This window comes from Heterodontus francisci, chromosome 29, assembly GCF_036365525.1.
Source record: "Heterodontus francisci isolate sHetFra1 chromosome 29, sHetFra1.hap1, whole genome shotgun sequence".
Classification (NCBI taxonomy): domain Eukaryota; kingdom Metazoa; phylum Chordata; class Chondrichthyes; order Heterodontiformes; family Heterodontidae; genus Heterodontus; species Heterodontus francisci.
Window position 1 is genome coordinate 72,707,040 of NC_090399.1, and position 288,358 is coordinate 72,995,397.

General features: G+C 51.0%; 1 long non-coding RNA gene across 1 annotated transcript; it reads right to left on the reverse strand.

Moving 5' to 3' along the window:
* Nucleotides 1-1,668: 1,668 nt before the first annotated feature.
* Nucleotides 1,669-231,262, reverse strand: LOC137346058 (uncharacterized). The gene is made up of 3 exons (XR_010968650.1): nt 231,148-231,262; nt 18,074-18,157; nt 1,669-1,722 (listed from the first exon to the last, which is right to left on the reverse strand). It is a non-coding gene; the product is annotated as an uncharacterized lncRNA (long non-coding RNA).
* Nucleotides 231,263-288,358: the final 57,096 nt, after the last annotated feature.

The following is a 288,358-nucleotide window of genomic DNA, read 5'->3' on the forward strand; positions in this document are numbered from 1 at the left end:
TCCTCAATGATGGGGGAGCCCAGCACATCAGTGCAAAAGATAAGACTGAAGCATTTGCAACAATCTTCAGCCAGAAGTGCTGAGTTGATGATCCATCTCGGCCTCCTCCTGAAGCCCCCAGCATCACAGATGCCAAATTTCAGCCAATTCGATTCACTCCATGTGATATCAAGAAATGACTGAAGGCACTGGATACTGCAAAGGCTATGGATCCTGACAATATTCTGGCAATAGTACTGAAGACCTGTGCTCCAGAACTTGTCGCACCCCTAGCCAAGCTGTTCCAGTATAGCTGCAACACTGGCATCTGCCCGGCAATGTGGAAAATTGCTCAGGTATGTCCTGTGCTCAAAAAGCAGGACAAGTCCAACCCGGCCAATTACCGCCCCATCGGTTTACTCTCAATCATCAGTAAAGTGATGGACGGTGTCATCAACAGCGCCATCAAGCGGCACTTGCTTCACAATAACCTGCTCAATGATGCTCAGTTTGGGTTCTGCCAGAGCCACTCAGCTCCTGATCTCATTACAGCCTTGGTTCAAACATGGACAAAAGAGCTAAACGCAAGAGGTCAGGTGAGAGTGACTGCCCTTTACATCAAGGCAGCATTTGACCAAGTATGGCATCAAGGAGTCCTAGCAAAACTGGAGTCAATGGGAATCAGGGGGAAACTCTCTGCTGATTGGAGTCATACCTAGCGCAAAGGAAGATGGCTGTGGTTGTTGGAGGTCAATCATCTGAGCAGCAAGACCTGGTCAATATCCAGGCTTGGGCTAATAAGTGGCAAGTAACATTTGCGCCACACAAGTGCCAGGCAGTGACCATCTCCAACAAGAGAGAATCGAACCATCTCTCCTTGACAGTCAATGGCATTACCATCGCTGAATCCCCCACTATCAACATTCTAGGCGCTACCATTGACCAGAAACTGAATTGGAGTAGTCATATAAATACTGTGGCGACAAGAGGCGAGGAATCCTACGGCGAATAACTCACCTTCTGACTCCCCAAAGACTGTCCACCATCGACAAGGCACAAGTCAGAAGTGTGATGGAATACTCTCCACTTAACTGGATGGGTGCAGCTCCAACAACACCCAAGCAGCTCGACACCATCCAGAACAAGGCAACCCGCTTGATTGGCACCCCATCTACAAACATTCATTCCCTCCACCACCGACACACAGTGGCAGCAAAGCACCAAGACTCCTTAGAGTCCAAACCCGCGACCTCTACCACCTCGAAGGACAAGAGCAGCAGATGCATAGGAACATCACCACCTGCAAGTTCCCATCCAAGTCACCACACCATCCTGACTTGAAACTATATCGCCGTTCCTTCACTGTCTCTCGGTCAAAATCCTACCTCACATGGACTGCAACAGTTTAAAAAGGCAGCTCACCGTCTCCTTCTCAAGGGCAATTCGGAATGAGCAATAAATGCTGACCGAGCCAGTGATGCCCACATCCCATAAATGAATAAAAAAAACTGACAGCAGCAAACAGGAGAATGTAATATGAACAGTCACACATTGACATTCAACTTTCACCATGTCACTTCACTGCCTTACCAGGAATACTGATGGCTGCAAGAAATGGGTAGTAAATGAGCTCGATCCGATATATTACAGGGTATTCCATTTCTTGTGTTAAACACCAACTCAGAGACTTCTTCAGAGGATCCTTTATTAATAGCACAGAGCAACCTCCAGGGGGACAGTCATCTGGGGAATGTGAGCAGTGATATTAGTTACAGTCCACTGAACAAACTGAGTTAATGAACTGTTTTTTGCTTTCTGTAATGAAATATGTTTATTAGACAGGTTGGAAAAAAATTATAATCTTTAGAAATTTCTTCAAACCACGATTTGCAAATTATTTTGTTGTGATCTCAGGTGCTGATATAGATGAACAGTCTCAGGAACAATAGCCCTGGTGTTGATGTGGATGAACAGTCTCAGGAACAATAGCCCTGGTGTTGATGTGGATGAACAGTCTCAGGAACAATAGCCCTGGTGTTGATGTGGATGAACAATCTCAGGAACAATAGCCCTGGTGTTGATATGGGTGAACAGTCTCAGGAACAATAGCCCTGGTGTTGATGTGGATGAATAATCTGATTTACAGTCATCGTTGGGTTGGTTGTCAGGGTTGAATTGGATTCAATCACATTCTGCACTAGCAGAGCTATAAGACAACTCAGGCTAAGTGTAGGATAGCCTGTGAGTGAAATGTTCATTATTGCAAAGTTGCCTATAATTTTGGCGAGATGTTGGGAGAGTGAATAGAGAAAGGCTTCTGTGTGACAACAGCCTAAAAAGTTAAGTAAGCAAGGCTTTTGAAGACCAGCCTTGGATGCTCAGTTTCCTTATCTCCGTGTAGCCCAGGTTAGATATGGAGTCTTATTATCTGGAGTCTTGCCCTGCTGCCGAGTCGTTTCACATCCAATGATCACACAGAGAGTGCAGAGGGAGATCTGCCTGTTGATTGGTTTTCTTCCTCTGAAGTATAAGTAGAGGAAGGAGCTTGTTGTGCAGTTCAGATGAACAGTTGCTGCACGAAAGGCCTTTTACTAACTATGAGGTTCCTGTTCTGCTCTTCGACAGTGTAGCTGTTTTTGCCTTAACTTATTTGGGAAAGTCAAAGAGTCCTGTGAAGTGCAGCCAACACTGAATATTGTGAACACATCCTAATGTCTGAGTAACTGTTTGTTGCTGAGACAGGAAGAAATCCATGTGCATTGCTGTTAACTCTAATCGTGAGTGTAACTCAGTGGTACAGTGTCTACTTTGCCCATATAGACCTTGGTTTAAAGCCCCACAGCCATTAGAATCATTGAATTTTAAAGCACAGAACGAGTCGATTCAGCTCATGGTGTTCTCTTGTTTTCGCCCTGTCTGTCAATGGGACTCCGATCTCCTCCACTACCCTGCCTAGACCCCTCATAGTTTTGAACACTTCTACCAAATCTCCTCTCACCCTTCTCTTCTCCAAACAGAACAGCAGCAGCTTCTCCAATCTATCCACGTCAAAAAGTCCCTCATCTCTGGAATATCTTCAGCACCCTCTCTAATACCTTCACATCCTTCCTCATGTGTAGTGCCCAACAGTGGACAGAATATTCCAGTTGAGGCTGAGCCAGCGTTTTGTAAATGTTCACCATAACCTCCCTGCTTTTGTACTGTATGTCTCCATTGATAAAGCCCAGGATCGCGATTGCCTTTTTAACCACTTTCTCAACCTGCCCTGCCACCTTCAACAATTTACACACATATATTCCCAGATCCCTCTGCTCCCGCATCAGCATTAGAATAATATTGTTTAGTTTATATTGCCTCTCCTCATTTTTCCGACCAAAATGAATCATTTCATTCTTCTCTGAATTAAATTTCATCTGCTACAGGTCCACCTATTTCACCCTGTTTTCTATGTTCTACTGAAATCTATAACGACCCTCCTCAGTGTTCACAATTCTTCCAAGTTTTGTGTCATCTACATATTTTGAAATTGTGCCCGGTAAACCCAAATCTGCATCATTAATATAGATCAAGAAAAGCAGTGATCCTAATAATGACCCATGGGAAATCCCACTATATAAACTCCTCCAGTCCAAAATACAACTGTTAACCACGACACTCTGTTTCCGATCACTCAGATAATTTTGTATACCTACTGCCACTGCCTCCTTTATTCCATGGGCTTTACTTTTGCTGACAATTCTTTCACGTGACACATTATCAAATGCCTTTTGGAAGTCCACGTACACCACATCAACTGCATTACCTTCATCATCCCTCGATATTACCTCATCAAGGAGCTCAATCAAGTTAGTTAAACACGATTTACCTTTAACAAATCCATGCTGGCTTTCCTTAGTTAATCGATATTTGTCCAAATGACTGTTAATTTTGTTACAGATTATTGGTTTTAACATCTTTCCCATCACTGAGGTTAAACTGACTAGCCTGTAGTTTTGAGGTTTTTCCTTATATTTGTTTATGAGCCAGTGTCAAGATTTACAATTCTCCAGTCTTCTGGCACCACCTCTGTATCTAAGGAAGTTTCGAAGATAATGCCCAGTGCTTCTGCAAGTTCCACCCTTACTTCCCTCAGTACTGTCTCTGGTGATATATCAACTTTAAGTACTGCCAGCCATTCTATACCTTCCTCTTTATCAAATTATAGCCCATACAGTGTCCCAATTACCATCTCTTTCACCATGAGCTAGGCAGCATCTTCTTCCTTGGTAAAAACATATGCAAAGTACTCAGTTAGTAGCTCGGCCCCATCCTTGCCTCAATGTCTAAATCCTGTTCTTAGTCACCAATCATCACCATTCTTCCGTTTACAATACTTTTTACTATTCATTTTCTGATTGAAGACTTTTGGATTTTCCTTTCTCTTCGATGCCAGTCTCTACCCATACTCTCTCTTCGCTTCTCTTATTCATTTTTTCACTTTCCTTCCGAACTTTCTGTATTCAGCCTGGCTTGATATTGTATTGTCAACCTGACAACAAGAGTAAACACCCTTTTTCTGCTTCATCTTATTCAAAATTCTCTCGTCATTAGGGAGCCCTGGTTTTGTTGCTCCTATCTTTGCCCCTTGTAGGATCATACTTCGATTGTACCCAAACCACCTGCACTTTAAAGTTAGTCCATTGTTACATGACAATTTTGTCTCCCAATCTTTGATTCCAGTTTACCTGGGCTAGATTGTTCTCACTCCACTGAATTTGACCCTCCCAATTAATTATTTTACTATGCATTGTTCCATGTCCTTTTCTATAACTAACCTAAACCTTATGAGACTATGATCACACGCACGCACACGCATGCACGCACACACACACACACACACACGCACGCACGCACGCACACACACACACACACACCCACACACACACGAGAGAATTACTCTTTGGAGCTCCATAGCAAAAAGAAAGACAGAAGGAATACTTGGCCAGATACTTGTTAATTCTTTGGACCGGCTTTCCAGGATAAATGCAGCAACAGTTCCAGTCTGTTTCTTACACCCGTTTCTCAGAGCTTCTCGAAGAGATGGAAAGATTGGAAGACTTTTCAGGGAGATGGAACAGAATGAGTTGGGGTTTGCTCCCTTGTCAGGTTTTCTCCAACTGTTTTATTAACACAGCCCACCACCCCTCCCCCCCACTCACTGAACAAGGCGAGGCCAGGGATGGTGTCAAGCTTCCTGCCCCCTGTGGACCTGGACCTGTAACTTCTTGGTGAACATTTTCCCTATGTTGGGTGAACCCCTGCTGGGTGATTGTCTGGGGACAGGTGACTTCCAGAAAGGGTATGTTTCTGGCACTCCTTGACTCTTCCAGTAACTGTTGTTTACAAGCTCAGTCCAAGAGATCTCCTGATAACCTCTTTTACTTTTATAAAAAAAAACACAAAGTTCCAGCATCAATGGAATCAGTTTAAAACCCCTAAAAACAAGTCCTTCAAAATATTGAAGAAAAATGGAAGAACTTCTAACACTGTACAAAAAAATCTCAGACTTGGAAGGTGTGAATCCAGATGTGGTAGAGGAACAAAGGGATCTCTGAGGACAAATGCACCAATCACTAAAAGTAGCCATAAAATAACAAACACAGTAAAGGAAGGTGTCATCGATAGTGCTATCAAGCAGCACCCACCCATCCATGACCTGTTTATCAATGTTCAGTTTTGGTCTGCCAGGACAACTCAGCTCCAGACCTCATTACAATCTTGGTCCAAGCATGGACAAAAGAGATGATTTTTTTTTACACTGTTTTCATTTCTCAGGGCAATGCATTGACCAATCAGAGTCAAGCTGCCTGGTTGAAATTTTAAGCAAAGTCAGAAGTTAACTGTCAGTCAACGTAAACTGGTGCATTCGCCATGGCAACGCCTCAACCAATTACAGTTCACTGACCAATCAATCAACACTCTCTTCTCATGCAGTATAAGTTGATGTTTTCCCTGACATTGGTTATTCTTGTGATTGTCCTGATGAGTGCAAGGTTCGACAACATGTATCTATTTTCAGCAATACTCAAGTTCTGTACTACTAATCAACGATTTTCTTAATTCTTTCATGGGATAGGGGCATCGCTGGGAAGGTCAGCATGTGTTGCCCATCCCTAATTGCCCTTGACAACTGACTGGCTTGTGAGACCACTTCAGAGGGAAGTTAAGAGTCAACCACATTGCTGTGGGTCTGCAGTCACTTGTGGGATGGCAGATTTTTTTCTCTTCAGGGCATTAGTGAGCCAGATGGGTTTTTTTATGGCAATCAATGATAGTTTCATGGCACCATTACTGAGACCAGATTTTTTTTCAATTAATTGAATTTAAATTCCACCAGCTGCTCTGCTGGAATTTGAACCTGTGTGCAAAGGGCATTAGCCTGGGCCTCTTGATTACTAGTTCAGTGACATTCTCACTGTGGCACCATTTCCCCAAATACAAGAGGTGAGGTGAGAGTGACTGCACTTGACATCAAGGCAGCATTTGACTAAGTGTGGCATTAAGGATTCCGAGCAAATTGAAGTCAGCAGGAATTGTGGAAAACTCTCCACTGATTGGAGTCATACCGAGAGCAATGGAACTGAGGGAGTTGCTCTTTCAGACAGCCGGTGCAGACACGATGGGCCGAATGGCCTCCTACTGCACTGTCAACATTCTCTGAGTAGCAGAAAGGAAGATGGTTGTGGATGTCGGAAGGAAAACATCAAAGACTCACAACATTGCTGCAGGAGTTCCTCAGGGTAGTGGTCTCAGCCATGTTCGTCTTCAACTCCTGCATCAATGGCCTTCCCTCCAACTTAAGGTCAGAAGTGGGGATTCTCACTGATGATTACACAGTGTTCAGTATCACAACTCCTCAGATACTGAAGCAGTCTGTGTCCATGTGCAACAATAACTGGATGACAGCCAGGCTCAGGCTGATAAGTGGCAATCAACATTTGTACCACACAAGTGCCAGGCAATGACCATCTTAAACAAGAAATAATTTAACCATCGCTGAATCTCACACCATCAACATCCTGTGAGTGATCATTAAACAGAAAGAAAACTGGACCAGACAAAATAAACAAGACCTGAGGATTGGGAGCAATTTAGAATTCAGGAAAGGAGGACCAAGGGATTGATTAAGAAGGGGAAAATTGAGTACAAGAGTAAGCTTGTGGAGAACATAAAAACTGGCTGTAAAAAATTCTATAGGTATGTGAAGAGAAAATGATTGGTGAAGAAAAATGTAGGTCCCTTACAGTCAGAAACAGGGGAATTTATTATGGAGAACAAAGAAATGGCTGACCAACTAAATGCATACTTTGGTTCTGTCTTCACAAAGGAGGACACAAATATCATAACAGAAATGTTGGGGAACACAAGGTTTAGTGAGAGGGAGGAACTGAAGGAAATAAGTATTGGTAGAGAAATGGTGTTGGGGAATTTGATGGGATTGAAGGCTGATAAATCCCCAGGGCCTGATGGTATGCATCCCAGAGTACTTAAGGAAGTGGCCCTAGAAATAGTGGATGCATTGGTGGTCATCTTCCAAGATTCTATAGACTCTGGAACAGTTCCTACAGATTGGAGGGTAGCTAATGTAACCCCACTATTAAGGGAGGTAGAGAGAAAACAGGGAATTATAGACCAGTCAGCCTGATGTCGGTAGTGGGGAAACTTCGAGAGTCCATTATCAAAAATTTTGTAGCAGAGCACTTGGAGAACAGTGGTAGAATCCGACAGAGTCAGCATGGATGTCCGAAAGGGAAATCATGCTTGACAAGTCTACTAGAATTCTTCGAGGATGTAACTAGCAGAGTTGATGAGGGGGAGCCAGTGGATGTGGTTTCTTTGGACTTTCAGAAGGCATTCGACAAAGTCCCAATTAAAAGATTAGCATGTAAAATTAAAGATCATGGGATTGGGGGTAGTATATTGTGATGGATAGAAAACTGGTTGGCAGACAGGAAACAAAGAGTAGGGATAAATGGGTCTTTTTCCAAATGGCAGGCAGTGATTAGTGGGGTACCGCAGGGATTGGTGCTAGGACCCCAGCTATTTGCAATATATATTCATGATTTAGATGAGAGAACGTAACGTAATATCTCCAAATTTGCAGACAGCACAAAACTGGGTAGGTGGGTGAGTTGTGAGCAGGATGCAGAGAGGCTTCAGGGTGATTTGTACAAGTTGAGTGAGTGGGCTAATGCATGGCAGATGCAGTATAATGTGGATAAATGTGAGGTTATCCACTTTGGTAGCAAAAACAGGAAGACAGATTATTATCTATACAGCTATAAACTGAGAGAGGGGAATATGCAGCGAGACCTGGGTGTTCCCGTATACCAGTCGCTGAAGGTAAGCATGCAGGTGCAACAGACGGTAAAAAAGGCGAATGGTATGTTGGCCTTCATAGCCAGAGGATTCGAGTACAGGAGCAGGGATGTCTTGCTGCAATTATACTGGGCCTTGGTGAGGCCACACCTGGAATACTGTGTGCAGTTTTGGTCTGCTTATCTGAGGAAACATAGAAACATAGAAAATAGGAGCAGGATTTTGCCCTTCGAGCCTGCTCCACCACACATTATCAAAATGGCTGATCATCCAACTCAGTAACCTGTTCCTGCTTTCCCCCCATACCCTTTCATCCCTTTCGACCCAAAAGCTACATCTAACTCCTTTTTGAAAACATTCAATGTTTTGGCCTCAGCTGCTTTCTGTGGTAGCGAATTCCACAGGCTCACCATTCTCTGGGTGAAGAAATTTCTCCTCATCTCTGTCCTGAAAGGTTTACCCCGTATCCTTGGACTATGACCCCTGGTTCTGGACTCCCCCACCATCGGGAACATCCTTCCTGAATCTACCCTGTCAAGTCCTGTTAGAATTTTATAGGTTTCTATGAGATCAACCCCAACTCGTCTGAACTCCAGCAAATATAATCTTAACCAACTCAATCTCTCCTCATACGTTAGTCCCGCAATCCCAGGAAGGATGTTCTTGCTATAGAGGGAGTACATCGAAGGTTTACCAGACTGATTCCTGGGATGGCAGGTCTGACGTATGAGGAGAGATTGAGTCGGTTAGGATTATATTCGCTGACGTTCAGAAGAGTTAGGGGGGATCTCACAGAAATCTATAAACTTCTTACAGGACTTGACAGGATAGATACAGGAAGGATGTTCCCGATGGTGGGGGAGTCCAGAACCAGGCACCATAGTCAACGGATATGAGGTAAACCTTTGAGGAATGAGATGAGGAGAAACTACTTCACCCAGAGAGTGGTGAGCCTGTGGAATTTGCAACCACAGGAAGCGGTTGAGGCCAAAACATTGTATGTTTTCAAGAAGGAGTTAGATATAGCTTTTGGGGCGATAGGGATCAAAGGGAATGGGGGGAATGCGGGAACAGCCTACTGAGTTGGATGATCAGCCATGATCATAATGATTGGGGGAGAAGGCTTGATTGGCCGAATGGCCTACTCCTGCTCCTATGTTCCATGTTTCTATGTTTCTATAAATTCCCTGGCTATAAGGGTAGGTCAGAGGCTGGGAATTTGGCAGCTTCCTGACTCCCCAATGCCTGTCCACCACCTGGAAGGCACAAGTCTGGAATGTGATAGAATACTCTCCACTTGTCTGGATAAGTGCAGCTCTAACAACACTGAAGAAGCTCAACACCTATTAAGCAGCCTGCTCGAGTTGTACCAATCCTATATCTTCAACATTCACTCCCTCCACCACTGGTGCACAGTGGCAGCAGTGTGTACCATTTACAAGATGCACTGCGGCAACTCACCAAGCCTCCTTTGACAGCACCTTCCAAACCTGTGACCTCTATCACCTGGAAGAACTGGGACAGTAGATGTGTGGGAACACCACCACCTGTAGGTTTCCCATCTGGATAACACACCATCCTGATTCAGAACTGTATCGCCTTTCCTTCAGTGTTACTGGGTCGGTGACCTGGGTCTCCCTCCATAGCGGTCCACCACGTGGACTCCAGCAGCTGGGGGCAGCGACTCACCACCACCTCGGGGTAATTAGGGATGGACAAGGAATTCTGACATTGCCAACAATGCTCAAATCTCATGAAAGAATAAAAACAACTATTCATAATTAATAGGGTCATATAGTGGAGAAACAAGGAACTTATATTGAACTTGTATAGAACACTGGTTCAGCCTCGACTGGAGTATTGTGTCCAGTTCTGGGTGCCACACATTAGGAAAGATGTGAAGAGAGAAAGTGTGGAATAAATTGATGAGAATGGCCCCAGGGATGAGGAAATTCATTGACGTGGATAGATTGGAGAAGTTGGGAATGCTTCGCTTAGAGAGGAGAATTGATAAAGGTGTTCAAAATCATGAGGGGTCTGGACAGAGTAGATAGGGCAAAACTGTTCTCATTGGTGGAAGGATCAGAAACAAGAGGGCACAGATTTAAGGTAATTGACAAAAGAAGCAATAGAGACATGAGGAAAATCATTTTCACACAGCGAGTGGTGAGGATATGGAATGTACTGCCTGAGAGTGTAGTGGAGGCAGGTTCAATTGAACCATTCAAGAGGGAATTGGAATATTCTATGAAAAGGAAGAATGTGCAGGGCTACGGGGAGAAGGTGGGGTAGTGGCACAAGGTAAATTGCTCCTTGGGAGAGCCTACACAGGCGTGAAGGGCCAATGGCCTCCTTCTGTGCTGTAAGATTCTATTACTCTGATTGTCTTCTGAGCTGCAAGTTGCTTCTATTCACTGACAGTTGGAGCAAGTCCACATCCTTCAGGTCTCTTCAGCTGCTTGGAGCAGATGGTTTTTATCCCAGTCATTTAATGGTCTCAGTGGAGGAGCTCGTTATCAACAGTGTCAAAGTCTGCAGTTGATTTAAGAAAATAAAGGGGAACCGTGCACCATGGTTACAGACACACAGGATGTCATTCGTGACTTCGGTTATGACTTTGGTTTTGTGACAAGGAAGGAAAGGTAATTCAACAAATTCAAACCTGCAGTGAGTGGAAAGAAGGACACAGTTTTTGTGATAACAACACATTGAAGGAATTTGGAAAAGAGGCAGTAATTTTCAAGATCAGCAAGTGTAGAGCCTGTTTTTTTTGCTCATCTCTGATTCTGAGTAATTGTGCTTTCAAAAGTCCCTTTGGAGACATAAACTGGAGAGGCCCCATGAACCAAAGCTGACAATGGAAATTGTGAGTGTATAGATCACTTTCCACCTGACCAGCCTCCACATCCAAAGGATCATCCTCCGCCATCTCCGTCACCTCCAGCGTGACGTCACCACCAAATACATCATCCCCTCCCCTCCCCTCCCCTGTCAGCATTCCAAAGTGAACACTCCCTCTGTGACACCCTGGTCTACTCCTCCATCAACCTGACACCACGTCCCCTTCCCATGGCACCTTCCCATGTAATCTCAGGAGGTGTAATACCTGCCCTCTTACCTCCTCTGTCCTCACCATCCAAGGCCCCAAGCACTCCTTCCAGGTGAAGCGATTTACTTGTACTTCTATCAACTTAGAACACTGTATTCACTGTTCACAGTGCGGTCGCCTCTACACTGGGGAGACCCAACACAGTTTGAGTGACTACTTTGCAGAACATCTCTGCTCGGTCCGTAAGCATGATCCCGAGCTTCTGGTTCTTTACTATTTTAATTCACCACCTTGTTTCCATGCTCACATTTCTGTCCTCGGCCTGCTGCAGTGTTCCAGTGAACATCAACGCCAGCTCGAGGAACAACACCTCATCTTCCAATGAGGCACTCAACAGTCTTCTGGACTCAATATTGATTTATGTATTTGTTTATGGGATGTGAGCATCGCTGGTTAGGACAGCATTTATTGCCCATCCTTAATTGCCCTTTAATTCAATAATTTTAGACCATCAGTCACATTATTCTTTGTTTATTAATTATTTTTATTTTATTTATATATATTATATCTCTATTCTTTATTTATGTATTTATTTCTTCAGTACGAGCTTGTCTTAAACTTATTTTTAGTGATTTTGTTTTCGTACAGAGCTGTTGATTATTCTGTCATTAACACTCTCAATGGACTCGTGCATTATCTTTCACTGTCACTCTTCAGCACTTCATTTGCATTCTGTTCCATGACATTTGCCATTTAACCTCTTCCCCACTCTGTCGTATCACAGTCCTTCCTTCATGTTCTTCTTATTCCTCCCTCCTTTCACTTGCTCAAAGACTGTTACATTTATAACTTTTGCCAGTTCTGATGATGGGTCACAGACCTGAAACGTTAATTCTGTTTCTCTCTGCACAGAAACATAAAATGTTCCTGACCTTTTTTTTTAATTTCCAAAATATACTTCATTCATAAAAATCTGTAAAAATTACATTACCAAACAGTTTCAAACAGCACCAAAAAATACAAACATTGCAAGGGAGATCAGTTTCCTTCAATAAAATCATGAGTTGCCTCACAACCCTTCTATTTCACATTTGCCATGCCAATTACATTTTTACATTTACAGCAAATGAAAATTTCCCCAATACAGTTCGAGGGGTTTTCCATGGATCCAGCCCCTCAGTCCAGCTTGGTGGGGGAACCTTACACTGTGGTCTTTCCCCATTGAGCCTTTGCTGCGGCTGCCCCAAGCTTTAGTGCGTCCCTCAGCACGTAGTCCTGGACCTTGGAATGTGCCAGTCTGCAACATTCGGTGGTGGACAACTCTTTGCGCTGGAAGACCAGCAAGTTTCGGGCAGACCAAAGGGCGTCTTTCACCGAATTGATAGTCCTCCAGCAGCAGTTGATGTTTGTCTCGGTGTGCGTCCCTGGGAACAGCCCATAGAGCACAGACTCCTGTGTTACAGAGCTGCTTGGGATGAACCTTGACAAAAACCACTGCATCTCATTCCACACCTGCTTTGCAAAACACATTCTGGGAGGAGGTGGGCATCTCTTCCCCACCACAGCCACCGCAGGGGCATTGCGCAGAGGGGGCGAGACTTCGGGCGTGCAGGAAGGATATGACAAGTAGGGCCCTTCTCACCAACTAAACTAAATTCAATCGAGATCAACAAAATTACATTAACGGGAATTGAAAACTATGCTCTATTGTTAAAAAAATGAAGAAAAGACAAAAAAATAGGTAAATTGGCCATCAGCAATTGCCCCGAGTAGAGGTGGGTGGTAGGGAAGTGTAGGGACAGGTGGGGATGTGGTAGGAATGTGGAGTTAGCGTAGGATTAGTATAGATGGGTGGTTGATGGCGGCACAGACTCAGTGGGCCGAAGGGCCTGTTTCAGTGCTGTATCTCTAAACTAAACTAAAACTAAACAAGCTACATCTTGGTGCTTGTTTGAAAGTTCTGGTGATGAGGCATTCTGCCAAATGACTTTGGCGGTCTGCTCGGGGAACCATCCGACAGGATCCCCCGTCTCCTTTTCCTGTAGATCCTTGAGGGTATTCCGTGCAGACCACGGCCTGATGGATCGTTGGTCAAAGGTGTTTTCCCACAGGAACTGCTCCACGAAGGATAGGTGATATGGCACGGTCCAACTGCATGGAGCATTCCGTGGCAATGTGATCAGACCTGTCCTTCGCAACACTGGGGACAGATAGAACCTCAGCACGTAGGAACACTTGGAGTTTGCGTACTGGAGGTCTACACACAGCTTGATGCAGCCGCACACGAAGGTAGTCATCAGGATGAGGGCCACGTTTGGTACATTTTTCCTGCCCTTATCCAGAGGTTTGAACATCAGTCTGCGCACAGACAGCGGATCCGAGCAGAAGACGGCAACGTCATCCATGTACAGGGAGGTTTTCACCTAAGTGCCTCCGCTGCCTGGGATTGTCACCCCTCTTATGCTCGTATCCTTCCTAATAGACTCAGCAAAGGGTTCAATACAGCAAACAAACAAGACCGGGGACAGAGGACAGCCCTGTCTGACTCCAGATTGGATCGGGAAACTTTCCGATTCCCACCCATTGATTGAGACTGCGCTACTGATGTTTGTGTCGAGCAGTTTGATCCAATTGCAGATTCCCTCCCCAAACCCCATTTTGGAAAGCACGTCCATCATGTAGGTGTGCGATATCCTGTCAAAAGCCTTCTCCTGGTCCAGGCTGATGAGGCAGGTGTCCACCCTCCTGTCCCGTACATAGGCGATCGTATCCCTTGAGTAGCGCGAGACTATCAGAGATCTTCCTCCCGGGTACAGTGCAGGTCTGATCAGGGTGGACCACCAACTCCAGAGCAGACTTGACTCGACTGGCTATGACTTTGGACAGAATCTTGTAGTCAACATTAAGCAGTGAGATGGGCCGCCAATTTCTGATTTCTGCCCTCTCCCCCTTCTGCTTGTAAATGAGGGTGATGATGCCTTTCCTCATGGATTCTGACATGCTGCCGGCCAGGAGCATACTCTCATATACTTCCAGCAGGTCTGGGCCGACCCAGTCCCACAGGGCCGAGTACAACTCGACCGGTAAGCCGTCGCTTCCGGGAGTTTTACTCATCTCGAAGGACTCGACGGCCTTTGTCAGCTCGTCAAGAGTTAGCGGCTTGTCCAGTCCCTCCCTCCTGCTGTCATCTAAGACCTCTGTGATAGATGACAGGAAGGACTGGGAGGCTCTGCTGTCTGTGGGCTTCGCGTCATACAGCCCAGCACAAAAGGATTTGCTGATCCTTAGTATGTTGGACTGTGAAGACGTTACCGAGCCATCCTCTTCCTTCAGGCTGCTGATAACAGAGCTCTCTCTGTGTGTATCTTTTGGAAGAAGTAACGCGAGCACGTCTCATCCTGCTCAATGGAGCGGACTCTGGACCGGAATATGATCTTGGAGGCCTCCGTGGCAAAGAGCGAGGCCTGCTGGCTCTTCACCTGTTGGAGGTCCTCCTTGACCTCGACGCCCATCGACTGCAACTGCAGAAGATTTTGCATACTTTTCTGTAGTCGGGATATTTCTCTTGCCCTCTGGACACCTTTGTGGATGAAGAACCTCTTGATGTTCTCCTTTATCGCTTCCCACCAGTGAACTGGAGACTCAAAGAGGAGTTTCACGGTCCTCCAACCTTTATAATCCCGTTTGAGTTCCTCAACGTTCTCTGGGGTCAGCAGTGTAGCATTGAGCTTCCACGTCCCTCTGCCAACCCGCTGGTCGTCCTGTAAGTGACCGTCGACCAGTAAGAGGCAGTGGTCAGAGAAGAACACCGGCTTGACGTCGGTGGGTCCGACCGTGACAGCACGGGACACAAACAGGAAGTCAATCCTGGAACGGGCAGACCCGTCCGATCTTGACCATGTGTATCTGCGCTGCGCTCTGTCTGCAGGTTTGCTGAAGACGTCGTGCAGTTTGGCATCTTTAACTGTTTCTATTAGGAATCTGGATGGAGCGTCCAGTTTGCTGTCGTCACTGCCGGATCGTCCAGCCGCATCGATGATGCAGTTGAAGTCACCGCCTAGGATGACCGGCCTGGACGTCGCCAGCAGCAGTGGGAGCTGCTGGAAGACGGTCAGCCGCTCGCTGCTTTGTACCGGGGCGTACACGTTGATCAACCGGATCGGAGCGTTGTTGTATATTGCATCTGCTACGAGGAGGCAACCGACCATCACCTCCTTAACTTCGGAGATGGTGAAGTTACCTCCCTGCAGCAGAATACCCTGGCCGGAGGAACGGCAATCATTACCCCCTGACCAGATAGATGGCCCGTGGAACCACCATCGCGACCACTGCCTGTTGGTGCTGAGGTGTGGTATTCAACACTCCTGCAGAAACAGTAGGTCGGCTTTGACCTTGTCAAGGTAATCCAAGGTTGAAACACATCATGTAGTGGATTTAATGCTACGCACATTAATGGAAGCAATCCTTACACCCATTTTTAAAAAGTTGGTTGTTGCTTCCCATACCATTTGTCCTTGCTAGTCCCAGTCCTTCAGGATGTTACACACTTCATCAGTCAGATTAATGTCAAGAGCAGTTCCATTGTCAGCAACATTCACCCAAACAAAGTGAAGGTGATTGGGATGGCTTTAAAGTCCTGATTAGTTACATTGAATTTCTTCCCAAATCCCTTGGGATTTTCATGGAGTGATTTGGGGAATTAATATCCCTCTTTGTGAAAGGTTGGAGGCAGTTCAAGATCAAACATTCAGGGAACAAGATGCTTTGTCTGTGATTTGGAACCTGGGATTTCTTGTATATCTTCCACCAATAAACCCAAAGCAAAATCAAAACCAGAAACCGGTCGAACCTGGTTCACTGGGATTGACTCAGTTGAAAGTGATACTGAAACATTTGTTTTGCTGTTCTCCATTAGAAGATCACCGAAGACTGAAACAACCTTGTATTTTCTAGCTGCCTTCTAAAGTGCCACACTGTTCCACTCACACAGTTAATAAGCTGTTCGGATGATAAGGTATTCAGACAGCAGGTACCCATCCCGATCTATCAATACAGATTCCTGGCTGAAGGATGACTTCAATTCTGCTCTATAATTTAATTGTTTTTTTTCTCTCGTTAGCTGACTGTAATAGAAGGAAAGTGTTTTAACTTCAAGCTTGCTGAACTCCAATTTAAAGAGGAGTGCTGAGACATCAAGGTTGTACTTAGCTGCAGCTAGTGGGGAATCAGCATGTGAACAAATTCCTCCACATGAAGTGTCCTACTCTTCTTCTCCCAGTCATGTACATTCTGATTTAACCGGGATCATCTTTGAAGAGGAACCAACACTCGATTGAAAGGCAGTGAGAAGATATCAAGCAACAAGTAATATAACAACCAGCAACAAGGCTCACATCGGGATGGGAGTTCTCAGTTTCTCTCCTGTATGTCCAGTGTATTTGGAAATAGAATGAACTTCCAGTGAAATACTTGTTCATTTTCCTTTCATTAATTTGAACAAACAGCTGAGGAAAGATGAATAGTGAAGAAATAGAATGGTCTTTCTGTGTACTGTGTCATCTGTTTTAGTGGAACAAGTTGACAAGACACCAAGAGGACTCTTAAAAGTTTACATGCTGTCCGTTCACATTATAGAAACATTTATTACTTCATCTTGTTGATATAATTCACAGATGAGGTAAATATCATAAATAAAGTGAAGGTTAAATGTCCCGCCTGGATGTGAACCCAGAATATTCAGTATTTTAAACAGCATTGAAAACAATTGAACCACATTCCCAACTTTCCTGATTTCTGGGATGATGGGATTTAGCAGCTGTCTGTTCCAGTGTTCTGAAAATAAACTGTTTTATTTTCTCTTCCACTTGCCTGATCCCACTGATTTTCCTTCTCTATTTTTGCTTCCAGAATCCCAACAGGTTGGGGATATAAATGAGACATAGATTCTTTGTTCCCCATTAAAAACACCCAGCTGATGGAATTAAAACTATTGTTTTGAATTGATGATGTTTGAATTGTATTACTGATCCTGTACATTTAAATTGTTCAGTTGTCTTGCTCTTACAACATCTGCATGTTACAGTTCTAAGTCTGAATTTTAACATTGAATAGTGCCCACCACTTCGAGTAGTGATCAGTGAAGTTTCTCACTGTCAGTTTCCTACTTTCCCCAAATTCACTTTAAAGTACCATGAACAAAACTGTATCAAAGTGGCCGTGATCCAAACACACAGTTTTCGGATCGGGAGTCAATCACTTTCCTGAAACAATCCGAGGTGATGGCACTTCCTGGAAATATGGGTGAATGACAGCACATTATAAAATGTAACTTTGTGACACGTGAAGGCTTTCAAATCACTGCCAGCTCCAGCAGGGTGTGAGCCAGCCTTGAGAAGCAGGATTTCTTGTCAGTGCCTGTATCTGACTCATTTCAGCCGCCTGATTCCAGTGATCTACAATAATAAGATCCAACTGCAGAGATTGGGTGTAAAGAGTCATCAGAAAAGGAGGTATGAGCTGGAATTCCAAAGGAGAGGTGACAGGATCAGAGAAAATCTTCACGTTCTGGGTGTGGACCTGGGTCAGAACTGTAAATAAACAGGACTGGGTACAGTTCAGTGAGCAATAAAGGAGCAGGCATTATCACTACACCTATTGGACAGTTAAAATAGATGTTTCTGTTCTTACCACTGATGTTTGATAATCCACCATATCTTCCATTCTTGATTAATGTTCGGTATTGAGATGAGTCGACAGACGTGAAAACCTGTCCTGGAAGCAGTTCAGGTTGGTTTTCAGAGAAATAAAAAAAAACATTTGGGTTGAAACATGAGCTCCAGCCAAATTGGCAAATATGTGTTCCACATGTAAAAGTTTGTGGGATTGTCAGGATTGGGAATCATCTCCCATGAAAACTGACCTGAAAAACAGGAACTCAGTCCTCCCGAATCCGGTTACTTACAGAATGAAAGTGACCTGTTCCCCCAGTCAGTGACACAATGGTTAGCACCGCAACCTCACAACTCCAGTAACCCAGGTTCAACTCTGGGCACTGCCTGTGCAGAGTTTGCAAGTTCTCCCTGTGAGTGTATGGGTTTCGACTGGGGGCTCTGGCTTCCTCCCACAGCCAAAGGCTTGCAGGTTGATAAGTAAATAGGCCATTGTAAATTGCCCCTAGTTTAGGTAGGTGGTAGGAGAATGGTGGGGACGTGGTAGGGAATATGGGATTGATGTAGGATTAGTATAAATGGGTGGTTGTTGGTCGGCACAGACTCGGTGGGCCGAAGGGCCTGTTTCAGTGCTCTATGATGAGTCACTTGTCGTCAAAGGCACAACTTCAATATTGTTCTCTTTATACCTAAGTCCATGTGATTTGTATATAACACAAGAAGCAATAGTCAGAATATAGACCACTATCAAATGGTAGTTTCTTAAGGCAGAAGTCATCAGATCAGCAGCCCCTTACAGCAGAAAGTTTTGTAGTAGTGGGTTATTTAGGACAGAAACTGTTAGAACAGCAGTTTCTTCAGACAGAAAGTGTGGGAGTGGCCGTTTCTGATGATGATGTGACACAAACATGTTGAATATTCAGTGGGAGTTGGGGAGTCGTGGAGATCCAATCAGCCCCCGAGAAATGTGTACAGATAAAAGTGGTGCTTGTTCAGAACAAAATGCTCCCCCTCTCTCTCTCTTTATGTGTTCCTTTCTCTCTTTCTCTTTGACTCTTTGTTTCACACTCTCCCACTCTGCCTCTCTATCTCCATAGCCATCTTTCTCTCTCTTTCTGCCTCATTCTTCAAGACCCTGTAGGGATATAAACCCATCAACTAAGCCTTGAGATAAGCGGTGTTCGTTGGGAAGACCGAGAACTTGAGGAGCCAGTGTGTCCGCACGGAGGGAACTGCAGTTTGGTAAGTAAAACCACTCAGCCAGCAGCACAGGTAAACTTCCCTATTCTTTATCAGGACACGATTCCCCCTCCCCATTCGGGTATTTTATGTATTTTTTTTATTTTTTTATTTAGAGATACAGCACTGAAACAGGCCCTTCGGCCCACCGAGTCTGTGCTGACCATTAACCACCCATTTATACTTATCCTACACTAATCCCATATTCCTACCACATCCGTCCCTATATTTCCCTCCCACTCGGGGCAATTTATAATAGCCAATTTACCTATCAACCTGTAAGTCTTTTGGCTGTGGGAGGAAACCGGAGCACCCGGAGAAAACCCACGCAGACACAGGGAGAACTTGCAAACTCCACAAAGGCAGTACCCAGAATTGAACCCGGGTCGCTGGAGCTGTGAGGCTGCGGTGCTAACCACTGTGCCACTGTGCCATATGAACTGACATGGGGTTCAGAAGTGCTTTGGGAAATAGCCAGCAGATCAAGCTTAGACCAGAACAGTTTGGAAACAAAATACATCAGATCAAGAGGAGGAGCAGAGAATCCTTATTGGTTCAGGGGTGAGAAACCAAGTCAAGAATTAACCAATCATTAAAGTTCAGAGCCCCTCATGTCTCAGTATTTGTGAGGAGCTCACGCTTTCTGTTTAAATTACTGTTCCCATCCATTGCATCTGCTTCGTGTGTGAACTCGGTGGAATCCTGAAGAATAAGTGTCTATAGTTTTTAGGAGAGATGATTAAACCAGGGTCTGTAGGTGGGGGTGAAAGATTCCCCAGCTGTATTAAAGGAAACACAGGGAATTCTCCCGCTGACCTGACCGACATGCCTGATTCAGGAACACCAGCAGAAACTGCTGAGAACAAACAACCAGTTTAAGGGAAAAAGCAAACTACCACCAGAATTTCTCAGGAAAACATTGACCAGTGGAAAACAGATTTCCTGAACTCCAATGTTCAGTCATTGACATACACATCCCTGCCATGCCTGGCTTCCTTCTTTATCGAACTGTGAATTAAAGTGACTCACAGAAGTGTCCCTGGATCCGGTTTAACTACAATCCCTCTGTCTCAGTGTTTCAGTCAGGGTTTCTAATACAAAATAAAAAAAAAGGTCTTCATAATCTAACCCTTTTAGCCCAGTATCATTCGGGTGAAACTGCACTGCGTCCAATCCAAGACCAGTACATCCGTCCTGAGGTGTGTCACCTTTAACTGAATGCAATGATCTTACTGAGCTCGAAACGGAGCTTTATATAACTAACATTAGTTCCACTCTTGTATGTTCGAGCTCTCTTGAGATAAAGGCCAACATTCCGATAGGATTTTGCATTTTCTACCTGTCCACTAGTCTTTACTGATTTATATACGTGGACCATCAAATCTCTCTGTTCCTCCACTTTCTAACATCTCACCATTTGAAAATATTCTGTCTATTTGTCTCAGGTTGAAACTGGATGATCTTGTGTTTTAAACTCCATCTGCCAGGGTATTTCTCACTCACTTAAATTATCAAGAAGATTTGAAACTAAATGTGTTCCCAGCTGATAATGATGTATTTCTGCTGGCTCGTCACTTCCTTTTCCTGTTCCTCTTTCATTCACTCTAAATCCCAGAGAAAGGAAAGAGGGAATGCAGGGATGGGAAAGATCCAGTTCCCTTTCCTGATCTCTGTTTGGTTTTCATTCCAATACTTTTGAATGAACAAATCCAGTTTCCTCTCTTAACTAGAATAAAACATTAATAATTCTGGAAATTTCAATGTGATGGAGACAAGAATACAATTCCACTGCTATTTTCCATAAAATGTTTTTTTTAAATTTCCAAAATATCCTTTATTCATAAAGATCTGTAAAAATTACATTGCCAAACAGTTTCAAACAGCACCAAAAAATACAAACATTGCAAGAGAGATCAGTTTCCTTCAATACAATCATGAATTGCCTCACAACCCTTCCATTTCACATTTGTCATGCCAATTACATTTTTACATTTTACAGCAACTGAAAATTTTCCCCATACAGTTCGAGGGGTTTTGCATGGATCCAGCCCCTCAGTTCAGCTTGGTGGGGGGACCTTACACTGTGGTCTTTCCCCATTGAGCCTTTGCTGCGGCTGCTCCAAGCTTTAGTGGGTCCCTCAGAACGTAGTCCTGGACCTTGGAATGTGGCAGTCTGCAACATTCGGTCGTGGACAACTCTTTGCACTGGAAGTCCAGCAAGTTTCGGGCAGACCAAAGGGCATCTTTCACCGAATTGATAGTCCTTCAGCAGCAGTTGATGTTTGTCTCGGTGTGTGTCCCTGGGAACAGCCCGTACAGCACAGACTCCTGTGTTACAGAGCTGCTTGGGATGAACCTCGACAAAAACCACTGCATCTCTTTCCACAACTGCTTTGCAAAGACAGATTCCAGGAGGAGGTGGGCAACCGTCTCGTCCCCACCACAGCCACCACGGGGGCATTGCGCGGAGTGGGTGAGACTTCAGGCGTGCAGGAAGGATCTGATGGGGAGGGCTCTTCTCATAACCAGCGAGAGAGTTGCAGCATTGGCCTCCCCCCCTTGTCAGTGAGTTACAGCATTGGCCTCACCCTCGGTCAGAGAGTTGCAGCATTGGCCTCACCCTAGGTCAGTGAGTTACAGCATTGGCCTCCCCACCTTGTCAGTGAGTTGCAGCATTGGCCTCAACCCCAGTCAGTCAGTGAGTTGCAGCATTGGTATCACACCCAGTCAGTGAGATAGAGAATTGGGCTTACCCCGAGTCAGTCAGTGAGTTACAGCATTGGTCTCACCCCCAGTCAGTGAGATAGAGCATTGGGCTTACCACGAGTCAGTCAGTGAGTTACAGCATTGGTCTCACCCCCAGTCAGTGAGATAGAGCATTGGGCTTACCCCGAGTCAGTCAGTGAGTTACAGCATTGGTCTCAACCCCAGTCAGTGAGATAGAGCATTGGGCTTACCCCGAGTCAGTCAGTGAGTTACAGCATTGGCCACACCCAGAGTCAGTCAGTGAGTTGCAGCATGGGCCTCACCCCCAGAAAGAGAGTTGCAGCAATGGCCTCACCCCCATTCAGTGAGTTGCAGCATTGACCTCACCCCCAGTCAGTGAGTAGCAGCATTGCCCTCACCCCCAAAGAGTAGCAGCATTGGCCTCACCCCCAGTCAGTCAGTGAGATACAGCATTGGCCTCACCCCGAGTCAGTCAGTGAGTTAAAGCATTGGCCTCACCCAGAGTCAGTCAGTGAGTTCCAGCATTGGCCTCACCGCCAGTCAGTGAGTTAAAGCATTGGCCTCACCACCTGTCAGTCAGTGAGTTGCAGCATTGGCCTCACCCCCAGTCAGTCAGAGAGTTACAGCATTGGCCTCACCCCCAGACACTCAGTGAGTTGCAGCATTGGCCTCACCACCAGTCAGTGAGTTCCAGCATTGGCCTCACACCCAGTCAGTGAGTTACAGCATTGGCCTTAACCCCAGACAGTCAGTGAGTAGCATCATTGGCCTCACCCCCAGTCAGTCAGTGAGTTGCAGCATTGGCCTCACCCCCAGTCAGTGAGTTACAGCATTGGCCTCACCCCCAGTCAGTGAGTTACAGCATTGGCCTCACCGCCAATCAGTCAGTGAGATGCAGCATTGGCCACACCCCCAGTCAGTGGGTTACAGCATTGGCCTCACCGCCAATCAGTCAGTGAGATGCAGCATTGGCCTCACCCCGAGTCAGTCAGTGAGTTACAGCATTGGCCTCACCCCCAGTGAGTTACAGCATTGCCCTCACCCCCAGTCACTGAGTAGCAGCATTGGCCTCACCCCCAGTCAGAGAGTTGCAGCAATGGCCTCACCCCCAGTCAGTCAGTGAGTTGCAGCATTGCCCTCACCCCCAGTCAGTGAGTAGCAGCAGTGGCCTCACCCCCAGTCAGTCAGTGAGTTGCAGAATTGCCCTCACCCCCAGTGAGTAGCACAATTGGCCTCACCCCCAGTCAGTCAGTGAGTTGCAGCATTGGCCTCACCCCCAGTCACTCAGTGAGTTGCAGCATTGGCCTCACCACCAGTCAGTGAGTTCCAGCATTGGCCTCACCACCAGTCAGTCAGTGAGTTGCAGCATTGGCCTCACCCCCAGTCACTCAGTGAGTTGCAGCATTTGCCTCACCACCAGTCAGTGAGTTCCAGCATTGGCCTCACCACCAGTCAGTGACTTCCAGCATTGGCCTCACCCCCAGTCAGTGAGTTGCAGCATTGGCCTCACCACCAGTCAGTGACTTCCAGCATTGGCCTCACCCCCAGTCAGTGAGTTGCAGCATTTGCCTCACCACCAGTCAGTGAGTTCCAGCATTTGCCTCACCACCAGTCAGTGAGTAGCGTCATTGGCCTCACCCCCAGTCAGTCAGTGAGGTGCAGCATTGGCCACACCCCCAATCAGTCAGTGAGTTACAGCATTGGCCTCACCCCCAGTCAGTGAGTTGCAGCATTGGCCTCACCCCCAGTCAGAGAGTTACAGCATTGGCCTCAACCCCAGACAGTCAGTGAGTAGCGTCATTGGCCTCACCCCCAGTCAGTCAGTGAGTTGCAGCATTGGCCTCACCCCCAGTCAGTGAGTTGCAGCATTGGCCTCACCCCCAGTCAGTGAGTTCCAGCATTGGCCTTACCCCCAGTCAGTGAGTTACAGCATTGGCCTCAACCCCAGACAGTCAGTGAGTTGCAGCATTGGCCTCACCGCCAATCAGTCAGTGAGTTGCAGCATTGGCCCCACCCCCAGTCAGTCAGCGAGTTACAGCATTGGCCTCACCCCCAGACACTGAGTGAGTTACAGCATTGGCCTCACCCCCAGTCAGTGAGTAACAGCATTGGCCTCACCACCAAAGAACAAAGAACAAAGATAATTACAGCACAGGAACAGGCCCTTCGGCCCTACAAGCCTGCGCCGATCCAGATCCTCTCTCTAAACATGTCGCCTATTTTCTAAGGTTCTGTATCTCTTTTCTTCTTGCCCATTCATGTATCTGTCTAGATACATCTTAAAAGAATCCATCGTGCCCGCATCTACCACCTCCGCTGGCAATGCGTTCCAGGTGCCCACCACCCTCTGCGTAAAGAACTTTCCACGCATATCCCCCCTAAATTTTTCCCCTTTCACTTTGAACTCGTGTCCTCTAGTAATTGAAACCCCCACTCTGGGAAAAAGCCTCTTGCTATCCACCCTGTCTATACCTCTCATGATTTTGTACACCTCAATCAGGTCCCCCCTCAACCTCCGTCTTTCTAATGAAAATAATCCTCATCTGCTCAACCTCTCTTCATAGCTAGCGCCCTCCATACCAGGCAACATCCTTGTGAACCTCCTCTGCACCCTCTCCAAAGCATCCACATCCTTTTGATAATGTGGCGACCAGAACTGTACGCAGTATTCCAAATGTGGCCGAACCAAAGTCCTATACAACTGTAACATGACCTGCCAACTTTTGTACTCAATGCCCCGTCCGATGAAGGAAAGCATGCCGTATGCCTTCTTGACCACTCTATTTACCTGCGTTGCCACCTTCAGGGAACAGTGGACCTGAACACCCAAATCTCTCTGGACATCAATTTTCCCCAGGACTTTTCCATTAACTGTATAGTTCACTCTTGAATTGGATCTTCCAAAATGCATCACCTCGCATTTGCCCTGATTGAACTCCATCTGCCATTTCTCTGCCCAACTCTCCAATCTATCTATATTCTGCTGTATTCTCTGACAGTCCCCTTCACTATCTGCTACTCCACCAATCTTAATGTCGTCTGCAAATTTGCTAATCAGTCCACCTATACTTTCCTCCAAATCATTAATGTATATCACAAACAACAGTGGTCCCAGCACGGATCCCTGTGGAACACCACTGGTCACACGTCTCCATTTTGTGAAACTCCCTTCTACTGCTACTCTCTGTCTCCTGTTGCCCAGCCAGTTCTTTATCCATCGAGCTAGTATACCTTGGACCCCAAGCGCCTTCACTTTCTCCATCAGCCTGCCATGGGGAACCTTATCAAACGCCTTACTGAAGTCCATGTATATGACATCTACAGCCCTTCCCTCATCAATCAACTTTGTCACTTCCTCAAAGAATTCTATTAAGTTGGTAAGACATGACCTTCCCTGCACAAAACCATGTTGCCTATCACTGATGAGCCCATTTTCTTCCAAATGGGAATAGATCCTATCCCTCAGTATCTTCTCCAGCAGCTTCCCTACCACTGACGTCAGGCTCACCGGTCTATAATTACCTGGATTATCCCTGCTACCCTTCTTAAACAAGGGGACAACATTAGCAATTCTCCAGTCCTCCGGGACCTCACCCGTGTTTAAGGATGTTGCAAAGATATCTGTTAAGGCCCCAGCTATTTCCTCTCTCGCTTCCCTCAGTAACCTGGGATAGATCCCATCCGGACCTGGGGACTTGTCCACCTTAATGCCCTTTAGAATACCCAACACTTCCTCCCTCCTTATGCCGACTTGACCTAGAGTAATCAAACATCTGTTCCTAACCTCAACATCCGTCATGTCCCTCTCCTCGGTGAATACCGATGCAAAGTACTCGTTTAGAATCTCACCCATTTTCTCTGAGTCCAAGCATAACATTCCTCCTTTGTCCTTTAGTGGGCCAATCCTTTCTCTAGTTACCCTCTTTCTCCTTATATATGAATAAAAGGCTTTGGGATTTTCCTTAACCCTGTTTGCTAAAGATATTTCATGACCCCTTTTAGCCCTCTTAATTCCTCGTTTCAGATTGGTCCTACATTCCCGATATTCTTTCAAAGCTTCGTCTTTCATCAGCCGCCTAGACCTTATGTATGCTTCCTTTTTCCTCTTAGCTAGTCTCACAATTTCACCTGTCATCCATGGTTCCCTAATCTTGCCATTTCTATCCCTCATTTTCACAGGAACATGTCTCTCCTGCACGCTAATCAACCTCTCTTTAAAAGCCTCCCACATATCACATGTGGATTTACCTTCAAACAGCTGCTCCCAATCTACATTTCCCAGCTCCTGCCGAATTTTGGTATAGTTGGCCTTCCCCCAATTTAGCACTCTTCCTTTAGGACCACTCTCGTCTTTGTCCATGAGTATTTTAAAGCTTACGGAATTGTGATCACTATTCCCAAAGTAGTCCCCTACTGAAACTTCAACAACCTGGCCGGGCTCATTCCCCAACACCAGGTCCAGTATGGCCCCTTCCCGAGTTGGACTATTTACATACTGCTCTAGAAAACCCTCCTGGATGCTCCTTACAAATTCTGCTCCATCTGGACCTCTAACACTAAGCGAATCCCAGTCAATGTTGGGAAAATTAAAATCTCCTATCACCACCACCCTGTTGCTCCTACATCTTTCCATAATCTGTTTACATATTTGTACCTCTATCTCACGCTCGCTGTTGGGAGGCCTGTAGTACAGCCCCAACATTGTTACCGCACCCTTCCTATTTCTGAGTTCTGTCCATATTGCCTCACTGCTCGAGTCCTCCATAGTGCCCTCCTTCAGCACAGCTGTGATATCCTCTTTGACCAGTAATGCAACTCCTCCACCCCTTTTACCTCCCTCTCTATCCCGCCTGAAGCATCGATATCCTGGGATATTTAGTTGCCAATCATGCCCTTCCCTCAACCAAGTCTCAGTAATAGCAATAACATCATACTCCCAGGTACCAATCCAAGCCCTAAGTTCATCTGCCTTACCAACTACACTTCTTGCATTAAAACAAATGCACCTCAGACCACCAGTCCCTTTATATTCATCATCTGCTCCCTGCCTGCTCTTCCCCTTAGTCACACTGACTTCATTGTCTAGTTCCTTACAGGCTTTTGTTACTACCTCCTTACTGTCAACTGACCTCAATTGGTTCCCATCCCCCTGCCACATTAGTTTAAACCCTCCCCAACAGCGTTAGCAAAAGCACCTCCAAGGACATTGGTTCCAGTCCGGCCCAGGTGTAGACCATCCAATTTGTAATAGTCCCACCTCCCCCAGAACCGGTCCCAATGTCCCAAAAATCTGAACCCCTCCTTCCTGCACCATCTCTCAAGCCACGCATTCATCCTGACTATTCTTTCATTTCTACTCTGACTATCACGTGGCACTGGTAGCAATCCTGAGATTACTACCTCTGAGGTCCTACTTTTTAACTTGGCTCCTAACTCCCTAAACTCTGCTTGTAGGACCTCATCCCGTTTTTTACCTTTTTCATTAGTGCCTATGTGCACAATGACAACTGGCTGTTCACCCTCCCCCTTTAGAATGTTCTGCAGCCGATCTGAGACGTCCCTGACCCGTGCACCTGGGAGGCAACATACCATTCGGGAACCTCGTTTTCGACCACAGAACCGCCTATCTACTCCCCTTACAATCGAATCCCCTACGACTATAGCCCTTCCACTCTTTTTCCCGCCCTTCGGAACAGCAGAGCCAGCCACGGTGCCATGGACCTGGCTACTGCTGCCTTCCCCTGGTGAGCCATCTCACTCAACAGTATCCAAAATGGTATACTTGTTTTGGAGGGAGATGACCGCAGGGGACTCCTGCGCTGCCTTCCTGCTCTTTCTCTGCCTTTTGGTCACCCATTCCCTTTCTCCCTCAGCAATCCTAATCTGCGGTGTGACCAATTCACTAAACATGCTATCCACTACCTCCTCAGCATCGCGCATGCTCCAAAGTGAGTCCATCCGCAGCTCGAGAGCCGTCATGCGGTCTAACAAGAGCTGCAGCTGGACACACTTCCTGCACGTGAAGGAGTCAGGGTCATCAGCCATGTCCCTGAGCTCCCACATTGAGCAAGAGGAGCATGATACGGGTCTGAGATCTCCTGCCATTTTTAATCTTAAGTTTAAACTTAGTTAAATGAAAAAGGAACGAAAAGTTTTTACCAATCACAATAAAACCAGAGAAATCGAAAAAGCCTTACCTTATAAACACCCCACCGAGTCCTTTTTTTCGGTTAGAGGAGGAGGGCGGGTGGGAGACACTACAAATGTGGTGTCTCGGGTTCAGAAACCGCCCAAATATATAGTGTTTTACTTACCCAGCAGCCCCCTGGCCTCCGCCGAAAAACAAAAGGAAATTAAATTTACTTTCAAACTGACTTTTCCAGCTGCTCACTCGCTCACACGCTGCTCCCGAAAAAGCTGCTGCACTGAAAGGAAAGTTATTTTAAACCGCCCAAATATATAGTGTTTTACTTACCCAGCAGCCCCCTGGCCTCCGCCGAAAAACAAAAGGAAATTAAATTTACTTTCAAACTGACTTTTCCAGCTGCTCACTCGCTCACACGCTGCTCCCGAAAAAGCTGCTGCACTGAAAGGAAAGCTATTTTAAACCGCCCAAATATATAGTGTTTTACTTACCCAGCAGCCCCCTGGCCTCCGCCGAAAAACAAAAGGAAATTAAATTTACTTTCAAACTGACTTTTCCAGCTGCTCACTCGCTCACACGCTGCTCCCGAAAAAGCTGCTGCACTGAAAGGAAAGTTATTTTAAACCGCCCAAATATATAGTGTTTTACTTACCCAGCAGCCCCCTGGCCTCCGCCGAAAAACAAAAGGAAATTAAATTTACTTTCAAACTGACTTTTCCAGCTGCTCACTCGCTCACACGCTGCTCCCGAAAAAGCTGCTGCACTGAAAGGAAAGTTATTTTAAACCGCCCAAATATATAGTGTTTTACTTACCCAGCAGCCCCCTGGCCTCCGCCGAAAAACAAAAGGAAATTAAATTTACTTTCAAACTGACTTTTCCAGCTGCTCACTCGCTCACACGCTGCTCCCGAAAAAGCTGCTGCACTGAAAGGAAAGCTATTTTAAACCGCCCAAATATATAGTGTTTTACTTACCCAGCAGCCCCCTGGCCTCCGCCGAAAAACAAAAGGAAATTAAATTTACTTTCAAACTGACTTTTCCAGCTGCTCACTCGCTCACACGCTGCTCCCGAAAAAGCTGCTGCACTGAAAGGAAAGTTATTTTAAACCGCCCAAATATATAGTGTTTTACTTACCCAGCAGCCCCCTGGCCTCCGCCGAAAAACAAAAGGAAATTAAATTTACTTTCAAACTGACTTTTCCAGCTGCTCACTCGCTCACACGCTGCTCCCGAAAAAGCTGCTGCACTGAAAGGAAAGTTATTTTAAACCGCCCAAATATATAGTGTTTTACTTACCCAGCAGCCCCCTGGCCTCCGCCGAAAAACAAAAGGAAATTAAATTTACTTTCAAACTGACTTTTCCAGCTGCTCACTCGCTCACACGCTGCTCCCGAAAAAGCTGCTGCACTGAAAGGAAATCTATTTTAAACCGCCCAAATATATAGTGTTTTACTTACCCAGCAGCCCCCTGGCCTCCGCCGAAAAACAAAAGGAAATTAAATTTACTTTCAAACTGACTTTTCCAGCTGCTCACTCGCTCACACGCTGCTCCCGAAAAAGCTGCTGCACTGAAAGGAAAGTTATTTTAAACCGCCCAAATATATAGTGTTTTACTTACCCAGCAGCCCCCTGGCCTCCGCCGAAAAACAAAAGGAAATTAAATTTACTTTCAAACTGACTTTTCCAGCTGCTCACTCGCTCACACGCTGCTCCCGAAAAAGCTGCTGCACTGAAAGGAAAGCTATTTTAAACCGCCCAAATATATAGTGTTTTACTTACCCAGCAGCCCCCTGGCCTCCGCCGAAAAACAAAAGGAAATTAAATTTACTTTCAAACTGACTTTTCCAGCTGCTCACTCGCTCACACGCTGCTCCCGAAAAAGCTGCTGCACTGAAAGGAAAGTTATTTTAAACCGCCCAAATATATAGTGTTTTACTTACCCAGCAGCCCCCTGGCCTCCGCCGAAAAACAAAAGGAAATTAAATTTACTTTCAAACTGACTTTTCCAGCTGCTCACTCGCTCACACGCTGCTCCCGAAAAAGCTGCTGCACTCACCAGTCAGTGAGTTACAGCATTGCACTCACCACCAGTCAGTCAGTGAGTTGCAGTATTAACCTCACCCCCAGTCAGTGAGTTGCAGCATTGGCCTCACCCCCAGACACTCAGTGAGTTACAGCATTGGCCTCAACCCCAGTCAGTGAGTTACAGCATTGGCCTCACCACCAGACAGTGAGTTACAGCATTGGCCTCACCACCAGTCAATGAGTTACAGCATTGGCCTCACCACCAGTCAGTCAGCGAGTTACAGCATTGGCCTCACCCTCATGCAGTCAGTGAGTTACAGCATTGGCCTCACCTCAGTCAGTCAGTGAGTTACAGCATTGGCCTCACCCTCATGCAGTCAGTGAGTTGCTGCATAGGCCTCACCCCCAGTCAGTCAGTAAGTAGCAGCATTGGCCTCACCCCAGTCAGTCAGTGAGGTACAGCATTGGCCTCACCACCAGTCACTCAGTGAGTTGCAGCATTGGCCTCACCCCCAGTCAGTCAGTGAGTAGCAGCATTGGCCTCACCCCCAGTCAGTCAGTGAGTTGCAGCATTGCCCTCACCCCCAGTCAGTGAGTAGCAGCATTGGCCTCACCCCCAGTCAGTCAGTGTGTTGCAGCATTGGCCTCACCCCCAGTCAGTCACTGAGTTGCAGCATTGGACTCACCCCCAGTCAGTGAGTTACAGCATTGGCCTCACCCCCAGTCAGTGAGATACAGCATTGGCCTCACCACCAGTCAGTCAGTGAGTTGCAGCATTGGTCTCACCCCCAGTCAGCGAGTTACAGCATTGGCCTCACCCCCAGTCAGCGGGTTACAGCATTGGCCTCACCCCCAGTCAGCGAGTTACAGCATTGGCCTCACCTCAGTCAGTCAGTGAGTTGCAGCATTGGTCTCACCCCCAGTCAGCGAGTTACAGCATTGGCCTCACCCCCAGGCAGTCAGTGAGTTGCAGCATTGGCCTCACCCCCTGTCAGTGAGTTACAGCATTGCCCTCACCCTCAGGCAATCAGTGATTTACAGCATTGCCCTCACCCCCAGTCAGTGAGTTACAACATTGGCCTCACCCCCAGTCAGTCAGTGAGTTGCAGCATTGGCCTCACCACCAGTCCGTGAGTTCCAGCATTGGCCTCACCCCCAGTCAGTGAGTTACAGCATTGGCCTCAACCCCAGAAAGTCAGTGAGTAGCGTCATTGGCCTCACCCCCAGTCAGTGAGTTACAGCATCGGCCTCACCCCCAGTCAGTGAGTTACAGCATTGGCCTCAACCCCAGACAGTCAGTGAGTAGCGTCAATGGCCTCACCCCCAGTCAGTCAGTGAGTTGCAGCATTGGCCTCACCCCCAGTCAGTGAGTTGCAGCATTGGCCTCACCGCCAATCAGTCAGTGAGTTGCAGCATTGGCCTCACCCCCAGTCAGTCAGTGAGTTGCAGCATTGGCCTCACCCCCAGTCAGTCACTGAGTTGCAGCATTGGCCTCACCCCCAGTCAGTCAGTGAGTTGCAGCATTGGCCTCACCCCCAGTCAGTCACTGAGATGCAGCATTGGCCTCACCCCCAGTCAGTGAGTTACAGCATTGGCCTCACCCCCAGTCAGTGAGTTGCAGCATTGGCCTCACCCCCTGTCAGTCAGCGAGTTACAGCATTGGCCTCACCCCCAGGCAGTCAGTGAGTTGCAGCATTGGTCTCACCCCCAGTCAGTGAGATACAGCGTTGGCCTCACCCCCTGTCAGTCAGCGAGTTACAGCATTGGCCTCACCCCCAGGCAGTCAGTGAGTTCCAGCATTGGCCTTACCCCCAGTCAGTGAGTTACAGCATTGGCCTCACCACCAGTCAGTGAGTTACAGCATTGGCCTCACCCCCAGTCAGTGAGTTCCAGCATTGGCCTTACCCCCAGTCAGTGAGTTACAGCATTGGCCTCAACCCCAGACAGTCAGTGAGTAGCATCATTGGCCTCACCCCCAGTCAGTGAGTTGCAGCATTGGCCTCACCGCCAATCAGTCAGTGAGTTGCAGCATTGGCCCCACCCCCAGTCAGTCAGCGAGTTACAGCATTGGCCTCAACCCCAGTCAGTGAGTTCCAGCATTGGCCTCAACCCCAGACAGTCAGTGAGTGGCGTCATTGGCCTCACCCCCAGTCAGTCAGTGAGTTGCAGCATTGCCCGCACCCCAAGTCAGTGAGTTACAGCATTGGCCTCACCCCCAGTCAGTGAGTTGCAGCATTGTCCTCAACCCCAGTCAGTCAGTGAGTTACAGCATTGGCCTCACCCCCAGTCAGTGAGTTGCAGCATTGGCCTCACCCCCAGTCAGTGAGTTACAGCATTGGCCTCACCCCCAGTCAGTGAGTTGCAGCATTGGCCTCACCCCCAGTCAGTGAGTTACAGCATTGGCCTGAACCCCAGTCAGTCAGTGAGTTGCAGCACTGGCCTCACCGCCAATCAGTCAGTGAGTTGCAGCATTGGCCTCACCCCCAGACACTGAGTGAGTTACAGCATTGGCCTCACCCCCAGACACTGAGTGAGTTACAGCATTGGCCTCAACCCCAGTCAGTGAGTTACAGCATTGGCCTCACCACCAGTCAGTGAGTTACAGCATTGCACTCACCACCAGTCAGTCAGTGAGTTGCAGTATTAACCTCACCCCCAGTCAGTGAGTTGCAGCATTGGCCTCACCACCAGTCAGTCAGTGAGTTGCAGCATTGGCCTCACCCCCAGACACTCAGTGAGTTACAGCATTGGCCTCAACCCCAGTCAGTGAGTTACAGCATCGGCCTCACCCTCAGTCAGTCAGTGACTTGCAGCATTGGCCTCACCCCCAGTCAGTCAGTGAGTTCCAGCATTGGCCTCACCACCAGTCACTCACTGAGTTGCAGCATTGGCCTCACCGCCAGACACTCAGTGAGTTGCAGCATTGGCCTCACCCCCAGTCAGTCAGTGTGTTGCAGCATTGGCCTCACCCCCAGTCAGTCAGTGAGTTGCAGCATTGGCCTCACCCCCAGTCAGTCACTGAGTTGCAGCATTGGCCTCACCCCCAGTCAGTGAGTTACAGCATAGGCCTCACCCCCAGTCAGTGAGTTGCAGCATTGGCCTCACCCCCAGTCAGTCAGTGAGTTGCAGAATTGCCCTCACCCCCAGTGAGTAGCACAATTGGCCTCACCCCCAGTCAGTCAGTGAGTTGCAGCATTGGCCTCACCCCCAGTCACTCAGTGAGTTGCAGCATTGGCCTCACCCCCAGACACTCAGTGAGTTGCAGCATTTGCCTCACCACCAGTCAGTGAGTTCCAGCATTGGCCTCACCCCCAGTCAGTGAGTTACAGCATTGGCCTCAACCCCAGACAGTCAGTGAGTAGCGTCATTGGCCTCACCCCCAGTCAGTCAGTGAGTTGCAGCATTGGCCTCACCCCCAGTTAGTGAGTTACAGCATTGGCCTCACCCCCAGTCAGTGAGTTGCAGCATTGGCCTCACCCCCAGTCAGTGACTTCCAGCATTGGCCTCACCCCCAGTCACTGAGTTACAGCATTGGCCTCAACACCAGACAGTCAGTGAGTAGCGTCATTGGCCTCACCCCCAGTCAGTCAGTGAGTTACAGCATTGGCCTCAACCCCAGACAGTCAGTGAGTAGCGTCATTGGCCTCACCCCCAGTCAGTCAGTGAGTTGCAGAATTGCCCTCACCCCCAGTGAGTAGCACAATTGGCCTCACCCCCAGTCAGTCAGTGAGTTGCAGCATTGGCCTCACCCCCAGTCAGTGAGTTGCAGCATTGGCCTCACCACCAGTCAGTGACTTCCAGCATTGGCCTCACCCCCAGTCAGTGAGTTACAGCATTGGCCTCAACCCCAGACAGTCAGTGAGTAGCGTCATTGGCCTCACCCCCAGTTAGTCAGTGAGTTGCAGCATTGGCCTCACCCCCAGTCAATGAGTTACAGCATTGGCCTTACCCCCAGTCAGTGAGTTACAGCATTGGCCTCACCCACAGTCAGTGAGTTGCAGCATTGGCCTCACCCCCAGTCAGTGAGTTACAGCATTGGCCTCACCCCCAGTCAGTGAGTTACAGCATTGGCCTCACCCCCAGACACTGAGTGAGTTACAGCATTGGCCTCAACCCCAGTCAGTGAGTTACAGCATTGGCCTCAACCCCAGACAGTCAGTGAGTTACAGCATTGGCCTCAACCCCAGTCAGTGAGTTACAGCATTGGCCTCACCCCCAGACAGTGAGTAACAGCATTGGCCTCACCACCAGTCAGTGAGTTACAGCATTGGCCTCACCACCAGTCAGTCGGTGAGTTGCAGCATTGGCCTCACCCCCAGACACTCAGTGAGTTACAGCATTGGCCTCAACCCCAGTCAGAGAGTTACAGCATTGGCCTCACCACCAGTCAATGAGTTACAGCATTGCACTCACCACCAGTCAGTCAGCGAGTTACAGCATTGGCCTCACCCTCATGCAGTCAGTGAGTTGCAGCATAGGCATCACCCCCAGACAGTCAGTAAGTAGCAGCATTGGCCTCACCCCAGTCAGTCTGTGAGGTACAGCATTGGCCTCACCACCAGTCAATCAGTGAGTTGCCGCATTGGCCTCACCCCCAGACACTCAGTGAGTTCCAGCATTGGACTCACCCCCAGTCAGTGAGTTACAGCATTGGCCTCACCCCCAGTCAGTGAGATACAGCATTGGCCTCACCACCAGTCAGTCAGTGAGTTGCAGCATTGGTCTCACCCCCAGTCAGCGAGTTACAGCATTGGCCTCACCCCCAGTCAGCGGGTTACAGCATTGGCCTCACCCCCAGTCAGCGAGTTACAGCATTGGCCTCACCTCAGACAGTCAGTGAGTTGCAGCATTGGTCTCACCCCCAGTCAGCGAGTTACAGCATTGGCCTCACCCCCAGGCAGTCAGTGAGTTGCAGCATTGGCCTCACCCCCTGTCAGTGAGTTACAGCATTGCCCTCACCCTCAGGCAGTCAGTGATTTACAGCATTGCCCTCACCCCCAGTCAGTGAGTTACAACATTGGCCTCACCCCCAGTCAGTCAGTGAGTTGCAGCATTGGCCTCACCACCAGTCCGTGAGTTCCAGCATTGGCCTCACCCCCAGTCAGTGAGTTACAGCATTGGCCTCAACCCCAGAAAGTCAGTGAGTAGCGTCATTGGCCTCACCCCCAGTCAGTGAGTTACAGCATCGGCCTCACCCCCAGTCAGTGAGTTACAGCATTGGCCTCAACCCCAGACAGTCAGTGAGTAGCGTCATTGGCCTCACCCCCAGTCAGTCAGTGAGTTGCAGCATTGGCCTCACCCCCAGTCAGTGAGTTGCAGCATTGGCCTCACCGCCAATCAGTCAGTGAGTTGCAGCATTGGCCTCACCCCCAGTCAGTCAGTGAGTTGCAGCATTGGCCTCACCCCCAGTCAGTCACTGAGTTGCAGCATTGGCCTCACCCCCAGTCAGTCAGTGAGTTGCAGCATTGGCCTCACCCCCAGTCAGTCACTGAGATGCAGCATTGGCCTCACCCCCAGTCAGTGAGTTACAGCATTGGCCTCACCCCCAGTCAGTGAGTTGCAGCATTGGCCTCACCCCCTGTCAGTCAGCGAGTTACAGCATTGGCCTCACCCCCAGGCAGTCAGTGAGTTGCAGCATTGGTCTCACCCCCAGTCAGTGAGATACAGCGTTGGCCTCACCCCCTGTCAGTCAGCGAGTTACAGCATTGGCCTCACCCCCAGGCAGTCAGTGAGTTCCAGCATTGGCCTTACCCCCAGTCAGTGAGTTACAGCATTGGCCTCACCACCAGTCAGTGAGTTACAGCATTGGCCTCACCCCCAGTCAGTGAGTTCCAGCATTGGCCTTACCCCCAGTCAGTGAGTTACAGCATTGGCCTCAACCCCAGACAGTCAGTGAGTAGCATCATTGGCCTCACCCCCAGTCAGTGAGTTGCAGCATTGGCCTCACCGCCAATCAGTCAGTGAGTTGCAGCATTGGCCCCACCCCCAGTCAGTCAGCGAGTTACAGCATTGGCCTCAACCCCAGTCAGTGAGTTCCAGCATTGGCCTCAACCCCAGACAGTCAGTGAGTGGCGTCATTGGCCTCACCCCCAGTCAGTCAGTGAGTTGCAGCATTGCCCGCACCCCAAGTCAGTGAGTTACAGCATTGGCCTCACCCCCAGTCAGTGAGTTGCAGCATTGTCCTCAACCCGTCAGTCAGTGAGTTACAGCATTGGCCTCACCCCCAGTCAGTGAGTTGCAGCATTGGCCTCACCCCCAGTCAGTGAGTTACAGCATTGGCCTCACCCCCAGTCAGTGAGTTGCAGCATTGGCCTCACCCCCAGTCAGTGAGTTACAGCATTGGCCTCAACCCCAGTCAGTCAGTGAGTTGCAGCACTGGCCTCACCGCCAATCAGTCAGTGAGTTGCAGCATTGGCCTCACCCCCAGACACTGAGTGAGTTACAGCATTGGCCTCACCCCCAGACACTGAGTGAGTTACAGCATTGGCCTCAACCCCAGTCAGTGAGTTACAGCATTGGCCTCACCACCAATCAGTGAGTTACAGCATTGCACTCACCACCAGTCAGTCAGTGAGTTGCAGTATTAACCTCACCCCCAGTCAGTGAGTTGCAGCATTGGCCTCACCACCAGTCAGTCAGTGAGTTGCAGCATTGGCCTCACCCCCAGACACTCAGTGAGTTACAGCATTGGCCTCAACCCCAGTCAGTGAGTTACAGCATCGGCCTCACCCTCAGTCAGTCAGTGACTTGCAGCATTGGCCTCACCCCCAGTCAGTCAGTGAGTTCCAGCATTGGCCTCACCACCAGTAACTCACTGAGTTGCAGCATTGGCCTCACCGCCAGACACTCAGTGAGTTGCAGCATTGGCCTCACCCCCAGTCAGTCAGTGTGTTGCAGCATTGGCCTCACCCCCAGTCAGTCAGTGAGTTGCAGCATTGGCCTCACCCCCAGTCAGTCACTGAGTTGCAGCATTGGCCTCACCCCCAGTCAGTGAGTTACAGCATAGGCCTCACCCCCAGTTAGTGAGTTGCAGCATTGGCCTCACCCCCAGTCAGTCAGTGAGTTGCAGAATTGCCCTCACCCCCAGTGAGTAGCACAATTGGCCTCACCCCCAGTCAGTCAGTGAGTTGCAGCATTGGCCTCACCCCCAGTCACTCAGTGAGTTGCAGCATTGGCCTCACCCCCAGACACTCAGTGAGTTGCAGCATTTGCCTCACCACCAGTCAGTGAGTTCCAGCATTGGCCTCACCCCCAGTCAGTGAGTTACAGCATTGGCCTCAACCCCAGACAGTCAGTGAGTAGCGTCATTGGCCTCACCCCCAGTCAGTCAGTGAGTTGCAGCATTGGCCTCACCCCCAGTTAGTGAGTTACAGCATTGGCCTCACCCCCAGTCAGTGAGTTGCAGCATTGGCCTCACCCCCAGTCAGTGACTTCCAGCATTGGCCTCACCCCCAGTCACTGAGTTACAGCATTGGCCTCAACACCAGACAGTCAGTGAGTAGCGTCATTGGCCTCACCCCCAGTCAGTCAGTGAGTTACAGCATTGGCCTCAACCCCAGACAGTCAGTGAGTAGCGTCATTGGCCTCACCCCCAGTCAGTCAGTGAGTTGCAGAATTGCCCTCACCCCCAGTGAGTAGCACAATTGGCCTCACCCCCAGTCAGTCAGTGAGTTGCAGCATTGGCCTCACCCCCAGTCAGTGAGTTACAGCATTGGCCTCACCCCCAGTCAGTGAGTTGCAGCATTGGCCTCACCACCAGTCAGTGACTTCCAGCATTGGCCTCACCCCCAGTCAGTGAGTTACAGCATTGGCCTCAACCCCAGACAGTCAGTGAGTAGCGTCATTGGCCTCACCCCCAGTTAGTCAGTGAGTTGCAGCATTGGCCTCACCCCCAGTCAATGAGTTACAGCATTGGCCTTACCCCCAGTCAGTGAGTTACAGCATTGGCCTCACCCACAGTCAGTGAGTTGCAGCATTGGCCTCACCCCCAGTCAGTGAGTTACAGCATTGGCCTCACCCCCAGTCAGTGAGTTACAGCATTGGCCTCACCCCCAGACACTGAGTGAGTTACAGCATTGGCCTCAACCCCAGTCAGTGAGTTACAGCATTGGCCTCAACCCCAGACAGTCAGTGAGTTACAGCATTGGCCTCAACCCCAGTCAGTGAGTTACAGCATTGGCCTCACCCCCAGACAGTGAGTAACAGCATTGGCCTCACCACCAGTCAGTGAGTTACAGCATTGGCCTCACCACCAGTCAGTCGGTGAGTTGCAGCATTGGCCTCACCCCCAGACACTCAGTGAGTTACAGCATTGGCCTCAACCCCAGTCAGAGAGTTACAGCATTGGCCTCACCACCAGTCAATGAGTTACAGCATTGCACTCACCACCAGTCAGTCAGCGAGTTACAGCATTGGCCTCACCCTCATGCAGTCAGTGAGTTGCAGCATAGGCATCACCCCCAGACAGTCAGTAAGTAGCAGCATTGGCCTCACCCCAGTCAGTCTGTGAGGTACAGCATTGGCCTCACCACCAGTCACTCAGTGAGTTGCAGCATTGGCCTCACCCCCAGACACTCAGTGAGTTCCAGCATTGGACTCACCCCCAGTCAGTCAGTGAGTAGCAGCATTGGCCCCACCCCCAGTCAGTCAGTGAGTAGCAGCATTGGCCTCACCCCCAGTCAGTCAGTGAGTTGCAGCATTGCCCTCACCCCCAGTCAGTGAGTAGCAGCATTGGCCTCACCCCCAGTCAGTCAGTGAGTTCCAGCATTGGCCTCACCACCAGTCACTCAGTGAGTTGCAGCATTGGCCTCACCGCCAGACACTCAGTGAGTTCCAGCATTGGCCTCACCCCCAGTCAGTCAGTGTGTTGCAGCATTGGCCTCACCCCCAGTCAGTCAGTGAGTTGCAGCATTGGCCTCACCCCCAGTCAGTCACTGAGTTGCAGCATTGGCCTCACCCCCAGTCAGTGAGTTACAGCATTGGCCTCACCCCCAGTCAGTGAGATACAGCATTGGCCTCACCACCAGTCAGTCAGTGAGTTGCAGCATTGGCCTCACCCCCTGTCAGTGAGTTACAGCATTGCCCTCACCCTGAGGCAATCAGTGAGTTACAGCATTGCCCTCACCCCCAGTCAGTGAGTTACAACATTGCCCTCACCCCCAATCAGTGAGTTACAACATTGGCCTCACCCCCAGTCAGTCAGTGAGTTGCAGCATTGGCCTCACCACCAGTCAGTGAGTTCCAGCATTGGCCTCACCCCCAGTCAGTGAGTTACAGCATTGGCCTCTACCCCAGACAGTCAGTGAGTTACAGCATTGGCCTCAACCCCAGTCAGTGAGTTACAGCATTGGCCTCACCACCTTCTTTTGGGCCTCCTTATCTCGAGAGACAATGGATACGCGCCTGGAGGTGGTCAGTGGTTTGTGAAGCAGCGCCTGGAGTGGCTATAAAGGCCAATTCTGGAGTGACAGGCTCTTCCACAGGTGCTGCAGAGAAATTTGTTTGTTGGGGCTGTTGCACAGTTGGCTCTCCCCTTGCGCCTCTGTCTTTTTTCCTGCCAACTACTAAGTCTCTTCGACTCGCCACAATTTAGCCCTGTCTTTATGGCTGCCCGCCAGCTCTGGCGAATGCTGGCAACTGACTCCCACGACTTGTGATCAATGTCACACGATTTCATGTCGCGTTTGCAGACGTCTTTATAACGGAGACATGGACGGCCGGTGGGTCTGATACCAGTGGCGAGCTCGCTGTACAATGTGTCTTTGGGGATCCTGCCATCTTCCATGCGGCTCACATGGCCAAGCCATCTCAAGCGCCGCTGACTCAGTAGTGTGTATAAGCTGGGGATGTTGGCCGCTTCAAGGACTTCTGTGTTGGAGATATAGTCCTGCCACCTGATGCCAAGTATTCTCCGAAGGCAGCGAAGATGGAATGAATTGAGACGTCGCTCTTGGCTGGCATACGTTGTCCAGGCCTCGCTGCCGTAGAGCAAGGTACTGAGGACACAGGCCTGATACACTCGGACTTTTGTGTTCCGTGTCAGTGCGCCATTTTCCCACACTCTCTTGGCCAGTCTGAACATAGCAGTGGAAGCCTTACCCATGCGCTTGTTGATTTCTGCATCTAGAGACAGGTTACTGGTGATAGTTGAGCCTAGGTAGGTGAACTCTTGAACCACTTCCAGAGCGTGGTCGCCAATATTGATGGATGGAGCATTTCTGACATCCTGCCCCATGATGTTCGTTTTCTTGAGGCTGATGGTTAGGCCAAATTCATTGCAGGCAGACGCAAACCTGTCGATGAGACTCTGCAGGCATTCTTCAGTGTGAGATGTTAAAGCAGCATCGTCAGCAAAGAGGAGTTCTCTGATGAGGACTTTCCGTACTTTGGACTTCGCTCTTAGACGGGCAAGGTTGAACAACCTGCCCCCTGATCTTGTGTGGAGGAAAATTCCTTCTTCAGAGGATTTGAACGCATGTGAAAGCAGCAGGGAGAAGAAAATCCCAAAAAGTGTGGGTGCGAGAACACAGCCCTGTTTCACACCACTCAGGATAGGAAAGGGCTCTGATGAGGAGCCACCATGTTGAATTGTGCCTTTCATATTGTCATGGAATGAGGTGATGATACTTAGTAGCTTTGGTGGACATCCGATCTTTTCTAGTAGTCTGAAGAGATCACGTCTGCTGACGAGGTCAAAGGCTTTGGTGAGATCAATGAAAGCAATGTAGAGGGGCATCTGTTGTTCACGGCATTTCTCCTGTATCTGACGAAGGGAGAACAGCATGTCAATAGTCGATCTCTCTGCACGAAAGCCACACTGTGCCTCAGGGTAGACGCGCTCGGCCAGCTTCTGGAGCCTGTTCAGAGCGACTCGAGCAAAGACTTTCCCCACTATGCTGAGCAGGGAGATTCCACGGTAGTTGTTGCAGTCACCGCGGTCACCTTTGTTTTTATAGAGGGTGATGATGTTGGCATCGCGCATGTCCTGGGGTACTGCTCCCTCGTCCCAGCACAGGCATAGCAGTTCATGTAGTGCTGAGAGTATAGCAGGCTTGGCACTCTTGATTATTTCAGGGGTAATGCTGTCCTTCCCAGGGGCTTTTCCGCTGGCTAGGGAATCAATGGCATCACTGAGTTCCGATTTGGTTGGCTGTATGTCCAGCTCATCCATGACTGGTAGAGGCTCGGCTGCATTGAGGGCAGTCTCAGTGACAGCATTCTCCCTGGAGTACAGTTCTAGGTAGTGCTCAACCCAGCGGTCCATCTGTTTGCGTTGGTCAGTGATTATGTCCCCCGATTTAGATTTGAGGGGGGTGATCTTCTTGATGGTTGGCCCAAGAGCTCTCTTCATGCCATCATACATTCCTCTGATGTTTCCGGTGTCTGAGGCCAGCTGAATATGACTGCATAGGTGTTGCCAGTAGTCGTTTGAGCAACGCCTAGCTGTTCTTTGTGCAGTACTCACCACCAGACAGTGAGTAACAGCATTGCACTCACCACCAGTCAGTCAGTGAGTTGCAGTATTAACCTCACCCCCAGTCAGTGAGTAGCAGCATCGGCCTCACCCCCAGACACTAAGTGAGTTACAGCATTGGCCTCAACCCCAGTCAGTGAGTTACAGCATTGGCCTCACCACCAGACAGTGAGTTACAGCATCGGCCTCACCCCCAGTCAGTCAGCGAGTTACAGCATTGGCCTCACCCACAGGCAGTCAGTGAGTTGCAGCATTGGCCTCACCCCCAGTCAGTGAGATACAGCATTGGCCTCACCACCAGTCAGTCAGTGAGTTGCAGCATTGGCATCACCCCCTGTCAGTGAGTTACAGCATTGCCCTCACCCCCAGTCAGTGAGTTGCAGCATTGGCCTCACCCCCAGTCAGTGAGTTACAGCATTGCCCTAACCCCCAGTCAGTGAGTAGCAGCATTGGCCTCACCAACATTCAGTCAGTTATGTGCAGCATTGGCCTCACCGCCCCGTCAGTGAGTTACAGCATTAACCTCACCACTAGTCAGTGAGTTACAGCATTGGCCTCACCCCCAGTCAGTCAGTGAGTTACATCATTGGCGTCACCCTCAGGCAGTCAGTGAGTTACAGCATGGGCCTCACCCCCAGTCAGTGAGTTACAGCATTGCCCTCACCCCCAGTCAGTGAGTCGCAGCATTGGCCTCACCCCCAGTCAGTGAGTTGCAGCATTGGCCTCACCCCCAGTCACTCAGTTAGTTGCAGCATTGGCCTCACCCCCAGACACTCGGTGAGTTACAGCATTGGCCTCACCCCCAGTCAGTGAGTCGCAGCATTGGCCTCACCCCCAGTCAGTGAGTTGCAGCATTGGCCTCACCCCCAGTCAGTCAGTGAGTCGCAGCATTGGCCTCACCCCCAGTCAGTGAGTTGCAGCATTGGCCTCACTCCCAGTCAGTCAGCGAGTTACAGCATTGGCCTCACCCCCAGACACTCAGTGAGTTACAGCATTGGCCTCAACCCCAGTCAGTGAGTTACAGCATTGGCCTCACCACCAGTCAGTGAGTTACAGCATTGCACTCACCACCAGTCAGTCAGTGAGTTGCAGTATTAACCTCACCCCCAGTCAGTGAGTTGCAGCATTGGCCTCACCACCAGTCAGTCAGTGAGTTACAGCATTGGCCTCAACCCCAGTCAGTGAGTTACAGCATTGGCCTCACCACCAGTCAGTGAGTTACAGCATTGGACTCACCCTCAGGCAGTCAGTGAGTTCCAGCATTGGCCTCACCCACAGTCAGTCAGTGAGTTACAGCATTGCCCTCACCCCCAATCAGTCAGTGAGTTGCAGCATTGGCCTCACCCTCATGCAGTCAGTGAGTTGCAGCATAGGCCTCACCCCCAGTCAGTGAGTCGCAGCATTGGCCTCACCCCCAGTCAGTCAGTAAGTAGCAGCATTGGCCTCACCCCAGTCAGTCAGTGAGTTACAGCATTGGCCTCACCACCAGACAGTGAGTTACAGCATTGGCCTCACCCCCAGTCAGTGAGTTGCAGCATTGGCCTCACCACCAGTCACTCAGTGAGTTGCAGCATTGGCCTCACCCCCAGACAGTCAGTGAGTAGCAGCATTGGCCTCAACACCAGACACTCAGTGAGTTACAGCATTGGCCTCAACCCCAGTCAGTGAGTTACAGCATTGGCCTCACCACCAGACAGTGAGTTACAGCATTGGCCTCACCACCAGTCAGTGAGTTACAGCATTGGACTCACCCTCAGGCAGTCAGTGAGTTACAGCATTGGCCTCACACCCAATCAGTCAGTGAGTTGCAGCATTGGCCTCACCCTCCTGCAGTCAGTGAGTAACAGCATTGGCTTCACCCCAGTCAGTCAGTGAGGTGCAGCATTGGCCTCACCCCCAGACACTCAGTGAGTTCCAGCATTGGACTCACCCCCAGTCAGTCAGTGAGTAGCAGCGTTGGCCTCACCCCCAGTCAGTCAGTGAGTAGCAGCATTGGCCTCACCCCCAGTCAGTCAGTCAGTTGCAGCATTGCCCTCACCCCCAGTCAGTGAGTAGCAGCATTGGCCTCACCCCCAGTCAGTCAGTGAGTTACAGCATTGGCCTCACCCCCAGTCAGTCAGCGAGTTACAGCATTGGCCTCACCCCCAGTCATTCAGTGAGTTACAGCATTGGCCTCACCCTCATGCAGTCTGTGAGTTGCAGCATAGGCCTCACCCACAGTCAGTCAGTGAGTTGCAGCATTGGCCTCACCCACAGTCAGTCAGTGAGTAGCAGCATTGGCCTCACCCCCAGTCAGTGAGTAGCAGCATTAGCCTCACCCCCAGTCAGTCAGTGAGTAGCAGCATTGGCCTCACCCACAGTCAGTCAGTGAGTAGCAGCATTGGCCTCACCACCAGTCAGTCAGTAGCAGCATTGGCCTCACCCCAGTCAGTCAGTGAGGTACAGCATTGGCCTCACCACCAGTCAGTCAGTGAGTTGCAGCATTGGACTCACCCCCAGTCAGTCAGTGAGTTACAGCATTGGCCTCACCACCAGTCACTCAGTGAGTTCCAGCATTGGACTCACCCCCAGTCAGTCAGTGAGTAGCAGCATTGGCCTCACCCCCAGTCAGTCAGTGAGTAGCAGCATTGGCCTCACCCCCAGACACTCAGTGAGTTACAGCATTGGCCTCAACCCCAGTCAGTGAGTTACAGCATTGGCCTCACCACCAGACAGTGAGTTACAGCATTGGCCTCACCACCAGACAGTGAGTTACAGCATTGGCCTCACCACCAGTCAGTGAGTTGCAGCATTGGACTCACCCTCAGGCAGTCAGTGAGTTACAGCATTGGCCTCACCCACAGTCAGTCAGTGAGTTAAAGCATAGGCCTCACACCCAATCAGTCAGTGAGTTGCAGCATTGGCCTCACCCTCCTGCAGTCAGTGAGTAACAGCATTGGCCTCACCCCAGTCAGTCAGTGAGGTACAGCATTGGCCTCACCACCAGTCACTCAGTGAGTTGCAGCATTGGCCTCACCCCCAGACACTCAGTGAGTTCCAGCATTGGACTCACCCCCAGTCAGTCAGTGAGTAGCAGCGTTGGCCTCACCCCCAGTCAGTCAGTGAGTAGCAGCATTGGCCTCACCCCCAGTCAGTCAGTGAGTTGCAGCATTGCCCTCACCCCCAGTCAGTGAGTAGCAGCATTGGCCTCACCCCCAGTCAGTCAGTGAGTTCCAGCATTGGCCTCACCCCCCCGTCAGTGATTTCCAGCATTAACCTCACCACCAGTCAGTGAGTTGCAGCATTGCCCTCACCCCCAGTCAGTGAGTAGCAGCATTGGCCTCACCCCCCCCCCGTCAGTGAGTTCCAGCATTGGCCTCAACACCAGTCAGTCAGTGAGTTGCAGCATTGCCCTCACCCCCAGTCAGTGAGTAGCAGCTTTGGCCTCACACCCAGTAAGTGAGTTGCAGCATTGGCCTCACCCCCAATCAGTCAGTGAGTTACAGCATTGGCCTCACCCCCAGTCAGTGAGTTACAGCATTGCCCTCACCCCCAGTCAGTGAGTAGCAGCATTGGCCTCACACCCAGTAAGTGAGTTGCAGCATTGGCCTCACCCCCAATCAGTCAGTGAGTTACAGCATTGGCCTCACCCCCAGTCAGTGAGTTACAGCATTGCCCTCACCCCCAGTCAGTGAGTTACAGCATTGCCCTCACCCCCAGTAAGTGAGTAGCAGCATTGGCCTCACCCCCAGTCAGTGAGTTACAGCATTGGCCTCACCCCCAGTCAGTCAGTGAGTTGCAGCATTGCCTTCACCCCCAGTGAGTAGCACAAATGGCCTCACCCCCAGTCTGTCAGTGAGTTGCAGCATTGGCCTCACCCCCAGTGAGTAGCACAATTGGCCTCACCCCCAGTCTGTCTTTGAGTTGCAGCATTGGCCTCACCCCCAGTCACTCAGTGAGTTGCAGTATTGGCCTCACCCCCAGTCACTCAGTGAGTTGCAGTATTGGCCTCACCCCCAGACGCTCAGCGAGTTGCAGCATTTGCCTCACCACCAGTCAGTGAGTTCCAGCATTGGCGTCACCCCACTCAGTGAGTTACAGCATTGGCCTCACCCCCAGTCAGTCAGTGAGTTGCAGCATTGGCCTCACCCCCAGTGAGTAGCACAATTGGCCTCACCCCCAGTCTGTCTTTGAGTTGCAGCATTGGCCTCACCCCCAGTCACTCAGTGAGTTGCAGTATTGGCCTCACCCCCAGTCACTCAGTGAGTTGCAGCATTTGCCTCACCACCAGTCAGTGAGTTCCAGCATTGGCGTCACCCCAGTCAGTGAGTTACAGCATTGGCCTCACCCCCAGTCAGTCAGTGAGTTGCAGCATTGGCCTCACCCCCAGTGAGTAGCACAATTGGCCTCACCCCCAGTCTGTCTTTGAGTTGCAGCATTGGCCTCACCCCCAGTCACTCAGTGAGTTGCAGTATTGGCCTCACCCCCAGTCACTCAGTGAGTTGCAGCATTGGCCTCACCCCCAGTCAGTGAGTAGCAGCATTAGCCTCACCCCCAGTCAGTCAGTGAGTAGCAGCATTGGCCTCACCCACAGTCAGTCAGTGAGTAGCAGCATTGGCCTCACCACCAGTCAGTCAGTAGCAGCATTGGCCTCACCCCAGTCAGTCAGTGAGGTACAGCATTGGCCTCAGCACCAGTCAGTCAGTGAGTTGCAGCATTGGACTCACCCCCAGTCAGTCAGTGAGTTACAGCATTGGCCTCACCCCCAGTCACTCAGTGAGTTCCAGCATTGGACTCACCCCCAGTCAGTCAGTGAGTAGCAGCATTGGCCTCACCCCCAGTCACTCAGTGAGTTCCAGCATTGGACTCACCCCCAGTCAGTCAGTGAGTTACAGCATTGGCCTCACCCCCAGTCACTCAGTGAGTTCCAGCATTGGACTCACCCCCAGTCAGTCAGTGAGTAGCAGCATTGGCCTCATCCCCAGACACTCAGCGAGTTACAGCATTGGCCTCACCACCAGACAGTGAGTTACAGCATTGGCCTCACCACCAGTCAGTGAGTTGCAGCATTGGACTCACCCTCAGGCAGTCAGTGAGTTACAGCATTGGCCTCACCCACAGTCAGTCAGTGAGTTAAAGCATAGGCCTCACACCCAATCAGTCAGTGAGTTGCAGCATTGGCCTCACCCTCCTGCAGTCAGTGAGTAACAGCATTGGCCTCACCCCAGTCAGTCAGTGAGGTACAGCATTGGCCTCACCCCCAGTCAGTGAGTAGCAGCATTGGCCTCACCCCCAGTCAGTCAGTGAGTTCCAGCATTGGCCTCACCCCCCCGTCAGTGATTTCCAGCATTAACCTCACCACCAGTCAGTGAGTTGCAGCATTGCCCTCACCCCCAGTCAGTGAGTAGCAGCATTGGCCTCACCCCCCCCCCGTCAGTGAGTTCCAGCATTGGCCTCAACACCAGTCAGTCAGTGAGTTGCAGCATTGCCCTCACCCCCAGTCAGTGAGTAGCAGCTTTGGCCTCACACCCAGTAAGTGAGTTGCAGCATTGGCCTCACCCCCAATCAGTCAGTGAGTTACAGCATTGGCCTCACCCCCAGTCAGTGAGTTACAGCATTGCCCTCACCCCCAGTCAGTGAGTAGCAGCATTGGCCTCACACCCAGTAAGTGAGTTGCAGCATTGGCCTCACCCCCAATCAGTCAGTGAGTTACAGCATTGGCCTCACCCCCAGTCAGTGAGTTACAGCATTGCCCTCACCCCCAGTCAGTGAGTTACAGCATTGCCCTCACCCCCAGTAAGTGAGTAGCAGCATTGGCCTCACCCCCAGTCAGTGAGTTACAGCATTGGCCTCACCCCCAGTCAGTCAGTGAGTTGCAGCATTGCCTTCACCCCCAGTGAGTAGCACAAATGGCCTCACCCCCAGTCTGTCAGTGAGTTGCAGCATTGGCCTCACCCCCAGTGAGTAGCACAATTGGCCTCACCCCCAGTCTGTCTTTGAGTTGCAGCATTGGCCTCACCCCCAGTCACTCAGTGAGTTGCAGTATTGGCCTCACCCCCAGTCACTCAGTGAGTTGCAGTATTGGCCTCACCCCCAGACGCTCAGCGAGTTGCAGCATTTGCCTCACCACCAGTCAGTGAGTTCCAGCATTGGCGTCACCCCACTCAGTGAGTTACAGCATTGGCCTCACCCCCAGTCAGTCAGTGAGTTGCAGCATTGGCCTCACCCCCAGTGAGTAGCACAATTGGCCTCACCCCCAGTCTGTCTTTGAGTTGCAGCATTGGCCTCACCCCCAGTCACTCAGTGAGTTGCAGTATTGGCCTCACCCCCAGTCACTCAGTGAGTTGCAGCATTTGCCTCACCACCAGTCAGTGAGTTCCAGCATTGGCGTCACCCCAGTCAGTGAGTTACAGCATTGGCCTCACCCCCAGTCAGTCAGTGAGTTGCAGCATTGGCCTCACCCCCAGTGAGTAGCACAATTGGCCTCACCCCCAGTCTGTCTTTGAGTTGCAGCATTGGCCTCACCCCCAGTCACTCAGTGAGTTGCAGTATTGGCCTCACCCCCAGTCACTCAGTGAGTTGCAGCATTGGCCTCACCCCCAGTCAGTGAGTAGCAGCATTAGCCTCACCCCCAGTCAGTCAGTGAGTAGCAGCATTGGCCTCACCCACAGTCAGTCAGTGAGTAGCAGCATTGGCCTCACCACCAGTCAGTCAGTAGCAGCATTGGCCTCACCCCAGTCAGTCAGTGAGGTACAGCATTGGCCTCAGCACCAGTCAGTCAGTGAGTTGCAGCATTGGACTCACCCCCAGTCAGTCAGTGAGTTACAGCATTGGCCTCACCCCCAGTCACTCAGTGAGTTCCAGCATTGGACTCACCCCCAGTCAGTCAGTGAGTAGCAGCATTGGCCTCACCCCCAGTCACTCAGTGAGTTCCAGCATTGGACTCACCCCCAGTCAGTCAGTGAGTTACAGCATTGGCCTCACCCCCAGTCACTCAGTGAGTTCCAGCATTGGACTCACCCCCAGTCAGTCAGTGAGTAGCAGCATTGGCCTCATCCCCAGACACTCAGCGAGTTACAGCATTGGCCTCACCACCAGACAGTGAGTTACAGCATTGGCCTCACCACCAGTCAGTGAGTTGCAGCATTGGACTCACCCTCAGGCAGTCAGTGAGTTACAGCATTGGCCTCACCCACAGTCAGTCAGTGAGTTAAAGCATAGGCCTCACACCCAATCAGTCAGTGAGTTGCAGCATTGGCCTCACCCTCCTGCAGTCAGTGAGTAACAGCATTGGCCTCACCCCAGTCAGTCAGTGAGGTACAGCATTGGCCTCACCACCAGTCACTCAGTGAGTTGCAGCATTGGCCTCACCCCCAGACACTCAGTGAGTTCCAGCATTGGACTCACCCCCAGTCAGTCAGTGAGTAGCAGCGTTGGCCTCACCCCCAGTCAGTCAGTGAGTAACAGCATTGCCCTCACCCCCAGTCAGTGAGTTACAGCATTGCCCTCACCCCCAGTAAGTGAGTAGCAGCATTGGCCTCACCCCCAGTCAGTGAGTTACAGCATTGGCCTCACCCCCAGTCAGTCAGTGAGTTGCAGCATTGCCTTCACCCCCAGTGAGTAGCACAAATGGCCTCACCCCCAGTCTGTCAGTGAGTTGCAGCATTGGCCTCACCCCCAGTGAGTAGCACAATTGGCCTCACCCCCAGTCTGTCTTTGAGTTGCAGCATTGGCCTCACCCCCAGTCACTCAGTGAGTTGCAGTATTGGCCTCACCCCCAGACGCTCAGCGAGTTGCAGCATTTGCCTCACCACCAGTCAGTGAGTTCCAGCATTGGCGTCACCCCAGTCAGTGAGTTACAGCATTGGCCTCACCCCCAGTCAGTCAGTGAGTTGCAGCATTGGCCTCACCCCCAGTGAGTAGCACAATTGGCCTCACCCCCAGTCTGTCTTTGAGTTGCAGCATTGGCCTCACCCCCAGTCACTCAGTGAGTTGCAGTATTGGCCTCACCCCCAGTCACTCAGTGAGTTGCAGCATTTGCCTCACCACCAGTCAGTGAGTTCCAGCATTGGCGTCACCCCAGTCAGTGAGTTACAGCATTGGCCTCACCCCCAGTCAGTCAGTGAGTTGCAGCATTGGCCTCACCCCCAGTCACTCAGTGAGTTGCAGTATTGGCCTCACCCCCAGTCACTCAGTGAGTTGCAGCATTGGCCTCACCCCCAGTGAGTAGCACAATTGGCCTCACCCCCAGTCTGTCTTTGAGTTGCAGCATTGGCCTCACCCCCAGTCACTCAGTGAGTTGCAGCATTGGCCTCACCCCCAGTCAGTGAGTAGCAGCATTAGCCTCACCCCCAGTCAGTCAGTGAGTAGCAGCATTGGCCTCACCCACAGTCAGTCAGTGAGTAGCAGCATTGGCCTCACCACCAGTCAGTCAGTAGCAGCATTGGCCTCACCCCAGTCAGTCAGTGAGGTACAGCATTGGCCTCACCACCAGTCAGTCAGTGAGTTGCAGCATTGGACTCACCCCCAGTCAGTCAGTGAGTTACAGCATTGGCCTCACCCCCAGTCACTCAGTGAGTTCCAGCATTGGACTCACCCCCAGTCAGTCAGTGAGTAGCAGCATTGGCCTCACCCCCAGTCAGTCAGTGAGTAGCAGCATTGGCCTCACCCCCAGACACTCAGTGAGTTACAGCATTGGCCTCACCACCAGACAGTGAGTTACAGCATTGGCCTCACCACCAGTCAGTGAGTTGCAGCATTGGACTCACCCTCAGGCAGTCAGTGAGTTACAGCATTGGCCTCACCCACAGTCAGTCAGTGAGTTAAAGCATAGGCCTCACACCCAATCAGTCAGTGAGTTGCAGCATTGGCCTCACCCTCCTGCAGTCAGTGAGTAACAGCATTGGCCTCACCCCAGTCAGTCAGTGAGGTACAGCATTGGCCTCACCACCAGTCACTCAGTGAGTTGCAGCATTGGCCTCACCCCCAGACACTCAGTGAGTTCCAGCATTGGACTCACCCCCAGTCAGTCAGTGAGTAGCAGCGTTGGCCTCACCCCCAGTCAGTCAGTGAGTAGCAGCATTGGCCTCACCCCCAGTCAGTCAGTGAGTTGCAGCATTGCCCTCACCCCCAGTCAGTGAGTAGCAGCATTGGCCTCACCCCCAGTCAGTCAGTGAGTTCCAGCATTGGCCTCACCCCCCCGTCAGTGAGTTCCAGCATTAACCTCACCACCAGTCAGTGAGTTGCAGCATTGCCCTCACCCCCAGTCAGTGAGTAGCAGCATTGGCCTCACCCCCCCCCCGTCAGTGAGTTCCAGCATTGGCCTCAACACCAGTCAGTCAGTGAGTTGCAGCATTGCCCTCACCCCCAGTCAGTGAGTAGCAGCTTTGGCCTCACACCCAGTAAGTGAGTTGCAGCATTGGCCTCACCCCCAATCAGTCAGTGAGTTACAGCATTGGCCTCACCCCCAGTCAGTGAGTTACAGCATTGCCCTCACCCCCAGTCAGTGAGTAGCAGCATTGGCCTCACACCCAGTAAGTGAGTTGCAGCATTGGCCTCACCCCCAATCAGTCAGTGAGTTACAGCATTGGCCTCACCCCCAGTCAGTGAGTTACAGCATTGCCCTCACCCCCAGTCAGTGAGTTACAGCATTGCCCTCACCCCCAGTAAGTGAGTAGCAGCATTGGCCTCACCCCCAGTCAGTGAGTTACAGCATTGGCCTCACCCCCAGTCAGTCAGTGAGTTGCAGCATTGCCTTCACCCCCAGTGAGTAGCACAAATGGCCTCACCCCCAGTCTGTCAGTGAGTTGCAGCATTGGCCTCACCCCCAGTGAGTAGCACAATTGGCCTCACCCCCAGTCTGTCTTTGAGTTGCAGCATTGGCCTCACCCCCAGTCACTCAGTGAGTTGCAGTATTGGCCTCACCCCCAGTCACTCAGTGAGTTGCAGTATTGGCCTCACCCCCAGACGCTCAGCGAGTTGCAGCATTTGCCTCACCACCAGTCAGTGAGTTCCAGCATTGGCGTCACCCCAGTCAGTGAGTTACAGCATTGGCCTCACCCCCAGTCAGTCAGTGAGTTGCAGCATTGGCCTCACCCCCAGTGAGTAGCACAATTGGCCTCACCCCCAGTCTGTCTTTGAGTTGCAGCATTGGCCTCACCCCCAGTCACTCAGTGAGTTGCAGCATTGGCCTCACCCCCAGTGAGTAGCACAATTGGCCTCACCCCCAGTCTGTCTTTGAGTTGCAGCATTGGCCTCACCCCCAGTCACTCAGTGAGTTGCAGCATTGGCCTCACCCCCAGACGCTCAGCGAGTTGCAGCATTTGCCTCACCACCAGTCAGTGAGTTCCAGCATCGGCCTCACCCCCAGTCAGTGAGTTACAGCATTTGCCTCACCCCCAGTCAGTGAGTTCCAGCATTGGCGTCACCCCAGTCAGTGAGTTCCAGCATTTGCCTCACCCCCAGTCAGTGAGTTGCAGCATTGGCCTCACTCCCAGTCAGTGAGTTCCACCATTTGCCTCACCACCAGTCAGTGAGTTCCAGCATTGGCGTCACCCCAGTCAGTGAGTTCCAGCATTTGCCTCACCCCCAGTCAGTGAGTTACAGCATTGGCCTCACCCCCAGTCAGTCAGTGAGTTGCAGCATTGGCCTCACCCCCAGTCAGTGAGTTGCAGCATTGGCCTCACCTCCAGTCAGTCAGTGAGTTACAGCATTGGCCTCACCCCCAGTCAGTGAGTTGCAGCATTGGCCTCACCACCAGTCAGTGAGTTGCAGCATTTGCCTCACCCCCAGTCAGTGAGTTACAGCATTGGCCTCACCCCCAGTCAGTGAGTGAGTTGCAGCATTGGCCTCACCCCCAGTCAGTGAGTTGCAGCATTGGCCTCACCCCCAGTCAGTCAGTGAGTTGCAGCATTGGCCTCACCCCCAGTCAGTGAGTTGCAGCATTGGCCTCACCTCCAGTCAGTCAGTGAGTTACAGCATTGGCCTCACCCCCAGTCAGTGAGTAGCAGCATTGGCCTCACCCCCAGTCAGTCAGTGAGTTGCAGCATTGCCCTCACCCCCAGTCAGTGAGTAGCAGCATTGGCCTCACCCCCAGTCAGTCAGTGAGTTGCAGCATTGCCCTCACCCCCAGTCAGTGAGTAGCAGCATTGGTCTCACACCCAGTAAGTGAGTTGCAGCATTGGCCTCACCCCCAATCAGTCAGTGAGTTACAGCATTGGCCTCACCCCCAGTCAGTGAGTTACAGCATTGCCCTCACCCCCAGTCAGTGAGTAGCAGCATTGGCCTCACACCCAGTATTAGAATTAGAATTAGAATTAGAATATTACAGCGCAGTACAGGCCCTTCGGCCCTCGATGTTGCGCCGAGCTGTGAAACCATCTGACCTACACTATTCCATTTTCATCCATGTGTCTATCCAATGTCCACTTAAATGCCCTTAATGTTGGCGAATCTACTACTGCTGCAGGCAGGGCATTCCACGCCCTTACTACTCTCTGAGTAAAGAAACTACCTCTCACATCTGTCCTGTATCTATCACCCCTCAACTTGAAGCTATGTCCCCTCGTGTTTGCCATCACCATCCGAGGAAAAAGACGCTCACTATCCACCCTATCTAACCCTCTAATTATCTTATATGTCTCTATTAAGTCACCTCTCCTCCTCCTTCTCTCCAACGAAAACAACCTCAAGTCCCTCAGCCTTTCCTCGCACAGTGGCGCAGTGGTTAGCACTGCAGCCTCACAGCTCCAGGGACCCGAGTTCGATTCTGGGTACTGCCTGTGTGGAGTTTGCAAGTTCTCCCTGTGTCTGCGTGGGTTTTCTCCGGGTGCTCCGGTTTCCTCCCACAAGCCAAAAGACTTGCAGGTTGGTAGGTAAATTGGCCATTATAAATTGTCACTAGTATAGGTAGGTGGTAGGGAAATATAGGGAGAGGTGGGGATGTTTGGTAGGAATATGGGATTAGTGTAGGATTAGTATAAATGGGTGGTTGATGGTCGGCACAGACTCGGTGGGCCGAAGGGCCTGTTTCAGTGCTGTATCTCTAATCTAATCTAAAAACCTTCCCTCCATAAGTGAGTTGCAGCATTGGCCTCACCCCCAATCAGTCAGTGAGTTACAGCATTGGCCTCACCCCCAGTCAGTGAGTTACAGCATTGCCCTCACCCCCAGTCAGTGAGTTACAGCATTGCCCTCACCCCCAGTAAGTGAGTAGCAGCATTGGCCTCACCCCCAGTCAGTGAGTTACAGCATTGGCCTCACCCCCAGTCAGTCAGTGAGTTGCAGCATTGCCTTCACCCCCAGTGAGTAGCACAAATGGCCTCACCCCCAGTCTGTCAGTGAGTTGCAGTATTGGCCTCAACCCCAGACGCTCAGCGAGTTGCAGCATTTGCCTCACCACCAGTCAGTGAGTTCCAGCATTGGCGTCACCCCAGTCAGTGAGTTCCAGCATTTGCCTCACCCCCAGTCAGTGAGTTACAGCATTGGCCTCACCCCCAGTCAGTCAGTGAGTTGCAGCATTGGCCTCACCCCCAGTCAGTGAGTTGCAGCATTGGCCTCACCTCCAGTCAGTCAGTGAGTTACAGCATTGGCCTCACCCCCAGTCAGTGAGTTACAGCATTGGCCTCACCCCCAGTCAGTGAGTTGCAGCATTCGCCTCACCCCCAGTCAGTGAGTTACAGCATTGGCCTCACCCTCAGGCAGTCAGTGAGTTGCAGCATTGGCATCACCCTCAGGCAGTCAGTGAGTTAAGCATTGGCCTCACCCTCAGGCAGTCAGTGAGTTACAGCATTGGCCTCACCCACAGTCAGTGAGTTACAGCATTGGCCTCAACCCCAGTCAGTGAGTTGCAGCATTGCCCTCACCCCAGTCATTCAGTGAGTTACAGCATTGGCCTCACCCTCATGCAGTCTTTGAGTTACAGCATTGGCCTCACCCACAGTCAGTCAGTGAGTAGCAGCATTGGCCTCACCACCAGTCAGTGAGTGAGTTCCAGCATTGGCCTCACCACCAGTCAGTGAGTGAGTTCCAGCATTGGCCTCACCACCAGTCAGTGAGTGAGTTCCAGCATTGGCCTCACCCTCAGTCAGTCAGTGAGTAGCAGCATTGGCCTCACCTCCAGTCAGTCAGTGAGTTGCAGCATTGGCCTCACCCTCAGGCAGTCAGTGAGTTAAGCATTGGCCTCAACCCCTGTCAGTCTTTGAGTTACAGCATTGGCCTCACCCACAGTCAGTCAGTGAGTAGCAGCATTGGCCTCACCACCAGTCAGTGAGTGAGTTCCAGCATTGGCCTCACCACCAGTCACTCAGTGAGTTGCAGCATTGGCCTCACCCCCAGTCAGCCAGTGAGTTACAGCATTGGCCTCACCTCAGTCAGTCAGTGAGTTACAGCATTCGCCACACCCTCATGCAGTCAGTGAGTTGCAGCATTGGCCTCACCCCAGTCAGTCAGTGAGTAGCAGCATTGGCCTCACCCCCAGTCAGTCAGTAAGTAGCAGCATTGGCCTCACCCCAGTCAGTCAGTGAGGTACAGCAATGGCCTCACCCCCAGACACTCAATGAGTTGCAGCATTGGACTCACCCCCAGTCAGTCAGTGAGTAGCAGCATTGGCCTCACCCCCAGTCAGTCAGTGAGTTGCAGCATTGCCCTCACCCCCAGTCAGTGAGTAGCAATATTGGCGTCACCCCCAGTCAGTCAGTGAGTTCCAGCATTGGCCTCACCACCAGTCACTCAGTGAGTTCCAGCATTGGCCTCACCCCCAGTCAGTCAGTGTGTTGCAGCATTGCCCTCACCCCCAGTCAGTCAGTGAGTTGCAGCATTGGCCTCACCCCCAGTCAGTCACTGAGTTGCAGCATTGGCCTCACCCCAGTCAGTGAGATACAGCATTGGCCTCACCACCAGTCAGTCAGTGAGTTGCAGCATTGGCCTCACCCCCCGTCAGTGAGTTACAGCATTGCCCTCACCCTCAGGCAATCAGTGAGTTACAGCATTGCCCTCACCCCCAGTCAGTGAGTTGCAGCATTGGCCTCACCACCAGTCAGTCAGTGAGTTGTAGCATTGGCTTCACCCCCAGTCAGTGAGTTCCAGCATTGGCCTCAACACCAGTCAGTCAGTGAGTTGCAGCATTGGCTTCACCCCCAGTCAGTGAGTTGCAGCATTGGCCTCACCCCCAGTCAGTGAGTTACAGCATTCGCCTCACCCCCAGTCAGTGAGTTACAGCATTGCCCTCACCACCAGTCACTCAGTGAGTTACAGCATTGGCCTCACCCCCAGTCAGTGAGTTACAGCATTGCCCTCACCCCCAGTCAGTGAGTTACAGCATTGGCCTCACCCCAGTCAGTCAGTGAGGTACAGCATTGGCCTCACCACCAGTCACTCAGTGAGTTGCAGCATTGGACTCACCCCCAGTCAGTCAGTGAGTAGCAGCATTGCCCTCACCCCCAGTCAGTGAGTAGCAATGTTGGCGTCACCCCCAGTCAGTCAGTGAGTTCCAGCATTGGCCTCACCACCAGTCACTGAGTGAGTTCCAGCATTGGCCTCACCCCCAGTCAGTCAGTGTGTTGCAGCATTGCCCTCACCCCCAGTCAGTCAGTGAGTTGCAGCATTGGCCTCACCCCCAGTCAGTCAGTGAGTAGCAGCATTGGCCTCATCCCCAGTCATGCAGTGAGTAGCAGCATTGGCCTCACCCCCAGTCAGTCAGTGAGTTGCAGCATTGCCCTCACCCCCAGTCAGTGAGTAGCAATGTTGGCGTCACCCCCAGTCAGTCAGTGAGTTCCAGCATTGGCCTCACCACCAGTCACTCAGTGAGTTCCAGCATTGGCCTCACCCCCAGTCAGTCAGTGTGTTGCAGCATTGCCCTCACCCCCAGTCTGTCAGTGAGTTGCAGCATTGGCCTCACCCCCAGTCAGTCACTGAGTTGCAGCATTGGCCTCACTCCCAGTCAGTGAGTTACAGCATTGGCCTTACCCCCAGTCAGTGAGTTGCAGCATTGGCCTCACCCCCAGTCAGTGAGTTGCAGCATTGGCCTCACCCCCAGTCAGTGAGATACAGCATTGGCCTCACCCCCAGTCAGTGAGATACAGCATTGGCCTCACCCCCAGTCAGTGAGTTCCAGCATTGTCCTCACCCCCAGTCAGTGAGTTGCAGCATTGGCCTCACCACCAGTCAGTCAGTGAGTTGCAGCATTGGCCTCACCACCCGTCAGTGAGTTGCAGCATTGGCCTCACCACCAGTCAGTCAGTGAGTTGTCGCATTGGCTTCTCCCCAAGTCAGTGAGTTCCAGCATTGTCCTCACCCCCAGTCAGTGAGTTCCAGCATTGTCCTCACCCCCAGTCAGTGAGTTCCAGCATTGTCCTCACCCCCAGTCAGTGAGTTCCAGCATTGTCCTCACCCCCAGTCAGTGAGTTACAGCATTGTCCTCACCCCCAGTCAGTGAGTTGCAGCATTTGCCTCACCACCAGACAGTGAGTTCCAGCATTTGCCTCACCCCCAGTCAGTGAGTTACAGCATTTGCCTCTCCCCCAGTCAGTGAGTTACAGCATTGGCCTCAACCCCAGACAGTCAGTGAATTGCAGCATTGGCCTCACCTCCAGTCAGTCAGTGATTTACAGCATTGGCCTCACCCCCAGTCAGTGAGTTACAGCATTGGCCTCACCCCAGACAGTCAGTGAATTGCAGCATTGGCCTCACCTCCAGTCAGTCAGTGAGTTGCAGCATTGGCCTCACCCTCATGCAGTCTGTGAGTTGCAGCATTGCCCTCAGCCCCAGTCAGTGAGTTGCAGCATTGGCCTCACCTCCAGTCAGTCAGTGAGTTACAGCATTGGCCTCACCCCCAGTCAGTGAGTTACAGCATTGGCCTCAACCCCAGTCAGTCAGTGAGATACAGCATTGGCCTCACGCCCAGTCAGTGAGTTACAGCATTGGCCTCACCACCAGTCAGTGAGTTGCATCATTGGCCTCACCACCAGTCAGTGAGTTACAGCATTGGCCTCACCCTCAGGCAGTCAGTGAGTTAAGCATTGGCCTCACCCACAGTCAGTCAGTGAGTTGCAGCATTGGCCTCACCCCCAAACAGTCAGTGAGTTGCGGCATTGGCCTCACCCCCAGTCAGTCAGTGAGTTACAGCATTGGCCTCACCCCAGTCAGTCAGTGAGTTACAGCATTGGCCTCACCCTCATGCAGTCTGTGAGTTGCAGCATAGGCCTCACCCCCAGTCAGTGAGTAGCAGCATTGGCCTCACCCCCAGTCAGTCAGTGAGTAGCAGCATTGGCCTCACCCCCAGTCAGTCAGTGAGTAGCAGCATTGGCCTCACCCCCAATCAGTCAGTGAGTTGCAGCATTGCCCTCACCCCCAGTCAGTCAGTGAGTTGCAGCATTGGCCTCACCCCCAGTCAGTCACTGAGTTGCAGCATTGGCCTCACCCCCAGTCAGTGAGTTGCAGCATTGGCCTCACCCCCAGTCAGTCAGCGAGTTGCAGCATTGGCCTCACCCCCAGTCAGTGAGTTCCAGCATTGGCCTCACCCCCAGTCAGTCAGTGTGTTGCAGCATTGGCCTCACCCCCAGTCAGTCAGTGAGTTGCAGCATTGGCCTCACCCCCAGTCAGTCACTGAGTTGCAGCATTGGCCTCACCCCCAGTCTGTGAGTTACAGCATTGGCCTCACCCCCAGTCAGCCAGCGAGTTGCAGCATTGGCCTCACCCCCAGGCAGTCAGTGAGTTGCAGCATTGGCCTCACCCCCAGTCAGTGAGTTGCAGCATTGGCCTCACCACCAGTCAGTCAGCGAGTTGCAGCATTGGCCTCACCCCCAGGCAGTCAGTGAGTTGCAGCATTGGCCTCACCCCCCGTCAGTGAGTTACAGCATTGCCCTCACCCTCAGGCAATCAGTGAGTTACAGCATTGCCCTCACCCCCAGTCAGTGAGTTGCAGCATTGGCCTCACCACCAGTCAGTCAGTGAGTTGTAGCATTGGCTTCACCCCCAGTCAGTGAGTTCCAGCATTGGCCTCAACACCAGTCAGTCAGTGAGTTGCAGCATTTGCTTCACCCCCAGTCAGTGAGTTGTAGCATTGGCCTCACCCTCAGTCAGTGAGTTACAGCATTGCCCTCACCCCCAGTCAGTCAGTGAGTTACAGCATTCGCCTCACCACCAGTCACTCAGTGAGTTACAGCATTGGCCTCACCCCCAGTCAGTGAGTTACAGCATTGCCCTCACCCCCAGTCAGTGAGTTACAGCATTGGCCTCACCCCAGTCAGTCAGTGAGGTACAGCATTGGCCTCACCACCAGTCACTCAGTGAGTTGCAGCATTGGACTCACCCCCAGTCAGTCAGTGAGTTGCAGCATTGGCCTCACCGCCAATCAGTCAGTGAGTTGCAGCATTGGCCTCACCCCCAGTCAGTCAGCGAGTTACAGCATTGGCCTCACCCCCAGACACTAAGTGAGTTACAGCATTGGCCTCACCACCAGACAGTGAGTTACAGCATTGGCCTCACCACCAGTCAGTGAGTTACAGCATTGCACTCACCACCAGTCAGTCAGTGAGTTGCAGTATTAACCTCACCCCCAGTCAGTGAGTTGCAGCATTGGCCTCACCCCCAGTCAGTCAGTGAGTTGCAGTATTAACCTCACCCCCAGTCAGTGAGTTACAGCATTGGCCTCACCCCAGTCAGTCAGTGAGGTACAGCATTTGCCTCAACCCCAGTCAGTGAGTTACAGCATTGGCCTCACCACCAGACAGTGAGTTACAGCATTGGCCTCACCACCAGTCAGTGAGTTACAGCATTGCACTCACCACCAGTCAGTCAGTGAGTTACATCATTGGCCTCATCCCCAGTCAGTCAGTGAGTTACATCATTGGCCTCATCCCCAGTCAGTCAGCGAGTTACAGCATTGGCCTCACCTCCTGTCAGTGAGTTCCAGCATTGGCCTCACCCCCAATCAGTGAGTTACAGCATTGGAGTCACCACCAGTCAGTGAGTGAGTTACAGCATTGGCCTCACCCCCAGTCAGTCAGTGAGTTACAGCATTGGCCTCACCCCCAGTCAGTCAGCGAGTTACAGCATTGGCCTCACCCCCAGTCAGTCAGCGAGTTACAGCATTGGCCTCACCCCCAGTCAGTCAGCGAGTTACAGCATTGGCCTCACCCCCAGTCAGTCAGTGAGTTACAGCATTGGCCTCACCCCTAGTCAGTCAGCGAGTTACAGCATTGGCCTCACCCCCGGTCAGCGAGTTACAGCATTGGCCTCAACCCCAGTCAGTCAGTGAGTTGCAGCATTGGCCTCACCCCCAGTCAGTCAGTCACAGCATTGGCCTCACCTCCAGTCAGTGAGTTACAGCATTGGCCTCACCACCTGTCAGTGAGTTCCAGCATTGGCCTCACCCCCAATCAGTGAGTTACAGCATTGGATTCACCACCAGTCAGTGAGTGAGTTACAGCATTGGCCTCACCCCCAGTCAGTCAGTGAGTTACAGCATTGGCCTCACCCCCAGTCAGTCAGCGAGTTACAGCATTGGCCTCACCCCCAGTCAGTCAGTGAGTTACAGCATTGGCCTCACCCCCAGTCAGTCAGCGAGTTACAGCATTGGCCTCACCCCCAGTCAGCGAGTTACAGCATTGGCCTCACCCCCAGTCTGTGAGTTACAGCATTGGCCTCACCCCCAGTCAGTCAGTGCATTACAGAATTGGCCTCACCCCCAGTCAGTCAGTGAGTTCCAGCATTGGCCTCACCCCCAGTCAGTGAGTTACAGCATTGACCTCACCCCCAGTCAGTCAGCGAGTTCCAGCATTGGCCTCACCCCCAGTCAGTGAGTTACAGCATTGGCCTCACCCCCAGTCAGCCAGCGAGTTGCAGCATTGGCCTCACCCCCAGTCAGTGAGTTACAGCATTGGCCTCACCCCAGTCAGTCAGTGAGGTACAGCATTGGCCTCACCACCAGTCACTCAGTGAGTTGCAGCATTGGACTCACCCCCAGTCAGTCAGTGAGTAGCAGCATTGCCCTCACCCCCAGTCAGTGAGTAGCAATGTTGGCGTCACCCCCAGTCAGTCAGTGAGTTCCAGCATTGGCCTCACCACCAGTCACTGAGTGAGTTCCAGCATTGGCCTCACCCCCAGTCAGTCAGTGTGTTGCAGCATTGCCCTCACCCCCAGTCAGTCAGTGAGTTGCAGCATTGGCCTCACCCCCAGTCAGTCAGTGAGTAGCAGCATTGGCCTCATCCCCAGTCAGTCGGTGAGTAGCAGCATTGGCCTCACCCCCAGTCAGTCAGTGAGTTGCAGCATTGCCCTCACCCCCAGTCAGTGAGTAGCAATGTTGGCGTCACCCCCAGTCAGTCAGTGAGTTCCAGCATTGGCCTCACCACCAGTCACTCAGTGAGTTCCAGCATTGGCCTCACCCCCAGTCAGTCAGTGTGTTGCAGCATTGCCCTCACCCCCAGTCTGTCAGTGAGTTGCAGCATTGGCCTCACCCCCAGTCAGTCACTGAGTTGCAGCATTGGCCTCACTCCCAGTCAGTGAGTTACAGCATTGGCCTTACCCCCAGTCAGTGAGTTGCAGCATTGGCCTCACCCCCAGTCAGTGAGTTGCAGCATTGGCCTCACCCCCAGTCAGTGAGATACAGCATTGGCCTCACCCCCAGTCAGTGAGATACAGCATTTGCCTCACCCCCAGTCAGTGAGTTCCAGCATTGTCCTCACCCCCAGTCAGTGAGTTGCAGCATTGGCCTCACCACAAGTCAGTCAGTGAGTTGCAGCATTGGCCTCACCACCCGTCAGTGAGTTGCAGCATTGGCCTCACCACCAGTCAGTCAGTGAGTTGTCGCATTGGCTTCTCCCCAAGTCAGTGAGTTCCAGCATTGTCCTCACCCCCAGTCAGTGAGTTCCAGCATTGTCCTCACCCCCAGTCAGTGAGTTCCAGCATTGTCCTCACCCCCAGTCAGTGAGTTCCAGCATTGTCCTCACCCCCAGTCAGTGAGTTACAGCATTGTCCTCACCCCCAGTCAGTGAGTTGCAGCATTTGCCTCACCACCAGACAGTGAGTTCCAGCATTTGCCTCACCCCCAGTCAGTGAGTTACAGCATTTGCCTCTCCCCCAGTCAGTGAGTTACAGCATTGGCCTCAACCCCAGACAGTCAGTGAATTGCAGCATTGGCCTCACCTCCAGTCAGTCAGTGAGTTACAGCATTGGCCTCACCCCCAGTCAGTGAGTTACAGCATTGGCCTCACCCCAGACAGTCAGTGAATTGCAGCATTGGCCTCACCTCCAGTCAGTCAGTGAGTTGCAGCATTGGCCTCACCCTCATGCAGTCTGTGAGTTGCAGCATTGCCCTCAGCCCCAGTCAGTGAGTTGCAGCATTGGCCTCACCTCCAGTCAGTCAGTGAGTTACAGCATTGGCCTCACCCCCAGTCAATGAGTTACAGCATTGGCCTCAACCCCAGTCAGTCAGTGAGATACAGCATTGGCCTCACGCCCAGTCAGTGAGTTACAGCATTGGCCTCACCACCAGTCAGTGAGTTGCATCATTGGCCTCACCACCAGTCAGTGAGTTACAGCATTGGCCTCACCCTCAGGCAGTCAGTGAGTTAAGCATTGGCCTCACCCACAGTCAGTCAGTGAGTTGCAGCATTGGCCTCACCCCCAAACAGTCAGTGAGTTGCAGCATTGGCCTCACCCCCAGTCAGTCAGTGAGTTACAGCATTGGCCTCACCCCAGTCAGTCAGTGAGTTACAGCATTGGCCTCACCCTCATGCAGTCTGTGAGTTGAAGCATAGGCCTCACCCCCAGTCAGTGAGTAGCAGCATTGGCCTCACCCCCAGTCAGTCAGTGAGTAGCAGCATTGGCCTCACCCCCAGTCAGTCAGTGAGTAGCAGCATTGGCCTCACCCCCAATCAGTCAGTGAGTTGCAGCATTGCCCTCACCCCCAGTCAGTCAGTGAGTTGCAGCATTGGCCTCACCCCCAGTCAGTCACTGAGTTGCAGCATTGGCCTCACCCCCAGTCAGTGAGTTACAGCATTGGCCTCACCCCCAGTCAGTCAGCGAGTTGCAGCATTGGCCTCACCCCCAGTCAGTGAGTTCCAGCATTGGCCTCACCCCCAGTCAGTCAGTGTGTTGCAGCATTGGCCTCACCCCCAGTCAGTCAGTGAGTTGCAGCATTGGCCTCACCCCCAGTCAGTCACTGAGTTGCAGCATTGGCCTCACCCCCAGTCAGTGAGTTACAGCATTGGCCTCACCCCCAGTCAGCCAGCGAGTTGCAGCATTGGCCTCACCCCCAGGCAGTCAGTGAGTTGCAGCATTGGCCTCACCCCCAGTCAGTGAGTTGCAGCATTGGCCTCACCACCAGTCAGTCAGCGAGTTGCAGCATTGGCCTCACCCCCAGGCAGTCAGTGAGTTGCAGCATTGGCCTCACCCCCAGTCAGTGAGTTGCAGCATTGGCCTCACCCTCAGTCAGTCAGTGAGTTGCAGCATTGGCCTCACCCCCAGTCAGTGAGTTGCAGCATTGGCCTCACCCCCAGTCAGTCAGTGAGTTGCAGCATTGGCCTCACCGCCAATCAGTCAGTGAGTTGCAGCATTGGCCTCACCCCCAGTCAGTCAGCGAGTTACAGCATTGGCCTCACCCCCAGACACTAAGTGAGTTACAGCATTGGCCTCAACCCCAGTCAGTGAGTTACAGCATTGGCCTCACCACCAGACAGTGAGTTACAGCATTGGCCTCACCACCAGTCAGTGAGTTACAGCATTGCACTCACCACCAGTCAGTGAGTTGCAGTATTAACCTCACCCCCAGTCAGTGAGTTGCAGCATTGGCCTCACCCCCAGTCAGTCAGTGAGTTGCAGTATTAACCTCACCCCCAGTCAGTGAGTTACAGCATTGGCCTCACCCCAGTCAGTCAGTGAGGTACAGCATTTGCCTCAACCCCAGTCAGTGAGTTACAGCATTGGCCTCACCACCAGACAGTGAGTTACAGCATTGGCCTCACCACCAGTCAGTGAGTTACAGCATTGCACTCACCACCAGTCAGTCAGTGAGTTACATCATTGGCCTCATCCCCAGTCAGTCAGTGAGTCACAGCATTGGCCTCACCTCCTGTCAGTGAGTTCCAGCATTGGCCTCACCCCCAGTCAGTCAGCGAGTTACAGCATTGGCCTCACCCCCAGTCAGTCAGCGAGTTACAGCATTGGCCTCACCCCCAGTCAGTCAGTGAGTTACAGCATTGGCCTCACCCCCAGTCAGTCAGCGAGTTACAGCATTGGCCTCACCCCCAGTCAGTCAGTGAGTTACAGCATTGGCCTCACCCCTAGTCAGTCAGCGAGTTACAGCATTGGCCTCACCCCCAGTCAGCGAGTTACAGCATTGGCCTCAACCCCAGTCAGTCAGTGAGTTGCAGCATTGGCCTCACCCCCAGTCAGTGAGTCACAGCATTGGCCTCACCTCCAGTCAGTGAGTTACAGCATTGGCCTCACCACCTGTCAGTGAGTTCCAGCATTGTCCTCACCCCCAATCAGTGAGTTACAGCATTGGATTCACCACCAGTCAGTGAGTGAGTTACAGCATTGGCCTCACCCCCAGTCAGTCAGTCAGTTACAGCATTGGCCTCACCCCCAGTCAGTCAGCGAGTTACAGCATTGGCCTCACCCCCAGTCAGCGAGTTACAGAATTGGCCTCACCCCCAGTCAGTCAGTGAGTTCCAGCATTGGCCTCACCCCCAGTCAGTGAGTTACAGCATTGACCTCACCCCCAGTCAGTCAGTGAGTTCCAGCATTGGCCTCACCCCCAGTCAGCGAGTTACAGAATTGGCCTCACCCCCAGTCAGCGAGTTACAGCATTGGCCTCACTGCCAGTCAGTCAGTGAGATACAGCATTGCACTCACCCGCAGTCAGTCAGTGAGTTACAGCATTGGCCTCACCCCCAGTCAGTCAGTGAGTTACAGCATTGGCCTCACCACCAGTCAGTTAGTGCATTCCAGCATTGGCCTCACCCCCAGTCAGTCAGTGAGTTCGAGCATTGTCCTCACCCGCAGTCAGTCAGTGAGTTACAGCATTGGCCTCACCCCCAGTCAGTCAGTGAGTTACAGTATTGGCCTCACCACCAGTCAGTTAGTGCATTCCAGCATTGGCCTCACCCCATGTCACTCAGTGAGTTGCAGCATTGGCCTCACCCCCAGTCAGTGAGTTACAGCATTGCCCTCAGCCACAGTCAGTGAGTAGCAGCATTGGACTCACCCCCAGTCAGTCAGTGAGTAGAAGCATTGGCCTCACCACCAGTCAGTGAGTTCCAGCACTGGCCTCACCCCCAGTCAGTGAGTTACAGCATTGCCCTCAACCCCAGTCAGTCAGTGAGTTGCAGCATTGGCCTCTCCCCCAGTCAGCGAGTAACAGCAATGGCCTCACCACCAGTCAGTGAGTACCAGCATTGGCCTAACCACCAGTCAGTGAGTTCCAGCATTGGCCTCACTCCTAGTCAGTGAGTTGCAGCATTGGCCTCACCCCCAGTCAGTGAGTCACAGCATTGTCCTCACCTCCAGTCAGTGAGTTCCAGCATTGGCCTCAACCCCAGTCAGTCAGTGAGTTGCAGCATTGGCCTCACCCCCAGTCAGTGAGTCACAGCATTGGCCTCACCTCCAGTCAGTGAGTTACAGCATTGGCCTCACCACCTGTCAGTGAGTTCCAGCATTGGCCTCACCCCCAATCAGTGAGTTACAGCATTGGATTCACCACCAGTCAGTGAGTGAGTTACAGCATTGGCCTCACACCCAGTCAGTCAGCGAGTTACAGCATTGGCCTAACCCCCAGTCAGTCAGTGAGTTACAGCATTGGCCTCACCCCCAGTCAGTCAGCGAGTTACAGCATTGGCCTCACCCCCAGTCAGTGAGTTACAGCATTGGCCTCACCCCCAGTCAGCGAGTTACAGAATTGGCCTCACCCCCAGTCAGTCTGTGAGTTCCAGCATTGGCCTCACCCCCAGTCAGTGAGTCACAGCATTGGCCTCACCTCCAGTCAGTGAGTTACAGCATTGGCCTCACCACCTGTCAGTGAGTTCCAGCATTGGCCTCACCCCCAGTCAGTCAGTGAGTTACAGCATTGGATTCACCACCAGTCAGTGAGTGAGTTACAGCATTGGCCTCACCCCCAGTCAGTCAGTGAGTTACAGCATTGGATTCACCACCAGTCAGTGAGTGAGTTACAGCATTGGCCTCACCCACAGTCAGTCAGTGAGTTACAGCATTGGCCTCACCCCCAGTCAGTCAGCGAGTTACAGCATTGGCCTCACCCCCAGTCAGCGAGTTACAGAATTGGCCTCACCCCCAGTCAGTCAGTGAGTTACAGCATTGGCCTCACCCCCAGTCAGTCAGCGAGTTACAGCATTGGCCTCACCCCCAGTCAGTGAGTTACAGCATTGGCCTCACCCCCAGTCAGTCAGTGAGTTCCAGCATTGGCCTCACCCCCAGTCAGCGAGTTACAGAATTGTCCTCACCCCCAGTCAGCGAGTTCCAGCATTGGCCTCACCCCCAGTCAGCGAGTTACAGCATTGGCCTCACTGCCAGTCAGTCAGTGAGATACAGCATTGCACTCACCCGCAGTCAGTCAGTGAGTTACAGCATTGGCCTCACCCCCAGTCAGTCAGTGAGTTACAGCATTGGCCTCACCACCAGTCAGTTAGTGCATTCCAGCATTGGCCTCACCCCCAGTCAGTCAGTGAGTTCGAGCATTGTCCTCACCCGCAGTCAGTCAGTGAGTTACAGCATTGGCCTCACCCCCAGTCAGTCAGTGAGTTACAGCATTGGCCTCACCACCAGTCAGTTAGTGCATTCCAGCATTGGCCTCACCCCATGTCACTCAGTGATTTGCAGCATTGGCCTCACCCCCAGTCAGTGAGTTACAGCATTGCCCTCAGCCACAGTCAATGAGTAGCAGCATTGGACTCACCCCCAGTCAGTCAGTGAGTAGAAGCATTGGCCTCACCACCAGTCAGTGAGTTCCAGCACTGGCCTCACCCCCAGTCAGTGAGTTACAGCATTGCCCTCAACCCCAGTCAGTCAGTGAGTTGCAGCATTGGCCTCTCCCCCAGTCAGCGAGTAACAGCAATGGCCTCACCACCAGTCAGTGAGTTCCAGCATTGGCCTAACCACCAGTCAGTGAGTTCCAGCATTGGCCTCACTCCTAGTCAGTGAGTTGCAGCATTGGCCTCACCCCCAGTCAGTGAGTCACAGCATTGTCCTCACCTCCAGTCAGTGAGTTACAGCATTGGCCTCACCACCTGTCAGTGAGTTCCAGCATTGGCCTCAACCCCAGTCAGTCAGTGAGTTGCAGCATTGGCCTCACCCCCAGTCAGTGAGTCACAGCATTGGCCTCACCTCCAGTCAGTGAGTTCCAGCATTGGCCTCACCCCCAATCAGTGAGTTACAGCATTGGATTCACCACCAGTCAGTGAGTGAGTTACAGCATTGGCCTCACCCCCAGTCAGTCAGCGAGTTACAGCATTGGCCTCACCCCCAGTCAGTCAGTGAGTTACAGCATTGGCCTCACCCCCAGTCAGTCAGCGAGTTACAGCATTGGCCTCACCCCCAGTCAGTGAGTTACAGCATTGGCCTCACCCCCAGTCAGTCAGTGCATTACAGCATTGGCCTCACCCCCAGTCAGCGAGTTACAGAATTGGCCTCACCCCCAGTCAGTCTGTGAGTTCCAGCATTGGCCTCACCCCCAGTCAGTGAGTTACAGCATTGACCTCCCCCCCAGTCAGTCAGCGAGTTACAGCATTGGCCTCACCCCCAGTCAGCGAGTTACAGAATTGGCCTCACCCCCAGTCAGTCAGTGAGTTCCAGCATTGGCCTCACCCCCAGTCAGCGAGTTAAGAATTGTCCTCACCCCCAGTCAGCGAGTTCCAGCATTGGCCTCACCCCCAGTCAGCGAGTTACAGAATTGTCCTCACCCCCAGTCAGCGAGTTCCAGCATTGGCCTAACCACCAGTCAGTGAGTTCCAGCATTGGCCTCACTCCTAGTCAGTGAGTTACAGCATTGGCCTCACCCCCGGTCATTGAGGAACAGCATTGGCATCACCCCCAGTCAGCGAATTACAGCATTGGCTTCACCCCCAGTCATTGAGTTACAGCATTGGCCACACTGCCAGACAGTCAGTGAGTTCCAGCATTTGCCTAACCCCCAGTCAGTGAGTGCCAGCAATGGCCTCACCAACAGTCAGTCAGTGAGTTACAGCATTGGCCTCACCCCCAGTCAGTCAGTGAGTTACAGCATTGGGCTCACCCCCAGTCAGTGAGTCACAGCATTGGCCTCACCTCCAGTCAGTGAGTTACAGCATTTGCCTCACCACCAGTCAGTGAGTTCCAGCATTGGCCACGCCACCTGTCAGTGAGTTCCAGCATTGGCCTCACCTTCAGTCAGTGAGTGAGTTACAGCATTGGCCTCACCCTCAGTCAGTCAGTGAGTTGCAGCATTGGCCTCACCCCCAGTCAGTCAGTAAGTTACAGCATTGGCCTCACCTTCAGTCAGTGACTGAGTTACAGCATTGACCCCACCCTCAGTCAGTCAGTGAGTTGCAGCATTGGCCTCACCTCCAGTCAGTCAGTGAGTGACAGCATTTTCCTCACCCCCAGTCAGTCAGCGAGTTACATCATTGGCCTAACCCCCAGTCAGTGAGTTACAGCATTGGCCTCGCCCCCAGTCAGTCAGTGAGTTGAAGCATTGGCCTCAGCCCCAGTCAGTCAGTGAGTTCCAGCATTGGCCTAACCCCCAGTCAGTGAGTTACAGCATTGGCCTCGCCCCCAGTCAGTCAGTGAGTTGAAGCATTGGCCTCAGCCCCAGTCAGTCAGTGAGTTCCAGCATTGGCCTAACCCCCAGTCAGTGAGTTACAGCATTGGCCTCACCCCCAGTCAGTCAGTGAGTTGCAGCATTGGCCTCACCCCCAGTCAGTCAGTGAGTTCCAGCATTGGCCTCACCCCCAGTCAGTGAGTCACAGCATTGGCCTCACCCCCAGTCAGCGAGTTACAGCATTGGATTCACCACCAGTCACTGAGTGAGTTACAGAATTGGCCTCACCCCCAGTCAGTCAGCGAGTTACAGCATTGGCCTCACCCCCAGTCAGCGAGTTACAGCATTGGCCTCGCCCCCAGTCAGTGAGTTACAGCATTGGCCTCACCCCCAGTCAGTCAGCGAGTTACAGCATTGGCCTCACCCCCAGTCAGCGAGTTACAGAATTGGCCTCACCCCCAGTCAGTCAGTGAGTTCCAGCATTGGCCTCACCCCCAGTCAGTGAGTAACAGCATTGGCCTCAACCCCAGTCAGTCAACGAGTTACAGCTTTGGCCTCACCACCAGTCAACGAGTTCCAGCATTGGCCTCACCCCCAGTCAGTGAGTTACAGCATTGGCCTCACCCCCAGTCTGAGAGTTACAGCATTTGCCTCACCCCCAGTCAGCGAGTTACAGCATTGGCCTCACCCCCATTCAGTGAGTTACAGCATTGGCCTCACTGCCAGTCAGTCAGTGAGATACAGCATTGCACTCACCCCCAGTCAGTCAGTGAGTTCGAGCATTGGCCTCACCCGCAGTCAGTCAGTGAGTTACAGCATTGGCCTCACCCCCAGTCAGTCAGTGAGTTCCAGCATTGGCCTCACCCCTAGTCACTCAGTGAGTAGCAGCATTGGCCTCACCCCCAGTCAGTGAGTTACAGCATTGCCCTCAGCCCCAGTCAGTGAGTAGCAGCATTGGACTCACCCCCAGTCAGTAAGTTCCAGCACTGGCCTCACCCCCAGTCAGTGAGTTACAGCATTGCCCTCAACCCCAGTCAGTCAGTGAGTTGCAGCATTGAGCTCTCCCCCAGTCAGTGAGTTCCAGCATTGGCCTAACCACCAGTCAGTGAGTTCCAGCATTGGCCTCACTCCTAGTCAGTGAGTTACAGCATTGGCCTCAAACCCGGTCATTGAGGAACAGCATTGGCCTCACCCCCAGTCAGCGAGTTACAGCATTGGCCTCACCCCCAGTCATTGAGTTACAGCATTGCCCTCACTGCCAGACAGTCAGTGAGTTCCAGCATTGGCCTCACCCCCAGTCAGTGAGTGAGTTACAGCATTGGCCTCACCCCCAGTCAGTGAGTGACAGCAATGGCCTCACCAACAGTCAGTCAGTGAGTTACAGCAATGGCCTCACCAACAGTCAGTCAGTGAGTTACAGCATTGGCCTCACCCCCAGTCAGTCAGTGAGTTACAGCATTGGCCTCACCCCCAGTCAGTCAGTGACAGCAATGGCCTCACCAACAGTCAGTCAGTGAGTTACAGCATTGGCCTCACCCCCAGTCAGTGAGTCACAGCATTGGCCTCACCTCCAGTCAGTGAGTTACAGCATTTGCCTCACCACCAGTCAGTGAGTTCCAGCATTGGCCTCACCACCTGTCATTGAGTTCCAGCATTGGCCTCACCCCCAGTCAGTGAGTTACAGCATTGACCTCACCCCCAATCAGTGAGTTACAGCATTGGATTCACCACCAGTCAGAGAGTGAGTTAAAGCATTTGCCTCACCCCCAGACAGTCAGTGCGTTACAGCATTGGCCTCACCCCCAGCCAGTCAGCGAGTTACAGCATTGGCCTACCCCCAGTCAGCGAGTTACAGAATTGGCCTCACCCCCAGTCAGCGAGTTACAGCATTGGCCTCACTGCCAGTCAGTGAGTTACAGCATTGCCCTCAACCCCAGTCAGTCAGTGAGTTGCAGCATTGGCCTCTCCCCCAGTCAGCGAGTAACAGCAATGGCCTAACCACCAGTCAGTGAGTTCCAGCATTGGCCTCACTCCTAGTCAGTGAGTTACAGCATTGGCCTCACCCCCGGTCATTGAGGAACAGCATTGGCCTCACCCCCAGTCAGCGAGTTACTGCATTGGCCTCACCCCCAGTCATTGAGTTACAGCATTGGCCTCACTGCCAGACAGTCTGTGAGTTCCAGCATTGGCCTCACCCCCAGTCAGTGAGTGAGTTACAGCATTGGCCTCACCCCCAGTCAGTGAGTGACAGCAATGGCCTCACCAACAGTCAGTCAGTGAGTTACAGCATTGGCCTCACCGCCAGTCAGTCAGTGCGTTACAGCATTGCCCTCACCCCCAGTCAATCAGTGAGTTACAGCATTGGCCTCACCACCTGTCAGTTAGTGAGTTACAGCATTGGCCTCACCCCCAGTCAGTGAGTTACAGCATTGGCCTCACCTCCAGTCAGTCAGTGACTTGCAGCATTGGCCTCACCCTCAGTCAGTGAGTGAGTTACAGCATCGGCCTCACCCTCAGTCAGTCAGTCACATGCAGCATTGCCCTCCACCCCAGTAAGTGAGTTACAGCATTGCCCTCACCCCCATTCAGTCAGCGACATGCAGCATTGGCCTCACCCCCAGTCAGTGAGTTACAGCATTGGCCTCATCTTCAGTCAGTGAATGAGTTACAACATTGGTCTCACCCTCAGTCAGTCTGTGACTTGCAGCATTGGACTCTCCACCAGTCAGTGAGTTCCAGCATTGGCCTCACCCCCAGTAAGTCAGTGAGTTACAGCATTGGCCTCACCTTCAGACAGTGAGTGAGTTGCAACATTGGTCTCACCCTCAGTCAGTCTGTGACTTGCAGCATTGGCCTCACCCCCAGTCAGTGCGTTAGAGCATTGGCCTCAACCCCAGTCAATCAGTGAGTAGCAGCATTGGCCTCACTCCAAGTCAGTCAGTGAGTTGCAGCATTGGCCTCACCCCCAGTCAGTGAGTTACAGCTTTGGCCTCTCCCCCAGTCAGTGAGTTGCAGCATTGGCCTCACCCCCAGACAGTCAGTGAGTTACAGCATTGGCCTCACCCCCAGTCAGTGCGTAGCAGCATTGGCCTCACCCCCAGTCAGTCAGTGAGTAGAAGCATTGGCCTCACCCCCAGTCAGTCAGTGAGTTCCAGCATTGGCCTCACCCCCAGTCAGTGAGTTACAGCATTGTCCTCATCCCCAGTCAGTCAGTGAGTTGCAGCATTGGCCTCACCCCCAGTCAGCGAGTTACAGCAATGGCCTCACCACCAGTCAGTGAGTTCCAGCATTGGCCTCACCACCAGTCAGTGAGTTCCAGCATTGGCCTCACCCCCAGTCAGTGAGTTCCAGCATTGGCCTCACTCCTAGTCAGTGACTTACAGCATTGGCCTCACCCCCAGACTGTGAGTTACAGCATTGGCCACACCCCCAGTTAGTGAGTTCCAGCATTGGCCTCACTCCTAGTCAGTGAGTTGCAGCATTGGCCTCACCCCCAGTCAATGAGTTACAGCAATGGCCTCACCACCAGTCAGTGAGTTCCAGCATTGGCCTCACCACCAGTTAGTGAGTTCCAGCATTGGCATCACCACCAGTCAGTGAGTTCCAGCATTGGCCTCACTCCTAGTCAGTGACTTACAGCATTGTCCTCACCCCCAGTCAGCGAGTTACAGCAATGGCCACACCCCCAGTCAGTGAGTTCCAGCATTGGCCTCACTCCTAGTCAGTGAGTTACAGCATTGGCCTCACCGCCAGTCAGCGAGTTACAGAATTGGCCTAACCCCCAGTTGGTGAGTTACAGCATTGGCCTCACCCCCATTCAGCGAGTTACAGCATTGGCCTCACCTCCAGTCAGTCAGTGAGTTACAGCATTCGCCGCAACCCCAGTCAGTCAGTGAGTTATAGCATTGACCTCACCCTCAGTCAGTCAGTGACTTGCAGCATTGGCCTCACCCCCAGTCAGTCAGCGAGTTACAGCATTGGCCTCACCACCTGTCAGTCAGTGAGTTAAAGCATTGGCCTCACCCCCAGTCAGTCAGTGAGTTGCAGCATTGGCCTCACCCCCAGTCAGTGAGTTACAGCATTGTCCTCAACCCCAGTCAGGCAGTGAGTTGTCGCATTGGCCTCACCCCCAGTCAGCGAGTTGCAGCAATGGCCTCACCACCAGTCAGTGAGTTCCAGCATTGGCCTCACTCCTAGTCAGTGTCTTACAGCATTGGCCACACCCCCGGTCAGTGAGTTACAGCATTGGCCTCACTCCTCGTCAGTGAGTTACAGCATTGGCATCACCACCAGTCAGTGAGTTACAGCATTGGCCTCACCTCCAGTCAGTCGGTGAGTTACAGCATTGGCCTCACCACCAGTCAGTCAGTGAGTTACAGCATTGGCCTCATCCCCAGTCAGTCAGCGAGTTGCAGCATTGGCCTCACCCCCAGTCAGTGAGTCACAGCATTGGCCTCACCCCCAGTCAGTGAGTTACAGCATTGGCCTCACCCCCAGTCAGTGAGTTCCAGCATTGGCCTCACTGCCAGTCAGTCAGTGAGTTGCAGCATTGGCCTCACCACCAGTCAGTTAGATGAGTTACAGCACTGCCCTCACCCCCAGTCAGTCAGTGAGTTACAGCATTGCCCTCACCCCAGTCAGTCAGTGAGTTGCAGCATTGGCCTCACCCCCAGTCAGTCAGTGAGTTGCAGCATTGGCCTCACCCTCAGTCAGTCAGTGAGTAGATGCATTGGCCTCACCTTCAGTCAGTCAGTGACTTGCAGCATTGCCCTCACCCCCAGTCAGTGAGTAGATGCATTGGCCTCACCCTCAGTCAGTCAGTGACTTGCAGCATTGCCCTCATCCCCAGTCAGTGAGTTGCAGCATCGGCCTCACCCTCAGTCAGTGAGTGAGTTACAGCATCGGCCTCACCTCCAGTCAGTCAGTGAGTTGCAGCATTGGCCTCACCCCCAGTCAGTCAGTGAGTTACAGCATCGGCCTCACACTCAGTCAGTCAGTGAGTTGCAGCATTGGCCTCACCTCCAGTCAGTCAGTTGCATGCAACATTGGCATGACCCCCAGTCAGTCAGTGAGTGACAGCATTGGCCTCACCCCCAGTCAGTCAGCGAGTTGCAGCATTGGCCTCACCACCAGTCAGTCAGTGAGTTACATCATTGTCCTCAACCCCAGTCAGTCAGTGAGTTACAGCATTGGCCTCACCCCCAGTCAGTGAGTCACAGCATTGGCCTCACCTCCAGTCAGTGAGTTACAGCATTGGCCTCACCACCTGTCAGTGAGTTCCAGCATTGGCCTCACCCCCAATCAGTGAGTTAAAGCATTGGAGTCACCACCAGTCAGTGAGTGAGTTACAGCATTGGCCTCACCCCCAGTCAGTCAGTGAGTTACAGCATTGGCCTCACCCCCAGTCAGTCAGCGAGTTACAGCATTGGCCTCACCCCCAGTCAGTCAGTGAGTTACAGCATTGGCCTCACCCCTAGTCAGTCAGCGAGTTACAGCATTGGCCTCACCCCCAGTGAGCGAGTTACAGCATTGGCCTCAACCCCAGTCAGTCAGTGAGTTGCAGCATTGGCCTCACCCCCAGTCAGTGAGTCACAGCATTGGCCTCACCTCCAGTCAGTGAGTTACAGCATTGGCCTCACCACCTGTCAGTGAGTTCCAGCATTGGCCTCAACCCCAGTCAGTCAGTGAGTTGCAGCATTGGCCTCACCCCCAGTCAGTCAGTCACAGCATTGTCCTCACCTCCAGTCAGTGAGTTACACCATTGGCCTCAACCCCAATCAGTGAGTTACAGCATTGGCCTCACCCCCAGTCAGTCAGTGAGTTACAGCATTGGCCTCACCCCCAGTCAGTCAGCGAGTTACAGCATTGGCCTCACCCCCAGTCAGTCAGTGAGTTACAGCATTGGCCTCACCCCCAGTCAGTCAGTGAGTTACAGCATTGGCCTCATCCCCAGTCAGTCAGCGAGTTACAGCATTGGCCTCACCCCCAGTCAGCGAGTTACAGCATTGGCCTCACCCCCAGTCAGTCAGTGAGTTACAGCATTGACCTCACCCCCAGTCAGTCAGCGAGTTACAGCATTGGCCTCACCCCCAGTCAGCGAGTTACAGAATTGGCCTCACCCCCAGTCAGTCAGTGAGTTCCAGCATTGGCCTCTCCCCCAGTCAGCGAGTTCCAGCATTGGCCTCACCCCCAGTCAGCGAGTTACAGCATTGGCCTCACTGCCAGTCAGTCAGTGAGATACAGCATTGGCCTCACCACCAGTCAGTTAGTGCATTCCAGCATTGGCCTCACCCCCAGTCAGTCAGTGAGTTACAGCATTGGCCTCACCCCCAGTCAGTCAGTGAGTTCGAGCATTGTCCTCACCCGCAGTCAGTCAGTGAGTTACAGCATTGGCCTCACCCCCAGTCAGTCAGTGAGTTACAGCATTGGCCTCACCACCAGTCAGTTAGTGCATTCCAGCATTGGCCTCACCCCATGTTACTCAGTGAGTTACAGCATTGCCCTCAGCCCCAGTCAGTGAGTAGCAGCATTGGACTCACCCCCAGTCAGTCAGTGAGTAGAAGCATTGGCCTCACCACCAGTCAGTGAGTTCCAGCACTGGCCTCACCCCCAGTCAGTGAGTTACAGCATTGCCCTCAACCCCAGTCAGTCAGTGAGTTGCAGCATTGGCCTCTCCCCCAGTCAGCGAGTAACAGCAATGGCCTCACCACCAGTCAGTGAGTTCCAGCATTGGCCTAACCACCAGTCAGTGAGTTCCAGCATTGGCCTCACTCCTAGTCAGTGAGTTGCAGCATTGGCCTCACCCCCAGTCAGTGAGTCACAGCATTGTCCTCACCTCCAGTCAGTGAGTTACAGCATTGGCCTCACCACCTGTCAGTGAGTTCCAGCATTGGCCTCAACCCCAGTCAGTCAGTGAGTTGCAGCATTGGCCTCACCCCCAGTCAGTGAGTCACAGCATTGGCCTCACGTCCAGTCAGTGAGTTACAGCATTGGCCTCACCACCTGTCAGTGAGTTCCAGCATTGGCCTCACCCCGAGTCAGCGAGTTACAGCATTGGCCTCACCCCCAGTCAGTGAGTTACAGCATTGGCCTCACCCCCAGTCAGTGAGTTCCAGCATTGGCCTCACTCCCAGTCAGTGAGTTACAGCATTGGCCTCACCCCGAGTCAGCGAGTTACAGCATTGGCCTCACCCCCAGTCAGTGAGTTACAGCATTGGCCTCACCCCCAGTCAGTGAGTTCCAGCATTGGCCTCACTGCCAGTCAGTCAGTGAGTTGCAGCATTGGCCTCACCACCAGTCAGTTAGATGAGTTACAGCACTGCCCTCACCCCCAGTCAGTCAGTGAGTTACAGCATTGCCCTCACCCCAGTCAGTCAGTGAGTTGCAGCATTGGCCTCACCCCCAGTCAGTCAGTGAGTTACAGCATTGGCCTCACCCTCAGTAAGTCAGTGAGTAGATGCATTGGCCTCACCTTCAGTCAGTCAGTGACTTGCAGCATTGCCCTCTCCCCCAGTCAGTGAGTTACAGCATTGGCCTCACCCTCAGTCAGTCAGTGAGTAGATGCATTGGCCTCACCTTCAGTCAGTCAGAGACTTGCAGCATTGCCCTCACCCCCAGTCAGTGAGTAGATGCATTGGCCTCACCCTCAGTCAGTCAGTGACTTGCAGCATTGCCCTCACCCCCAGTCAGTGAGTTACAGCATCGGCCTCACCCTCAGTCAGTGAGTGAGTTACAGCATTGGCCTCACCATCAGTCAGTGAGTGAGTGACAGCATTGGCCTCACCCTCAGTCAGTCAGTGGGTTGCAGCATTGGCCTCATCCTCAGTCAGTGAGTTACAGCATTGGCCTCACCCTCAGTCAGTCAGTGCGTAGCAGCATTGGCCTCACCCCCAGTCAGTCAGTGAGTAGAAGCATTGGCCTCACCCCCAGTCAGTCAGTGAGTTCCAGCATTGGCCTCACCCCCAGTAAGTGAGTTACAGCATTGGCCTCACCTCCAGTCAGTCAGTCACATGCAGCATTGCCCTCCACCCCAGTCAGTGAGTTACAGCATTGCCCTCACCCCCATTCAGTCAGCGACATGCAGCATTGGCCTCACCCCCAGTCAGTGAGTTACAGCATTGGCCTCATCTTCAGTCAGTGAGTGAGTTACAACATTGGTCTCACCCTCAGTCAGTCTGTGACTTGCAGCATTGGACTCTCCACCAGTCAGTGAGTTCCAGCATTGGCCTCACCCCCAGTAAGTCAGTGATTTACAGCATTGGCCTCACCTTCAGACAGTGAGTGAGTTGCAACATTGGTCTCACCCTCAGTCAGTCTGTGACTTGCAGCATTGGCCTCACCACCAGTCAGTGAGTTCCAGCATTGGCCTCACCCCCAGTCAGTGAGTTACAGCATTGGCCTCAACCCCAGTCAATCAGTGAGTAGCAGCATTGGCCTCACTCCAAGTCAGTCAGTGAGTTGCAGCATTGGCCTCACCCCCAGTCAGTGAGTTACAGCTTTGGCCTCTCCCCCAGTCAGTGAGTTGCAGCATTGGCCTCACCCCCAGACAGTCAGTGAGTTACAGCATTGGCCTCACCCCCAGTCAGTGCGTAGCAGCATTGGCCTCACCCCCAGTCAGTCAGTGAGTAGAAGCATTGGCCTCACCCCCAGTCAGTCAGTGAGTTCCAGCATTGGCCTCACCCCCAGTCAGTGAGTTACAGCATTGTCCTCATCCCCAGTCAGTCAGTGAGTTGCAGCATTGGCCTCACCCCCAGTCAGCGAGTTACAGCAATGGCCTCACCACCAGTCAGTGAGTTCCAGCATTGGCCTCACCACCAGTCAGTGAGTTCCAGCATTGGCCTCACCCCCAGTCAGTGAGTTCCAGCATTGGCCTCACTCCTAGTCAGTGACTTACAGCATTGGCCTCACCCCCAGACTGTGAGTTACAGCATTGGCCACACCCCCAGTCAGTGAGTTCCAGCATTGGCCTCACTCCTAGTCAGTGAGTTACAGCATTGGCCTCACCCCCAGTCAGTGAGTTACAGCATTGGCCTCACCCCCAGTCAGTCAGTGAGTTGCAGCATTGGCCTCACCCTCAGTCAGTGAGTTGCAACATTGGCCTCACCCCCAGTCAGTGAGTTCCAGCATTGGCCTCACCACCAGTTAGTGAGTTCCAGCATTGGCCTCACCCCCAGTCAGTGAGTTCCAGCATTGGCCTCACTCCTAGTCAGTGAGTTACAGCATTGGCCTCACCCCCAGTCAGCGAGTTACAGAATTGGCCTAACCCCCAGTTGGTGAGTTACAGCATTGGCCTCACCCCCAATCAGTGAGTTACAGCATTGGCCTGACTGCCAGTCTGTAAGAGAGTTGCAGCATTGGCCTCACCCCCATTCAGCGAGTTACAGCATTGGCCTCACCTCCAGTCAGTCAGTGAGTTAAAGCATTGGCCTCACCCCCAGTCAGTCAGTGAGTTGCAGCATTGGCCTCACCCTCAGTCAGTGAGTTGCAACATTGGCCTCACCCTCAGTCAGTGAGTTGCAACATTGGCCTCACCCTCAGTCAGTCAGTGACTTGCAGCATTGGCCTCACCCCCAGTCAGTCAGCGAGTTACAGCATTGACCTCACCACCAGTCAGTCAGTCAGTGAGTTGCAGCATTGGCCTCACCCTCAGTCAGTCAGTGACTTGCAGCATTGGCCTCACCCCCAGTCAGTGAGTGAGTTACAGCATTGACCTCACCACCAGTCAGTCAGTCAGTGAGTTGCAGCATTGGCCTCACACTCAGTCAGTCAGTGACTTGCAGCATTGGCCTCACCCCCAGTCAGTCAGCGAGTTACAGCATTGGCCTCACCACCAGTCAGTCAGTGAGTTAAAGCATTGGCCTCACCCCCAGTCAGTCAGTGAGTTGCAGCATTGGCCTCACCCTCAGTCAGTGAGTTGCAACATTGGCCTCACCCCCGTCAGTCAGTGATTTACAGCATTGGCCTCACCCCCAGTCAGTCAGTGAGTTCCAGCATTGGCCTCACCCCCAGTCAGTGAGTTACAGCATTGTCCTCAACCCCAGTCAGGCAGTGAGTTGTCGCATTGGCCTCACCCCCAGTCAGCGAGTTGCAGCAATGGCCTCACCACCAGTCAGTGAGTTCCAGCATTGGCCTCACTCCTAGTCAGTGTCTTACAGCATTGGCCACACCCCCGGTCAGTGAGTTACAGCATTGGCCTCACTCCTCGTCAGTGAGTTACAGCATTGGCATCACCACCAGTCAGTGAGTTCCAGCATTGGCCTCACTCCCAGTCAGTGAGTTACAGCATTGGCCTCACCCCCAGTCAGTGAGTTACAGCATTGGCCTCACCCCCAGTCAGTGAGTTCCAGCATTGGCCTCACTGCCAGTCAGTCAGTGAGTTGCAGCATTGGCCTCACCACCAGTCACTTAGATGAGTTACAGCACTGCCCTCACCCCCAGTCAGTCAGTGAGTTACAGCATTGCCCTCACCCCAGTCAGTCAGTGAGTTGCAGCATTGGCCTCACCCCCAGTCAGTCAGTGAGTTACAGCATTGGCCTCACCCTCAGTCAGTCAGTGAGTAGATGCATTGGCCTCACCTTCAGTCAGTCAGTGACTTGCAGCATTGCCCTCACCCCCAGTCAGTGAGTTACAGCATTGGCCTCACCCTCAGTCAGTCAGTGACTTGCAGCATTGCCCTCACCCCCAGTCAGTGAGTTACAGCATCGGCCTCACCCTCAGTCAGTGAGTGAGTTACAGCATCGGCCTCACCTCCAGTCAGTCAGTGAGTTGCAGAATTGGCTTCACCCTCAGTCAGTCAGTGAGTTACAGCATTGGCCTCACCTTCAGTCAGTGAGTGAGTTACAGCATTGTCCTCACCCTCAGTCAGTGAGTGAGTTGCAGCATTGGCCTCACCCTCAGTCAGTGAGTGAGTTACAGCATTGGCCTCACCATCAGTCAGTGAGTGAGTGACAGCATTGGCCTCACCCTCAGTCAGCCAGTGGGTTGCAGCATTGGCCTCATCCTCAGTCAGTGAGTTACAGCATTGGCCTCACCCTCAGTCAGTCAGTGGGTTGCAGCATTGGCCTCATCCTCAGTCAGTGAGTTGCAACATTGGCCTCACCCCCAGTCAGTCAGTGATTTACAGCATTGGCCTCACCCCCAGTCAGTCAGTTAGTTGCAACATTGCCCTCACCTCCAGTCAGTGAGTTACAGCATTGGCCTGACCTCCAGTCAGTCAGTTGGTTGCAACATTGGCCTGACCCCCAGTCAGTCAGTGAGTTACAGCATTGGCCTCACCCCCTGTCAGTCAGCGAGTTACATCATTGGCCTCACCACCAGTCAGTCAGTTGGTTGCAACATTGGCCTGACCCCCAGTCAGTCAGCGAGTTGCAGCATTGGCCTCACCCCCAGTCAGTGAGTAGCAGCATTGGCCTCACCCACTGTCAGTGAGTTACAGCATTGGCCTCACCCCCAGTCAGTGAGTTACAGCATTGCCCTCAGCCCCAGTCAGTGAGTAGCAGCATTGGCCTCACCACCAGTCAGTGAGTTCCAGCACTGACCTCACCCCCAGTCGGTGAGTTACAGCATTGCCCTCAACCCCAGTCAGTCAGTGCGTTGCAGCATTGGCCTCTCCCCCAGTCAGCGAGTAACAGCAATGGCCTCACCACCAGTCAGTGAGTTCCAGAATTGGCCTCACTCCTAGTCAGTGAGTTACAGCATTGGCCTCACCCCCGGTCATTGAGGAACAGCATTGGCCTCACCCCCAGTCAGCGTGTTACAGCATTGGCCTCAAACCCAGTCAGCGAGTTCCAGCATTGTCCTCACCCCCAGTCATTGAGTTACAGCATTGGCCTCACTGCCAGTCAGTCAGTGAGTTCCAGCATTGGCCTCACCCCCAGTCAGTGAGTGAGTTACAGCATTGGTCTCACCATCAGTCAGTCAGTCACTGAGTTGCAGCATTGGCCTCACCACCAGTCAGTTAGTGATTTACAGCATTGGCCTCACCCCGAGTCAGTGAGTGACAGCATTGGCCTCACCAACAGTCAGTCAGTGAGTTACAGCATTGGCCTCAGCCCCAGTCAGTGAGTAGCAGCACTGGCCTCACCACCAGTCAGTGAGTTCCAGCACTGGCCTCACCCCCAGTCGGTGAGTTACAGCATTGCCCTCAACCCCAGTCAGTCAGTGCGTTGCAGCATTGGCCTCTCCGCCAGTCAGCGAGTAACAGCAATGGCCTCACCACCAGTCAGTGAGTTCCAGAATTGGCCTCACTCCTAGTCAGTGAGTTACAGCATTGGCCTCACCCCCGGTCATTGAGGAACAGCATTGGCCTCACCCCCAGTCAGCGTGTTACAGCATTGGCCTCAAACCCAGTCAGCGAGTTCCAGCATTGTCCTCACCCCCAGTCATTGAGTTACAGCATTGGCCTCACTGCCAGTCAGTCAGTGAGTTCCAGCATTGGCCTCACCCCCAGTCAGTGAGTGAGTTACAGCATTGGTCTCACCATCAGTCAGTCAGTCACTGAGTTGCAGCATTGGCCTCACCACCAGTCAGTTAGTGATTTACAGCATTGGCCTCACCCCGAGTCAGTGAGTGACAGCATTGGCCTCACCAACAGTCAGTCAGTGAGTTACAGCATTGGCCTCACCCTCAGTCAATCAGTGAGTTACAGCATTGGCCTCACCGCAAGTCAGTCAGTGCGTTACAGCATTGGCCTCACCACATGTCAGTTAGTGAGTTGCAGCATTGGCCTCACCCCCAGTCAGTCAGTGAGTTACAGCATTGGCCTCACCCCCAGTCAGTGAGTGACAGCATAGGCCTCATCAAGAGTCAGTCAGTGAGTTACAGCATTGGCCTCACCTTCAGTCAGTGAGTGAGTTACAGCATTGGCTTCACCCCCAGTCAGTGATTTACAGCATTGGCCTCACCTCCAGTCAGTGAGTGAGTTGCAGCATTGCCCTCACCCCCAGTCAGTGAGTTACAGCATTGGCCTCACCTCCAGTCAGTCAGTGACTTGCAGCATTGGCCTCACCCTCAGTCAGTGAGTGAGTTACAGCATCGGCCTCACCCTCAGTCAGTCAGTCACATGCAGCATTGCCCTCCACCCCAGTCAGTGAGTTACAGCATTGCCCTCACCCCCATTCAGTCAGCGACATGCAGCATTGGCCTCACCCCCAGTCAGTGAGTTACAGCATTGGCCTCATCTTCAGTCAGTGAGTGAGTTACAACATTGGTCTCACCCTCAGTCAGTCTGTGACTTGCAGCATTGGACTCTCCACCAGTCAGTGAGTTCCAGCATTGGCCTCACCCCCAGTAAGTCAGTGAGTTGCAGCATTGGCCTCACCTTCAGACAGTGAGTGAGTTACAACATTGGTCTCACACTCAGTCAGTCTGTGAGTTGCAGCATTGGCCTCACCAGCAGTCAGTGAGTTACAGCATTGGCCTCAGCCCCAGACATTCAGTGAGTAGCAGCATTGGCCTCACCGCCAGTCAGTGAGTTACAGCATTGGCCTCACCCCCAGTCAGTGAGTTACAGCATTGGCCTCACTCCCAGTCAGTGAGTTGCAGCATTGGCCTCACCCCCGAGTCATTGAGTTGCAGCATTGGCCTGACCACCAGTCAGTCAGTGAGTTGCAGCATTGGCCTCACCTTCAGTCAGTGAGTGAGTTACAGCATTGGCTTCACCCCCAGTCAGTGATTTACAGCATTGGCCTCACCTCCAGTCAGTCAGTGAGTTGCAGCATTGGCCTCACCCCCAGTCAGTGAGTTTCAGCTTTTGCCTCACCCCCAGTCAGTGAGTTACAGCATTGTCATCACCCCCAGTCAGTCAGTGAGTAGAAGCATTGGCCTCACCCCCAGTCAGTGATTTACAGCATTGGCCTCACCTCCAGTCAGTCAGTGAGTTACTGCATTGCCCTCACCCCCAGTCAGTGCGTAGCAGCATTGGCCTCACCCCCAGTCAGTCAGTGAGTAGAAGCATTGGCCTCACCCCCAGTCAGTCAGTGAGTTCCAGCATTGGCCTCACCCCCATTCAGTGAGTTACAACATTGTCCTCAACCCCAGTCAGTCAGTGAGTTGCAGCATTGGCCTCACCCCCAGTCAGCGAGTTACAGCAATGGCCTCACCACCAGTCAGTGAGTTCCAGCATTGGCCTTACCACCAGTCAGTGAGTTCCAGCATTGGCCTCACTCCTAGTCAGTGACTTACAGCATTGGCCTCACCCCCGGACAGTGAGTTCCAGCATTGGCCTCAACCCCAGTCAGTGAGTTCCAGCATTGGCCTCAATCCTGGTCAGTGAGTTACAGCATTGGCCTCACCCCCAGTCAGCGAGTTACAGCATTGGCCTCACTCCCAGTTGGTGAGTTACAGCATTGCCCTCACCCCCAGTCAGTCAGTGAGTTACAGCATTGGCCTCACCTCCAGTCAGTCAGTGAGTTGCAGCATTGGCCTCACCTTCAGTCAGTCAGTGAGTTCCAGCATTGGCCTCACCCCCAGTCAGCGAGTTCTGCATTGGCCTCACCCCCTGTCAGTGAGTTACAGCATTGGCCTCACTGCCAGTCAGTACGTGAGTTGCAGCATTGGCCTCACCCCCAGTCAGTCAGTGAGTTTTAGCATTGCCCTCACCCCCAGTCAGGCAGTGAGTTACAGCATTGGCCTCACCTCCAGTCAGTCAGTGAGTTGCAGCATTGGCCTCACCTTCAGTCAGTCAGTGAGTTCCAGCATTGGCCTCACCCCCAGTCAGCGAGTTCCAGCATTGGCCTCACCCACTGTCAGTGAGTTACAGCATTGGCCTCACTGCCAGTCAGTACGTGAGTTGCAGCATTGGCCTCACCCCCAGTCAGTCAGTGAGTTTTAGCATTGGTCTCACCACCAGTCAGTCAGTCAGTGAGTTGCAGCATTGGCCTCACCACCTGTCAGTCAGTGAGTTGCAGCATTGGCCTCACCTTCAGTCAGTGAGTGAGTTACAGCATTGGCCTCACCCTCAGTCAGTCAGTGACTTGCAGCATTTCCCTCACCCACAGTCACTGAGTTACAGCATTGGCCTCACCTCCAGTCAGTCAGTGAGGTGCAGCTTTGGCCTCACCCCCAGTCAGTGAGTTACAGCATTGGCCTCACCCCCAGTCAGTGAGATACAGCATTGCACTCACCCCCAGTCAGTGAGTAGCAGCATTGTCCTCACCCCCAGACAGTCAGTGAGTAACAGCATTGCCCTCACCCCCAGTCAGTGAGTAGCAGCATTGGCCTCACCCCCAGTCAGTGAGTTCCAGCATTGGCCTCACTCCGAGTCAGTGAGTTACAGCATTGGCCTGACCCCAGTCAGCGAGTTACAGCATTGCCCTCAACCCCAGTCAGTGCGTAGCAGCATTGGCCTCACCCCCAGTCAGTCAGTGAGTAGAAGCATTGGCCTCACCCCCAGTCAGTCAGTGAGTTACAGCATTGGCCTCACCCCCAGTCAGTGAGTGACAGCATTGGCCTCATCAAGAGTCAGTCAGTGAGTTACAGCATTGGCCTCACCTTCAGTCAGTGAGTGAGTTGCAGCATTGCCCTCACCCTCAGTCAGCGAGTTACAGCATTGGCCTCACCCGCAGTCAGTGAGTTCCAGCATTGGCCTCACCCGCAGTCAGTGAGTTCCAGCATTGGCCTCAGTCCTAGTCAGTGAGTTACAGCATTGGCCTCACCCCCAGTCAGCCAGTTACAGCATTGGCCTCACCCCCAGTCAGTGAGTTACAGCATTGGCCTCACCCCCAGTCAGTGAGTTACAGCTTTGGCCTTACTGCCAGTCTGTAAGTGAGTTCCAGCATTGGCCTCACCCTCAGTCAGCGAGTTACAGCATTGCCCTCACTGCCAGTCAGTCAGTGAGTTGCAGCATTGGCCTTACCCCATTCAGCGAGTTACAGCATTGGCCTCACCTCCAGTCAGTCAGTGAGTTACAGCATTGACCTCACCACCAGTCAGTCAGTCAGTGAGTTGCAGCATTGGCCTCACCCCCAGTCAGTCACTGAGTTACAGCATTGGCCTCACCCCCAGTCAGTCAGTGAGTTGCAGCATTGGCCTCACCACCAGTCAGTTAGTGAGTTACAGCATTGGCCTCACCCCCAGTCAGTCAGTGAGTAACAGCATTGCCCTCACCCCCAGTCAGTCAGTGAGTTACAGCATTGGCCTCACCTTCAGTCAGTCAGTGAGTTGCAGCATTGGCCTTACCCCCAGTCAGCGAGTTCCAGCCTTGGCCTCACCCCCTGTCAGTGAGTTACAGCATTGGCCTCACCCCCAGTCAGGCAGTGAGTTGCAGCATTGGCCTCACCCCCAGTCAGTCAGTGAGTTCTAGCATTGGCCTCACCACCCAGTCAGTGAGTTAAAGCATTGGCCTCACCCCCAGTCACTGAGTTACAGCATTGGCCTCACCTCCAGTCAGTCAGTGAGTTGCAGCATTGGCCTCACCCCCCGTCAGTGAGTTACAGCATTGGCCTCACGCCCAGTCAGTGAGTTACAGCATTGGCCTCACCCCCAGTCAGTGAGTTACAGCATTGGCCTCACCTCCAGTCAGTCAGTGAGTTGCAGCATTGGCCTCACCCCCAGTCAGTGAGGTACAGCATTGGCCTCACCCCCAGTCAGTGAGTTACAGCATTGTCCTCACCCCCAGTCAGTCAGTGAGTTACAGCATTGGCCACACCCCCGGTCAGTGAGTTACAGCATTGGCCTCAGTCCCAGTCAGTGACTTGCAGCATTGCCCTCACCCCCAGTCATTGAGTTACAGCATTGGCCTCACCTCCAGTCAGTCAGTGAGTTACAGCATTGGCCTCACCCCCAGTCAGTGAGTTACAGCATTGGCCTCACGCCCAGTCAGTCAGTGAGTAGAAGCATTGGTCTCAGCCCCAGACAGTCAGTGAGTTACAGCATTGCCCTCATCCACAGTCAGCGAGTTACAGCAATGGCCTCACCACCAGTCAGTGAGTTCCAGCATTGGCCTTTCCACCAGTCAGTGAGTTCCAGCATTGGCCTCACTCCCAGTCAGTGACTTACAGCATTGGCCTCACCCCCAGTCAGCGAGTTACAGCATTGGCCTCAACCCCAGTCAGTGAGTTCCAGCATTGGCCTCAATCCTGGTCAGTGAGTTACAGCATTGGCCTCACTCCCAGTCAGCGAGTTGCAGCATTGGCCTCACCCCCAGTCGGTGAGTTACAGCATTGGCGTCACCCCCATTCGGTGAGTTACAGCATTGCCCTCACCCCCAGTCAGTCAGTGAGTTACAGCATTGGCCTCACCTCCAGTCAGTCGGTGAGTAACAGCATTGCCCTCACCCCCAATCAGTCAGTGAGTTACAGCATTGGCCTCACCTCCAGTCAGTCAGTGAGTTACAGCATTGGCCTCACCCCCAGTCGGTGAGTTACAGCATTGGCCTCACCCCCAGTCAGCGAGTTCCAGCATTGGCCTCACCCCCTGTCAGTGAGTTACAGCATTGGCCTCAATGCCAGTCAGTACGTGAGTTGCAGCATTGGCCTCACCCCCAGTCAGTCAGAGAGTTTTAGCATTGGCCTCACCCCCAGTCAGTGAGTGAGTTGCAGCATTGGCCTCACCACCAGTCAGTCAGTCAGAGAGTTGCAGCATTGGCCTCACCACCTGTCAGTCAGTGAGTTGCAGCATTGGCCTCACCTTCAGTCAGTGAGTGAGTTACAGCATTGGCCTCACCCTCAGTCAGTCAGTGACTTGCAGCATTGCCCTCACCCACAGTCACTGAGTTACAGCATTGGCCTCACCTCCAGTCAGTCAGTGAGGTGCAGCTTTGGCCTCACCCCCAGTCAGTGAGTTACAGCATTGGCCTCACCCCCAGTCAGTGAGATACAGCATTGCACTCACCCCCAGTCAGTGAGTAGCAGCATTGTCCTCACCCCCAGTCAGTCAGTGAGTAGAAGCATTGGCCTCACCCCCAGACAGTCAGTGAGTTACAGCATTGCCCTCACCCCCAGTCAGTGAGTTACAGCATTGGCCTCACTCCCAGTCAGTGAGTTGCAGCATTGGCCTCACCCCCGAGTCATTGAGTTGCAGCATTGGCCTGACCACCAGTCAGTCAGTGAGTTGCAGCATTGGCCTCACCTTCAGTCAGTGAGTGAGTTACAGCATTGGCTTCACCCCCAGTCAGTGATTTACAGCATTGGCCTCACCTCCAGTCAGTCAGTGAGTTGCAGCATTGGCCTCACCCCCAGTCACTGAGTTTCAGCTTTTGCCTCACCCCCAGTCAGTGAGTTACAGCATTGCCCTCACCCCCAGTCAGTGAGTAGCAGCATTGTCATCACCCCCAGTCAGTCAGTGAGTAGAAGCATTGGCCTCACCCCCAGTCAGTGATTTACAGCATTGGCCTCACCTCCAGTCAGTCAGTGAGTTACTGCATTGCCCTCACCCCCAGTCAGTGCGTAGCAGCATTGGCCTCACCCCCAGTCAGTCAGTGAGTAGAAGCATTGGCCTCACCCCCAGTCAGTCAGTGAGTTCCAGCATTGGCCTCACCCCCATTCAGTGAGTTACAACATTGTCCTCAACCCCAGTCAGTCAGTGAGTTGCAGCATTGGCCTCACCCCCAGTCAGCGAGTTACAGCAATGGCCTCACCACCAGTCAGTGAGTTCCAGCATTGGCCTCACTCCTAGTCAGTGACTTACAGCATTGGCCTCACCCCCGGACAGTGAGTTCCAGCATTGGCCTCAACCCCAGTCAGTGAGTTCCAGCATTGGCCTCAATCCTGGTCAGTGAGTTACAGCATTGGCCTCACCCCCAGTCAGCGAGTTACAGCATTGGCCTCACTCCCAGTTGGTGAGTTACAGCATTGCCCTCACCCCCAGTCAGTCAGTGAGTTACAGCGTTGGCCTCACCTCCAGTCAGTCAGTGAGTTGCAGCATTGGCCTCACCTTCAGTCAGTCAGTGAGTTCCAGCATTGGCCTCACCCCCAGTCAGCGAGTTCCGCATTGGCCTCACCCCCTGTCAGTGAGTTACAGCATTGGCCTCACTGCCAGTCAGTACGTGAGTTGCAGCATTGGCCTCACCCCCAGTCAGTCAGTGAGTTTTAGCATTGCCCTCACCCCCAGTCAGGCAGTGAGTTACAGCATTGGCCTCACCTCCAGTCAGTCAGTGAGTTGCAGCATTGGCCTCACCTTCAGTCAGTCAGTGAGTTCCAGCATTGGCCTCACCCCCAGTCAGCGAGTTCCAGCATTGGCCTCACCCCCTGTCAGTGAGTTACAGCATTGGCCTCACTGCCAGTCAGTACGTGAGTTGCAGCATTGGCCTCACCCCCAGTCAGTCAGTGAGTTTTAGCATTGGTCTCACCACCAGTCAGTCAGTCAGTGAGTTGCAGCATTGGCCTCACCACCTGTCAGTCAGTGAGTTGCAGCATTGGCCTCACCTTCAGTCAGTGAGTGAGTTACAGCATTGACCTCACCCTCAGTCAGTCAGTGACTTGCAGCATTTCCCTCACCCACAGTCACTGAGTTACAGCATTGGCCTCACCTCCAGTCAGTCAGTGAGGTGCAGCTTTGGCCTCACCCCCAGTCAGTGAGTTACAGCATTGGCCTCACCCCCAGTCAGTGAGATACAGCATTGCACTCACCCCCAGTCAGTGAGTAGCAGCATTGTCCTCACCCCCAGACAGTCAGTGAGTAACAGCATTGCCCTCACCCCCAGTCAGTGAGTAGCAGCATTGGCCTCACCCCCAGTCAGTGAGTTCCAGCATTGGCCTCACTCCGAGTCAGTGAGTTACAGCATTGGCCTGACCCCAGTCAGCGAGTTACAGCATTGCCCTCAACCCCAGTCAGTGCGTAGCAGCATTGGCCTCACCCCCAGTCAGTCAGTGAGTAGAAGCATTGGCCTCACCCCCAGTCAGTCAGTGAGTTACAGCATTGGCCTCACCCCCAGTCAGTGAGTGACAGCATTGGCCTCATCAAGAGTCAGTCAGTGAGTTACAGCATTGGCCTCACCTTCAGTCAGTGAGTGAGTTGCAGCATTGCCCTCACCCTCAGTCAGTGAGTTACAGCAATGGCCTCACCACCAGTCAGTGAGTTCCAGCATTGGCCTCACCACCAGTCAGTGAGTTCCAGCATTGGCCTCACTCCTAGTCAGCGAGTTACAGCATTGGCCTCACCCGCAGTCAGTGAGTTCCAGCATTGGCCTCACCCGCAGTCAGTGAGTTCCAGCATTGGCCTCAGTCCTAGTCAGTGAGTTACAGCATTGGCCTCACCCCCAGTCAGCCAGTTACAGCATTGGCCTCACCCCCAGTCAGTGAGTTACAGCATTGGCCTCACCCCCAGTCAGTGAGTTACAGCTTTGGCCTTACTGCCAGTCTGTAAGTGAGTTCCAGCATTGGCCTCACCCTCAGTCAGCGAGTTACAGCATTGCCCTCACTGCCAGTCAGTCAGTGAGTTGCAGCATTGGCCTTACCCCATTCAGCGAGTTACAGCATTGGCCTCACCTCCAGTCAGTCAGTGAGTTACAGCATTGACCTCACCACCAGTCAGTCAGTCAGTGAGTTGCAGCATTGGCCTCACCCCCAGTCAGTCACTGAGTTACAGCATTGGCCTCACCCCCAGTCAGTCAGTGAGTTGCAGCATTGGCCTCACCACCAGTCAGTTAGTGAGTTACAGCATTGGCCTCACCCCCAGTCAGTCAGTGAGTAACAGCATTGCCCTCACCCCCAGTCAGTCAGTGAGTTACAGCATTGGCCTCACCTTCAGTCAGTCAGTGAGTTGCAGCATTGGCCTTACCCCCAGTCAGCGAGTTCCAGCCTTGGCCTCACCCCCTGTCAGTGAGTTACAGCATTGGCCTCACCCCCAGTCAGGCAGTGAGTTGCAGCATTGGCCTCACCCCCAGTCAGTCAGTGAGTTCTAGCATTGGCCTCACCCCCAGTCACTGAGTTACAGCATTGGCCTCACCTCCAGTCAGTCAGTGAGTTGCAGCATTGGCCTCACCCCCAGTCAGTGAGTTACAGCATTGGCCTCACGCCCAGTCAGTGAGTTACAGCATTGGCCTCACCCCCAGTCAGTGAGTTACAGCATTGGCCTCACCTCCAGTCAGTCAGTGAGTTGCAGCATTGGCCTCACCCCCAGTCAGTGAGGTACAGCATTGGCCTCACCCCCAGTCAGTGAGTTACAGCATTGTCCTCACCCCCAGTCAGTCAGTGAGTTACAGCATTGGCCACACCCCCGGTCAGTGAGTTACAGCATTGGCCTCAGTCCCAGTCAGTGACTTGCAGCATTGCCCTCACCCCCAGTCATTGAGTTACAGCATTGGCCTCACCTCCAGTCAGTCAGTGAGTTGCAGCATTGGCCTCACCCCCAGTCAGTGAGTTACAGCATTGGCCTCACGCCCAGTCAGTGAGTTACAGCATTGGCCTCACCCCCAGTCAGTGAGTTACAGCATTGTCCTCACCCCCAGTCAGTGAGTAGAAGCATTGGTCTCAGCCCCAGACAGTCAGTGAGTTACAGCATTGCCCTCGTCCCCAGTCAGCGAGTTACAGCAATGGCCTCACCACCAGTCAGTGAGTTCCAGCATTGGCCTTTCCACCAGTCAGTGAGTTCCAGCATTGGCCTCACTCCCAGTCAGTGACTTACAGCATTGGCCTCACCCCCAGTCAGCGAGTTACAGCATTGGCCTCAACCCCAGTCAGTGAGTTCCAGCATTGGCCTCAATCCTGGTCAGTGAGTTACAGCATTGCCCTCGTCCCCAGTCAGCGAGTTACAGCAATGGCCTCACCACCAGTCAGTGAGTTCCAGCATTGGCCTTTCCACCAGTCAGTGAGTTCCAGCATTGGCCTCACTCCCAGTCAGTGACTTACAGCATTGGCCTCACCCCCAGTCAGCGAGTTACAGCATTGGCCTCAACCCCAGTCAGTGAGTTCCAGCATTGGCCTCAATCCTGGTCAGTGAGTTGCAGCATTGGCCTCACTCCCAGTCAGCGAGTTGCAGCATTGGCCTCACCCCCAGTCGGTGAGTTACAGCATTGGCGTCACCCCCATTCGGTGAGTTACAGCATTGCCCTCACCCCCAGTCAGTCAGTGAGTTACAGCATTGGCCTCACCTCCAGTCAGTCGGTGAGTTACAGCATTGCCCTCACCCCCAATCAGTCAGTGAGTTACAGCATTGGCCTCACCCCCAGTCGGTGAGTTACAGCATTGGCCTCACCCCCAGTCAGCGAGTTCCAGCATTGGCCTCACCCCCTGTCAGTGAGTTACAGCATTGGCCTCAATGCCAGTCAGTACGTGAGTTGCAGCATTGGCCTCACCCCCAGTCAGTCAGAGAGTTTTAGCATTGGCCTCACCCCCAGTCAGTGAGTGAGTTGCAGCATTGGCCTCACCACCAGTCAGTCAGTCAGAGAGTTGCAGCATTGGCCTCAGCACCTGTCAGTCAGTGAGTTGCAGCATTGGCCTCACCTTCAGTCAGTGAGTGAGTTACAGCATTGGCCTCACCCTCAGTCAGTCAGTGACTTGCAGCATTGCCCTCACCCACAGTCACTGAGTTACAGCATTGGCCTCACCTCCAGTCAGTCAGTGAGGTGCAGCTTTGGCCTCACCCCCAGTCAGTGAGTTACAGCATTGGCCTCACCCCCAGTCAGTGAGATACAGCATTGCACTCACCCCCAGTCAGTGAGTAGCAGCATTGTCCTCACCCCCAGTCAGTCAGTGAGTAGAAGCATTGGCCGCACCCCCAGACAGTCAGTGAGTTACAGCATTGCCCTCACCCCCAGTCAGTGATTAGCAGCATTGGCCTCACCCCCAGTCAGTGAGTTCCAGCATTGGCCTCACTCCTAGTCAGTGAGTTACAGCATTGGCCTGACCCCAGTCAGCGAGTTAAAGCATTGCCCTCACCCCCAGTCAGTGCGCAGCAGCATTGGCCTCACCCCCAGTCAGTCAGTGAGGAGAAGCATTGGCCTCACCCCCAGTCAGTCAGTGAGTTACAGCATTGGCCTCACCGCCAGTCAGTCAGTGAGTTACAGCATTGGCCTCACCACATGTCAGTTAGTGAGTTGCAGCATTGGCCTCACCCCCAGTCAGTCAGTGAGTTACAGCATTGGCCTCACCCCCACTCAGTGAGTGACAGCATTGGCCTCATCAAGAGTCAGTCAGTGAGTTACAGCATTGGCCTCACCTTCAGTCAGTGAGTGAGTTGCAGCATTGCCCTCACCCCCAGTCAGTGAGTTACAGCAATGGCCTCACCACCAGTCAGTGAGTTCCAGCATTGGCCTCACTCCTTGTCAGCGAGTTACAGCATTGACCTCACCCGCAGTCAGTGAGTTCCAGCATTGGCCTCAACCCCAGTCAGGCAGTGAGTTGTCGCATTGGCCTCACCCCCAGTCAGTGAGTTCCAGCGTTGGCCTCACTCCTAGTCAGTGAGTTACAGCATTGGCCATACCCCAGGTCAGTGAGTTACAGCATTGGCCTCACTCCTAGTCAGTGAGTTACAGCATTGCCCTCATCCCCAGTCAGTGAGTAGCAGCATTGGCCTCACCTCAAGTCAGTCAGTGAGTAGAAGCATTGGCCTCACCCCCAGTCAGTCAGTGAGTTCCAGCATTGGCCTCACCCCCAGTCAGTGAGTTACAGCATTGTCCTCAACCCCAGTCAGGCAGTGAGTTGTCGCATTGGCCTCACCCCCAGTCAGTGAGTTCCAGCGTTGGCCTCACTCCTAGTCAGTGAGTTACAGCATTGGCCACACCCCAGGTCAGTGAGTTACAGCATTGGCCTCACTCCTAGTCAGTGAGTTACAGCATTGGCCTCACCACCAGTCTATGAGTTCCAGCATTGGCCTCACTCCTAGTCAGTGAGTTACAGCATTGGCCTCACCCCCAGTCAGCAAGTTACAGCATTGGCCTCACCCCCAGTCAGTGAGTTACTGCTTTGGCCTCACACCCAGTCAGTGATTTCGAGCATTGGCCTCACTCCTAGTCAGTGAGTTACAGCTTTGGCCTCACCACCAGTCAGCGAGTTCCAGCATTGGCCTCACCCCCAGTCAGTGAGTTACAGCATTGGCCTCACGCCCAGTCAGTGAGTTACAGCATTGGCCTCACCCCCAGTCAGTGAGTTACAGCATTGGCCTCACCTCCAGTCAGTCAGTGAGTTGCAGCATTGGCCTCACCCCCAGTCAGTGAGGTACAGCATTGGCCTCACCCCCAGTCAGTGAGTTACAGCATTGTCCTCACCCCCAGTCAGTCAGTGAGTTACAGCATTGGCCACACCCCCGGTCAGTGAGTTACAGCATTGGCCTCAGTCCCAGTCAGTGACTTGCAGCATTGCCCTCACCCCCAGTCATTGAGTTACAGCATTGGCCTCACCTCCAGTCAGTCAGTGAGTTGCAGCATTGGCCTCACCCCCAGTCAGTGAGTTACAGCATTGGCCTCACGCCCAGTCAGTGAGTTACAGCATTGGCCTCACCCCCAGTCAGTGAGTTACAGCATTGTCCTCACCCCCAGTCAGTGAGTAGAAGCATTGGTCTCAGCCCCAGACAGTCAGTGAGTTACAGCATTGCCCTCGTCCCCAGTCAGCGAGTTACAGCAATGGCCTCACCACCAGTCAGTGAGTTCCAGCATTGGCCTTTCCACCAGTCAGTGAGTTCCAGCATTGGCCTCACTCCCAGTCAGTGACTTACAGCATTGGCCTCACCCCCAGTCAGCGAGTTACAGCATTGGCCTCAACCCCAGTCAGTGAGTTCCAGCATTGGCCTCAATCCTGGTCAGTGAGTTACAGCATTGCCCTCGTCCCCAGTCAGCGAGTTACAGCAATGGCCTCACCACCAGTCAGTGAGTTCCAGCATTGGCCTTTCCACCAGTCAGTGAGTTCCAGCATTGGCCTCACTCCCAGTCAGTGACTTACAGCATTGGCCTCACCCCCAGTCAGCGAGTTACAGCATTGGCCTCAACCCCAGTCAGTGAGTTCCAGCATTGGCCTCAATCCTGGTCAGTGAGTTGCAGCATTGGCCTCACTCCCAGTCAGCGAGTTGCAGCATTGGCCTCACCCCCAGTCGGTGAGTTACAGCATTGGCGTCACCCCCATTCGGTGAGTTACAGCATTGCCCTCACCCCCAGTCAGTCAGTGAGTTACAGCATTGGCCTCACCTCCAGTCAGTCGGTGAGTTACAGCATTGCCCTCACCCCCAATCAGTCAGTGAGTTACAGCATTGGCCTCACCCCCAGTCGGTGAGTTACAGCATTGGCCTCACCCCCAGTCAGCGAGTTCCAGCATTGGCCTCACCCCCTGTCAGTGAGTTACAGCATTGGCCTCAATGCCAGTCAGTACGTGAGTTGCAGCATTGGCCTCACCCCCAGTCAGTCAGAGAGTTTTAGCATTGGCCTCACCCCCAGTCAGTGAGTGAGTTGCAGCATTGGCCTCACCACCAGTCAGTCAGTCAGAGAGTTGCAGCATTGGCCTCAGCACCTGTCAGTCAGTGAGTTGCAGCATTGGCCTCACCTTCAGTCAGTGAGTGAGTTACAGCATTGGCCTCACCCTCAGTCAGTCAGTGACTTGCAGCATTGCCCTCACCCACAGTCACTGAGTTACAGCATTGGCCTCACCTCCAGTCAGTCAGTGAGGTGCAGCTTTGGCCTCACCCCCAGTCAGTGAGTTACAGCATTGGCCTCACCCCCAGTCAGTGAGATACAGCATTGCACTCACCCCCAGTCAGTGAGTAGCAGCATTGTCCTCACCCCCAGTCAGTCAGTGAGTAGAAGCATTGGCCGCACCCCCAGACAGTCAGTGAGTTACAGCATTGCCCTCACCCCCAGTCAGTGATTAGCAGCATTGGCCTCACCCCCAGTCAGTGAGTTCCAGCATTGGCCTCACTCCTAGTCAGTGAGTTACAGCATTGGCCTGACCCCAGTCAGCGAGTTAAAGCATTGCCCTCACCCCCAGTCAGTGCGCAGCAGCATTGGCCTCACCCCCAGTCAGTCAGTGAGGAGAAGCATTGGCCTCACCCCCAGTCAGTCAGTGAGTTACAGCATTGGCCTCACCGCCAGTCAGTCAGTGAGTTACAGCATTGGCCTCACCACATGTCAGTTAGTGAGTTGCAGCATTGGCCTCACCCCCAGTCAGTCAGTGAGTTACAGCATTGGCCTCACCCCCACTCAGTGAGTGACAGCATTGGCCTCATCAAGAGTCAGTCAGTGAGTTACAGCATTGGCCTCACCTTCAGTCAGTGAGTGAGTTGCAGCATTGCCCTCACCCCCAGTCAGTGAGTTACAGCAATGGCCTCACCACCAGTCAGTGAGTTCCAGCATTGGCCTCACTCCTTGTCAGCGAGTTACAGCATTGACCTCACCCGCAGTCAGTGAGTTCCAGCATTGGCCTCAACCCCAGTCAGGCAGTGAGTTGTCGCATTGGCCTCACCCCCAGTCAGTGAGTTCCAGCGTTGGCCTCACTCCTAGTCAGTGAGTTACAGCATTGGCCATACCCCAGGTCAGTGAGTTACAGCATTGGCCTCACTCCTAGTCAGTGAGTTACAGCATTGCCCTCATCCCCAGTCAGTGAGTAGCAGCATTGGCCTCACCTCAAGTCAGTCAGTGAGTAGAAGCATTGGCCTCACCCCCAGTCAGTCAGTGAGTTCCAGCATTGGCCTCACCCCCAGTCAGTGAGTTACAGCATTGTCCTCAACCCCAGTCAGGCAGTGAGTTGTCGCATTGGCCTCACCCCCAGTCAGTGAGTTCCAGCGTTGGCCTCACTCCTAGTCAGTGAGTTACAGCATTGGCCACACCCCAGGTCAGTGAGTTACAGCATTGGCCTCACTCCTAGTCAGTGAGTTACAGCATTGGCCTCACCACCAGTCTATGAGTTCCAGCATTGGCCTCACTCCTAGTCAGTGAGTTACAGCATTGGCCTCACCCCCAGTCAGCAAGTTACAGCATTGGCCTCACCCCCAGTCAGTGAGTTACTGCTTTGGCCTCACACCCAGTCAGTGATTTCGAGCATTGGCCTCACTCCTAGTCAGTGAGTTACAGCTTTGGCCTCACCACCAGTCAGCGAGTTCCAGCATTGGCCTCACCCCCAGTCAGTGAGTTACAGCATTGGCCTCACCCCCAGTCTGAGAGTTACAGCATTGGCCTCACCCCCAGTCAGTGACTTGCAGCATTGGCCTCACCCCCATTCAGCGAGTTACAGCATTGGCCTCACCACCAGTCAGTTAGTGAGTTACAGCATTGGCCTCACCACCAGTCAGTTAGTGAGTTACAGCATTGGCCTCACCACCAGTCAGTTAGTGAGTTACAGCATTGGCCTCACGCTTAGTCAGTGAGTGAGTTGCAGCATTGGCCTCACCCTCAGTCAGTGAATGAGTGACAGCATTGGCCTCACCCTCAGTCAGTCAGTGGGTTGCAGCATTGGCCTCACCCTCAGTCAGTGAGTTCCAGCATTGGCCTCACTCCTAGTCAGTGAGTTACAGCATTGGCCTGACCCCAGTCAGCGAGTTACAGCATTGCCCTCACCCCCAGTCAGTGCGAAGCAGCATTAGCCTCACCCCCAGTCAGTCAGTGAGTAGAAGCATTGGCCTCACCCCCAGTCAGTCAGTGAGTTACAGCATTGGCCTCACCGCCAGTCAGTCAGTGAGTTACAGCATTGGCCTCACCACATGTCAGTTAGTGACTTGCAGCATTGGCCTCACCCCCAGTCAGTCAGTGAGTTACAGCATTGGCCTCACCCCCAGTCACTGAGTGACAGCATTGGCCTCATCAAGAGTCAGTCAGTGAGTTACAGCATTGCCCTCACCCCCAGTCAGTGACTTACAGCAATGGCCTCATCACCAGTCAGTGAGTTCCAGCATTGGCCTCACCACCAGTCATTGATTTCCAGCATTGGCCTCACCCCCAGACAGTGAGTTACAGCATTGGCCTCACCCCCAGTCAGTGAGTGAGTTACAGCATTGGCCTCACCCCCAGTCAGTCAGTGAGTTACAGCATTGGCCTCACCCCCAGTCAGTGAGTGAGTTACAGCATTGGCCTCACCCCCTGTCAGTCAGTGAGTTGCAGCATTGGCCTCACTCGCAGTCAGTCAGTGAGTTACAGCATTGCCCTCACCACCAGTCAGTCAGTGAGTTACAGCATTGGCCTCACCCCCAGTCAGTCAGTGAGTTGCAGCATTGGCCTCACCACCAGTCAGTTAGTGAGTTACAGCATTGGCCTCACCCCCAGTCAGTCAGTGAGTTCCAGCATTGGCCTCACCCCCAGTCAGTGAGTGAGTTACAGCATTGGCCTCACCACCAGTCAGTCAGTCAGTGAGTTGCACCATTGGTCTCACCTTCAGTCAGTGAGTGAGTTACAGCATTGGCCTCACCCTCAGTCAGTCAGTGAGTTGCAGCATTGGCCTCACCCCCAGTCAGTGAGTTACAGCATTGTCCTCAGCCCCAGACAGTCAGTGAGTTACAGCATTGCCCTCATCCCCAGTCCGTCAGTGAATTCGAGCATTGGCCTCAAACCCACAGTCAGTCAGTGAGTTACAGCATTGGCGTCACCCCCAATCAGTCAGTGAGTTACAGCATTGGCCTCACCGGCAGTCAGTGAGTTACAGCATTTGCCTCACTGCCAGTCAGTCAGTGAGTTCTAGCATTGGTCTCACCCCCAGTCAGTCAGTGAGTTCCAGCATTGGCCTCACCCCCAGTCAGTGAGTTACAGCATTGGCCTCACCCCCAGTCAGTGAGTGAGTTACAGCATTGGCCTCACCCCCAGTCAGTGAGTGAGTTACAGCATTGGCCTCACCACAAGTCAGTGAGTTCCAGCATTGGCCTCACCCCCAGTCAGTGAGTTACAGCATTGGCCTCACTGCCAGTCAGTCAGTGAGTTCTAGCATTGGCCTCACCCCCAGTCAGTCAGTGAGTTGCAGCATTGGCCTCACCCCCAGTCAGTCAGTGAGTTACAGCATTGCCCTCACCCCCAGTCAGTGAGTGAGTTACAGCATTGGCCTCACCACCAGTCAGTCAGTGAGTTACAGCATTGGTCTCACCACCGGTCAGTCAGTGAGTTACATCATTGGCTTCACCGCCAGTCAGTCAGTGAGTTACAGCATTGGCCTCACTGCCAGTCAGTCAGTGAGTTGCAGCATTGGCCTCACCCCCATTCAGCGGGTTGCAGCATTGGCCTCACTGCCAGTCAGTCAGTGAACTGCAGCATTGGCCTCACCCCCAGTCAGTGAGTGAGTTACAGCATTGGCCTCACCACCAGTCAATCAGTCAGTGAGTTGCAGCATTGGCCTCACCCCCAGTCAGTCAGTGAGTTGCAGCATTGGCCTCACCCCCAGTCAGTGAGTTACAGCATTGCCCTCACCCCCAGTCAGTCAGTAGCAGCATTGGCCTCACCCCCAGTCAGTCAGAGAGTAGATGCATTGGCCTCACCACCAGTCAGTGAGTTCCAGCACAGGCCTCACCCCCAGTCAGTGAGTTGCAGCATTGCCCTCAACCCCAGTCAGTCAGTGAGTTGCAGCATTGGCCTCTCCCCCAGTCAGCGAGTTACAGCAATGGCCTCACCACCAGTCAGTGAGTTCCAGCATTGGCCTCACTCCTAGTCAGTGAGTTCCAGCATTTGCCTCACCCCCGGTCATTGAGGAAAAGCATTGGCCTCACACCCAGACAGCAAGTTACAGCATTGACCTCAACCCCAGTCATTGAGTTACAGCATTGGCCTCACTGCCAGTCAGTCAGTGAGTTCCAGCATTGACCTCAAACCCAGTCAGCGAGTTACAGCTTTGGCCTCACCACCAGTCAGTGAGTGATTTACAGCATTGGCCTCACCACCTGTCAGTCAGTCAGTGGGTTGCAGCATTGGCCTGACCACCAGTCAGTCAGTGAGTAACAGCATTGGCCTCACCCCCAGTCAGTTAGCGAGTTGCAGCATGGGCCTCACCCCCACTCAGTGAGTTACAGAATTGCCCTCACCCCCAGTCGGTGAGTAGCAGCATTGGCCTCGCCCCCAGTCAGTCAGTGAGTTGCAGCATTGGCCTCACTCCCAGTCAGTCAGTGAGTTCCAGCATTGGCCTCACCGCCAGTCAGTGAGTTCCAGCATTGGCGTAAACCCCAGTCAGTGAGTTACAGCAATGGCCTCACCCCCAGTCAGTCAGTGAGTTACAGCATTGGCCTCACCCCCAGTCAGTGAGTTACAGCATTGGCCTAACCCCCAGTCAATGAGTTACAGCATTGGCCTCACCACCAGTCAGTGAGTTCCAGCATTGTCCTCACTCCCAGTCAGTGAGTTACAGCATTGGCCTCACCACCAGTCAGTGAGTTCCAGCATTGGCCTCACTCCCAGTCAGTGAGTGACAGCAATGGCCTCACCCCCAGTCAGCGAGTTACAGCATTGGCCTCACTGCCAGTCCGTCAGTGAGTTACAGCATTGGATTGACCCACAGTCAGTGAGTGAGTTACAGCATTGGCCTCACCCCCAGTCAGTCAGTGAGTTAGAGCATTGGCCTCATCCCCAGTCAGTCAGTGCCTTACTGCATTGGCCACACCCCCAGTCAGCGAGTTACAGAATCGGCCTCACCCCCAGTCAGCCAGTTACAACATTGGCCTCACCCCCAGTCAGCGAGTTACAGCATTGGCCTCACTGCCAGTCAGTGATTGAGTTGCAGCATTGGCCTCACCCCCAGTCAGTCAGTGAGATACAGCATCGCCCTCACCCCCAGTCAGTGAGTGAGTTACAGCATTGGCCTCACCCCCAGTCAGTCAGCGAGTTACAGCATTGCCCTCACCCCCAGTCAGTCTGTGACTTGCAGCATTGGCCTCACCCCCAGTCAGCGAGTTACAGCATTGCCCTCACCCCCAGTCAGTCTGTGACTTGCAGCATTGGCCTCACCCCAAGTCAGTGAGTTGCAGCACTGGCCTCAAACCCAGTCAATCAGTGAGTTGCAGCATTGGCCTCACCCGCAGTCAGTGAGTTACAGCATTGGCCTCAAACCCAGTCAGTGAGTTACAGCATTGGCCTCACCATCAGTCAGTGAGTTCCAGCATTGGCCTCACCCCCAGTCAGTGAGTTACAGCATTGGCCTCAACCCGAGACAGTCAGTGAGTTGCAGCATTGGCCTCACCATCAGTCAGGGAGTTCCAGCATTGGCCTCACCCCCAGTCAATGAGTTACAGCATTGGCCTCACCCCCAGTCAATGAGTTACAGCATTGGCCTCAACCCCAGTCAGTGAGTTGCAGCATTGGCCTCACCCCCAGTCAATGAGTTACAGCATTGGCCTCACCCCCAGTCAATGAGTTACAGCATTGGCCTAACCCCCAGTCAATGAGTTACAGCATTGGCCTCACCCCCAGTCATTGAGTTGCAGCATTGGCCTCACCCCAGTCAGTCAGTGAGTTACAGCATTGGCCTCACCCCCAGTCAGTCAGTGAGTTACAGCATTGGCCTCAACCCCAGTCAGTGAGTTGCAGCATTGGCCTCAACCCCAGTCAGTGAGTTACAGCATTGGCCTGACCCCCAGTCAACGAGTTACAGCATTGGCCTCACTGCCAGTCAGTCAGTGAGTTCCAGCATTGGCCTCACCCCCAGTCAGTGAGTTCCAGCATTGGCCTCACCCCCAGTCAGCGAGTTCCATCATTGGCCTCATCCCCAGTCTGTGAGTTACAGCATTGGCCTCACCCCCAGTCAGCGAGTTCCATCATTGGCCTCATCCCCAGTCAGTGAGTTACAGCATTGGCCTCACCCCCAGTCAGTGAGTTCCAGCATTGGCCTCACCCCCAGTCAGTCAGTGAGTTCCAGCATTGGCCTCATCCTCAGTCTGTGAGTTACAGCATTGGCCTCACCCTCAGTCAGTCAGTGAGTTACAGCATTGGCTTCACACCCAGTCAGTGAGTTCCAGCATTGGCCTCACCCCCAGTCGGCGAGTTCCAGCATTGGCCTCACCCCCAGTCATTGAGTTGCAGCATTGGCCTCACCCCAGTCAGTCAGTGAGTTACAGCATTGGCCTCACCCCCAGTCAGTCAGTGAGTTACAGCATTGGCCTCACTCCCAGTCAGTGAGTTACAGCATTGGCCTGACCCCCAGTCAACGAGTTACAGCATTGGCCTCACTGCCAGTCAGTCAGTGAGTTACAGCATTGGATTCACCCCCAGTCAGTGAGTGAGTTACAGCATTGGCCTCACCCCCAGTCAGCGAGTTCCATCATTGGCCTCATCCCCAGTCTGTGAGTTACAGCATTGGCCTCACCCCCAGTCAGTGAGTGAATTACAGCATTGGCCTCACCCCCAGTCAGTGAGTTCCAGCATTGGCCTCACCCCCAGTCAGTCAGTGAGTTCCAGCATTGGCCTCATCCTCAGTCTGTGAGTTACAGCATTGGCCTCACCCTCAGTCAGTCAGTGAGTTACAGCATTGGCTTCACACCCAGTCAGTGAGTTCCAGCATTGGCCTCACCCCCAGTCGGCGAGTTCCAGCATTGGCCTCACCCCCAGTCAGTCAGTGAGTTCTCGCATTGGCCTCACCCCCAGTCAGTCAGTGAGTTACAGCATTGGCCTCACTGCCAGTCAGTGATTGAGCTGCAGCATTGCCCTCACCCCCAGTCAGTCAGTGAGATACAGCATCGCCCTCACCCCCAGTCAGTGAGTGAGTTACAGCATTGGCCTCACCCCCAGTCAGTCAGCGAGTTACAGCATTGCCCTCACCCCCAGTCAGTCTCTGACTTGCAGCATTGGCCTCACCACCAGTCAGTGAGTTCCAGCATTGGCCTCACCCCCAGTCAGTGAGTTACAGCATTGGCCTCAAACCCAGTCAATCAGTGAGTAGCAGCATTGGCCTCACCCCAAGTCAGTGAGTTGCAGCACTGGCCTCAAACCCAGTCAATCAGTGAGTTGCAGCATTGGCCTCACCCCCAGTCAATGAGTTACAGCATTGGCCTCAAACCCAGTCAGTGAGTTACAGCATTGGCCTCACCCCCAGTCAGTGAGTTCCAGCATTGGCCTCACCCCCAGTCAGTGAGTTACAGCATTGGCCTCAACCCGAGACAGTCAGTGAGTTACAGCATTGGCCTCACCATCAGTCAGTGAGTTCCAGCATTGGCCTCACCCCCAGTCAATGAGTTACAGCATTGGCCTCACCCCCGGTCAATGAGTTACAGCATTGGCCTCAACCCCAGTCAGTGAGTTGCAGCATTGGCCTCACCCGCAGTCGGCGAGTTCCAACATTGGCCTCACCCACAGTCATTGAGTTGCAGCATTGGCCTCACCCCAGTCAGTCAGTGAGTTACAGCATTGGCCTCACCCCCAGTCAGTCAGTGAGTTACAGCATTGGCCTCAACCCCAGTCAGTGAGTTGCAGCATTGGCCTCAACCCCAGTCAGTGAGTTACAGCATTGGCCTCACCCCCAGTCAACGAGTTACAGCATTGGCCTCACTGCCAGTCAGTCAGTGAGTTACAGCATTGGATTCACCCCCAGTCAGTGAGTGAGTTACAGCATTGGCCTCACCCCCAGTCAGTGAGTTCCAGCATTGGCCTCACCCCCAGTCAGCGAGTTCCATCATTGGCCTCATCCCCAGTCTGTGAGTTACAGCATTGGCCTCACCCCCCAGTCAGCGAGATCCATCATTGGCCTCATCCCCAGTCAGTGAGTTACAGCATTGGCCTCACCCCCAGTCAGTGAGTTCAAGCATTGGCCTCACCCCCAGTCAGTCAGTGAGTTCCAGCATTGGCCTCATCCTCAGTCTGTGAGTTACAGCATTGGCCTCACTGCCAGTCAGTGATTGAGTTGCAGCTTTGGCCTCACCCCCAGTCAGTCAGTGAGATACAGCATCGCCCTCACCCCCAGTCAGTGAGTGAGTTACAGCATTGGTCTCACCCCCAGTCAGTCAGCGAGTTACAGCATTGCCCTCACCCCCAGTCAGTCTGTGACTTGCAGCATTGGCCTCACCCCCAGTCAGTGAGTTACAGCATTGGCCTCAAACCCAGTCAATCAGTGAGTAGCAGCATTGGCCTCACCCCAAGTCAGTGAGTTGCAGCACTGGCCTCAAACCCAGTCAATCAGTGAGTTGCAGCATTGGCCTCACCCGCAGTCAGTGAGTTACAGCATTGGCCTCAAACCCAGTCAGTGAGTTACAGCATTGGCCTCACCATCAGTCAGTGAGTTCCAGCATTGGCCTCACCCCCAGTCAGTGAGTTACAGCATTGGCCTCAACCCGAGACAGTCAGTGAGTTGCAGCATTGGCCTCACCATCAGTCAGGGAGTTCCAGCATTGGCCTCACCCCCAGTCAATGAGTTACAGCATTGGCCTCACCCCCAGTCAATGAGTTACAGCATTGGCCTCAACCCCAGTCAGTGAGTTGCAGCATTGGCCTCACCCCCAGTCAATGAGTTACAGCATTGGCCTCACCCCCAGTCAATGAGTTACAGCATTGGCCTAACCCCCAGTCAATGAGTTACAGCATTGGCCTCACCCCCAGTCATTGAGTTGCAGCATTGGCCTCACCCCAGTCAGTCAGTGAGTTACAGCATTGGCCTCACCCCCAGTCAGTCAGTGAGTTACAGCATTGGCCTCAACCCCAGTCAGTGAGTTGCAGCATTGGCCTCAACCCCAGTCAGTGAGTTACAGCATTGGCCTGACCCCCAGTCAACGAGTTACAGCATTGGCCTCACTGCCAGTCAGTCAGTGAGTTCCAGCATTGGCCTCACCCCCAGTCAGTGAGTTCCAGCATTGGCCTCACCCCCAGTCAGCGAGTTCCATCATTGGCCTCATCCCCAGTCTGTGAGTTACAGCATTGGCCTCACCCCCAGTCAGCGAGTTCCATCATTGGCCTCATCCCCAGTCAGTGAGTTACAGCATTGGCCTCACCCCCAGTCAGTGAGTTCCAGCATTGGCCTCACCCCCAGTCAGTCAGTGAGTTCCAGCATTGGCCTCATCCTCAGTCAGTGAGTTACAGCATTGGCTTCACACCCAGTCAGTGAGTTCCAGCATTGGCCTCACCCCCAGTCGGCGAGTTCCAGCATTGGCCTCACCCCCAGTCATTGAGTTGCAGCATTGGCCTCACCCCAGTCAGTCAGTGAGTTACAGCATTGGCCTCACCCCCAGTCAGTCAGTGAGTTACAGCATTGGCCTCACTCCCAGTCAGTGAGTTACAGCATTGGCCTGACCCCCAGTCAACGAGTTACAGCATTGGCCTCACTGCCAGTCAGTCAGTGAGTTACAGCATTGGATTCACCCCCAGTCAGTGAGTGAGTTACAGCATTGGCCTCACCCCCAGTCAGCGAGTTCCATCATTGGCCTCATCCCCAGTCTGTGAGTTACAGCATTGGCCTCACCCCCAGTCAGTGAGTGAATTACAGCATTGGCCTCACCCCCAGTCAGTGAGTTCCAGCATTGGCCTCACCCCCAGTCAGTCAGTGAGTTCCAGCATTGGCCTCATCCTCAGTCTGTGAGTTACAGCATTGGCCTCACCCTCAGTCAGTCAGTGAGTTACAGCATTGGCTTCACACCCAGTCAGTGAGTTCCAGCATTGGCCTCACCCCCAGTCGGCGAGTTCCAGCATTGGCCTCACCCCCAGTCAGTCAGTGAGTTCTCGCATTGGCCTCACCCCCAGTCAGTCAGTGAGTTACAGCATTGGCCTCACTGCCAGTCAGTGATTGAGTTGCAGCATTGCCCTCACCCCCAGTCAGTCAGTGAGATACAGCATCGCCCTCACCCCCAGTCAGTCAGCGAGTTACAGCATTGCCCTCACCCCCAGTCAGTCTCTGACTTGCAGCATTGGCCTCACCACCAGTCAGTGAGTTCCAGCATTGGCCTCACCCCCAGTCAGTGAGTTACAGCATTGGCCTCAAACCCAGACAATCAGTGAGTAGCAGCATTGGCCTCACCCCAAGTCAGTGAGTTGCAGCACTGGCCTCAAACCCAGTCAATCAGTGAGTTGCAGCATTGGCCTCACCCCCAGTCAGTGAGTTACAGCATTGGCCTCAAACCCAGTCAGTGAGTTACAGCATTGGCCTCACCATCAGTCAGTGAGTTCCAGCATTGGCCTCACCCCCAGTCAATGAGTTACAGCATTGGCCTCACCCCCGGTCAATGAGTTACAGCATTGGCCTCAACCCCAGTCAGTGAGTTGCAGCATTGGCCTCACCCGCAGTCGGCGAGTTCCAACATTGGCCTCACCCACAGTCATTGAGTTGCAGCATTGGCCTCACCCCAGTCAGTCAGTGAGTTACAGCATTGGCCTCACCCCCAGTCAGTCAGTGAGTTACAGCATTGGCCTCAACCCCAGTCAGTGAGTTGCAGCATTGGCCTCAACCCCAGTCAGTGAGTTACAGCATTGGCCTCACCCCCAGTCAACGAGTTACAGCATTGGCCTCACTGCCAGTCAGTCAGTGAGTTACAGAATTGGATTCACCCCCAGTCAGTGAGTGAGTTACAGCATTGGCCTCACCACCAGTCAGTGAATTCCAGCATTGGCCTCACCCCCAGTCAGCGAGTTCCATCATTGGCCTCATCCCCAGTCTGTGAGTTACAGCATTGGCCTCACCCCCCAGTCAGCGAGATCCATCATTGGCCTCATCCCCAGTCAGTGAGTTACAGCATTGGCCTCACCCCCAGTCAGTGAGTTCAAGCATTGGCCTCACCCCCAGTCAGTCAGTGAGTTCCAGCATTGGCCTCATCCTCAGTCTGTGAGTTACAGCATTGGCCTCACCCTCAGTCAGTCAGTGAGTTACAGCATTGGCTTCACACCCAGTCAGTGAGTTCCAGCATTGGCCTCACCCCCAGTCGGCGAGTTCCAGCATTGGCCTCACCCCCAGTCATTGAGTTGCAGCATTGGCCTCACCCCAGTCAGTCAGTGAGTTACAGCATTGGCCTCACCCCCAGTCAGTCAGTGAGTTACAGCATTGGCCTCACTCCCAGTCAACGAGTTACAGCATTGGCCTCACTGCCAGTCAGTCAGTGAGTTCCAGCATTGGCCTCACCCCCAGTCAGTGAGTTCCAGCATTGGCCTCACCCCCAGTCAGCGAGTTCCATCATTGGCCTCATCCCCAGTCTGTGAGTTACAGCATTGGCCTCACCCCCAGTCAGCGAGTTCCATCATTGGCCTCATCCCCAGTCAGTGAGTTACAGCATTGGCCTCACCCCCAGTCAGTGAGTTCCAGCATTGGCCTCACCCCCAGTCAGTCAGTGAGTTCCAGCATTGGCCTCATCCTCAGTCTGTGAGTTACAGCATTGGCCTCACCCTCAGTCAGTCAGTGAGTTACAGCATTGGCTTCACACCCAGTCAGTGAGTTCCAGCATTGGCCTCACCCCCAGTCGGCGAGTTCCAGCATTGGCCTCACCCCCAGTCATTGAGTTGCAGCATTGGCCTCACCCCAGTCAGTCAGTGAGTTACAGCATTGGCCTCACCCCCAGTCAGTCAGTGAGTTACAGCATTGGCCTCACTCCCAGTCAGTGAGTTACAGCATTGGCCTGACCCCCAGTCAACGAGTTACAGCATTGGCCTCACTGCCAGTCAGTCAGTGAGTTACAGCATTGGATTCACCCCCAGTCAGTGAGTGAGTTACAGCATTGGCCTCACCCCCAGTCAGCGAGTTCCATCATTGGCCTCATCCCCAGTCTGTGAGTTACAGCATTGGCCTCACCCCCAGTCAGTGAGTGAATTACAGCATTGGCCTCACCCCCAGTCAGTGAGTTCCAGCATTGGCCTCACCCCCAGTCAGTCAGTGAGTTCCAGCATTGGCCTCATCCTCAGTCTGTGAGTTACAGCATTGGCCTCACCCTCAGTCAGTCAGTGAGTTACAGCATTGGCTTCACACCCAGTCAGTGAGTTCCAGCATTGGCCTCACCCCCAGTCGGCGAGTTCCAGCATTGGCCTCACCCCCAGTCAGTCAGTGAGTTCTCGCATTGGCCTCACCCCCAGTCAGTCAGTGAGTTACAGCATTGGCCTCACTGCCAGTCAGTGATTGAGTTGCAGCATTGCCCTCACCCCCAGTCAGTCAGTGAGATACAGCATCGCCCTCACCCCCAGTCAGTCAGCGAGTTACAGCATTGCCCTCACCCCCAGTCAGTCTCTGACTTGCAGCATTGGCCTCACCACCAGTCAGTGAGTTCCAGCATTGGCCTCACCCCCAGTCAGTGAGTTACAGCATTGGCCTCAAACCCAGACAATCAGTGAGTAGCAGCATTGGCCTCACCCCAAGTCAGTGAGTTGCAGCACTGGCCTCAAACCCAGTCAATCAGTGAGTTGCAGCATTGGCCTCACCCCCAGTCAGTGAGTTACAGCATTGGCCTCAAACCCAGTCAGTGAGTTACAGCATTGGCCTCACCCCCAGTCAGTGAGTTCCAGCATTGGCCTCACCCCCAGTCAGTGAGTTACAGCATTGGCCTCAACCCGAGACAGTCAGTGAGTTACAGCATTGGCCTCACCATCAGTCAGTGAGTTCCAGCATTGGCCTCACCCCCAGTCAATGAGTTACAGCATTGGCCTCACCCCCGGTCAATGAGTTACAGCATTGGCCTCAACCCCAGTCAGTGAGTTGCAGCATTGGCCTCACCCGCAGTCGGCGAGTTCCAAGATTGGCCTCACCCACAGTCATTGAGTTGCAGCATTGGCCTCACCCCAGTCAGTCAGTGAGTTACAGCATTGGCCTCACCCCCAGTCAGTCAGTGAGTTACAGCATTGGCCTCAACCCCAGTCAGTGAGTTGCAGCATTGGCCTCAACCCCAGTCAGTGAGTTACAGCATTGGCCTCACCCCCAGTCAACGAGTTACAGCATTGGCCTCACTGCCAGTCAGTCAGTGAGTTACAGCATTGGATTCACCCCCAGTCAGTGAGTGAGTTACAGCATTGGCCTCACCCCCAGTCAGTGAATTCCAGCATTGGCCTCACCCCCAGTCAGCGAGTTCCATCATTGGCCTCATCCCCAGTCTGTGAGTTACAGCATTGGCCTCACCCCCCAGTCAGCGAGATCCATCATTGGCCTCATCCCCAGTCAGTGAGTTACAGCATTGGCCTCACCCCCAGTCAGTGAGTTCAAGCATTGGCCTCACCCCCAGTCAGTCAGTGAGTTCCAGCATTGGCCTCATCCTCAGTCTGTGAGTTACAGCATTGGCCTCACCCTCAGTCAGTCAGTGAGTTACAGCATTGGCTTCACACCCAGTCAGTGAGTTCCAGCATTGGCCTCACCCCCAGTCGGCGAGTTCCAGCATTGGCCTCACCCCCAGTCATTGAGTTGCAGCATTGGCCTCACCCCAGTCAGTCAGTGAGTTACAGCATTGGCCTCACCCCCAGTCAGTCAGTGAGTTACAGCATTGGCCTCACTCCCAGTCAGTGAGTTACAGCATTGGCCTGACCCCCAGTCAACGAGTTACAGCATTGGCCTCACTGCCAGTCAGTCAGTGAGTTACAGCATTGGATTCACCCCCAGTCAGTGAGTGAGTTACAGCATTGGCCTCACCCCCAGTCAGCGAGTTCCATCATTGGCCTCATCCCCAGTCTGTGAGTTACAGCATTGGCCTCACCCCCAGTCAGTGAGTGAATTACAGCATTGGCCTCACCCCCAGTCAGTGAGTTCCAGCATTGGCCTCACCCCCAGTCAGTCAGTGAGTTCCAGCATTGGCCTCATCCTCAGTCTGTGAGTTACAGCATTGGCCTCACCCTCAGTCAGTCAGTGAGTTACAGCATTGGCTTCACATCCAGTCAGTGAGTTCCAGCATTGGCCTCACCCCCAGTCGGCGAGTTCCAGCATTGGCCTCACCCCCAGTCAGTGAGTTCAAGCATTGGCCTCACCCCCAGTCAGTCAGTGAGTTCCAGCATTGGCCTCATCCTCAGTCTGTGAGTTACAGCATTGGCCTCACCCTCAGTCAGTCAGTGAGTTACAGCATTGGCTTCACACCCAGTCAGTGAGTTCCAGCATTGGCCTCACCCCCAGTCGGCGAGTTCCAGCATTGGCCTCACCCCCAGTCATTGAGTTGCAGCATTGGCCTCACCCCAGTCAGTCAGTGAGTTACAGCATTGGCTTCACACCCAGTCAGTGAGTTCCAGCATTGGCCTCACCCCCAGTCGGCGAGTTCCAGCATTGGCCTCACCCCCAGTCATTGAGTTGCAGCATTGGCCTCACCCCAGTCAGTCAGTGAGTTACAGCATTGGCCTCACCCCCAGTCAGTCAGTGAGTTACAGCATTGGCCTCACTCCCAGTCAGTGAGTTACAGCATTGGCCTGACCCCCAGTCAACGAGTTACAGCATTGGCCTCACTGCCAGTCAGTCAGTGAGTTACAGCATTGGATTCACCCCCAGTCAGTGAGTGAGTTACAGCATTGGCCTCACCCCCAGTCAGCGAGTTCCATCATTGGCCTCATCCCCAGTCTGTGAGTTACAGCATTGGCCTCACCCCCAGTCAGTGAGTGAATTACAGCATTGGCCTCACCCCCAGTCAGTGAGTTCCAGCATTGGCCTCACCCCCAGTCAGTCAGTGAGTTCCAGCATTGGCCTCATCCTCAGTCTGTGAGTTACAGCATTGGCCTCACCCTCAGTCAGTCAGTGAGTTACAGCATTGGCTTCACATCCAGTCAGTGAGTTCCAGCATTGGCCTCACCCCCAGTCGGCGAGTTCCAGCATTGGCCTCACCCCCAGTCAGTGAGTTACAGCATTGGCCTCACCCCCAGTCAGTCAGTGAGTTACAGCATTGGCCTCACTCCCAGTCAGTGAGTTACAGCATTGGCCTGACCCCCAGTCAACGAGTTACAGCATTGGCCTCACTGCCAGTCAGTCAGTGAGTTACAGCATTGGATTCACCCCCAGTCAGTGAGTGAGTTACAGCATTGGCCTCACCCCCAGTCAGCGAGTTCCATCATTGGCCTCATCCCCAGTCTGTGAGTTACAGCATTGGCCTCACCCCCAGTCAGTGAGTGAATTACAGCATTGGCCTCACCCCCAGTCAGTGAGTTCCAGCATTGGCCTCACCCCCAGTCAGTCAGTGAGTTCCAGCATTGGCCTCATCCTCAGTCTGTGAGTTACAGCATTGGCCTCACCCCCAGTCAGTCAGTGAGTTACAGCATTGGCCTCACTGCCAGTCAGTGATTGAGTTGCAGCATTGGCCTCACCCCCAGTCAGTCAGTGAGATACAGCATCGCCCTCACCCCCAGTGAGTGAGTTACAGCATTGGCCTCACCCCCAGTCAGTCAGCGAGTTACAGCATTGCCCTCACCCCCAGTCAGTCTCTGACTTGCAGCATTGGCCTCACCACCAGTCAGTGAGTTCCAGCATTGGCCTCACCCCCAGTCAGTGAGTTACAGCATTGGCCTCAAACCCAGTCAATCAGTGAGTTGCAGCACTGGCCTCAAACCCAGTCAATCAGTGAGTTGCAGCATTGGCCTCACCCCCAGTCAGTGAGTTACAGCATTGGCCTCAAACCCAGTCAGTGAGTTACAGCATTGGCCTCACCATCAGTCAGTGAGTTCCAGCATTGGCCTCACCCCCAGTCAGTGAGTTACAGCATTGGCCTCAACCCGAGACAGTCTGTGAGTTACAGCATTGGCCTCACCATCAGTCAGTGAGTTCCAGCATTGGCCTCACCCCCAGTCAATGAGTTACAGCATTGGCCTCACCCCCAGTCAATGAGTTACAGCATTGGCCTCAACCCCAGTCAGTGAGTTGCAGCATTGGCCTCACCCCCAGTCGGCGAGTTCCAGCATTGGCCTCACCCACAGTCATTGAGTTGCAGCATTGGCCTCACCCCAGTCAGTCAGTGAGTTACAGCATTGGCCTCACCCCCAGTCAGTCAGTGAGTTACAGCATTGGCCTCAACCCCAGTCAGTGAGTTGCAGCATTGGCCTCAACCCCAGTCAGTGAGTTACAGCATTGGCCTCACCCCCAGTCAACGAGTTACAGCACTGGCCTCACTGCCAGTCAGTCAGTGAGTTACAGCATTGGATTCACCCCCAGTCAGTGAGTGAGTTACAGCATTGGCCTCACCCCCAGTCAGTGAGTTCCAGCATTGGCCTCACCCCCAGTCAGCGAGTTCCATCATTGGCCTCATCCCCAGTCTGTGAGTTACAGCATTGGCCTCACCCCCCAGTCAGCGAGATCCATCATTGGCCTCATCCCCAGTCAGTGAGTTACAGCATTGGCCTCACCCCCAGTCAGTGAGTTCAAGCATTGGCCTCACCCCCAGTCAGTCAGTGAGTTCCAGCATTGGCCTCATCCTCAGTCTGTGAGTTACAGCATTGGCCTCACCCTCAGTCAGTCAGTGAGTTACAGCATTGGCTTCACACCCAGTCAGTGAGTTCCAGCATTGGCCTCACCCCCAGTCGGCGAGTTCCAGCATTGGCCTCACCCCCAGTCATTGAGTTGCAGCATTGGCCTCACCCCAGTCAGTCAGTGAGTTACAGCATTGGCCTCACCCCCAGTCAGTCAGTGAGTTACAGCATTGGCCTCACTCCCAGTCAGTGAGTTACAGTATTGGCCTGACCCCCAGTCAACGAGTTACAGCATTGGCCTCACTGCCAGTCAGTCAGTGAGTTACAGCATTGGATTCACCCCCAGTCAGTGAGTGAGTTACAGCATTGGCCTCACCCCCAGTCGGCGAGTTCCAGCATTGGCCTCACCCCCAGTCATTGAGTTGCAGCATTGGCCTCACCCCAGTCAGTCAGTGAGTTACAGCATTGGCCTCACCCCCAGTCAGTCAGTGAGTTACAGCATTGGCCTCACTCCCAGTCAGTGAGTTACAGCATTGGCCTGACCCCCAGTCAACGAGTTACAGCATTGGCCTCACTGCCAGTCAGTCAGTGAGTTACAGCATTGGATTCACCCCCAGTCAGTGAGTGAGTTACAGCATTGGCCTCACCCCCAGTCAGCGAGTTCCATCATTGGCCTCATCCCCAGTCTGTGAGTTACAGCATTGGCCTCACCCCCAGTCAGTGAGTGAATTACAGCATTGGCCTCACCCCCAGTCAGTGAGTTCCAGCATTGGCCTCACCCCCAGTCAGTCAGTGAGTTCCAGCATTGGCCTCATCCTCAGTCTGTGAGTTACAGCATTGGCCTCACCCTCAGTCAGTCAGTGAGTTACAGCATTGGCTTCACACCCAGTCAGTGAGTTCCAGCATTGGCCTCACCCCCAGTCGGCGAGTTCCAGCATTGGCCTCACCCCCAGTCAGTGAGTTACAGCATTGGCCTCACCCCCAGTCAGTCAGTGAGTTACAGCATTGGCCTCACTCCCAGTCAGTGAGTTACAGCATTGGCCTGACCCCCAGTCAACGAGTTACAGCATTGGCCTCACTGCCAGTCAGTCAGTGAGTTACAGCATTGGATTCACCCCCAGTCAGTGAGTGAGTTACAGCATTGGCCTCACCCCCAGTCAGCGAGTTCCATCATTGGCCTCATCCCTAGTCTGTGAGTTACAGCATTGGCCTCACCCCCAGTCAGTGAGTGAATTACAGCATTGGCCTCACCCCCAGTCAGTGAGTTCCAGCATTGGCCTCAACCCCAGTCAGTCAGTGAGTTCCAGCATTGGCCTCATCCTCAGTCTGTGAGTTACAGCATTGGCCTCACCCTCAGTCAGTCAGTGAGTTACAGCATTGGCTTCACACCCAGTCAGTGAGTTCCAGCATTGGCCTCACCCCCAGTCGGCGAGTTCCAGCATTGGCCTCACCCCCAGTCAGTCAGTGAGTTCTAGCATTGGCCTCACCCCCAGTCAGTCAGTGAGTTACAGCATTGGCCTCACTGCCAGTCAGTGATTGAGTTGCAGCATTGGCCTCACCCCCAGTCAGTCAGTGAGATACAGCATCGCCCTCACCCCCAGTCAGTGAGTGAGTTACAGCATTGGCCTCACCCCCAGTCAGTCAGCGAGTTACAGCATTGCCCTCACCCCCAGTCAGTCTCTGACTTGCAGCATTGGCCTCACCACCAGTCAGTGAGTTCCAGCATTGGCCTCACCCCCAGTCAGTGAGTTACAGCATTGGCCTCAAACCCAGTCAATCAGTGAGTAGCAGCATTGGCCTCACCCCAAGTCAGTGAGTTGCAGCACTGGCCTCAAACCCAGTCTATCAGTGAGTTGCAGCATTGGCCTCACCCCCAGTCAGTGAGTTACAGCATTGGCCTCAAACCCAGTCAGTGAGTTACAGCATTGGCCTCACCATCAGTCAGTGAGTTCCAGCATTGGCCTCACCCCCAGTCAGTGAGTTACAGCATTGGCCTCAACCCGAGACAGTCAGTGAGTTACAGCATTGGCCTCACCATCAGTCAGTGAGTTCCAGCATTGGCCTCACCCCCAGTCAATGAGTTACAGCATTGGCCTCACCCCCAGTCAATGAGTTACAGCATTGGCCTCAACCCCAGTCAGTGAGTTGCAGCATTGGCCTCACCCGCAGTCGGCGAGTTCCAGCATTGGCCTCACCCACAGTCATTGAGTTGCAGCATTGGCCTCACCCCAGTCAGTCAGTGAGTTACAGCATTGGCCTCACCCCCAGTCAGTCAGTGAGTTACAGCATTGGCCTCAACCCCAGTCAGTGAGTTGCAGCATTGGCCTCAACCCCAGTCAGTGAGTTACAGCATTGGCCTCACCCCCAGTCAACGAGTTACAGCATTGGCCTCACTGCCAGTCAGTCAGTGAGTTACAGCATTGGCCTCACCCCCAGTCAACGAGTTACAGCATTGGATTCACCCCCAGTCAGTGAGTGAGTTACAGCATTGGCCTCACCCCCAGTCAGCGAGTTCCATCATTGGCCTCATCCCCAGTCTGTGAGTTACAGCATTGGCCTCACCCCCCAGTCAGCGAGATCCATCATTGCCCTCATCCCCAGTCAGTGAGTTACAGCATTGGCCTCACCCCCAGTCAGTGAGTTCAAGCATTGGCCTCACCCCCAGTCAGTCAGTGAGTTCCAGCATTGGCCTCATCCTCAGTCTGTGAGTTACAGCATTGGCCTCAACCTCAGTCAGTCAGTGAGTTACAGCATTGGCTTCACACCCAGTCAGTGAGTTCCAGCATTGGCCTCACCCCCAGTCGGCGAGTTCCAGCATTGGCCTCACCCCCAGTCATTGAGTTGCAGCATTGGCCTCACCCCAGTCAGTCAGTGAGTTACAGCATTGGCCTCACCCCCAGTCAGTCAGTGAGTTACAGCATTGGCCTCAATCCCAGTCAGTGAGTTACAGCATTGGCCTGACCCCCAGTCAACGAGTTACAGCATTGGCCTCACTGCCAGTCAGTCAGTGAGTTACAGCATTGGATTCACCCCCAGTCAGTGAGTGAGTTACAGCATTGGCCTCACCCCCAGTCAGCGAGTTCCATCATTGGCCTCATCCCCAGTCTGTGAGTTACAGCATTGGCCTCACCCCCAGTCAGTGAGTGAATTGCAGCATTGGCCTCACCCCCAGTCAGTGAGTTCCAGCATTGGCCTCACCCCCAGTCAGTCAGTGAGTTCCAGCATTGGCCTCATCCTCAGTCTGTGAGTTACAGCATTGGCCTCACCCTCAGTCAGTCAGTGAGTTACAGCATTGGCTTCACACCCAGTCAGTGAGTTCCAGCATTGGCCTCACCCCCAGTCGGCGAGTTCCAGCATTGGCCTCACCCCCAGTCAGTGAGTTACAGCATTGGCCTCACCCCCAGTCAGTCAGTGAGTTCTAGCATTGGCCTCACCCCCAGTCAGTCAGTGAGTTACAGCATTGGCCTCACCACCAGTCAGTTAGTGAGTTACAGCATTGGCCTCACCACCAGTCAGTTAGTGAGTTACAGCATTGGCCTCACCTCCAGTCAGTCAGTGAGTTGCAGTATTGGCCTTACCCCCAGTCAGCGAGTTCCAGCCTTGGCCTCACCCCCTGTCAGTGAGTTACAGCATTGGCCTCACCCCCAGTCAGGCAGTGAGTTGCAGCATTGGCCTCACCCCCAGTCAGTCAGTGAGTTCTAGCATTGGCCTCACCCCCAGTCAGTGAGTGAGTTACAGCATTGGCCTCACCACCAGTCAGTCAGTCAGTGAGTTGCAGCATTGACCTCACCACCTGTCAGTCAGTGAGTTGCAACATTGGTCTCACCTTCAGTCAGTCAGTGAGTTGCTGCATTGGCCTCACCCCCAGTCAGTGAGTTACAGCATTGGCCACACGCCCAGTCAGTGAGTTACAGCATTGGCCTCACCCCCAGTCAGTGAGTTACAGCATTGTCCTCACCCCCAGTCAGTCAGAGAGTAGAAGCACTGGTCTCAGCCCCAGACAGTCAGTGATTTACAGCATTGCCCTCATCCCCAGTCCGTGAGTGAATTCGAGCATTGGCCTCACCCCCAGTCAGTCAGTGAGTTACAGCATTGGCCTCACCCCCAATCAGTCAGTGAGTTACAGCATTGGCCTCAGTCCCAGTCAGTGAGTTACAGCATTGGCCTCACCGCCAGTCAGTGAGTTACAGCATTCGCCTCACTGCCAGTCAGTCAGTGAGTTCTAGCATTGGTCTCACCCCCAGTCAGTCAGTCAGTTCCAGCATTGGCCTCACCCCCAGTCAGTCAGTGAGTTACAGCATTGGCCTCACTCCCAGTCAGTGAGTTACAGCATTGGCTTCACACCCAGTCAGTGAGTTCCAGCATTGGCCTCACCCCCAGTCGGCGAGTTCCAGCATTGGCCTCACCCCCAGTCAGTCAGTGAGTTCTAGCATTGGCCTCACCCCCAGTCAGTCAGTGAGTTACAGCATTGGCCTCACTGCCAGTCAGTGATTGAGTTGCAGCATTGGCCTCACCCCCAGTCAGTCAGTGAGATACAGCATCGCCCTCACCCCCAGTCAGTGAGTGAGTTACAGCATTGGCCTCACCCCCAGTCAGTCAGCGAGTTACAGCATTGCCCTCACCCCCAGTCAGTCTCTGACTTGCAGCATTGGCCTCACCACCAGTCAGTGAGTTCCAGCATTGGCCTCACCCCCAGTCAGTGAGTTACAGCATTGGCCTCAAACCCAGTCAATCAGTGAGTAGCAGCATTGGCCTCACCCCAAGTCAGTGAGTTGCAGCACTGGCCTCAAACCCAGTCAATCAGTGAGTTGCAGCATTGGCCTCACCCCCAGTCAGTGAGTTACAGCATTGGCCTCAAACCCAGTCAGTGAGTTACAGCATTGGCCTCACCATCAGTCAGTGAGTTCCAGCATTGGCCTCACCCCCAGTCAGTGAGTTACAGCATTGGCCTCAACCCGAGACAGTCAGTGAGTTACAGCATTGGCCTCACCATCAGTCAGTGAGTTCCAGCATTGGCCTCACCCCCAGTCAATGAGTTACAGCATTGGCCTCACCCCCAGTCAATGAGTTACAGCATTGGCCTCAAACCCAGTCAGTGAGTTGCAGCATTGGCCTCACCCGCAGTCGGCGAGTTCCAGCATTGGCCTCACCCACAGTCATTGAGTTGCAGCATTGGCCTCACCCCAGTCAGTCAGTGAGTTACAGCATTGGCCTCACCCCCAGTCAGTCAGTGAGTTACAGCATTGGCCTCAACCCCAGTCAGTGAGTTGCAGCATTGGCCTCAACCCCAGTCAGTGAGTTACAGCATTGGCCTCACCCCCAGTCAACGAGTCACAGCATTGGCCTCACTGCCAGTCAGTCAGTGAGTTACAGCATTGGATTTACCCCCAGTCAGTGAGTGAGTTACAGCATTGGCCTCACCCCCAGTCAGTGAGTTCCAGCATTGGCCTCACCCCCAGTCAGCGAGTTCCATCATTGGCCTCATCCCCAGTCTGTGAGTTACAGCATTGGCCTCACCCCCCAGTCAGCGAGATCCATCATTGGCCTCATCCCCAGTCAGTGAGTTACAGCATTGGCCTCACCCCCAGTCAGTGAGTTCAAGCATTGGCCTCACCCCCAGTCAGTCAGTGAGTTCCAGCATTGGCCTCATCCTCAGTCTGTGAGTTACAGCATTGGCCTCACCCTCAGTCAGTCAGTGAGTTACAGCATTGGCTTCACACCCAGTCAGTGAGTTCCAGCATTGGCCTCACCCCCAGTCATTGAGTTGCAGCATTGGCCTCACCCCAGTCAGTCAGTGAGTTACAGCATTGGCCTCACCCCCAGTCAGTCAGTGAGTTACAGCATTGGCCTCACTCCCAGTCAGTGAGTTACAGCATTGGCCTGACCCCCAGTCAACGAGTTACAGCATTGGCCTCACTGCCAGTCAATCAGTGAGTTACAGCATTGGATTCACCCCCAGTCAGTGAGTGAATTACAGCATTGGCCTCACCCCCAGTCAGTGAGTTCCAGCATTGGCCTCACCCCCAGTCAGTCAGTGAGTTCCAGCATTGGCCTCATCCCCAGTCAGTGAGTTACAGCATTGGCCTCACCCCCAGTCAGTCAGTGAGTTCTAGCATTGGCCTCACCCCCAGTCAGTCAGTGAGTTACAGCATTGGCCTCACCACCAGTCAGTTAGTGAGTTACAGCATTGGCCTCACCACCAGTCAGTTAGTGAGTTACAGCATTGGCCTCACCTCCAGTCAGTCAGTGAGTTGCAGTATTGGCCTTACCCCCAGTCAGCGAGTTCCAGCCTTGGCCTCACCCCCTGTCAGTGAGTTACAGCATTGGTCTCACCCCCAGTCAGGCAGTGAGTTGCAGCATTGGCCTCACCGCCAGTCAGTCAGTGAGTTCTAGCATTGGCCTCACCCCCAGTCAGTGAGTGAGTTACAGCATTGGCCTCACCACCAGTCAGTCAGTCAGTGAGTTGCAGCATTGGCCTCACCACCTGTCAGTCAGTGAGTTGCAACATTGGTCTCACCTTCAGTCAGTCAGTGAGTTGCTGCATTGGCCTCACCCCCAGTCAGTGAGTTACAGCATTGGCCTCACGCCCAGTCAGTGAGTTACAGCATTGGCCTCACCCCCAGTCAGTGAGTTACAGCATTGTCCTCACCCCCAGTCAGTCAGAGAGTAGAAGCACTGGTCTCAGCCCCAGACAGTCAGTGATTTACAGAATTGCCCTCATCCCCAGTCCGTGAGTGAATTCGAGCATTGGCCTCACCCCCAGTCAGTCAGTGAGTTACAGCATTGGCCTCACCCCCAATCAGTCAGTGAGTTACAGCATTGGCCTCAGTCCCAGTCAGTGAGTTACAGCATTGGCCTCACCGCCAGTCAGTGAGTTACAGCATTCGCCTCACTGCCAGTCAGTCAGTGAGTTCTAGCATTGGTCTCACCCCCAGTCAGTCAGTCAGTTCCAGCATTGACCTCACCCCCAGTCAGTCAGTGAGTTACAGCATTGGCCTCACTCCCAGTCAGTGAGTTACAGCATTGGCCTCACCGCCAGTCAGTGAGTGAGTTACAGCATTGGCCTCACCCCCAGTCAGTGAGTGAGTTACAGCATTGGCCTCACCCCAAGTCAGTGAGTTCCAGCATTGGCCTCACCCCCAGTCAGTGAGTTACAGCATTGGCCTCACTGCCAGTCAGTCAGTGAGTTCTAGCATTGGCCTCACCCCCAGTCAGTGAGTTACAGCATTGGCCTCACTGCCAGTCAGTCAGTGAGTTCTAGCATTGGCCTCACCCCCAGTCAGTCAGTGAGTTGCAGCATTGGCCTCACCCCCAGTCATTCAGTGAGTTACAGCATTGCCCTCACCCCCAGTCAGTGAGTGAGTTACAGCATTGGCCTCACCACCAGTCAGTCAGTCAGTGAGTTGCAGCATTGGCCTCACCACCAGTCAGTGAGTTACAGCATTGGCCTCACTCCCAGTCAGTGAGTTACAGCATTGGCCTCACCACCAGTCAGTGAGTTCCAGCATTGTCCTCACTCCCAGTCAGTGAGTGACAGCAATGGCCTCACCCCCAGTCAGCGAGTTACAGCATTGGCCTCACTGCCAGTCCGTCAGTGAGTTACAGCATTGGATTGACCCCCAGTCAGTGAGAGTTACAGCATTGGGCTCACCCCCAGTCAGTGAGTGAGCTAAAGCATTGGCCTCACCCCCAGTCAGTCAGTGAGTTAGAGCATTGGCCTCATCCCCAGTCAGTCAGTGCGTTACTGCATTGGCCAAACCCCCAGTCAGCGAGTTACAGAATTGGCCTCAACCCCAGTCAGCGAGTTACAGAATCGGCCTCACCCCCAGTCAGCCAGTTACAACATTGGCCTCACCCCCAGTCAGCGAGTTACAGCATTGGCCTCACTGCCAGTCAGTGATTGAGTTGCAGCATTGGCCTCACCCCCAGTCAGTCAGTGAGATACAGCATCGCCCTCACCCCCAGTCAGTGAGTGAGTTACAGCATTGGCCTCACCCCCAGTCAGTCAGCGAGTTACAGCATTGCCCTCACCCCCAGTCAGTCTGTGACTTGCAGCATTGGCCTCACCACCAGTCAGTGAGTTCCAGCATTGGCCTCACCCCCACTCAGTGAGTTACAGCATTGGCCTCAAACCCAATCAATCAGTGAGTTGCAGCATTGGCCTCACCCCCAGTCAGTGAGTTACAGCATTGGCCTCAAACCCAGTCAGTGACTTACAGCATTGCCCTCACCATCAGTCAGTGAGTTCCAGCATTGGCCTCACCCCCAGTCAGTGAGTTACAGCATTGGCCTCAACCCGAGACTGTCAGTGAGTAGCAGCATTGTCCTCACCGCCAGTCAGTGAGTTACAGCATTGGCCTCACCCCCAGTCAATGAGTTACAGCATTGGCCTCACCCCCAGTCAGTGAGTTGCAGCATTGGCCTCACCCCAAGTCATTGAGTTGCAGCATTGGCCTCACCCAAGTCAGTCAGTGAGTTGCAGCATTGGCCTCACCCCCAGTCATTGAGTTGCAGCATTGGCCTCACCCCCAGTCAGTCAGTGAGTTACAGCATTGGCCTCACTCCCAGTCAGTGAGTTACAGCATTGGCCTCACTCCCAGTCAACGAGTTACAGCATTGGCCTCACTGCCAGTCAGTCAGTGACTTACAGCATTGGCCTCACCCCCAGTCAGTGAGTTCCAGCATTGGCCTCACCGCCAGTCAGCGAGTTCCATCATTGGCCTCATCCCCAGTCTGTGAGTTACAGCATTGGCCTCACCCCCAGTCAGTGAGTGAATTACAGCATTGGCCTCACCCCCAGTCAGTGAGTTCCAGCATTGGCCTCACCCCCAGTCAGTCAGTGAGTTCCAGCATTGGCCTCATCCTCAGTCTGTGAGTTACAGCATTGGCCTCACCCTCAGTCAGTCAGTGAGTTACAGCATTGGCTTCACACCCAGTCACTGAGTTCCAGCATTGGCCTCACCCCCAGTCGGCGAGTTCCAGCATTGGCCTCACCCCCAGTCATTGAGTTGCAGCATTGGCCTCACCCCAGTCAGTCAGTGGGTTACAGCATTGGCCTCACCCCCAGTCAGTCAGTGATTTACAGCATTGGCCTCACTCCCAGTCAGTGAGTTACAGCATTGGCCTGAACCCCAGTCAACGAGTTACAGCATTGGCCTCACTGCCAGTCAGTCAGTGAGTTACAGCATTGGATTCACCCCCAGTCAGTGAGTGAGTTATAGCATTGGCCTCACCCCCAGTCAGTGAGTTCCAGCATTGGCCTCACCCCCAGTCAGCGAGTTCCATCATTGGCCTCATCCCCAGTCTGTGATTTACAGCATTGGCCTCACCCCCAGTCAGTGAGTGAATTACAGCATTGGCCTCACCCCCAGTCAGTCAGTGAGTTCCAGCATTGGCCTCACCCCCAGTCAGTCAGTGAGTTCCAGCATTGGCCTCATCCTCAGTCTGTGAGTTACAGCATTGGCCTCACCCTCAGTCAGTCAGTGAGTTACAGCATTGGCTTCACACCCAGTCAGTGAGTTCCAGCATTGGCCTCACCCCCAGTCGGCGAGTTCCAGCATTGGCCTCACCCCCAGTCAGTGAGTTACAGCATTGGCCTCACCCCCAGTCAGTCAGTGAGTTCTAGGATTGCCCTCACCACCAGTCAGTCAGTGAGTTACAGCATTGGCCTCACCCCCAGTCAGTCAGTGAGTTGCAGCATTGGCCTCACCACCAGTCATTTAGTGAGTTACAGCATTGGCCTCACCCCCAGTCAGTCAGTGAGTAACAGCATTGCCCTCACCCCCAGTCAGTCAGTGAGTTACAGCATTGGCCTCACCTCCAGTCAGTCAGTGAGTTGCAGCATTGGCCTTACCCCCAGTCAGCGAGTTCCAGCCTTGGCCTCACCCCCTGTCAGTGAGTTACAGCATTGGCCTCACCCCCAGTCAGGCAGTGAGTTGCAGCATTGGCCTCACCCCCAGTCAGTCAGTGAGTTCTAGCATTGAACTCACCCCCAGTCAGTGAGTGAGTTACAGCATTGGCCTCACCACCAGTCAGTCAGTCAGTGAGTTGCAGCATTGGCCTCACCACCTGTCAGTCAGTGAGTTGCAACATTGGTCTCACCTTCAGTCAGTGAGTGAGTTACAGCATTGGCCTCACCCTCAGTCAGTCAGTGAGTTGCAGCATTGGCCTCACCCCCAGTCAGTGAGTTACATCATTGGCCTCACGCCCAGTCAGTGAGTTACAGCATTGGCCTCACCCCCAGTCAGTGAGTTACAGCATTGTCCTCACCCCCAGTCAGTCAGAGAGTAGAAGCACTGGTCTCAGCCCTAGACAGTCAGTGAGTTACAGCATTGCCCTCATCCCCAGTCCGTCAGTGAATTCGAGCATTGGCCTCACCCCCAGTCAGTCAGTGAGTTACAGCATTGGCCTCACCCCCAATCAGTCAGTGAGTTACAGCATTGGCCTCAGTCCCAGTCAGTGAGTTACAGCATTGGCCTCACCGCCAGTCAGTTTGTTACAGCATTCGCCTCACTGCCAGTCAGTCAGTGAGTTCCAGCATTGGCCTCACCCCCAGTCAGTGAGTTACAGCATTGGCCTCAACCCGAGACAGTCAGTGAGTAGCAGCATTGGCCTCACCGCCAGTCAGTGAGTTACAGCATTGGCCTCACCCCCAGTCAGTCAGTGAGTTCTAGGATTGCCCTCACCACCAGTCAGTCAGTGAGTTACAGCATTGGCCTCACCCCCAGTCAGTCAGTGAGTTGCAGCATTGGCCTCACCACCAGTCATTTAGTGAGTTACAGCATTGGCCTCACCCCCAGTCAGTCAGTGAGTAACAGCATTGCCCTCACCCCCAGTCAGTCAGTGAGTTACAGCATTGGCCTCACCTCCAGTCAGTCAGTGAGTTCCAGCATTGGCCTCACCCCCAGTCAGTCAGTGAGTTCCAGCATTGGCCTCATCCTCAGTCTGTGAGTTACAGCATTGGCCTCACCCTCAGTCAGTCAGTGAGTTACAGCATTGGCTTCACACCCAGTCAGTGAGTTCCAGCATTGGCCTCACCCCCAGTCGGCGAGTTCCAGCATTGGCCTCACCCCCAGTCAGTGAGTTACAGCATTGGCCTCACCCCCAGTCAGTCAGTGAGTTCTAGGATTGCCCTCACCACCAGTCAGTCAGTGAGTTACAGCATTGGCCTCACCCCCAGTCAGTCAGTGAGTTGCAGCATTGGCCTCACCACCAGTCATTTAGTGAGTTACAGCATTGGCCTCACCCCCAGTCAGTCAGTGAGTAACAGCATTGCCCTCACCCCCAGTCAGTCAGTGAGTTACAGCATTGGCCTCACCTCCAGTCAGTCAGTGAGTTGCAGCATTGGCCTTACCCCCAGTCAGCGAGTTCCAGCCTTGGCCTCACCCCCTGTCAGTGAGTTACAGCATTGGCCTCACCCCCAGTCAGGCAGTGAGTTGCAGCATTGGCCTCACCCCCAGTCAGTCAGTGAGTTCTAGCATTGAACTCACCCCCAGTCAGTGAGTGAGTTACAGCATTGGCCTCACCACCAGTCAGTCAGTCAGTGAGTTGCAGCATTGGCCTCACCACCTGTCAGTCAGTGAGTTGCAACATTGGTCTCACCTTCAGTCAGTGAGTGAGTTACAGCATTGGCCTCACCCTCAGTCAGTCAGTGAGTTGCAGCATTGGCCTCACCCCCAGTCAGTGAGTTACATCATTGGCCTCACGCCCAGTCAGTGAGTTACAGCATTGGCCTCACCCCCAGTCAGTGAGTTACAGCATTGTCCTCACCCCCAGTCAGTCAGAGAGTAGAAGCACTGGTCTCAGCCCTAGACAGTCAGTGAGTTACAGCATTGCCCTCATCCCCAGTCCGTCAGTGAATTCGAGCATTGGCCTCACCCCCAGTCAGTCAGTGAGTTACAGCATTGGCCTCACCCCCAATCAGTCAGTGAGTTACAGCATTGGCCTCAGTCCCAGTCAGTGAGTTACAGCATTGGCCTCACCGCCAGTCAGTTTGTTACAGCATTCGCCTCACTGCCAGTCAGTCAGTGAGTTCCAGCATTGGCCTCACCCCCAGTCAGTGAGTTACAGCATTGGCCTCAACCCGAGACAGTCAGTGAGTAGCAGCATTGGCCTCACCGCCAGTCAGTGAGTTACAGCATTGGCCTCACCCCCAGTCAATGAGTTACAGCATTGGCCTCACCCCCAGTCAGTGAGTTGCAGCATTGGCCTCACCCCCAGTCATTGAGTTGCAGCATTGGCCTCACCCCAGTCAGTCAGTGAGTTGCAGCATTGGCCTCACCCCCAGTCATTGAGTTGCAGCATTGGCCTCACCCCCAGTCAGTCAGTGAGTTACAGCATTGGCCTCACTCCCAGTCAGTGAGTTACAGCATTGGCCTCACTCCCAGTCAACGAGTTACAGCATTGGCCTCACTGCCAGTCAGTCAGTGAGTTACAGCATTGGCCTCACCCCCAGTCAGTGAGTTCCAGCATTGGCCTCACCCCCAGTCAGCGAGTTCCATCATTGGCCTCATCCCCAGTCTGTGAGTTACAGCATTGGCCTCACCACCAGTCAGTGAGTGAATTACAGCATTGGCCTCACCCCCAGTCAGTGAGTTCCAGCATTGGCCTCACCCCCAGTCAGTCAGTGAGTTCCAGCATTGGCCTCATCCTCAGTCTGTGAGTTACAGCATTGGCCTCACCCTCAGTCAGTCAGTGAGTTACAGCATTGGCTTCACACCCAGTCAGTGAGTTCCAGCATTGGCCTCACCCCCAGTCGGCGAGTTCCAGCATTGGCCTCACCCCCAGTCATTGAGTTGCAGCATTGGCCTCACCCCAGTCAGTCAGTGGGTTACAGCATTGTCCTCACACCCAGTCAGTCAGTGAGTTACAGCATTGGCCTCACTCCCAGTCAGTGAGTTACAGCATTGGCCTGACCCCCAGTCAACGAGTTACAGCATTGGCCTCACTGCCAGTCAGTCAGTGAGTTACAGCATTGGATTCACCCCCAGTCAGTGAGTGAGTTATAGCATTGGCCTCACCCCCAGTCAGTGAGTTCCAGCATTGGCCTCACCCCCAGTCAGCGAGTGAATTACAGCATTGGCCTCACCCCCAGTCAGTGAGTTCCAGCATTGGCCTCATCCTCAGTCTGTGAGTTACAGCATTGGCCTCACCCTCAGTCAGTCAGTGAGTTACAGCATTGGCTTCACACCCAGTCAGTGAGTTCCAGCATTGGCCTCACCCCCAGTCGGCGAGTTCCAGCATTGGCCTCACCCCCAGTCAGTGAGTTACAGCATTGGCCTCACCCCCAGTCAGTCAGTGAGTTCTAGCATTGGCCTCACCCCCAGTCAGTCAGTGAGTTACAGCATTGCCCTCACCACCAGTCAGTCAGTGAGTTACCGCATTGGCCTCACCCCCAGTCAGTCAGTGAGTTGCAGCATTGGCCTCACCACCAGTCATTTAGTGAGTTACAGCATTGGCCTCACCCCCAGTCAGTCAGTGAGTAACAGCATTGCCCTCACCCCCAGTCAGTCAGTGAGTTACAGCATTGGCCTCACCTCCAGTCAGTCAGTGGTTTGCAGCATTGGCCTTACCCCCAGTCAGCGAGTTCCAGCCTTGGCCTCACCCCCTGTCAGTGAGTTACAGCATTGGCCTCACCCCCAGTCAGTCAGTGAGTAGCAGCATTGCCCTCACCCCCAGTCAGTCAGTGAGTTACAGCATTGGCCTCACCTCCAGTCAGTCAGTGAGTTGCAGCATTGGCCTTACCCCCAGTCAACGAGTTCCAGCCTTGGCCTCACCCCCTGTCAGTGAGTTACAGCATTGGCCTCACCCCCAGTCAGGCAGTGAGTTGCAGCATTGGCCTCACCCCCAGTCAGTCAGTGAGTTCTAGCATTGGCCTCACCCCCAGTCAGTGAGTGAGTTACAGCATTGGCCTCACCACCAGTCAGTCAGTCAGTGAGTTGCAGCATTGGCCTCACCACCTGTCAGTCAGTGAGTTGCAACATTGGTCTCACCTTCAGTCAGTGAGTGAGTTACAGCATTGGCCTCACCCTCAGTCAGTCAGTGATTTGCAGCATTGGCCTCACCCCCAGTCAGTGAGTTACATCATTGGCCTCACGCCCAGTCAGTGAGTTACAGCATTGGCCTCACCCCCAGTCAGTGAGTTACAGCATTGTCCTCACCCCCAGTCAGTCAGAGAGTAGAAGCACTGGTCTCAGCCCCAGACAGTCAGTGAGTTACAGCATTGCCCTCATCCCCAGTCCGTCAGTGAATTCGAGCATTGGCCTCACCCCCAGTCAGTCAGTGAGTTACAGCATTGGCCTCACCCCCAATCAGTCAGTGAGTTACAGCATTGGCCTCAGTCCCAGTCAGTGAGTTACAGCATTGGCCTCACCGCCAGTCAGTGAGTTACAGCATTCGCCTCACTGCCAGTCAGTCAGTGAGTTCTAGCATTGGTCTCACCCCCAGTCAGTCAGTGAGTTCCAGCATTGGCCTCACCCCCAGTCAGTCAGTGAGTTACAGCATTGGCCTCACTCCCAGTCAGTGAGTTACAGCATTGGCCTCACCCCCAGTCAGTGAGTGAGTTACAGCATTGGCCTCACCCCCAGTCAGTGAGTGAGTTACAGCATTGGCCTCACCCCAAGTCAGTGAGTTCCAGCATTGGCCTCACCCCCAGTCAGTGAGTTACAGCATTGGCCTCACTGCCAGTCAGTCAGTGAGTTCTAGCATTGGCCTCACCCCCAGTCAGTCAGTGAGTAACAGCATTGCCCTCACCCCCAGTCAGTCAGTGAGTTACAGCATTGGCCTCACCTCCAGTCAGTCAGTGAGTTCCAGCATTGGCCTCACCCCCAGTCAGTCAGTGAGTTCCAGCATTGGCCTCATCCTCAGTCTGTGAGTTACAGCATTGGCCTCACCCTCAGTCAGTCAGTGAGTTACAGCATTGGCTTCACACCCAGTCAGTGAGTTCCAGCATTGGCCTCACCCCCAGTCGGCGAGTTCCAGCATTGGCCTCACCCCCAGTCAGTGAGTTACAGCATTGGCCTCACCCCCAGTCAGTCAGTGAGTTCTAGGATTGCCCTCACCACCAGTCAGTCAGTGAGTTACAGCATTGGCCTCACCCACAGTCAGTCAGTGAGTTGCAGCATTGGCCTCACCACCAGTCATTTAGTGAGTTACAGCATTGGCCTCACCCCCAGTCAGTCAGTGAGTAACAGCATTGCCCTCACCCCCAGTCAGTCAGTGAGTTACAGCATTGGCCTCACCTCCAGTCAGTCAGTGAGTTGCAGCATTGGCCTTACCCCCAGTCAGCGAGTTCCAGCCTTGGCCTCACCCCCTGTCAGTGAGTTACAGCATTGGCCTCACCCCCAGTCAGGCAGTGAGTTGCAGCATTGGCCTCACCCCCAGTCAGTCAGTGAGTTCTAGCATTGAACTCACCCCCAGTCAGTGAGTGAGTTACAGCATTGGCCTCACCACCAGTCAGTCAGTCAGTGAGTTGCAGCATTGGCCTCACCACCTGTCAGTCAGTGAGTTGCAACATTGGTCTCACCTTCAGTCAGTGAGTGAGTTACAGCATTGGCCTCACCCTCAGTCAGTCAGTGAGTTGCAGCATTGGCCTCACCCCCAGTCAGTGAGTTACATCATTGGCCTCACGCCCAGTCAGTGAGTTACAGCATTGGCCTCACCCCCAGTCAGTGAGTTACAGCATTGTCCTCACCCCCAGTCAGTCAGAGAGTAGAAGCACTGGTCTCAGCCCTAGACAGTCAGTGAGTTACAGCATTGCCCTCATCCCCAGTCCGTCAGTGAATTCGAGCATTGGCCTCACCCCCAGTCAGTCAGTGAGTTACAGCATTGGCCTCACCCCCAATCAGTCAGTGAGTTACAGCATTGGCCTCAGTCCCAGTCAGTGAGTTACAGCATTGGCCTCACCGCCAGTCAGTTTGTTACAGCATTCGCCTCACTGCCAGTCAGTCAGTGAGTTCCAGCATTGGCCTCACCCCCAGTCAGTGAGTTACAGCATTGGCCTCAACCCGAGACAGTCAGTGAGTAGCAGCATTGGCCTCACCGCCAGTCAGTGAGTTACAGCATTGGCCTCACCCCCAGTCAATGAGTTACAGCATTGGCCTCACCCCCAGTCAGTGAGTTGCAGCATTGGCCTCACCCCCAGTCATTGAGTTGCAGCATTGGCCTCACCCCAGTCAGTCAGTGAGTTGCAGCATTGGCCTCACCCCCAGTCATTGAGTTGCAGCATTGGCCTCACCCCCAGTCAGTCAGTGAGTTACAGCATTGGCCTCACTCCCAGTCAGTGAGTTACAGCATTGGCCTCACTCCCAGTCAACGAGTTACAGCATTGGCCTCACTGCCAGTCAGTCAGTGAGTTACAGCATTGGCCTCACCCCCAGTCAGTGAGTTCCAGCATTGGCCTCACCCCCAGTCAGCGAGTTCCATCATTGGCCTCATCCCCAGTCTGTGAGTTACAGCATTGGCCTCACCACCAGTCAGTGAGTGAATTACAGCATTGGCCTCACCCCCAGTCAGTGAGTTCCAGCATTGGCCTCACCCCCAGTCAGTCAGTGAGTTCCAGCATTGGCCTCATCCTCAGTCTGTGAGTTACAGCATTGGCCTCACCCTCAGTCAGTCAGTGAGTTACAGCATTGGCTTCACACCCAGTCAGTGAGTTCCAGCATTGGCCTCACCCCCAGTCGGCGAGTTCCAGCATTGGCCTCACCCCCAGTCATTGAGTTGCAGCATTGGCCTCACCCCAGTCAGTCAGTGGGTTACAGCATTGTCCTCACACCCAGTCAGTCAGTGAGTTACAGCATTGGCCTCACTCCCAGTCAGTGAGTTACAGCATTGGCCTGACCCCCAGTCAACGAGTTACAGCATTGGCCTCACTGCCAGTCAGTCAGTGAGTTACAGCATTGGATTCACCCCCAGTCAGTGAGTGAGTTATAGCATTGGCCTCACCCCCAGTCAGTGAGTTCCAGCATTGGCCTCACCCCCAGTCAGCGAGTGAATTACAGCATTGGCCTCACCCCCAGTCAGTGAGTTCCAGCATTGGCCTCATCCTCAGTCTGTGAGTTACAGCATTGGCCTCACCCTCAGTCAGTCAGTGAGTTACAGCATTGGCTTCACACCCAGTCAGTGAGTTCCAGCATTGGCCTCACCCCCAGTCGGCGAGTTCCAGCATTGGCCTCACCCCCAGTCAGTGAGTTACAGCATTGGCCTCACCCCCAGTCAGTCAGTGAGTTCTAGCATTGGCCTCACCCCCAGTCAGTCAGTGAGTTACAGCATTGCCCTCACCACCAGTCAGTCAGTGAGTTACCGCATTGGCCTCACCCCCAGTCAGTCAGTGAGTTGCAGCATTGGCCTCACCACCAGTCATTTAGTGAGTTACAGCATTGGCCTCACCCCCAGTCAGTCAGTGAGTAACAGCATTGCCCTCACCCCCAGTCAGTCAGTGAGTTACAGCATTGGCCTCACCTCCAGTCAGTCAGTGGTTTGCAGCATTGGCCTTACCCCCAGTCAGCGAGTTCCAGCCTTGGCCTCACCCCCTGTCAGTGAGTTACAGCATTGGCCTCACCCCCAGTCAGTCAGTGAGTAGCAGCATTGCCCTCACCCCCAGTCAGTCAGTGAGTTACAGCATTGGCCTCACCTCCAGTCAGTCAGTGAGTTGCAGCATTGGCCTTACCCCCAGTCAACGAGTTCCAGCCTTGGCCTCACCCCCTGTCAGTGAGTTACAGCATTGGCCTCACTCCCAGTCAGTGAGTTACAGCATTGGCCTCACCCCCAGTCAGTGAGTGAGTTACAGCATTGGCCTCACCCCCAGTCAGTGAGTGAGTTACAGCATTGGCCTCACCCCAAGTCAGTGAGTTCCAGCATTGGCCTCACCCCCAGTCAGTGAGTTACAGCATTGGCCTCACTGCCAGTCAGTCAGTGAGTTCTAGCATTGGCCTCACCCCCAGTCAGTCAGTGAGTAACAGCATTGCCCTCACCCCCAGTCAGTCAGTGAGTTACAGCATTGGCCTCACCTCCAGTCAGTCAGTGAGTTCCAGCATTGGCCTCACCCCCAGTCAGTCAGTGAGTTCCAGCATTGGCCTCATCCTCAGTCTGTGAGTTACAGCATTGGCCTCACCCTCAGTCAGTCAGTGAGTTACAGCATTGGCTTCACACCCAGTCAGTGAGTTCCAGCATTGGCCTCACCCCCAGTCGGCGAGTTCCAGCATTGGCCTCACCCCCAGTCAGTGAGTTACAGCATTGGCCTCACCCCCAGTCAGTCAGTGAGTTCTAGGATTGCCCTCACCACCAGTCAGTCAGTGAGTTACAGCATTGGCCTCACCCACAGTCAGTCAGTGAGTTGCAGCATTGGCCTCACCACCAGTCATTTAGTGAGTTACAGCATTGGCCTCACCCCCAGTCAGTCAGTGAGTAACAGCATTGCCCTCACCCCCAGTCAGTCAGTGAGTTACAGCATTGGCCTCACCTCCAGTCAGTCAGTGAGTTGCAGCATTGGCCTTACCCCCAGTCAGCGAGTTCCAGCCTTGGCCTCACCCCCTGTCAGTGAGTTACAGCATTGGCCTCACCCCCAGTCAGGCAGTGAGTTGCAGCATTGGCCTCACCCCCAGTCAGTCAGTGAGTTCTAGCATTGAACTCACCCCCAGTCAGTGAGTGAGTTACAGCATTGGCCTCACCACCAGTCAGTCAGTCAGTGAGTTGCAGCATTGGCCTCACCACCTGTCAGTCAGTGAGTTGCAACATTGGTCTCACCTTCAGTCAGTGAGTGAGTTACAGCATTGGCCTCACCCTCAGTCAGTCAGTGAGTTGCAGCATTGGCCTCACCCCCAGTCAGTGAGTTACATCATTGGCCTCACGCCCAGTCAGTGAGTTACAGCATTGGCCTCACCCCCAGTCAGTGAGTTACAGCATTGTCCTCACCCCCAGTCAGTCAGAGAGTAGAAGCACTGGTCTCAGCCCTAGACAGTCAGTGAGTTACAGCATTGCCCTCATCCCCAGTCCGTCAGTGAATTCGAGCATTGGCCTCACCCCCAGTCAGTCAGTGAGTTACAGCATTGGCCTCACCCCCAATCAGTCAGTGAGTTACAGCATTGGCCTCAGTCCCATTCAGTGAGTTACAGCATTGGCCTCACCGCCAGTCAGTTTGTTACAGCATTCGCCTCACTGCCAGTCAGTCAGTGAGTTCCAGCATTGGCCTCACCCCCAGTCAGTGAGTTACAGCATTGGCCTCAACCCGAGACAGTCAGTGAGTAGCAGCATTGGCCTCACCGCCAGTCAGTGAGTTACAGCATTGGCCTCACCCCCAGTCAATGAGTTACAGCATTGGCCTCACCCCCAGTCAGTGAGTTGCAGCATTGGCCTCACCCCCAGTCAGTCAGTGAGTTGCAGCATTGGCCTCACCCCAGTCAGTCAGTGAGTTGCAGCATTGGCCTCACCCCCAGTCATTGAGTTGCAGCATTGGCCTCACCCCCAGTCAGTCAGTGAGTTACAGCATTGGCCTCACTCCCAGTCAGTGAGTTACAGCATTGGCCTCACTCCCAGTCAACGAGTTACAGCATTGGCCTCACTGCCAGTCAGTCAGTGAGTTACAGCATTGGCCTCACCCCCAGTCAGTGAGTTCCAGCATTGGCCTCACCCCCAGTCAGCGAGTTCCATCATTGGCCTCATCCCCAGTCTGTGAGTTACAGCATTGGCCTCACCACCAGTCAGTGAGTGAATTACAGCATTGGCCTCACCCCCAGTCAGTGAGTTCCAGCATTGGCCTCACCCCCAGTCAGTCAGTGAGTTCCAGCATTGGCCTCATCCTCAGTCTGTGAGTTACAGCATTGGCCTCACCCTCAGTCAGTCAGTGAGTTACAGCATTGGCTTCACACCCAGTCAGTGAGTTCCAGCATTGGCCTCACCCCCAGTCGGCGAGTTCCAGCATTGGCCTCACCCCCAGTCATTGAGTTGCAGCATTGGCCTCACCCCAGTCAGTCAGTGGGTTACAGCATTGTCCTCACACCCAGTCAGTCAGTGAGTTACAGCATTGGCCTCACTCCCAGTCAGTGAGTTACAGCATTGGCCTGACCCCCAGTCAACGAGTTACAGCATTGGCCTCACTGCCAGTCAGTCAGTGAGTTACAGCATTGGATTCACCCCCAGTCAGTGAGTGAGTTATAGCATTGGCCTCACCCCCAGTCAGTGAGTTCCAGCATTGGCCTCACCCCCAGTCAGCGAGTGAATTACAGCATTGGCCTCACCCCCAGTCAGTGAGTTCCAGCATTGGCCTCATCCTCAGTCTGTGAGTTACAGCATTGGCCTCACCCTCAGTCAGTCAGTGAGTTACAGCATTGGCTTCACACCCAGTCAGTGAGTTCCAGCATTGGCCTCACCCCCAGTCGGCGAGTTCCAGCATTGGCCTCACCCCCAGTCAGTGAGTTACAGCATTGGCCTCACCCCCAGTCAGTCAGTGAGTTCTAGCATTGGCCTCACCCCCAGTCAGTCAGTGAGTTACAGCATTGCCCTCACCACCAGTCAGTCAGTGAGTTACCGCATTGGCCTCACCCCCAGTCAGTCAGTGAGTTGCAGCATTGGCCTCACCACCAGTCATTTAGTGAGTTACAGCATTGGCCTCACCCCCAGTCAGTCAGTGAGTAACAGCATTGCCCTCACCCCCAGTCAGTCAGTGAGTTACAGCATTGGCCTCACCTCCAGTCAGTCAGTGGTTTGCAGCATTGGCCTTACCCCCAGTCAGCGAGTTCCAGCCTTGGCCTCACCCCCTGTCAGTGAGTTACAGCATTGGCCTCACCCCCAGTCAGTCAGTGAGTAGCAGCATTGCCCTCACCCCCAGTCAGTCAGTGAGTTACAGCATTGGCCTCACCTCCAGTCAGTCAGTGAGTTGCAGCATTGGCCTTACCCCCAGTCAACGAGTTCCAGCCTTGGCCTCACCCCCTGTCAGTGAGTTACAGCATTGGCCTCACCCCCAGTCAGGCAGTGAGTTGCAGCATTGGCCTCACCCCCAGTCAGTCAGTGAGTTCTAGCATTGGCCTCACCCCCAGTCAGTGAGTGAGTTACAGCATTGGCCTCACCACCAGTCAGTCAGTCAGTGAGTTGCAGCATTGGCCTCACCACCTGTCAGTCAGTGAGTTGCAACATTGGTCTCACCTTCAGTCAGTGAGTGAGTTACAGCATTGGCCTCACCCTCAGTCAGTCAGTGATTTGCAGCATTGGCCTCACCCCCAGTCAGTGAGTTACATCATTGGCCTCACGCCCAGTCAGTGAGTTACAGCATTGGCCTCACCCCCAGTCAGTGAGTTACAGCATTGTCCTCACCCCCAGTCAGTCAGAGAGTAGAAGCACTGGTCTCAGCCCCAGACAGTCAGTGAGTTACAGCATTGCCCTCATCCCCAGTCCGTCAGTGAATTCGAGCATTGGCCTCACCCCCAGTCAGTCAGTGAGTTACAGCATTGGCCTCACCCCCAATCAGTCAGTGAGTTACAGCATTGGCCTCAGTCCCAGTCAGTGAGTTACAGCATTGGCCTCACCGCCAGTCAGTGAGTTACAGCATTCGCCTCACTGCCAGTCAGTCAGTGAGTTCTAGCATTGGTCTCACCCCCAGTCAGTCAGTGAGTTCCAGCATTGGCCTCACCCCCAGTCAGTCAGTGAGTTACAGCATTGGCCTCACTCCCAGTCAGTGAGTTACAGCATTGGCCTCACCCCCAGTCAGTGAGTGAGTTACAGCATTGGCCTCACCCCCAGTCAGTGAGTGAGTTACAGCATTGGCCTCACCCCAAGTCAGTGAGTTCCAGCATTGGCCTCACCCCCAGTCAGTGAGTTACAGCATTGGCCTCACTGCCAGTCAGTCAGTGAGTTCTAGCATTGGCCTCACCCCCAGTCAGTCAGTGAGTTACAGCATTGCCCTCACCCCCAGTCAGTGAGTGAGTTACAGCATTGGCCTCACCACCAGTCAGTCAGTGAGTTACAGCATTGGTCTCACCACCGGTCAGTCAGTGAGTTACATCATTGGCTTCACCGCCAGTCAGTCAGTGAGTTACAGCATTGGCCTCACTGCCAGTCAGTCAGTGAGTTGCAGGATTGGCCTCACTGCCAGTCAGTCAGTGAGTTGCAGCATTGGCCTCACCCCCAGTCAGCGGGTTGCAGCATTGGCCTCACTGCCAGTCAGTCTGTGAACTGCAGCATTGGCCTCACCCCCAGTCAGTGAGTGAGTTACAGCATTGGCCTCACCACCTGTCAGTCAGTGAGTTGCAACATTGGTCTCACCTTCAGTCAGTGAGTGAGTTACAGCATTGGCCTCACCCTCAGTCAGTCAGTGATTTGCAGCATTGGCCTCACCCCCAGTCAGTGAGTTACATCATTGGCCTCACGCCCCGTCAGTGAGTTACAGCATTGGCCTCACCCCCAGTCAGTGAGTTACAGCATTGTCCTCACCCCCAGTCAGTCAGAGAGTAGAAGCACTGGTCTCAGCCCCAGACAGTCAGTGAGTTACAGCATTGCCCTCATCCCCAGTCCGTCAGTGAATTCGAGCATTGGCCTCACCCCCAGTCAGTCAGTGAGTTACAGCATTGGCCTCACCCCCAATCAGTCAGTGAGTTACAGCATTGGCCTCAGTCCCAGTCAGTGAGTTACAGCATTGGCCTCACCGCCAGTCAGTGAGTTACAGCATTCGCCTCACTGCCAGTCAGTCAGTGAGTTCTAGCATTGGTCTCACCCCCAGTCAGTCAGTGAGTTCCAGCATTGGCCTCACCCCCAGTCAGTCAGTGAGTTACAGCATTGGCCTCACTCCCAGTCAGTGAGTTACAGCATTGGCCTCACCCCCAGTCAGTGAGTGAGTTACAGCATTGGCCTCACCCCCAGTCAGTGAGTGAGTTACAGCATTGGCCTCACCCCAAGTCAGTGAGTTCCAGCATTGGCCTCACCCCCAGTCAGTGAGTTACAGCATTGGCCTCACTGCCAGTCAGTCAGTGAGTTCTAGCATTGGCCTCACCCCCAGTCAGTCAGTGAGTTACAGCATTGCCCTCACCCCCAGTCAGTGAGTGAGTTACAGCATTGGCCTCACCACCAGTCAGTCAGTGAGTTACAGCATTGGTCTCACCACCGGTCAGTCAGTGAGTTACATCATTGGCTTCACCGCCAGTCAGTCAGTGAGTTACAGCATTGGCCTCACTGCCAGTCAGTCAGTGAGTTGCAGGATTGGCCTCACTGCCAGTCAGTCAGTGAGTTGCAGCATTGGCCTCACCCCCAGTCAGCGGGTTGCAGCATTGGCCTCACTGCCAGTCAGTCTGTGAACTGCAGCATTGGCCTCACCCCCAGTCAGTGAGTGAGTTACAGCATTGGCCTCACCACCAGTCAATCAGTCAGTGAGTTGCAGCATTGGCCTCACCCCCAGTCAGTGAGTCAGTTACAGCATTGGCCTCACCAACAGTCAGTCAGTCAGTGAGTTGCAGCATTGGCCTCACCACCAGTCAGTCAGTGAATTGCAGCATTGGCCTCACCCCCAAACAGTGAGTTACAGCATTGGCCTCACCCCCAGTCAGTGAGTTACAGCATTGCCCTCACCCCCAATCAGTCAGTAGCAGCATTGGCCTCACCCCCAGTCAGTCAGAGAGTAGATGCATTGGCCTCACCACCAGTCAGTGAGTTCCAGCACTGGCCTCACCCCCAGTCAGTGAGTTGCAGCATTGGCCTCAACCCCAGTCAGTCAGTGAGTTGCAGCATTGGCCTCTCCCCCAGTCAGCGAGTTACAGCAATGGCCTCAGCACCAGTCAGTGAGTTCCAGCATTGGCCTCACCACCAGTCAGTGAGTTCCAGCATTGGCCTCACTCCTAGTCAGTGAGTTCCAGCATTGGCCTCACCCCCGGTCATTGAGGAAAAGCATTGGCCTCACACCCAGACAGCAAGTTACAGCATTGTCCTCAACCCCAGTCATTGAGTTACAGCATTGGCCTCACTGCCAGTCAGTCAGTGAGTTCCAGCATTGACCTCAAACCCAGTCAGCGAGTTACAGCATTGGCCTCACTGCCAGTCAGTCAGTTAGTTGCAGCATTGGCCTCACCTCCAGTCAGTCAGTGAGTTGCAGCATTGGCCTTAACCCCAGTCAGCGAATTCCAGCCTTGGCCTCACCCCCTGTCAGTGAGTTAAAGCATTGGCCTCACCCCCAGTCAGTCAGTGAGTAACAGCATTGGCCTCACCCCCAGTCAGTGAGTGAGTTACAGCATTGGCCTCACCACCAGTCAGTCAGTGAGGAACAGCATTGGCCTCACCACCAGACAGTCAGTGAGTAACAGCATTGGCCTCACCCCCAGTCAGTTAGCGAGTTGCAGCATTGGCCTCACCCCCACTCAGTGAGTTACAGAATTGCCCTCACCCCCAGTCGGTGAGTAGCAGCATTTGCCTCGCCCCCAGTCAGTCAGTGAGTTGCAGCATTGGCCTCACTCCCAGTCAGTCAGTGAGTTCCAGCATTGGCCTCACCCCCAGTCAGTGAGTTCCAGCATTGGCGTAAACCCCAGTCAGTGAGTTACAGCAATGGCCTCACCCCCAGTCAGTCAGTGAGTTACAGCATTGGCCTCACCCCCAGTCAGTGAGTTACAGCATTGGCCTCACCCCCAGTCAATGAGTTACAGCATTGGCCTCACCACCAGTCAGTGAGTTCCAGCATTGGCCTCACTCCCAGTCAGTGAGTTACAGCATTGGCCTCACCACCAGTCAGTGAGTTCCAGCATTGGCCTCACTCCCAGTCAGTGAGTGACAGCAATGGCCTCACCCCCAGTCAGCGAGTTACAGCATTGGCCTCACTGCCAGTCCGTCAGTGAGTTACAGCATTGGATTGACCCCAGTCAGTGAGTTAGTTACAGCATTGGGCTCACCCCCAGTCAGTGAGTGAGTCAAAGCATTGGCCTCACCCCCAGACAGTCAGTGAGTTAGAGCATTGGCCTCATCCCCAGTCAGTCAGTGCGTTACTGCATTGGCCATACCCCCAGTCAGCGAGTTACAGAATTGGCCTCAACCCCAGTCAGCGAGTTACAGAATCGGCCTCACCCCCAGTCAGCCAGTTACAACATTGGCCTCACCCCCAGTCAGCGAGTTACAGCATTGGCCTCACTGCCAGTCAGTGATTGAGTTGCAGCATTGGCCTCACCCCCAGTCAGTCAGTGAGATACAGCATCGCCCTCACCCCCAGTCAGTGAGTGAGTTACAGCATTGGCCTCACCCCCAGTCAGTCAGCGAGTTACAGCATTGCCCTCACCCCCCGTCAGTCTGTGACTTGCAGCATTGGCCTCACCACCAGTCAGTGAGTTACAGCATTGGCCTCAAACCCAGTCAATCAGTGAGTAGCAGCATTGGCCTCACCCCAAGTCAGTGAGTTGCAGCATTGGCCTCAAACCCAGTCAATCAGTGAGTTGCAGCATTGGCCTCACCCCCAGTCAGTGAGTTACAGCATTGGCCTCAAACCCAGTCAGTGAGTTACAGCATTGGCCTCACCATCAGTCAGTGAGTTCCAGCATTGGCCTCACCCCCAGTCAGTGAGTTACAGCATTGGCCTCAACCCGAGACAGTCAGTGAGTAGCATCATTGGCCTCACCGCCAGTCAGTGAGTTACAGCATTGGCCTCACCCCCAGTCAATGAGTTACAGCATTGGCCTCAACCCCAGTCATTGAGTTGCAGCATTGGCCTCACCCCCAGTCATTGAGTTGCAGCATTGGCCTCACCCCAGTCAGTCAGTGAGTTGCAGCATTGGCCTCACCCCCAGTCAGTCAGTGAGTTACAGCATTGGCCTCACTCCCAGTCAGTGAGCTACAGCATTGGCCTGACCCCCAGTCAACGAGTTACAGCATTGGCCTCACTGCCAGTCAGTCAGTGAGTTACAGCATTGGATTCACCATCAGTCAGTGAGTGAGTTACAGCATTGGCCTCACCACCATTCTGTGAGTTACAGCATTGGCCTCACCCCCAGTCAGTGAGTGAATTACAGCATTGGCCTCACCCCCAGTCAGTGAGTTCCAGCATTGGCCTCACCCCCAGTCAGTCAGTGAGTTCCAGCATTGGCCTCATCCTCAGTCTGTGAGTTACAGCATTGGCCTCACCCTCAGTCAGTCAGTGAGTTACAGCATTGGCTTCACACCCAGTCAGTGAGTTCCAGCATTGGCCTCACCCCCAGTCGGCGAGTTCCAGCATTGGCCTCACCCCCAGTCAGTGAGTTACAGCATTGGCCTCACCCCCAGTCAGTCAGTGAGTTCTAGCATTGGCCTCACCCCCAGTCAGTCAGTGAGTTACAGCATTGGCCTCACCACCAGTCAGTCAGTGAGTTCCAGCATTGGCCTCACCCCCAGTCAGTGAGTTCCAGCATTGGCGTAAACCCCAGTCAGTGAGTTACAGCAATGGCCTCACCCCCAGTCAGTCAGTGAGTTACAGCATTGGCCTCACCCCCAGTCAGTGAGTTACAGCATTGGCCTCACCCCCAGTCAATGAGTTACAGCATTGGCCTCACCACCAGTCAGTGAGTTCCAGCATTGGCCTCACTCCCAGTCAGTGAGTTACAGCATTGGCCTCACCACCAGTCAGTGAGTTCCAGCATTGGCCTCACTCCCAGTCAGTGAGTGACAGCAATGGCCTCACCCCCAGTCAGCGAGTTACAGCATTGGCCTCACTGCCAGTCCGTCAGTGAGTTACAGCATTGGATTGACCCCAGTCAGTGAGTGAGTTACAGCATTGGGCTCACCCCCAGTCAGTGAGTGAGTCAAAGCATTGGCCTCACCCCCAGACAGTCAGTGAGTTAGAGCATTGGCCTCATCCCCAGTCAGTCAGTGCGTTACTGCATTGGCCATACCCCCAGTCAGCGAGTTACAGAATTGGCCTCAACCCCAGTCAGCGAGTTACAGAATCGGCCTCACCCCCAGTCAGCCAGTTACAACATTGGCCTCACCCCCAGTCAGCGAGTTACAGCATTGGCCTCACTGCCAGTCAGTGATTGAGTTGCAGCATTGGCCTCACCCCCAGTCAGTCAGTGAGATACAGCATTGGCCTCACCCCCAGTCAGTCAGCGAGTTACAGCATTGCCCTCACCCCCCGTCAGTCTGTGACTTGCAGCATTGGCCTCACCACCAGTCAGTGAGTTACAGCATTGGCCTCAAACCCAGTCAATCAGTGAGTAGCAGCATTGGCCTCACCCCAAGTCAGTGAGTTGCAGCATTGGCCTCAAACCCAGTCAATCAGTGAGTTGCAGCATTGGCCTCACCCCCAGTCAGTGAGTTACAGCATTGGCCTCAAACCCAGTCAGTGAGTTACAGCATTGGCCTCACCATCAGTCAGTGAGTTCCAGCATTGGCCTCACCCCCAGTCAGTGAGTTACAGCATTGGCCTCAACCCGAGGCAGTCAGTGAGTAGCAGCATTGGCCTCACCGCCAGTCAGTGAGTTACAGCATTGGCCTCACCCCCAGTCAATGAGTTACAGCATTGGCCTCAACCCCAGTCATTGAGTTGCAGCATTGGCCTCACCCCCAGTCATTGAGTTGCAGCATTGGCCTCACCCCAGTCAGTCAGTGAGTTGCAGCATTGGCCTCACCCCCAGTCAGTCAGTGAGTTACAGCATTGGCCTCACTCCCAGTCAGTGAGTTACAGCATTGGCCTGACCACCAGTCAACGAGTTACAGCATTGGCCTCACTGCCAGTCAGTCAGTGAGTTACAGCATTGGATTCACCCCCAGTCAGTGAGTGAGTTACAGCATTGGCCTCACCACCATTCTGTGAGTTACAGCATTGGCCTCACCCCCAGTCAGTGAGTGAATTACAGCATTGGCCTCACCCCCAGTCAGTGAGTTCCAGCATTGGCCTCACCCCCAGTCAGTCAGTGAGTTCCAGCATTGGCCTCATCCTCAGTCTGTGAGTTACAGCATTGGCCTCACCCTCAGTCAGTCAGTGAGTTACAGCATTGGCTTCACACCCAGTCAGTGATTTCCAGCATTGGCCTCAACCCCAGTCGGCGAGTTCCAGCATTGGCCTCACCCCAGTCAGTCAGTGAGTTACAGCATTGGCCTCACTCCCAGTCAGTGAGTTACAGCATTGGCCTGACCCCCAGTCAACGAGTTACAGCATTGGCCTCACTGCCAGTCAGTCAGTGAGTTACAGCATTGGATTCACCCCCAGTCAGTGAGTGAGTTGCAGCATTGGCCTCACCCCCAGTCAGTCAGTGAGTTACAGCATTGGCCTCACTCCCAGTCAGTGAGCTACAGCATTGGCCTGACCCCCAGTCAACGAGTTACAGCATTGGCCTCACTGCCAGTCAGTCAGTGAGTTACAGCATTGGATTCACCATCAGTCAGTGAGTGAGTTACAGCATTGGCCTCACCACCATTCTGTGAGTTACAGCATTGGCCTCACCCCCAGTCAGTGAGTGAATTACAGCATTGGCCTCACCCCCAGTCAGTGAGTTCCAGCATTGGCCTCACCCCCAGTCAGTCAGTGAGTTCCAGCATTGGCCTCATCCTCAGTCTGTGAGTTACAGCATTGGCCTCACCCTCAGTCAGTCAGTGAGTTACAGCATTGGCTTCACACCCAGTCAGTGAGTTCCAGCATTGGCCTCACCCCCAGTCGGCGAGTTCCAGCATTGGCCTCACCCCCAGTCAGTGAGTTACAGCATTGGCCTCACCCCCAGTCAGTCAGTGAGTTCTAGCATTGGCCTCACCCCCAGTCAGTCAGTGAGTTACAGCATTGGCCTCACCACCAGTCAGTCAGTGAGTTCCAGCATTGGCCTCACCCCCAGTCAGTGAGTTCCAGCATTGGCGTAAACCCCAGTCAGTGAGTTACAGCAATGGCCTCACCCCCAGTCAGTCAGTGAGTTACAGCATTGGCCTCACCCCCAGTCAGTGAGTTACAGCATTGGCCTCACCCCCAGTCAATGAGTTACAGCATTGGCCTCACCACCAGTCAGTGAGTTCCAGCATTGGCCTCACTCCCAGTCAGTGAGTTACAGCATTGGCCTCACCACCAGTCAGTGAGTTCCAGCATTGGCCTCACTCCCAGTCAGTGAGTGACAGCAATGGCCTCACCCCCAGTCAGCGAGTTACAGCATTGGCCTCACTGCCAGTCCGTCAGTGAGTTACAGCATTGGATTGACCCCAGTCAGTGAGTGAGTTACAGCATTGGGCTCACCCCCAGTCAGTGAGTGAGTCAAAGCATTGGCCTCACCCCCAGACAGTCAGTGAGTTAGAGCATTGGCCTCATCCCCAGTCAGTCAGTGCGTTACTGCATTGGCCATACCCCCAGTCAGCGAGTTACAGAATTGGCCTCAACCCCAGTCAGCGAGTTACAGAATCGGCCTCACCCCCAGTCAGCCAGTTACAACATTGGCCTCACCCCCAGTCAGCGAGTTACAGCATTGGCCTCACTGCCAGTCAGTGATTGAGTTGCAGCATTGGCCTCACCCCCAGTCAGTCAGTGAGATACAGCATTGGCCTCACCCCCAGTCAGTCAGCGAGTTACAGCATTGCCCTCACCCCCCGTCAGTCTGTGACTTGCAGCATTGGCCTCACCACCAGTCAGTGAGTTACAGCATTGGCCTCAAACCCAGTCAATCAGTGAGTAGCAGCATTGGCCTCACCCCAAGTCAGTGAGTTGCAGCATTGGCCTCAAACCCAGTCAATCAGTGAGTTGCAGCATTGGCCTCACCCCCAGTCAGTGAGTTACAGCATTGGCCTCAAACCCAGTCAGTGAGTTACAGCATTGGCCTCACCATCAGTCAGTGAGTTCCAGCATTGGCCTCACCCCCAGTCAGTGAGTTACAGCATTGGCCTCAACCCGAGACAGTCAGTGAGTAGCAGCATTGGCCTCACCGCCAGTCAGTGAGTTACAGCATTGGCCTCACCCCCAGTCAATGAGTTACAGCATTGGCCTCAACCCCAGTCATTGAGTTGCAGCATTGGCCTCACCCCCAGTCATTGAGTTGCAGCATTGGCCTCACCCCAGTCAGTCAGTGAGTTGCAGCATTGGCCTCACCCCCAGTCAGTCAGTGAGTTACAGCATTGGCCTCACTCCCAGTCAGTGAGTTACAGCATTGGCCTGACCACCAGTCAACGAGTTACAGCATTGGCCTCACTGCCAGTCAGTCAGTGAGTTACAGCATTGGATTCACCCCCAGTCAGTGAGTGAGTTACAGCATTGGCCTCACCACCATTCTGTGAGTTACAGCATTGGCCTCACCCCCAGTCAGTGAGTGAATTACAGCATTGGCCTCACCCCCAGTCAGTGAGTTCCAGCATTGGCCTCACCCCCAGTCAGTCAGTGAGTTCCAGCATTGGCCTCATCCTCAGTCTGTGAGTTACAGCATTGGCCTCACCCTCAGTCAGTCAGTGAGTTACAGCATTGGCTTCACACCCAGTCAGTGATTTCCAGCATTGGCCTCAACCCCAGTCGGCGAGTTCCAGCATTGGCCTCACCCCAGTCAGTCAGTGAGTTACAGCATTGGCCTCACTCCCAGTCAGTGAGTTACAGCATTGGCCTGACCCCCAGTCAACGAGTTACAGCATTGGCCTCACTGCCAGTCAGTCAGTGAGTTACAGCATTGGATTCACCCCCAGTCAGTGAGTGAGTTACAGCATTGGCCTCACCCCCAGTCAGTGAGTTCCAGCATTGGCCTCACCCCCAGTCAGCGAGTTCCATCATTGGCCTCATCCCCAGTCTGTGAGTTACAGCATTGGCCTCACCCCCAGTCAGTGAGTGAATTACAGCATTGGCCTCACCCCCAGTCAGTGAGTTCCAGCATTGGCCTCACCCCCAGTCAGTCAGTGAGTTCCAGCATTGGCCTCATCCTCAGTCTGTGAGTTACAGCATTGGCCTCACCCTCAGTCAGTCAGTGAGTTACAGCATTGGCTTCACACCCAGTCAGTGAGTTCCAGCATTGGCCTCAACCCCAGTCAGTGAGTTACAGCATTGGCCTCACCCCCAGTCAGTCAGTGAGTTTTGGCATTGGCCTCACCCCCAGTCATTCAGTGAGTTGCAGCATTGCCCTCACCCCCAGTCAGTCAGTGAGTTACAGCATTGGCCTCACCCCCAGTCAGTCTTGAGTTGCAACATTGGCCTCACCACCTGTCAGTCAGTGAGTTACAGCATTGGCCTCACCACCAGTCTGTCAGTGAGTTACAGCATTGTCTTCACCGCCAGTCAGTCAGTGAGTTACAGCATTGGCCTCACCACCAGTCAGTCAGTGAGTTACAGCATAGGCCTCACTGCCAGTCAGTCAGTTAGTTGCAGCATTGGCCTCACCCCCGTCAGTCAGTGAGTTCCAGCATTGGCCTCACCCCCAGTCAGTCAGTCAGTGAGTTGCAGCATTGGCCTCACCCCCAGTCAGTGAGTGAGTTACAGCATTGGCCTCACCACCAGTCAGTGAGTAGCAGCATTGGCCTCACCGCCAGTCAGTCAGTGAGTAGAAGCATTGGCCTCACCACCAGTCAGTGAGTTCCAGCACTGGCCTCACCCCCAGTCAGTGAGTTACAGCATTGGCCTCAACCCCAGTCAGAGAGTTACAGCAATGGCCTCACCACCAGTCAGTGAGTTCCAGCACTGGCCTCACTCCATGTCAGTGAGTTACAGCATTGGCATCACCCCCAGTCAGCGAGTTACAGCAATGGCCTCACCACCAGTCAGTGAGTTCCAGCATTGGCCTCACCACCAGTCAGTGAGTTCCAGCATTGGCCTCACCCCCAGTCAGCGAGTTACAGCATTGGCCTCACCTCCAGTCAGTCAGTGAGTTGCAGTATTAACCTCACCCCCAGTCAGTGAGTTGCAGCATTGGCCTCACCCCAGTCAGTCAGTGGGGTACAGCATTGGCCTCACCCCCAGACACTCAGTGAGTTCCAGCATTGGACTCACCCCCAGTCAGTCAGTTGAGTAGCAGCATTGGCCTCACCCCCAGACAGTGAGTTACAGCATTGTCCTCACCACCAGTCAGTGAGTTACAGCATTGGACTCACCCACAGTCAGTCAGTGAGTTAAAGCATTGCCCTCACCATCAATCAGTCAGTGAGTAGCAGCATTGGCCTCACCCCCAGACAGTGAGTTACAGCATTGGACTCACCCACAGTCAGTCAGTGAGTTAAAGCATTGCCCTCACCACCAATCAGTCAGTGAGTAGCAGCATTGGCCTCACCCCCAGACAGTGAGTTACAGCATTGGACTCACCCTCAGGCAGTCAGTGAGTTTCAGCATTGGCCTCACCCCCAGTCTGTCAGTGAGTTGCAGCATTGGCCTCACCCCCAGTCACTCAGTGAGTTGCAGCATTTGCCTCACCACCAGTCAGTGAGTTCCAGCATTGGCGTCAACCCCAGTCAGTGAGTTGCAGCATTGGCCTCACCACCAGACAGTGAGTTCCAGCATTTGCCTCACCCGCAGTCAGTGAGTTACAGCATTGGCCTCACCCCCAGTCAGTCAGTGAGTTACAGCATTGGCCTCACCCCCAGTCAGTGAGTTGCAGCATTGGCCTCACCTCCAGTCAGTCAGTGAGTTACAGCATTGGCCTCACCCCCAGTCAGTGAGTCAGTTACAGCATTGCCCTCACCCCCAGTCAGTGAGTAGCAGCATTGGCCTCACCCCCAGTCAGTCAGTGAGTAGAAGCATTGGCCTCACCCCCAGTCAGTGAGTTACAGCATTGGCCTCACCACCAGTCAGTGAGTTCCAGCACTGGCCTCACCCCATGTCAGTGAGTTACAGCATTGGCCTCACCCCCAGTCAGCGAGTTACAGCAATGGCCTCACCACCAGTCAGTGAGTTCCAGCATTGGCCTCACCACCAGTCAGTGAGTTCCAGCATTGGCCTCACCCCCAGTCAGCGAGTTACAGCATTGGCCTCACCTCCAGTCAGTCAGTGAGTTGCAGCATTGGCCTCACCCCAGTCAGTCAGTGGGGTACAGCATTGGCCTCACCACCAGTCACTCAGTGAGTTGCAGCATTGGCCTCACCCCCAGACACTCAGTGAGTTCCAGCATTGGACTCACCCCCAGTCAGTCAGTGAGTAGCAGCATTGGCCTCACCCCCAGTCAGTCAGTGAGTAGCAGCATTGGCCTCACCCCCAGACAGTGAGTTACAGCATTGGCCTCACCACCAGTCAGTGAGTTACAGCATTGGACTCACCCTCAGGCAGTCAGTGAGTTACAGCATTGGCCTCACCCACAGTCAGTCAGTGAGTTAAAGCATTGGCATCACCCTCCTGCAGTCAGTGAGTTACAGCATTGGCCTCACACCCAGTAAGTGAGTTGCAGCATTGGCCTCACCCCCAGTCAGTGAGTTACTGCATTGGCCTCACCCCCAGTCAGTGAGTTACAGCATTGCCCTCACCCCCAGTAAGTGAGTAGCAGCATTGGCCTCACCCCAAGTCAGTGAGTTACAGCATTGGCCTCACCCCCAGTCAGTCAGTGAGTTGCAGCATTGCCTTCACCCCCAGTGAGTAGCACAAATGGCCTCACCCCCAGTCTGTCAGTGAGTTGCAGCATTGTCCTCACCCCCAGTGAGTAGCACAATTGGCCTCACCCCCAGTCTGTCAGTGAGTTGCAGCATTGGCCTCACACCCAGTCACTCAGTGAGTTGCAGTATTGGCCTCACCCCCAGTCACTCAGTGAGTTGCAGCATTTGCCTCACCACCAGTCAGTGAGTTCCAGCATTGGCGTCACCCCCAGTCAGTGAGTTGCAGCATTGGCCTCACCACCAGACAGTGAGTTCCAGCATAGGCCTCACCCCCAGTCAGTGAGTTACAGCATTGGCCTCACCCCCAGTCAGTGAGTTGCAGCATTGGCCTCACCTCCAGTCAGTCAGTGAGTTACAGCATTTGCCTCACCGCCAGTCAGTGAGTCAGTTACAGCATTGCCCTCACCCCCAGTCAGTGAGTAGCAGCATTGGCCTCACCCCCAGTCAGTCAGTGAGTAGAAGCATTGGCCTCACCCCCAGTCAGTGAGTCAGTTACAGCATTGCCCTCACCCCCAGTCAGTGAGTAGCAGCATTGGCCTCACCCCCAGTCAGTCAGTGAGTAGAAGCATTGGCTCACCCCCAGTCAGTGAGTTACAGCATTGGCCTCAACCCCAATCAGAGAGTTACAGCAATGGCCTCACCACCAGTCAGTGAGTTCCAGCATTGGCCTCACCACCAGTCAGTGAGTTCCAGCACTGGCCTCACCCCATGTCAGTGAGTTCCAGCATTGGCCTCACCACCAGTCAGTGAGTTCCAGCATTGGCCTCACCCCCAGTCAGCGAGTTACAGCAATGGCCTCACCACCAGTCAGTGAGTTCCAGCATTGGCCTCACCACCAGTCAGTGAGTTCCAGCATTGGCCTCACCACCAGTCAGTGAGTTCCAGCATTGGCCTCACCCCCAGTCAGTGAGTTGCAGCATTGGCCTCACCTCCAGACTCTCAGTGAGTTGCAGCATTGGACTCACCCCCAGTCAGTCAGTGAGTAGCAGCATTGGCCTCACCCCCAGTCAGTCAGTGAGTTGCAGCATTGGCCTCACCCCCAGACTCTCAGTGAGTTCCAGCATTGGACTCACCCCCAGTCAGTCAGTGAGTAGCAGCATTGGCCTCACCCCCAGTCAGTCAGTGAGTAGCAGCATTGGCCTCACCCCCAGACAGTGAGTTACAGCATTGGCCTCACCACCAGTCAGTGAGTTACAGCATTGGACTCACCCTCAGGCAGTCAGTGATTTACAGCATTGGCCTCACCCACAGTCAGTCAGTGAGTTAAAGCATTGGCCTCACCCCCAATCAGTCAGTGAGTTGCAGCATTGGCCTCACCCTCCTGCAGTCAGTGAGTAACAGCATTGGCCTCACCCCAGTCAGTCAGTGAGGTACAGCATTGGCCTCACCACCAGTCACTCAGTGAGTTGCAGCATTGGCCTCACCCCCAGACACTCAGTGAGTTCCAGCATTGGACTCACCCCCAGTCAGTCAGTGAGTAGCAGCATTGGCCTCACCCCCAGTCAGTCAGTGAGTAGCAGCATTGGCCTCACCCCCAGACAGTGAGTTACAGCATTGGCCTCACCACCAGTCAGTGAGTTACAGCATTGGACTCACCCTCAGGCAGTCAGTGAGTTACAGCATTGGCCTCACCCACAGTCAGTCAGTGAGTTAAAGCATTGGCCTCACCCCCAATCAGTCAGTGAGTTGCAGCATTGGCATCACCCTCCTGCAGTCAGTGAGTAATAGCATTGGCCTCACCCCAGTCAGTCAGTGAGGTACAGCATTGGCCTCACCACCAGTCACTCAGTGAGTTGCAGCATTAGCCTCACCCCCAGTCAGTCAGTGAGTTGCAACATTGCCCTCACCCCCAGTCAGTGAGTAGCAGCATTGGCCTCACCCCCAGTCAGTCAGTGAGTTGCAGCATTAACCTCACCACCAGTCAGTGAGTTGCAGCATTGGCCTCACCCCCAGTCAGTGAGTTACAGCATTGGCCTCACACCCAGTAAGTGAGTTACAGCATTGCCCTCACCCCCAGTAAGTGAGTAGCAGCATTGGCCTCACCCCAAGTCAGTGAGTTACAGCATTGGCCTCACCCCCAGTCAGTCAGTGAGTTGCAGCATTGCCTTCACCCCCAGTGAGTAGCACAATTGGCCTCACCCCCAGTCTGTCAGTGAGTTGCAGCATTGTCCTCACCCCCAGTGAGTAGCACAATTGGCCTCACCCCCAGTCTGTCAGTGAGTTGCAGCATTGGCCTCACACCCAGTCACTCAGTGAGTTGCAGTATTGGCCTCACCCCCAGTCACTCAGTGAGTTGCAGCATTTGCCTCACCACCAGTCAGTGAGTTCCAGCATTGGCGTCACCCCCAGTCAGTGAGTTGCAGCATTGGCCTCACCACCAGACAGTGAGTTCCAGCATAGGCCTCACCCCCAGTCAGTGAGTTACAGCATTGGCCTCACCCCCAGTCAGTCAGTGAGTTGCAGCATTGGCCTCACCCCCAGTCAGTGAGTTGCAGCATTGGCCTCACCTCCAGTCAGTCAGTGAGTTACAGCATTTGCCTCACCGCCAGTCAGTGAGTCAGTTACAGCATTGCCCTCACCCCCAGTCAGTGAGTAGCAGCATTGGCCTCACCCCCAGTCAGTCACTGAGTAGAAGCATTGGCCTCACCCCCAGTCAGTGAGTCAGTTACAGCATTGCCCTCACCCCCAGTCAGTGAGTAGCAGCATTGGCCTCACCCCCAGTCAGTCAGTGAGTAGAAGCATTGGCTCACCCCCAGTCAGTGAGTTACAGCAATGGCCTCACCACCATTCAGTGAGTTCCAGCATTGGCCTCACCACCAGTCAGTGAGTTCCAGCACTGGCCTCACCCCATGTCAGTGAGTTCCAGCATTGGCCTCACCACCAGTCAGTGAGTTCCAGCATTGGCCTCACCCCCAGTCAGCGAGTTACAGCAATGGCCTCACCACCAGTCAGTGAGTTCCAGCATTGGCCTCACCACCAGTCAGTGAGTTCCAGCATTGGCCTCACCCCCAGTCAGTGAGTTACAGCATTGGCCTCACCTCCAATCAGTCAGTGAGTTGCAGTATTAACCTCACCCCCAGTCAGTGAGTGGCAGCATTGACCTCACCCCAATCAGTCAGTGGGGTACAGCATTGGCCTCACCACCAGTCACTCAGTGAGTTGCAGCATTGGCCTCACCCCCAGACTCTCAGTGAGTTCCAGCATTGGACTCACCCCCAGTCAGTCAGTGAGTAGCAGCATTGGCCTCACCCCCAGACAGTGAGTTACAGCATTGGCCTCACCCCCAGACAGTGAGTTACAGCATTGGCCTCACCACCAGTCAGTCAGTGAGTTGCAGCATTGGCATCACCCCCAGTCAGTGAGTTGCAGCATTGGCATCACCCCCAGTCAGTGAGTTGCAGCATTAACCTCACCACCAGTCACTGAGTTGCAGCATTGGCCTCACCCCCAGATAGTGAGTTGCAGCATTGCCCTCACCCCCAGTCAGTGAGTAGCAGCATTGGCCTCACCAACATTCAGTCAGTGAGTTGCAGCATTGGCCTCACCCCCCCCGTCAGCGAGTTTCAGCATTGGCCTCACCCCCAGACAGTGAGATACAGCATTGGCCTCACCACCAGTCAGTCAGTGAGTTGCAGCATTGGACTCACCCCCAGTCAGTGAGTTGCAGCATTGGCCTCACCACCAGTCAGTCAGTGAGTTGCAGCATTGGCCTCACCCCCAGACAGTGAGTGGCAGCATTGGCCTCACCCCCAGTCAGTCAGTGAGTTACAGCATTGGCCTCACCCCCAGTCAGCCAGTGAGTTACAGCATTGGCCTCACCCCCAGTCAGTCAGTGAGTTACAGCATTGGCCTCACCCCAGTCAGTCAGTGAGTTACAGCATTGGCCTCACCCTCATGCAGTCTGTAACTTGCAGCATAGGCCTCACCCCCAGTCAGTCAGTGAGTAGCAGCATTGGCCTCACCCCCAGTCAGTCAGTGAGTAGCAGCATTGGCCTCACCCCCAGTATGTCAGTGAGTAGCAGCATTGGCCTCACCCCCAGTCAGTCAGTGAGTTCCAGCATTGGCCTCACCACCAGTCACTCAGTGAGTTGCAGCATTGGCCTCAGCCCCAGACACTCAGTGATTTCCAGCATTGGCCTCACCCCCAGTCAGTCAGTGAGTTACAGCATTGGCCTCACCCCAGTCAGTCAGTGAGTTACAGCATTGGCCTCACCCTCATGCAGTCTGTAACTTGCAGCATAGGCCTCACCCCCAGTCAGTCAGTGAGTAGCAGCATTGGCCTCACCCCCAGTCAGTCAGTGAGTAGCAGCATTGGCCTCACCCCCAGTATGTCAGTGAGTAGCAGCATTGGCCTCACCCCCAGTCAGTCAGTGAGTTCCAGCATTGGCCTCACCACCAGTCACTCAGTGAGTTGCAGCATTGGCCTCAGCCCCAGACACTCAGTGATTTCCAGCATTGGCCTCACCCCCAGTCAGTCAGTGTGTTGCAGCATTGGCCTCACCCCCAGTCAGTCATTGAGTTGCAGCATTGGCCTCACCCCCAGTCAGTGAGTTGCAGCATTGGCCTCACCCCCAGTCAGTCAGCGAGTTGCAGCATTGGCCTCACCTCCAGGCAGTCAGTGAGTTGCAGCACTGGCCTCACCCCCAGTCAGTGAGTTCCAGCATTGGCCTCACCCCCAGTCAGTCAGTGAGTTGCAGCATTGGCCTCACCCCCAGTAAGTGAGATACAGCATTGGCCTCACCACAAGTCAGTCAGTGAGTTGCAGCATTGGCCTCACCCCCAGTCAGTGAGTTACAGCATTGGCCTCACCCCCAGTCAGTCAGTGAGTTGCAGCATTGGCCTCACCCCCAGTAAGTGAGATACAGCATTGGCCTCACCACAAGTCAGTCAGTGAGTTGCAGCATTGGCCTCACCCCCAGTCAGTGAGTTACAGCATTAACCTCACCACCAGTCAGTGAGTTGCAGCATTGGCCTCACCCCCAGTCAGTCAGCGAGTTACATCATTGGCGTCACCCTCAGGCAGTCAGTGAGTTACAGCATTGGCCTCACCACCAGTCAGTCAGCGAGTTGCAGCATTGGCCTCACCCCCCAGTCAGTGAGTTACAGCATTGCCCTCACCCCCAGTCAGTGAGTAGCAGCATTGGCCTCACCCCCAGTCAGTGAGTTACAGCATTGGCCTCACCCCCAATCAGTCAGTGAGTTACAGCATTGGCCTCACCCCCAGTCAGTGAGTTACAGCATTGCCCTCACCCCCAGTCAGTGAGTTACAGCATTGCCCTCACCCACAGTCAGTTAGTAGCAGCATTGACCTCACCCCCAGTCAGTAAGTTACAGCATTGGCCTCACCCCCAGTCAGTCAGTGAGTTGCAGCATTGCCCTCACCCCCAGCGAGTAGCACAATTGGCCTCACCCCCAGTCAGTCAGTGAGTTGCAGTATTGGCCTCACCCCCAGTCACTCAGTGAGTTGCAGCATTGGCCTCACGCCCAGTCACTCAGTGAGTTGCAGCATTGGCCTAGCCTCCAGACACTCAGTGAGTTGCAGCATTTGCCTCACCACCAGTCAGTGAATTCCAGCATTGGCCTCACCCCCAGTCAGTGAGTTACAGCATTGGCATCACCACCAGTCACTCAGTGAGTTGCAGCATTGGCCTCACCCCCAGACTCTCAGTGAGTTCCAGCATTGGCCTCACCCCCCAGTCGGTCAGTGTGTTGCAGCATTGGCTTCACCCCCAGTCAGTGAGTTCCAGCATTGGCCTCACCCCCAGTCAGTCACTGAGTTGCAGCATTGGCTTCACCCCCAGTCAGTCAGTGAGTTGCAGCATTGGCTTCACCCCCAGTCAGTGAGTTCCAGCATTGGCCTCACCACCAGTCAGTCACTGAGTTGCAGCATTGGCCTCACCCCCAGTCAGTCAGTGAGTTCCAGCATTGGCCTCACCACCAGTCAGTCAGTGAGTTGCAGCATTGCCCTCACCAACATTCAGTCAGTGATGTGCAGCATTGGCCTCACCCCCAATCAGTCAGTGAGTTACATCATTGGCGTCACCCTCAGGCAGTCAGTGAGTTACAGCATGGGCCTCACCCCCAGTCAATGAGTTACAGCATTGCCCTCACCCCCAGTCAGTGAGTAGCAGCATTGGCCTCACACCCAGTAAGTGAGTTGCAGCATTTGCCTCACCCCCAATCTGTCAGTGAGTTACAGCATTGGCCACACCCCCAGTCAGTGAGTTACAGCATTGTCCTCACCCCCAGTCAGTGAGTTACAGCATTGCCCTCACCCCCAGTAAGTGAGTAGCAGCATTGGCCTCACCCCCAGTCAATGAGTTACAGCATTGGCCTCACCCCCAGTCAGTCAGTGAGTTGCAGCATTGCCCTCACCCCAGTGAGTAGCACAATTGGCCTCACCCCCAGTCAGTCAGTGAGTTCCAGCATTGGTCTCACCCCCAGTCAGCGAGTTACAGCATTGGCCTCACACCCAGTCAGCTAGTTACAGCATTGTCCTCACCCCCAGTCATTGAGTTACAGCATTGGCCTCACTGCCAGACAGTCAGTGAGTTCCAGCATTGGCCTCACCCCCAGTCAGTGAGTTACATCATTGGCCTCACCCTCAGGCAGTCAGTGAGTTACAGCATTGGCCTCACCCCCAGTCAGTCAGTGAGTTACATCATTGGCCTCACCCTCAGGCAGTCAGTGAGTTACAGCATTGGTCTCATCCCCAGTCAGTCAGTGAGTTACAGCCTTGCCCTCACCCCCAGTCAGTGAGTGGCAGCATTGGCCTCGCCCCCAGTCAGTCAGTGAGTTGAAGCATTGGCCTCACCCCCAGTCAGTCAGTGAGTTCCAGCATTGGCCTAACCCACAGTCAGTGAGTTACAGCATTGTCCTCAACCCCAGTCAGTCAGTGAGTTACAGTATTGGCCTCACCCCCAGTCAGTGAGTCACAGCATTGGCCTCACCTCCAGTCAGTGAGTTACATGATTGGCCTCACCACCAGTCAGTGAGTTCCAGCATTGGCCTCACCACCTGTCAGTGAGTTCCAGCATTGGCCTCACTCCCCATCAGTGAGTTGCAACATTGGCCTCACCCCCAGTCAGTGAGTTACAGCATTGGCCTCACCCCCAATCAGTGAGTTACAGCATTGGATTCACCACCAGTCAGAGAGTGAGTTAAAGCATTGGCCTCACCCCCAGTCAGTCAGTGAGTAGCAGCATTGGCCTCACCCCCAGTCAGTCAGTGAGTAGCAGCATTGGCCTCACCCCCATTCAGTCAGTGAGTTGCAGCATTGCCCTCACCCCCAGTCAGTCAGTGAGTTCCAGCATTGGCCTCACCACCAGTCACTCAGTGAGTAGCAGCATTGGCCTCACCCCCAGACACTCAGTGAGTTGCAGCATTGGCCTCACCCCCAGTCAGTCAGTGAGTTGCAGCATTGGCCTCACCCCCAGGCAGTCAGTGAGTTGCAGCATTGGCCTCACCCCCAGTCAGTGAGTTGCAGCATTGGCCTCACCACCAGTCAGTCAGTGAGTTGCAGCATTGGCCTCACCCCCAGTCAGTGAGTTCCAGCATTGGCCTCACCCCCAGTCAGTCAGTGAGTTGCAGCATTGGCCTCAACACCAGTCAGTCACTGAGTTGCAGCATTAGCCTCACCCCCAGTCAGTGAGTTCCAGCATTGGCCTCACCCCCAGTCAGTCAGTGTGTTGCAGCATTGGCCTCACCCCCAGGCAGTCAGTGAGTTGCAGCATTGGCCTCACCCCCAGTCAGTTGGTTGCAGCATTGGCCTCACCACCAGTCAGTCAGTGAGTTGCAGCATTGGCCTCACCCCCAGTCAGTGAGTTCCAGCATTGGCCTCACCCCCAGTCAGTCAGTGAGTTCCAGCATTGGCCTCACCCCCAGTCAGTCACTGAGTTGCAGCATTGGCCTCACCCCCAGTCAGTGAGTTACAGCATGGGCCTCACCCCCAGTCAATGAGTTACAGCATTGGCCTCACCCCCAGTCAGTGAGTTGCAGCATTGGCCTCACCCCCAGTCAGTCAGCGAGTTACATCATTGGCGTCACCCTCAGGCAGTCAGTGAGGTACAGCATTGGCCTCACCACCAGTCAGTCAGCGAGTTGCAGCATGGGCCTCACCCCCAGTCAGTGAGTTACAGCATTGCCCTCACCCCCAGTCAGTGAGTAGCTGCATTGGCCTCACCCCCAGTCAGTGAGTTACAGCATTGGCCTCACCCCCAATCAGTCAGTGAGTTACAGCATTGGCCTCACCCCCAGTCAGTGAGTTACAGCATTGCCCTCACCCCCAGTCAGTGAGTTACAGCTTTGCCCTCACCCACAGTCAGTGAGTAGCAGCATTGGCCTCACCCCCAGTCAGTGAGTTACAGCATTGGCCTCACCCCCAGTCAGTCAGTGAGTTGCAGCATTGCCCTCACCCCCTGTGAGTAGCACAATTGGCCTCACCCCCAGTCAGTCAGTGAGTTGCAGCATTGGCCTCACCCCCAGTCACTCAGTGAGTGGCAGCATTGGCCTCACGCCCAGTCACTCAGTGAGTTGCAGCATTGGCCTAGCATCCAGACACTCAGTGAGTTGCAGCATTTGCCTCACCACCAGTCAGTGAGTTCCAGCATTGGCCTCACCCCCAGTCAGTGAGTTACAGCATTGGCCTCACCCGCAGACACTCAGTGAGTTCCTGCATTGGCCACACCCCCAGTCAGTCAGTGTGTTGCAGCATTGGCCTCACCCCCAGTCAGTCACTGAGTTGCAGCATTGGCCTCACCCCCATTCAGTGAGTTGCAGCATTGACCTCACCAACGGTCAGTCAGCGAGTTTCAGCATTGGCCTCACCCCCAGGCAGTCAGTGAGTTGCAGCATTGGCCTCACCCCCAGACAGTGAGATACAGCATTGGCCTCACCACCAGTCAGTCAGTGAGTTGCAGCATTGGACTCACCCCCAGTCAGTGAGTTGCAGCATTGGCCTCACCACCAGTCAGTCAGTGAGTTACAGCATTGGCCTCACCCCCAGTCAGTGAGTTGCAGCATTGGCCTCACCCCCAGTCAGTCAGCGAGTTGCAGCATTGGCCTCACCCCCAATCAGTCAGTGAGTTGCAGCATTGCCCTCACCCCCAGTCAGTCAGTGAGTTCCAGCATTGGCCTCACCACCAGTCACTCAGTGAGTAGCAGCATTGGCCTCACCCCCAGACACTCAGTGAGTTGCAGCATTGGCCTCACCCCCAGTCAGTCAGTGAGTTGCAGCATTGGCCTCACCCCCAGGCAGTCAGTGAGTTGCAGCATTGGCCTCACCCCCAGTCAGTGAGTTGCAGCATTGGCCTCACCACCAGTCAGTCAGTGAGTTGCAGCATTGGCCTCACCCCCAGTCAGTGAGTTCCAGCATTGGCCTCACCCCCAGTCAGTGAGTTGCAGCATTGGCCTCACCACCAGTCAGTCACTGAGTTGCAGCATTGGCCTCACCCCCAGTCAGTGAGTTCCAGCATTGGCCTCACCCCCAGTCAGTCAGTGTGTTGCAGCATTGGCCTCACCCCCAGTCAGTCACTGAGTTGCAGCATTGGCCTCACCCCCAGTCAGTGAGTTACAGCATTGGCCTCACCCCCAGTCAATGAGTTACAGCATTGGCCTCACCACCAGTCAGTCACTGAGTTGCAGCATTGGCCTCACCCCCAGTCAGTGAGTTCCAGCATTGGCCTCACCCCCAGTCAGTCAGTGTGTTGCAGCATTGGCCTCACCCCCAGTCATTCACTGAGTTGCAGCATTGGCCTCACCCCCAGTCAGTGAGTTACAGCATGGGCCTCACCCCCAGTCAATGAGTTACAGCATTGGCCTCACCCCCAGTCAGTCAGCGAGTTACATCATTGGCGTCACCCTCAGGCAGTCAGTGAGGTACAGCATTGGCCTCACCACCAGTCAGTCAGCGAGTTGCAGCATGGGCCTCACCCCCAGTCAGTGAGTTACAGCATTGCCCTCACCCCCAGTCAGTGAGTAGCTGCATTGGCCTCACCCCCAGTCAGTGAGTTACAGCATTGGCCTCACACCCAATCAGTCAGTGAGTTACAGCATTGGCCTCACCCCCAGTCAGTGAGTTACAGCATTGCCCTCACCCCCAGTCAGTGAGTTACAGCTTTGCCCTCACCCACAGTCAGTGAGTAGCAGCATTGGCCTCACCCCCAGTCAGTGAGTTACAGCATTGGCCTCACCCCCAGTCAGTCAGTGAGTTGCAGCATTGGCCTCACCCCCAGTCACTCAGTGAGTGGCAGCATTGGCCTCACGCCCAGTCACTCAGTGAGTTGCAGCATTGGCCTAGCCTCCAGACACTCAGTGAGTTGCAGCATTTGCCTCACCACCAGTCAGTGAGTTCCAGCATTGGCCTCACCCCCAGTCAGTGAGTTACAGCATTGGCCTCACCCGCAGACACTCAGTGAGTTCCTGCATTGGCCACACCCCCAGTCAGTCAGTGTGTTGCAGCATTGGCCTCACCCCCAGTCAGTCACTGAGTTGCAGCATTGGCCTCACCCCCATTCAGTGAGTTGCAGCATTGGCCTCACCAACGGTCAGTCAGCGAGTTTCAGCATTGGCCTCACCCCCAGGCAGTCAGTGAGTTGCAGCATTGGACTCACCCCCAGTCAGTGAGTTGCAGCATTGGCCTCACCACCAGTCAGTCAGTGAGTTACAGCATTGGCCTCACCCCCAGTCAGTGAGTTGCAGCATTGGCCTCACCCCCAGTCAGTCAGCGAGTTGCAGCATTGGCCTCACCTCCAGGCAGTCAGTGAGTTGCAGCACTGGCCTCACCCCCAGTCAGTGAGTTGCAGCATTGGCCTCACCACCAGTCAGTCAGTGAGTTGCAGCATTGGCCTCACCCCCAGTAAGTGAGTTGCAGCATTGGCCTCACCACAAGTCAGTGAGTTACAGCATTGGCCTCACCACCAGTCAGTGAGTTGCAGCATTGGCCTCACCACAAGTCAGTCAGTGAGTTGCAGCATTGGCCTCATCACCAGTCAGTGAGTTGCAGCATTGGCCTCACCACAAGTCAGTCAGTGAGTTGCAGCATTGGCCTCACCACCAGTCAGTGAGTTGCAGCATTGGCCTCATCACCAGTCAGTGAGTTGCAGCATTGGCCTCACCACAAGTCAGTCAGTGAGTTGCAGCATTAACCTCACCACCAGTCAGTGAGTTGCAGCATTGGCCTCACCCCCAGTCAGTCAGCGAGTTACATCATTGGCGTCACCCTCAGGCAGTCAGTGAGTTACAGCATTGGCCTCACCACCAGTCAGTCAGCGAGTTGCAGCATGGGCCTCACCCCCAGTCAGTGAGTAGCAGCATTGGCCTCACCCCCAGTCAGTGAGTTACAGCATTGGCCTCACCCCCAATCAGTCAGTGAGTTACAGCATTGGCCTCACCCCCAGTCAGTGAGTCACAGCATTGCCCTCACCCCCAGTAAGTGAGTTACAGCATTACCCTCACCCCCAGTCAGTAAGTTACAGCATTGGCCTCACCCCCAGTCAGTCAGTGAGTTGCAGCATTGCCCTCACCCCCAGCGAGTAGCACAATTGGCCTCACCCCCAGTCAGTCAGTGAGTTGCAGTATTGGCCTCACCCCCAGTCACTCAGTGAGTTGCAGCATTGGCCTCACGCCCAGTCACTCAGTGAGTTGCAGCATTGGCCTAGCCTCCAGACACTCAGTGAGTTGCAGCATTTGCCTCACCACCAGTCAGTGAATTCCAGCATTGGCCTCTCCCCCAGTCAGTGAGTTACAGCATTGGCCTCACCCCCAGTCAGTGAGTTACAGCATTGGACACACCCCCAGTCAGTGAGTTGCAGTATTGGCCTCACCCCCAGTCAATGAGTTACAGCATTGGCCTCACCCTCAGTCAGTCAGTGTGTTGCAGCATTGGCTTCACCCCCAGTCAGTGAGTTACAGCATTTGCCTCACAGCCAGTCAGTGAGTTACAGCATTGGCCTCACCCCCAGTCAGTGAGTTACAGCATTTGCCTCACCCCCAGTCAGTCAGTTAGTTGCAACATTGGCCTCACCCCCAGTCAGTGAGCTACAGCACTGGCCTCACCCCCAGTCAGTGAGTTACAGCATTGGCGTCACCCTCAGTCAGTCAGTGAGTGGCAGCATTGGCCTCACCTCCAGTCAGTGACTTACAACATTGGCCTCACCCCCAGTCAGTGAGTTACAGCATTGGACACACCCCCAGTCAGTGAGTTGCAGCATTGGCCTCACCCCCAGTCAATGAGTTACAGCATTGGCCTCACCCCCAGTCAGTGAGTTGCAGCATTGGCCTCACCCCCAGTCAGTCAGTTAGTTGCAACATTGGCCTCACCCCCAGTCAATGAGTTACAGCATTGGCGTCACCCTCAGTAAGTCAGTGAGTTGCAGCATTAGCTTCACCCCCAGTCAGTGAGTTACTGCACTGGCCTCACCCCCAGTCAGTGAGTTACAGCATTGACCTCACCCTCAGTCAGTCAGTGAGTTGCAGCATTGGTCTCACTTCCAGTCAGTGACTTCCAGCTTTGGCCTCACCCCCAGTCAGTGAGTTACAGCATTGGCCTCACCCCCAGTCAGTGAGTTACAGCATTGGCCTCACCCCCAGTCAGTGAGTTGCAACATTGGCCTCACCCCCAGTCAGTGAATTACAGCATTGGCCTCACCCCCAGTCAGTCAGTGAGTTGCAGCATTGGCCTCACCCCCAGTCAGTCACTGAGTTGCAGCATTGGCCTCACCCCCAGTCAGTCAGTGATTTACAGCTTGGCCTCACCCTCAGTCAGTCAGTGAGTTACAGCATTCGCCTCACCCCCACTCAGTCAGTGAGATACAGCATTGGTCTCACCCCCAGTCAGTCAGTGAGATAAAGCATTGGCCTCGCCCCCAGTCAGTGAGTTGCAACATTGCCCTCACCCTCAGTCAGTCAGTGAGTTACAGCATTGGCCTCACCCTCAGTCAGTGAGTGAGTTACAGCATTGGCCTCACCCTCAGTCAGTCAGTGAGTTGCAGAAATGGCCTCACCTCCAGTCAGTGACCTACAGCATTGGCCTCACCCCCAGTCAGTGAGTTGCAGCATTAGCCTCATCCCCAGTCAGTGAGTTCCAGCATTGGCCTCACCCTCAGTCAATCAGTGAGTTGCAGCATTGGCCTCACCTCCAGTCAGTGACTTACAGCATTGGCCTCACCCCCAATCTCGGAGTTACAGCATTGGCCTCACCCCCCGTCAGTGAGTAGCAGCATTGGCCTCACCACCAGTCAGTCAGTGAGTTACAGCATTGGCCTCACCCCCAGTCAGTGAGTAGCAGCATTGGCCTCACCCCCAGTCAGTCAGTGAGTAGCAGCATTGGCCTCACCCCCAGTCAGTCAGTGAGTTGCAGCATTGCCCTCACCCACAGTCAGTCAGTGAGTTCCAGCATTGGCCTCACCACCAGTCACTCAGTGAGTAGCAGCATTGGCCTCACCCCCAGACACTCAGTGAGTTGCAGCATTGGCCTCACCCCCAGTCAGTCAGTGAGTTGCAGCATTGGCCTCACCCCCAGGCAGTCCGTGAGTTGCAGCATTGGCCTCACCCCCAGTCAGTGAGTTGCAGCATTGGCCTCACCACCAGTCAGTCAGTGAGTTGCAGCATTGGCCTCACCCCCAGTCAGTGAGTTCCAGCATTGGCCTCACCCCCAGTCAGTCAGTGAGTTGCAGCATTGGCCTCAACACCAGTCAGTCACTGAGTTGCAGCATTAGCCTCACCCCCAGTCAGTGAGTTCCAGCATTGGCCTCACCCCCAGTCAGTCAGTGTGTTGCAGCATTGGCCTCACCCCCAGGCAGTCAGTGAGTTGCAGCATTGGCCTCACCCCCAGTCAGTGAGTTGCAGCATTGGCCTCACCACCAGTCAGTCAGTGAGTTGCAGCATTGGCCTCACCCCCAGTCAGTGAGTTCCAGCATTGGCCTCACCCCCAGTCAGTCAGTGTGTTGCAGCATTGGCCTCACCCCCAGTCAGTCACTGAGTTGCAGCATTGGCCTCACCCCCAGTCAGTGAGTTACAGCATGGGCCTCACCCCCAGTCAGTGAGTTGCAGCATTGGCCTCACCCCCAGTCAGTCAGCGAGTTACATCATTGGCGTCACCCTCAGGCAGTCAGTGAGGTACAGCATTGGCCTCACCACCAGTCAGTCAGCGAGTTGCAGCATGGGTCTCACCCCCAGTCAGTGAGTTACAGCATTGCCCTCACCCCCAGTCAGTGAGTAGCTGCATTGGCCTCACCCCCAGTCAGTGAGTTACAGCATTGGCCTCACCCCCAATCAGTCAGTGAGTTACAGCATTGGCCTCACCCCCAGTCAGTGAGTTACAGCATTGCCCTCACCCCCAGTCAGTGAGTTACAGCTTTGCCCTCACCCACAGTCAGTGAGTAGCAGCATTGGCCTCACCCCCAGTCAGTGAGTTACAGCATTGGCCTCACCCCCAGTCAGTCAGTGAGTTGCAGCATTGCCCTCACCCCCTGTGAGTAGCACAATTGGCCTCACCCCCAGTCAGTCAGTGAGTTGCAGCATTGGCCTCACCCCCAGTCACTCAGTGAGTGGCAGCATTGGCCTCACGCCCAGTCACTCAGTGAGTTGCAGCATTTGCCTCACCACCAGTCAGTGAGTTCCAGCATTGGCCTCACCCCCAGTCAGTGAGTTACAGCATTGGCCTCACCCGCAGACACTCAGTGAGTTCCTGCATTGGCCACACCCCCAGTCAGTCAGTGTGTTGCAGCATTGGCCTCACCCCCAGTCAGTCACTGAGTTGCAGCATTGGCCTCACCCCCATTCAGTGAGTTGCAGCATTGGCCTCACCAACGGTCAGTCAGCGAGTTTCAGCATTGGCCTCACCCCCAGGCAGTCAGTGAGTTGCAGCATTGGCCTCACCCCCAGACAGTGAGATACAGCATTGGCCTCACCACCAGTCAGTCAGTGAGTTGCAGCATTGGACTCACCCCCAGTCAGTGAGTTGCAGCATTGGCCTCACCACCAGTCAGTCAGTGAGTTACAGCATTGGCCTCACCCCCAGTCAGTGAGTTGCAGCATTGACCTCACCCCCAGTCAGTCAGCGAGTTGCAGCATTGGCCTCACCCCCAATCAGTCAGTGAGTTGCAGCATTGCCCTCACCCCCAGTCAGTCAGTGAGTTCCAGCATTGGCCTCACCACCAGTCACTCAGTGAGTAGCAGCATTGGCCTCACCCCCAGACACTCAGTGAGTTGCAGCATTGGCCTCACCCCCAGTCAGTCAGTGAGTTGCAGCATTGGCCTCACCCCCAGGCAGTCAGTGAGTTGCAGCATTGGCCTCACCCCCAGTCAGTGAGTTGCAGCATTGGCCTCACCACCAGTCAGTCAGTGAGTTGCAGCATTGGCCTCACCCCCAGTCAGTGAGTTCCAGCATTGGCCTCACCCCCAGTCAGTCAGTGAGTTGCAGCATTGGCCTCACCACCAGTCAGTCACTGAGTTGCAGCATTGGCCTCACCCCCAGTCAGTGAGTTCCAGCATTGGCCTCACCCCCAGTCAGTCAGTGTGTTGCAGCATTGGCCTCACCCCCAGTCAGTCACTGAGTTGCAGCATTGGCCTCACCCCCAGTCAGTGAGTTACAGCATTGGCCTCACCCCCAGTCAATGAGTTACAGCATTGGCCTCACCACCAGTCAGTCACTGAGTTGCAGCATTGGCCTCACCCCCAGTCAGTGAGTTCCAGCATTGGCCTCACCCCCAGTCAGTCAGTGTGTTGCAGCATTGGCCTCACCCCCAGTCAGTCACTGAGTTGCAGCATTGGCCTCACCCCCAGTCAGTGAGTTACAGCATGGGCCTCACCCCCAGTCAATGAGTTACAGCATGGGCCTCACCCCCAGTCAGTGAGTTACAGCATGGGCCTCACCCCCAGTCAGTGAGTTACAGCATTGGCCTCACCCCCAGTCAGTGAGTTACAGCATGGGCCTCACCCCCAGTCAGTGAGTTACAGCATGGGCCTCACCCCCAGTCAATGAGTTACAGCATTGGCCTCACCCCCAGTCAGTCAGCGAGTTACATCATTGGCGTCACCCTCAGGCAGTCAGTGAGGTACAGCATTGGCCTCACCACCAGTCAGTCAGCGAGTTGCAGCATGGGCCTCACCCCCAGTCAGTGAGTTACAGCATTGCCCTCACCCCCAGTCAGTGAGTAGCTGCATTGGCCTCACCCCCAGTCAGTGAGTTACAGCATTGGCCTCACCCCCAATCAGTCAGTGAGTTACAGCATTGGCCTCACCCCCAGTCAGTGAGTTACAGCATTGCCCTCACCCCCAGTCAGTGAGTTACAGCTTTGCCCTCACCCACAGTCAGTGAGTAGCAGCATTGGCCTCACCCCCAGTCAGTGAGTTACGGCATTGGCCTCACCCCCAGTCAGTCAGTGAGTTGCAGCATTGCCCTCACCCCCTGTGAGTAGCACAATTGGCCTCACCCCCAGTCAGTCAGTGAGTTGCAGCATTGGCCTCACCCCCAGTCACTCAGTGAGTGGCAGCATTGGCCTCACGCCCAGTCACTCAGTGAGTTGCAGCATTGGCCTAGCCTCCAGACACTCAGTGAGTTGCAGCATTTGCCTCACCACCAGTCAGTGAGTTCCAGCATTGGCCTCACCCCCAGTCAGTGAGTTACAGCATTGGCCTCACCCGCAGACACTCAGTGAGTTCCTGCATTGGCCACACCCCCAGTCAGTCAGTGTGTTGCAGCATTGGCCTCACCCCCAGTCAGTCACTGAGTTGCAGCATTGGCCTCACCCCCATTCAGTGAGTTGCAGCATTGGCCTCACCAACGGTCAGTCAGCGAGTTTCAGCATTGGCCTCACCCCCAGGCAGTCAGTGAGTTGCAGCATTGGCCTCACACGCAGACAGTGAGATACAGCATTGGCCTCACCACCAGTCAGTCAGTGAGTTGCAGCATTGGACTCACCCCCAGTCAGTGAGTTGCAGCATTGGCCTCACCACCAGTCAGTCAGTGAGTTACAGCATTGGCCTCACCCCCAGTCAGTGAGTTGCAGCATTGGCCTGACCCCCAGTCAGTCAGCGAGTTGCAGCATTGGCCTCACCTCCAGGCAGTCAGTGAGTTGCAGCACTGGCCTCACCCCCAGTCAGTGAGTTGCAGCATTGGCCTCACCACCAGTCAGTCAGTGAGTTGCAGCATTGGCCTCACCCCCAGTAAGTGAGTTGCAGCATTGGCCTCTCCACAAGTCAGTGAGTTACAGCATTGGCCTCACCACCTGTCAGTGAGTTGCAGCATTGGCCTCACCACAAGTCAGTCAGTGAGTTGCAGCATTGGCCTCATCACCAGTCAGTAAGTTGCAGCATTGGCCTCACCACAAGTCAGTCAGTGAGTTGCAGCATTGGCCTCACCACCAGTCAGTGAGTTGCAGCATTGGCCTCATCACCAGTCAGTGAGTTGCAGCATTGGCCTCACCACAAGTCAGTCAGTGAGTTGCAGCATTAACCTCACCACCAGTCAGTGAGTTGCAGCATTGGCCTCACCCCCAGTCAGTCAGCGAGTTCCATCATTAGCGTCACCCTCAGGCAGTCAGTGAGTTACAGCATTGGCCTCACCACCAGTCAGTCAGCGAGTTGCAGCATGGGCCTCACCCCCAGTCAGTGAGTTGCAGCATTAGCCTCATCCCCAGTCAGTGACTTACAACATTGGCCTCACCCCCAGTCAGTGAGTTACAGCATTGGACACACCCCTAGTCAGTGAGTTGCAGCATTGGCCTCACCCCCAGTCAATGAGTTACAGCATTGGCCTCACCCCCAGTCAGTGAGTTGCAGCATTGGCCTCACCCCCAGTCAGTCAGCGAGTTACATCATTGGCGTCACCCTCAGGCAGTCAGTGAGTTACAGCATTGGCCTCACCACCAGTCAGTCAGCGAGTTGCAGCATGGGCCTCACCCCCAGTCAGTGAGTAGCAGCATTGGCCTCACCCCCAGTCAGTGAGTTACAGCATTGGCCTCACCCCCAATCAGTCAGTGAGTTACAGCATTGGCCTCACCCCCAGTCAGTGAGTCACAGCATTGCCCTCAACCCCAGTCAGTGAGTTACAGCATTACCCTCACCCCCAGTCAGTAAGTTACAGCATTGGCCTCACCCCCAGTCAGTCAGTGAGTTGCAGCATTGCCCTCACCCCCAGCGAGTAGCACAATTGGCCTCACCCCCAGTCAGTCAGTGAGTTGCAGTATTGGCCTCACCCCCAGTCACTCAGTGAGTTGCAGCATTGGCCTCACGCCCAGTCACTCAGTGAGTTGCAGCATTGGCCTAGCCTCCAGACACTCAGTGAGTTGCAGCATTTGCCTCACCACCAGTCAGTGAATTCCAGCATTGGCCTCTCCCCCAGTCAGTGAGTTACAGCATTGGCCTCACCCCCAGTCAGTGAGTTACAGCATTGGACACACCCCCAGTCAGTGAGTTGCAGCATTGGCCTCACCCCCAGTCAATGAGTTACAGCATTGGCCTCACCCTCAGTCAGTCAGTGTGTTGCAGCATTGGCTTCACCCCCAGTCAGTGAGTTACAGCATTTGCCTCACAGCCAGTCAGTGAGTTACAGCATTGGCCTCACCACCAGTCAGTGAGTTACAGCATTTGCCTCACCCCCAGTCAGTCAGTTAGTTGCAACATTGGCCTCACCCCCAGTCAGTGAGTTACAGCATTGGCGTCACCCTCAGTCAGTCAGTGAGTGGCAGCATTTGCCTCACCTGCAGTCAGTGACTTACAACATTGGCCTCACCCCCAGTCAGTGAGTTACAGCATTGGACACACCCCCAGTCAGTGAGTTGCAGCATTGGCCTCACCCCCAGTCAATGAGTTACAGCATTGGCCTCACCCCCAGTCAGTGAGTTGCAGCATTGGCCTCACCCCCAGTCAGTCAGTTAGTTGCAACATTGGCCTCACCCCCAGTCAATGAGTTACAGCATTGGCGTCACCCTCAGTAAGTCAGTGAGTTGCAGCATTAGCTTCACCCCCAGTCAGTGAGTTACTGCACTGGCCTCACCCCCAGTCAGTGAGTTACAGCATTGACCTCACCCTCAGTCAGTCAGTGAGTTGCAGCATTGGTCTCACTTCCAGTCAGTGACTTCCAGCTTTGGCCTCACCCCCAGTCAGTGAGTTGCAACATTGGCCTCACCCCCAGTCAGTGAATTACAGCATTGGCCTCACCCCCAGTCAGTCAGTGAGTTGCAGCATTGGCCTCACCCCCAGTCAGTCACTGAGTTGCAGCATTGGCCTCACCCCCAGTCAGTCAGTGATTTACAGCTTGGCCTCACCCTCAGTCAGTCAGTGAGTTACAGCATTCGCCTCACCCCCACTCAGTCAGTGAGATACAGCATTGGTCTCACCCCCAGTCAGTCAGTGAGATAAAGCATTGGCCTCGCCCCCAGTCAGTGAGTTGCAACATTGCCCTCACCCTCAGTCAGTCAGTGAGTTACAGCATTGGCCTCACCCTCAGTCAGTGAGTGAGTTACAGCATTGGCCTCACCCTCAGTCAGTCAGTGAGTTGCAGAAATGGCCTCACCTCCAGTCAGTGACCTACAGCATTGGCCTCACCCCCAGTCAGTGAGTTGCAGCATTAGCCTCATCCCCAGTCAGTGAGTTCCAGCATTGGCCTCACCCTCAGTCAATCAGTGAGTTGCAGCATTGGCCTCACATCCAGTCAGTGACTTACAGCATTGGCCTCACCCCCAATCTCGGAGTTACAGCATTGGCCTCACCCCCCGTCAGTGAGTTACAGCATTTGCTTCAGCCCCAGTCAGTCAGTCAGTGAGTTACAGCATTGGCCTCACCCCCAGTCAGTGATTTGCAGCATTGCCCTCACCCCCAGTCAGTCAGTGAGTTACAGCATTGGCCTCACCCCCAGTCAGTCAGTGAGTTACAGCATTGGCCTCGCCCCCAGTCAGTCAGTGAGTTGCAGAAATGGCCTCACCTCCAGTCAGTGACCTACAGCATTGGCCTGACCCCCAGTCAGTGAGTTGCAGCATTGGCCTCACCCCCCGTCAGTGAGTTACAGCATTTGCTTCACCCCCAGTCAGTCAGTGAGTTACAGCATTGGCCTCACCCCCAGTCAGTGATTTGCAGCATTGCCCTCACCCTCAGTCAGTCAGTGAGTTGCAGCATTGGCCTCACCTCCAGTCAGTGGCTTACAACATTGGCCTCACCCCCAGTCAGTGAGTTACAGCATTGGACTCACCCCCAGTCAGTGAGTTGCAGCATTGGCCTCACCCCCAGTCAGTGAGTTTCAGCATTTGCCTCACCCCCAGTCAGTCAGTTAGTTGCAACATTGGCCTCACCCCCAGTCAATGAGTTACAGCATTGGCCTCACCCTCAGTCAGTCAGTGAGTTGCAGCATTGGCCTCACCCCCAGTCAGCGAGTTACAGCAATGGCCTCACCACCAGTCAGTGAGTTCCAGCATTGGCCTCACCATCAGTCAGTGAGTTCCAGCATTGGCCTCACCCCCATGCAGCGAGTTACAGCATTGGCCTCACACCCAGTCAGCGAGTTACAGCATTGTCCTCACCCCCACTCAGTGAGTTACAGCATTGGCCTCACTGCCAGTCAGTCAGTGAGTTCCAGCATTGGCCTCACCCCCAGTCAGCGAGTTACAGCATTGGCCTCACTGCCAGTCAGTCAGTGAGTTGTAGCATTGGCCTCACCCCCAGTCAGTGAGTGAGTTACAGCATTGGCCTCACCACCAGTCAGTCAGTCAGTGAGTTGCAGCATTGGCCTGACCACCAGTCAGTCAGTGAGTAACAGCATTGGCCTCACCCCTAGTCAGTCAGTGAGTGACAGCATTGCCCTCACCACCAGTCAGTCAATGAGTTACAGCATTGGCCTCACCACCAGTCAGTCAGTGAGTAACAGCATTGGCCTCACCCCCAGTCAGTCAGCGAGTTGCAGCATTGGCCTCACCCCCACTCAGTGAGTTACAGCATTGCCCTCACCCCCAGTCAGTGAGTAGCAGCATTGGCCTCGCCCCCAGTCAGTCAGTGAGTTGCAGCATTGGCCTCACCCCCAGTCAGTCAGTGAGTTCCAGCATTGGCCTCACCCCCAGTCAGTGAGTTCCAGCATTGGCCTAAACCCCAGTCAGTGAGTTACAGCAATGGCCTCACCCCCAGTCAGTCAGTGAGTTCCAGCATTGGCCTCACAACCAGTCAGTCAGTGAGTTACAGCATTGGCCTCACCCTCAGTCAGTCAGTGACTTGCAGCATTGGCCTCACCCCCAGTCAGTCAGTGATTTACAGCTTGGCCTCACCCTCAGTCAGTCAGTGAGTTACAGCATTCGCCTCACCCCCACTCAGTCAGTGAGATACAGCATTGGTCTCACCCCCAGTCAGTCAGTGAGATAAAGCATTGGCCTCGCCCCCAGTCAGTGAGTTGCAACATTGCCCTCACCCTCAGTCAGTCAGTGAGTTACAGCATTGGCCTCACCCTCAGTCAGTGAGTGAGTTACAGCATTGGCCTCACCCTCAGTCAGTCAGTGAGTTGCAGAAATGGCCTCACCTCCAGTCAGTGACCTACAGCATTGGCCTCACCCCCAGTCAGTGAGTTGCAGCATTAGCCTCATCCCCAGTCAGTGACCTACAGCATTGGCCTCACCCCCAGTCAGTGAGTTGCAGCATTAGCCTCACCCCCAGTCAATGAGTTACAGCATTGGCCTCACCCCCAGTCAGTGAGTTGCAGCATTGGCCTCACCCCCAGTCAGTCAGTTAGTTGCAACATTGGCCTCACCCCCAGTCAATGAGTTACAGCATTGGCGTCACCCTCAGTAAGTCAGTTAGTTGCAGCATTAGCTTCACCCCCAGTCAGTGAGTTACTGCACTGGCCTCACCCCCAGTCAGTGAGTTACAGCATTGACCTCACCCTCAGTCAGTCAGTGAGTTGCAGCATTGGTCTCACTTCCAGTCAGTGACTTCCAGCTTTGTCCTCACCCCCAGTCAGTGAGTTACAGCATTGGCCTCACCCCCAGTCAGTGAGTTGCAACATTGGCCTCACCCCCAGTCAGTGAATTACAGCATTGGCCTCACCCCAAGTCAGTGAATTGCAGCATTGGCCTCACCTCCAGTCAGTGACTTACAGCATTGGCCTCACCCCCAGTCATTGAGTTGCAGCATTGGCCTCACCCCCAGTCAGTGAGTTTCAGCATTTGCCTCTCCCCCAGTCAGTCAGTTAGTTGCAACATTGGCCTCACCCCCAGTCAATGAGTTACAGCATTGGCCTCACCCTCAGTCAGTCAGTGAGTTGCAGCATTGGCCTCACCCCCAGTCAGTGAGTTCCAGCATTGGCCTCACCCCCAGTCAGCGAGTTACAGCATTGGCCTCACACCCAGTCAGCGAGTTACAGCATTGTCCTCACCCCCACTCAGTGAGTTACAGCATTGGCCTCACTGCCAGTCAGTCAGTGAGTTCCAGCATTGGCCTCACCCCCAGTCAGCGAGTTACAGCATTGGCCTCACTGCCAGTCAGTCAGTGAGTTGCAGCATTGGCCTCACCCCCAGTCAGTGAGTGAGTTACAGCATTGGCCTCACCACCAGTCAGTCAGTCAGTGAGTTGCAGCATTGGCCTGACCACCAGTCAGTCAGTGAGTAACAGCATTGGCCTCACCCCTAGTCAGTCAGTGAGTTACAGCATTGCCCTCACCACCAGTCAGTCAGTGAGTTACAGCATTGGCCTCACCACCAGTCAGTCAGTGAGTAACAGCATTGGCCTCACCCCCAGTCAGTCAGCGAGTTGCAGCATTGGCCTCACCCCCACTCAGTGAGTTACAGCATTGCCCTCACCCCCAGTCAGTGAGTCGCAGCATTGGCCTCGCCCCCAGTCAGTCAGTGAGTTGCAGCATTGGCCTCATCCCCAGTCAGTCAGTGAGTTCCAGCATTGGCCTCACCCCCAGTCAGTGAGTTCCAGCATTGGCCTAAACACCAGTCAGTGAGTTACAGCAATGGCCTCACCCTCAGTCAGTCAGTGACTTGCAGCATTGGCCTCACCCCCAGTCAGTCAGTGAGTTGCAGCATTGGCCTCACCCCCAGTCAGTCACTGAGTTGCAGCATTGGCCTCACCCCCAGTCAGTCAGTGATTTACAGCTTGGCCTCACCCTCAGTCAGTCAGTGAGTTACAGCATTCGCCTCACCCCCACTCAGTCAGTGAGATACAGCATTGGTCTCACCCCCAGTCAGTCAGTGAGATAAAGCATTGGCCTCGCCCCCAGTCAGTGAGTTGCAACATTGCCCTCACCCTCAGTCAGTCAGTGAGTTACAGCATTGGCCTCACCCTCAGTCAGTGAGTGAGTTACAGCATTGGCCTCACCCTCAGTCAGTCAGTGAGTTGCAGAAATGGCCTCACCTCCAGTCAGTGACCTACAGCATTGGCCTCACCCCCAGTCAGTGAGTTGCAGCATTAGCCTCATCCCCAGTCAGTGAGTTCCAGCATTGGCCTCACCCTCAGTCAATCAGTGAGTTGCAGCATTGGCCTCACCTCCAGTCAGTGACTTACAGCATTGGCCTCACCCCCAATCTCGGAGTTACAGCATTGGCCTCACCCCCCGTCAGTGAGTTACAGCATTTGCTTCACCCCCAGTCAGTCAGTCAGTGAGTTACAGCATTGGCCTCACCCCCAGTCAGTGATTTGCAGCATTGCCCTCACCCTCAGTCAGTGAGTGAGTTACAGCATTGGCCTCACCCCCAGTCAGTCAGTGAGTTACAGCATTGGCCTAACCCTCAGTCAGTCAGTGAGTTACAGCATTGGCCTCACCCCCAGTCAGTCAGTGAGTTACAGCATTGGCCTCGCCCCCAGTCAGTAAGTGAGTTACAGCATTGGCCTCACCCTCAGTCAGTCAGTGAGTTGCAGAAATGGCCTCACCTCCAGTCAGTGACCTACAGCATTGGCCTGACCCCCAGTCAGTGAGTTGCAGCATTGGCCTCACCCCCCGTCAGTGAGTTACAGCATTTGCTTCACCCCCAGTCAGTCAGTGAGTTACAGCATTGGCCTCACCCCCAGTCAGTGATTTGCAGCATTGCCCTCACCCTCAGTCAGTCAGTGAGTTGCAGCATTGGCCTCACCTCCAGTCAGTGACTTACAACATTGGCCTCACCCCCAGTCAGTGAGTTACAGCATTGGACTCACCCCCAGTCAGTGAGTTGCAGCATTGGCCTCACCCCCAGTCAGTGAGTTTCAGCATTTGCCTCACCCCCAGTCAGTCAGTTAGTTGCAACATTGGCCTCACCCCCAGTCAATGAGTTACAGCATTGGCCTCACCCTCAGTCAGTCAGTGAGTTGCAGCATTGGCCTCACCCCCAGTCAGCGAGTTACAGCAATGGCCTCACCACCAGTCAGTGAGTTCCAGCATTGGCCTCACCCCCAGTCAGCGAGTTACAGCATTGGCCTCACACCCAGTCAGCGAGTTACAGCATTGTCCTCACCCCCACTCAGTGAGTTACAGCATTGGCCTCACTGCCAGTCAGTCAGTGAGTTCCAGCATTGGCCTCACCCCCAGTCAGCGAGTTACAGCATTGGCCTCACTGCCAGTCAGTCAGTGAGTTGTAGCATTGGCCTCACCCCCAGTCAGTGAGTGAGTTACAGCATTGGCCTCACCACCAGTCAGTCAGTCAGTGAGTTGCAGCATTGGCCTGACCACCAGTCAGTCAGTGAGTAACAGCATTGGCCTCACCCCTAGTCAGACAGTGAGTTACAGCATTGCCCTCACCACCAGTCAGTCAGTGAGTTACAGCATTGGCCTCACCACCAGTCAGTCAGTGAGTAACAGCATTGGCCTCACCCCCAGTCAGTCAGCGAGTTGCAGCATTGGCCTCACCCCCACTCAGTGAGTTACAGCATTGCCCTCACCCCCAGTCAGTGAGTAGCAGCATTGGCCTCGCCCCCAGTCAGTCAGTGAGTTGCAGCATTGGCCTCACCCCCAGTCAGTCAGTGAGTTCCAGCATTGGCCTCACCCCCAGTCAGTGAGTTCCAGCATTGGCCTAAACCCCAGTCAGTGAGTTACAGCAATGGCCTCACCCCCAGTCAGTCAGTGAGTTCCAGCATTGGCCTCACAACCAGTCAGTCAGTGAGTTACAGCATTGGCCTCACCCTCAGTCAGTCAGTGACTTGCAGCATTGGCCTCACCCCCAGTCAGTCAGTGAGTTACAGCATTGGCCTCACCCTCAGTCAGTCAGTGACTTGCAGCATTGGCCTCACCCTCAGTCAGTCAGTGACTTGCAGCATTGGCCTCACCCTCAGTCAGTCAGTGAGTTACAGCATTCGCCTCACCCCCACTCAGTCAGTGAGATACAGCATTGGTCTCACCCCCAGTCAGTCAGTGAGATAAAGCATTGGCCTCACCCCCAGTCAGTGAGTTGCAACATTGCCCTCACCCTCAGTCAGTCAGTGAGTTACAGCATTGGCCTCACCCTCAGTCAGTGAGTGAGTTACAGCATTGGCCTCACCCTCAGTCAGTCAGTGAGTTGCAGAAATGGCCTCACCTCCAGTCAGTGACCTACAGCATTGGCCTCACCCCCAGTCAGTGAGTTGCAGCATTAGCCTCATCCCCAGTCAGTGAGTTCCAGCATTGGCCTCACCCTCAGTCAATCAGTGAGTTGCAGCATTGGCCTCACCTCCAGTCAGTGATTTACAGCATTGGCCTCACCCCCAATCTCGGAGTTACAGCATTGGCCTCACCCCCCGTCAGTGAGTTACAGCATTTGCTTCACCCCCAGTCAGTCAGTCAGTGAGTTACAGCATTGGCCTTACCCCCAGTCAGTGATTTGCAGCATTGCCCTCACCCTCAGTCAGTGAGTGAGTTACAGCATTGGCCTCACCCCCAGTCAGTCAGTGAGTTACAGCATTGGCCTAACCCTCAGTCAGTCAGTGAGTTACAGCATTGGCCTCACCCCCAGTCAGTCAGTGAGTTACAGCATTGGCCTCGCCCCCAGTATGTAAGTGAGTTACAGCATTGGCCTCACCCTCAGTCAGTCAGTGAGTTGCAGAAATGGCTTCACCTCCAGTCAGTGACCTGCAGCATTGGCCTCACCCCCAGTCAGTGAGTTACAGCATTAGCCTCATCCCCAGTCAGAGAGTTCCAGCATTGGCCTCACCCTCAGTCAATCAGTGAGTTGCAGCATTGGCCTCACCTCCAGTCAGTGACTTACAGCATTGGCCTGACCCCCAGTCAGTGAGTTGCAGCATTGGTCTCACCCCCCGTCATTGAGCTACAGCATTTGCTTCACCCCCAGTCAGTCAGTGAGTTACAGCATTGGCAAACCCCCAGTCAGTGATTTGCAGCATTGCCCTCACCCTCAGTCAGTCAGTGAGTTGCAGCATTGGCCTCACCTCCAGTCATTGACTTACAACATTGGCCTCACCCCCAGTCAGTGAGTTACAGCATTGGACTCAACCCCAGTCAGTGAGTTGCAGCATTGGCCTCACCCCCAGTCAGTGAGTTGCAACATTGGCCTCACCCCCAGTCAATGAGTTACAGCATTGGACACACCCCCAGTCAGTGAGTTGCAGCATTGGCCTCACCCCCAGTCAATGAGTTACAGCATTGGCCTCACCCCCAGTCAGTGAGTTGCAGCATTGGCCTCACCCCCAGTCAGTGAGTTACAGCATTTGCCTCACCCCCAGTCAGTCAGTTAGTTGCAACATTGGCCTCACCCCCAGTCAGTGAGCTACAGCATTGGCCTCACCCCCAGTCAGTGAGTTACAGCATTGGCCTCACCCTCAGTCAGTCAGTGAGTGGCAGCATTGGCCTCACCTCCAGTCAGTGACTTACAACATTGGCCTCACCCCCAGTCAGTGAGTTACAGCATTGGACACACCCCCAGTCAGTGAGTTGCAGCATTGGCCTCACCCCCAGTGAATGAGTTACAGCATTGGCCTCACCCCCAGTCAGTGAGTTGCAGCACTGGCCTCACCCCCAGTCAGTCAGTTAGTTGCAACATTGGCCTCACTCCCAGTCAATGAGTTACAGCATTGGCGTCACCCTCAGTAAGTCAGTGATTTGCAGCATTAGCTTCACCCCCAGTCAGTGAGTTACTGCACTGGCCTCACCCCCAGTCAGTGAGTTACAGCATTGACCTCACCCTCAGTCAGTCAGTGAGTTGCAGCATTGGTCTCACTTCCAGTCAGTGAGTTACAGCATTAGCCTCACCCCCAGTCAGTGAGTTGCAACATTGGCCTCACCCCCAGTCAGTGAGTTCCAGCTTTGGCCTCACCCCCAGTCAGTGAGTTACGGCATTAGCCTCACCCCCAGTCAGTGAGTTGCAACATTGGCCTCACCCCCAGTCAGTGAATTACAGCATTGGCCTCACCCCCAGTCAGTGAGTTCCAGCATTGGCCTCACAACCAGTCAGTCAGTGAGTTACAGCATTGGCCTCACCCTCAGTCAGTCAGTGACTTGCAGCATTGGCCTCACCCCCAGTCAGTCAGTGATTTACAGCTTGGCCTCACCCTCAGTCAGTCAGTGAGTTACAGCATTCGCCTCACCCCCACTCAGTCAGTGAGATACAGCATTGGTCTCACCCCCAGTCAGTCAGTGAGATAAAGCATTGGCCTCGCCCCCAGTCAGTGAGTTGCAACATTGCCCTCACCCTCAGTCAGTCAGTGAGTTACAGCATTGGCCTCACCCTCAGTCAGTGAGTGAGTTACAGCATTGGCCTCACCCTCAGTCAGTCAGTGAGTTGCAGAAATGGCCTCACCTCCAGTCAGTGACCTACAGCATTGGCCTCACCCCCAGTCAGTGAGTTGCAGCATTAGCCTCATCCCCAGTCAGTGAGTTCCAGCATTGGCCTCACCCTCAGTCAATCAGTGAGTTGCAGCATTGGCCTCACCTCCAGTCAGTGACTTACAGCATTGGCCTCACCCCCAATCTCGGAGTTACAGCATTGGCCTCACCCCCCGTCAGTGAGTTACAGCATTTGCTTCACCCCCAGTCAGTCAGTCAGTGAGTTACAGCATTGGCCTTACCCCCAGTCAGTGATTTGCAGCATTGCCCTCACCCTCAGTCAGTGAGTGAGTTACAGCATTGGCCTCACCCCCAGTCAGTCAGTGAGTTACAGCATTGGCCTAACCCTCAGTCAGTCAGTGAGTTACAGCATTGGCCTCACCCCCAGTCAGTCAGTGAGTTACAGCATTGGCCTCGCCCCCAGTCAGTAAGTGAGTTACAGCATTGGCCTCACCCTCAGTCAGTCAGTGAGTTGCAGAAATGGCCTCACCTCCAGTCAGTGACCTACAGCATTGGCCTCACCCCCAGTCAGTGAGTTGCAGCATTAGCCTCATCCCCAGTCAGTGAGTTCCAGCATTGGCCTCACCCTCAGTCAATCAGTGAGTTGCAGCATTGGCCTCACCTCCAGTCAGTGACTTACAGCATTGGCCTCACCCCCAATCTCGGAGTTACAGCATTGGCCTCACCCCCCGTCAGTGAGTTACAGCATTTGCTTCACCCCCAGTCAGTCAGTGAGTTACAGCATTGGCCTTACCCCCAGTCAGTGATTTGCAGCATTGCCCTCACCCTCAGTCAGTGAGTGAGTTACAGCATTGGCCTCACCCCCAGTCAGTCAGTGAGTTACAGCATTGGCCTAACCCTCAGTCAGTCAGTGAGTTACAGCATTGGCCTCACCCCCAGTCAGTCAGTGAGTTACAGCATTGGCCTCGCCCCCAGTCAGTAAGTGAGTTACAGCATTGGCCTCACCCTCAGTCAGTCAGTGAGTTGCAGAAATGGCCTCACCTCCAGTCAGTGACCTGCAGCATTGGCCTCACCCCCAGTCAGTGAGTTACAGCATTAGCCTCATCCCCAGTCAGTGAGTTCCAGCATTGGCCTCACCCTCAGTCAATCAGTGAGTTGCAGCATTGGCCTCACCTCCAGTCAGTGACTTACAGCATTGGCCTGACCCCCAGTCAGTGAGTTGCAGCATTGGTCTCAGCCCCCGTCATTGAGCTACAGCATTTGCTTCACCCCCAGTCAGTCAGTGAGTTACAGCACTGGCAAACCCCCAGTCAGTGATTTGCAGCATTGCCCTCATCCTCAGTCAGTCAGTGAGTTGCAGCATTGGCCTCACCTCCAGTCAGTGACTTACAACATTGGCCTCACCCCCAGTCAGTGAGTTACAGCATTGGACTCAACCCCAGTCAGTGAGTTGCAGCATTGGCCTCACCCCCAGTCAGTGAGTTACAGCATTGGCCTCACCCCCAGTCAGTGAGTTGCAGCATTGGCCTCACCACCAGTCAGTTAGTTAGTTGCAACATTGGCCTCACCCCCAGTCAATGAGTTACAGCATTGGACACACCCCCAGTCAGTGAGTTGCAGCATTGGCCTCACCCCCAGTCAATGAGTTACAGCATTGGACACACCCCCAGTCAGTGAGTTGCAGCATTGGCCTCACCCCCAGTCAGTGAGTTACAGCATTTGCCTCACCCCCAGTCAGTCAGTTAGTTGCAACATTGGCCTCACCCCCAGTCAGTGAGCTACAGCATTGGCCTCACTCCCAGTCAGTGAGTTACAGCATTGGCCTCACCCTCAGTCAGTCAGTGAGTGGCAGCATTGGGCTCACCTCCAGTCAGTGACTTACAACATTGGCCTCACCCCCAGTCAGTGAGTTACAGCATTGGACACACCCCCAGTCAGTGAGTTGCAGCATTGGCCTCACCCCCAGTCAATGAGTTACAGCATTGGCCTCACCCCCAGTCAGTGAGTTGCAGCATTGGCCTCACCCCCAGTCAGTCAGTTAGTTGCAACATTGGCCTCACTCCCAGTCAATGAGTTACAGCATTGGCGTCACCCTCAGTAAGTCAGTGATTTGCAGCATTAGCTTCACCCCCAGTCAGTGAGTTACTGCACTGGCCTCACCCCCAGTCAGTGAGTTACAGCATTGACCTCACCCTCAGTCAGTCAGTGAGTTGCAGCATTGGTCTCACTTCCAGTCAGTGACTTCCAGCTTTGGCCTCACCCCCAGTCAGTGAGTTACAGCATTGGCCTCACCCCCAGTCAGTGAATTACAGCATTGGCCTCACCCCCAGTCAGTGAGTTGCAGCATTGGCCTCACCCCCAGTCAGTGAGTTACAGCATTGATCTCACCCTCAGTCAGTCAGTGAATTGCAGCATTGGCCTCACCTCCAGTCAGTGACTTACAGCATTGGCCTCACCCCCAGTCATTGAGTTGCAGCATTGGCCTCACCCCCAGTCAGTGAGTTTCAGCATTTGCCTCACCCCCAGTCAGTCAGTTAGTTGCAACATTGGCCTCACCCCCAGTCAATGAGTTACAGCATTGGCCTCACCCTCAGTCAGTCAGTGAGTTGCAGCATTGGCCTCACCCCCAGTCAGTGAGTTCCAGCATTGGCCTCACCCCCAGTCAGCGAGTTACAGCATTGGCCTCACACCCAGTCAGCGAGTTACAGCATTGTCCTCACCCCCACTCAGTGAGTTACAGCATTGGCCTCACTGCCAGTCAGTCAGTGAGTTCCAGCATTGGCCTCACCCCCAGTCAGCGAGTTACAGCATTGGCCTCACTGCCAGTCAGTCAGTGAGTTGCAGCATTGGCCTCACCCCCAGTCAGTGAGTGAGTTACAGCATTGGCCTCACCACCAGTCAGTCAGTCAGTGAGTTGCAGCATTGGCCTGACCACCAGTCAGTCAGTGAGTAACAGCATTGGCCTCACCCCTAGTCAGTCAGTGAGTTACAGCATTGCCCTCACCACCAGTCAGTCAGTGAGTTACAACATTGGCCTCACCACCAGTCAGTCAGTGAGTAACAGCATTGGCCTCACCCCCAGTCAGTCAGCGAGTTGCAGCATTGGCCTCACCCCCACTCAGTGAGTTACAGCATTGCCCTCACCCCCAGTCAGTGAGTAGCAGCATTGGACTCGCCCCCAGTCAGTCAGTGAGTTGCAGCATTGGCCTCACCCCCAGTCAGTCAGTGAGTTCCAGCATTGGCCTCACCCCCAGTCAGTGAGTTCCAGCATTGGCCTAAACTCCAGTCAGTGAGTTACAGCAATGGCCTCACCCCCAGTCAGTCAGTGAGTTCCAGCATTGGCCTCACAACCAGTCAGTCAGTGAGTTACAGCATTGGCCTCACCCTCAGTCAGTCAGTGACTTGCAGCATTGGCCTCACCCCCAGTCAGTCAGTGAGTTGCAGCATTGGCCTCACCCCCAGTCAGTCAGTGATTTACAGCTTGGCCTCACCCTCAGTCAGTCAGTGAGTTACAGCATTCGCCTCACCCCCACTCAGTCAGTGAGATACAGCATTGGTCTCACCCCCAGTCAGTCAGTGAGATAAAGCATTGGCCTCGCCCCCAGTCAGTGAGTTGCAACATTGCCCTCACCCTCAGTCAGTCAGTGAGTTACAGCATTGGCCTCACCCTCAGTCAGTGAGTGAGTTACAGCATTGGCCTCACCCTCAGTCAGTCAGTGAGTTGCAGAAATGGCCTCACCTCCAGTCAGTGACCTACAGCATTGGCCTCACCCCCAGTCAGTGAGTTGCAGCATTAGCCTCATCCCCAGTCAGTGAGTTCCAGCATTGGCCTCACGCTCAGTCAATCAGTGAGTTGCAGCATTGGCCTCACCTCCAGTCAGTGACTTACAGCATTGGCCTCACCCCCAATCTCGGAGTTACAGCATTGGCCTCACCCCCCGTCAGTGAGTTACAGCATTTGCTTCACCCCCAGTCAGTCAGTCAGTGAGTTACAGCATTGGGCTCACCCCCAGTCAGTGATTTGCAGCATTGCCCTCACCCTCAGTCAGTGAGTGAGTTACAGCATTGGCCTCACCCCCAGTCAGTCAGTGAGTTACAGCATTGGCCTAACCCTCAGTCAGTCAGTGAGTTACAGCATTGGCCTCACCCCCAGTCAGTCAGTGAGTTACAGCATTGGCCTCGCCCCCAGTCAGTAAGTGAGTTACAGCATTGGCCTCACCCTCAGTCAGTCAGTGAGTTGCAGAAATGGCCTCATCTCCAGTCAGTGACCTACAGCATTGGCCTCACCCCCAGTCAGTGAGTTACAGCATTAGCCTCATCCCCAGTCAGTGAGTTCCAGCATTGGCCTCACCCTCAGTCAGTCAGTGAGTTTAAGCATTGGCCTCACCCCCAGTCAGCGAGTTACAGCAATGGCCTCACCACCAGTCAGTGAGTTCCAGCATTGGCCTCACCATCAGTCAGTGAGTTCCAGCATTGGCCTCACACCCAGTGAGCGAGTTACAGCATTGTCCTCACCCCCACTCAGTGAGTTACAGCATTGGCCTCACTGCCAGTCAGTCAGTGAGTTCCAGCATTGGCCTCACCCTCAGTCAGTCAGTGAGTTGCAGCATTGGCCTCACCCCCAGTCATCGAGTTACAGCAATGGCCTCACCACCAGTCAGTGAGTTCCAGCATTGGCCTCACCATCAGTCAGTGAGTTCCAGCATTGGCCTCACCACCAGTCAGCGAGTTACAGCATTGTCCTCACCCCCACTCAGTGAGTTACAGCATTGGCCTCACTGCCAGTCAGTCAGTGAGTTCCAGCATTGGCCTCACCCCCAGTCAGCGAGTTACAGCATTGGCCTCACTGCCAGTCAGTCAGTGAGTTGCAGCATTGGCCTCACCCCCAGTCAGTGAGTGAGTTACAGCATTGGCCTCACCACCAGTCAGTCAGTCAGTGAGTTGCAGCATTGGCCTGACCACCAGTCAGTCAGTGAGTAACAGCATTGGCCTCACCCCTAGTCAGTCAGTGAGTTACAGCATTGCCCTCACCACCAGTCAGTCAGTGAGTTACAACATTGGCCTCACCACTAGTCAGTCAGTGAGTAACAGCATTGGCCTCACCCCCAGTCAGTCAGCGAGTTGCAGCATTGGCCTCACCCCCACTCAGTGAGTTACAGCATTGCCCTCACCCCCAGTCAGTGAGTAGCAGCATTGGACTCGCCCCCAGTCAGTCAGTGAGTTGCAGCATTGGCCTCACCCCCAGTCAGTCAGTGAGTTCCAGCATTGGCCTCACCCCCAGTCAGTGAGTTCCAGCATTGGCCTAAACTCCAGTCAGTGAGTTACAGCAATGGCCTCACCCCCAGTCAGTCAGTGAGTTCCAGCATTGGCCTCACAACCAGTCAGTCAGTGAGTTACAGCATTGGCCTCACCCCCAGTCAGTCAGTGAGTTGCAGCATTGGCCTCACCCCCAGTCAGTCACTGAGTTGCAGCATTGGCCTCACCCCCAGTCAGTCAGTGATTTACAGCTTGGCCTCACCCTCAGTCAGTCAGTGAGTTACAGCATTCGCCTCACCCCCACTCAGTCAGTGAGATACAGCATTGGTCTCACCCCCAGTCAGTCAGTGAGATAAAGCATTGGCCTCGCCCCCAGTCAGTGAGTTGCAACATTGCCCTCACCCTCAGTCAGTCAGTGAGTTACAGCATTGGCCTCACCCTCAGTCAGTGAGTGAGTTACAGCATTGGCCTCACCCTCAGTCAGTCAGTGAGTTGCAGAAATGGCCTCACCTCCAGTCAGTGACCTACAGCATTGGCCTCACCCCCAGTCAGTGAGTTGCAGCATTAGCCTCATCCCCAGTCAGTGAGTTCCAGCATTGGCCTCACGCTCAGTCAATCAGTGAGTTGCAGCATTGGCCTCACCTCCAGTCAGTGACTTACAGCATTGGCCTCACCCCCAATCTCGGAGTTACAGCATTGGCCTCACCCCCCGTCAGTGAGTTACAGCATTTGCTTCACCCCCAGTCAGTCAGTCAGTGAGTTACAGCATTGGCCTCACCCCCAGTCAGTGATTTGCAGCATTGCCCTCACCCTCAGTCAGTGAGTGAGTTACAGCATTGGCCTCACCCCCAGTCAGTCAGTGAGTTACAGCATTGGCCTAACCCTCAGTCAGTCAGTGAGTTACAGCATTGGCCTCACCCCCAGTCAGTCAGTGAGTTACAGCATTGGCCTCGCCCCCAGTCAGTAAGTGAGTTACAGCATTGGCCTCACCCTCAGTCAGTCAGTGAGTTGCAGAAATGGCCTCACCTCCAGTCAGTGACCTACAGCATTGGCCTCACCCCCAGTCAGTGAGTTACAGCATTAGCCTCATCCCCAGTCAGTGAGTTCCAGCATTGGCCTCACCCTCAGTCAATCAGTGAGTTGCAGCATTGGCCTCACCTCCAGTCAGTGACTTACAGCATTGGCCTGACCCCCAGTCAGTGAGTTGCAGCATTGGCCACACCCCCCGTCAGTGAGTTACAGCATTTGCTTCACCCCCAGTCAGTCAGTGAGTTACAGCATTGGCCTCACCCCCAGTCAGTGATTTGCAGCATTGCCCTCACCCTCAGTCAGTCAGTGAGTTGCAGCATTGGCATCACCTCCAGTCAGTGACTTACAACATTGGCCTCACCCCCAGTCAGTGAGTTACAGCATTGGACTCACCCCCAGTCAGTGAGTTGCAGCATTGGCCTCACCTGCAGTCAGTGAGTTACAGCATTGGCCTCACCCCCAGTCAGTGAGTTGCAGCAATGGCCTCACCCCCAGTCAGTCAGTTAGTTGCAACATTGGCCTCACCCCCAGTCAATGAGTTACAGCATTGGCGTCACCCTCAGTAAGTCAGTGAGTTTCAGCATTGGCCTCACCCCCAGTCAGTGAGTTACTGCATTGGCCTCACCGCCAGTCAGTGAGTTACAGCATTGACCTCACCCTCAGTCAGTCAGAGAGTTGCAGCATTGGCCTCACCTCCAGTCAGTGACTTCCAGCATTGGCCTCCCCCCCAGTCAGTGAGTTACAGCATTGGCCTCACCCCCAGTCAGTGAGTTGCAACATTGGCCTCACCCCCAGTCAGTGAATTACAGCATTGGCCTCACACCCAGTCAGTGAGTTGCAGCATTGGCCTCACCCCCAGTCAGTGAATTACAGCATTGATCTCACCCTCAGTCAGTCAGTGAGTTGCAGCATTGGCCTCACCTCCAGAAAGTGACTTACAGCATTGGCCACACCCCCAGTCAGTGAGTTGCAGCATTGGCCTCACCCCCAGTCAGTGAGTGACAGCATTTGCCTCACCCCCAGTCAGTCAGTTAGTTGCAACATTGGCCTCACCCCCAGACAATGAGTTACAGCATTGGCCTCACCCTCAGTCAGTCAGTGAGTTGCAGCATTGGCCTCACCCCCAGTCAGTGAGCTACAGCATTGGCCTCACCCCCAGTCAGTGAGTTACAGCATTGGCCTCACCCTCAGTCAGTCAGTGAGTGGCAGCATTGGCCTCACCTCCAGTCAGTGACTTACAACATTGGCCTCACCCCCAGTCAGTGAGTTACAGCATTGGACACACCCCCAGTCAGTGAGTTGCAGCATTGGCCTCACCCCCAGTCAGTGAGTTGCAGCATTGGCCTCACCCCCAGTCAGTCAGTTAGTTGCAACATTGGCCTCACCCCCAGTCAGTCAGTGAGTTACAGCATTCGCCTCACCCCCATTCAGTCAGTTAGTTGCAACATTGGCCTCACCCCCAGTCAATGAGTTACAGCATTGGCGTCACCCTCAGTAAGTCAGTGAGTTGCAGCATTAACTTCACCCCCAGTCAGTGAGTTACTGCACTGGCCTCACCCCTAGTCAGTGAGTTACTGCACTGGCCTCACCACCAGTCAGTGAGTTCCAGCATTGGCCTCACCCCCAGTCAGCGAGTTGCAGCATTGGCCTCACACCCAGTCAGCGAGTTACAGCATTGTCCTCACCCCCACTCAGTGAGTTACAGCATTGGCCTCACTGCCAGTCAGTCAGTGAGTTCCAGCATTGGCCTCACCCCCAGTCAGCGAGTTACAGCATTGGCCTCACTGCCAGTCAGTCAGTGAGTTGCAGCATTGGCCTCACCCCAAGTCAGTGAGTGAGTTACAGCATTGGCCTCACCACCAGTCAGTCTGTCAGTGAGTTGCAGCGTTGGCCTGACCACCAGTCAGTCAGTGAGTAACAGCATTGGCCTCACCCCTAGTCAGTCAGTGAGTTACAGCATTGCCCTCACCACCAGTCAGTCAGTGAGTTACAGCATTGGCCTCACCACCAGTCAGTCAGTGAGTAACAGCATTGGCCTCACCCCCAGTCAGTCAGCGAGTTGCAGCATTGGCCTTACCCCCACTCAGTGAGTTACAGCATTGCCCTCACCCCCAGTCAGTGAGTAGCAGCATTGGCCTCGCCCCCAGTCAGTCAGTGAGTTGCAGCATTGGCCTCACCCCCAGTCAGTCAGTGAGTTCCAGCATTGGCCTCACCCCTAGTCAGTGAGTTCCAGCATTGGCCTAAACCCCAGTCAGTGAGTTACAGCAATGGCCTCACCCCCAGTCAGTCAGTGAGTTCCAGCATTGGCCTCACAACCAGTCAGTGAGTGAGTTACAGCATTGGATTCACCACCAGTCAGTAAGTCAGTGAGTAGCAGCATTGGCCTCACCCCCAGTCAGTGAGTCAGGTACAGCATTGGCCTCACCCTTAGTCAGTGAGTTACAGCATTGCCCTCACCCCCAGTCAGTGAGTAGCAGCATTGGCCTCACCCCCAGTCAGTCAGTGAGTAGAAGCATTGGCCTCACCACCAGTCAGTGAGTTCCAGCACTGGCCTCACCCCCAGTCAGTGAGTTACAGCATCGGCCTCACCCCCAGTCAGCGAGTTACAGCAATGGCCTCACCACCAGTCAGTGAGTTCCAGCATTGGCCTCACCACCAGTCAGTGAGTTCCAGCACTGGCCTCACCCCATGTCAGTGAGTTACAGCATTGGCCTCAACCCCAGTCAGCGAGTTACAGCAATGGCCTCACCACCAGTCAGTGAGTTCCAGCATTGGCCTCACCACCAGTCAGTGAGTTCCAGCATTGGCCTCACCCCCAGTCAGCGAGTTACAGCATTGGCCTCACACCCAGTCAGCGAGTTACAGCATTGTCCTCACCCCCAGTCAGTGAGTTACAGCATTGGCCTCACTGCCAGTCAGTCAGTGAGTTCCAGCCTTGGCCTCACCCCCAGTCAGCGAGTTACAGCATTGGCCTCACCACCAGTCTGTCAGTCAGTGAGTTGCAGCATTTGCCTGACCACCAGTCAGTCAGTGAGTAACAGCATTGGCCTCACCCCTAGTCAGTCAGTGAGTTACAGCATTGCCATCACCACCAGTCAGTCAGTGAGTTACAGCATTGGCCTCACCACCAGTCAGTCAGTGAGTAACAGCATTGGCCTCACCCCCAGTCAGTCAGCGAGTTGCAGCATTGGCCTCACCCCCACTCACTGAGTTACAGCATTGCCCTCACCCCCAGTCAGTCAGTGAGTTCCAGCATTGGCCTCAACCCCAGTCAGTCAGTGAGTTCCAGCATTGGCCTCACCCCCAGTCAGTCAGTTCCAGCATTGGCCTAAACCCCAGTCAGTGAGTTACAGCAACTGCCTCACCCAAAGTCAGTGGGTTGCATCATTGGCCTAAAACCCAGTCAATCAGTGAGTTGCAGCATTGGCCTCACCCCCAGTCAGTGAGTTACAGCATTGGCCTCAAACCCAGTCAGTGAGTTACAGCATTGGCCTCACCATCAGTCAGTGAGTTACAGCATTGGCCTCAACCCGAGACAGTCAGTGAGTTGCAGCATTGGCCTCACCCCCAGTCAGTTAGTTACAGCATTGGCCTCACCATCAGTCAGTGAGTTACAGGATTGACCTCACCCCATGTCAGTGAGTGAGTTACAGCATTGGCCTCACCCCAAGTCAGTGAGTGAGTTACAGCATTGGCCTCACCCCCAGTCAGTCAGTGAGTAGAAGCATTGGCCTCACCACCAGTCAGTGAGTTCCAGCACTGGCCTCACCCCCAGTCAGTGAGTTACAGCATTGGCCTCACCCCCAGTCAGCGGGTTACAGCAATGGCCTCACCACCAGTCAGTGACTTCCAGCATTGGCCTCACCACCTGTCAGTGAGTTCCAGCACTGGCCTCACCCCATGTCAGTGAGTTACAGCATTGGCCTCACCCCCAGTCAGCGAGTTACAGCATTAGCCTCACCACCAGTCAGTGAGTTCCAGCATTGGCCTCACCACCAGTCTGTGAGTTCCAGCATTGGCCTCACCCCCAGTCAGCGAGTTACAGCATTGGCCTCACACCCAGTCAGCGAGTTACAGCATTGTCCTCACCCCCAGTCAGTGAGTTACAGCATTGGCCTCACTGCCAGTCAGTCAGTGTGTTCCAGAATTGGCCTCACCCCCAGTCAGCGAGTTACAGCATTGGCCTCACTGCCAGTCAGTCAGTGAGTTGCAGCATTGGCCTCACCCCCAGTCAGTGAGTGAGTTACAGCATTGGCCTCACCACCAGTCTGTCAGTCAGTGAGTTGCAGCATTTGCCTGACCACCAGTCAGTCAGTGAGTAACAGCATTGGCCTCACCCCCAGTCAGTCAGCGAGTTGCAGCATTGGCCTCACCCCCACTCACTGAGTTACAGCATTGCCCTCACCCCCAGTCAGTCAGTGAGTTCCAGCATTGGCCTCACCCCCAGTCAGTCAGTGAGTTCCAGCATTGGCCTCACCCCCAGTCAGTCAGTTCCAGCATTGGCCTAAACCCCAGTCAGTGAGTTACAGCAATGGCCTCACCCCCAGTCAGTCAGTGAGTTACAGCATTGGCCTCACCACCAGTCAATGAGTTACAGCATTGGCCTCACCACCAGTCAGTGAATTCCAGCATTGGCCTCACTCCCAGTCAGTGAGTTACAGCATTGGCCTCACTACCAGTCAGTGAGTTCCAGCATTGGCCTCACTCCCAGTCAGTGAGTGACAGCAATGGCCTCACCCCCAGTCAGCGGGTTACAGCATTGGCCTCACTTCCAGTCAGTCAGTGAGTTACAGCATTGGATTCACCCCCAGTCTGTGAGTGAGTTACAGCATTGGCCTCACCCCCAGTCAGTGAGTGAGTTAAAGCATTGCTCTCACCCCAGTCAGTCAGTGAGTTAGAGCATTGGCCTCATCCCCAGTCAGTCAGCGAGTTACAGAATTGGCCTCACCCCCAGTCAGCGAGTTACAGCATTGGCCTCACTGCCAGTCAGTGAGTGAGTTGCAGCATTGGCCTCACCCCCAGTCAGTCAGTGAGATACAGCATTGGCCTCACCCAAAGTCAGTGGGTTGCAGCATTGGCCTCAAACCCAGTCAATCAGTGAGTTGCAGCATTGGCCTCACCCCCAGTCAGTGAGTTACAGCATTGGCCTCTCCCCAAGTCAGTGAGTTACAGCATTGGCCTCACACCCAGTCAGTGAGTTACAGCATTGGCGTCACCACCAGTCAGTCAGTGAGTTGCAGCATTGGCCTGACCACTAGTCAGTCAGTGAGTTACAGCATTGCCCTCACCACCTGTCAGTCAGTGAGTTACAGCATTGGCCTCACCACCAGTCAGTCAGTGAGTAACAGCATTGGCCTCACCCCCAGTCGGTCAGCGAGTTGCAGCATTGGCCTCACCCCCAGTCAGTCAGTTCCAGCATTGGCCTAAACCCCAGTCAGTGTGTTACAGCAATGGCCTCACCCCCAGTCAGTCAGTGAGATACAGCATCGCCCTCACCCCCAGTCAGTCAGTGAGTTCCAGCATCGCCCTCACCCCCAGTCAGTCAGTGAGATACAGCATTGGCCTCACCCCCAGTCAGTGGATTGCAGCATTGGCCTCAAACCCAGTCAATCGGTGAGTTGCAGCATTGGCCTCAAACCCAGTCAGTGAGTTACAGCATTGGCCTCACCCCCAGTCAGTGGGTTGCAGCATTGGCCTCAAACCCAGTCAATCAGTGAGTTACAGCATTGCCTTCATCCCCAGTCAGTGAGTTACAGCATCGCCCTCACCCCCAGTCAGTGAGTTACAGCATTGGCCTCACCACCAATCAGTGAGTTCCAGCATTGGCCTCACTCCCAGTCAGCGAGTTACAGCATTGGCCTCACTGCCAGTCAGTCAGTGAGTTACAGCATTGGATTCACCCCCAGTCTGTGAGTGAGTTACAGCATTGGCCTCACCCCCAGTCAGTGAGTGAGTTAAAGCATTGGCCTCACCCCCAGTCAGTCAGTGAGTTAGAGCATTGGCCTCACCCCCAGTCAGCGAGTTACAGCATTGGCCTCACCCCCAGTCAGCGAGTTACAGCATTGGCCTCACCCCCAGTCAGCGAGTTACAGCATTGGCCTCAAACCCAGTCAATCAGTGAGTAGCAGCATTGGCCTCACCCAAAGTCAGTGGATTGCAGCATTGGCCTCAAACCCAGTCAATCGGTGAGTTAGAGCATTGGCCTCACCCCCAGTCAGTGAGTTGCAGCATTGGCCTCACCCCCAGTCAGCGAGTTACAGCATTGGCCTCACCCCCAGTCAGCGAGTTACAGCATTGGCCTCAAACCCAGTCAATCAGTGAGTAGCAGCATTGGCCTCACCCAAAGTCAGTGGATTGCAGCATTGGCCTCAAACCCAGTCAATCGGTGAGTTAAAGCATTGGCCTCACCCCCAGTCAGTCAGTGAGTTAGAGCATTGGCCTCACCCCCAGTCAGTGAGTTGCAGCATTGGCCTCACCATCAGTCAGTGATTTCCAGCATTGCCCTCACCCCCAGTCAGTGAGTTACAGCATTGGCCTCAACCCGAGACAGTCAGTGAGTTGCAGCATTGGCCTCACCGCCAGTCAGTGAGTTACAGCATTGGCCTCACCCCCAGTCAATGAGTTACAGCATTGTCCTCAACCCCAGTCTGTTAGTTGCAACATTGGCCTCACCCCCAGTCAGTCAGTGAGTTACAGCATTGCCCTCACCCTCCATCAGTCAGTGTGTTACAGCATTGCACTCACCCTCCATCAGTCAGTGTGTTACAGCATTGCCCTCACCCTCCATCAGTCAGTGTGTTACAGCATTGCACTCACCCTCCATCAGTCAGTGTGTTACAGCATTCGCCTCACCCCCAGTCAGTCAGTGTGTGAGTTACAGCTTTGCCCTGACCCCCTGTCAGTCAGTGAGTTACAGCATTGCCCTCACCCTCCATCAGTCAGTGAGTTACAGCATTGGCCTCACCCCCAGTCAGTCAGTGAGTTACTGATTTGGCCTCACCCCCCAGTCAGTCAGTGAGTTACAGCATTGCCCTCACCCTCCATCAGTCAGTGAGTTACAGCATTGGCCTCACCCCAGTCAGAGTGTGAGTTGCAGCAGTGGCCTCACCCACAGTCAGTGCGTCAGTTACAGCATTGGCCTCACCCTTAGTCAGTGAGTTACAGCATTGCCCTCACCCCCAGTCAGTGAGTAGCAGCATTGGCCTCACTGCCAGTCAGTCAGTGAGTAGAAGCATTGGCCTCACCACCAGTCAGTGAGTTCCAGCACTGGCCTCACCCCCAGTCAGTGAGTTACAGCATTGGCCTCACCCCCAGTCAGCGAGTTACAGCAATGGCCTCACCACCAGTCAGTGAGTTCCAGCATTGGCCTCACCGCCAGTCAGTGAGTTCCAGCATTGGCCTCACCACCAGTCAGTGAGTTCCAGCATTGGCCTCACCACCAGTCAGTGAGTTCCAGCATTGGCCTCACCACCAGTCAGTGAGTTCCAGCATTGGCCTCACCCCCAGTCAGCGAGTTACAGCATTGGCCTCATAGCCAGTCAGTCAGTGAGTTGCAGCATTGGCCTCACCCCCAGTCAGTCATTGAGTTGCAGCATTGGCCTGACCACCAGTCAGTCAGTGAGTAACAGCATTGGCCTCTCCCCCAGTCAGTCAGTGAGTTACAGCATTGCCCTCACCACCAGTCAGTCAGTGAGTTACAGCATTGGCCTCACCACCAGTCAGTCAGTGATTAACAGCATTGGCCTCACCCCCAGTCAGTCAGCGAGTTGCAGCATTGGCCTCACACCCACTCAGTGAGTTACAGCATTGCCCTCACCCCCAGTCAGTCAGTGAGTTCCAGCATTGGCCTCACCCCCAGTCAGTCAGTGAGTTCCAGCATTGGCCTCACCCCCAGTCAGTCAGTTCCAGCATTGGCCTAAACCCCAGTCAGTGAGTTACAGCAATGGCCTCACCCCCAGTCAGTCAGTGAGTTACAGCATTGGCCTCACACCCAGTCAGTGAGTTACAGCATTGGCCTCACCCCCAGTCAGTGAGTTACAGCATTAGCCTCACCACCAGTCAGTGAGTTCCAGCATTGGCCTCACCCCCAGTCAGTGAGTTCCTGCATTGGCCTCACTCCCAGTCAGTGAGTTACAGCATTGGCCTCACCACCAGTCAGTGAGTTCCAGCATTGGCCTCACTCCCAGTCAGTGAGTGACAGCAATGGCCTCACCCCCAGTCAGTGAGTTAGAGCATTGGCCTCACTGCCAGTCAGTCAGTGAGTTACAGCATTGGATTCACCCCCAGTCTGTGAGTGAGTTACAGCATTGGCCTCACCCCCAGTCAGTGAGTGAGTTAAAGCATTGGCCTCACCCCCAGTCAGTCAGTGAGTTAGAGCTTTGGCCTCACCCCCAGTCAGGGAGTTACAGAATCGACCTCACCCCCAGTCAGCGAGTTACAGCATTGGCCTCACCCCCAGTCAGTGAGTTACAGCATTGGCCTCACTGCCAGTCAGTGAGTGAGTTGCAGCATTGGCCTCACCCCCAGTCAGTCAGTGAGATACAGCATCGCTTCACCCCCAGTCAGTGAGTGAGTTACAGCATTGGCCTCACCCACAGTCTGTCAGTGAAATACAGCATCGCCCTCACCCCCAGTCAGTCAGTGAGTTACAGCATTGGCCTCACCACCAGTCAGTGAGTTCCAGCATTGGCCTCAACCCGAGACAGTCAGTGAGTTACAGCATTGGCCTCAAACAAAGTCAGTGGGTTGCATCATTGGCCTCAAACCCAGTCAATCAGTGAGTTGCAGCATTGGCCTCACCCCCAGTCAGTGAGTTACAGCATTGGCCTCAACCCGAGACAGTCAGTGAGTTACAGCATTGGCCTCAAACCCAGTCAGTGAGTTCCAGCATTGCCCTCACCCCCAGTCAGTGAGTTACAGCATTGGCCTCAACCCGAGACAGTCAGTGAGTTACAGCATTGGCCTCACCCTCAGTCAGTGAGTTACAGCATTCGCCTCACGCCCAGTCAGTCAGTGAGTTACAGCATTGACCTCACCCCAAGTCAGTGAGTGAGTTACAGCATTGGCCTCACCCCAAGTCAGTGAGTGAGTTACAGCATTGGCCTCACCCCCAGTCAGTCAGTGAGTTACTGATTTGGCCTCACCCCTAGTCAGTGCGACAGTTACAGCATTGGCCTCACCCTTAGTCAGTGAGTTACAGCATTCGCCTCACCCCCAGTCAGTCAGTGAGTAGAAGCATTGGCCTCACCACCAGTCAGTGAGTTCCAGCACTGGCCTCACCCCCAGTCAGTGAGTTACAGCATTGGCCTCACCCCCAGTCAGCGAGTTACAGCAATGGCTTCACCACCAGTCAGTGAGTTCCAGCATTGGCCTCACCACCAGTCAGTGAGTTCCAGCATTGGCCTCACAACAGTCAGTGAGTTCCAGCATTGGCCTCACCCCCAGTCAGTGAGTTATAGCATTGGCCTCACACCCAGTCAGCGAGTTACAGCATTGTCCTCACCCCCAGTCAGTGAGTTACAGCATTGGCCTCACTGCCAGTCAGTCAGTGAGTTCCAGGATTGGCCTCACCCCCAGTCAGCGAGTTACAGCATTGGCCTCACTGCCAGTCAGTCAGTGAGTTGCAGCATTGGCCTCACCACCAATCAGTCAGTCAGTGAGTTGCAGCATTGGCCTCACCACCAGTCAGTCAGTCAGTGAGTTGCAGCATTGGCCTGACCACCAGTCAGTCAGTGAGTAACAGCATTGGCCTCACCACCAGTCAGTCAGTGAGTTACAGCATTGGCCTCACCACCAGTCAGTCAGTGATTAACAGCATTGGGCTCACCCCAGTCAGTCAGTGCGTTACAGCATTGGCCTCACCACCAGTCAGTCAGTGAGTTACTGCATTGGGCTCACCCCAGTCAGTCAGTGCGTTACAGCATTGGCCTCACCACCAGTCAGTCAGTGAGTTACTGCATTGGGCTCACCCCATTCAGTCAGTGAGTAACAGCATTGGCCTCACCCCCAGTCAGTCAGTGAGTAACAGCATTGGCCTCACCACCAGTCAGTCATTGAGTAACAGCATTGGCCTCACCACCAGTCTGTCATTGAGTAACAACATTGCCCTCACCCCCAGTCAGTCAGTGAGTAACAGCATTGGCCTCACCCCCAGTCAGTCAGTGAGTAACAGCATTGGCCTCACCCCCAGTCAGTCAGCGAGTTGCAGCATTGGCCTCACCCCCACTCACTGAGTTACAGCATTGCCCTCACCCCCAGTCAGTCAGTGAGTTCCAGCATTGGCCTCACCCCCAGTCAGTCAGTGAGTTCCAGCATTGGCCTCACCCCCAGTCAGTCAGTTCCAGCATTGGCCTAAACCCCAGTCAGTGAGTTACAGCAATGGCCTCACCCCCAGTCAGTCAGTGAGTTACAGCATTGGCCTCACCCCCAGTCAGTGAGTTACAGCATCAGCCTCACCACCAGTCAGTGAGTTACAGCATTGGCCTCACCCCCAGTCAGCGGGTTACAGCATTGGCCTCACTACCAGTCAGTGAGTTCCAGCATTGGCCTCACTCCCAGTCAGTGAGTGACAGCAATGGCCTCACCCCCAGTCAGCGGGTTACAGCATTGGCCTCACTTCCAGTCAGTCAGTGAGTTACAGCATTGGATTCACCCCCAGTCTGTGAGTGAGTTACAGCATTGGCCTCACCCCCAGTCAGTGAGTGAGTTAAAGCATTGCTCTCACCCCCAGTCAGTCAGTGCGTTACTGCATTGGCCTCACCCCCAGACAGCGAGTTACAGAATTGGCCTCAACCCTAGTCAGCGAGTTACAGCATTGGCCTCACCCCCAGTCAGCGAGTTACAGCATTGTCCTTACCCCCAGTCAGCGAGTTACAGCATCGCCCTCACCCCCAGTCAGTCAGTGAGTTACAGCATTGGCCTCACCCAAAGTCAGTGGGTTGCAGCATTGGCCTCAAACCCAGTCAATCAGTGAGTTGCAGCATTGGCCTCACCCCCAGTCAGTGAGTGAGATACAGCATCGCCCTCACCCCCAGTCAGTCAGTGAGTTACAGCATTGGCCTCACCCCCAGTCAGTGAGTTACAGCATTGGCCTCACCCCCAGTCAGTGAGTTACAGCATTGGCCTCACCCCCAGTCAGTCAGTGAGTTACTGATTTGGCCTCACCCCCCAGTCAGTCAGTGAGTTACAGCATTGCCCTCACCCTCCATCAGTCAGTGAGTTACAGCATTGGCCTCACCCCAGTCAGAGTGTGAGTTGCAGCAGTGGCCTCACCCACAGTCAGTGCGTCAGTTACAGCATTGGCCTCACCCTTAGTCAGTGAGTTACAGCATTGCCCTCACCCCCAGTCAGTGAGTAGCAGCATTGGCCTCACCCCCAGTCAGTCAGTGAGTAGAAGCATTGGCCTCACCACCAGTCAGTGAGTTCCAGCACTGGCCTCACCCCCAGTCAGTGAGTTACAGCATTGGCCTCACCCCCAGTCAGCGAGTTACAGCAATGGCCTCACCACCAGTCAGTGAGTTCCAGCATTGGCCTCACCGCCAGTCAGTGAGTTCCAGCATTGGCCTCACCACCAGTCAGTGAGTTCCAGCATTGGCCTCACCACCAGTCAGTGAGTTCCAGCATTGGCCTCACCACCAGTCAGTGAGTTCCAGCATTGGCCTCACCCCCAGTCAGCGAGTTACAGCATTGGCCTCATAGCCAGTCAGTCAGTGAGTTGCAGCATTGGCCTCACCCCCAGTCAGTCATTGAGTTGCAGCATTGGCCTGACCACCAGTCAGTCAGTGAGTAACAGCATTGGCCTCTCCCCCAGTCAGTCAGTGAGTTACAGCATTGCCCTCACCACCAGTCAGTCAGTGAGTTACAGCATTGGCCTCACCACCAGTCAGTCAGTGATTAACAGCATTGGCCTCACCCCCAGTCAGTCAGCGAGTTGCAGCATTGGCCTCACACCCACTCAGTGAGTTACAGCATTGCCCTCACCCCCAGTCAGTCAGTGAGTTCCAGCATTGGCCTCACCCCCAGTCAGTCAGTGAGTTCCAGCATTGGCCTCACCCCCAGTCAGTCAGTTCCAGCATTGGCCTAAACCCCAGTCAGTGAGTTACAGCAATGGCCTCACCCCCAGTCAGTCAGTGAGTTACAGCATTGGCCTCACACCCAGTCAGTGAGTTACAGCATTGGCCTCACCCCCAGTCAGTGAGTTACAGCATTAGCCTCACCACCAGTCAGTGAGTTCCAGCATTGGCCTCACCCCCAGTCAGTGAGTTCCTGCATTGGCCTCACTCCCAGTCAGTGAGTTACAGCATTGGCCTCACCACCAGTCAGTGAGTTCCAGCATTGGCCTCACTCCCAGTCAGTGAGTGACAGCAATGGCCTCACCCCCAGTCAGTGAGTTAGAGCATTGGCCTCACTGCCAGTCAGTCAGTGAGTTACAGCATTGGATTCACCCCCAGTCTGTGAGTGAGTTACAGCATTGGCCTCACCCCCAGTCAGTGAGTGAGTTAAAGCATTGGCCTCACCCCCAGTCAGTCAGTGAGTTAGAGCTTTGGCCTCACCCCCAGTCAGGGAGTTACAGAATCGACCTCACCCCCAGTCAGCGAGTTACAGCATTGGCCTCACCCCCAGTCAGTGAGTTACAGCATTGGCCTCACTGCCAGTCAGTGAGTGAGTTGCAGCATTGGCCTCACCCCCAGTCAGTCAGTGAGATACAGCATCGCTTCACCCCCAGTCAGTGAGTGAGTTACAGCATTGGCCTCACCCACAGTCTGTCAGTGAAATACAGCATCGCCCTCACCCCCAGTCAGTCAGTGAGTTACAGCATTGGCCTCACCACCAGTCAGTGAGTTCCAGCATTGGCCTCAACCCGAGACAGTCAGTGAGTTACAGCATTGGCCTCAAACAAAGTCAGTGGGTTGCATCATTGGCCTCAAACCCAGTCAATCAGTGAGTTGCAGCATTGGCCTCACCCCCAGTCAGTGAGTTACAGCATTGGCCTCAACCCGAGACAGTCAGTGAGTTACAGCATTGGCCTCAAACCCAGTCAGTGAGTTCCAGCATTGCCCTCACCCCCAGTCAGTGAGTTACAGCATTGGCCTCAACCCGAGACAGTCAGTGAGTTACAGCATTGGCCTCACCCTCAGTCAGTGAGTTACAGCATTCGCCTCACGCCCAGTCAGTCAGTGAGTTACAGCATTGACCTCACCCCAAGTCAGTGAGTGAGTTACAGCATTGGCCTCACCCCAAGTCAGTGAGTGAGTTACAGCATTGGCCTCACCCCCAGTCAGTCAGTGAGTTACTGATTTGGCCTCACCCGTAGTCAGTGCGACAGTTACAGCATTGGCCTCACCCTTAGTCAGTGAGTTACAGCATTCGCCTCACCCCCAGTCAGTCAGTGAGTAGAAGCATTGGCCTCACCACCAGTCAGTGAGTTCCAGCACTGGCCTCACCCCCAGTCAGTGAGTTACAGCATTGGCCTCACCCCCAGTCAGCGAGTTACAGCAATGGCTTCACCACCAGTCAGTGAGTTCCAGCATTGGCCTCACCACCAGTCAGTGAGTTCCAGCATTGGCCTCACAACAGTCAGTGAGTTCCAGCATTGGCCTCACCCCCAGTCAGTGAGTTATAGCATTGGCCTCACACCCAGTCAGCGAGTTACAGCATTGTCCTCACCCCCAGTCAGTGAGTTACAGCATTGGCCTCACTGCCAGTCAGTCAGTGAGTTCCAGGATTGGCCTCACCCCCAGTCAGCGAGTTACAGCATTGGCCTCACTGCCAGTCAGTCAGTGAGTTGCAGCATTGGCCTCACCACCAATCAGTCAGTCAGTGAGTTGCAGCATTGGCCTCACCACCAGTCAGTCAGTCAGTGAGTTGCAGCATTGGCCTGACCACCAGTCAGTCAGTGAGTAACAGCATTGGCCTCACCACCAGTCAGTCAGTGAGTTACAGCATTGGCCTCACCACCAGTCAGTCAGTGATTAACAGCATTGGGCTCACCCCAGTCAGTCAGTGCGTTACAGCATTGGCCTCACCACCAGTCAGTCAGTGAGTTACTGCATTGGGCTCACCCCAGTCAGTCAGTGCGTTACAGCATTGGCCTCACCACCAGTCAGTCAGTGAGTTACTGCATTGGGCTCACCCCATTCAGTCAGTGAGTAACAGCATTGGCCTCACCCCCAGTCAGTCAGTGAGTAACAGCATTGGCCTCACCACCAGTCAGTCATTGAGTAACAGCATTGGCCTCACCACCAGTCTGTCATTGAGTAACAACATTGCCCTCACCCCCAGTCAGTCAGTGAGTAACAGCATTGGCCTCACCCCCAGTCAGTCAGTGAGTAACAGCATTGGCCTCACCCCCAGTCAGTCAGCGAGTTGCAGCATTGGCCTCACCCCCACTCACTGAGTTACAGCATTGCCCTCACCCCCAGTCAGTCAGTGAGTTCCAGCATTGGCCTCACCCCCAGTCAGTCAGTGAGTTCCAGCATTGGCCTCACCCCCAGTCAGTCAGTTCCAGCATTGGCCTAAACCCCAGTCAGTGAGTTACAGCAATGGCCTCACCCCCAGTCAGTCAGTGAGTTACAGCATTGGCCTCACCCCCAGTCAGTGAGTTACAGCATCAGCCTCACCACCAGTCAGTGAGTTACAGCATTGGCCTCACCCCCAGTCAGCGGGTTACAGCATTGGCCTCACTACCAGTCAGTGAGTTCCAGCATTGGCCTCACTCCCAGTCAGTGAGTGACAGCAATGGCCTCACCCCCAGTCAGCGGGTTACAGCATTGGCCTCACTTCCAGTCAGTCAGTGAGTTACAGCATTGGATTCACCCCCAGTCTGTGAGTGAGTTACAGCATTGGCCTCACCCCCAGTCAGTGAGTGAGTTAAAGCATTGCTCTCACCCCCAGTCAGTCAGTGCGTTACTGCATTGGCCTCACCCCCAGACAGCGAGTTACAGAATTGGCCTCAACCCTAGTCAGCGAGTTACAGCATTGGCCTCACCCCCAGTCAGCGAGTTACAGCATTGTCCTTACCCCCAGTCAGCGAGTTACAGCATCGCCCTCACCCCCAGTCAGTCAGTGAGTTACAGCATTGGCCTCACCCAAAGTCAGTGGGTTGCAGCATTGGCCTCAAACCCAGTCAATCAGTGAGTTGCAGCATTGGCCTCACCCCCAGTCAGTGAGTGAGATACAGCATCGCCCTCACCCCCAGTCAGTCAGTGAGTTACAGCATTGGCCTCACCCCCAGTTAGTGAGTTACAGCATTGGCCTCACCCCCAGTCAGTGAGTTACAGCATTGGCCTCACTGCCAGTCAGTCAGTGAGTTGCAGCATTGGCCTCACACCCAGTCAGTGAGTTACAGCATTGGCCTGACCACCAGTCAGTCAGTGAGTAACAGCATTGGCCTCACCCCCAGTCAGTCAGCGAGTTGCAGCATTGGCCTCACCCCCACTCACTGAGTTACAGCATTGCCCTCACCCCCAGTCAGTCAGTGAGTTCCAGCATTGGCCTCACCCCCAGTCAGTCAGTGAGTTCCAGCATTGGCCTCACCCCCAGTCAGTCAGTTCCAGCATTGGCCTAAACCCCAGTCAGTGAGTTACAGCAATGGCCTCACCCCCAGTCAGTCAGTGAGTTACAGCATTGGCCTCACCCCCAGTCAGTGAGTTACAGCATTGGCCTCACCCCCAGTCAGCGGGTTACAGCATTGGCCTCACTACCAGTCAGTGAGTTCCAGCATTGGCCTCACTCCCAGTCAGTGAGTGACAGCAATGGCCTCACCCCCAGTCAGCGGGTTACAGCATTGGCCTCACTTCCAGTCAGTCAGTGAGTTACAGCATTGGATTCACCCCCAGTCTGTGAGTGAGTTACAGCATTGGCCTCACCCCCAGTCAGTGAGTGAGTTAAAGCATTGCTCTCACCCCCAGTCAGTCAGTGCGTTACTGCATTGGCCTCACCCCCAGACAGTGAGTTACAGCATTGGCCTCACCCCCAGTCAGCGGGTTACAGCATTGGCCTCACTACCAGTCAGTGAGTGACAGCAATGGCCTCACCCCCAGTCAGCGGGTTACAGCATTGGCCTCACTTCCAGTCAGTCAGTGAGTTACAGCATTGGATTCACCCCCAGTCTGTGAGTGAGTTACAGCATTGGCCTCACCCCCAGTCAGTGAGTGAGTTAAAGCATTGCTCTCACCCCCAGTCAGTCAGTGCATTACTGCATTGGCCTCACCCCCAGACAGCGAGTTACAGAATTGGCCTCAACCCTAGTCAGCGAGTTACAGCATTGGCCTCACCCCCAGTCAGCGAGTTACAGCATTGGCCTTACCCCCAGTCAGCGAGTTACAGCATCGCCCTCACCCCCAGTCAGTCAGTGAGTTACAGCATTGGCCTCACCCAAAGTCAGTGGGTTGCAGCATTGGCCTCAAACCCAGTCAATCAGTGAGTTGCAGCATTGGCCTCACCCCCAGTCAGTGAGTGAGATACAGCATCGCCCTCACCCCCAGTCAGTCAGTGAGTTACAGCATTGGCCTCACCCCCAGTCAGTGAGTTACAGCATTGGCCTCACCCCCAGTCAGTGAGTTACAGCATTGGCCTCACTGCCAGTCAGTCAGTGAGTTGCAGCATTGGCCTCACACCCAGTCAGTGAGTTACAGCATTGGCCTGACCACCAGTCAGTCAGTGAGTAACAGCATTGGCCTCACCCCCAGTCAGTCAGCGAGTTGCAGCATTGGCCTCACCCCCACTCACTGAGTTACAGCATTGCCCTCACCCCCAGTCAGTCAGTGAGTTCCAGCATTGGCCTCACCCCCAGTCAGTCAGTGAGTTCCAGCATTGGCCTCACCCCCAGTCAGTCAGTTCCAGCATTGGCCTAAACCCCAGTCAGTGAGTTACAGCAATGGCCTCACCCCCAGTCAGTCAGTGAGTTACAGCATTGGCCTCACCCCCAGTCAGTGAGTTACAGCATCAGCCTCACCACCAGTCAGTGAGTTACAGCATTGGCCTCACCCCCAGTCAGCGGGTTACAGCATTGGCCTCACTACCAGTCAGTGAGTTCCAGCATTGGCCTCACTCCCAGTCAGTGAGTGACAGCAATGGCCTCACCCCCAGTCAGCGGGTTACAGCATTGGCCTCACTTCCAGTCAGTCAGTGAGTTACAGCATTGGATTCACCCCCAGTCTGTGAGTGAGTTACAGCATTGGCCTCACCCCCAGTCAGTGAGTGAGTTAAAGCATTGCTCTCACCCCCAGTCAGTCAGTGCGTTACTGCATTGGCCTCACCCCCAGACAGCGAGTTACAGAATTGGCCTCAACCCTAGTCAGCGAGTTACAGCATTGGCCTCACCCCCAGTCAGCGAGTTACAGCATTGGCCTTACCCCCAGTCAGAGAGTTACAGCATCGCCCTCACCCCCAGTCAGTCAGTGAGTTACAGCATTGGCCTCACCCCCAGTCAGTGAGTTACAGCATTGGCCTCACCCCCAGTCAGTGAGTTACAGCATTGGCCTCACTGCCAGTCAGTCAGTGAGTTGCAGCATTGGCCTCACACCCAGTCAGTGAGTTACAGCATTGGCCTGACCACCAGTCAGTCAGTGAGTAACAGCATTGGCCTCACCCCCAGTCAGTCAGCGAGTTGCAGCATTGGCCTCACCCCCACTCACTGAGTTACAGCATTGCCCTCACCCCCAGTCAGTCAGTGAGTTCCAGCATTGGCCTCACCCCTAGTCAGTCAGTGAGTTACAGCATTGCCCTCACCACCAGTCAGTCAGTGAGTTACAGCATTGGCCTCACCACCAGTCAGTCAGTGAGTAACAGCATTGGCCTCACCCCCAGTCGGTCAGTGAGTTACAGCATTGCCCTCACCCCCAGTCAGTCAGTGAGTTCCAGCATTGGCCTCACCCCCTTTCAGTCAGTGAGTTACAGCATTGGCCTCACACCCAGTCAGTGAGTTACAGCATTAGCCTCACCCCCAGTCAGTGAGTTCCAGCATTGGCCTCACCACCAATCAGTGAGTTCCAGCATTGGCCTCACTCCCAGTCAGCGAGTTACAGCATTGGCCTCACTGCCAGTCAGTCAGTGAGTTACAGCATTGGATTCACCCCCAGTCTGTGAGTGAGATACAGCATCGCCCTCACCCCCAGTCAGTCAGTGAGTTCCAGCATTGGCCTAAACCCAGTCAATCAGTGAGTAGCAGCATTGGCCTCACCCAAAGTCAGTGGATTGCAGCATTGGCCTCAAACCCAGTCAATCGGTGAGTTGCAGCATTGGCCTCACCATCAGTCAGTGATTTCCAGCATTGCCCTCACCCCCAGTCAGTGAGTTACAGCATTGGCCTCAACCCGAGACAGTCAGTGAGTTGCAGCATTGGCCTCACCGCCAGTCAGTGAGTTACAGCATTGGCCTCACCCCCAGTCAATGAGTTACAGCATTGGCCTCAACCCCAGTCAGTTAGTTGCAACATTGGCCTCACCCCCAGTCAGTCAGTGAGTTACAGCATTGCCCTCACCTTCCATCAGTCAGTGTGTTACAGCATTGCCCTCACCCTCCATCAGTCAGTGTGTTACAGCATTGCACTCACCCTCCATCAGTCAGTGTGTTACAGCATTGCACTCACCCTCCATCAGTCAGTGTGTTACAGCATTCGCCTCACCCCCAGTCAGTCAGTGAGTGAGTTACAGCTTTGCCCTGACCCCCTGTCAGTCAGTGAGTTACAGCATTGCCCTCACCCTCCATCAGTCAGTGAGTTACAGCATTGGCCTCACCCCCAGTCAGTCAGTGAGTTACTGATTTGGCCTCACCCCCAGTCAGTCAGTGAGTTACAGCATTGCCCTCACCCTCCATCAGTCAGTGAGTTACAGCATTGGCCTCACCCCCAGTCAGAGTGTGAGTTGCAGCAGTGGCCTCACCCACAGTCAGTGCGTCAGTTACAGCATTGGCCTCACCCATAGTCAGTGAGTTACAGCATTGCCCTCACCCCCAGTCAGTGAGTAGCAGCATTGGCCTCACCCCCAGTCAGTCAGTGAGTAGAAGCATTGGCCTCACCACCAGTCAGTGAGTTACAGCATTGGCCTCACCCCCAGTCAGCGGGTTACAGCATTGGCCTCACTACCAGTCAGTGAGTTCCAGCATTGGCCTCACTCCCAGTCAGTGAGTGACAGCAATGGCCTCACCCCCAGTCAGCGGATTACAGCATTGGCCTCACTTCCAGTCAGTCAGTGAGTTACAGCATTGGATTCACCCCCAGTCTGTGAGTGAGTTACAGCATTGGCCTCACCCCCAGTCAGTGAGTGAGTTAAAGCATTGCTCTCACCCCCAGTCAGTCAGTGCGTTACTGCATTGGCCTCACCCCCAGACAGCGAGTTACAGAATTGGCCTCAACCCTAGTCAGCGAGTTACAGCATTGGCCTCACCCCCAGTCAGCGAGTTACAGCATTGTCCTTACCCCCAGTCAGCGAGTTACAGCATCGCCCTCACCCCCAGTCAGTCAGTGAGTTACAGCATTGGCCTCACCCAAAGTCAGTGGGTTGCAGCATTGGCCTCAAACCCAGTCAATCAGTGAGTTGCAGCATTGGCCTCACCCCCAGTCAGTGAGTGAGATACAGCATCGCCCTCACCCCCAGTCAGTCAGTGAGTTACAGCATTGGCCTCACCCCCAGTCAGTGAGTTACAGCATTGGCCTCACCCCCAGTCAGTGAGTTACAGCATTGGCCTCACTGCCAGTCAGTCAGTGAGTTGCAGCATTGGCCTCACACCCAGTCAGTGAGTTACAGCATTGGCCTGACCACCAGTCAGTCAGTGAGTAACAGCATTGGCCTCACCCCCAGTCAGTCAGCGAGTTGCAGCATTGGCCTCACCCCCACTCACTGAGTTACAGCATTGCCCTCACCCCCAGTCAGTCAGTGAGTTCCAGCATTGGCCTCACCCCCAGTCAGTCAGTGAGTTCCAGCATTGGCCTCACCCCCAGTCAGTCAGTTCCAGCATTGGCCTAAACCCCAGTCAGTGAGTTACAGCAATGGCCTCACCCCCAGTCAGTCAGTGAGTTACAGCATTGGCCTCACCCCCAGTCAGTGAGTTACAGCATTGGCCTCACCCCCAGTCAGCGGGTTACAGCATTGGCCTCACTACCAGTCAGTGAGTTCCAGCATTGGCCTCACTCCCAGTCAGTGAGTGACAGCAATGGCCTCACCCCCAGTCAGCGGGTTACAGCATTGGCCTCACTTCCAGTCAGTCAGTGAGTTACAGCATTGGATTCACCCCCAGTCTGTGAGTGAGTTACAGCATTGGCCTCACCCCCAGTCAGTGAGTGAGTTAAAGCATTGCTCTCACCCCCAGTCAGTCAGTGCGTTACTGCATTGGCCTCACCCCCAGACAGTGAGTTACAGCATTGGCCTCACCCCCAGTCAGCGGGTTACAGCATTGGCCTCACTACCAGTCAGTGAGTGACAGCAATGGCCTCACCCCCAGTCAGCGGGTTACAGCATTGGCCTCACTTCCAGTCAGTCAGTGAGTTACAGCATTGGATTCACCCCCAGTCTGTGAGTGAGTTACAGCATTGGCCTCACCCCCAGTCAGTGAGTGAGTTAAAGCATTGCTCTCACCCCCAGTCAGTCAGTGCATTACTGCATTGGCCTCACCCCCAGACAGCGAGTTACAGAATTGGCCTCAACCCTAGTCAGCGAGTTACAGCATTGGCCTCACCCCCAGTCAGCGAGTTACAGCATTGGCCTTACCCCCAGTCAGCGAGTTACAGCATCGCCCTCACCCCCAGTCAGTCAGTGAGTTACAGCATTGGCCTCACCCAAAGTCAGTGGGTTGCAGCATTGGCCTCAAACCCAGTCAATCAGTGAGTTGCAGCATTGGCCTCACCCCCAGTCAGTGAGTGAGATACAGCATCGCCCTCACCCCCAGTCAGTCAGTGAGTTACAGCATTGGCCTCACCCCCAGTCAGTGAGTTACAGCATTGGCCTCACCCCCAGTCAGTGAGTTACAGCATTGGCCTCACTGCCAGTCAGTCAGTGAGTTGCAGCATTGGCCTCACACCCAGTCAGTGAGTTACAGCATTGGCCTGACCACCAGTCAGTCAGTGAGTAACAGCATTGGCCTCACCCCCAGTCAGTCAGCGAGTTGCAGCATTGGCCTCACCCCCACTCACTGAGTTACAGCATTGCCCTCACCCCCAGTCAGTCAGTGAGTTCCAGCATTGGCCTCACCCCCAGTCAGTCAGTGAGTTCCAGCATTGGCCTCACCCCCAGTCAGTCAGTTCCAGCATTGGCCTAAACCCCAGTCAGTGAGTTACAGCAATGGCCTCACCCCCAGTCAGTCAGTGAGTTACAGCATTGGCCTCACCCCCAGTCAGTGAGTTACAGCATCAGCCTCACCACCAGTCAGTGAGTTACAGCATTGGCCTCACCCCCAGTCAGCGGGTTACAGCATTGGCCTCACTACCAGTCAGTGAGTTCCAGCATTGGCCTCACTCCCAGTCAGTGAGTGACAGCAATGGCCTCACCCCCAGTCAGCGGGTTACAGCATTGGCCTCACTTCCAGTCAGTCAGTGAGTTACAGCATTGGATTCACCCCCAGTCTGTGAGTGAGTTACAGCATTGGCCTCACCCCCAGTCAGTGAGTGAGTTAAAGCATTGCTCTCACCCCCAGTCAGTCAGTGCGTTACTGCATTGGCCTCACCCCCAGACAGCGAGTTACAGAATTGGCCTCAACCCTAGTCAGCGAGTTACAGCATTGGCCTCACCCCCAGTCAGCGAGTTACAGCATTGGCCTTACCCCCAGTCAGAGAGTTACAGCATCGCCCTCACCCCCAGTCAGTCAGTGAGTTACAGCATTGGCCTCACCCCCAGTCAGTGAGTTACAGCATTGGCCTCACCCCCAGTCAGTGAGTTACAGCATTGGCCTCACTGCCAGTCAGTCAGTGAGTTGCAGCATTGGCCTCACACCCAGTCAGTGAGTTACAGCATTGGCCTGACCACCAGTCAGTCAGTGAGTAACAGCATTGGCCTCACCCCCAGTCAGTCAGCGAGTTGCAGCATTGGCCTCACCCCCACTCACTGAGTTACAGCATTGCCCTCACCCCCAGTCAGTCAGTGAGTTCCAGCATTGGCCTCACCCCTAGTCAGTCAGTGAGTTACAGCATTGCCCTCACCACCAGTCAGTCAGTGAGTTACAGCATTGGCCTCACCACCAGTCAGTCAGTGAGTAACAGCATTGGCCTCACCCCCAGTCGGTCAGTGAGTTACAGCATTGCCCTCACCCCCAGTCAGTCAGTGAGTTCCAGCATTGGCCTCACCCCCTTTCAGTCAGTGAGTTACAGCATTGGCCTCACACCCAGTCAGTGAGTTACAGCATTAGCCTCACCCCCAGTCAGTGAGTTCCAGCATTGGCCTCACCACCAATCAGTGAGTTCCAGCATTGGCCTCACTCCCAGTCAGCGAGTTACAGCATTGGCCTCACTGCCAGTCAGTCAGTGAGTTACAGCATTGGATTCACCCCCAGTCTGTGAGTGAGATACAGCATCGCCCTCACCCCCAGTCAGTCAGTGAGTTCCAGCATTGGCCTAAACCCAGTCAATCAGTGAGTAGCAGCATTGGCCTCACCCAAAGTCAGTGGATTGCAGCATTGGCCTCAAACCCAGTCAATCGGTGAGTTGCAGCATTGGCCTCACCATCAGTCAGTGATTTCCAGCATTGCCCTCACCCCCAGTCAGTGAGTTACAGCATTGGCCTCAACCCGAGACAGTCAGTGAGTTGCAGCATTGGCCTCACCGCCAGTCAGTGAGTTACAGCATTGGCCTCACCCCCAGTCAATGAGTTACAGCATTGGCCTCAACCCCAGTCAGTTAGTTGCAACATTGGCCTCACCCCCAGTCAGTCAGTGAGTTACAGCATTGCCCTCACCTTCCATCAGTCAGTGTGTTACAGCATTGCCCTCACCCTCCATCAGTCAGTGTGTTACAGCATTGCACTCACCCTCCATCAGTCAGTGTGTTACAGCATTGCACTCACCCTCCATCAGTCAGTGTGTTACAGCATTCGCCTCACCCCCAGTCAGTCAGTGAGTGAGTTACAGCTTTGCCCTGACCCCCTGTCAGTCAGTGAGTTACAGCATTGCCCTCACCCTCCATCAGTCAGTGAGTTACAGCATTGGCCTCACCCCCAGTCAGTCAGTGAGTTACTGATTTGGCCTCACCCCCAGTCAGTCAGTGAGTTACAGCATTGCCCTCACCCTCCATCAGTCAGTGAGTTACAGCATTGGCCTCACCCCCAGTCAGAGTGTGAGTTGCAGCAGTGGCCTCACCCACAGTCAGTGCGTCAGTTACAGCATTGGCCTCACCCATAGTCAGTGAGTTACAGCATTGCCCTCACCCCCAGTCAGTGAGTAGCAGCATTGGCCTCACCCCCAGTCAGTCAGTGAGTAGAAGCATTGGCCTCACCACCAGTCAGTGAGTTCCAGCACTGGCCTCACCCCCAGTCAGTGAGTTACAGCATTGGCCTCACCCCCAGTCAGCGAGTTACAGCAATGGCCTCACCACCAGTCAGTGAGTTCCAGCATTGGCCTCACCGCCAGTCAGTGAGTTCCAGCATTGGCCTCACCACCAGTCAGTGAGTTCCAGCATTGGCCTCACCACCAGTCAGTGAGTTCCAGCATTGGCCTCACCACCAGTCAGTGAGTTCCAGCATTGGCCTCACCCCCAGTCAGCGAGTTACAGCATTGGCCTCATTGCCAGTCAGTCAGTGAGTTGCAGCATTGGCCTCACCCCCAGTCAGTCAGTGAGTTGCAGCATTGGCCTGACCACCAGTCAGTCAGTGAGTAACAGCATTGGCCTCTCCCCCAGTCAGTCAGTGAGTTACAGCATTGCCCTCACCACCAGTCAGTCAGTGAGTTACAGCATTGGCCTCACCACCAGTCAGTCAGTGATTAACAGCATTGGCCTCACCCCCAGTCAGTCAGCGAGTTACAGCATTGGCCTCACCCCCAGTCAGCGAGTTACAGCATTGGCCTCACCCCCCGTCAGTCAGTGAGATACAGCATCGCCCTCACCCCCAGTCAGTGAGTGAGTTCCAGCATCGCCCTCACCCCCAGTCAGTCAGTGAGTTCCAGCATTGGCCTCACCCCCAGTCAGTGAGTTACAGCATTGGCCTCAAACCCAGTCAATCAGTGAGTAGCAGCATTGGCCTCACCCAAAGTCAGTGGATTGCAGCATTGGCCACAAACCCAGTCAATCGGTGAGTTGCAGCATTGGCCTCACCCCCAGTCAGTGAGTTGCAGCATTGGCCTCACCATCAGTCAGTGATTTCCAGCATTGCCCTCACCCCCAGTCAGTGAGTTACAGCATTGGCCTCAACCCGAGACAGTCAGTGAGTTGCAGCATTGGCCTCACCGCCAGTCAGTGAGTTACAGCATTGGCCTCACCCCCAGTCAATGAGTTACAGCATTGGCCTCAACCCCAGTCAGTTAGTTGCAACATTGGCCTCACCCCCAGTCAGTCAGTGAGTTACAGCATTGCCCTCACCCTCCATCAGTCAGTGTGTTACAGCATTGCACTCACCCTCCATCAGTCAGTGTGTTACAGCATTGCCCTCACCCTCCATCAGTCAGTGTGTTACAGCATTGCCCTCACCCTCCATCAGTCAGTGTGTTACAGCATTCGCCTCACCCCCAGTCAGTCAGTGAGTTACAGCATTGCCCTCACCCTCCATCAGTCAGTGTGTTACAGCATTGCACTCACCCTCCATCAGTCAGTGTGTTACAGCATTGCACTCACCCTCCATCAGTCAGTGTGTTACAGCATTCGCCTCACCCCCAGTCAGTCAGTGAGTTACTGATTTGGCCTCACCCCCAGTCAGTCAGTGAGTGAGTTACAGCTTTGCCCTGACCCCCTGTCAGTCAGTGAGTTACAGCATTGCCCTCACCCTCCATCAGTCAGTGAGTTACAGCATTGGCCTCACCCCCAGTCAGTCAGTGAGTTACTGATTTGGCCTCACCCCCAGTCAGTCAGTGAGTTACAGCATTGCCCTCACCCTCCATCAGTCAGTGAGTTACAGCATTGGCCTCACCCCCAGTCAGAGTGTGAGTTGCAGCAGTGGCCTCACCCACAGTCAGTGCATCAGTTACAGCATTGGCCTCACCCTTAGTCAGTGAGTTACAGCATTGCCCTCACCCCCAGTCAGTGAGTAGCAGCATTGGCCTCACCCCCAGTCAGTCAGTGAGTAGAAGCATTGGCCTCACCACCAGTCAGTGAGTTCCAGCACTGGCCTCACCCCCAGTCAGTGAGTTACAGCATTGGCCTCACCCCCAGTCAGCGAGTTACAGCAATGGCCTCACCACCAGTCAGTGAGTTCCAGCATTGGCCTCACCGCCAGTCAGTGAGTTCCAGCATTGGCCTCACCACCAGTCAGTGAGTTCCAGCATTGGCCTCACCACCAGTCAGTGAGTTCCAGCATTGGCCTCACCACCAGTCAGTGAGTTCCAGCATTGGCCTCACCCCCAGTCAGCGAGTTACAGCATTGGCCTCATTGCCAGTCAGTCGGTGAGTTGCAGCATTGGCCTCACCCCCAGTCAGTGAGTGAGTTGCAGCATTGGCCTGACCACCAGTCAGTCAGTGAGTAACAGCATTGGCCTCTCCCCCAGTCAGTCAGTGAGTTACAGCATTGCCCTCACCACCAGTCAGTCAGTGAGTTACAGCATTGGCCTCACCACCAGTCAGTCAGTGATTAACAGCATTGGCCTCACCCCCAGTCAGTCAGCGAGTTGCAGCATTGGCCTCACCCCCACTCAGTGAGTTACAGCATTGCCCTCACCCCCAGTCAGTCAGTGAGTTCCAGCATTGGCCTCACCCCCAGTCAGTCAGTGAGTTCCAGCATTGGCCTCACCCCCAGTCAGTCAGTTCCAGCATTGGCCTAAACCCCAGTCAGTGAGTTACAGCAATGGCCTCACCCCCAGTCAGTCAGTGAGTTACAGCATTGGCCTCACACCCAGTCATTGAGTTACAGCATTGGCCTCACCCCCAGTCAGTGAGTTACAGCATTAGCCTCACCACCAGTCAGTGAGTTCCAGCATTGGCCTCACCCCCAGTCAGTGAGTTCCTGCATTGGCCTCACTCCCAGTCAGTGAGTTACAGCATTGGCCTCACCACCAGTCAGTGAGTTCCAGCATTGGCCTCACTCCCAGTCAGTGAGTGACAGCAATGGCCTCACCCCCAGTCAGTGAGTTAGAGCATTGGCCTCACTGCCAGTCAGTCAGTGAGTTACAGCATTGGATTCACCCCCAGTCTGTGAGTGAGTTACAGCATTGGCCTCACCCCCAGTCAGTGAGTGAGTTAAAGCATTGGCCTCACCCCCAGTCAGTCAGTGAGTTAGAGCATTGGCCTCACCCCCAGTCAGGGAGTTACAGAATCGACCTCACCCCCAGTCAGCGAGTTACAGCATTGGCCTCACCCCCAGTCAGTGAGTTACAGCATTGCCCTCACTGCCAGTCAGTGAGTGAGTTGCAGCATTGGCCTCACCCCCAGTCAGTCAGTGAGATACAGCATCGCTTCACCCCCAGTCAGTGAGTGAGTTACAGCATTGGCCTCACCCACAGTCTGTCAGTGAAATACAGCATCGCCCTCACCCCCAGTCAGTCAGTGAGTTACAGCATTGGCCTCACCACCAGTCAGTGAGTTCCAGCATTGGCCTCAACCCGAGACAGTCAGTGAGTTACAGCATTGGCCTCAAACAAAGTCAGTGGGTTGCATCATTGGCCTCAAACCCAGTCAATCAGTGAGTTGCAGCATTGGCCTCACCCCCAGTCAGTGAGTTACAGCATTGGCCTCAACCCGAGACAGTCAGTGAGTTACAGCATTGGCCTCAAACCCAGTCAGTGAGTTACAGCATTGGCCTCACCATCAGTCAGTGACTTCCAGCATTGCCCTCACCCCCAGTCAGTGAGTTACAGCATTGGCCTCACCCTCAGTCAGTGAGTTACAGCATTCGCCTCACCCCAAGTCAGTGAGTGAGTTACAGCATTGGCCTCACCCCAAGTCAGTGAGTGAGTTACAGCATTGGCCTCACCCCCAGTCAGTCAGTGAGTTACTGATTTGGCCTCACCCCTAGTCAGTGCGTCAGTTACAGCATTGGCCTCACCCTTAGTCAGTGAGTTACAGCATTCGCCTCACCCCCAGTCAGTCAGTGAGTAGAAGCATTGGCCTCACCACCAGTCAGTGAGTTCCAGCACTGGCCTCACCCCCAGTCAGTGAGTTACAGCATTGGCCTCACCCCCAGTCAGCGAGTTACAGCAATGGCTTCACCACCAGTCAGTGAGTTCCAGCATTGGCCTCACCACCAGTCAGTGAGTTCCAGCATTGGCCTCACAACAGTCAGTGAGTTCCAGCATTGGCCTCACCCCCAGTGAGTTATAGCATTGGCCTCACACCCAGTCAGCGAGTTACAGCATTCTCCTCACCCCCAGTCAGTGAGTTACAGCATTGGCCTCACTGCCAGTCAGTCAGTGAGTTCCAGGATTGGCCTCACCCCCAGTCAGCGAGTTACAGCTTTGGCCTCACTGCCAGTCAGTCAGTGAGTTGCAGCATTGGCCTCACCCCCAGTCAGTGAGTGAGTTACAGCATTGGCCTCACCACCAGTCAGTCAGTCAGTGAGTTGCAGCATTGGCCTGACCACCAGTCAGTCAGTGAGTAACAGCATTGGCCTCACCCCCAGTCAGTCAGTGAGTTACAGCATTGCCCTCACCACCAGTCAGTCAGTGAGTAACAGCATTGGGCTCACCCCAGTCATTCAGTGCGTTACAGCATTGGCCTCACCACCAGTCAGTCAGTGAGTTACTGCATTGGGCTCACCCCATTCAGTCAGTGATTAACAGCATTGGCCTCACCCCCAGTCAGTCAGTGAGTAACAGCATTGGCCTCACCACCAGTCAGTCATTGAGTATCAACATTGCCCTCACCCCCAGTCAGTCAGTGAGTAACAGCATTGGCCTCACCACCAGTCAGTCATTGAGTAACAGCATTGCCCTCAACCCCAGTCAGTCAGTGAGTTACAGCATTGGCCTCACCCCCAGTCAGTCAGTGAGTTACAGCATTGGCCTCACCTTCAGTCAGTCAGTGACTTGCAGCATTGCCCTCACCCCCAGTCAGTCAGTGAGTTACAGCATTGGCCTCACCCTCAGTCAGTCAGTGACTTGCAGCATTACCCTCACCCCAAGTCAGTGAGTGAGTTACAGCATTGGCCTCACCCCCAGTCAGTGAGTTAGTTACAGCATTGGCCTCACCCCCAGTCAGTCAGTGATTTACAGCATTGGCTTCACCCTCAGTCAGTCAGTGAGTTGCAGCATTGGCTTCACCCTCAGTCAGTGAGTGAGTTGCAGCATTACCCTCACCCTCAGTCAGTCAGTGAGTTGCAGCAATGGCCTCACCCCCAGTCAGTCACTGAGTTACAGCACTGGCCTCACCCCCAATCAGTCAGTGAGTTACAGCATTCGACTCACCCCCAGTCTGTCAGTTAGTTGCAACATTGGCCTCACCCCCAGTCAGTCAGTGAGTTACAGCATTGGCCTCACCCCCAGTCAGTCAGTGAGTTACAGCATTGCCTTCACCCTCCATCAGTCAGTGTGTGACAGCATTCGCCTCACCCCCAGTCAGTCAGTGAGTGAGTTACAGCATTGGCCTCACCCCCTGTCAGTCAGTGAGTTACAGCATTGCCCTCACCCTCCATCAGTCAGTGAGTTACAGCATTGGCCTCACCACCAGTCAGTGTGTGAGTTGCAGCAGTGGCCTCACCCTCGGTCAGTCAGTGAGTTACAGCATTGGCCTCACCCCAAGTCAGCGAGTGAGTTACAGCATTGGCCTCACCCCCAGTCAGTGTGTGAGTTGCAGCAGTGGCCTCACCCACAGTCAGTGAGTTACAGCATTCGCCTCACCCCCAGTCAGTCAGTGAGTTACAGCATTGGCCTCACCCCAAGTCAGTGAGTGAGTTACAGCATTGGCCTCACCCCCAGTCAGTCAGTGAGTTACTGCATTGGCCTCACCCACAGTCAGTCAGTGAGTTACAGCATTGGCCTCAACCCCAGTCATTCAGTGAGTTACAGCATTGGCCTCACAACCAGTCAGTCAGTGAGTTGCAGCATTGGCCTCACCCCCAGTCAGTCAGTGAGTTACTGCATTGGGCTCACCCCAGTCAGTCAGTGAGTAACAGCATTGGCCTCACCATCAGTCAGTCAGTGAGTAACAGCATTGCCCTCACACCCAGTCAGTCAGTGAGTAACAGCATTGCCCTCACCCCCAGTCAGTCAGTAAGTTACGGCATTGGCCTCACCCCCAGTCAGTGAGTGAGTTACAGCATTGGCCTCACTCCCAGTCAGTCAGTGAGTTACTGCATTGGCCTCACCCTCAGTCAGTCAGTGAGTTACAGCATTGGCCTCACCCCAAGTCAGTCAGTGAGTTACAGCATTGGCCTCACCCCCAGTCACTGTGTGAGTTGCAGCAGTGGCCTCACCCTCAGTCAGTGAGTTACAGCATTGGCCTCACCCCCAGTCAGTCAGTGAGTTACAGCATTGGCCTCAGCCCAAGTCAATGAGTGAGTTACAGCATTGGCCTCACCACCAGTCAGTGAGTGAGTTACAGCATTGGCCTCACCCCCAGTCAGTGAGTGAGTTACAACATTGGCCTCACCCTCAGTCAGTCAGTGAGTTACAGCATTGGCCTCACCCCAGTCAGTCAGTGAGTTACTGCATTGGGCTCACCCCAGTCAGTCAGTGAGTAACAGCATTGGCCTCATCCCCAGTCAGTGAGTGAGTTACAACATTGGCCTCACCCTCAGTCAGTCAGTGAGTTACAGCATTGGCCTCACCCCCAGTCAGTCAGTGAGTTACAGCATTGGCCTCACCTCCAGTCAGTCAGTGAGTTACAGCATTGGCCTCACCCCCAGTCAGTCAGTGAGTGACAGCATTGGCCTCACCCTCAGTCAGTCAGTGAGTTGCAGCATTGGCCTCACCCCCAGTCAGTGAGTTAGAGCATTACCCTCACCCCCAGTCAGTCAGTGAGTTACAGCATTGCCCACACCCTCAGTCAGTCAGTGAGTTACAGCATTGGCCTCACCCTCAGTCAGTGAGTTACAGCATTGTCCTCACCCCAAGTCTGTCAGTGAGTTCCAGCATTGGCCTCACCCTCAGTCAGTCAGTGAGTTACAGCATTGGCCTCACCCTCAGTCAGTCAGTGACTTGCAGCATTGCCCTCACCCCCAGTCAGTCAGTGAGTTACAGCATTGGCCTCACCCCCAGTCAGTCAGTGAGTTACAGCATTGGCCTCACCCTCAGTCAGTCAGTGACTTGCAGCATTGGCCTCACCCCCAGTCAGTCACTGAGTTGCAGCATTGGCCTCACCCCCAGTCAGTGAGTTAGTTACAGCATTGGCCTCACCCTCAGTCAGTCAGTGAGTTGCAGCATTGGCCTCACCCCCAGTCAGTCAGTGAGTTACAGCATTGGCCTCACCCTCAGTCAGTCAGTGACTTGCAGCATTGGCCTCACCCCCAGTCAGTCAGTGAGTTACAGCATTGGCCTCACCCTCAGTCAGTCAGTGACTTGCAGCATTGGCCTCACCCCCAGTCAGTCAGTGAGTTACAGCATTGGCCTCACCCTCAGTCAGTCAGTGACTTGCAGCATTGGCCTCACCCCCAGTCAGTGAGTTAGTTACAGCATTGGCCTCACCCCCAGTCAGTCACTGAGTTGCAGCATTGGCCTCACCCCCAGTCAGTCAGTGAGTTACAGCATTGGCCTCACCCTCAGTCAGTCAGTGAGTTACAGCATTCGCCTCACCCCCACTCAGTCAATGAGTTACAGCATTGGCCTCACCTCCAGTCAGTCAGTGAGTTACAGCATTGGCCTCACCCCCAGTCAGTCAGTGAGTTACAGCATTGGCCTCACCCCCAGTCAGTCAGTGAGTGACAGCATTGGCCTCACCCTCAGTCAGTCAGTGAGTTGCAGCATTGGCCTCACCCCCAGTCAGTGAGTTAGAGCATTACCCTCACCCCCAGTCAGTCAGTGAGTTACAGCATTGGCCTCATCCCCAGTCAGTCAGTGAGTTGCAGAATTGGCCTCACCCCCAGTCAGTGAGTTACAGCATTGGCCTCACCCCCAGTCAGTCAGTGAGTTACAGCAATGGCCTCGCCCCCAGTCAGTGAGATAAAGCATTGGCCTCGCCCCCAGTCAGTGAGTTGCAACATTGCCCTCACCCTCAGTCAGTCAGTGAGTTACAGCATTGGCCTCACCCTCAGTCAGTGAGTGAGTTACAGCATTGGCCTCACCCCCAGTCAGTCAGTGAGTTACAGCATTGGCGTAACCCTCAGTCAGTCAGTGAGTTACAGCATTGGCCTCGCCCCCAGTCAGTAAGTGAGTTACAGCATTGGCCTGACCCTCAGTCAGTCAGTGAGTTGCAGAAATGGCCTCACCTCCAGTCAGTGACCTACAGCATTGGCCTCACCCCCAGTCAGTGAGTTACAGCATTGGCCTCACCCCCAGTCATTCAGTGAGTTACAGCATTGGCCTCACCCCCAGTCATTCAGTGAGTTACAGCATTGGACTCACAACCAGTCAGTCAGTGAGTTGCAGCATTGGCCTCACCCCCAGTCGGTCAGTGAGTTACAGCATTGGCCTCACCCCCAGTCAGTCAGTGAGTTGCAGCATTGGCCTCACCCACAGTCAGTCAGTGAGTTACAGCATTGGCCTCACCCACAGTCAGTCAGTGAGTTACAGCATTGGCCTCACCCCCAGTCAGTCAGTGAGTTACTGCATTGGCCTCATCCACAGTCAGTCAGTGAGTTACAGCATTGGCCTCACCCCCAGTCAGTCAGTGAGTTACTGCATTGGCCTCACCCCCAGTCGGTCAGTGAGTTGCTGCATTGGGCTCACCCCAGTCAGTCAGTGAGTAACAGCATTGGCTTCACCACCAGTCAGTCAGTGAGTAACAGCATTGGCCTCACCCCCAGTCAGTCAGTGAGTTACAGCATTGGCCTCACCACCAGTCAGTCAGTGAGTAACAGCATTGGCCTCACCACCAGTCAGTCAGTGAGTAACAGCATTGCCCTCACCCCCTGTCAGTCAGTGAGTAACAGCATTGGCCTCACCCCCAGTCTGTCAGTGAGTAACAGCATTGCCCTAACACCCAGTCTGTCAGTGAGTAACAGCATTGCCCTCACCCCCAGTCTGTCAGTGACTTGCAGCATTGCCCTCACCCCCAGTCAGTCAGTGCGTTGCAGCATTGTCCTCACCCTCAGTCAGACAGTGAGTTACAGCATTGGCCTCACCTTCAGTCAGTCATTGAGTTACAGCATTGCCCTCACCCCCAGTCAGTCAGTGACTTGCAGCATTGCCCTCACCCCCAGTCAGTCAGTGAGTTACAGCATTGCCCTCACCCTCCATCAGTCAGTGTGTTACAGCATTCGCCTCACCCCCAGTCAGTCAGTGAGTGAGTTACAGCATTGCCCTCACCCCCTGTCAGTCAGTGAGTTACAGCATTGCCCACACCCTCAGTCAGTCAGTGAGTTACAGCATTGGCCTCACCCCCAGTCAGTCAGTGACTTGCAGCATTGCCCTCACCCCCAGTCAGTCAGTGAGTTACAGCATTCGCCTCACCCTCAGTCAGTGAGTTACAGCATTGTCCTCACCCCCAGTCAGTCAGTGAGGTACAGCATTGGCCTCACCCTCAGTCAGTGAGTTACAGCATTGTCCTCACCCACAGTCAGTCAGTGAGTTACAGCATTGGCCTCACCCTCAGTCAGTCAGTGAGTTACAGCATTGGCCTCACCCTCAGTCAGTCAGTGAGTTACAGCATTGGCCTCACCCCCAGTCAGTCAGTGACTTGCAGCATTGCCCTCACCCCCAGTCAGTCAGTGAGTTACAGCATTGGCCTCACCCCCAGTCAGTCAGTGAGTTACAGCATTGGCCTCACCCTCAGTCAGTCAGTGACTTGCAGCATTGGCCTCACCATCAGTCAGTCACTGAGTTGCAGCATTGGCCTCACCCCCAGTCAGTGAGTTAGTTACAGCATTGGCCTCACCCTCAGTCAGTCAGTGAGTTGCAGCATTGGCCTCACCCCCAGTCAGTCAGTGGTTTACAGCTTGGCCTCACCCCCAGTCAGTCAGTGAGTTACAGCATTGGCCTCACCCTCAGTCAGTCAGTGACTTGCAGCATTGCCCTCACCCCCAGTCAGTCAGTGAGTTACAGCATTGGCCTCACCCCCAGTCAGTCAGTGAGTTACAGCATTGGCCTCACCCTCAGTCAGTCAGTGACTTGCAGCATTGTCCTCACCCCCAGTCAGTCACTGAGTTGCAGCATTGGCCTCACCCCCAGTCAGTGAGTTAGTCACAGCATTGGCCTCACCCTCAGTCAGTCAGTGAGTTGCAGCATTGGCCTCACCCCCAGTCAGTGAGTTAGTTACAGCATTGGCCTCACCCTCAGTCAGTCAGTGAGTTGCAGCATTGGCCTCACCCCCAGTCAGTGAGTTAGTTACAGCATTGGCCTCACCCTCAGTCAGTCACTGAGTTGCAGCATTGGCCTCACCCCCAGTCAGTCAGTGAGTTGCAGCATTGGCCTCACCCCCAGTCAGTGAGTTAGTTACAGCATTGGCCTCACCCTCAGTCAGTCACTGAGTTGCAGCATTGGCCTCACCCCCAGTCAGTCAGTGAGTTACAGCATTGGCCTCACCCCCAGTCAGTCAGTGAGTTACAGCATTGGCCTCACCCCCACTCAGTCAATGAGTTACAGCATTGGCCTCACCCTCAGTCAGTCAGTGAGTTACAGCATTGGCCTCACCCCCAGTCAGTCAGTGAGTTACAGCATTGGCCTCACCCCCAGTCAGTCAGTGAGTGACAGCATTGGCCTCACCCTCAGTCAGTCAGTGAGTTGCAGCATTGGCCTCACCCCCAGTCAGTGAGTTAGAGCATTGGCCTCATCCCCAGTCAGTCAGTGAGTTGCAGAATTGGCCTCATCCCCAGTCAGTGAGTTACAGCATTGGCCTCACCCCCTGTCAGTCAGTGAGTTACAGCATTGGCCTCATCCCCAGTCAGTCAGTGAGTAACAGAATTGGCCTCACCCCCAGTCAGTGAGTTACAGCATTGGCCTCACCCCCTGTCAGTCAGTGAGTTACAGCATTGGCCTCAGCCCCCGTCAATAAGTGAGTTACAGCTATGGCCTCGCCCCCAGTCAGTGAGATAAAGCATTGGCCTCGCCCCCAGTCAGTGAGTTGCAACATTGCCCTCACCCTCAGTCAGTCAGTGAGTTACAGCATTGGCCTCACCCTCAGTCAGTGAGTGAGTTACAGCATTGGCCTCACCCCCAGTCAGTCAGTGAGTTACAGCATTGGCCTCACCCCCAGTCTCGGAGTTACAGCATTGGCCTCACCCCCCGTCAGTGAGTTACAGCATTTGTTTCACCCCCAGTCAGTCAGTGAGTTACAGCATTGGCCTCACCCCCAGTCAGTGATTTGCAGCATTGCCCTCACCCTCAGTCAGTCACTGAGTTACAGCATTGTCCTCACCCTCAGTCAATGAGTGAGTTACAACATTGGCCTCACCCCCAGTCAGTCAGTGAGTTACAGCATTGGCCTCACCCTCAGTCAGTGAGTTACAGCATTGGCCTCACCCCCAGTCAGTCAGTGAGTTACAGCATTGGCCTCACCCCCAGTCAGTGAGATACAGCATTGGCATTACCCCCAGTCAGTCAGTGAGATACATCATTGGCCTCACCCCCAGTCAGTCATTGAGTTACAGCATTGGCCTCACCCCCAGTCAGTCAGTGAGATACAGCATTGGCCTCACCCCCAGTCAGTGAGTTACAGCATTGGCTTCACCCACAGTCAGTGAGTTACAGCATTGGCCTCACCCCCAGTCAGTCAGTGAGTTGCAGCATTGGCCTCACCCTCAGTCCGTCAGTGAGTTGCAGCCTTGGCCTCACCCCCAGTCAGTGAGTTACAGCATTGGCCTCACCCCGAGTCAGTCAGTAAGTTGCAACATTGGCCTCACCACCAGTCAGTCAGTGAGTTACAGCATTGGCCTCACCTCCAGTCAGTGAGTTACAGCATTGGCCTCACCCCCAGTCAGTGAGTTGCAGCATTGCCCTCACCCTCAGTCATTCAGTGAGTTACAGCATTGGCCTCACCCTCAGTCAGTGAGTGAGTTACAGCACTGGCCTCACCCCCAGTCAGTCAGTGAGTTACAGCATTGGCCTAACCCTCAGTCAGTGAGTTACAGCATTGGCCTCACCCCCAGTCAGTCAGTGAGTTACAGCATTGGCCTCACACCCAGTCAGTCAGTGAGTTACAGCATTGGCCTCACACCCAGTCAGTCAGTGAGTTACAGCATTGGCCTCCCCCCAGTCAGTCAGTGAGTTATAGCATTGGCCTCACCCCCAGTCAGTGAGATACAGCATTGGCCTCACCCCCAGTCAGTGAGATACAGCATTGGCCTCACCCACAGTCAGTGAGTGACAGCATATTCCTCACCCTCAGTCAGTCAGTGAGTTACAGCATTGGCCTCACCCCCAGTCAGTCAGTGAGTTACAGCATTGGCCTCACCGCCAGTCAGTCAGTGAGATACAGCATTGGCCTCGCCCCCAGTCAGTGAGATACAGCATTGGCCTCACCCACAGTCAGTGAGTTCCAGCATTGGCCTCACCCTCAGTCAGTCAGTGAGTTACAGCATTGGCCTCACCTTCAGTCAGTGAGTGAGTTACAGCATTGGCCTCACCCTCAGTCAGTCAGTGAGTTACAGCATTGGCCTCACCTTCAGTCAGTGAGTGCGTTACAGCATTGGCCTCACCACCAATCAGTGAGTGAGTTACAGCATTGGCCTCACCTCCAGTCAGTGAGTGAGTTACAGCATTGGCCTCACCCTCAGTCAGTCAGTGAGTTGCAGCTTTGGCCTCACCCCCAGTCAGTCAGTGAGATACATCATTGGCCTCGCCCCCAGTCAGTGAGATACAGCATTGGCCTCACCCACAGTCAGTGAGTTACAGCATATTCCTCACCCTCAGTCAGTCAGTGAGTTACAGCATTGGCCTCACCCCCAGTCAGTCAGTGAGTTACAGCATTGGCCTCACCGCCAGTCAGTCAGTGAGATACAGCATTGGCCTCGCCCCCAGTCAGTGAGATACAGCATTGGCCTCACCCACAGTCAGTGAGTTACAGCATTGGCCTCACCTTCAGTCAGTGAGTGAGTTACAGCATTGGCCTCACCTTCAGTCAGTGAGTGCGTTACAGCATTGGCCTCACCACCAATCAGTGAGTGAGTTACAGCATTGGCCTCACCTCCAGTCAGTGAGTGAGTTACAGCATTGGCCTCACCCTCAGTCAGTCAGTGAGTTGCAGCTTTGGCCTCACCCCCAGTCAGTGAGTTACAGCATTGGCCTCACCCTCAGTCCGTCAGTGAGTTGCAGCCTTGGCCTCACCTCCAGTCAGTGACTTACAGCATTGGCCTCACCCCCAGTCAGTCAGTTACAGCATTGGCCTCACCCCCAGTCAGTCAGTAAGTTGCAACATTGGCCTCACCACCAGTCAGTCAGTGAGAAACAGCATTGGCCTCACCTCCAGTCAGTGAGTTACAGCATTGGCCTCACCCTCAGTCAGTCAGTGAGTTGCAGCATTGGCCTCACCACCAGTCAGTCAGTGAGTTACAGCATTGGCCTCACCCTCAGTCAGTCAGTGAGTTGCAGCATTGGCCTCACCTCCAGTCAGTGACTTACAGCATTGCCCTCACCCTCAGTCAGTCAGTGAGTTGCAGCATTGTCCTCACCTCCAGTCAGTGACTTACAGCATTGGCCTCACCCCCAGTCAGTGAGTTGCAGCATTGGCCTCACCCCCAGTCAGTGAGTTACAGCATTGGCCTCTCCCTCAGTCAGTCAGTGAGTTGCAGCATTGGCCTCACCTCCAGTCAGTGACTTTCAACATTGGCCTCACCCCCAGTCAGTGAGTTACAGCATTGGACTCACCCCCAGTCAGTGAGTTGCAGCATTGGCCTCACCCCCAGTCAGTGAGTTACAGCATTGGCCTCACCCCCAGTCAGTGAGTTGCAGCATTGGCCTCACCCCCAGTCAGTCAGTTAGTTGCAACATTGGCCTCACCCCCAGTCAGTCAGTGAGTTGCAACATTGGCCTCACCCCCAGTCAATGAGTTACAGCATTGGCGTCACCCTCAGTAAGTCAGTGAGTTTCTGCATTGGCCTCACCCCCAGTCAGTGAGTTACTGCATTGGCCTCACCGCCAGTCAGTGAGTTACAGCATTGACCTCACCCTCAGTCAGTCAGTGAGTTGCAGCATTGGCCTCACCTCCATTCAGTGACTTCCAGCATTGGCCTCACCCCCAGTCATTGAGTTACAGCATTGGCCTCACCCCCAGTCAGTGAGTTGCAACATTGGCCTCACCCCCAGTCAGTGAATTACAGCATTGGTCTCACACCCAGTCAGTGAGTTGCAGCATTGGCCTCACCCCCAGTCATTGAGTTACAGCATTGATCTCACCCTCAGTCAGTCAGTGAGTTGCAGCATTGGCCTCACCTCCAGTCAGTGACTTACAGCATTGGCCTCACCCCCAGTCAGTGACTTACAGCAGTTGCCTCACCCCCAGTCAGTCAGTTAGTTGCAACATTGGCCTCACCCCCAGTCAATGAGTTACAGCATTGGCCTCACCCTCAGTCAGTCAGTGAGTTGCAGCATTGGCCTCACCCCCAGTCAGTGAGTTACAGCATTGGCCTCACCCCCAGTCAGTGAGTTACAGCATTGGCCTCACCCTCAGTCAGTCAGTGAGTGGCAGCATTGGCCTCACCTCCCGTCAGTGACTTACAACATTGGCCTCACCCCCAGTCAGTGAGTTACAGCATTGGACTCACCCCCAGTCAGTGAGTTGCAGCATTGGCCTCACCCCCAGTCAATGAGTTACAGCATTGGCCTCACCCCCAGTCAGTCAGTTAGTTGCAACATTGGCCTCACCCCCAGTCAGTGAGTTACAGCATTCGCCTCACCCCAAGTCAGTGAGTGAGTTACAGCATTGGCCTCACCCCAAGTCAGTGAGTGAGTTACAGCATTGGCCTCACCCCCAGTCAGTCAGTGAGTTACTGATTTGGCCTCACCCCTAGTCAGTGCGTCAGTTACAGCATTGGCCTCACCCTTAGTCAGTGAGTTACAGCATTCGCCTCACCCCCAGTCAGTCAGTGAGTAGAAGCATTGGCCTCACCACCAGTCAGTGAGTTCCAGCACTGGCCTCACCCCCAGTCAGTGAGTTACAGCATTGGCCTCACCCCCAGTCAGCGAGTTACAGCAATGGCTTCACCACCAGTCAGTGAGTTCCAGCATTGGCCTCACCACCAGTCAGTGAGTTCCAGCATTGGCCTCACAACAGTCAGTGAGTTCCAGCATTGGCCTCACCCCCAGTGAGTTATAGCATTGGCCTCACACCCAGTCAGCGAGTTACAGCATTCTCCTCACCCCCAGTCAGTGAGTTACAGCATTGGCCTCACTGCCAGTCAGTCAGTGAGTTCCAGGATTGGCCTCACCCCCAGTCAGCGAGTTACAGCTTTGGCCTCACTGCCAGTCAGTCAGTGAGTTGCAGCATTGGCCTCACCCCCAGTCAGTGAGTGAGTTACAGCATTGGCCTCACCACCAGTCAGTCAGTCAGTGAGTTGCAGCATTGGCCTGACCACCAGTCAGTCAGTGAGTAACAGCATTGGCCTCACCCCCAGTCAGTCAGTGAGTTACAGCATTGCCCTCACCACCAGTCAGTCAGTGAGTAACAGCATTGGGCTCACCCCAGTCATTCAGTGCGTTACAGCATTGGCCTCACCACCAGTCAGTCAGTGAGTTACTGCATTGGGCTCACCCCATTCAGTCAGTGATTAACAGCATTGGCCTCACCCCCAGTCAGTCAGTGAGTAACAGCATTGGCCTCACCACCAGTCAGTCATTGAGTATCAACATTGCCCTCACCCCCAGTCAGTCAGTGAGTAACAGCATTGGCCTCACCACCAGTCAGTCATTGAGTAACAGCATTGCCCTCAACCCCAGTCAGTCAGTGAGTTACAGCATTGGCCTCACCCCCAGTCAGTCAGTGAGTTACAGCATTGGCCTCACCTTCAGTCAGTCAGTGACTTGCAGCATTGCCCTCACCCCCAGTCAGTCAGTGAGTTACAGCATTGGCCTCACCCTCAGTCAGTCAGTGACTTGCAGCATTACCCTCACCCCAAGTCAGTGAGTGAGTTACAGCATTGGCCTCACCCCCAGTCAGTGAGTTAGTTACAGCATTGGCCTCACCCCCAGTCAGTCAGTGATTTACAGCATTGGCTTCACCCTCAGTCAGTCAGTGAGTTGCAGCATTGGCTTCACCCTCAGTCAGTGAGTGAGTTGCAGCATTACCCTCACCCTCAGTCAGTCAGTGAGTTGCAGCAATGGCCTCACCCCCAGTCAGTCACTGAGTTACAGCACTGGCCTCACCCCCAATCAGTCAGTGAGTTACAGCATTCGACTCACCCCCAGTCTGTCAGTTAGTTGCAACATTGGCCTCACCCCCAGTCAGTCAGTGAGTTACAGCATTGGCCTCACCCCCAGTCAGTCAGTGAGTTACAGCATTGCCTTCACCCTCCATCAGTCAGTGTGTGACAGCATTCGCCTCACCCCCAGTCAGTCAGTGAGTGAGTTACAGCATTGGCCTCACCCCCTGTCAGTCAGTGAGTTACAGCATTGCCCTCACCCTCCATCAGTCAGTGAGTTACAGCATTGGCCTCACCACCAGTCAGTGTGTGAGTTGCAGCAGTGGCCTCACCCTCGGTCAGTCAGTGAGTTACAGCATTGGCCTCACCCCAAGTCAGCGAGTGAGTTACAGCATTGGCCTCACCCCCAGTCAGTGTGTGAGTTGCAGCAGTGGCCTCACCCACAGTCAGTGAGTTACAGCATTCGCCTCACCCCCAGTCAGTCAGTGAGTTACAGCATTGGCCTCACCCCAAGTCAGTGAGTGAGTTACAGCATTGGCCTCACCCCCAGTCAGTCAGTGAGTTACTGCATTGGCCTCACCCACAGTCAGTCAGTGAGTTACAGCATTGGCCTCAACCCCAGTCATTCAGTGAGTTACAGCATTGGCCTCACAACCAGTCAGTCAGTGAGTTGCAGCATTGGCCTCACCCCCAGTCAGTCAGTGAGTTACTGCATTGGGCTCACCCCAGTCAGTCAGTGAGTAACAGCATTGGCCTCACCATCAGTCAGTCAGTGAGTAACAGCATTGCCCTCACACCCAGTCAGTCAGTGAGTAACAGCATTGCCCTCACCCCCAGTCAGTCAGTAAGTTACGGCATTGGCCTCACCCCCAGTCAGTGAGTGAGTTACAGCATTGGCCTCACTCCCAGTCAGTCAGTGAGTTACTGCATTGGCCTCACCCTCAGTCAGTCAGTGAGTTACAGCATTGGCCTCACCCCAAGTCAGTCAGTGAGTTACAGCATTGGCCTCACCCCCAGTCACTGTGTGAGTTGCAGCAGTGGCCTCACCCTCAGTCAGTGAGTTACAGCATTGGCCTCACCCCCAGTCAGTCAGTGAGTTACAGCATTGGCCTCAGCCCAAGTCAATGAGTGAGTTACAGCATTGGCCTCACCACCAGTCAGTGAGTGAGTTACAGCATTGGCCTCACCCCCAGTCAGTGAGTGAGTTACAACATTGGCCTCACCCTCAGTCAGTCAGTGAGTTACAGCATTGGCCTCACCCCAGTCAGTCAGTGAGTTACTGCATTGGGCTCACCCCAGTCAGTCAGTGAGTAACAGCATTGGCCTCATCCCCAGTCAGTGAGTGAGTTACAACATTGGCCTCACCCTCAGTCAGTCAGTGAGTTACAGCATTGGCCTCACCCCCAGTCAGTCAGTGAGTTACAGCATTGGCCTCACCTCCAGTCAGTCAGTGAGTTACAGCATTGGCCTCACCCCCAGTCAGTCAGTGAGTGACAGCATTGGCCTCACCCTCAGTCAGTCAGTGAGTTGCAGCATTGGCCTCACCCCCAGTCAGTGAGTTAGAGCATTACCCTCACCCCCAGTCAGTCAGTGAGTTACAGCATTGCCCACACCCTCAGTCAGTCAGTGAGTTACAGCATTGGCCTCACCCTCAGTCAGTGAGTTACAGCATTGTCCTCACCCCAAGTCTGTCAGTGAGTTCCAGCATTGGCCTCACCCTCAGTCAGTCAGTGAGTTACAGCATTGGCCTCACCCTCAGTCAGTCAGTGACTTGCAGCATTGCCCTCACCCCCAGTCAGTCAGTGAGTTACAGCATTGGCCTCACCCCCAGTCAGTCAGTGAGTTACAGCATTGGCCTCACCCTCAGTCAGTCAGTGACTTGCAGCATTGGCCTCACCCCCAGTCAGTCACTGAGTTGCAGCATTGGCCTCACCCCCAGTCAGTGAGTTAGTTACAGCATTGGCCTCACCCTCAGTCAGTCAGTGAGTTGCAGCATTGGCCTCACCCCCAGTCAGTCAGTGAGTTACAGCATTGGCCTCACCCTCAGTCAGTCAGTGACTTGCAGCATTGGCCTCACCCCCAGTCAGTCAGTGAGTTACAGCATTGGCCTCACCCTCAGTCAGTCAGTGACTTGCAGCATTGGCCTCACCCCCAGTCAGTCAGTGAGTTACAGCATTGGCCTCACCCTCAGTCAGTCAGTGACTTGCAGCATTGGCCTCACCCCCAGTCAGTGAGTTAGTTACAGCATTGGCCTCACCCCCAGTCAGTCACTGAGTTGCAGCATTGGCCTCACCCCCAGTCAGTCAGTGAGTTACAGCATTGGCCTCACCCTCAGTCAGTCAGTGAGTTACAGCATTCGCCTCACCCCCACTCAGTCAATGAGTTACAGCATTGGCCTCACCTCCAGTCAGTCAGTGAGTTACAGCATTGGCCTCACCCCCAGTCAGTCAGTGAGTTACAGCATTGGCCTCACCCCCAGTCAGTCAGTGAGTGACAGCATTGGCCTCACCCTCAGTCAGTCAGTGAGTTGCAGCATTGGCCTCACCCCCAGTCAGTGAGTTAGAGCATTACCCTCACCCCCAGTCAGTCAGTGAGTTACAGCATTGGCCTCATCCCCAGTCAGTCAGTGAGTTGCAGAATTGGCCTCACCCCCAGTCAGTGAGTTACAGCATTGGCCTCACCCCCAGTCAGTCAGTGAGTTACAGCAATGGCCTCGCCCCCAGTCAGTGAGATAAAGCATTGGCCTCGCCCCCAGTCAGTGAGTTGCAACATTGCCCTCACCCTCAGTCAGTCAGTGAGTTACAGCATTGGCCTCACCCTCAGTCAGTGAGTGAGTTACAGCATTGGCCTCACCCCCAGTCAGTCAGTGAGTTACAGCATTGGCGTAACCCTCAGTCAGTCAGTGAGTTACAGCATTGGCCTCGCCCCCAGTCAGTAAGTGAGTTACAGCATTGGCCTGACCCTCAGTCAGTCAGTGAGTTGCAGAAATGGCCTCACCTCCAGTCAGTGACCTACAGCATTGGCCTCACCCCCAGTCAGTGAGTTACAGCATTGGCCTCACCCCCAGTCATTCAGTGAGTTACAGCATTGGCCTCACCCCCAGTCATTCAGTGAGTTACAGCATTGGACTCACAACCAGTCAGTCAGTGAGTTGCAGCATTGGCCTCACCCCCAGTCGGTCAGTGAGTTACAGCATTGGCCTCACCCCCAGTCAGTCAGTGAGTTGCAGCATTGGCCTCACCCACAGTCAGTCAGTGAGTTACAGCATTGGCCTCACCCACAGTCAGTCAGTGAGTTACAGCATTGGCCTCACCCCCAGTCAGTCAGTGAGTTACTGCATTGGCCTCATCCACAGTCAGTCAGTGAGTTACAGCATTGGCCTCACCCCCAGTCAGTCAGTGAGTTACTGCATTGGCCTCACCCCCAGTCGGTCAGTGAGTTGCTGCATTGGGCTCACCCCAGTCAGTCAGTGAGTAACAGCATTGGCTTCACCACCAGTCAGTCAGTGAGTAACAGCATTGGCCTCACCCCCAGTCAGTCAGTGAGTTACAGCATTGGCCTCACCACCAGTCAGTCAGTGAGTAACAGCATTGGCCTCACCACCAGTCAGTCAGTGAGTAACAGCATTGCCCTCACCCCCTGTCAGTCAGTGAGTAACAGCATTGGCCTCACCCCCAGTCTGTCAGTGAGTAACAGCATTGCCCTAACACCCAGTCTGTCAGTGAGTAACAGCATTGCCCTCACCCCCAGTCTGTCAGTGACTTGCAGCATTGCCCTCACCCCCAGTCAGTCAGTGCGTTGCAGCATTGTCCTCACCCTCAGTCAGACAGTGAGTTACAGCATTGGCCTCACCTTCAGTCAGTCATTGAGTTACAGCATTGCCCTCACCCCCAGTCAGTCAGTGACTTGCAGCATTGCCCTCACCCCCAGTCAGTCAGTGAGTTACAGCATTGCCCTCACCCTCCATCAGTCAGTGTGTTACAGCATTCGCCTCACCCCCAGTCAGTCAGTGAGTGAGTTACAGCATTGCCCTCACCCCCTGTCAGTCAGTGAGTTACAGCATTGCCCACACCCTCAGTCAGTCAGTGAGTTACAGCATTGGCCTCACCCCCAGTCAGTCAGTGACTTGCAGCATTGCCCTCACCCCCAGTCAGTCAGTGAGTTACAGCATTCGCCTCACCCTCAGTCAGTGAGTTACAGCATTGTCCTCACCCCCAGTCAGTCAGTGAGGTACAGCATTGGCCTCACCCTCAGTCAGTGAGTTACAGCATTGTCCTCACCCACAGTCAGTCAGTGAGTTACAGCATTGGCCTCACCCTCAGTCAGTCAGTGAGTTACAGCATTGGCCTCACCCTCAGTCAGTCAGTGAGTTACAGCATTGGCCTCACCCCCAGTCAGTCAGTGACTTGCAGCATTGCCCTCACCCCCAGTCAGTCAGTGAGTTACAGCATTGGCCTCACCCCCAGTCAGTCAGTGAGTTACAGCATTGGCCTCACCCTCAGTCAGTCAGTGACTTGCAGCATTGGCCTCACCATCAGTCAGTCACTGAGTTGCAGCATTGGCCTCACCCCCAGTCAGTGAGTTAGTTACAGCATTGGCCTCACCCTCAGTCAGTCAGTGAGTTGCAGCATTGGCCTCACCCCCAGTCAGTCAGTGGTTTACAGCTTGGCCTCACCCCCAGTCAGTCAGTGAGTTACAGCATTGGCCTCACCCTCAGTCAGTCAGTGACTTGCAGCATTGCCCTCACCCCCAGTCAGTCAGTGAGTTACAGCATTGGCCTCACCCCCAGTCAGTCAGTGAGTTACAGCATTGGCCTCACCCTCAGTCAGTCAGTGACTTGCAGCATTGTCCTCACCCCCAGTCAGTCACTGAGTTGCAGCATTGGCCTCACCCCCAGTCAGTGAGTTAGTCACAGCATTGGCCTCACCCTCAGTCAGTCAGTGAGTTGCAGCATTGGCCTCACCCCCAGTCAGTGAGTTAGTTACAGCATTGGCCTCACCCTCAGTCAGTCAGTGAGTTGCAGCATTGGCCTCACCCCCAGTCAGTGAGTTAGTTACAGCATTGGCCTCACCCTCAGTCAGTCACTGAGTTGCAGCATTGGCCTCACCCCCAGTCAGTCAGTGAGTTGCAGCATTGGCCTCACCCCCAGTCAGTGAGTTAGTTACAGCATTGGCCTCACCCTCAGTCAGTCACTGAGTTGCAGCATTGGCCTCACCCCCAGTCAGTCAGTGAGTTACAGCATTGGCCTCACCCCCAGTCAGTCAGTGAGTTACAGCATTGGCCTCACCCCCACTCAGTCAATGAGTTACAGCATTGGCCTCACCCTCAGTCAGTCAGTGAGTTACAGCATTGGCCTCACCCCCAGTCAGTCAGTGAGTTACAGCATTGGCCTCACCCCCAGTCAGTCAGTGAGTGACAGCATTGGCCTCACCCTCAGTCAGTCAGTGAGTTGCAGCATTGGCCTCACCCCCAGTCAGTGAGTTAGAGCATTGGCCTCATCCCCAGTCAGTCAGTGAGTTGCAGAATTGGCCTCATCCCCAGTCAGTGAGTTACAGCATTGGCCTCACCCCCTGTCAGTCAGTGAGTTACAGCATTGGCCTCATCCCCAGTCAGTCAGTGAGTAACAGAATTGGCCTCACCCCCAGTCAGTGAGTTACAGCATTGGCCTCACCCCCTGTCAGTCAGTGAGTTACAGCATTGGCCTCAGCCCCCGTCAATAAGTGAGTTACAGCTATGGCCTCGCCCCCAGTCAGTGAGATAAAGCATTGGCCTCGCCCCCAGTCAGTGAGTTGCAACATTGCCCTCACCCTCAGTCAGTCAGTGAGTTACAGCATTGGCCTCACCCTCAGTCAGTGAGTGAGTTACAGCATTGGCCTCACCCCCAGTCAGTCAGTGAGTTACAGCATTGGCCTCACCCCCAGTCTCGGAGTTACAGCATTGGCCTCACCCCCCGTCAGTGAGTTACAGCATTTGTTTCACCCCCAGTCAGTCAGTGAGTTACAGCATTGGCCTCACCCCCAGTCAGTGATTTGCAGCATTGCCCTCACCCTCAGTCAGTCACTGAGTTACAGCATTGTCCTCACCCTCAGTCAATGAGTGAGTTACAACATTGGCCTCACCCCCAGTCAGTCAGTGAGTTACAGCATTGGCCTCACCCTCAGTCAGTGAGTTACAGCATTGGCCTCACCCCCAGTCAGTCAGTGAGTTACAGCATTGGCCTCACCCCCAGTCAGTGAGATACAGCATTGGCATTACCCCCAGTCAGTCAGTGAGATACATCATTGGCCTCACCCCCAGTCAGTCATTGAGTTACAGCATTGGCCTCACCCCCAGTCAGTCAGTGAGATACAGCATTGGCCTCACCCCCAGTCAGTGAGTTACAGCATTGGCTTCACCCACAGTCAGTGAGTTACAGCATTGGCCTCACCCCCAGTCAGTCAGTGAGTTGCAGCATTGGCCTCACCCTCAGTCCGTCAGTGAGTTGCAGCCTTGGCCTCACCCCCAGTCAGTGAGTTACAGCATTGGCCTCACCCCGAGTCAGTCAGTAAGTTGCAACATTGGCCTCACCACCAGTCAGTCAGTGAGTTACAGCATTGGCCTCACCTCCAGTCAGTGAGTTACAGCATTGGCCTCACCCCCAGTCAGTGAGTTGCAGCATTGCCCTCACCCTCAGTCATTCAGTGAGTTACAGCATTGGCCTCACCCTCAGTCAGTGAGTGAGTTACAGCACTGGCCTCACCCCCAGTCAGTCAGTGAGTTACAGCATTGGCCTAACCCTCAGTCAGTGAGTTACAGCATTGGCCTCACCCCCAGTCAGTCAGTGAGTTACAGCATTGGCCTCACACCCAGTCAGTCAGTGAGTTACAGCATTGGCCTCACACCCAGTCAGTCAGTGAGTTACAGCATTGGCCTCCCCCCAGTCAGTCAGTGAGTTATAGCATTGGCCTCACCCCCAGTCAGTGAGATACAGCATTGGCCTCACCCCCAGTCAGTGAGATACAGCATTGGCCTCACCCACAGTCAGTGAGTGACAGCATATTCCTCACCCTCAGTCAGTCAGTGAGTTACAGCATTGGCCTCACCCCCAGTCAGTCAGTGAGTTACAGCATTGGCCTCACCGCCAGTCAGTCAGTGAGATACAGCATTGGCCTCGCCCCCAGTCAGTGAGATACAGCATTGGCCTCACCCACAGTCAGTGAGTTCCAGCATTGGCCTCACCCTCAGTCAGTCAGTGAGTTACAGCATTGGCCTCACCTTCAGTCAGTGAGTGAGTTACAGCATTGGCCTCACCCTCAGTCAGTCAGTGAGTTACAGCATTGGCCTCACCTTCAGTCAGTGAGTGCGTTACAGCATTGGCCTCACCACCAATCAGTGAGTGAGTTACAGCATTGGCCTCACCTCCAGTCAGTGAGTGAGTTACAGCATTGGCCTCACCCTCAGTCAGTCAGTGAGTTGCAGCTTTGGCCTCACCCCCAGTCAGTCAGTGAGATACATCATTGGCCTCGCCCCCAGTCAGTGAGATACAGCATTGGCCTCACCCACAGTCAGTGAGTTACAGCATATTCCTCACCCTCAGTCAGTCAGTGAGTTACAGCATTGGCCTCACCCCCAGTCAGTCAGTGAGTTACAGCATTGGCCTCACCGCCAGTCAGTCAGTGAGATACAGCATTGGCCTCGCCCCCAGTCAGTGAGATACAGCATTGGCCTCACCCACAGTCAGTGAGTTACAGCATTGGCCTCACCTTCAGTCAGTGAGTGAGTTACAGCATTGGCCTCACCTTCAGTCAGTGAGTGCGTTACAGCATTGGCCTCACCACCAATCAGTGAGTGAGTTACAGCATTGGCCTCACCTCCAGTCAGTGAGTGAGTTACAGCATTGGCCTCACCCTCAGTCAGTCAGTGAGTTGCAGCTTTGGCCTCACCCCCAGTCAGTGAGTTACAGCATTGGCCTCACCCTCAGTCCGTCAGTGAGTTGCAGCCTTGGCCTCACCTCCAGTCAGTGACTTACAGCATTGGCCTCACCCCCAGTCAGTCAGTTACAGCATTGGCCTCACCCCCAGTCAGTCAGTAAGTTGCAACATTGGCCTCACCACCAGTCAGTCAGTGAGAAACAGCATTGGCCTCACCTCCAGTCAGTGAGTTACAGCATTGGCCTCACCCTCAGTCAGTCAGTGAGTTGCAGCATTGGCCTCACCACCAGTCAGTCAGTGAGTTACAGCATTGGCCTCACCCTCAGTCAGTCAGTGAGTTGCAGCATTGGCCTCACCTCCAGTCAGTGACTTACAGCATTGCCCTCACCCTCAGTCAGTCAGTGAGTTGCAGCATTGTCCTCACCTCCAGTCAGTGACTTACAGCATTGGCCTCACCCCCAGTCAGTGAGTTGCAGCATTGGCCTCACCCCCAGTCAGTGAGTTACAGCATTGGCCTCTCCCTCAGTCAGTCAGTGAGTTGCAGCATTGGCCTCACCTCCAGTCAGTGACTTTCAACATTGGCCTCACCCCCAGTCAGTGAGTTACAGCATTGGACTCACCCCCAGTCAGTGAGTTGCAGCATTGGCCTCACCCCCAGTCAGTGAGTTACAGCATTGGCCTCACCCCCAGTCAGTGAGTTGCAGCATTGGCCTCACCCCCAGTCAGTCAGTTAGTTGCAACATTGGCCTCACCCCCAGTCAGTCAGTGAGTTGCAACATTGGCCTCACCCCCAGTCAATGAGTTACAGCATTGGCGTCACCCTCAGTAAGTCAGTGAGTTTCTGCATTGGCCTCACCCCCAGTCAGTGAGTTACTGCATTGGCCTCACCGCCAGTCAGTGAGTTACAGCATTGACCTCACCCTCAGTCAGTCAGTGAGTTGCAGCATTGGCCTCACCTCCATTCAGTGACTTCCAGCATTGGCCTCACCCCCAGTCATTGAGTTACAGCATTGGCCTCACCCCCAGTCAGTGAGTTGCAACATTGGCCTCACCCCCAGTCAGTGAATTACAGCATTGGTCTCACACCCAGTCAGTGAGTTGCAGCATTGGCCTCACCCCCAGTCATTGAGTTACAGCATTGATCTCACCCTCAGTCAGTCAGTGAGTTGCAGCATTGGCCTCACCTCCAGTCAGTGACTTACAGCATTGGCCTCACCCCCAGTCAGTGACTTACAGCAGTTGCCTCACCCCCAGTCAGTCAGTTAGTTGCAACATTGGCCTCACCCCCAGTCAATGAGTTACAGCATTGGCCTCACCCTCAGTCAGTCAGTGAGTTGCAGCATTGGCCTCACCCCCAGTCAGTGAGTTACAGCATTGGCCTCACCCCCAGTCAGTGAGTTACAGCATTGGCCTCACCCTCAGTCAGTCAGTGAGTGGCAGCATTGGCCTCACCTCCCGTCAGTGACTTACAACATTGGCCTCACCCCCAGTCAGTGAGTTACAGCATTGGACTCACCCCCAGTCAGTGAGTTGCAGCATTGGCCTCACCCCCAGTCAATGAGTTACAGCATTGGCCTCACCCCCAGTCAGTCAGTTAGTTGCAACATTGGCCTCACCCCCAGTCAGTCAGTGAGTTACAGCATTCGCCTCACCCCCAGTCAGTCAGTTAGTTGCTACATTGGCCTCACCCCCAGTCAATGAGTTACAGCATTGGCCTCACCCTCAGTCAGTCAGTGAGTTGCAGCATTGGCCTCACCCCCTGTCAGTGAGTTACAGCATTGGCCTCACCCTCAGTCCGTCAGTGAGTTGCAGCCTTGGCCTCACCTCCAGTCAGTGACTTACAGCATTGGCCTCACCCCCAGTCAGTGAGTTACAGCATTGGCCTCACCCCCAGTCAGTCAGTAAGTTGCAACATTGGCCTCACCACCAGTCAGTCAGTGAGAAACAGCATTGGCCTCACCTCCAGTCAGTGAGTTACAGCATTGGCCTCACCCTCAGTCAGTCAGTGAGTTGCAGCATTGGCCTCACCACCAGTCAGTCAGTGAGTTACAGCATTGGCCTCACCCTCAGTCAGTCAGTGAGTTGCAGCATTGGCCTCACCTCCAGTCAGTGACTTACAGCATTGCCCTCACCCTCAGTCAGTCAGTGAGTTGCAGCATTGTCCTCACCTCCAGTCAGTGACTTACAGCATTGGCCTCACCCCCAGTCAGTGAGTTGCAGCATTGGCCTCACCCCCAGTCAGTGAGTTACAGCATTGGCCTCTCCCTCAGTCAGTCAGTGAGTTGCAGCATTGGCCTCACCTCCAGTCAGTGACTTTCAACATTGGCCTCACCCCCAGTCAGTGAGTTACAGCATTGGACTCACCCCCAGTCAGTGAGTTGCAGCATTGGCCTCACCCCCAGTCAGTGAGTTACAGCATTGGCCTCACCCCCAGTCAGTGAGTTGCAGCATTGGCCTCACCCCCAGTCAGTCAGTTAGTTGCAACATTGGCCTCACCCCCAGTCAGTCAGTGAGTTGCAACATTGGCCTCACCCCCAGTCAATGAGTTACAGCATTGGCGTCACCCTCAGTAAGTCAGTGAGTTTCTGCATTGGCCTCACCCCCAGTCAGTGAGTTACTGCATTGGCCTCACCGCCAGTCAGTGAGTTACAGCATTGACCTCACCCTCAGTCAGTCAGTGAGTTGCAGCATTGGCCTCACCTCCATTCAGTGACTTCCAGCATTGGCCTCACCCCCAGTCATTGAGTTACAGCATTGGCCTCACCCCCAGTCAGTGAGTTGCAACATTGGCCTCACCCCCAGTCAGTGAATTACAGCATTGGCCTCACACCCAGTCAGTGAGTTGCAGCATTGGCCTCACCCCCAGTCATTGAGTTACAGCATTGATCTCACCCTCAGTCAGTCAGTGAGTTGCAGCATTGGCCTCACCTCCAGTCAGTGACTTACAGCATTGGCCTCACCCCCAGTCAGTGACTTACAGCAGTTGCCTCACCCCCAGTCAGTCAGTTAGTTGCAACATTGGCCTCACCCCCAGTCAATGAGTTACAGCATTGGCCTCACCCTCAGTCAGTCAGTGAGTTGCAGCATTGGCCTCACCCCCAGTCAGTGAGTTACAGCATTGGCCTCACCCCCAGTCAGTGAGTTACAGCATTGGCCTCACCCTCAGTCAGTCAGTGAGTGGCAGCATTGGCCTCACCTCCCGTCAGTGACTTACAACATTGGCCTCACCCCCAGTCAGTGAGTTACAGCATTGGACTCACCCCCAGTCAGTGAGTTGCAGCATTGGCCTCACCCCCAGTCAATGAGTTACAGCATTGGCCTCACCCCCAGTCAGTCAGTTAGTTGCAACATTGGCCTCACCCCCAGTCAGTCAGTGAGTTACAGCATTCGCCTCACCCCCAGTCAGTCAGTTAGTTGCTACATTGGCCTCACCCCCAGTCAATGAGTTACAGCATTGGCCTCACCCTCAGTCAGTCAGTGAGTTGCAGCATTGGCCTCACCCCCTGTCAGTGAGTTACAGCATTGGCCTCACCCTCAGTCATCAGTGAGTTACAGCATTGGCCTCACCTCCAGTCAGTGACTTACAGCATTGGCCTCAACCCCTGTCAGTGAGTTACAGCATTGGCCTCACCCCCAGTCAGTCAGTTAGTTGCAGCATTGGCCTCACCACCAGTCAGTGAGTTACAGCATTGTCCTCACTCCCAATCAATCAGTGAGTTGCAACATTGGCCTTAGCCCCAGTCATTGAGTTACAGCATTGGCCTCAACCCCCAGTCTGTCAGTGATCATTGGACTTCTGGATAAATTCATTCTGCTAAATAACAAGAACTAACCAGTCAATGATGAAACACCATGGGGAGATAAAGTGATAAAGACAAAACTGAAATGGAAGTTAAAGGGAAACATTCATTATGTTCACAAGACAGAGGAATACAACAAAAAGGAGAAGGATAATGTTCGGAACAAAGTGAAAAAGGAAGGCAAAGGTGACCGAGGAAATGAAATTTTTGGGGAATATTAAAAATAAATAGTAAAGTATTCTACAGACACAAATAATGAAAGTAAAATCCGGATTCGGACAGGCTCACAAAGGCATGCATAAGGTAAAGTCGTGGCAGTAAAATCACAGAAATAAGGAATAATTACTTTGCCTCAGTTTTTAACTAGATAAATTAACATGACATCATTATACTAACAATCTCTGCCTCATTCTCTCATTTCCCCCACGCACTGTAAACCTCTCACTGCACGTCTCTCTCTCTCTCTGTTTGTCTCACTTTCACACAGCCCAGCAATACCACCGAACACCATGTCTGAGCTGAACACAAGGGTCACTGACCCGAAACGTTAACTCTGCTTCTCTTTCCACAGATGCTGCCAGACCTGCTGAGTGATTCCAGCATTTCTTGTTTTTATTTCAACTTCCACACTCCCAGTTTAAATCGAGCTACCCTGGATATGTCAGGCTTCATCAGTGACTTCGAGTTCTGTAAGATTTTGCTGTTAATCTAGAGGGTAGATTACTTTTGGTTTTAACCTCTGCTGCAGCTCTGTGACCCCATCTCACCCAGACACATTCCTGAACACATTTTCTGACATTTCATCTTACTCAGGATATCTGCTGGCTTATATATACATACTGGTTGGGAAATCTAGAACTAGGGGACACAGACTCGGAGTAAGAGTGAGCCATTTAGGACTAAGATGAGAGGAAATGTCTTCACTGAAAGGGGAATGAATCTTTGGAATTCTCTACTAAGAGGATAGTAAATGCTCAGCTGTTGAGTATATTCAGGAATGACATTGATCATTTCTTGGATAACAAGGCAGATGGGGATAGTGTAGGAAGGTGGAGTTAGGATAATAGATCAGACATTATCGTATCGAATGACAGAGCAGAACCAAAGGGCCGAATGATCGACTCCTCTTCCTATCTCTGATGTTCTTTTGTTCATATGCCTGTGATGTGCTTTACTTTGTTAGTCTTCTGGGACTTGTTTTTCCTTATTTTTGACAGTTTGTCTCTGTCACTGAAGCTGTTTGGTCAACTTCCAAATTCATCTTAAACATTTGAATGAATTGCAAGCAATAGCTGCTGATCTGCTGAGTGTATTTTCCATATAGGACACAAATGTCTCAGGGGAATGTGGATCGTAGCCAGGTTAAGAACAAAGAACAGTACAGCACAGGAACAGGCCATTCAGCTCTCCAAGCCTGCGCTGATCTTGATGCCTGCCTAAACTAACACCTTCTGCACTTCCGGGGCCCATATCCCTCTATTCCCTTCCTATTCATGTATTTGTCATGATGTCTCTGAAACGTCGCTATCGTATCTGCTTCCACCACCTCCCCCGGCAGCAAGTTCCAGGCAATCACCACTCTCTGTGTAAAAAACTTGCCTCACACATCCCCTCTAAGCTTTGCCCCTCGCACCTTAAACCTATGTCCCCTAGTAACTGACTCTTCCTCCGTGGCAAAAAGCTTCTGACTATCCACTCTTTCCATGCCGCTCATAACTTTGTAAACCTCTATCATGTCACCCCTCCACCTCCGTCGTTCCAGTGAAAGCAATCCGAGCTTTTCCAACCTCTCCTCATAGCTAATGCCCTCCAGACCAGGCAACATCCTGGTAAACCTCCTCTGTACCCTCTCCAAAGCCTCCACGTCCTCCTAGTAGTGTGGCGACCAGAATTGAACGCAATATTCTAAGTGTGGCCTAACTAAGGTTCTGTACAGCTGCAACATGACTTGCCAATTTTTATACTCTGTGCCCCGACCGATGAAGGCAAGCATGCCGTCTGCCTTCTCGACTACCTTATCCACCTGTGTTGCCACTTTCAGTGACTTATGGACCTGTACGCCCAGATCTCTCTGTCTGTCAATACTCCTACGGGTTCTGCCATTTACTGTATACCTCCCACCTGCATTAGACCTTCCAAAATGCATTACCTCACATTTGTCCGGATTAAACTCCATCTGCCATTTCTCCGCCCAAGTCGCCAACCGATCTATATCCTGCTGTATCCTCTGACAATCCTCACCATTATCCGCAACTCCACCAACCTTTGTGTCGTCCGCAAACTAACTAATCAGACCAGCTACATTTTCCTCCAAATCATTTATTTACACTACAAAGAGCAAAGGTCCCAGCACTGATCCCTGCGGAACACCACTAGTCACATTCCTCCATTCAGAAAGACACCCATCCACTGATACCCTCTGTCTTCTATGACCGAGCCTGTTCTGTATCCATCTTGCCAGCTCACCTCTGATCCCGTGTGACTTCACCTTTTGTATCATTCTGCCATGCGGGACCTTGTCAAAGGCTTTACTAAAGTCCATATTGATAACATCCAATGCCCTTCCTTCATCAATCATCTTCATCACTTCCTCAAAAAACTCAATCAAATTAGAAAGACAAGACCTCCCCTTCACAAAACCATGCTGTCTCTCACTAATAAGTTCGTTTGTTTCCAAATGGAAGTAAATCCTGTCCTGAATAATGCTCTCTAATAGTTTCTCTACCACTGACGTGAGGCTCACCGGCCTATAATTTCCTGGATTATCCTTGCTACCCTTCTTAAACAAAGGAACAACATTGACTATTCTCCAGTCCTCTGGGACCTCACCTGTAGCCAATGAGGATGCAAAGATTTCTGTCAAGGCCCCAGCCATTTCTTCACTTGCCTCCCTCAGTATTCGAGGGTAGATCCCATCAGGCCTTGGGGACTTATCTACCTTAATGCTTTGTAAGACACCCAACACCACCTCCTTTTTGATAATGAGATGACTGAGACTATCTGCACTCCCTTCCCTAGGCTCACATTCCACCAAGTCCTTCTCTTTGGTGAATACTGATGCAAAGTACTCATTTAGCACCTCGCCCATTTCCTCTGGCTCCACACATAGATTCCCTCCTCTGTCCTTGAGCGGGCCAACCCTTTCCCTGGTTACCCTCTTGCTCTTTATATATGTATAAAAAGCCTTGGGATTTTCCTTAATCATATGAAAATGGCCATTCTACAGACCAGCTAATAGTGGACGGGAACTAGAGGAAAATATGAAGTGAATAAAATTCATAGTGTATTAATCATGGGAGATTTCAACTACAACAAATAATCTGGAAAGAAGAGGTAGGGAAAGGGGCAAAGGGAAAGGAATATTTACAATGTGTTGAGAATGTAATTCTTACCCAGTAGTTAGGAGATCCATCAAGGCAGTGGTGATGGATCCAGTCATTGAAAATAAACCAGAGCTGATCTGAAATCTAAACTTGGATGAAAATCGAGGCAAAATCAATCACAACATAATAAACTTTAAGGCAATGATTGAGAAAGATTTAAAAAGAAAAGCCAAAAATAATAAATTAGAAAAAGCTGATTTTGAATGGTGAGTATACAATGTTGAAAGATAAACTGGAACAGAATATTAATGAACAAGCAAATAGAACAGCAGTGGGAAATATTTCAAAAAGTGATGAATGGACTTCAGAAGATATTTATTCTGCTCAAAAAGAACAGACTGCCCAATAATGAGACACCATGGATGAATAAATGAAAAAGCACAAATTGAAACTAAAATGAAAGTCATTTACTAAGTACATTGACAATAGAGGTGAGGATGAGAGAAAGTAAAATCAAAGAAATGAGGAAGAAAACCAAAAATAAATGAAGTCAAAGAGGAGCTGCAAATTTAAATTGTCAAGTAATATGAAAAGAAATAGTGAAGTATTTTACAGAGAGATAAATAACAAAATGTAAATCAGAATGGGGGCAGAGTCACTGAAGAATGAACAAGAGCAATTCATAGGTAATGACAGAGTTGTGACAGAAATAATCGGTTCAGACAGATTCACTAAAAAGAAACTGTTTCCAATGACTGGAGGATCAATGAGCAGATGACACAGGTTTAAGGTGACTGTCAGAATACCCAGTGGGAGCATGAGAACAAACGTTTTAGTGAATGAATTGTTAGGATCTCCAATGTACTACTTGATAGTCTGGTGGTGGAAAAAGATTTAAATGTAGATTTCAAAAGGGAATTGTATCAATCTGTGAAGGAGGAAATATTGCTGGGAGATGGGGAAGATGGAACAGTCCAACAAACATAATTGCTCTTCGAAACAGCTGGCATAACGTTGAAAGGCTGAATGGCCTCCCTCAGTGCAGTAATATTCTGTGATTCTGTGATCTTAAACACCATAATTATATCACCTCTTAATGTATTCTATGGAAGAGAATGTTTATCTGGTCTATACTTCCTGTCATTAGAATTTAACCCTTTTATCTCCAGTATTATTCTGGTATCGTTCTGGGCTACACTCACTTCAAGGCCAATTCATCCTTCCTGAGATGGATGACCCAAACCCGATAGCAATACTCCAGATGGAGTCTGACCAGAGCTCTGTACAGCTGAAGCATCACTCACTTCCCTTTGTAATCCAGCCCTCCAGATAAAGGCCAACATCCGAATAATATTCTTCATTACTTTTTGCATCTGCCTTCTAGGTTTTAGGGTTTCCTGCACTTGGACTTGTACAGATCTCTGCTTCTGCACAACATTTAGAGAAGTATATGTGTGTATGTACATCTGTGTGTGTGTGGGCTTTCTGTGTGTCTCTGTGTTTTACTGTGTCTGGTTCAGTGCACATGTTTTCGAGCACATATGTACTAATACATGTATGTTCACGATCTTTTGTAGCTGTTTCTGAGTGTGTAACTGAGTGCTGTTTGTAGTATATATAAATGATTTGGAGGAAATTGTAGCTGGTCTGATTAGTAAGTTTGCGGACGACACAAAGGTTGGTGGAGTTGCGGATAATGATGAGGATTGTCAGAGGATACAGCAGGATATAGATCGGTTGGAGACTTGGGCAGAGAAATGGCAGATGGAGTTTAATCCGGACAAATGTGAGGTAATGCATTTTGGAAGGTCTAATGCAGGTGGGAGGTATACAGTAAATGGCAGAACCCTTAGGAGTATTGACAGGCAGAGAGATCTGGGCGTACAGGTCCACAGGTCACTGAAAGTGGCAACGCAGGTGGATAAGCTAGTCAAGAAGGCATACAGCATGCTTGCCTTCATCGGTCGGGGCATGGAGTATAAAAATTGGCAAGTCATGTTGCAGCTGTACAGAACCTTAGTTAGGCCTCACTTAGAATATTGCATGCAATTCTGGTCGCCACACTACCAGAAGGACGTGCAGGCTTTGGAGAGGGTGCAGAGGAGGTTTACCAGTTCTGGAGGGCATTAGCTATGAGGAGTGGTTGGAAAAACTCTGATTGTTTTCAATGGAACGACGGAGGTGGAGGGGCGACATGACAGAGGTTTACAAAGTTATGAGCGGAATGGACAGAGTGGATAGTCAGAAGCTTTTTGCCAGGGTGGAGGAGTCAGTTACGAGGGGACATGGGTTGAAGGTGAGAGGGGCAAAGTTTAGAGGGGATGTGCGAGGCAAATCTTTTACACAGAGAGTGGTGAGTGCCTGGAACTTGCTGCCAGGGGAGGTGGGGAAGCAGATACGATAGCGACGTTTAAGAGACATCTTGACAAATACATGAATAGGAAGGGAATAGAGGGATATGGGCCCCGGAAGTGCAGAACGTGTTAGTTGAGGCAGGCATCAAGATCGGCGCAGGCTTGGAGGGCCGAATGGCCTGTTCCTGTGCTGTACTGTTCTTTGTTCTTTGTTCCTTATGCGTCTTTATATATCTGCTTATTTGTGTCTCGGAGTGTATGGTTCTACGTGTGTATGAGTTTGTGTTTATGTGTCTGTGTGTATCTGTTTGTTAGTGTCTCTGTTGCTGGGTGTATGTGTGTATGTACGTTTATGTTTCTATGTCTGTGTGTATCTGTTTGTGTATCAGTCTCTGTCTCTGGGTGTGTGTGTATGTACATTTGTGTTTCTATGTCTGAGTGTATCTGTTTGTGTGTTTCTCAGTTCCTGTCTCTCTAAACAGTAACTCTGAGTCTGTATCTAAGCTCTGCAGATCTAAGCTCTGCAGTCCTGCCACATCCCGCCGTGAATGGTGGTGCACAATTAAACAACGAACTGCAGGAGGTAGCTCCACAAATATCCCCATCCTCAATGATGTGGGAGACCAGCACTTTAGTGCGAAAGACAAGGCTGAAGCATTTGCAACAATCTTCAGCCAGAAGTGCCGAGTTGATGATCCATCTCAGCCTCCTCCTGAAGTCCTCTTCATCACAGATGCCAGACTTTAGCCAATTCGATTCACTCCGCGTGATATCAAGGAACGACTGAAGGCACTGGATACTGAAAAGGCTATGGGCCCTCAAAATATTCCGGCAATAGTACTGAAGACCTGTGTTCCAGAACTTGCCGCGCCCCTAGCTAAGCTGTTTCAGTACAGCTATAACACTGGCATCTCCCCTGCAATGTGGAAAATTGCCCAGGTATGTCCTGTACACAAAAAGCAGGATAAGTCCAACTCAGCCAATTACCGCCCCATCTCAATCATCAGTAAAGTGATGGAAGGTGTCATCAGCAGTGCCATCAAGTGACACTTGCTTCGCAATAACCTGCTCAGTGACGCTCAGTTTGGGTTTTGCCAGGGCCACTCAACTCCTGACCTCATCACAGCCTTGGTTCAAACATGGACAAAAGAGCTGAACTCAAGAGGTGAGGTGAGAGTGACTGCCCTTGACATCAAGGCAGCATTTGACCAAGTATGGCATCAAGGATCTCGAGCAAAACCGAGGTCAATGGGAATCAGGGGGAAAATCCTCCGCTGGTTGGAGTCATACCTGGCGCAAAGGAAGATGGTTGTGGTTATTGGAGGTCAATCATCTGAGCTCCAGGACATCACTGCAGGAGTTCCTCAGGGTAGTTTCCTCGGCCCAACCATCTTCAGCTGCTTCATCAATGACCTTACTTCAATCATAAGGTCAGAAGTGGGGATGTTCGCTGATGATTGCACAATGTTCAGCACCATTCGTGAGTCCTCAGATACTGAAGCAGTCTGTGTAGAATGCAGCAAGACCTGGACAATATCCAGGCTTGTGTCGAAAAGTGACAAGTAACATTTGCGCCACACAAGTGCCAGGCAATAACCATCTCCAACAAGAGAGAAACTAACCATCTCCCCTTGACATTCAATCACATTACCATCGCTGAATCCCCGACTATCAACATCCTCGGGGCTGCCATTGACCAGAAACTGAACTGGAGCAGACATATAAATAACGTGGCTTCAAGAGCAGGTTAGAGGCTAGGAATCCTGAGGCGAGTAACTCACATCCTGACTCCCCAAAGCCTGTCCACTATCTACAAAGAACAAGTCAGGAGTGTGATGGAATACTCTCCACTTGCCTGGATGGGTGCAACTCCAACAACACTCAAGAAGCTCGACACCATACAGGACAAAGCAGCCCGCTTGATTGCCAGCCCATCTACAAACATTCACTCCCTCCACCACCAACGCACAGTGGCAGCAGTGTGTCCCATCTACAAGATGCACTGCAGCAATGCACCAAGGCTCCTCAGACAGCACCTTCCAAACTGTCGACCTCTCCGTGCATGTATATGTGTGTTTCTGTTTGATTGTGTCTCAGTGTGTACGTCTCCAAGTATGTCTGCTTATTTTTACGTGTCTTTGTGTATCTCTTGGTGTTTCAGTGTGTGTGTGTGTGTGTGTTCCACTCTGTGTCAGTGTAAACCTGCTTGTTTATGTCTGTTTGTGTGTGTATGTGTGTCTGTTTGTTTGTATCTCATAGTGTGTGTGTCTCTGAGACTGTGACTCTGTGTGTGTTTGTCTATCTTGGTGCATCTGTGCCTCAGTTTCTGTGTCCTGAGTGTGTGTACTTCTGTATTTGTGTGTATCTGTTTGTGTCTCAGAGTGTGTCTGTATGTGTGTTTGTGTTTTTTATTATTCACTCCTGGGATGTGGATGTTGCTGGCTAGGTCAGCATTTGTTGCCCATTCCTAATTGCCGTTGAGAAGGTGGTGGTGAGCTGCCTTCATGAACCGCTGCAGTCCATGTGGGTTAGGTATACCCACAGTGCTGTTTGGAAAGGTGTTCCAGGATTATGACCCAGCGACAGTGAATGAACGGCGATATAGCTCCAAGTCAGAATGGTGTGTGACTTGGAGGGGAACTTGCAGGTGGTGGTGTTCCCATGCATCTGCTGCCCTTGTCTTTCGAGGTGGTCGAGGTCGTGGTTTTGGAACGTGCTGTCTAAGGAGCCTTGGTGCATTGCTGCAGTGCATCTTGTAGATGGTACACACTGCTGCCACTGTGCGTCGGTGGTGGATGGAGGGAATGTTTGTGGATGGGGTGCGAATCATGCGGGCTGCTTTGTCCTGGATGGCGTTGAGCTTCTTGAGTGTTGTTGGAGCTGCACCCATCCAGGCAAGTGGAGAGTATTCCATCACACTCCTGACATGTGCCTTGTTGATGATGGACAGGCTTTGGGGAGACAGGAGGTGAGTTACTCGCCGCAGGATTCCTAGCCTCTGACCTGCCCTTGTAGCCATGGCATTTCTATGGCTACTCCAGTTCAGTTTCTGGTCAATGGTAACTCCCAGGATGTTGATAGTGGGGATTTCAGCAATCATAATGCCATTGAATGTCAAGGGGAGTTGGGTGGATTCTCTCTTGTTGGAGATGGTCAATGCCTGGAACTTGTGTGGCGCGAATGTTACTTGCCACTTATCAGCCCAAGCCTGCATATTGTCCAAGTCTTGCTGCATTTCTGCACGGACTGCTTAAATATCTGAGGAGTTGCAAATGGTGCTGAACATTGTTCAATCCTCAGTGAACATCCCACCTTTTGACCTCATGATTGAAGGAAGGTCATTGATGAAGCAGCTGAAAATGTTTGGGCCTAGGATACTACCCTGAGGAACTCCTGCAGTGACATCCTGGAGCTCAGATGATTGACCTCCAACAACCACAACCATCTTACACAACCACCACCAGACCCCACCAGTGACTGGAGTCCTGCAAGATTTCACTGTTAATCTCGGGGGAATCCTGTTTGTGTTTCTAACGTCAGCTGCATCTCTGACTCCACATCTCATCCAGCCCCATTCCTCAACTAATCTTATTACATTTCATCTTCCAATGACATAGCCACTCTCTTCTTTATCTATACATTCTCTATGTCTTCATTCTGCTTCTGTTTTTCATTTGTTTTGTTAGTCTGTCTCTGGAACTGAAGACATTTGGTCAATTTCTAAAATCATCTGAAACATTTGAATAATTGACAAGGAATTTTCACTGCTCTGCTGAGCTTATATCCATCCAGGACACAGATACCTCTGGAGAACAGGGATCGCAGCCTGGTTAAAATTATTCCAATAAGATTATCCTATAGACCACCTAATGGTGGAAGAGAAGCTGAGGGAAAACATGGAAACAAAGCTTTGAAATTCCAAAAATGCAGAGCATAAAAATCAGGGGAGTTTTCAATTACCTCCACATAAACTGGAAAGAAGGTCAGTGGGAAAGGGAAAAGGGAATGGAATATTTAATGGCCAATCAGATCTCCTTTCCTCCCTCGTACGGAGGAAGCCCTGGAGGAAAAGACCTATTTTATTTATTTAGAGATATAGCACCGAAACAGGCCTTTCGGCCCACTGAGTCTGTGCCAACCAACAACCACCCATTTATACGAACCCTGTAGTAATCCCATATTCCCTACCACCTGTCTACATTAGGGGCACTTTACAACAGCCAATTTACCTATCACCTGCAAGTCTTTGGCAGTGGGAGGAAACCAGATCACCCGGTGAAAACCCATGGGATCACAAGTAGAACTTGCAAACTCCGCACAGACAATACCCAGAATCGAACCCGGGTCACTGGAGCTATGAACCTATGGTGCTAACCACTGCGCCACTGTGCCATCCCAATTTAGTGTTAGAAATGAAGCCTAGCTGGTAGGAAAGGTAGTCTTAGTTGAAAATCTAAGCAGTGTTGATCAGATTATAAGATTGAAGATAATGTTTGAAAATGATGTAATCAAGACAAAGTCAATGTGAATAGATTGGGGTAAAAACTGATTTTTCGGGAATAAGAACGGAACTGGTGATGGAATGTTGAAAAAATATTGACATGCTAAGAGATAAAGAGCAGTGTGAAATATTTCAAAAAATGATCAATAGATTTCAGGATAAATATTTTCTGCTAAATAACAAGACCTAACCTGTCAATGATAAAACAACATGGGCAGATAAAGTGAGAAAGACAAAATTGAAATGAAAGTAAAAGGTAAACATTAATTACATTTACAAGACACAAGAATACAACAAAAAGAATAGGAAGAAATTAGGAACAAAGTGAAAAGCAGGAAGGCAAAGAGGACCGAGGAAATGAAATTTTCAGGGAATAATAAAAATAAATAGTCAAGATTTCTACAGACACAAATAACAAAAGTAAAATCAGGATCAGGACAGACTCACTAAGGGATGTATAAGGTAAAGTCAGGTAATGGCAGTAAAGTAGCAGAAATAATGAATAATTACTTAGCCTCAGTTTTTAACCAGGTAAATTAACTCATCATTATACTCACACTCTCTGCCTCATTCTCTCTTTTCCCCCACGCAATGTAAACCTCTCACTCCACGTCTCTCTCTCAATCTGTCTCACTTATTTCCCTCTGTCTGTTTCCACTTGACTGCTGTCTCTCTGCCTCTCTCTCTCTCCCTGTGCCTACTATCTGAGTCAAGAGAATTGCTGTGTAATTTCTGTCCCAACACAAACACTTTCACACAGCCCAGCAAGACCACTGAACACAATGTATGAGCTGAACTCAACTTCCACACTCCCAGTTTAAATCGAGCTACTCTGGATATGTCAGGCTTCATCAGTGACTTCGAGTTCTGTAAGATTTTTCTGTTAATCTAGAGGGTATATTACTTTTGGTTTTAACCTCTGCTGCAGCTCTGTGTCCCCATCTCACCCAGACACATTCCTGAACACATTTTCTGACATTTCATTTTCCAAGGAATATCTGCTGGCTTATGTCTACATGCTGGTTGGGAAATCTAGAAAGAGGGGACGCAGTCTCAGAATAAGGTTTGGCCATTTAGGACTAAGATGAGGGGAAATGTCTTCACTGAAAGGGGAATGAATCTTTGGAACTCTCTACTGAGAGGATAGTGAATGCTCAGCTGTTGAGTATATTCAGGAATGACATTGATAATTTCTTGGATAATAAGGCAGATGGAGATAGTGTAGGAAGGTGGAGTTAGGATAATAGATCAGACATTATCGTATCGAATGACAGAGCAGAACCAAAGGGCCGAATGATCGACTCCTCTTCCTATTTCTTATGTTCTTATGTTCATATGCCTGTGAGGTGCTTTAAGTCTTCTGGGACTTGTTTTTCCTTATTTTTGACAGTTTGTCTCTGTCACTGAAGCTGTTTGGTCAACTTCCAAATTCATCTTAAACATTTGAATGATTGGCAAGCAATAGCTCTGATCTGCTAAGTGTATTTTCCATATAGGACACAAATGTCTCAGGGGAATGTGGATCGTAGCCAAGTTAAATCATATGAAAATGGCCATTGTACAGACCAGCTAATAGTGGAAGGGAATTAGAGGAAAATATGAAGTGAATAAAATTCATCGTGTATTAATCATGGGAGATTTCAACTACAACAAATAATCTGGAAAGAAGAAAAATTATATCCTGCTAAAAAAAAACAGACTACTCAATAATGAGATACCAGGGATAAATAAAGTGGAAAGCACAGAATTAAACCTAAAATAAACATCATGTACAAAGTACATTGACAATAAAGGAGAGTTTGTGGAAAAACAACATTAAAGAATTTAAGAAGGAAGACAAAAATATTATGAAGTCAAAATTTCGATTGCCACGGAATACGAAAGGAATAGTAAAGTATTATACAGACATTGTTAGAAATAGAAATTAAAATATTTAAAATAGAAACACTGGGATACCACTAAAACATAGAGAAAATAAATCCTTGGAACTGGATGAATTGAATCTGTATCAGGCAGTGGAAATTGCATTGAGAGCATCACAGTTAGTTAAGGGGAGGGTGTGATGTAATGGGAATGTCACTGGACTAGTAATCCAGAGGCCAGGCTAATGCTCTGGGGACATGGATTGGAATTCCACCACAGCAGTTGGTGAAATTAGAGTTCAATTGATAAATCTGCAATTAAACACCACTCTAATGGAGACCATGAAACCATTGTCAATTGTTATTAAAACCCATCTGGTTCACTATTTTCCGTTCGGGATGGAGATCTGCCATCCTTACCTGTCTGACCTACATGTGACTCCAGAGCCAAGCAATGTGGTTGACCCTGAAATGGCCTAACAAGCCACTCAGTTGTACCAAACCGCTACGAAGCCTAAGAAAAGGAATTAAACCAGATGACCATCCGACATCGACAAAGGAAATGGAAACAACAAAGGCAAACCAAGCCCTGTTGACCCTGCAACGTTCTTCCAACATCTGGGGGTTTGTGCCAAAATTGGGAGATCTGTCCCACAGACTAGTCGTGCAACAGCCTGATGTAGTCATACTCCTGGAATCGTACATTACAGTCAATATCCCAAACACCACCATCATCATCCCTGGGTATGTCTTGTCCCACCGGCAGGGCTGACCCTCCAGAGGTCACGGCACAGTGGTGTACAGTCGGGAGGGAGTTGCCCTGGGAGTCCTCACCATCGACTCCAGATCCCATGAAGTTTCATGGCATCAGGGAAAACATGGAGAAGAAAACCTCCTGCTGATTACTACCTAATGCCCTCCCTCAGCTGATGAAACAATCCTTCTCCATGCTGAACACAAATTGGAAGAAATACTGAGGGTAGAAAGGGCACAGAATGTACTCTGGGAGGGGGAACTCAAAGTTCATCACCAAGAGTGGCTTGGTAGCACCACTACTGACCAAGCTGGCCTGAAGGACATGGTTGCTAGACTGGATCTGCAGCAGGTGGTGAGAGAACCAACAAGAGGGAAAACCCTACTTGGCCTTGTTCTCACCAATCTGCCTTTCGCAGATGCATCTGCCAATGACCGTATTGGTTGGAGTGACCATTATACAGTCCTTGTGGAGATGATGTCCTGTCTTTACATTGAGGATACCCACCATTGTGTTGTGTGGCACTACCACCATGCTAAATAGGATAGATTACTAACAGATCTCGCAACTCAAAATTGGGCTTCCATGAGGTGCTGTGGACCATCAGTAGCAGCAGAATTGCACTCAACCACAATCTGTAACCTAATGGTCCAGCATATCACTCACTCTACCATTACCATCAAGCTGGGGGACCAACCCTGGTTCAATGACAAGTGCAGGAGGGCATGCCAGGAGCAGCACCAGGCACACATAATAATGAGGTATCAACCTGGTGACACGACAACATAGGACTACTTGAGTGCCAAACAGCATAAGCAGCATGTAATAGACAGGGCCAGGTGATGCCACAACTAACAGATAAGTTGTAAGCTCTGCAGTCCAGTCACATCCAGTCGTGAATGGTGATGGACAATTAAACAACTAACTGGAGGAGGTGTCTCCACAAATATCCCCATCCTCAATGATGGGGGAGCCCAGCACATCAGTGCGAAAGACAAAGCTGAAGAATTTGCAACAATCTTCAGCCAGAAGTGCCGAGTGGATGATCCATCTCATCCCCCTCCTGAGGTCCCCCAGCATCACTGATCCTCACTAGATACAGGCGAGGTACCAGACGATTGGAGGCCTGTGAATGTTGTACCATTGTTTAAAAAGGGTGCGAGGGATCAGCCAAATAATTATTGAGTGGCCAGTCTGATCTCAGTAGTGGGTAAATTATTGGAATCAATTCTGAGGGACAACATAAACGGCCACTTGGAAAGGCACGGATTAAGCAGGTATAGTCAGCATGGATTTGTTAGGGGAGAATTGAGTCTTGCTAACTTGATTGAGTTCCTTGAGGAAATGTCGAGGAGAATTGATGAGGGTAATGAGGTGGATGTGGTCTATATGGATTTTAGTAAGGCATTTGATAAGGTCCCACATGGCAGACTGGTCAATAAAATGAAAGCCATGGGATACAAAGAATGTGGCAGGGACAGAAAACAAGTCGACAAATGTTTTTTGTGAAGGGAAAGCTGTTTCCAGTGGAGTTTCACAGGGCTCAGTGTTGGGCCCCTTGCTGTTTGTGATATATATTAATGACTTGGGCTTAAATGTGGGAGGCCTGATTGGGAAATTTGCTGATGACACAAAAATTGGCCGTGTAGTTAATAGAGAAGAGGATAGCTGTAGACTCCAGAATGATATCAATGGTTTGGTTGAGTGGGTGGGAAAGTGGCTAATAGAATTCAATCCAGAGAAGTGTGAGGTAATGCATTTGGTGAGGACAAATAAAGCAAGGGAATACACAATAAACAGGAGGATATTGAGAGGGGTAGAAGAAGTGAGAGATCGTGGAGTGTATGTCCACAGGTCCCTGAAGGTGGCAGGACAGGTAGATAGAGTGGTGAAGAAGGCATATGGAATGCTTTCCTTTATTGACTGAGGTTAGAATACAAGAGCAGGGATGTGATGCTGGAACTGTATAAAACACTGGTTAAGCCACAGTTGGAGAATTGTGTACAGTTCTGGTTACCACATTACAGGAAGGACATCATTGCTCTGGAGAGAGTACAGAGGAGATTTACAAGAATGTTGCCAGGGCTTGAAAGTTGCAGCTTTGAGGAAAGATTGGATAGGTGAGGGCTGTTTTCCCTGGAACTGAGGAGGCTGAGGGGAGACTTAATTCAGATGTACAAAATTCTGAGTTTCCTTGATAGAGTAGACAGGAAGGACCTGTTTCCCTGAGCAGAGAGGTCAGTTACCAGGGGGCACAGATGTAAAGTGATTGGTAGAAGGATTAGAGGGGACATGAGGAAAAACCTTTTCACCCAGAGGGTGGTGGGCATCTGGAATTCACTGCCAGGAATGATGGTGGAGGCAGAAACCTTCAATTCATTTAAAAGGTACCTGGACCTGTTCCTGAAGTGTTGTAACCTGCAAGGTTATGGACCAGGTGCTGGAAGGTGGGATTAGATTGGGTGGCTGCTTTTTTTTGGCTGGCACGGACACGATGGGCTGAGTGGCTACCTTCTGTGTCGTAATTATTCTATGGTTCTATGGTTATGTGCCAGTCTTGGTGAGTAACAGCTGTTAGAATAGCTTAAAAAAATAAAGGGTTAGTTTTTTTTTGTTGAAAATAAAACCTCTGGTGATAAGGTGAGTACTACTAAAGTGTTTTTTTAAGGACTTTAGATTGAAGTGGGTGGAACAAGGCCCCTAGTATAATTAGTATTTTTTTAATGAAGGGAGTAACTAATTAATCTAAGGGTAAGTCATGGCAGGAGAGCTCAGCCCTGTGATCTGCTCCTCCTGCGCTATGTGGGAAATCAGGGACGCTTCCAGTGTCCCTGGTGACCATGTGTACAGGAAGTGTATCCATCTGCAGTTACTGACTACCCACATTATGGAGCTGGAGCTGTGGGTGGATTCACTGTGGAGCATCCGCGATGCTGAGGAAGTCGTGGATAGCACGTTTAGTGAGGTGGTCACAACGCAGGTAATGGCTGCAAAGGCAGAAAAGGGATGGGTGACCACCAGACGGAGTAGTAGGTGCAGGTAGGTAGTGCAGGAGTCCCCTGTGGCCATCCCCCTCTCAAACAGATGTACCGCTTTGGATACTGTTGGGGGGATGATCTCCCAGGGAAAAGCAGCAACAGCCAAGTTCGTGGCACTACGGAGGGCTCTGCTGCACAGCAGGGGAGGAAAAGGGTTGGAAGAGCTCTCGTGATAGTGGATTCTATCGTAAGGGGTGCAGATAGGTGTTTCTGTGGCCACAAACGAGACTCCAGGATGGTATGTTCCCTCCCTGGTGCTAGGGTCAAGGATGTCTCGGAGTGGCTACAGGACATTCTGAAAGGGGAGGGTGAGCAGCCAGAGGTCGTGGTCCATATTGGTACTAACGACATAGGCAGGAAGAGAGATGAGGTCCTGCAAAGTGAATATAGGGAGTTAGGCAGAAGGTTAAAAAGAAGGACTTCTAGGGTTGTAATCTCAGGATTACTCCCTGTGCCACGAGCTAGTGAGGGTAGGAATAGGAGGATTAGGCAAATGAATGCGTGGCTGAAGAGCTGGTGTAGGCGGGAGGGCTTCAGCTTCTTGGATCATTGGGATCTCTTCTGGTGCAGAGGTGACCTGTCCAAGAGGGACAGGTTGCATCTGAACTGGAGGGGAACCAATATCCTTGTGGGAAGAACAAAGAACGAAGAACAGTACAGCACAGGAAGAGGCCATTCGGCCCTCCAAGCCTGCGCCGATCTTGATGCCTGCCTAAACGAAAACCCTCTGCACTTCCAGGGACCGTATCCCTCTATTCCCATCCTAATCATGTATTTGTCAAGATGCCTCTTAAATGTCATTATCGTACCTGCTTCCACCACCTCCCCCGGCAGCAAGTTCCAGGCACTCACCACCCTCTGTGTAAAGAACTTGCCTCGCACATCCCCTCTAAACTTTGCCCCTCGCACCCCTTAAACCTATGTCCCCTAGTAACTGACTCTTCCACCCTGAGAAAAAGCTTCTGACTATCCACTCTGTCCGTGCCGCTCATAACTTTGTAAACCTCTATCATGTCACCCCTCCACCTCCGTCGTTCCAGTGAAAACAATCCGAGTTTATCCAACCTCTCCTCATAGCTAATGCCCTCCAGACCAGGCAACATCCTGGTAAACCTCTTCTGTACCCTCTCCAAAGCCTCCACGTCCTTCTGATAGTGTGGCGACCAGAATTGCATGCAATATTCTAAGTGTGGCCTAACTAAAGTTCTGTACAGCTGCAGCATGACTTGCCAGTTTTTATACTCTGTGCCCTGACCGATGAAGGCAAGCATGCTGTATGCCTTCTTGACTACCTTATCCACCTGCATTGCCACTTTCAGTGACCTGTGGACCTGTACGCTCAGATCTCTCTGCCTGTCAATACTCCTAAGGGTTCTGCCATTTACTGTCTTCTTCCCACCTGCATTAGATTTTCCAAAATGCATTACCTCACATTTGTCTGGATTAAACTCCATCTGCCATTTCTCCGCCCAAGTCTTCAAACGATCTATATCCTGCTCTATCCTTTGACAATCCTCATCACTATCCGCATCTCCACCAACCTTTGTGTCGTCCGCAAACTTACGAATCAGACCAGCTACATTTTCCTCCAAATCATTTATATCTACTACAAAGAGCAAAGGTCCCAGCACTGATCCCTGCAGAACACCACCAGTCACATCCTTCTATTCAGAAAAGCACCCTTCCACTGATACCCTCTGTCTTCCATGACTGAGCCAGTTCTGTATCCATCTTGCCAGCTCACCTCTGATCCCATGTGACTTCACATTTTGTACCAGGATGCCATGAGGGACCTTGTCAAAGGCTTTACTGAAATCCATATTGATAACATCCACTGCCCTTCCTTCATCAATCATCTTTGTCATTTCCTCAAAAGCAAAGAGATTGAGGGATATGGAGATAGTGAATGAAGGTGGAATGAAGGTAATAGATCAGACAGAGATCAATGGATTTTTAGACAATGGGAGATTGAGGGATATGGAGATAGTGAGTGAAGGCGGAATGAAGGTAATAGATCAGACAGAGATCAATGTATTTTCAGACAATGGGAGATTCAGGGATAGGGAGATAGTGAATGAAGGTGGAATGAAGGTAATAGATCAGACAGAGATCAATGTATTTTTAGACAATGGGAGATTGAGGGATATTGAGATAGTGAGTGAAGGTGGAATGAAGGTAATAGATCAGACAGAGATCAATGTATTTTTAGACAATGGGAGATTGAGGGTTATTGAGATAGTGAGTGAAGGTGGAATGAAGGTAATAGATCAGACAGAGATCAATGTATTTTTAGACAATGGGAGATTGAGGGATATTAAGATAGTGAGTGAAGGTGGAATGAAGATAATAGATCAGACAGAGATCAATGTATTTTTAGACAATGGGAGATTGAGGGTTATTGAGATAGTGAGTGAAGGTGGAATGAAGGTAATAGATCAGACAGAGATCAATGTATTTTTAGACAATGGGAGATTGAGGGATATTGAGATAGTGAGTGAAGGTGGAATGAAGATAATAGATCAGACAGAGATCAATGTATTTTTAGACAATGGGAGATTGAGGGATATTGAGATAGTGAGTGAAGGTGGAATGAAGGTAATTGATCAGACAGAGATCAATGTATTTTTAGACAATGGGAGATTGAGGGATATTGAGATAGTGAGTGAAGGTGGAATGAAGGTAATAGATCAGACAGAGATCAATGTATTTTTAGACAATGGGAGATTGAGGGTTATTGAGATAGTGAGTGAAGGTGGAATGAAGGTAATTGATCAGACAGAGATCAATGTATTTTTAGATAATGGGAGATTGAGGGATATTGAGATAGTGAGTGAAGGTGGAATGAAGGTAATAGATCAGACAGAGATCAATGTATTTTTGGACAATGGGAGATTGAGGGATATGGAGATAGTGAGTGAAGGTGGAATGAAGGTAATAGATCAGACAGAGATCAATGTATTTTTAGACAATGGGAGATTGAGGGATATGGAGATAGTGAGTGAAGGTGGAATGAAGGTAATAGATCAGACAGAGATCAATGTATTTTTAGACAATGGGACTTTGAGGGATATGGAGATAGTGAGTGAAGGTGGAATGAAGGTAATAGATCAGACAGAGATCAATGTATTTTTAGACAATGGGAGATTGAGGGATATGGAGAGAGTGAGTGAAGGTGGAATGAAGGTAATAGATCAGACAGAGATCAATGTATTTTTAGACAATGGGAGATTGAGGGATATGGAGATAGTGAGTGAAGGTGGAATGAAGGTAATAGATCAGACAGAGATCAATGGATTTTTAGACAATGGGAGATTGAGGGATATGGAGATAGTGAGTGAAGATGGAATGAAGGTAATAGATCAGACAGAGATCAATGGATTTTTAGACAATGGGAGATTGAGGGATATGGAGATAGTGAGTGAAGGTGGAATGAAGGTAATAGATCAGACAGAGATCAATGTATTTTTAGACAATGGGAGATTGAGGGATGTGGAGATACTGAGTGAAGGTGGAATGAAGATAATAGATCAGACAGAGATCAATGTATTTTCAGACAATGGGAGATTGAGGGATATTGAGATAGTGAGTGAAGGTGGAATGAAGGTAATAGATCAGACAGAGATCAATGTATTTTTAGACAATGGGAGATTGAGGGATATGGAGATAGTGAGTGAAGGTGGAATGAAGGTAATAGATCAGACAGAGATCAATGTATTTTTAGACAATGGGAGATTGAGGGATATGGAGATAGTGAGTGAAGGTGGAATGAAGGTAATAGATCAGACAGAGATCAATGGATTTTTAGACAATGGGAGATTGAGGGATGTGGAGATAGTGAGTGAAGGTGGAATGAAGGTAATAGATCAGACAGAGATCAATGTATTTTTAGACAATGGGAGATTGAGGGATGTGGAGATAGTGAGTGAAGGTGGAATGAATGTAATAGATCAGACAGAGATCAATGGATTTTTAGGCAATGGAAGATTGAGGGATATGGAGATAGTGAGTGAAGGAGGAATGAAGGTAATAGATCAGACAGAGATCAATGTATTTTTAGACAATGGGAGATTGAGGGATATGGAGATAGTGAGTGAAGGTGGAAAAAAGACAATAGATCAGACAGAGATCAATGTAATTTTAGACAATGGGAGATTGAGGGATATGGAGATAGTGAGTGAAGGTGGAATGAAGGTAATAGATCAGACAGAGATCAATGTATTTTTAGACAATGGGAGATTGAGGGATATGGAGATAGTGAGTGAAGGTGGAATGAAGGTAATAGATCAGACAGAGATCAATGTATTTTTAGACAATGGGAGATTGAGGGATATGGAGATAGTGAGTGAAGGTGGAAAAAAGACAATAGATCAGACAGAGATCAATGTAATTTTAGACAATGGGAGATTGAGGGATATGGAGATAGTGAGTGAAGGTGGAATGAAGGTAATAGATCAGACAGAGATCAATGTATTTTTAGACAATGGGAGATTGAGGGATATGGAGATAGTGAGTGAAGGTGGAATGAAGGTAATAGATCAGACAGAGATCAATGTATTTTTAGACAATGGGAGATTGAGGGATATGGAGATAGTGAGTGAAGGTGGAAAGAAGGTAATAGATCAGACAGAGATCAATGGATTTTTAGACAATGGGAGATTGAGGGATATTGAGATAGTGAGTGAAGGTGGAATGTAGGTAATAGATCAGACAGAGATCAATGTATTTTTAGACAATGGGAGATTGTGGGATATGGAGATAGTGAGTGAAGGTGGAATGCAGGTAATAGATCAGACAGAGATCAATGTATTTTTAGACAATGGGAGATTGAGGGATATTGAGATAGTGAGTGAAGGTGCAATGTAGGTAATAGATCAGACAGAGATCAATGTATTTTTAGAAAATGGGAGATTGAGGGAAATGGAGAGAGTGAGTGAAGGTGGAAAGAATGTAATAGATCAGACAGAGATCAAGGGATTTTTAGACAATGGAAGATTGAGGGATATGGAGATAGTGAGTGAAGGTGGAATGAATGTAATAGATCAGACAGAGTTCAATGGAATTTTAGACAATGGAAGATTGAGGGATATGGAGATAGTGAGTGAAGGTGGAATGAAGGTAATAGATCAGACAGAGTTCAATGGAATTTTAGACAATGGGAGATTGAGGGATATGGAGATAGTGAGTGAAGGTGGAATGAATGTAATAGATCAGACAGAGTTCAATGGAATTTTAGACAATGGAAGATTGAGGGATATGGAGATAGTGAGTGAAGGTGGAATGAAGGTAATTGATCAGACAGAGAGCAATGGATTTTTATACAATGGGAGATTGAGGGATATGGAGATAGTGAGTGAAGGTGCAATGTAGGTAATAGATCAGACAGAGATCAATGTATTTTTAGACAATGGGAGATTGAGGGGTATGGAGATAGTGAGTGAAGGTGGAATGAAGGTAATAGATCAGACAGAGATCAAAGTATTTTTAGACAATGGGAGATTGTGGGATCTGGAGATAGTGAGTGAAGGTGGAAAGAAGACAACAGATCAGACAGAGATCAATGTATTTTTAGACAATGGGAGATTGAGGGATATGGAGATAGTGAGTGAAGGTGCAATGTAGGTAATAGATCAGACAGAGATCAATGTATTTTTAGACAATGGGAGATTGAGGGATATGGAGATAGTGAGTGAAGGTGGAAAGAAGACAACAGATCAGACAGAGATCAATGTATTTTTAGACAATGGGAGATTGAGGGATATGGAGATAGTGAGTGAAGGTGCAATGTAGGTAATAGATCAGACAGAGATCAATGTATTTTTAGACAATGGGAGATTGAGGGATATGGAGATAGTGAGTGAAGGTGGAAAAAAGACAATAGATCAGACAGAGATCAATGTAATTTTAGACAATGGGAGATTGAGGGATATGGAGATAGTGAGTGAAGGTGCAATGTAGGTAATAGATCAGACAGAGATCAAAGTATTTTTAGACAATGGGAGATTGTGGGATCTGGAGATAGTGAGTGAAGGTGGAAAGAAGACAACAGATCAGACAGAGATCAATGTATTTTTAGACAATGGGAGATTGAGGGATATGGAGATAGTGAGTGAAGGTGCAATGTAGGTAATAGATCAGACAGAGATCAATGTATTTTTAGACAATGGGAGATTGAGGGATATGGAGATAGTGAGTGAAGGTGGAAAGAAGACAACAGATCAGACAGAGATCAATGTATTTTTAGACAATGGGAGATTGAGGGATATGGAGATAGTGAGTGAAGGTGCAATGTAGGTAATAGATCAGACAGAGATCAATGTATTTTTAGACAATGGGAGATTGTGGGATATGGAGATAGTGAGTGAAGGTGGAAAGAAGATAATAGATCAGACAGAGATCAATGTATTTTTAGACAATGGGAGATTGAGGGATATGGAGATAGTGAGTGAAGGTGGAAAGAATGTAATAGATCAGACAGAGATCAAGGGATTTTTAGACAATGGAAGATTGAGGGATATGGAGATAGTGAGTGAAGGTGGAATGAATGTAATTTATCAGACAGAGATCAAGGGATTTTTAGACAATGGAAGATTGAGGGATATGGAGATAGTGAGTGAAGGTGGAATGCAGGTAATAGATCAGACAGAGATCAATGCATTTTTAGACAATGGGAGATTGAGGGATATGGAGATAGTGAGTGAAGGTGCAATGTAGGTAATAGATCAGACAGAGATCAATGTATTTTTAGACAATGGGAGATTGAGTGATATGGAGATAGTGAGTGAAGGTGCAATGTAGGTAATAGATCAGACAGAGATCAATGTATTTTTAGACAATGGGAGACTGAGGGATATGGAGATAGTGAGTGAAGGTGGAATGAATGTAATCGATCAGACAGAGATCAATGGATTTTTAGACAATGTAAGATTGAGGGATGTGGAGATAGTGAGTGAAGGTGGAATGAATGTAATAGATCAGACAGAGATCAACGTATTTTTAGACAATGGGAGATTGAGGGATATGGAGATAGTGAGTGAAGGTGGAATGAAGATAATAGATCAGACAGAGATCAATGTATTTTTAGACAATGGGAGATTGAGGGATATGGAGATAGTGAGTGAAGGTGGAAAGAATGTAATAGATCAGACAGAGATCAAGGGATTTTTAGACAATGGAAGATTGAGGGATATGGAGATAGTGAGTGAAGGTGGAATGAAGATAATAGATCAGACAGAGATCAATGGAATTTTAGACAATGGAAGATTGAGGGATATGGAGATAGTGAGTGAAGGTGCAATGTAGTTAATAGATCAGACAGAGATCAATGTATTTTTAGACAATGGGAGATTGAGGGATATGGAGATAGTGAGTGAAGGTGGAAAGAAGACAACAGATCAGACAGAGATCAATGTATTTTTAGACAATGGGAGATTGAGGGATATGGAGATAGTGAGTGAAGGTGGAAAGAATGGAATAGATCAGACAGAGATCAAGGGATTTTTAGACAATGGAAGATTGAGGGATATGGAGATAGTGAGTGAAGGTGGAATGAATGTAATTTATCAGACAGAGATCAAGGGATTTTTAGACAATGGAAGATTGAGGGATATGGAGATAGTGAGTGAAGGTGGAATGAAGGTAATAGATCAGACAGAGATCAATGGAATTTTAGACAATGGAAGATTGAGGGATATGGAGATAGTGAGTGAAGGTGGAATGAAGGTAATAGATCAGACAGAGATCAATGTATTTTTAGACAATGGGAGATTGAGGGATGTGGAGATAGTGAGTGAAGGTGGAATGAATGTAATAGATCAGACAGAGATCAATGGAATTTTAGACAATGGAAGATTGAGGGATATGGAGATAGTGAGTGAAGGTGGAATGAAGGTAATAGATCAGACAGAGAGCAATGGATTTTTATAAAATGGAAGATTGAGGGATGTGGAGATAGTGAGTGAAGGTGGAATGAATGTAACAGATCAGACAGAGATCAATGGATTTTTAGACAATGGAAGATTGAGGGATATGGAGATAGTGAGTGAAGGTGAAATGAAGGTAATAGATCAGACAGAGATCAATGGAATTTTAGACAATGGAAGATTGAGGGATATGGAGATAGTGAGTGAAGGTGGAATGAATGTAATAGATCAGACAGAGTTCAATGGAATTTTAGACAATGGAAGATTGAGGGATATGGAGATAGTGAGTGAAGGTGGAATGAAGGTAATAGATCAGACAGAGTTCAATGGAATTTTAGACAATGGGAGATTGAGGGATATGGAGATAGTGAGTGAAGGTGGAATGAATGTAATAGATCAGACAGAGTTCAATGGAATTTTAGACAATGGAAGATTGAGGGATATGGAGATAGTGAGTGAAGGTGGAATGAAGGTAATTGATCAGACAGAGAGCAATGGATTTTTATACAATGGGAGATTGAGGGATATGGAGATAGTGAGTGAAGGTGCAATGTAGGTAATAGATCAGACAGAGATCAATGTATTTTTAGACAATGGGAGATTGAGGGGTATGGAGATAGTGAGTGAAGGTGCAATGTAGGTAATAGATCAGACAGAGATCAATGTATTTTTAGACAATGGGAGATTGTGGGATCTGGAGATAGTGAGTGAAGTTGGAAAGAAGACAACAGATCAGACAGAGATCAATGTATTTTTAGACAATGGGAGATTGAGGGATATGGAGATAGTGAGTGAAGGTGCAATGTAGGTAATAGATCAGACAGAGATCAATGTATTTTTAGACAATGGGAGATTGAGGGATATGGAGATAGTGAGTGAAGGTGGAAAGAAGACAACAGATCAGACAGAGATCAATGTATTTTTAGACTATGGGAGATTGAGGGATATGGAGATAGTGAGTGAAGGTGCAATGTAGGTAATAGATCAGACAGAGATCAATGTATTTTTAGACAATGGGAGATTGTGGGATATGGAGATAATGAGTGAAGGTGGAAAGAAGACAACAGATCAGACAGAGATCAATGTATTTTTAGACAATGGGAGATTGAGGGATATGGAGATAGTGAGTGAAGGTGGAAAGAATGTAATAGATCAGACAGAGATCAAGGGATTTTTAGACAATGGAAGATTGAGGGATATGGAGATAGTGAGTGAAGGTGGAATGAATGTAATTTATCAGACAGAGATCAAGGGATTTTTAGACAATGGAAGATTGAGGGATATGGAGATAGTGAGTGAAGGTGGAATGCAGGTAATAGATCAGACAGAGATCAATGCATTTTTAGACAATGGGAGATTGAGGGATATGGAGATAGTGAGTGAAGGTGCAATGTAGGTAATAGATCAGACAGAGATCAATGTATTTTTAGACAATGGGAGATTGAGGGATATGGAGATAGTGAGTGAAGGTGCAATGTAGGTAATAGATCAGACAGAGATCAATGTATTTTTAGACAATGGGAGACTGAGGGATATGGAGATAGTGAGTGAAGGTGGAATGAATGTAATCGATCAGACAGAGATCAATGGATTTTTAGACAATGTAAGATTGAGGGATGTGGAGATAGTGAGTGAAGGTGGAATGAATGTAATAGATCAGACAGAGATCAACGTATTTTTAGACAATGGGAGATTGAGGGATATGGAGATAGTGAGTGAAGGTGGAATGAAGATAATAGATCAGACAGAGATCAATGTATTTTTGGACAATGGGAGATTGAGGGATATGGAGATAGTGAGTGAAGGTGGAAAGAATGTAATAGATTAGACAGAGATCAAGGGATTTTTAGACAATGGAAGATTGAGGGATATGGAGATAGTGAGTGAAGGTGGAATGAAGATAATAGATCAGAAGGAGATCAATGGAATTTTAGACAATGGAAGATTGAGGGATATGGAGATAGTGAGTGAAGGTGGAATGAAGGTAATAGATCAGACAGAGAGCAATGGATTTTTATTCAATGGAAGATTGAGGGATATGGAGATAGTGAGTGAAGGTGCAATGTAGTTAATAGATCAGACAGAGATCAATGTATTTTTAGACAATGGGAGATTGAGGGATATGGAGATAGTGAGTGAAGGTGGAAAGAAGACAACAGATCAGACAGAGATCAATGTATTTTTACACAATGGGAGATTGAGGGATATGGAGATAGTGAGTGAAGGTGGAAAGAATGGAATAGATCAGACAGAGATCAAGGGATTTTTAGACAATGGAAGATTGAGGGATATGGAGATAGTGAGTGAAGGTGGAATGAATGTAATTTATCAGACAGAGATCAAGGGATTTTTAGACAATGGAAGATTGAGGGATATGGAGATAGTGAGTGAAGGTGGAATGAAGGTAATAGATCAGACAGAGATCAATGGAATTTTAGACAATGGAAGATTGAGGGATATGGAGATAGTGAGTGAAGGTGGAATGAAGGTAATAGATCAGACAGAGATCAATGTATTTTTAGACAATGGGAGATTGAGGGATGTGGAGATAGTGAGTGAAGGTGGAATGAATGTAATAGATCAGACAGAGATCAATGGAATTTTAGACAATGGAAGATTGAGGGATATGGAGATAGTGAGTGAAGGTGGAATGAAGGTAATAGATCAGACAGAGAGCAATGGATTTTTATAAAATGGAAGATTGAGGGATGTGGAGATAGTGAGTGAAGGTGGAATGAATGTAACAGATCAGACAGAGATCAATGGATTTTTAGACAATGGAAGATTGAGGGATATGGAGATAGTGAGTGAAGGTGCAATGTAGGTAATAGATCAGACAGAGATCAATGTATTTTTAGACAATGGGAGATTGAGGGATATGGAGATAGTGAGTGAAGGTGGAATGAATGGAATAGATCAGACAGAGATCAATGTATTTTTAGACAATGGGAGACTGAGGGATATGGAGATAGTGAGTGAAGGTGCAATGTAGGTAATAGATCAGACAGAGATCAATGTATTTTTAGACAATGGAAGATTGAGGGATATGGAGATAGTGAGTGAAGGTGGAATGAAGGTAATAGATCAGACAGAGATCAATGTATTTTTAGACAATGGGAGATTGAGGGATATTGAGATAGTGAGTGAAGGTGGAATGAAGGTAATAGATCAGACAGAGATCAATGTATTTTTAGACAATGGGAGATTGAGGGATATTGAGATAGTGAGTGAAGGTGGAATGAAGGTAATAGATCAGACAGAGATCAATGTATTTTTAGACAATGGGAGAGTGAGGGATATGGAGATAGTGAGTGAAGGTGGAATGAATGTAATAGATCAGACAGAGATCAATGGATTTTTAGACAATGGGAGAGTGAGGGATATGGAGATAGTGAGTGAAGGTGGAATGAATGTAATAGATCAGACAGAGATCAATGGATTTTTAGACAATGGGAGATTGTGGGATATGGAGATACTGAGTGAAGGTGGAATGAATGTAATAGATCAGACAGAGATCAATGGATTTTTAGACAATGGAAGATTGAGGGATATGGAGATAGTGAGTGAAGGTGGAATGCAGGCAATAGATCAGACAGAGATCAATGTATTTTTAGACAATGGGAGATTGAGGAATATGGAGATAGTGAGTGAAGGTGCAATGTAGGTAATAGATCAGACAGAGATCAATGTATTTTTAGACAATGGGATATTGAGGGATATGGAGATAGTGAGTGAAGGTGGAAAGAATGGAATAGATCAGACAGAGATCAAGGGATTTTTAGACAATGGAAGATTGAGGGATATGGAGATAGTGAGTGAAGGTGGAATGAAGGTAATAGATCAGACAGAGATCAATGGATTTTTAGACAATGGGAGAGTGAGGGATATGGAGATAGTGAGTGAAGGTGGAATGAATGTAATAGATCAGACAGAGATCAATGGATTTTTAGACAATGGGAGAGTGAGGGATATGGAGAAAGTGAGTGAAGGTGGAATGAAGGTAATAGATCAGACAGAGATCAATGGATTTTTAGACAATGGGAGATTGTGGGATATGGAGATAGTGAGTGAAGGTGGAATGAATGTAATAGATCAGACAGAGATCAATGGATTTTTAGACAATGGAAGATTGAGGGATATGGAGATAGTGAGTGAAGGTGGAATGCAGTTAATAGATCAGACAGAGATCAATGTATTTTTAGACAATGGGAGATTGAGGAATATGGAGATAGTGAGTGAAGGTGCAATGTAGGTAATAGATCAGACAGAGATCAATGTATTTTTAGACAATGGGAGATTGAGGGATATGGAGATAGTGAGTGAAGGTGGAAAGAATGGAATAGATCAGACAGAGATCAAGGGATTTTTAGACAATGGAAGATTGAGGGATATGGAGATAGTGAGTGAAGGTGGAATGAATGTAATTTATCAGACAGAGATCAAGGGACTTTTAGACAATGGAAGATTGAGGGATATGGAGATAGTGAGTGAAGGTGGAATGAATGTAATAGATCAGACAGAGATCAATGGAATTTTAGACAATGGAAAATTGAGGGATATGGAGATAGTGAGTGAAGGTGGAATGAAGGTAATAGATCAGACAGAGAGCAATGGATTTTTATACAATGGAGGATTGAGGGATGTGGAGATAGTGAGTGAAGGTGGAATGAATGTAATAGATCAGACAGAGATCAATGGATTTTTAGACAATGGAAGATTGAGGGATATGGAGATAGTGAGTGAAGGTGCAATGTAGGTAATAGATCAGACAGAGATCAATGTATTTTTAGACAATGGGAGATTGAGGGATATGGAGATAGTGAGTGAAGGTGGAATGAATGGAATAGATCAGACAGAGATCAATGTATTTTTAGACAATGGGAGACTGAGGGATATGGAGATAGTGAGTGAAGGTGGAATGAAGGTAATAGATCAGACAGAGATCAATGTATTTTTAGACAATGGGAGATTGAGGGATATGGAGATAGTGAGTGAAGGTGGAATGAAGGTAATAGATCAGACAGAGATCAATGTATTTTTAGACAATCGGAGGTTGAGGGATATTGAGATAGTGAGTGAAGGTGGAATGAAGGTAATAGATCAGACAGAGATCAATGTATTTTTAGACAATGGGAGATTGAGGGATATGGAGATAGTGAGTGAAGGTGGAATGAAGGTAATAGATCAGACAGAGATCAATGTATTTTTAGACAATGGGAGAGTGAGGGATATGGAGATAGTGAGTGAAGGTGGAATGAATGTAATAGATCAGACAGAGATCAATGGATTTTTAGACAATGGGAGATTGAGGGATATGGAGATAGTGAGTGAAGGTGGAATGAATGTAATAGATCAGACAGAGATCAATGGATTTTTAGACAATGGGAGAGTGAGGGATATGGAGATAGTGAGTGAAGGTGGAATGAATGTAATAGATCAGACAGAGATCAATGGACTTTTAGACAATGGGAGAGTGAGGGATATGGAGATAGTGAGTGAAGGTGGAATGAATGTAATAGATCAGACAGAGATCAATGTATTTTTAGACAATGAGAGATTGAGGGATATGGAGATAGTGAGTGAAGGTGGAATGAAGGTAATAGATCAGACAGAGATCAATGTATTTTTAGACAATGGGAGATTGAGGGATATGGAGATAGTGAGTGAAGGTGGAATGAAGGTAATAGATCAGACAGAGATCAATGGAATTTTAGACAATGGAAGATTGAGGGATATGGAGATAGTGAGTGAAGGTGGAATGAATGTAATAGATCAGACAGAGATCAATGGAATTTTAGACAATGGAAGATTGAGGGATATGGAGATAGTGAGTGAAGGTGGAATGAATGTAATAGATCAGACAGAGATCAATGGAATTTTAGACAATGGAAGATTGAGGGATATGGAGATAGTGAGTGAAGGTGGAATGAATGTAATAGATCAGACAGAGATCAATGGAATTTTAGACAATGGAAGATTGAGGGATATGGAGATAGTGAGTGAAGGTGGAATGAATGTAATAGATCAGACAGAGATCAATGTATTTTTAGACAATGGGAGATTGAGGGATGTGGAGATAGTGAGTGAAGGTGGAATGAATGTAATAGATCAGACAGAGATCAATGGATTTTTAGACAATGGGAGATTGAGGGATGTGGAGATAGTGAGTGAAGGTGGAATGAAGGTAATAGATCAGACAGAGATCAATGTATTTTTAGACAATGGGAGATTGAGGGATATGGAGATAGTGAGTGAAGGTGGAATGAATGTAATAGATCAGACAGAGATCAATGTATTTTTAGACAATGGGAGATTGAGGGATATGGAGATAGTGAGTGAAGGTGGAATGAAGGTAATAGATCAGACAGATATCAATGTATTTTTGGACAATGGGAGATTGAGGGATATGGAGATAGTGAGTGAAGGTGGAATGAAGGTAATAGATCAGACAGAGATCAATGTATTTTTAGACAATGGGAGATTGAGGGATATGGAGATAGTGAGTGAAGGTGGAATGAAGGTAATAGATCAGACAGAGATCAATGTATTTTTAGACAATGGGAGATTGAGGGATATGGAGATAGTGAGTGAAGGTGGAATGAAGGTAATAGATCAGACAGAGATCAATGTATTTTTAGACAATGGGAGATTAAGGGATATGGAGATAGTGAGAGAAGGTGGAATGAAGGTAATAGATCACACAGAGATCAATGTATTTTTGGACAATGGAAGATTGAGGGATATGGAGATAGTGAGTGAAGGAGGAATGAAGGTAGTAGATCAGACAGAGATCAATGTATTTTTAGACAATGGAAGATTGAGGGATATGGAGATAGTGAGTGAAGGTGGAATGAAGGTAATAGATCAGACAGATATCAATGTATTTTTGGACAATGGGAGATTGAGGGATATGGAGATCGTGAGTGAAGGTGGAATGAATGTAATAGATCAGACAGAGATCAATGTATTTTTAGGCAATGGAAGATTGAGGGATATGGAGATAGTGAGTGAAGGTGCAATGTAGGTAATAGATCAGACAGAGATCAATGTATTTTTAGACAATGGGAGATTGAGGGATATGGAGATAGTGAGTGAAGGTGCAATGTAGGTAATAGATCAGACAGAGATCAATGTATTTTTAGACAACGGGAGATTGAGGGATATGGAGATAGTGAGTGAAGGTGGAAAGAAGATAATAGATCAGACAGAGATCAATGTATTTTTAGACAATGGAAGATTGAGGGATATGGAGATAGTGAGTGAAGGTGGAATGAATGTAATAGATCAGACAGAGATCAATGTATTTTTAGACAATGGGAGATTGAGGGTTATGGAGATAGTGAGTGAAGGTGGAATGAAGGTAATAGATCAGACAGAGATCAATGTATTTTTAGACAATGGAAGATTGAGGGATATGGAGATAGTGAGTGAAGGTGGAATGAATGTAATAGATCAGACAGAGATCAATGTATTTTTAGACAATGGGAGATTGAGGGATATGGAGATAGTGAGTGAAGGTGGAATGAAGGTAATAGATCAGACAGAGATCAATGTATTTTTAGACAATGGGAGATTGAGGGATATGGAGATAGTGAGTGAAGGTGCAATGTAGGTAATAGATCAGACAGAGATCAATGTATTTTTAGACAATGGGAGACTGAGGGATATGGAGATAGTGAGTGAAGGTGCAATGTAGGTAATAGATCAGACAGAGATCAATGTATTTTTAGACAATGGGAGATTGAGGGATATGGAGATAGTGAGTGAAGGTGCAATGTAGGTAATAGATCAGACAGAGATCAATGTATTTTTAGACAATGGGAGATTGAGGGATATGGAGATAGTGAGTGAAGGTGGAATGAATGTAATCGATCAGACAGAGATCAATGTATTTTTAGACAATGGGAGATTGAGGGATGTGGAGATAGTGAGTGAAGGTGGAATGAAGGTAATAGATCAGACAGAGATCAATGGATTTTTAGACAATGTCAGATTGAGGGATGTGGAGATAGTGAGTGAAGGTGGAATGAATGTAATAGATCAGACAGAGATCAATGGATTTTTATACAATGGAAGATTGAGGGATGTGGAGATAGTGAGTGAAGGTGGAATGAATGTAATAGATCAGACAGAGATCAATGGATTTTTAGACAATGGAAGATTGAGGGATATGGAGATAGTGAGTGAAGGTGCAATGCAGGTAATAGATCAGACAGAGATCAATGTATTTTTAGACAATGGGAGATTGAGGGATATGGAGATAGTGAGTGAAGGTGGAATGACTGTAATAGATCAGACAGAGATCAATGTATTTTTAGACAATGGGAGATTGAGGGATATGGAGATAGTGAGTGAAGGTGGAATGAAGGTAATAGATCAGACAGAGATCAATGTATTTTTAGACAATGGGAGATTGAGGGATATGGAGATAGTGAGTGAAGGTGGAATGAAGGTAATAGATCAGACAGAGATCAATGGAATTTTAGACAATGGAAGATTGAGGGATATGGAGATAGTGAGTGAAGGTGGAATGAATGTAATAGATCAGACAGAGATCAATGGAATTTTAGACAATGGAAGATTGAGGGATATGGAGATAGTGAGTGAAGGTGGAATGAATGTAATAGATCAGACAGAGATCAATGGAATTTTAGACAATGGAAGATTGAGGGATATGGAGATAGTGAGTGAAGGTGGAATGAATGTAATAGATCAGACAGAGATCAATGGAATTTTAGACAATGGAAGATTGAGGGATATGGAGATAGTGAGTGAAGGTGGAATGAATGTAATAGATCAGACAGAGATCAATGTATTTTTAGACAATGGGAGATTGAGGGATGTGGAGATAGTGAGTGAAGGTGGAATGAATGTAATAGATCAGACAGAGATCAATGGATTTTTAGACAATGGGAGATTGAGGGATGTGGAGATAGTGAGTGAAGGTGGAATGAAGGTAATAGATCAGACAGAGATCAATGTATTTTTAGACAATGGGAGATTGAGGGATATGGAGATAGTGAGTGAAGGTGGAATGAATGTAATAGATCAGACAGAGATCAATGTATTTTTAGACAATGGGAGATTGAGGGATATGGAGATAGTGAGTGAAGGTGGAATGAAGGTAATAGATCAGACAGATATCAATGTATTTTTGGACAATGGGAGATTGAGGGATATGGAGATAGTGAGTGAAGGTGTAATGAAGGTAATAGATCAGACAGAGATCAATGTATTTTTAGACAATGGGAGATTGAGGGATATGGAGATAGTGAGTGAAGGTGGAATGAAGGTAATAGATCAGACAGAGATCAATGTATTTTTAGACAATGGGAGATTAAGGGATATGGAGATAGTGAGAGAAGGTGGAATGAAGGTAATAGATCACACAGAGATCAATGTATTTTTGGACAATGGAAGATTGAGGGATATGGAGATAGTGAGTGAAGGAGGAATGAAGGTAGTAGATCAGACAGAGATCAATGTATTTTTAGACAATGGAAGATTGAGGGATATGGAGATAGTGAGTAAAGGTGGAATGAAGGTAATAGATCAGACAGATATCGATGTATTTTTGGACAATGGGAGATTGAGGGATATGGAGATCGTGAGTGAAGGTGGAATGAATGTAATAGATCAGACAGAGATCAATGTATTTTTAGGCAATGGAAGATTGAGGGATATGGAGATAGTGAGTGAAGGTGCAATGTAGGTAATAGATCAGACAGAGATCAATGTATTTTTAGACAATGGGAGATTGAGGGATATGGAGATAGTGAGTGAAGGTGCAATGTAGGTAATAGATCAGACAGAGATCAATGTATTTTTAGACAACGGGAGATTGAGGGATATGGAGATAGTGAGTGAAGGTGGAAAGAAGATAATAGATCAGACAGAGATCAATGTATTTTTAGACAATGGAAGATTGAGGGATATGGAGATAGTGAGTGAAGGTGGAATGAATGTAATAGATCAGACAGAGATCAATGTATTTTTAGACAATGGGAGATTGAGGGTTATGGAGATAGTGAGTGAAGGTGGAATGAAGGTAATAGATCAGACAGAGATCAATGTATTTTTAGACAATGGAAGATTGAGGGATATGGAGATAGTGAGTGAAGGTGGAATGAATGTAATAGATCAGACAGAGATCAATGTATTTTTAGACAATGGGAGATTGAGGGATATGGAGATAGTGAGTGAAGGTGGAATGAAGGTAATAGATCAGACAGAGATCAATGTATTTTTAGACAATGGGAGATTGAGGGATATGGAGATAGTGAGTGAAGGTGCAATGTAGGTAATAGATCAGACAGAGATCAATGTATTTTTAGACAATGGGAGACTGAGGGATATGGAGATAGTGAGTGAAGGTGCAATGTAGGTAATAGATCAGACAGAGATCAATGTATTTTTAGACAATGGGAGATTGAGGGATATGGAGATAGTGAGTGAAGGTGCAATGTAGGTAATAGATCAGACAGAGATCAATGTATTTTTAGACAATGGGAGATTGAGGGATATGGAGATAGTGAGTGAAGGTGGAATGAATGTAATCGATCAGACAGAGATCAATGTATTTTTAGACAATGGGAGATTGAGGGATGTGGAGATAGTGAGTGAAGGTGGAATGAAGGTAATAGATCAGACAGAGATCAATGGATTTTTAGACAATGTCAGATTGAGGGATGTGGAGATAGTGAGTGAAGGTGGAATGAATGTAATAGATCAGACAGAGATCAATGGATTTTTATACAATGGAAGATTGAGGGATGTGGAGATAGTGAGTGAAGGTGGAATGAATGTAATAGATCAGACAGAGATCAATGGATTTTTAGACAATGGAAGATTCAGGGATATGGAGATAGTGAGTGAAGGTGCAATGCAGGTAATAGATCAGACAGAGATCAATGTATTTTTAGACAATGGGAGATTGAGGGATATGGAGATAGTGAGTGAAGGTGGAATGAATGTAATAGATCAGACAGAAATCAATGTATTTTTAGACAATGGGAGATTGAGGGATATGGAGATAGTGAGTGAAGGTGGAATGAAGGTAATAGATCAGACAGAGATCAATGTATTTTTAGACAATGGGAGATTGAGGGATATGGAGATAGTGAGTGAAGGTGGAATGAAGGTAATAGATCAGACAGAGATCAATGGATTTTTAGACAATGGAAGATTGAGGGATATGGAGATAGTGAGTGAAGGTGCAATGAAGGTAATAGATCAGACAGAGATCAATGTATTTTTAGACAATGGGAGATTGAGGGATATGGAGATAGTGAGTGAAGGTGGAAAGAAGACAACAGATCAGACAGAGATCAATGTATTTTTAGACAATGGGAGATTGAGGGATATGGAGATAGTGAGTGAAGGTGGAATGAATGTAATTTATCAGACAGAGATCAAGGGATTTTTAGACAATGGGAGATTGAGGGATATGGAGATAGTGAGTGAAGGTAGAATGAATGTAATAGATCAGACAGAGATCAATGTATTTTTAGACAATGGGAGATTGAGGGATATGGAGATAGTGAGTGAAGGTGGAATGAAGGTAATAGATCAGACAGAGATCAATGGATTTTTAGACAATGGAAGATTGAGGGATATGGAGATAGTGAGTGAAGGTGCAATGAAGGTAATAGATCAGACAGAGATCAATGTATTTTTAGACAATGGGAGATTGAGGGATATGGAGATAGTGAGTGAAGGTGGAAAGAAGACAACAGATCAGACAGAGATCAATGTATTTTTAGACAATGGGAGATTGAGGGATATGGAGATAGTGAGTGAAGGTGGAATGAATGTAATTTATCAGACAGAGATCAAGGGATTTTTAGACAATGGGAGATTGAGGGATATGGAGATAGTGAGTGAAGGTAGAATGAATGTAATAGATCAGACAGAGATCAATGTATTTTTAGACAATGGGAGATTGAGGGATATGGAGATAGTGAGTGAAGGTGGAATGAAGGTAATAGATCAGACAGATATCAATGTATTTTTGGACAATGGGAGATTGAGGGATATGGAGATAGTGAGTGAAGGTGGAATGAAGGTAATAGATCAGACAGAGATCAATGTATTTTTAGACAATGGGAGATTAAGGGATATGGAGATAGTGAGAGAAGGTGGAATGAAGGTAATAGATCACACAGAGATCAATGTATTTTTGGACAATGGAAGATTGAGGGATATGGAGATAGTGAGTGAAGGAGGAATGAAGGTAGTAGATCAGACAGAGATCAATGTATTTTTAGACAATGGAAGATTGAGGGATATGGAGATAGTGAGTGAAGGTGGAATGAAGGTAATAGATCAGACAGATATCAATGTATTTTTGGACAATGGGAGATTGAGGGATATGGAGATCGTGAGTGAAGGTGGAATGAATGTAATAGATCAGACAGAGATCAATGTATTTTTAGGCAATGGAAGATTGAGGGATATGGAGATAGTGAGTGAAGGTGCAATGTAGGTAATAGATCAGACAGAGATCAATGTATTTTTAGACAATGGGAGATTGAGGGATATGGAGATAGTGAGTGAAGGTGCAATGTAGGTAATAGATCAGACAGAGATCAATGTATTTTTAGACAACGGGAGATTGAGGGATATGGAGATAGTGAGTGAAGGTGGAAAGAAGATAATAGATCAGACAGAGATCAATGTATTTTTAGACAATGGAAGATTGAGGGATATGGAGATAGTGAGTGAAGGTGGAATGAATGTAATAGATCAGACAGAGATCAATGTATTTTTAGACAATGGGAGATTGAGGGTTATGGAGATAGTGAGTGAAGGTGGAATGAAGGTAATAGATCAGACAGAGATCAATGTATTTTTAGACAATGGAAGATTGAGGGATATGGAGATAGTGAGTGAAGGTGGAATGAATGTAATAGATCAGACAGAGATCAATGTATTTTTAGACAATGGGAGATTGAGGGATATGGAGATAGTGAGTGAAGGTGGAATGAAGGTAATAGATCAGACAGAGATCAATGTATTTTTAGACAATGGGAGATTGAGGGATATGGAGATAGTGAGTGAAGGTGCAATGTAGGTAATAGATCAGACAGAGATCAATGTATTTTTAGACAATGGGAGACTGAGGGATATGGAGATAGTGAGTGAAGGTGCAATGTAGGTAATAGATCAGACAGAGATCAATGTATTTTTAGACAATGGGAGATTGAGGGATATGGAGATAGTGAGTGAAGGTGCAATGTAGGTAATAGATCAGACAGAGATCAATGTATTTTTAGACAATGGGAGATTGAGGGATATGGAGATAGTGAGTGAAGGTGGAATGAATGTAATCGATCAGACAGAGATCAATGTATTTTTAGACAATGGGAGATTGAGGGATGTGGAGATAGTGAGTGAAGGTGGAATGAAGGTAATAGATCAGACAGAGATCAATGGATTTTTAGACAATGTCAGATTGAGGGATGTGGAGATAGTGAGTGAAGGTGGAATGAATGTAATAGATCAGACAGAGATCAATGGATTTTTATACAATGGAAGATTGAGGGATGTGGAGATAGTGAGTGAAGGTGGAATGAATGTAATAGATCAGACAGAGATCAATGGATTTTTAGACAATGGAAGATTCAGGGATATGGAGATAGTGAGTGAAGGTGCAATGCAGGTAATAGATCAGACAGAGATCAATGTATTTTTAGACAATGGGAGATTGAGGGATATGGAGATAGTGAGTGAAGGTGGAATGAATGTAATAGATCAGACAGAAATCAATGTATTTTTAGACAATGGGAGATTGAGGGATATGGAGATAGTGAGTGAAGGTGGAATGAAGGTAATAGATCAGACAGAGATCAATGTATTTTTAGACAATGGGAGATTGAGGGATATGGAGAAAGTGAGTGAAGGTGGAATGAAGGTAATAGATCAGACAGAGATCAATGGATTTTTAGACAATGGAAGATTGAGGGATATGGAGATAGTGAGTGAAGGTGCAATGAAGGTAATAGATCAGACAGAGATCAATGTATTTTTAGACAATGGGAGATTGAGGGATATGGAGATAGTGAGTGAAGGTGGAAAGAAGACAACAGATCAGACAGAGATCAATGTATTTTTAGACAATGGGAGATTGAGGGATATGGAGATAGTGAGTGAAGGTGGAATGAATGTAATTTATCAGACAGAGATCAAGGGATTTTTAGACAATGGAAGATTGAGGGATATGGAGATAGTGAGTGAAGGTGGAATGAATGTAATAGATCAGACAGAGATCAATGGAATTTTAGACAATGGAAGATTGAGGGATATGGAGATAGTGAGTGAAGGTGGAATGAAGGTAATAGATCAGACAGAGAGCAATGGATTTTTATACAATGGAAGATTGAGGGATGTGGAGATAGTGAGTGAAGGTGGAATGAATGTAATAGATCAGACAGAGATCAATGGATTTTTAGACAATGGAAGATTGAGGGATATGGAGATAGTGAGTGAAGGTGGAATGAAGGTAATAGATCAGACAGAGATCAATGTATTTTTAGACAATGGGAGATTGAGGGATATGGAGATAGTGAGTGAAGGTGCAATGTAGGTAATAGATCAGACAGAGATCAATGTATTTTTAGACAATGGAAGATTGAGGGATATGGAGATAGTGAGTGAAGGTGGAATGAAGGTAATAGATCAGACAGAGATCAATGTATTTTTAGACAATGGGAGATTGTGGGATATGGAGATAGTGAGTGAAGGTGGAATGAATGTAGTAGATCAGACAGAGATCAATGGATTTTTATACAATAGAAGATTGAGGGATGTGGAGATAGTGAGTGAAGTTGGAATGCATGTAATAGATCAGACAGAGATCAATGGATTTTTAGACAATGGAAGATTGAGGGATATGGAGATAGTGAGTGAAGGTGGAATGAAGGTAATAGATCAGACAGAGATCAATGTATTTTTAGACAGTGGAAGATTGAGAGATATGGAGATAGTGAGTGAAGGTGCAATGAATGTAATTGATCAGACAGAGATCAATGTATTTTTAGACAATGGGAGATTGAGGGATATGGAGATAGTGAGTGAAGGTGCAATGTAGGTAATAGATCAGACAGATGTCAATGTATTTTTAGACAATGGGAGATTGAGGGATATGGAGATAGTGAGTGAAGGTGGAATGAATGTAATAGATCAGACAGAGATCAATGGATTTTTAGACAATGGAAGATTGAGGGATATGGATATAGTGAGTGAAGGTGCAATGAAGGTAATAGATCAGACAGAGAACAATGTATTTTTAGACAATGGGAGATTGAGGGATATGGAGACAGTGAGTGAAGGTGGAAAGAAGACAATAGATCAGACAGAGATCAATGTATTTTTAGACAATGGGAGATTGAGGGATATGGAGATAGTGAGTGAAGGTGGAAAGAATGTAGTAGATGAGACAGAGATCAAGGGATTTTAGACAATGGAAGATTGAGGGATATGGAGATAGTGAGTGAAGGTGGAATGAAGGTAATAGATCAGACAGAGATCAATGTATTTTTATACAATGGGAGATTGAGGGATATGGAGATAGTGAGTGAAGGTGGAATGAAGGTAACAGATCAGACAGAGATCAAGGGATTTTTAGACAATGGAAGATTGAGGGATATGGAGATAGTGAGTGAAGGTGGAATGAATGTAATAGATCAGACAGAGATCAATGTATTTTTAGACAATGGGAGATTGAGGGATATGGAGATAGTGAGTGAAGGTGGAATGAAGGTAATAGATCAGACAGAGATCAATGTATTTTTAGACAATGGGAGATTGAGGGATATGGAGATAGTGAGTGAAGGAGCAATGAAGGTAATAGATCAGACAGAGATCAATGTATTTTTAGACAATGGAAGATTGAGGGATATGGAGATAGTGAGTGAAGGTGGAATGACGATAATAGATCAGACAGAGATCAATGTATTTTTAGACAATGGGAGATTGAGGGATATGGAGATAGTGAGTGAAGGTGGAATGAAGGTAATAGATCAGACAGAGATCAATGTATTTTTAGACAATGGAAGATTGAGGGATATGGAGATAGTGAGTGAAGGTGGAATGAAGATAATAGATCAGACAGAGATCAATGTATTTTTAGACAATGGGAGATGGAGGGATATGGAGATAGTGAGTGAAGGTGGAATGAAGGTAATAGATCAGACAGAGATCAATGTATTTTTAGGCAATGGAAGATTGAGGGATATGGAGATAGTGAGTGAAGGAGGAATGAAGGTAATAGATCAGACAGAGATCAATGTATTTTTAGACAATGGGAGATTGAGGGATATGGAGATAGTGAGTGAAGGTGGAAAAAAGACAATAGATCAGACAGAGATCAATGTAATTTTAGACAATGGGAGATTGAGGGATATGGAGATAGTGAGTGAAGGTGGAATGAAGGTAATAGATCAGACAGAGATCAATGTATTTTTAGACAATGGGAGATTGAGGGATATGGAGATAGTGAGTGAAGGTGGAATGAAGGTAATAGATCAGACAGAGATCAATGTATTTTTAGACAATGGGAGATTGAGGGATATGGAGATAGTGAGTGAAGGTGGAAAAAAGACAATAGATCAGACAGAGATCAATGTAATTTTAGACAATGGGAGATTGAGGGATATGGAGATAGTGAGTGAAGGTGGAATGAAGGTAATAGATCAGACAGAGATCAATGTATTTTTAGACAATGGGAGATTGAGGGATATGGAGATAGTGAGTGAAGGTGGAATGAAGGTAATAGATCAGACAGAGATCAATGTATTTTTAGACAATGGGAGATTGAGGGATATGGAGATAGTGAGTGAAGGTGGAAAGAAGATAATAGATCAGACAGAGATCAATGTATTTTAGACAATGGGAGATTGAGGGATATGGAGATAGTGAGTGAAGGTGGAATGAATGTAATAGATCAGACAGAGATCAATGTATTTTTAGACAATGGGAGATTGAGGGATATGGAGATAGTGAGTGAAGGTGGAATGAAGGTAATAGATCAGACAGAGATCAATGGATTTTTAGACAATGGGAGATTGAGGGATATTGAGATAGTGAGTGAAGGTGGAATGTAGGTAATAGATCAGACAGAGATCAATGTATTTTTAGACAATGGGAGATTGTGGGATATGGAGATAGTGAGTGAAGGTGGAATGCAGGTAATAGATCAGACAGAGATCAATGTATTTTTAGACAATGGGAGATTGAGGGATATTGAGATAGTGAGTGAAGGTGCAATGTAGGTAATAGATCAGACAGAGATCAATGTATTTTTAGAAAATGGGAGATTGAGGGAAATGGAGAGAGTGAGTGGAGGTGGAAAGAATGTAATAGATCAGACAGAGATCAAGGGATTTTTAGACAATGGAAGATTGAGGGATATGGAGATAGTGAGTGAAGGTGGAATGAATGTAATAGATCAGACAGAGTTCAATGGAATTTTAGACAATGGAAGATTGAGGGATATGGAGATAGTGAGTGAAGGTGGAATGAAGGTAATAGATCAGACAGAGTTCAATGGAATTTTAGACAATGGGAGATTGAGGGATATGGAGATAGTGAGTGAAGGTGGAATGAATGTAATAGATCAGACAGTGTTCAATGGAATTTTAGACAATGGAAGATTGAGGGATATGGAGATAGTGAGTGAAGGTGGAATGAAGGTAATTGATCAGACAGAGAGCAATGGATTTTTATACAATGGGAGATTGAGGGATATGGAGATAGTGAGTGAAGGTGCAATGTAGGTAATAGATCAGACAGAGATCAATGTATTTTTAGACAATGGGAGATTGAGGGGTATGGAGATAGTGAGTGAAGGTGCAATGCAGTTAATAGATCAGACAGAGATCAATGTATTTTTAGACAATGGGAGATTGTGGGATCTGGAGATAGTGAGTGAAGGTGGAAAGAAGACAACAGATCAGACAGAGATCAATGTATTTTTAGACAATGGGAGATTGAGGGATATGGAGATAGTGAGTGAAGGTGCAATGTAGGTAATAGATCAGACAGAGATCAATGTATTTTTAGACAATGGGAGATTGAGGGATATGGAGATAGTGAGTGAAGGTGGAAAGAAGACAACAGATCAGACAGAGATCAATGTATTTTTAGACAATGGGAGATTGAGGGATATGGAGATAGTGAGTGAAGGTGCAATGTAGGTAATAGATCAGACAGAGATCAATGTATTTTTAGACAATGGGATATTGAGGGATATGGAGATAGTGAGTGAAGGTGGAAAGAATGGAATAGATCAGACAGAGATCAAGGGATTTTTAGACAATGGAAGATTGAGGGATATGGAGATAGTGAGTGAAGGTGGAATGAAGGTAATAGATCAGACAGAGATCAATGGATTTTTAGACAATGGGAGAGTGAGGGATATGGAGATAGTGAGTGAAGGTGGAATGAATGTAATAGATCAGACAGAGATCAATGGATTTTTAGACAATGGGAGAGTGAGGGATATGGAGAAAGTGAGTGAAGGTGGAATGAAGGTAATAGATCAGACAGAGATCAATGGATTTTTAGACAATGGGAGATTGTGGGATATGGAGATAGTGAGTGAAGGTGGAATGAATGTAATAGATCAGACAGAGATCAATGGATTTTTAGACAATGGAAGATTGAGGGATATGGAGATAGTGAGTGAAGGTGGAATGCAGTTAATAGATCAGACAGAGATCAATGTATTTTTAGACAATGGGAGATTGAGGAATATGGAGATAGTGAGTGAAGGTGCAATGTAGGTAATAGATCAGACAGAGATCAATGTATTTTTAGACAATGGGAGATTGAGGGATATGGAGATAGTGAGTGAAGGTGGAAAGAATGGAATAGATCAGACAGAGATCAAGGGATTTTTAGACAATGGAAGATTGAGGGATATGGAGATAGTGAGTGAAGGTGGAATGAATGTAATTTATCAGACAGATATCAAGGGACTTTTAGACAATGGAAGATTGAGGGATATGGAGATAGTGAGTGAAGGTGGAATGAATGTAATAGATCAGACAGAGATCAATGGAATTTTAGACAATGGAAAATTGAGGGATATGGAGATAGTGAGTGAAGGTGGAATGAAGGTAATAGATCAGACAGAGAGCAATGGATTTTTATACAATGGAGGATTGAGGGATGTGGAGATAGTGAGTGAAGGTGGAATGAATGTAATAGATCAGACAGAGATCAATGGATTTTTAGACAATGGAAGATTGAGGGATATGGAGATAGTGAGTGAAGGTGCAATGTAGGTAATAGATCAGACAGAGATCAATGTATTTTTAGACAATGGGAGATTGAGGGATATGGAGATAGTGAGTGAAGGTGGAATGAATGGAATAGATCAGACAGAGATCAATGTATTTTTAGACAATGGGAGACTGAGGGATATGGAGATAGTGAGTGAAGGTGGAATGAAGGTAATAGATCAGACAGAGATCAATGTATTTTTAGACAATGGGAGATTGAGGGATATGGAGATAGTGAGTGAAGGTGGAATGAAGGTAATAGATCAGACAGAGATCAATGTATTTTTAGACAATCGGAGGTTGAGGGATATTGAGATAGTGAGTGAAGGTGGAATGAAGGTAATAGATCAGACAGAGATCAATGTATTTTTAGACAATGGGAGATTGAGGGATATGGAGATAGTGAGTGAAGGTGGAATGAAGGTAATAGATCAGACAGAGATCAATGTATTTTTAGACAATGGGAGAGTGAGGGATATGGAGATAGTGAGTGAAGGTGGAATGAATGTAATAGATCAGACAGAGATCAATGGATTTTTAGACAATGGGAGATTGAGGGATATGGAGATAGTGAGTGAAGGTGGAATGAATGTAATAGATCAGACAGAGATCAATGGATTTTTAGACAATGGGAGAGTGAGGGATATGGAGATAGTGAGTGAAGGTGGAATGAATGTAATAGATCAGACAGAGATCAATGGACTTTTAGACAATGGGAGAGTGAGGGATATGGAGATAGTGAGTGAAGGTGGAATGAATGTAATAGATCAGACAGAGATCAATGTATTTTTAGACAATGAGAGATTGAGGGATATGGAGATAGTGAGTGAAGGTGGAATGAAGGTAATAGATCAGACAGAGATCAATGTATTTTTAGACAATGGGAGATTGAGGGATATGGAGATAGTGAGTGAAGGTGGAATGAAGGTAATAGATCAGACAGAGATCAATGGAATTTTAGACAATGGAAGATTGAGGGATATGGAGATAGTGAGTGAAGGTGGAATGAATGTAATAGATCAGACAGAGATCAATGGAATTTTAGACAATGGAAGATTGAGGGATATGGAGATAGTGAGTGAAGGTGGAATGAATGTAATAGATCAGACAGAGATCAATGGAATTTTAGACAATGGAAGATTGAGGGATATGGAGATAGTGAGTGAAGGTGGAATGAATGTAATAGATCAGACAGAGATCAATGGAATTTTAGACAATGGAAGATTGAGGGATATGGAGATAGTGAGTGAAGGTGGAATGAATGTAATAGATCAGACAGAGATCAATGTATTTTTAGACAATGGGAGATTGAGGGATGTGGAGATAGTGAGTGAAGGTGGAATGAATGTAATAGATCAGACAGAGATCAATGGATTTTTAGACAATGGGAGATTGAGGGATGTGGAGATAGTGAGTGAAGGTGGAATGAAGGTAATAGATCAGACAGAGATCAATGTATTTTTAGACAATGGGAGATTGAGGGATATGGAGATAGTGAGTGAAGGTGGAATGAATGTAATAGATCAGACAGAGATCAATGTATTTTTAGACAATGGGAGATTGAGGGATATGGAGATAGTGAGTGAAGGTGGAATGAAGGTAATAGATCAGACAGATATCAATGTATTTTTGGACAATGGGAGATTGAGGGATATGGAGATAGTGAGTGAAGGTGTAATGAAGGTAATAGATCAGACAGAGATCAATGTATTTTTAGACAATGGGAGATTGAGGGATATGGAGATAGTGAGTGAAGGTGGAATGAAGGTAATAGATCAGACAGAGATCAATGTATTTTTAGACAATGGGAGATTAAGGGATATGGAGATAGTGAGAGAAGGTGGAATGAAGGTAATAGATCACACAGAGATCAATGTATTTTTGGACAATGGAAGATTGAGGGATATGGAGATAGTGAGTGAAGGAGGAATGAAGGTAGTAGATCAGACAGAGATCAATGTATTTTTAGACAATGGAAGATTGAGGGATATGGAGATAGTGAGTGAAGGTGGAATGAAGGTAATAGATCAGACAGATATCAATGTATTTTTGGACAATGGGAGATTGAGGGATATGGAGATCGTGAGTGAAGGTGGAATGAATGTAATAGATCAGACAGAGATCAATGTATTTTTAGGCAATGGAAGATTGAGGGATATGGAGATAGTGAGTGAAGGTGCAATGTAGGTAATAGATCAGACAGAGATCAATGTATTTTTAGACAATGGGAGATTGAGGGATATGGAGATAGTGAGTGAAGGTGCAATGTAGGTAATAGATCAGACAGAGATCAATGTATTTTTAGACAACGGGAGATTGAGGGATATGGAGATAGTGAGTGAAGGTGGAAAGAAGATAATAGATCAGACAGAGATCAATGTATTTTTAGACAATGGAAGATTGAGGGATATGGAGATAGTGAGTGAAGGTGGAATGAATGTAATAGATCAGACAGAGATCAATGTATTTTTAGACAATGGGAGATTGAGGGTTATGGAGATAGTGAGTGAAGGTGGAATGAAGGTAATAGATCAGACAGAGATCAATGTATTTTTAGACAATGGAAGATTGAGGGATATGGAGATAGTGAGTGAAGGTGGAATGAATGTAATAGATCAGACAGAGATCAATGTATTTTTAGACAATGGGAGATTGAGGGATATGGAGATAGTGAGTGAAGGTGGAATGAAGGTAATAGATCAGACAGAGATCAATGTATTTTTAGACAATGGGAGATTGAGGGATATGGAGATAGTGAGTGAAGGTGCAATGTAGGTAATAGATCAGACAGAGATCAATGTATTTTTAGACAATGGGAGACTGAGGGATATGGAGATAGTGAGTGAAGGTGCAATGTAGGTAATAGATCAGACAGAGATCAATGTATTTTTAGACAATGGGAGATTGAGGGATATGGAGATAGTGAGTGAAGGTGCAATGTAGGTAATAGATCAGACAGAGATCAATGTATTTTTAGACAATGGGAGATTGAGGGATATGGAGATAGTGAGTGAAGGTGGAATGAATGTAATCGATCAGACAGAGATCAATGTATTTTTAGACAATGGGAGATTGAGGGATGTGGAGATAGTGAGTGAAGGTGGAATGAAGGTAATAGATCAGACAGAGATCAATGGATTTTTAGACAATGTCAGATTGAGGGATGTGGAGATAGTGAGTGAAGGTGGAATGAATGTAATAGATCAGACAGAGATCAATGGATTTTTATACAATGGAAGATTGAGGGATGTGGAGATAGTGAGTGAAGGTGGAATGAATGTAATAGATCAGACAGAGATCAATGGATTTTTAGACAATGGAAGATTGAGGGATATGGAGATAGTGAGTGAAGGTGCAATGCAGGTAATAGATCAGACAGAGATCAATGTATTTTTAGACAATGGGAGATTGAGGGATATGGAGATAGTGAGTGAAGGTGGAATGAATGTAATAGATCAGACAGAGATCAATGTATTTTTAGACAATGGGAGATTGAGGGATATGGAGATAGTGAGTGAAGGTGGAATGAAGGTAATAGATCAGACAGAGATCAATGTATTTTTAGACAATGGGAGATTGAGGGATATGGAGATAGTGAGTGAAGGTGGAATGAAGGTAATAGATCAGACAGAGATCAATGGATTTTTAGACAATGGAAGATTGAGGGATATGGAGATAGTGAGTGAAGGTGCAATGAAGGTAATAGATCAGACAGAGATCAATGTATTTTTAGACAATGGGAGATTGAGGGATATGGAGATAGTGAGTGAAGGTGGAAAGAAGACAACAGATCAGACAGAGATCAATGTATTTTTAGACAATGGGAGATTGAGGGATATGGAGATAGTGAGTGAAGGTGGAATGAATGTAATTTATCAGACAGAGATCAAGGGATTTTTAGACAATGGAAGATTGAGGGATATGGAGATAGTGAGTGAAGGTGGAATGAATGTAATAGATCAGACAGAGATCAATGGAATTTTAGACAATGGAAGATTGAGGGATATGGAGATAGTGAGTGAAGGTGGAATGAAGGTAATAGATCAGACAGAGAGCAATGGATTTTTATACAATGGAAGATTGAGGGATGTGGAGATAGTGAGTGAAGGTGGAATGAATGTAATAGATCAGACAGAGATCAATGGATTTTTAGACAATGGAAGATTGAGGGATATGGAGATAGTGAGTGAAGGTGGAATGAAGGTAATAGATCAGACAGAGATCAATGTATTTTTAGACAATGGGAGATTGAGGGATATGGAGATAGTGAGTGAAGGTGCAATGTAGGTAATAGATCAGACAGAGATCAATGTATTTTTAGACAATGGAAGATTGAGGGATATGGAGATAGTGAGTGAAGGTGGAATGAAGGTAATAGATCAGACAGAGATCAATGTATTTTTAGACAATGGGAGATTGTGGGATATGGAGATAGTGAGTGAAGGTGGAATGAATGTAGTAGATCAGACAGAGATCAATGGATTTTTATACAATAGAAGATTGAGGGATGTGGAGATAGTGAGTGAAGTTGGAATGCATGTAATAGATCAGACAGAGATCAATGGATTTTTAGACAATGGAAGATTGAGGGATATGGAGATAGTGAGTGAAGGTGGAATGAAGGTAATAGATCAGACAGAGATCAATGTATTTTTAGACAGTGGAAGATTGAGAGATATGGAGATAGTGAGTGAAGGTGCAATGAATGTAATTGATCAGACAGAGATCAATGTATTTTTAGACAATGGGAGATTGAGGGATATGGAGATAGTGAGTGAAGGTGCAATGTAGGTAATAGATCAGACAGATGTCAATGTATTTTTAGACAATGGGAGATTGAGGGATATGGAGATAGTGAGTGAAGGTGGAATGAATGTAATAGATCAGACAGAGATCAATGGATTTTTAGACAATGGAAGATTGAGGGATATGGATATAGTGAGTGAAGGTGCAATGAAGGTAATAGATCAGACAGAGAACAATGTATTTTTAGACAATGGGAGATTGAGGGATATGGAGATAGTGAGTGAAGGTGGAAAGAAGACAATAGATCAGACAGAGATCAATGTATTTTTAGACAATGGGAGATTGAGGGATATGGAGATAGTGAGTGAAGGTGGAAAGAATGTAGTAGATGAGACAGAGATCAAGGGATTTTAGACAATGGAAGATTGAGGGATATGGAGATAGTGAGTGAAGGTGGAATGAAGGTAATAGATCAGACAGAGATCAATGTATTTTTATACAATGGGAGATTGAGGGATATGGAGATAGTGAGTGAAGGTGGAATGAAGGTAACAGATCAGACAGAGATCAAGGGATTTTTAGACAATGGAAGATTGAGGGATATGGAGATAGTGAGTGAAGGTGGAATGAATGTAATAGATCAGACAGAGATCAATGTATTTTTAGACAATGGGAGATTGAGGGATATGGAGATAGTGAGTGAAGGTGGAATGAAGGTAATAGATCAGACAGAGATCAATGTATTTTTAGACAATGGGAGATTGAGGGATATGGAGATAGTGAGTGAAGGAGCAATGAAGGTAATAGATCAGACAGAGATCAATGTATTTTTAGACAATGGAAGATTGAGGGATATGGAGATAGTGAGTGAAGGTGGAATGACGATAATAGATCAGACAGAGATCAATGTATTTTTAGCCAATGGGAGATTGAGGGATATGGAGATAGTGAGTGAAGGTGGAATGAAGGTAATAGATCAGACAGAGATCAATGTATTTTTAGACAATGGAAGATTGAGGGATGTGGAGATAGTGAGTGAAGGTGCAATGTAGGTAATAGATCAGACAGAGATCAATGTATTTTTAGACAATGGGAGATTGAGGGATATGGAGATAGTGAGTGAAGGTGGAAAGAATGGAATAGATCAGACAGAGATCAAGGGATTTTTAGACAATGGAAGATTGAGGGATATGGAGATAGTGAGTGAAGGTGGAATGAATGTAATTTATCAGACAGATATCAAGGGACTTTTAGACAATGGAAGATTGAGGGATATGGAGATAGTGAGTGAAGGTGGAATGAATGTAATAGATCAGACAGAGATCAATGGAATTTTAGACAATGGAAAATTGAGGGATATGGAGATAGTGAGTGAAGGTGGAATGAAGGTAATAGATCAGACAGAGAGCAATGGATTTTTATACAATGGAGGATTGAGGGATGTGGAGATAGTGAGTGAAGGTGGAATGAATGTAATAGATCAGACAGAGATCAATGGATTTTTAGACAATGGAAGATTGAGGGATATGGAGATAGTGAGTGAAGGTGCAATGTAGGTAATAGATCAGACAGAGATCAATGTATTTTTAGACAATGGGAGATTGAGGGATATGGAGATAGTGAGTGAAGGTGGAATGAATGGAATAGATCAGACAGAGATCAATGTATTTTTAGACAATGGGAGACTGAGGGATATGGAGATAGTGAGTGAAGGTGGAATGAAGGTAATAGATCAGACAGAGATCAATGTATTTTTAGACAATGGGAGATTGAGGGATATGGAGATAGTGAGTGAAGGTGGAATGAAGGTAATAGATCAGACAGAGATCAATGTATTTTTAGACAATCGGAGGTTGAGGGATATTGAGATAGTGAGTGAAGGTGGAATGAAGGTAATAGATCAGACAGAGATCAATGTATTTTTAGACAATGGGAGATTGAGGGATATGGAGATAGTGAGTGAAGGTGGAATGAAGGTAATAGATCAGACAGAGATCAATGTATTTTTAGACAATGGGAGAGTGAGGGATATGGAGATAGTGAGTGAAGGTGGAATGAATGTAATAGATCAGACAGAGATCAATGGACTTTTAGACAATGGGAGAGTGAGGGATATGGAGATAGTGAGTGAAGGTGGAATGAATGTAATAGATCAGACAGAGATCAATGTATTTTTAGACAATGAGAGATTGAGGGATATGGAGATAGTGAGTGAAGGTGGAATGAAGGTAATAGATCAGACAGAGATCAATGTATTTTTAGACAATGGGAGATTGAGGGATATGGAGATAGTGAGTGAAGGTGGAATGAAGGTAATAGATCAGACAGAGATCAATGGAATTTTAGACAATGGAAGATTGAGGGATATGGAGATAGTGAGTGAAGGTGGAATGAATGTAATAGATCAGACAGAGATCAATGGAATTTTAGACAATGGAAGATTGAGGGATATGGAGATAGTGAGTGAAGGTGGAATGAATGTAATAGATCAGACAGAGATCAATGGAATTTTAGACAATGGAAGATTGAGGGATATGGAGATAGTGAGTGAAGGTGGAATGAATGTAATAGATCAGACAGAGATCAATGGAATTTTAGACAATGGAAGATTGAGGGATATGGAGATAGTGAGTGAAGGTGGAATGAATGTAATAGATCAGACAGAGATCAATGTATTTTTAGACAATGGGAGATTGAGGGATGTGGAGATAGTGAGTGAAGGTGGAATGAATGTAATAGATCAGACAGAGATCAATGGATTTTTAGACAATGGGAGATTGAGGGATGTGGAGATAGTGAGTGAAGGTGGAATGAAGGTAATAGATCAGACAGAGATCAATGTATTTTTAGACAATGGGAGATTGAGGGATATGGAGATAGTGAGTGAAGGTGGAATGAATGTAATAGATCAGACAGAGATCAATGTATTTTTAGACAATGGGAGATTGAGGGATATGGAGATAGTGAGTGAAGGTGGAATGAAGGTAATAGATCAGACAGATATCAATGTATTTTTGGACAATGGGAGATTGAGGGATATGGAGATAGTGAGTGAAGGTGTAATGAAGGTAATAGATCAGACAGAGATCAATGTATTTTTAGACAATGGGAGATTGAGGGATATGGAGATAGTGAGTGAAGGTGGAATGAAGGTAATAGATCAGACAGAGATCAATGTATTTTTAGACAATGGGAGATTAAGGGATATGGAGATAGTGAGAGAAGGTGGAATGAAGGTAATAGATCACACAGAGATCAATGTATTTTTGGACAATGGAAGATTGAGGGATATGGAGATAGTGAGTGAAGGAGGAATGAAGGTAGTAGATCAGACAGAGATCAATGTATTTTTAGACAATGGAAGATTGAGGGATATGGAGATAGTGAGTGAAGGTGGAATGAAGGTAATAGATCAGACAGATATCAATGTATTTTTGGACAATGGGAGATTGAGGGATATGGAGATCGTGAGTGAAGGTGGAATGAATGTAATAGATCAGACAGAGATCAATGTATTTTTAGGCAATGGAAGATTGAGGGATATGGAGATAGTGAGTGAAGGTGCAATGTAGGTAATAGATCAGACAGAGATCAATGTATTTTTAGACAATGGGAGATTGAGGGATATGGAGATAGTGAGTGAAGGTGCAATGTAGGTAATAGATCAGACAGAGATCAATGTATTTTTAGACAACGGGAGATTGAGGGATATGGAGATAGTGAGTGAAGGTGGAAAGAAGATAATAGATCAGACAGAGATCAATGTATTTTTAGACAATGGAAGATTGAGGGATATGGAGATAGTGAGTGAAGGTGGAATGAATGTAATAGATCAGACAGAGATCAATGTATTTTTAGACAATGGGAGATTGAGGGTTATGGAGATAGTGAGTGAAGGTGGAATGAAGGTAATAGATCAGACAGAGATCAATGTATTTTTAGACAATGGAAGATTGAGGGATATGGAGATAGTGAGTGAAGGTGGAATGAATGTAATAGATCAGACAGAGATCAATGTATTTTTAGACAATGGGAGATTGAGGGATATGGAGATAGTGAGTGAAGGTGGAATGAAGGTAATAGATCAGAGAGAGATCAATGTATTTTTAGACAATGGGAGATTGAGGGATATGGAGATAGTGAGTGAAGGTGCAATGTAGGTAATAGATCAGACAGAGATCAATGTATTTTTAGACAATGGGAGACTGAGGGATATGGAGATAGTGAGTGAAGGTGCAATGTAGGTAATAGATCAGACAGAGATCAATGTATTTTTAGACAATGGGAGATTGAGGGATATGGAGATAGTGAGTGAAGGTGCAATGTAGGTAATAGATCAGACAGAGATCAATGTATTTTTAGACAATGGGAGATTGAGGGATATGGAGATAGTGAGTGAAGGTGGAATGAATGTAATCGATCAGACAGAGATCAATGTATTTTTAGACAATGGGAGATTGAGGGATGTGGAGATAGTGAGTGAAGGTGGAATGAAGGTAATAGATCAGACAGAGATCAATGGATTTTTAGACAATGTCAGATTGAGGGATGTGGAGATAGTGAGTGAAGGTGGAATGAATGTAATAGATCAGACAGAGATCAATGGATTTTTATACAATGGAAGATTGAGGGATGTGGAGATAGTGAGTGAAGGTGGAATGAATGTAATAGATCAGACAGAGATCAATGGATTTTTAGACAATGGAAGATTGAGGGATATGGAGATAGTGAGTGAAGGTGCAATGCAGGTAATAGATCAGACAGAGATCAATGTATTTTTAGACAATGGGAGATTGAGGGATATGGAGATAGTGAGTGAAGGTGGAATGAATGTAATAGATCAGACAGAGATCAATGTATTTTTAGACAATGGGAGATTGAGGGATATGGAGATAGTGAGTGAAGGTGGAATGAAGGTAATAGATCAGACAGAGATCAATGTATTTTTAGACAATGGGAGATTGAGGGATATGGAGATAGTGAGTGAAGGTGGAATGAAGGTAATAGATCAGACAGAGATCAATGGATTTTTAGACAATGGAAGATTGAGGGATATGGAGATAGTGAGTGAAGGTGCAATGAAGGTAATAGATCAGACAGAGATCAATGTATTTTTAGACAATGGGAGATTGAGGGATATGGAGATAGTGAGTGAAGGTGGAAAGAAGACAACAGATCAGACAGAGATCAATGTATTTTTAGACAATGGGAGATTGAGGGATATGGAGATAGTGAGTGAAGGTGGAATGAAGGTAATAGATCAGACAGAGATCAATGTATTTTTAGACAATGGGAGATTGAGGGATATGGAGATAGTGAGTGAAGGTGGAATGAAGGTAATAGATCAGACAGAGATCAATGTATTTTTAGACAATCGGAGGTTGAGGGATATTGAGATAGTGAGTGAAGGTGGAATGAAGGTAATAGATCAGACAGAGATCAATGTATTTTTAGACAATGGGAGATTGAGGGATATGGAGATAGTGAGTGAAGGTGTAATGAAGGTAATAGATCAGACAGAGATCAATGTATTTTTAGACAATGGGAGAGTGAGGGATATGGAGATAGTGAGTGAAGGTGGAATGAATGTAATAGATCAGACAGAGATCAATGGACTTTTAGACAATGGGAGAGTGAGGGATATGGAGATAGTGAGTGAAGGTGGAATGAATGTAATAGATCAGACAGAGATCAATGTATTTTTAGACAATGAGAGATTGAGGGATATGGAGATAGTGAGTGAAGGTGGAATGAAGGTAATAGATCAGACAGAGATCAATGTATTTTTAGACAATGGGAGATTGAGGGATATGGAGATAGTGAGTGAAGGTGGAATGAAGGTAATAGATCAGACAGAGATCAATGGAATTTTAGACAATGGAAGATTGAGGGATATGGAGATAGTGAGTGAAGGTGGAATGAATGTAATAGATCAGACAGAGATCAATGGAATTTTAGACAATGGAAGATTGAGGGATATGGAGATAGTGAGTGAAGGTGGAATGAATGTAATAGATCAGACAGAGATCAATGGAATTTTAGACAATGGAAGATTGAGGGATATGGAGATAGTGAGTGAAGGTGGAATGAATGTAATAGATCAGACAGAGATCAATGTATTTTTATACAATGGGAGATTGAGGGATATGGAGATAGTGAGTGAAGGTGGAATGAAGGTAACAGATCAGACAGAGATCAAGGGATTTTTAGACAATGGAAGATTGAGGGATATGGAGATAGTGAGTGAAGGTGGAATGAATGTAATAGATCAGACAGAGATCAATGTATTTTTAGACAATGGGAGATTGAGGGATATGGAGATAGTGAGTGAAGGTGGAATGAAGGTAATAGATCAGACAGAGATCAATGTATTTTTAGACAATGGGAGATTGAGGGATATGGAGATAGTGAGTGAAGGAGCAATGAAGGTAATAGATCAGACAGAGATCAATGTATTTTTAGACAATGGAAGATTGAGGGATATGGAGATAGTGAGTGAAGGTGGAATGACGATAATAGATCAGACAGAGATCAATGTATTTTTAGCCAATGGGAGATTGAGGGATATTCGAGATAGTGAGTGAAGGTGGAATGAAGGTAATAGATCAGACAGAGATCAATGTATTTTTAGACAATGGAAGATTGAGGGATGTGGAGATAGTGAGTGAAGGTGCAATGTAGGTAATAGATCAGACAGAGATCAATGTATTTTTAGACAATGGGAGATTGAGGGATATGGAGATAGTGAGTGAAGGTGGAAAGAATGGAATAGATCAGACAGAGATCAAGGGATTTTTAGACAATGGAAGATTGAGGGATATGGAGATAGTGAGTGAAGGTGGAATGAATGTAATTTATCAGACAGATATCAAGGGACTTTTAGACAATGGAAGATTGAGGGATATGGAGATAGTGAGTGAAGGTGGAATGAATGTAATAGATCAGACAGAGATCAATGGAATTTTAGACAATGGAAAATTGAGGGATATGGAGATAGTGAGTGAAGGTGGAATGAAGGTAATAGATCAGACAGAGAGCAATGGATTTTTATACAATGGAGGATTGAGGGATGTGGAGATAGTGAGTGAAGGTGGAATGAATGTAATAGATCAGACAGAGATCAATGGATTTTTAGACAATGGAAGATTGAGGGATATGGAGATAGTGAGTGAAGGTGCAATGTAGGTAATAGATCAGACAGAGATCAATGTATTTTTAGACAATGGGAGATTGAGGGATATGGAGATAGTGAGTGAAGGTGGAATGAATGGAATAGATCAGACAGAGATCAATGTATTTTTAGACAATGGGAGACTGAGGGATATGGAGATAGTGAGTGAAGGTGGAATGAAGGTAATAGATCAGACAGAGATCAATGTATTTTTAGACAATGGGAGATTGAGGGATATGGAGATAGTGAGTGAAGGTGGAATGAAGGTAATAGATCAGACAGAGATCAATGTATTTTTAGACAATCGGAGGTTGAGGGATATTGAGATAGTGAGTGAAGGTGGAATGAATGTAATAGATCAGACAGAGATCAATGTATTTTTAGACAATGGGAGATTGAGGGATATGGAGATAGTGAGTGAAGGTGGAATGAAGGTAATAGATCAGACAGAGATCAATGTATTTTTAGACAATGGGAGAGTGAGGGATATGGAGATAGTGAGTGAAGGTGGAATGAATGTAATAGATCAGACAGAGATCAATGGACTTTTAGACAATGGGAGAGTGAGGGATATGGAGATAGTGAGTGAAGGTGGAATGAATGTAATAGATCAGACAGAGATCAATGTATTTTTAGACAATGAGAGATTGAGGGATATGGAGATAGTGAGTGAAGGTGGAATGAAGGTAATAGATCAGACAGAGATCAATGTATTTTTAGACAATGGGAGATTGAGGGATATGGAGATAGTGAGTGAAGGTGGAATGAAGGTAATAGATCAGACAGAGATCAATGGAATTTTAGACAATGGAAGATTGAGGGATATGGAGATAGTGAGTGAAGGTGGAATGAATGTAATAGATCAGACAGAGATCAATGGAATTTTAGACAATGGAAGATTGAGGGATATGGAGATAGTGAGTGAAGGTGGAATGAATGTAATAGATCAGACAGAGATCAATGGAATTTTAGACAATGGAAGATTGAGGGATATGGAGATAGTGAGTGAAGGTGGAATGAATGTAATAGATCAGACAGAGATCAATGGAATTTTAGACAATGGAAGATTGAGGGATATGGAGATAGTGAGTGAAGGTGGAATGAATGTAATAGATCAGACAGAGATCAATGTATTTTTAGACAATGGGAGATTGAGGGATGTGGAGATAGTGAGTGAAGGTGGAATGAATGTAATAGATCAGACAGAGATCAATGGATTTTTAGACAATGGGAGATTGAGGGATGTGGAGATAGTGAGTGAAGGTGGAATGAAGGTAATAGATCAGACAGAGATCAATGTATTTTTAGACAATGGGAGATTGAGGGATATGGAGATAGTGAGTGAAGGTGGAATGAATGTAATAGATCAGACAGAGATCAATGTATTTTTAGACAATGGGAGATTGAGGGATATGGAGATAGTGAGTGAAGGTGGAATGAAGGTAATAGATCAGACAGATATCAATGTATTTTTGGACAATGGGAGATTGAGGGATATGGAGATAGTGAGTGAAGGTGTAATGAAGGTAATAGATCAGACAGAGATCAATGTATTTTTAGACAATGGGAGATTGAGGGATATGGAGATAGTGAGTGAAGGTGGAATGAAGGTAATAGATCAGACAGAGATCAATGTATTTTTAGACAATGGGAGATTAAGGGATATGGAGATAGTGAGAGAAGGTGGAATGAAGGTAATAGATCACACAGAGATCAATGTATTTTTGGACAATGGAAGATTGAGGGATATGGAGATAGTGAGTGAAGGAGGAATGAAGGTAGTAGATCAGACAGAGATCAATGTATTTTTAGACAATGGAAGATTGAGGGATATGGAGATAGTGAGTGAAGGTGGAATGAAGGTAATAGATCAGACAGATATCAATGTATTTTTGGACAATGGGAGATTGAGGGATATGGAGATCGTGAGTGAAGGTGGAATGAATGTAATAGATCAGACAGAGATCAATGTATTTTTAGGCAATGGAAGATTGAGGGATATGGAGATAGTGAGTGAAGGTGCAATGTAGGTAATAGATCAGACAGAGATCAATGTATTTTTAGACAATGGGAGATTGAGGGATATGGAGATAGTGAGTGAAGGTGCAATGTAGGTAATAGATCAGACAGAGATCAATGTATTTTTAGACAACGGGAGATTGAGGGATATGGAGATAGTGAGTGAAGGTGGAAAGAAGATAATAGATCAGACAGAGATCAATGTATTTTTAGACAATGGAAGATTGAGGGATATGGAGATAGTGAGTGAAGGTGGAATGAATGTAATAGATCAGACAGAGATCAATGTATTTTTAGACAATGGGAGATTGAGGGTTATGGAGATAGTGAGTGAAGGTGGAATGAAGGTAATAGATCAGACAGAGATCAATGTATTTTTAGACAATGGAAGATTGAGGGATATGGAGATAGTGAGTGAAGGTGGAATGAATGTAATAGATCAGACAGAGATCAATGTATTTTTAGACAATGGGAGATTGAGGGATATGGAGATAGTGAGTGAAGGTGGAATGAAGGTAATAGATCAGACAGAGATCAATGTATTTTTAGACAATGGGAGATTGAGGGATATGGAGATAGTGAGTGAAGGTGCAATGTAGGTAATAGATCAGACAGAGATCAATGTATTTTTAGACAATGGGAGACTGAGGGATATGGAGATAGTGAGTGAAGGTGCAATGTAGGTAATAGATCAGACAGAGATCAATGTATTTTTAGACAATGGGAGATTGAGGGATATGGAGATAGTGAGTGAAGGTGCAATGTAGGTAATAGATCAGACAGAGATCAATGTATTTTTAGACAATGGGAGATTGAGGGATATGGAGATAGTGAGTGAAGGTGGAATGAATGTAATCGATCAGACAGAGATCAATGTATTTTTAGACAATGGGAGATTGAGGGATGTGGAGATAGTGAGTGAAGGTGGAATGAAGGTAATAGATCAGACAGAGATCAATGGATTTTTAGACAATGTCAGATTGAGGGATGTGGAGATAGTGAGTGAAGGTGGAATGAATGTAATAGATCAGACAGAGATCAATGGATTTTTATACAATGGAAGATTGAGGGATGTGGAGATAGTGAGTGAAGGTGGAATGAATGTAATAGATCAGACAGAGATCAATGGATTTTTAGACAATGGAAGATTGAGGGATATGGAGATAGTGAGTGAAGGTGCAATGCAGGTAATAGATCAGACAGAGATCAATGTATTTTTAGACAATGGGAGATTGAGGGATATGGAGATAGTGAGTGAAGGTGGAATGAATGTAATAGATCAGACAGAGATCAATGTATTTTTAGACAATGGGAGATTGAGGGATATGGAGATAGTGAGTGAAGGTGGAATGAAGGTAATAGATCAGACAGAGATCAATGTATTTTTAGACAATGGGAGATTGAGGGATATGGAGATAGTGAGTGAAGGTGGAATGAAGGTAATAGATCAGACAGAGATCAATGGATTTTTAGACAATGGAAGATTGAGGGATATGGAGATAGTGAGTGAAGGTGCAATGAAGGTAATAGATCAGACAGAGATCAATGTATTTTTAGACAATGGGAGATTGAGGGATATGGAGATAGTGAGTGAAGGTGGAAAGAAGACAACAGATCAGACAGAGATCAATGTATTTTTAGACAATGGGAGATTGAGGGATATGGAGATAGTGAGTGAAGGTGGAATGAAGGTAATAGATCAGACAGAGATCAATGTATTTTTAGACAATGGGAGATTGAGGGATATGGAGATAGTGAGTGAAGGTGGAATGAAGGTAATAGATCAGACAGAGATCAATGTATTTTTAGACAATCGGAGGTTGAGGGATATTGAGATAGTGAGTGAAGGTGGAATGAAGGTAATAGATCAGACAGAGATCAATGTATTTTTAGACAATGGGAGATTGAGGGATATGGAGATAGTGAGTGAAGGTGGAATGAAGGTAATAGATCAGACAGAGATCAATGTATTTTTAGACAATGGGAGAGTGAGGGATATGGAGATAGTGAGTGAAGGTGGAATGAATGTAATAGATCAGACAGAGATCAATGGACTTTTAGACAATGGGAGAGTGAGGGATATGGAGATAGTGAGTGAAGGTGGAATGAATGTAATAGATCAGACAGAGATCAATGTATTTTTAGACAATGAGAGATTGAGGGATATGGAGATAGTGAGTGAAGGTGGAATGAAGGTAATAGATCAGACAGAGATCAATGTATTTTTAGACAATGGGAGATTGAGGGATATGGAGATAGTGAGTGAAGGTGGAATGAAGGTAATAGATCAGACAGAGATCAATGGAATTTTAGACAATGGAAGATTGAGGGATATGGAGATAGTGAGTGAAGGTGGAATGAATGTAATAGATCAGACAGAGATCAATGGA